Source organism: Typha latifolia, chromosome 14 (genome assembly GCF_019914945.1).
Source record: "Typha latifolia isolate L0001 chromosome 14, TyphaL0001v2, whole genome shotgun sequence".
NCBI lineage: Eukaryota > Viridiplantae > Streptophyta > Magnoliopsida > Poales > Typhaceae > Typha > Typha latifolia.
The window spans coordinates 8,398,277-8,647,639 of NC_133099.1; the positions used below are offsets into that span (position 1 = coordinate 8,398,277).

Here is a 249,363-nt window from a genome sequence, read left to right on the forward strand (position 1 = left end):
CATTTCATCCGTGGTTCCCAAAATCGATCAATCCAAATCTAGATTGGCCCTTAACAATCCTAATAATGACTAGTTTCAATCTAGGATCAACCGATCTGACTTAATCATACCAGTCAAGACTCAAACAAAATTAAATAATTTTAAGAATCAAATCGAATCTAAAATATATCCAACCTATGAGTCATTAGTAATTGATGCCTTTAATTGTTTTCTTATTAAGTTTTCATTTCTTTACCATTTATCTCTTACAAACACTCTCCTCCGACCCCTCACACTTCACCAAGCTCATCTCGACCGATTCGGTGAGTCCCTCCTCCTCTCTTTTTGACTTGCTCTTTAACACCCCTTTTATTAGCGCTACAGAACACAGTAAAAAAGGATATATATCTCTTCACTATTGTTATGTAGTAAAATTAGCAAGCATAAATATTTGCTAAATTGAAATCAGAATTCTTTATAATTTTGAGTAAATTTTTTCTTTAGTTTTTAGACTTCATATATGACTAATTTTTAATTTCATATATTTCTGTTATTTTGTCTAATTTTAAAAACTTTCCTATATTTTTAAATAATATTTAAAATTTTACATAACTAAAAATAGTCCGATCTAGTATGAACGACAGATACAGTAGATATATATCATTTTCTCTAGCAGTCAATTCTAATCCCGATACCAAATTTCAACTCGCTAGTTTTTATTTAGGAAACAAAAGAAGATATCATTTACTTAATCACCAAAATTCACCCCATTTACATCAGAGCATAAAAAACACTGAAAAGGAGCAAGAACAGCCCCAACTCAAGTATAACCATATCCAAGATTCTTACCCATATTGGTCAGCCAATTAGCAAATTTATTGGCTTCTTGATACACATGATTAACTTTACCATTTTGAAATCGTTGTATTATGAGTAAAATGTCACCCACTAGCTTTAATAGACCATGGCTATTTATGGCCCCTAAACCTAATACAAGGATCTTAGAATTATTCCACTCACCAAATCTCGGGTCCACAATTCAAGCTTTAAATTCTTCCTCAAACATTGTTTATTTGTTTTACAGGGAAACTCTGAAAGATAAACAGATTTGAGTTTCTAAATCCTAGTTTTCAACCTTTGGATTGTAATAAGAATGTATCAATAAATTAGTATTGTTGAGACAAAATGTTAGACATACTTTATAAAATGTTCGCATATTATTATGAATTTAGCTCCTGAAAAATACAGAGGAATTATCATCTGTTAAGACAATACTGCAAGCTAATTTTCTACTCTACTACGAATTAATCTATACTAATAAAGTAATTGTACTAAATATTTGCAGCAAGATAGACTATTGAATGCAATTGTTAGGCTAATTCTGTTAATCAAATAATCTTTACAACTTAATCGCATAGAGCCATAATACCTGACCACCACGATTCATTCTTGCTGAGTTAGGAAAAACAATTTTTAGTTCCTGAAAAAAACAATCCAAGAGTGATAACAAGGACTAACGAACTTGAATAGCCGCACAAAGAATTAACTATGTAATTTGTATCAAAAGAGAAGCTACTAATTTACCTTGACAAATTGAGTTAGAGGTGCACTTGGATTACGAGATGTGGTCAACAGTATTTTGGGATCCCTATCTGATGCATTTGCATACTCATCATCTATGTGACTTCTTGGTACTACATATTCAATCACCAAAATATTGGCAGTGTTACAACAGATAACCAACATGTAAAGATAAACATAGTACAAATTGCATGTTTTTGATATACCAATATGTCATTATCCACAGAGTATAAAACAAAAAGTAAACTGCCAGCATTAGTGCAATCTATCTTCCTCATTTTATGCAGTTAAGATCACCATATAGGACGCACTACATGAAACAAGCAGGCAAGCAGCAAAAGAATTGCACCATCAGAGCTGGATTATCATATCAGATAACAAACTCAGTTACAATAGCTTTTAACATTTGAATGAACTAAAAAACTTCAGACATCAGTTTGCAGAATTTTCATATCAATTTATTTAATATTTTCTCTAAACGGAATTGATGACTCAACAGCATTGAGAAGTGCACTCACTAGCAATACCTACAGATGAATGTTATCACTTGACAATTATATAAAACATCCATCTATCTTCCCTTTCTGAAATTACTGTAAGTTCCCAGATAATTGATGCAGACCTAGGTAAAGGGATGTGAAAATACTGTAATAGGAGATAATTTCTTTGTGTAATTTAGTTCCCCGCCTATGAAACAAATTCTTTAAACAAAATCCTATGCATATGTCACAATTATGCTGTAACAGAAAACAATGAGAAAATGGCAAGAAAATATAGAATAAAAAAAGTAGGTTGTGGAAGAGAACTTTCGAAAGGACAGTTAGAGTGAACTTCACCATTTCTTGCTCTCGTCCTAGACCTCTACCAGGTTTCAAACCCTGTTGAAGCATTTCCTCTTTTCCTTAATCCAACTTTGGGCATGTCCTTGATTAAACATGCAGAAGAAGATACAACTACTCCTAAATTTCCGTGAAAATAAATCAGCCTGTAACAGAGGAGCCGGAGAGAGGAAACATTAAGGGTGACAGAAGCTGACTGCGACATTCTTCCTATCAAAGTAATGGCAAATCAAAACTAATATCCGATTACTCAAAATTCAGCAACATTTCGCCATCAATTTTGATGCAGCGATTACATCAGAAGATCGGCCGCAACCAAATATGATTAAAATTGGATCTTACTTTCTACGAGAAACATCACACCAGAAACAAACCCTCTTACATCGGACACTCTACCATCAAATTTCAAAAGTTTTGCTTCTTTCATAAGAAAAAAAATTATAACTCGAATTAGTTCTCCAACCCTGAAACTTCTGACGAAAAATCAAGTAAAGAATCACATAATCTCAAGTTACAAATATCGAAGAAAGAGAAAAAAGAGAGAATCCAACCAGCAGTGTGCTCGTCCTCGAGATCGATTTCTTGTCGGAGAGTCGCCTCTTCGTTCCTGAGCTCGGTGGGGATCGGCTTTCCCTCTTGCAACATCGATCAAAGGAGACTCCTTCACGTCAGAATCGAAGCTAGAGAGACTAAAACGATAGGGTTTTGGATGAGAAAAGACAAAGAACAGAGTGTACCTTCGAGGGCTTCGCGAATCTTGCGCTTCTTCTCGTAGTACTCGCGCTCCTTGCCTTCCAAGCTTTTCCGGTAGAGGTACTCCCTCCTCAGTCGCGTGTTCCGCCGCAACATTGTTCCCTCTCTAATCTACAACAGCGATTCTAGGGAAGAGCTCTCCTTTGTTTTCCCTCGCTCCCGCTCTCACAATCCGGTATAAAGAAACCTAGCCGCAACTCGTAAAACCCTAAACCTGGGGTTTTCTCAAATACAAGTCCAATCCATATTAAATTATGACCTCGTTTTTATTTATTTCTTTTAAAAAGTCCTTATGCCAAATTTCATTTCAAAGTGGATCAATCCATTATTTATAGGATTTTTTCTCTAAATTACAAGACTGGCTAAGTAATGAACAGTTTGGTTATTTTCTCTTAGAATATTTTGATAGAGATAAAGTAGTAAATTCATCTATGCTACTCTTGTATGATTGGTAAGGTGCCCTAATTAATTTCGTAGAGTCTCTCTATTGATTGCCTGGACTATTGTTACCAGTCTGTCACGGACTAAGTCTTTGCGATAGACAAAGACCGCGCGGCACTCAACTTTCAAGTAGCAAAGTTAAGTCAGCCGTTCGCTTCACAAGCGATGCACCTGTTTTGGATTGCGACAAAGCAAAGACAAGCAAAATACAATGTATGGCAAACAAGTTTGCGATTCTCTATTAATTGGAAAAGAAGTTACAAGACATGCCAACGACAAGAATTTAAAGGGGCAGGATAGCCATCGAGGGCAAAATGAACACCATTGAACCAGCGGCACTTCGGTTGCAAAGCTGGCTCACTTAATGCTTCTCGATAGTTCTCCTATACTACTAAATATGAGCATCCCCAATTCTGCAACCCAGAGGGTTCAAAGGTCTTGTGGGGCGTTACGTTTTGAAAGTAAGCCCCGTTTGGGTTTTGGCCTATGAGTTTTATAGGCACGTGCGGGGAAAAACCCAAACTAGTGTTGTGGCGACACTAATATTGCGATCTCAAGGTTGCTTCGCAAGGAGCTCTTGAAGGAAACCAAAAGACACCCAAAAATATACAAAAGACATGGGGTTGGCATCCCATTTACATACGCAAAAAGCAAAAAATACAATAGGACTGACATTGCGAACAAAACAGTCCTAACAGACTCCCCCACTTAGACTCTCGGCGTCCTCGTCGAGGTGATCTTCGGCTGCTACGAAGGGATGTTTGTCTTCATCTTGACGTGCTTGCCAAGTTCTTCTTCCGGTAGGCTTGAACTTTGTCTTCTTCATGCCGCAGAGATTCTTCAAGTTCCCAACTTGCTTCAGACATTGGAAATTTCTTCCATTTGACCAAGTATTCGGTCTCCGTTGCTCCATTGGGTAGAGTTCGCACTCTGTCCGCTAAGATGGTGTCAACCTGCCTTTCAAGCGATGCCGTTGTGGGGTTTGGCCGGCTTGACACATTGCGAGAAGGGTCTTCGCGATCGGCATGATACGGTTTGAGGCAACTCACATGGAAAACCGGATGGATTTTAAGCCAAGCGGGGAGTTGCACTCGGTAGGACACATTGCCTACTTTGTTGATGACAGGAAAGGGGCCTTCATATTTGCGAGCAAGTCCTTTGTGCACCTTGCGAAAGAACTTGAGCGATGCCGGTTGAAGCTTGACCAGCACCAAATCGCCTTTCTTAAAGTCTCGCGGCCTTCTATTCTTGTCCGCCCACTTCTTCATCTTTTGTGCTGCCTTCTCAAGATAGGCTTTGGCAATCTCCGCATTCCGATGCCACTCTTTGGCAATGTGATATGCCGAAGGGCTGCTGCCTGTGTAACCCACCACCAAGGTATGCGGTGTGGAAGGTTGTTGTCCCATGATAACTTCGAAGGGGCTTTTGTTGGATGCAGAGCTCCGCTGCAAATTGTACGAGAATTGGGCAATGTCAAGTAGCTTGACCCAATCTCGCTGGTTGGCACTAACAAAGTGCCGCAAGTATTGCTCAAGAAGAGCATTTATTTTCTCCGTTTGGCCATCAGTTTGGGGATGAAGGCTTGTGGAGAAGAAGAGTTTTGACCCCAAGAGTTTGAACAATTCCGTCCAAAACCGACCCAAGAACCGAGAATCCCTATCACTCACGATATTTTGTGGAACTCCCCAATACTTGGCCACATGCCATAGGAACAAACGAGCTGCTTCATCAGCGTTGCAATGCAGCGGAGCCGGTATGAAAGTCGCATACTTTGAGAACCGATCCACTACCACCAATACTGAGCCAATGTCCCCGACCTTTGGCAAGCTCGAAATGAAGTCCAAAGAGACACTTTCCCATGGCCGCTCAGGAACGGGGAGCGGTTCCAACAACCCACAAGGCTTCGTGCGCTCCACCTTGTCTTGTTGGCAAATGAGACAAGTGCGCACGTACTCTTCGACGTCTTCCCCCATATTTGGCCAATAATATGCTCTTTCCACAAGAGCTAAGGTCCGATGTATGCCCAGATGACCTGCCCACAAGGTGTCATAACACTCTTTGAGCAGTTCTCTTCGCAAATTGTTCGCCCGTGGCACGTACACGCGGTTTCCTTTTGTCATGATGAGTCCCTCCTGGACCCAAAACCGTCGCGTCTTGCCTTCATCTACAAGCTTCTTGAGGGACTCCGCCATCGGATCACTTTGCATCCCCTCGCGAATCTTCTTCAAAAGCGACGCTTGCACTTGGCTTATACTCTCGTTTGCCACCGCTTTGAGAGTAGCCAATTCTGCCTTGCGGCTTAAGGCGTCCGCAACTTGATTTGTTCGACCTGGTTTATATTCCAAAACCATGTCGAATTCCGCCAAGAAGTCTTGCCATCTTGCTTGCTTTGGAGAGAGCTTCTTTTGGGTTTGAAAGTAACTCAAGGCCACATTGTCGGTCTTCACAACAAAGTGCGACCCAAGGAGATAATGCCTCCAAACACGAAGGCAATGTACGACCGCCGTCATCTCCTTTTCATGCACCGTATACCTCCGCTCCGTATCATTCAACTTGCGACTTTCATAGGCAACCGGATGTCCTTCTTGCATAAGAACTCCTCCGATGGCATAATCCGACGCATCCGTGTGAACTTCAAATGGAATGGAGTAGTTCGGCAACTGCAATACGGGTTCCTCCATCACCGCTCTCTTCAAATCAGCAAAGGCCTCTTGACATTTGCTAGACCACTCCCATGAGCGGTCCTTCTTCAGCAAATCAGTCAGCGGCGCAGCCCTCCGCGAGTAGCTTGCGATGAACCGCCGATAATAGTTGACAAGCCCCAAGAATGAGCGAAGTTCTGTAACCTTCGAAGGGGCTTGCCAATCATAAATGGCACGAACTTTCTCCTTGTCCATGCGAATGTGTCCTCCGCCAACTTGGTGTCCAAGGAACATGATTTCCTCTTGTGCAAAATAGCACTTCTCCTTCTTCACAAAGAGGGAGTGTTCCCTTAGCACTTTGAAGATGGCTTTGAGATGTTGGATGTGCTCTTCCAACGTCTTGCTGTACACCACGATGTCGTCGAGGTAGACCACCACGAACTTGTCAAGATACTCATGGAACAGCTGGTTCATGCGTGTACAGAAGGTTGCAGGGGCATTCGTCAAACCGAATGGCATCACCAAGAATTCGAATGCGCCATAACGTGTCACACACGTTGTCTTTGCTTCATCGCCTTCCGCAACTCTGACTTGCCAATACCCCGACCGCAAGTCTAATTTGGAGAAGTACCGCGCTCCTCCAAGTTGATCAAACAAGTCCGCAATGAGAGGGATTGGGTACTTGTTTTTGATCGTCACTTTGTTCAAGGCGCGATAGTCTACACATAGTCGTAGACTTCCATCATGCTTCTTTTGAAATAGCACCGGCGCCCCAAACGGTGCCTTTGAGCTGCGGATCAACCCGCCTTTAAGCAACTCATCAAGTTGCTTCCGAAGTTCCGCCAACTCTGGAGGAGACATGCGATATGGTGTACGGGCTGGAGGCTTTGCCCCTGGTTCCAACTCGATCTTGTGATCCACCGCTCGCCGAGGAGGCAAGGTCTTTGGCAATTCGGGCGGCATGACATCCCCAAACTCCTTCAAAACCCTTGCGACCCCAAGAGGAATTGGGCCATTCACCAAAGGATCCGCCTCAAGCTTCAAGGCTGCCAAGAAGGTTTGCTCCCCCTTCTTGACACCCTTCTTCAGCTGAAGTGCTGAAAGTTGCTTTGTCTCCTTTGTCGTCGTCTTCGCCACCGGGACGACACAAGGGGACTCATCCCCCATCATGCAAAGAGCATTCAAAAACGGCATTGGCACTCCTCTCGCCGTTTGCAGAAATTCCATCCCAAGAATGACTTGGAAGTCATCCAAAGGAACCGCCATGAAGTTGGCCTTGCCCCTCCAAGACCCAACCACAACATGTACGTCCTTCGCTTGCCCGGCGATTGGTTGAGACTTCGAATTCACCGCCTTCATTCGACTTGAGTCCTTTGAAAGGAGCAACCCAAGTCGTTGTGCTTCATGGTCCGCTCTGAAGTTATGAGTGGCACCAGTGTCAACCAACGCCTTCGTCGACTTTCCATTGAGCTCAATGTCGACGAACATTAGCTCATTTGGCTTTCGGTTCTTTGAAGGCAAAGATTTCCGCTTCTCCCCCCACTTGAGCCTTGAGTGTATTTAGAAGTCGCAATGCCCCCATGCGAGGGCCCTCCGTCGACTTCTCATCGTCGCTATTCGAACTTTGCTCTTGGGCTTGCACTGCATTGAGCGACTTCTTTTGCGGGCAATTCTTCACAAAATGCGGCCCTCCGCATAGGAAACACCCCTCCTCGGGACTCTTGTTCGGTTTCGCACCCTTTTGCCAAGATCCCTTCTTCTCGCTTTGCATCACCCCTTTGCCTTTCGGCCTTTGGGGCTTTGCATTGCTCGTCGAAGGTTTCTTCTTTGGATTTTCAGGGGTTGAATAGTCCGTCAAGCGCTCCGCCGCAGCTTGGGCCGCCGCTAAGTCAGGAATGTCCCGACGTCGCAACTCTGTTTGTGCCCAAGGCTTCAAGCCTTCCAAGAAGTGGAAAAGCTTGTCCTTCTCCGACATGTCCCGAATGTCCAGCATAAGCGTCGAGAATTGCTTGACATATTCTCGAATCGACCCCGTCTGTGTGAGATGTCGCAAACTCCGTAATCAGCACCGCTGGTCCTTTACCCAAATCTGCTGTATTTGCTGCTTGACTTGTCTCTCCGCCTTGCTTATGGCGCCCCATTTCGCAAGGATGTTGCTCTTGTCGACCCGCTCTGATACCACTTGTCACGGACTAAGTCTTTGCGATAGACAAAGACCGCGCGGCACTCAACTTTCAAGTAGCAAAGTTAAGTCAGCCGTTCGCTTCACAAGCGATGCACCTGTTTTGGATTGCGACAAAGCAAAGACAAGCAAAATACAATGTATGGCAAACAAGTTTGCGATTCTCTATTAATTGGAAAAGAAGTTACAAGACATGCCAACGATAAGAATTTAAAGGGGCAGGATAGCCATCGAGGGCAAAATGAACACCATTGAACCAGTGGCACTTCGGTTGCGAAGCTGGCTCACTTAATGCTTCTCGATAGTTCTCCTATACTACTAAGTATGAGCATCTCCAATTCTGCAACCCAGGGGGTTCAAAGGTCTTGTGGGGCGTTACGTTTTGAAAGTAAGCCCCGTTTGGGTTTTGGCCTATGAGTTTTATAGGCACGTGCGGGGAAAAACCCAAACTAGTGTTGCGGCGACACTAATATTGCGATCCCAAGGTTGCTTCGCAAGGAGCTCTTGAAGGAAACCAAAAGACACCCAAAAACATACAAAAGACATGGGGTTGGCATCCCATTTACATACTCAAAAAGCGAAAAATACAATAGGACTGACATTGCGAACAAAACAGTCCTAACAAGTCGCTAAAAATAATTATATCACCTATTACATCCTTCTTGAGTATCTCTTTGATGTCAGATAGTAAAGACAAGAGTAACACCTAATGACCATCATCACACTAATCTAGGTATTTATATATATAGACTTTGGTATTATGCAATATAATTGTAATAAAAATTCTAATGCCACCACCAACTCCTTTTTTTTTTCCCATGTTGCATCAATATAGCAATAAGATTTCATCAACGGGGGGGTTTTCTTCATGTTTCGTTGTGTAACTAAGCAATCTTCAATTTCCAGAGCTCTGGCAAGTTTGTCTATCTAACTGAGGGCTTTGACTATGGTTGGATCACTCTTTTGAAAGACGAAGTTGCTGCATGTTTTCAAATAATTCACATTATTGAAAGCGTAACCAAGCTGCTCTTTGGAAAGATTAGCATTATAGTGCAAGACCTATTCAGCAAGACTACCATGAAAGTCAGTTTGGAATAGTCCTAGATCACCAGCAAACCAAACTGCTACGTAATAACCACATTGAAAGATTAAATGCTCAACATTTTTGACTTAGCTATTGTAGAGAGGGTAAGCGTTGTTAATATATGGGATCCTTCGACTGAGAGTAGCAAAAACTAGAAGAGTGTCTGCTACACAGCACCAAATAAAAGTTTTTATCGTTGGCATAATGGTAGTGGCCTTTTAGATAGTCTTCTATAGTCGTTTTGTATCTTGGCTAGAGGGTGAAGCGCCCTAATCCTCATCCGCTAGGATAATTCTTGCAGACTTAAAGAACTTACCACTCATAATGGTTGTCCAGATTATTTTGTCTTGCCTAATCAACGACACGGGGCTGATGAAGATGTTGGAGATGCACCTTGCCACTTTGATTGAAGTGGGTGTTAATGAGCTTCATGTTCTAAGAGGTTTCTTGTATGTTTAGGAGATTAGCTATTCTTTAAATGTTGTAAGAAATGTTGTAGCTATTGAGATCGATACTTAGAACCCAAGAGTCTTTAGAAATTGACGTCGACTATTCATTCTCAATCATGGATATTATTGCTCTTCTTAAATAACTCTTAATTCTAATGATATAGCTCCACACCTAGGAGGGTTGAAGTTCTTTTGCTTGCTGTCTAAAGAGAATTCTTTGGATTGTGTATTCTTTGGATTGTGTTTGGCCTTCAATAAGTCGGCACACATGCTTCCTTCTACCATCAAGAGTCTCCAAGTTAGTTTGAGAATCAAGGTTTAGTCATCTAGTTTGAGTCATCCCCTGTCTCTAATGGTCTATAAAAACTTTTAATGCTTAAGGTACAACATTGGCTTTTCTCTAGTGCTTTTCCACCGAAAGTCTCTAATGGATTCTTGTACCAAAAGGTTAGCTACGGAACGATTTCTTTAAGATCTGAATTTATTATAGGAATTAGTCCGCATAATCGTGAGAAAATATTCATCAAGATATTCTCCGTAGTCAAAAAGATTACGAAATCGAATGAATTAGATTCATAACTCCCTGATCTACAATTTTTATATTTACACCCTTCGCAAATTCGAACTGGGACGAAAATACAGAATAACGTGAGTGATGGTGGTGGTGGTGGTGATGGGTGGAGTGGATGTTAGGGTTATGGATGGGTATGGAGATGAAAGTGGATGGTGGATGTGATTAAGGGATGTAAACGAAAGGAACGAAGTGGTCGAGATCCCAAAGAAGAGGGGTGACTCGATAGACGAGAGAAATTAGAAGTTAGGAGAAAGCTTGCCAATGATAGAGGTGGAAGGATGGTGAAGAGGGAGGAGGGAGAGAGAGTCTAGAGAGAAGATAGGAGGCAAGAAATCAATAATCCAATATCATTCATGAATTTGGTTGCTATCCACATACTTATAGATGCTAGCTAACAAGTCCTAATAACAATAAGTAACCATAATTCTAGAGGATTCCCATCAATCGCGTTCAAACGTGCCCGATCGACTGCGTTCGAATGCACTTTTCTAGTCCTCTGTATTTGCGAACCTGATGCAGGCGTTCACAAGGGCGTTCGAACGTGACCTCTCTTGTGTTCGAATGCAACTTACAGAAATTTTATTTTAATAAAAATAAATAACTAATACAATAAGAAAAAAATCCTAACTCTCATTAAGACGACCAAATATTTGAGCATGGCATTTGGGAAAGGGACACTTAAAATGAAGTATATAGGAATGTTATTGAAGACTAATTTTACTAGGACTATTTTTTTTTAATCTTAGGAGCACGAGAGAGTTCCCAAGATACTTCTCCTAACTTTCTAGCAATTTGAATTTCAAAGTGAAAATTATTTTGGTTTTGCTACTTTGCTCAACCTGGTTACTTAAGAAGATGATACTTTTTTTATAGTTGAAAGAGGATATTGACTCGCATGATGAAAATGTAGAAATAGAAGGGGGCTTAATCCTAATAGATGGTTCGAAAAAAGCCTTCCACAGATCCATTAACATTTATAGCCGTGCTTGTTGTACTCGATATCATGTATTGATCTTAGAATCTAATATAATATATGCATGTCTTGATATCACAATTATTAATCTTAACTTTGAATGTCATCCACTATATTAAACCATAGTATTCGGTCCAAACCTGATACCTATTTTGCTATAATATTTCAGTAATAATTATACTCTATTATATGCTAATGGTATATCAATCATAATTGTATCCTGTTATTTTTAAAAGTACAACCATTAGCCATAACTATGCTCTGCTATACAAGAGTATGTCCAGTATCAATCTAGACTAGGTAGCCCTTTCGTAATTACTTCATTTTTTATGATTTCATAATTTTCTTTTAAATGATAGATCATATGTATTATCTAATACTGCGATAGATCATACAACTTAAGAATTTAAGTAATATAAAGAAGTCAAAAAAAAAAAACAATGCAGTCATACATTCTCAAATAATATATCCATCATATACATGTTAATACTAGATATCAACTCGATAAATAAAATATGCATAAGATTTAGCTTTGGTAATATATTAAATAACTAGATTTATAGTTTATATTTAATTCTGATGACATTAATATGTTACTACTATAAATTATATTAACTCATCAGTATCCTAGCTTTGATAGTTATAAAGTAAGTATATAATGATTATACTATTTTTATATAAAAACATAAAATGCTAATATACATATAAGATAATTTTCTTTTCATCCCTTTGAAGTACCATCATTTTCCACAGTGATCCTCTGAACTCTTTTTAGTATATAATAATATTCTGAACTATTAAAAATATGTCACCTCTCCTCTTCTTTTAGGTTTCTATTAACTATTTTTATTTATAAGTTATCATGTGATAGTCACATGATAAAGATATAATATATTTATCTCGTATGCACGTGCTAGTCATATCAACTCAAAATAAAATTTTATATTGACCAAAATAGAGAGACAATTTGCTTATTTCTTTAATTCTATCCACATTGTTAAAGGTGATGTTATTTTGATAGTCAATGTGTTTGAAAAAATAGTTCATGGGTCATTGTGGAATAAGATGGCACTTGCTGAAAGAAAATTATCTTTATATATATAGTAAAAAAGAATTTTACAAATACACATTATACATGACCTATTTTGTGACTTACACCACATTTTTAAAGATTATTAAGTCAACCCTCTCATTTTTTTATAATTTTTATTTAACACCCTAAGTAAAATGAATGGTACCAGCAAATAAATATTTTATTTAATATACTAAATAATTTATAAAATATCTAAATTACTCATATTTTCTTCATCCTCTATTCTTTCCCATTTTCCCTATAATTCTCATCCTCAACATGCTCAAGCCAGATGTTTTAATCCCCAAATCAGAGTTGATCGAGATCGACTCACTCCATCTTCTCCAGCAAACCCCTAGTTGGAGCAAGAATTGGTAGAAGTTGAGAAGGAAAAGAAGAAGATGGAGCGAGTATTTATTAATTTGAACAACATCAGTTAAGTCAAAAATAATATCAGGTGTTAAAAAAAATTTTAAAAAAAAAGAGGTGTTAGGTTATAAAATTTTTAAAGATGAAGTATGAATTACAAACTAAGTAAAATATAGGGTGTGATTTATAAAATTTCCTATATCAAAATATAGGTACATACAACATCTAATTATAAATTAATTATTTTATGATTATACTCTCACTTAACTAATCACTGATTATACATAAAATAATCATCATCTAATCATGATCATGTAAATAATAAATTTCAATGTTTAGTATTTCATTTTATACAAAATAGTGTATAATAGTAAGATGATATATATAAATAAACATGAAAACAAATATGAATTTGATAATTATTAATAAAACTATATGCATTAATCTAATAACAACAAATAAGCTATAGATATATCTGTATGCAAATTTTAATAATTATAAGTAATTAATAATTATACTAATTATGTCTAGTTAAGAATCATGTTAGTGAATATATATTTTTAAAATGCTTTAATAATGTAAAACTCTAATTTCTATTAACTAAAGAAAATAAATGCAATAAATAAGTATAAGAAAAAAAAATTCCCATTCTCAGTATTGTTGTAGTAAAGGAGGAGAAGGAAGAAGAAGAAGAAAGATAAGGGAAAGGAAGGAGGAAAAGCTGGGCTGACAGGGAGGGTCTCGATCACTACTGGCTAGCTAGCGGCTACCCTCTCGTTGACGACTTGGTTCTGACGAACTCGAGCTTGAGCGAGAGAGAGAGAGAGAGAGAGAGAGAGAGAGAGAGAGAGAGAGAGAGAGAGAGAGAGAGAGAGAGAGAGAGAGAGAGGAGAAGAAAAGAGATGATGAAGAGTGAGAGAAGAAGCTCACTTATAAGTGGATAGGCTTAGCGGAGATGATAAGAATAGGTCTGAGTTGGCAAAGAGGGAAGAGAAAGAGAGAAAGAGTACATACAATAAAGAGAACATAATGAGACATAAAGAGAAGAACGAGCAAGAGATAGAGAGAGGAAGGGGAGGGTAGGACTACAAACAGTGGTGGGTGTGGGCATTGTTGTGCCTAGCGGAACAAATTTATTAGGGGATGTGTGGGCATAAGGCCAGCCACACTATAGTCGACCATGTGCAATGTAAAAAAAATTTAAACTTGAGTTGTTACAATGGCCACCTATTATGTTTGACATTAGACCCACCAGTCATCGCCAATATTCACTGACACAAACACTACTAAATGAGGGTATATCCTAGCAGCAACATCCCTTTTCTATTATCTAACAAACAATTAATTGATTATTTGCCATTCCAGACTAAAGACCTTTATCTAAGGAACCCAAAGCTAAAATTGATTCATTCATCAAAGTGATAACTCAAAAACATTCAAGTTTTAACTTAAAGGAGTCCTCTAGTTTATCACAAAGTTTATGTTCCATTATTGAGTGATGAGATATTGTAAACATATCCAACTTCTTGTACCACAGTTGAGGATGATTCAAATGCATTAGAATGAGCTGCATTATTTGTCGACATTTATCACTATTGACGCACTCACATTTGAGAATTGATCTATGGCTCAAGTGCCTGTGAAAGGGAGATCTTTTTTCACAAGAATAGTTAATTATTTGATTCATTTTTAAGATGTTATATAACACTATGACATTATTGTTAGAAGAGATTGTAAATAAGATTTATTTCTATTGTTTAATGCAATAAAATTGATTAACTTTTAGGGCATTGTAGTTTTTTCTCTTTATGCAAGATTTTCTATGTTAAAAACATGTATTATGGTGTGTTAGTCATGCTTCATGGTTTTTTATTTGTACTTGGTTTTTTCATTTTACATTCTTAGCTTTTCCTCTCTTACTTGAGTTTGATTTTCATAGTTAGAATAGTATTCGAATTTTTATCTCTTACTTAGTTTCGATTTTCATAATTAAATTCTTACTCTATTTTTCTTAATGTAATAAGATTAGTTTTCTAAACTAATTCAAATTAAATTTTAAATATTTATCTAGATTTATATTTTTATATCTCTAAACTTAGTCTCTCCTAAAAGTAGCCCAATTCTCTTTTCTACCTTCCTAAATGAAAGTTGATTTGTCTCCTTATTTTATTTTCTATATGTCTTTGAATGTAATAAAAGCTTTTAACATAAGTGGCTTTGGAAAGAAATCTATGTTTTCTGGTTGCTTCCTGTACAAATTAATCATCCCTAGAAAACTTAGTATATTTCTTCATCTATTAGATTACTTTATTATTATTATTATTTTTATGTAGTTGCAAATTAGGATTAGGTTCCTAGATTAATAGGTTGCCAATGCCTTTTTATTTTATTTTGAATAAAATAAGGATCTATATATTAATGATCAAACTGTTGTGAAAAAATGGTTTGGAAAATAATTGTTTTAGATTTTTTAGAAAAATATAAAACTATATCCAAAAAATAAACTTGTTAAGAGAATTCATTTTGACATGAGTAATAGAAATTGGTGGCAAATAATGGAACTTCCTTAGATTATTAGTACAGCATCTAAATCTATTCTAGAAGAGTGGACCTACAATTTTAATTAATCTATTATATATACTTTCAATAAGAAAAAGAAGAAGAAAGATTTCCTACTAGAGAAGGAAGAAGAAAATAAAATGCCTGTTTGGAGAAATTTATATATAACACTCTGTTTCATTATTTATAAATTGATGTACAAAAAATATCATACTATTAAATTTATTAATTAAACTAAACTAAACTTTTGAGTTAAATTGACTATACTGAAAAGCTTACGAAAATATCCTCAACCTTACTATACAAAGGGCATTATAGTAATTTTAAAATAAGAGTATTTTAATAATTTTAAAATAAAATATTTCTATTAACAAAATATTTTATGGTGTTAGTTCAAATTTAATTCGGAATGATTTCTATGTATATTTGCTAAATAATAAGATTTAATTTGCAAATAATCTTATCAAATTTAATTCGGAACTATTTTGTACACACATTCATTAAATAATAAGATTTAATTTGCAGATAATAAAAATATACTATGCTAAGGGCATTATAGTAATTTTAGAATAAGAGTATTTTAATAATTTTAAAAATAAAATATCTCTATTAATGAAAATATTTTAACAGTGTTTAACTTTAATTCGGAGTGTTTTCTACGTATATTGGCTAAAATAATAAGATTTAATTTTAACAGTGTTTAACTTTAATTCGGAGTGTTTTCTACGTATATTGGCTAAAATAATAAGATTTAATTTGTAAATAATCTTACAGAGTTAGTTCAAATTTAATTCAAAATATTTTTATACACGTATTGCTGATTATAAAATATACTATGCAAATTTTTCTATAAAAAAGAGGCGGTCCGATCAAAGTCCACTCTTTGAGCCATATTGGGCCTGGGTCGCATGGGCCCGTTATCCTTCCACTGTTGTGAGCGGGAAGTGATCGCTGCTCTGTGAAGCCAGCCTCACGCTTTGCCCTCCTCTTTAGGGGACACGTCGCCTGAGCCTTCGCCCAAGTCACGTGACCCAGCTCGACAACTTGGAACGGGCGAGCCAGCTAAAGAGTAACCCAGGCCCGACTCGCCGAGCGAGGGCAGCTCGTTCACGCCTCTTACAGCCCCCACTTAGGTTACAAGCTCAAGTTACTGAGCTCGGCAGTCGAGGATATGAGGCGTTAACATATAAAGCGGAAGAAAAATTTAAAATTAAGCGATGTGGGACTAACTATCAAACTGGGATTAGCAAATGGATTGGAAAAATAATTATTTTTTATTTTTTCCGAAAATGTAGAACTAGTAATGCAAAAAAGTATTTGCCAAGAAAATTCCTTTTGAAAGTGGTAGCAAATAATAGAACTTCCCTAGATTAGTATAGCATCTAAATTTATTCTGGAAGAGTGGATGGACAAGGTTTATTTAATCCGTTTAATTACATATGGATTTTCCATAAGATTAAGAAGAAGCAAAAAGAAAATAAATTTCTAAGGCAAAGAAGAAAAATAAAAAAGTGCACATTGAGGGCATTGTATGTCAAATAAATTATAGGGATATTTAAGTACATAATGACCCTCTAATGTAAGAGTTAAATAAAATATTGATGATAATTTAGGATATTATTATGAAAAATGGTGATAGTTGAGGGAGTGAAAATAGAATTATTCCACCCTCCAGAAGATTAGATTTTTCTTCTTCACCGTACTAATCTTACTTAAAATTAATAAGTTATAACTTAATACTAAAGCTTAACTTTTTAATTCTAGTTTGTTGTTGGTTTAAATCAGTATATTAAAAGGCAGCCAACGGTGGGGCAGTCATCCCACTGCTTAGCTCCTAAGTAGAAGACAATCGCTAAGGCACCTCTAACATTTTTAATATATAAAAAAAAATTATATATATTTCAAAATTAATTTATAATTGAAAAAATAAAAAATTACAAATTAACCATCTCATCTGGTATATATAACATATCGAGCCCATGTCTCTTTTCTTTTCTTTCTTCTATCTTTTGTCTCTTGCACCCGTTGTTTTCTTCCTTTTATTACAAAATAGTATATATATAAATTTTTTTATTCTAATATTATTACAATAGAAACAAGAGAGCAACAACTATTCAAAAAGCCCATTTATTGGACTGGTCTCAAAAACTCAATTATCTTATAAAGTGATGTACAAATTAATAGAAAATTTTAAATTAAAAAGGAGAAAATAATATATTTCATATCATGTTGTGATCTATCCTCTTCTTAAACCTTTCAAGATGATTTAAGTGTTTTTCCTCTCATACTTAATATTACTTAAAACTAAGGGATTTCAGTTGACTATGAGATATGGATTTATCTAGGAAATGCCAATCTTCTAACTATCATTATTTGAGAGCTAGAATGAGGTTCTCCTTAAAATCAATCAATAGTAGTTATTTATGAATATTCTCCATCTACTTAGTTGAGTCTGAGTTCGAACTAGGCTGATCTCCGAATTATAGAAATTTATAGTCTACGTAGTTTTAGATAAATAATGAGAAAATATTCGTAATATGATGTCCTAAAAATATAAAATTAGAGAGATTAATTCAGTAACGATGTGATCTACATTTTTTTATATTTAAATTTTGTTCATATTGAGTTCTGTCTTAGGCAAAACTGGGATCTAATGAAAGAAAGATATTTAGTATCGATGAACTTGCCCTTACATAAAATTGCACTAAAACTACCTGAACTTTTTTTGTTTATATTAACACTATCCAATCTATTTATATCTAGGCCACTGATCTAGCCTCTTGGACATTGTTTAAACTATTATTTTTCAAGTCTATATGCTAATTGCTGGTTTTCTCATGATCTATGCTGTAACGCCCCCGCCCGGTACGGCACGTGCACGCCCACACGCCCACACGGCACGTGCGGCGCACGCGATAGGTCGGGCGGGGCCCGTCACACATAGATACTCTCCTGTGCACATATAATCATGACATCATCAAATAAAACATGTTAACCTATCCATGATCACATAATCTATCATCAAATACATCATACTATCAACCAAATAAACTTGTTAACATATGAATATCCAAGTTCATAATAATATACACTAGACCACTACATAATCTGGCAGGGCCCACATAGGCCACAACAAACCATCAAGATACAACTAAACAACTGATACATGAGTGCTATAAAATCTGATATATACTATACAAATCATCATTCGATACAATAAGGCACAAATATAACAAACAATGATACAACTCAATGTCTCGTTAAACCATCTTCTATACCATTTCGCATCAATAGCTCACCTCATCATCACTCTAAAATATCTTCTCAAGATATCTCAGGTCGCTATCACGTACGACAAATCTGAAGGGTTAGAAAAGAAATAAAGAGAGTCATGAGCAAAAGGCTCAGTGAATAGACCTTACCCCGAATCAGTGATACCAAACAGAAAATAAATTTTGTACTAGATAATATGAATCAGAAAGTAGTATGATGCCATGTATGAACATATATATATGTATCCTCAATGACATATATATATATATATATGAAATCAAATCTCATGAATGACCATATTATATCCTCAACCGAAATTATATAACATGATGAAATTACCATATAACATCACCGAATATAACACCATATCATGTATAACAATTATGATCCGATGATACTAGTCACATCAATGATGATGTATGATGCATGCCAACCACTAGATAATCGTATATGTCAGAGCCAGATATAATCCACATATCTCTCACTATAATAATCATCCGTCTCAACTCTGAATATCATCCACCATGCTGGACTACGGTACCCGACCCCAAACTCGATACACATTATGTCACAAGCTCAGAGCATACCCTGTCATACGCTAAGAGTATCTCTGTAGATAAATCATATCTTGTCATACGCTAAGGGTATCTCAGAAGAAAGTAATCATACCCTGCCATACGCTAAGGGTATATTAATGATAGTTGTACCCTGTCATACGCTAAGAATATAACTATTAGCCATCACCATACTCTGCCATACGCTAAAAATATGTCTAGTACCAGTCCGGACCAGATACCGTTCCAGTCATCACATCACATCACATTCACATGTACTTTTATGATTTCCTATACATGATAAATCATATGCATATATCCAGTACGACAACAGATTATGCAACTCAGGAATTTAGGTGGTAAAGAAGCCGAGAGAAAAATGATGTAATGCAAACTCCAACCATGTATCTAACACATGCATACTCATGCTAATCTATCACATGCATACTCATGATAGAGATCATCCCGACATAAAACCATAATAGCATAATCATCTCCAATCATCTCTATATATCATCAATGTACTCATATCCCAGATCAGTCTAATCAAATGCATGATAAAATATGCTTGACTGAAATCATCTCTATATAAAGTCATATAATCATGCTGGAAGCCAAATTATGCATGTACATAATATGTAATATATCCTAATTTGAGAAAGGGATCTAGGAGATAAGACTACTCACCGTCTAATCAGAAGATACAAACCACGCATCTCTCACGTCCGTCAGGTAACCAAGTGACACTCATCGCTAGCAAGGTCCACGGGGTCTCAAATAAGGGGGTTTGGGATCTGAAATATTTAAGTAGTGTGATGTTAGCCATTTATCTATTTAGAATTAATTCAGTTAAAATATAAAGGTTTATTAGATTTAGAATCACTTTTCTTTATTTTTGATTACATAACTAGGTCTATAATATAGATACGATTCAAATATTATAATTCTTTATTATTATAAAATGTTAGTTATAATATAAGGAGAAGAGGCATGTTTCCTTTTATATAAGAGTATTTCTAAATATATAATTATAAAATAAAATAAAAGGCTAAATAAGTATAGAGGTGGTCTAATTTTAATTAATTTTATAATTCATACACTATCTTGATTAATTAGGGACAACGCAGTCTTTACTCAATAATATAATAAATAAATAACTAAATAAACTTAGTATTTTATTTGTTGCAGAAAAATCATAAAATTAATAGAAATACTTAAAATATATATATGATGAGGGTATTAGAATATAAATCTAATAATTATAATTTACAAATCTATCTATTAATCTAATAGACATGTAAATAAATAAATAAATATAAGTATTACCTATATTTATACCTAATTAATCATTAATTTTAAAAATTATCATTAATAAAAATTATATTGAAGGATATATAATATTATTAAAATAGTTAATGTCTAAATAATCTATTTGCATTAATTAAGAAGAAAAATACCTAAATAAATAACATAAATAAACTAATTAATTAATAAATTAATTACATCTGCCATCAGTGCTGGGCCGAGCCCAACACTGTGTAGAAAGAAAGAGAAGGAGCTGAGGAAGAAGGAGAAAAGAAAGAAAGAAAGAAAGAAAGAAAGAAGAAGAAGAAGAAGAAGAAGAGAAGAGGAAGAGAAGAAAGAGAGGAGGTGAGGGAGGTGGTTGCGGACCCGGGCCGGCGGGGAGGGCACCGCCACCGCCGCCGGCGCGGGCCCGGCCTCTCGCCGGCGGCTCGGCTCCGACGATCCCAACCCTCAAGAGAGAGAGAGAGAGAGAGAGAGAGAGAGAGAGAGAGAGAGAGAGAGAGAGAGAGAGAGAGGGAGAGAGAAGGAAAGAGAGGGGGAGTGAGAGATCTCACCGTGGGCGGCGGCGGCTCCAGGGAAGGTGCCGGTATAGAGAGAGAGAGTAGAGTGAGAGGGTGGCCGAGAGAGAGAGAGAGAAGAGAGAGAGAGAGAGAGAGAGAGAGAGAGAGAAGGCGGTGGAGGAGGAGTAGTGGCGGCGCCGGGGCCCACTGCGGCTAGCTGGCCGCAGCCGGTTGGTTGCGGCAGCGGCCGCAGGCGCGTGGCGCCCCACCTAGCTGCATGAGCAGCTGGCATGGGCACAAGGCCGGTTTTTTTGGGATTGGGTTGTTACATATGCAGTAGTTCTTCCTCATGTGACTCAACATGTCAGAGAATAGTGGAGAGGAATTATAGAAACATGTAGACATGTATGCATATATATATATATATATTTGTCTAAAGGATATATAAATATATCACCTATTAGGTTTTTTTGTGTTGGAAAATGTGTACAAAATATTCTAGGCCACATATATATATATATATATATATATATATATATATATATATATATATATATATGAGAATATTTATAAGTTTTGATAAGATTTAGTCAAAATATTTTCAAGATTTGAAGTATTTAATTCAGCGCATTTGCAATGCTTTTATAGTGTGTTGGCAGCGCATTTCCAAGCATTCGAACGCACACTGAAAAGTTTGCAGCATGTTCACACATACAGAAGTGTAGTTTTGATTATTCAAATATAATTGGAGGTCGTTCGGACGTAAGGAACTTATTTTGGTGAGACTTGATTTGACTTAAACTTAGTCTTATCTTTATAAGGTATATAATGGTTGAAAAGCCTTAACACTAGAGGAGGTTGGACATTAATTAGAAAAGAAATTTATCCCTAAGAGGTATTTATCTTATCTCTAAAATATATATAAATGGGTTTAATCTAATTCTAAAAGGTGTTGTTGATCATTATCCAGAGATCATCTTTTAAAGGTCATTAGAGATTACTTCTCTACTTTAGGAAGCATGCTAAATTATTTTTATCTCAACGCATCTATATTAGATCTAGAATAGCTATATTTCAAGGTCACTAAGATGGAAAGATCAATCTCGAGGATTACTGAGTTTTAAAAATCTATCACAGGAAGTAGTATGTCGTTGGGTCTAATAGGTTGGTACACATTGAATTATGGGAGTTGACAAGTAATTTGTAACCTTCTTGTTAACTGATATATATTTTAGTGATTAGTTACGATCCGAATTTAGATCTGTAATTTTCTTTATCTGGTTTGAGAGTTTTTCACATAAAAAGTTTTGTGTTTGCGATTGTTCTTTCACACTTTATTTTTCGCATATTATTATCAATAACATGTGATAGATCCTATCTCCTAGGGTGATATATTTATCACTTAGAATCATAGTATACATAAAGATTTATGTTAAGTTTATTTTTTTTTCAATTAGTATCGGACTAGGCTCTCTTATTTTAGAGAGATCTTTTAGGAGATAGGTTTCTCTATCGAACAATCATCATTTTCTATTAGATCACCTCCCATTGTTGAATTAAGATCATAGTGTATCTTTACTTATCTTTCATACTATTGTTTTTACTTGTTCTTAGATTGGTGTATGTGTTGTGTAGCAATGTAATACTAAAATTTTCAAACTTGTGTATATGCTTATCTAAGATTAATTATAATATTTATAACTTCAAAAATTTTGTCACAGGGGAAGCTGTTAAGTTTTCAATGTTTGCAAATGTGTATAAAACTTTTAAGTATTTTTATACATGTATATGAGTATATATACAAGTTTTAATAAGATTTGGTTTGAAGGTTTTTAAGTTTGAAGCATTTAAATTAGCGCATTCGTAGGTGTTCGAATGCACTATGGAAAGTTCGTAGTGCGTTCGCACATACAGAAGTGCAATTTTGGTTGTTCGAACGTAGCCACGGAACTTGCAAATTTTAGAGCTTGGTAAGATTTGATTTGACTTAAATGTTACTTTATCTTTATAATGTATATAAGATTTGAGAAGCCATAACCCTAGAGGTCGGTTATTGATTAGAAAAATATTTGACTTATCTAAGAGCTATTTACTTAAGTTGTATTTATCTTATCTCTATGAGGTATTTATCTTTTCTCTGTGAGATACTTATCTTATCTCTAAGAGGGTTATAAAAGGATTTAATATAACCCTAAATGGTGTTGTCGATCATTATTTATCGAACATTATTTAGAGATCATCTTTTGAAGGACATTAGATATCACTTTTCTACTTTACATGAAACGTGATAAATTATTTTTATCTCAATGCATCCATATTAGATCTAGAATAACTATGTCTCGAGGGTCACTAAGCAGAAGGATCAACTTCGAGGATAATAGAGATTTAGAAATATATCACAAGAAGCAATGTGTCACGAGGTCTAGCGAGCAAGGTTGATATTAATTGAGTCTTGGGAATCAAATGGTGAAAATGTAAGCGTCTTATTAACTGCTACCAGATTTAGTGATTGGTTATATTCAAATTTAGATCTATAATTTTTTACTCGATTTAGAATTTTTCCACATAAAAAGTTTGTATTTGAGATTGTTTTTTTTCACACATTATTATTATTATTGATAGCGTGTAATAGATATTATCACTTATGATGATTATTATATTTTTTAATTGGTATCATAGTATACCTAAGGATTTACGTAATTTTATTTTTTTTTAACTATTCCTGAAATTATAGATAGAAGTTCTAAGAAATTCTATCTTAATTGTATCCTTTAATCATTCTCTCCTTTCGTTTTTAGTCCTTTTTATTTTGATTATGGTCATCTTAAATTGATGAATTAAATATTAACTATATATTAAAAAATATTATTTATTTATAAAAATAGTCTACGTGATATTTAGTCAAGTTGTATGCCAGATATGAATAGATTTGAACATTATCCAATACAGAGGACACTTGATGATCATAAAAATAATGATTATGAGATAAGAGTTATAGCTCTAGCAATTTAAGATAAAGATTAGGGCATCCTTTGAAATATGCTTCATGATGAGGAAGCTATGAATATGAGCATTTGATTAAGGTTTTAGTTTGATGGCCACAGATAGCTAGTCATATATAGTGTTCTAAGATAAAAGCCAAAATTTGCCAAAAGTAATCCAAAAAAATAAATATCTAGAATACCAGACGTAACAACAATCCTCTAGAATATACGCCTATAACATAATAAAGATATAGATAAATTCTTAGGGCAGCGTAATTAATCCAATCATAAAATATAAAAGAGAAAAATAAAAAAAAATTTAATTAGTCCTTGTGTGATCCTACACGACCTTAATATCATCTAACAATTTGAAAAATTCCACTAACATGTGGTGACATAAAGCTCAACAAGACATTAGATTAAGGACCTTAGTCATAAGGCTATCTTCATACTTATATATATATATATGAGTGCTACACATAATTTATGAGTGAAAAAGGGTACTGACAAAATGTAATCGAACTATTTGCTGGTAGGTCCACTTGTATCGTCTAACATACATGACATGATCAATATACTTTAAGTTCATATATTGTTTGAAGCATATAATCAATCATCATAAAGAAATAGCATACAAATACTAACAATAAAAGCATGAATATAAATGTTATAATAATGCTACAATGTCAAAGTATTAGCATCATCATAATATGTCTACACTGCCCTTATATTATAGAGAAGTTATTTATTTGAAGTGTATCTGCTGCAATTCTCTTCAGTTTTCTGATTTCTCTTATATCTCGAGATATTCCTCGTATGGTAGAGGATCTACCAATAAGGTAATAGTAATTGAATCATAGGTATGAATCTAACCTAGAACTAAATAATTTAATATGTCATAGAATTGTCTTTATGGGTTTAGGTACATTTAAATGCATTGTAAGAAAAAATAGTAATAGCATATATTAATGAGTTAAATAATTTACTTTTACCTAAAATGCACGAATGCAGGATGGGCTCATCCCAACGTCATCGACGAGAGTTAGGAAAACGATGGTCAAAAGTTACATGGTATAGCCTCCCACACACACCTTGTGTATTGACAACAAGATGGCAGTGAGACACAGCTTCCCTAATGGTAAGAGATTGACATGGAGTTGTCGAGCAACGAATTTCTCTAGCAAAGCCGAAACACAAAATAAAAAAAGGGAAAGACTACAAATGCAATCAAACTAAAATTAACTTAAAGGGCAAGAAGGGGACTTGCCAACGATTTGAAAGCAAGGTCAACTCACTTACAACAAGTTCAGCTCGGTGAGAAGAAAGAAGAAAATGGGCGATTGTATGAGGGAAAGAGAAGAAAAAGAAGATATGGCAGTTTTTTTAAGATTGGCGCATGTAATCAAGATTTTTATGTTTTACTTAAGCAATTAATCCTTATATGTGCACTACAAATACAACTATTAGTCCGAATGAAATATAAAAAAAAATATAATTACCTATACAAAAATATAATCTTATTTAAAGTGATATATGTATTTTTGTCATGTAGCCACTTTCTTATGACAATTATTGGCATCAAGGAATCACATTGATTTCAACATTTATGCCATTTGTTACTTATAGATTATTAAGTAGTTGCACATTGGTTGAACTATGGAAAATTAACTTCTAAAGTTTGAAATGTATGATATATAGTAGATTAAATTCATGCCAAAATATGTAGGGTTAAATTATAACTAGCCCTATTCTCTTTTCTATCTCCAAAAAAGTAATTAATATTTTATGAGCTTTTTAACTTGTGCAGCTTTGAAAGAAATAAATGTTTCTTGTTTATTTCCTTTACAAATTAATCACCCCTTGAAAACTTAGGATATTTATTTTTCTATTTGATTATTTTTTAATTATTTATTAGGTTCGTGGACTACTAATATGTTGCTGATGCCTTTTTATTTATTTATTTATTTTTTTTAACAAAATAAGGATCTAAATAATAATGATGCAAGTTTATTCTATCAAACTGTTGTAAAAGATGGATTGGAAATAAATCATTTTTTTTTCAAAAAATGTAGAACTAGTCATTTAAAATCTTTCCTTTTTTTAAGAAGATTTCTTTTGACAAAAGTAATAGAAAATGGTAGCAAATAATGGAACTTCATTAGATTAGTATAGTATCTATATTTATTCTGGAAGAGTGGATGTACGAGTTTTAATTTAACAGATAGATTTTTAATAACACAAAGAACAAAATGAAGAAGATAAATTTCTTATTAGAAGAAGTGTACATTGAGTGCATGCAAACCAAATATATTATATTCATTCGAGATGATTATACTTTCGCCCTCTTCGTACTAATCTTACATAAAATTAAGAGTTAATTATGCTAACACTCGGTGAAGTATATCTAGTTTTCACGGAGAATCTCTAAACTCTTTTATGTTACAATATCATTCCTAAATTTTATAAAAAATTTAATATCATCCTGTTAGTGTACCGTCAGATAAATTAGGGAAGTCAACTTATGTGATAGTCATTTCAGATGTAAAAAAAACCTTAATGCCCTTGTTGAAGGAAAGATAACTTAATTTTTTGACATAGAACCTATATAATGCACGGATATTATTTTCTGAAATAATTATGTATAGTAGCAACACATTTGACATACAATCCATTGAATTTTATAAGTATTGTACTTGGATTCCATAAATACTGAATCTAGATTCAATAGATACAAATGCAAACTCATATGTCAACAAGTAAAGTGCATACTTGAGCGGTAAAACAATAAAAGAAATATGAAATATTTTTAGACTTTATTTTAATGGGATTCATCCGGTAGAAAAAAAAAGGGGCGGTCTATCGAAGTCCACCCTTTGAGCCATATTGGGCCTGGGTCGCATGGGACCGTTATCCTTCCACTGTTGTGAGCGGGAGGTGATCGCTGCTCTGTGAAGCCAGCCTCACGCTTTGCCCTCCTCTTTAGGGAAAACGTGGCCTGAGCCTACGCACAAGTCACGTGATCCAGCTCGACAACTTAGAACGGGCGAGCCACAGCTAAAGAGCAAACCCAGACCCGACTCGCCGAGTGAGGCACCATCATCCACGCCACCTTTAAGCCCCCACATCGGCTACAAGCTCAAGTTACTAAGCTCGGCGATCCAGAAAATGTAGAGGTAATATATAAAGCCAATGAAATAAGTCCATTTGCCGATGTGGGACTAAAGGAGCTGTGGAGCCCACATAAGAAAGGGACGGTCTGATCAGTCCACTCTTTGAGCCACTTATTGGGTCTGAGTCGCACGGGCCCATCATCCCGTTATCATTGGCACTGTTGCGTGAGCTGGAGGTGATTTTTAACTGGCTTCTTTTTGAAGCCAGCCTCACGCTTAGCCCTCCGCTTCGTTTTGAAGCCAGACCCGTGGCGCCTGAGCCTTCTTTCGCTCAAGTCGTCACGTGAATCCAGCTCAACAACAATTTGGAACGGGGCGACCAAGCTTAGAGCGAACCCAGACTCGATTCGCCGAGTGAGACAAGAGATCATCCACGTCGCTTCGATGCCCCCAATAAGGGTAACAAGCCCACGTTACCGAGCTCGGCGATCGAGAGAGTGCAGCGGTAGTATTTAAAGAAAAATGATATAGAAAATTAGCCGATGTGGGACTAAAGAATTAAATGGAAGTTTTTTTTATATATTTTAAATAACAAGAACTAGAAAACTTATCTTTGATACTTGCATTAGTTCACAACTCGACAAGCTCAAGTTGTTCGAAAAGGATAATTTTATAATTTTTATATTTTGTCACGATTCTAATGGAAACAAGAGCACAGCTAAATAAAAAAAAAAGTGTTTTTTTTTCCTATTGATATAATTTTTTTATAAAATTAACACCAAAATTTTTTAAAATATTTTGACTCTTTCTAAATTATCACATAATTACTTTTTTAGAAAATTTTATAAATCACACCCTATATTTTATTAATTTTGTAATTCACAATCCGTTTTCGAGGGTTTTATAATTTAACTCCTACTTTTTTCTTATAATTCTCAAGATGTTAAGTAAAAGTTATAAAGAAAAAATGGGAGTGAGATTATAAAATCATCAAAGACGGGTGTGGATGGCAAAATATGTAAAATTTAAGGAGTGATTTATGAACTACCCTAATTTTTAACCAAATATTCCTAATAGATCATTATTAAAAATAATAAATAATATAAATAACTAAAATATCCCTTTTCAAGTGTAGTGTGTAATATTAACAAGTTTTGCCTCATATAAAATAAAATATATTTTATTGTAAAATAATACAAGATAGTTTTAAACTATTTTTAATAATATATGCAAGGGCGAATGGTCTTTTTTTTTATCTAATTTATGCTTTAATTATTATTAGTTAGGTTTAACTAATAGAATGATATATTTTAATAGAGTATAATGATTTTGGTCACAGTTATGATATTCTAAAAAATGTAGTGATAATTATAACATTTAGAAAAATTTTGGTGGCAATTATATAAAAATCTCATTTTTAAATTAGAAAGGTCGGAAAAAGATATTTCATGACGTGTGACAAATCATAAGGTGTGTTACTTCATTAGCACAATCCTCGATATGTAACCTCATTGTAAACCTATATAACCAACAAGGTATATTGAGACGATTTACATTTTCTTCCTCATTATATTAATTTTACTGAGAATTAGAAAACACCAGAATTGAGTGTAATAGATTCACCGCCATCGACATACTTGCATTTGAGGATTGATCCATCGCTCGAGTTGTTGCAAAAAAGAGAGATTTTTTTTTTCAAAAGAAAAGTTAATTATTCAATTAATCTTCAAGAGGTTATTTAAGTACTCAACATTAGAATGCCGAGAAACATTGTAATAATAAGTCTTATTTTTATTACTCGGTGCGTTTATAATTTATTTTTTTCTCTATGCGTCAAGTTTTTCATATTAAAAAATGTGTTTTTTTTACTCATAGTTAGCTTTTTAGTTTCCTAATTGGAATTTTTTTTCTCACCACATGAGTCCATAAGACTAGTATTAGAATCTCCATCTCATACCTAGTTTTGATTTTCAAATCTATATCTTAATATGTTTTTTTTCTAAGCATAATAGAAATTGGTCTTCCTAAACCAATTCCAATTTAATTCTTTAATATATTATAATTGCCACTAAATTTTTTAAAATATCAGAATTACCACTGCAATATTTTGACTCTTTTTAAAACTATCATTATGGTTAATTTTTAAGATTCCAAAGAGATTATTATTAAAGTTAAGAAACATAAATAACTAAAATATTCCCTCTTTTTTATGTTAGATTGTAAAATATTATAATAGTCTTTAGAGTCATTTCTAATCTTAATAAATCATAAGGGACTAGAAGTGCCGGACGACAAAAATCAATATACTTTGATATATATAGTAGTAGAATATAAATCCTAATAGTACACATAAAATATTTAAGAGAATAAATAATTTTGTTATCTTTACTTTATTTCAAAATTCAATTAATCTAATCTGTTGAGACAACCCAAGCTAAACTGCCAACAAATAAACAATTTGCCAACAAATTAATTTAAAAAAAAAATTATTTAAGAGCTCAAAGGCTAGATATGGGGCTAGACAAATGACTAACCCGCTATTGATACAAAGTCATTTAGGCTTTACTGACTTTTTAGCTAACAGACATAGCTATCCAATCTAAGCTCTAAGTTGTTGTGTCGTCGAGCTATTGTTCCTAGTTGTCGCATCGTCAAGTTGTTTCTCTAAGCCAGCATACACTGTTGAGCCATTAAGCTGAGGTGAATTGAGTTGCTAAGCTAAGCTACCAACACCTACATAATTTGTAGGTAATACATTTGTTTGGATGTGGACTTAAACTTGTGGTCTCCTGGGTTATAAGTGGGTACTCTCCTAACTTTCTAAAGTTGGACAGTGGTTATAGTTGAACTTGAATTTTTTTTTTTTTTGACTGCAAGGAGCTGAGGTCAGCTATATATTAATATTCTGCCGCCACGTTTCCGCGTCGACAGATAAAAGTTTACATATTTTCGGTGGAGCGTTGCTTAGGCGCTCCACATGGCAGCAACCCGAGGCCTCACTTTGGCCCTCGCCGCCGCCCGATCCGCCGATCGAGTTGGCTTCTCTCCCTACGTGGGATAACCTGACTTCACCGAAGCCATTGGCTAGCTCCGCACATTCGCGCGCCAGGTTTCGGACGCGCCATGGGCTGTGCTCAGACTGCTGCATGCATCTGATGGCCTCGGTGCAGTCCGATTCAATCTCTAGCCTATTGCCTCTTCTCGCCATCTTCAGCGCCAGTCTAATAGCCCAGAGTTCAGTTTGAAGCGCCGAGGTGCCTGGGCACGGCTCCCAGCCCGCCTGTAGAAACTCTCCCTCCGCATTACGAAATATGGTCGCTGCTCCGCCTTGGTACGCGCCAGCTCTCAGCGCACCGTCGGTGTTTGCTTTGATCCAGCCCGGCTCCGGCGGTTCCCAGGGCTTCCTTCTCTTCCTTACCTTCGGGATCTTCTCTTTGTTTATGCACCTGTACTCCCCCGCCATTTCTACCGCTGACCGAACCACTGCTAGCTCCGGCGTCCGCTTCTCTCTAAACACAACTCCATTTCTGCTCTTCCAAAGTGACCACAGCGTACATGCTATTAACCCTTTGGCCCTACCGTCCTCCTCGACGCTTGAGCTCCACTCTTTCGTGATCCAATCTTAATCGATCTCCGCAGTCGCCAGCCGTTCTCTGGTACCCAGGATCTCCCATACCTCCCGGCTGTATCTACACGAGAACAGTAGGTGCTCACTCGTCTCACTGAACATACCACACATGGCACATCGATCCTCGGGGCCAACATGAAGATAATGGAGGTAAGCTCGCGTTGGGAGCCTACCCCACATGAGCTTCCAGCAGAAAACTCTGATCCTCGGTGCAACCTGTAGACGCCAGAGGTTACTCCACCCTACCCAGAGCTGGTCACTCTGAGGGAGCAGGGACTGGTATATCGCCTTAACCGAAGGCGTTCCCCTTGGGTGCGGCCACCAGATCCATCTGTCCTCACTAGTGGCGGCTCCCATGGGGAAGTTTGCGATCTCGAAAGCCAGCTCAGTTCCTGCCTCCCTGACCAATCGCACCGGAGTCCATTGCTCATCTCTGGTGAGGTTTGCCACTCACAGGTTTTCTTCCATTAGCCTAGGCGCCAAAACCTTGGCTGTTTGGACCACGGGATCTCGTGCAGCCATGGGTCGAAAGCGGCGCTTGTGCCTTTGCCGTTCCCTATCAACACTTTGCATCCCATTCTTAACTGATTAGCTGTTTTGGTTAGAGCTCGCCACATCCATGATGGGTGCTGGATCTTCGTTATCTCCCACGGGTGCAGCCACCCGTATTTGGCCTGCATGATTTGGATCCATGGCGCCTGCTCCCTGTTTAGCATTTTGAACACCAGCTTACCCAGGTGGGCTGTTCTTGCTTCTCTAAGTCGACGGACTCCGAGACCTCCCTGCCGCTTGGCCAGAGTCACCTGAGCCCAGTTCATTAGGTGGAGGCCGTGGCCGTCCTTATTCTTCCACAGGAAGTTACGAGCTTTTTTAGCTATCTCCTCCAGTACCCCGTCCGGCACCCACGTGCTGCCTAGCCAGTATGACGGTATCGCTAGCAGCGCCGCCTTGATCAGGGTTAGCTTGCCGGCCTAGGATAGGAGCGTCCCTTTCCAGCCCGCTAGCCGCTTTCCTATCCGCTCCACAAGCTCCTAGTGCTCTTTCACCTTCACTCTCCTCCCCGAGATAAGCACCCCGAGGTATTTGAACGGCATGCCTGCCACCTTCAGTCCGAGTTGTACGCTGAGTTGGCTGCCTTCTTCTGCCCCGATCCTGGTCGACAGATACAGCTCCGACTTGTTGAAGTTCACCCGCTGGTTTGTGATGAGCTCATACTGGCTCAGGCTCTCTAGGATGCTGTTGGCGTTCCCCGGCGAGGCTTCCAGCATTAGCAGCAGGTCATCTGCATATAGCAGGTGAGACAGCTGCACGTCTCTGACCCTAAACCCTTGCAGAAGGCCTTGTGCTGCCTTCTCGTTGATGAGTCCCGATAGCACTTGCGTGACGATGATGAAGAGGTAGGGGGATAGCGGGTCGCCTTGTCTCAAGCCACTCCTGGGCGTGATCCAGGTGGTCGGGCACCCGTTTATCAGCAAGGCGAACCTGGGGGAGGCAATACACGCCTGCACCCATTTGCACCACCGAGTAGGGAAACCCATCCGCCGGAGCGCGCCAACCACTGCCGGCCAACTAACCCTATCATACGCCTTTTCCATGTCCATTTTGATCATCATGATAGGGTGTCCGCTCTTGTCTGTGGCCATGGAGTGAGCCACCTCCTGGGCAGCCAACGTTTTATCTTCTATGCTTCGGTCGGCCACAAACGCCGCCTGCTCCGGGTCGATGATTTTGGCCAGCACCACCTTAAGCCTGCTTACCATGACCTTCGCTATAACCTTGTAAATGACATTACACAGTGCGATCGGTCGGTAGTCCTCCACCTTTAAGGGGTGCTCCTTCTTCGGAATCAAGGTTATGAAGGTGTCACCCCATGCTTTTGGCATATACGCGCTGTTGAAGAAGTGGCCGACGGCCCGGCAGAGGTCTCCACCCATGGTGTCCCAGTACTTGATGTATACTTCCGCTTGCATCCCGTCCGGGCCAGGGGCCTTTCCTCGCGGCAGGCTCCACGCCACTTCCTTGATCTCCTCGGCCGTCACCGGCCTCTCTAGGTCTGACGCTTCCTCGTCCGGTATGGATGGAAGTGACGGCCACTCCTTCCTCCCGGGGTCTACCTCTTCCGCTTCTCCCCAGAGCCGTTGGTAGAAGGTTTTGAAATAGTGGCTCACATCAACCGGCTCCTGAACCCAGCACCCATCTTCACCCAGGATACCTGCAATCGTGTTGCGTCTGCGTCTCATGGTAGCCGAGATATGGAAGAATTTCGTGTTTCTGTCTCCTTCCTCCGTCCACCTTAGTCGGGATCTTTGCAGCCATTTGATATTGAGTTGCCTGTTAAGGGCGATCTTGTAGTTGTATAAGCTTCTCAAGCTCTTCGTGCCCGCCTCCGACAGCAGGCCATTGGCGTCTAGCTCCTCTAGGTCAGCCAGTTTCAGGTTGGTGTCCTTTAGCCGTCTCTCCACACTCCCCACCGCCTCGCGGTTCCAGTTGCTCAGGCTCCTTCTTAGCTCACTCAGGCGGTGAGAGAATGCTTGCATTGGGTTACCACCGGCTTGCCGCTTCCAGGCGTCTTGTACGATGTTCTGGCACTCCTCATACTCCATCCAGAGGAGCTCGAACCGGAATGGTCTCTTGCTCCTCGTCGTTCCTGCCGGCACCGTGAGGAGCAGCGGCGCATGATCCGAAGCACCCCGGTCTAGATGCTGGACTTTGCACTCCGGGTGTTCACTGACCCATTCAGTGTTGGCCAGGGCTCTGTCGAGCCGGATCCAGATGCGTCGCGTGCCTTGTTGGTTGTTACACCAGGTATATGGAATGCCTTCATATCCAAGGTCGCACAGCCCCGTCTCGTCCACGAACCGCGCAAAGGCCTTCCCTTTCGGCCCTAGGGCGCCCTCACCACTACATCTCTTCTCCTGTACTGACAGGAAGGCGTTGAAGTCTCCCATGATCGCCCACGGCATGTTGATGGAAGCTATGTTCTTCAGCTCCTCCTAGAGTTCTTGCTGACCTTCTAGGATGGTGCTAGCATACACGGTGGTCCAGATTCAGGTTTGTCCAGTCGTAAGGGTGATAGTAAAATGGGCTGCATATCTTGATACAGCAGCCACATCAACCCACCCTAACTCCTTGTTCCAGAGGACCAGGATGCCTCCCGCACGTCCTTGCGCCGGAATGGCAAACCACGACCATCCTCTTCCAAGCTTTTTAGCCACCTGCTCAGCTTCGAACCAGCTAGTGTGCGTTTCTAGCAACGCCAGCATATCCAGTTTATGATCACGGATCATAACTCTACAACGGTCGAGTGCCTCTTTCTTGCGGGCACCTCTACAATTCCACACTAAGGTTTTTAACATTGGTAAACCTTGAAGTATGGTTTGCTGGCCGACTGTCAATGAGTCCGGCCCCTCTTAGAGGTGGGCATGACCGCTCCACCTCCGTTAGTGTTATCGTTTGCCAGTGCCAGCTCCATTTCCATCTCTCCGGGGGCTTCATTTCCTTTATTTGCCACCAGCGCCACCTGTAAGAGCCTCTCATCTCCTTCCATATCCTTCCCCTCCCAGTCCGCCAATAGGAGGCATCGTTTGACTCTGGCCACTGTGTCCTCGTGCTTTCCCGGTGGGTTTGTTTGTTGCACTGAGGAAGGGGTGAAGCCGGCTGAGACAAGTCCATCTTGGACGAGCTGGGGCGGGTAGTCACTGGAGTTCCATTTTGCTCCTCCAGGGCTCTTGGAAGTTTTGACGTAGGCCGACCTTTGCGTCCGTCGGTCTCCCAAGCCGAGCAATACCGTTATCCCTTGGACTACAGCCGTTCTTCCGTTCGCTTCTCCGGCACGTGTCTGGTTACCTTCTCTGCCGTCCAGTTCCATCTCTTCTGGCATTAATTGTTCGCCCTCGGTGTCGTCTGCAGGTTCCTCCTCCCGTACCTCCTTTAGTTTCTCTCCAATGGCGTGCCTCCTTCGGTCAGGCCCCACTGCTCTTCCATTGATGGCTATGCCTCCTGACGTGATTGGCCTTGAATACGGCGGGTTCTGAAATGCTCTTTCCCCTCCTTTGTTAGGCTCCACCATCTTCTTCTTCTTCTCTACGTACTCAACGTTTGCATGCAGCTCCTGAGGTCGGCTTTTCCTGCTCTCTGAGCCTGCACCATCTTCCGACTTCCTACTGGTACTGGCCTGTTGATGGTCTGCGCCATACTTGCCTGCACTTCTTTCCTTATCGTGGCCCATGTAGCTTTGTGAAAACTGATTCTTTTCTCTAGGCTTGCTCTCCCCGTCCTTTTTTCCCATGGAAGCCTGCTCTCTCCCATCCTTCTTCGGGGTACCGTTTGCGTAAGTAGCTCTCTTTCCTTTCTGATTAGCCTGCCATCTGGGCTTCCTGTGCACGGTGCACCATGGCCCATAAGAAATGTTGTCTTCTTCCTTAGCGTCCTTTTCCATGTTAGGGTTTGTACCTTGCTGTTCGCCACCTCCTTCTCCGGCATTCGTCGCCGGCGTCTCCACACCTTGCTCTTTGTCTGTATAACCACACTCTTCCTCCTTGTGCCCTATCCTCCCGCACTTAAAGCATATTTTTGGAATGCTTTCATACTGCACTCTTTGGTCCACTCTTTCTTCCTTTTGCCCGAGCCAGACTGCTGTTTTCAGAGGTTTGCTGAGGTCTACCTCAATACACACCCGTGCAAATCGCTTCCTGGAGTGATCTAGGGTAGTTTCGTCTACCCGTAGGGGTCTGCCAAAGAAGGCTGCCACTGGTATGAGAGCCTCCAGTTCCCAGTATTCCTGCGGCAGGTTGTGGAGCTGGATCCAAACCGGTGCCGTGGTGAAAGCCTCCGAGGATGGCCGGAAGTTGTTGCGCCATGGAATAAGGTTGAGGACTTGTCCTTGGACTGTCCATGGTTCGTTGATCAGGATGTGGTCGAGATCCACCTCCTTTTCGAATCTGAATACGTAGTAATCCTCATCCATGTCTGGGACTGAGAATCCTTCTATCCCCTCCCATAGCTTAGCTAACCTGGTTTTCAGCCAAGCCATCGGTATACCCTTGCCCAAGAATCTGCCAAAAAGTGTTAGCTTCCACCTATTCCGGCATTTCTCCAGCACCTCTGGGTCGATCACCACACTGTCTTCCAGCTGGTTGCGTAGTTTAGCCAGTATCTCCGCCGGTATAGATCCCAAGTTTAACTGTTGTCTTCCTGCTCCCCGTCGCTACGGAAGCCCAGGATCGCATGCCCTCCCTAGGAGTTCTTTTGCTCGCTACTGGCTGCTTTGTTTCCTCCGGCTCCGACACCTTCGACGATGTAGCTCTTCTTTGGTGCACATCTTCACCTCCCGTGGCCGCCATTTCTTAGAGAGAGAGAGAGAAGGGGGCAAAAGTTATTTGGGGTGAGATGTGTTGCACTTTTAGTTATATGAATTTGCTACAACTACTACAACTATTTGACAGGGTTGCTATCTATTTGGTTATTGTTTGTAGTTGTAAAACTTTCCAACATACTAAGCTTATGGCGATTCCTTGTAAATGGTTTTATTTGTATTGTTTCGAAGATATGCGATTATTAATCCACTTTCCTAATCTGGTGGTTAAATTGGTCAATTATGCTAAAATTTTTATAAGACTATTGAAATTAAGATGCATCCATAGAAAAACATTGCTATTGGAATTCGGAGCTTGAAATAAATCAAGCTTGGGATGACATTGTTTCGAGCCTAATTAAATGAAGCAAGGCTTCAATTGCGCAATTGATTCTTTATGACACATTACTAATTTTTTTTGTAGCAGGGGATATATCTTAAACTGATTTGATAGCAAAGTCAAAAGGAAGTTTGTTTTTAGATGTTATACGAGAAAAACTTAAGCAAAGCCATCCAAGTAATCATCCTCATGCTCAATCTTGAAGCATTCTATAGTTTGTATAATAACTATCATTACATCATTAAAGTGGACTGATATATAGTGATGATACAAGACAATGATCTCATCGGCACTCAGCATGCACACCTTATTCTGAGTAGAAAAGCTCATCAACGGTGGTTGTAACACGATAGTTTAATCTAAAATTTATGCATGATAGCATGCTTCAGCCTCGGTTAGCTCCAACCCTGCGATACTATTATCCGCTGCTACTGCACGACGATCCTTGTAAACGTACCACCTTGCGGCCACCATGTAGAATGCAAAATTCACTAGGCATAATATAGCTAGCAACCAGTAGAAATTGTATAGTTTTCCGTTATTTAAATTATCAGCAAGCCACGCTCCATGGCCTCCTTTCTCAGTGACGTTATGGATGATGGAGACTAGTGCTGTGCTAACGAAAAACCCTAATGATAGTGTGCTAAGGAATAGGCCAGTGCTCATAGTTTTCATACCCTTGGGACACTCTCTTAGGAAAAAGTCCAATTGGCCTATGTAAGTAAATGCCTCACCCGCCCCAACTAGGAAAAATTGTGGCACTAACCAAAACACACTTAATGGAACAGTAGAATCCTTGTTGGTGGTCGTGAGGCCTGCTTGGGACGCCACATGGAGTCGTTTGATCTCGGTGAGAGCAGCAATTGCCATTGCAAGGCAAGAAAGAATAAGGCCGATGCCTATGCGCTGAAGCGGTGTGAGGCCCTGGGGGTTACCAGAAAGGCGACGAACAATGGGAATGATGATGCGGTCATAGATAGGGACGGTTATGAGGATTGAGCCGACGAAGAAGACAGTAAGGGAGCCAGCCGGGATTTGGAATGATGAGCCAATGTAGCGATTCATGGTGGTGGCCTGAGAGACTGAGAAGGTGGTCATCTGAGCATAGACAGTCCAGAACATAATTGTGGTAGCCCAAATTGGAAGCATTCTTGTTACATTCTTCACCTCCTCTACGTCTGTTAGGGTTGATAATTGCCATTTGCTCTGGTTTGTGGTTGGATTATCATTAATTGCAGCATGGTCTAGGAAACTGCAATAGAATTAGAGAACATATGATCAAGAAATTACTCTAAATTTTTCTTATTGTGGAGTATATATATATATATATATATATATATATATATATATATATATATCAAACATAATAACTTTTTCTTAGAAATTGTGTTTGGTTTTATGTCTCGGCCCAGGTTGCTCTTGTCTCAGCTCCATCCAGTGGGCTTTGTACATCCAGTCCAAGGGAATTAACTTTTGTTGTTTTTGCATGCGACTACCTACTCTAGACTTATTGACAAAAACCTACTCTGTTTCACATATTTGTAAATTGGCTCCTCTTTAAAGGTTATATTTGCAAAAATTCACCTCCGCTGGTATATAGTAAAATACTATTTATATTTACAAGGTGCGTGAGAAAAAAAAAATATTATACTTAAAATGTTTCATATGAGCTAAACACCTAAAAAATATATACCCAATTAAACTATAGGTGGTTATATGCAATAAAAACCCTAGACTTTTTGACAGGTCAAATCAGAGCATGGAGACCTATGACTCCGGGTTTACCAAATAGCAACAACTTGTTTGACTTTTGACCAGACCACCGCACGGCAGCTCAAATATAACAATTGTACACTTTTTATAGTCTTCTAGCGAGAGAAAGGGATAGAGAGAGAGAGAGAGAGAGAGAGAGAGAGAGAGAGAGAGAGAGAGGGAGTATACCTGAATTGCTTGGTATGCGGCAGCCTTTGCTTCCCTCCGGCGACCGGTGTGACGTCCACGTCGTACAACAACGCCGGGTCTGTCGGCAGCTCGAGCCGCCTCTTCCTCCACGCCGCCATCACCACCGCGGCGATCTGCGTCAGCGGGCTCCCGACGAGCTTCTTGAACCGGTACCTCCTCGTCCCCGACAGGAAGACCGCGAGCCCGGCGACGATAGAGACCGCGCAGGCGCCGTACCCCCATCGCCTCCCAAGGTCGTCCTGGACGTAGACGAGCACCGTTACGGCCAGCAGGGAGCCGAGGCTGATGAAGAAGAAGAACCAGTTGAAGAACCGCATCATCTTCTTCTTCTCCCCCCTGTCGGACTCGTCGAACTGGTCGGAGCCGAACCCCGACACGCTCGATTTCAGACCCCCCGTCCCGAGCGCCGTCAAGTAGAGAGCGAGGTATAGAAGCCCGAGCTGCGACCCGGACGCGCGCACGCAGGCCGCTGTCGACCCGCACGCCGGGGGACGCAGACCGGGTGCCGCGGTCGATATGGTGAGGATCGTCACCCCCTACATAGAATTTTTATTCAATCCATCTATTGATGATGATGTGAGGGCGATGACACTTATGCTGGAATTGGTGGGCTTACCGTGGCCTGCACGGCGGCGAAGATGGCGATGGTGAGGTAGCGACCAAGGAAGGTGTCCGCGACGAAGCCGCCGAGGAGGCAGAGCATGAACGACGTGCCCATGAAGTTGGTCACCACGTTCGCCGCCTCCGCATTGCCGAGGTGCATCGTCCCCGTCAGGTACGTCACCAGGTTCACCGCGATCCCCAGCGTCGTCAGCCTCTCGTTCAACTCCACCCCTGCCCGCACGAATTTCAAAGCACCCACTCAAGGAAAATAAAAAACAAAGACACACACCTAACACTAACTTATACCTTATAAAACAACAATAGTAATACTAATAATAATAATATATAATAACGGCTACCTAGGATCATGGCGGCGCTGGCCCAGCCGCCGGTCTGGGATCGGGCGGCGGGGCGGCCTTTGTAGTCCCAGGCATCGGCGACGATCTTTCTCGGACCGTCCGTTTCTGGGAGGCCTACCATCTTATGACTACGCTGAGAGTGTGTATGTGTGTGTGTGTTATGGTCTTATGGATGAGAGAATAATTTGTGAGCTGAATAGAGAGAGAGAGAGAGAGAGAGAGAGAGAGGAGAGAAGTAATCTTTTCTGGGTGAGGGGAGGGTCGAAGAGCAGGGGTTGTTTATATAATATAATAGTAGGAGAGGGGGAAGGGTAATTTGGTCCGTATCTATTAGTCTTGTGGGGGCCCTTCGCAATGAAGTATAAAATTCTGTGCTCTGGATCAGGACTCATGACAAGTGGCATTCATATATATGCTATCTTAATTTCATGTGAATATTTTCTTTTTCTTTTTCAGGACAAGTCCCTCGTCTTATAAAACCTTCTGGATTTTGATTGTTTGATACCCAGTTCCATGGGTTATCCCTTGCACTAGAATAGTCTAAAATGTTTTGACTATTTTTACAAAATATATTGATAGTGTAAAGAGAGTGATCCTGTATTAACTTTAATCATTTGATTAGATGGTCTGAGTGTAATAATATATATAGTTTGTAAATGGAAACTATTCTTGTAGTAATATATATCTGGTGAAATAGTTATGAGGGGGAGGATTGATCCTTGTTTAGCTAGGATGCCTAGTGGGATAACTTATTCGAATTTAGACTGTGAAAGTTAAATATTCTAATGATTCTTTGGGAAGTGCTTGTGATTTTATTCTTTCATCCTCATAAATAGGAGAGGTGATGCAATGAAGAGATTGAAAGATTGCCCTTTTGGTGGAATAAGTATCTAATTGACTATGCATTGGAGTGTGATAGTAATAAAGAATTAAACCCTCAAAGTAACTCACCCAATAGAAAGATATACTAGCTAGTGTAACTTGATGGGTATTAATTAAGGTTAAAAACCAAGTAGATAAATGGATTAAAAGGTTGAAATGAGTAGCGAAGAGAGAATCCAATCTCGATGGCAGGCAACATATTACACATCTATCTATTAATGTACATGCAATCATTTGCAAGTGGCATAGAATAAGAACTATCAACTGCTCATCAATAAACTGCAGGACAATGGTTTGGATGGTAGAGGATCTTCCGCTGAAAGGAAAAAAAAAAAAAAGGTGGGGGAGAGAAGACATCAAGATGTGGAACATTGTACAGAGGTCACTTGCTAACATATGATGTAGGGTGGTAGGGCAGTCCATTGTGTAAGGTACCCAACAAGCCTTAGTGGCAACCTCACTTAAAGGCAATAGTGGCATGACAAACACAAAAAGAAAGGCATATAAAGGAGCAGCATACATCTCTTGAGCTCATTAGCAAGCATATAAGAGCATCTCTAATGACCTAAAATGTTCCTCATGCACCAGTTGCGTTGCAGCGAAGGACAATGCAGCATCAAAAATCTTTGAGTGAGATGGTCCAGGATCATTCGATTCGCATCTCGATCGGAATGAACAATGGGTCGGATCGGGAACGGGTCGCTTTCGAGTCGCGGTTCGGATTTAGATTCGTGTTAATCCTGTCGGTTTGGCGAGGAGAATTAGCATTAGGTCTTGTGGATTGGGACCACCAGAATGAGAGAAAGAACATTGAAGATGATAGAGACTTGAGGTAGGAGTAATGCCACTACTCGCTAGATTACTCCTGGTTTCAATGTTCAACACCCAATAGGTGGAATTGTAGCTAAGTAACCACTCTAAACAGTGAAATGGAGCTGCTTTTGTCCTTCCTTGCAAGGGAAAGCTAGGGCAACATCACTTTGAAGCTTTTATTGTAATCAATTCAATCTTTGTCATGGGAATTAATGGTGTTTGATCATCATCAAGGCCAGGAATGCTCATCTTTCATTCATCTACTACTTTAAAAAACAATTTTCTCTACAGCTTCTTCTGTAGCTTTCAAGTGTAAACCAACCTTAGTTTTTCTTTTTTCCAAACATGAAACCCTCACCCTAACCCTACCCATTATCAACTTTTATCTGCTTAGCCAATTGGAACCCTGCTATGTTGGCTTAAGTGGATGCTCTGATGTACATATATAGTTAAAGGAGAAGGCCAGTTCCTTGTCTAAAACACCAGCCTGGTAGGATAAAGAGAATCTTTATCAGGTTAACATGGAATCCATAATTAAGTGCTGTCACTTTTCCTTCTATTAATATCATTTTTTTCCTCACATACTTAACATATATTTTTCTCTAGAGAGAGAGAGAGAGAGATTAGAATTAAATATAATCCAGGTTTTAATATTTTCATTAATAGTAGGGCTGATAGAGGTCGAAATAGGACTTCCTGTTCTGATATCATACTCCATTGGTTTACTCTTAAATATTAAATTATTAGATAAAGTTAGATTTAATGTTTTATATTCTAGGAAAATTTGTAACAGAAAAATAAAATTATCTTATGGGTTTATTTAAGTTTCAAACCTTAGCTTATTGTTTTCTTTTTTTTTTCTTTTTTAAAAAGAACTTACCTTTTCTAAGTGACCTTCATCAATGGCTATATTGAGCTCATATGTAATTGTTCTATACTCTCACAATCATATAAGTTTAATTTGTTTTAGTTATTCTTGTTTGATTTTGGTATTTACTATTTCAAATTATGTCTATGCAACAAGTTACTCAAACTCTTCTATGGTATTTTGATACTTCCAAAAGTATGATTACTTAATTTTTAGGGAAATTTACATATAACACCCTATCTTTTAACAAAATTGTGATTTACACCATATACTTTTACTATTTATAAATTGAGCCTTTTGATTTAGCGAACATGTGTAGATAATATTCTACCATTTAGATCAGTTAGTTAAACTTACTAAACCTCTGGGTTAAGTTAACTATACTAAAAATTACAAAAATACCCTTAACTAAGTCATACTAATGGTATTTTAGTTATTTTAGAAATAAGGGCATTTTAGTCATTTTAAAAATAAAATATCTATACTTAACAGAATATGCATACGTTATTAGTCTAAATCTAACTCAGGATATTTTTTCCACATATTTACTAAATCATAAGGCTCAATTTGTAAATAGTAAAAAAAATATAAAGATGTAAAATATAATTACGTTAAAAACGAAGGGTGTTATATGTAAATTAAATATTTTTCTTGGAAAATTTTCCTCTACTCAACATTATTATCCTGAAAATTGAGCATGTGTTTATAAATGAGTTTATGTCTTTTGGTAGTTGGGAGATCTTTAAGACTTAATTTATGTAGCTCATGTTAGAAAGTAAGCTTTCAACTCCTTGAGGTGGTCCTTATAAAGTGTATATATACTGCATTATATATACATTCAAAGTTCACATGCAAATAGTTCTTCTTAGCCTTTAGCTCATGGACTATGTGGCCTATCTTTTGCACCTTTTGACGCTTTGCTCATTATACATCTACTTATAATAGACTTAAATTATACTGGACTTTGTCACACACTGTTACAAATAATGAAATTTGTCTGGAAGTAAATGGATTTTGTCACACACTGTTATTGAGATCCATATTCTATATGGGAGTAGGTCCATAGAATTATTTTCACTCATCACTAAAGCAACCTAAGAGTGGTGCAAGATGATTCCACTATGTTGAATGTACAATGGAGGATTATGATTGATTACAAAAAGTTTGAAGACTGTTTGATGAGATACCTTAAGTTAACTATCAAATGACCATACTACCATTATAATTATCATATTATAATGTATTTTTATAGGGGTAATTAAGTCATTTTATATTCTTTTAAAGGTTGATTAATAGTTGCAACTTGATACGATCACAAAAGGGTTATCGAGCCAAACCACATAGGATACACTATAATTTATTTTTCAAATTTATATGTGAGAGCCTATTTTTTGTTATTATTTAAGAGTAAGAATACTAGGCTCTCTGATATAAAAATGTTTTAATTCCACTAAATTTTAGCTAACATATAAATTAAGGTGCCATCTAATCTAAACTATAAGTCGTCGCGCCACTGAGCTATCGCTCCAAATTAAATATCATCGTAGTGTAAAATTATTCTTCTAAACCAACATAATACCGAACTGTTGAACTAAACATAACCAAATTGTCAAGTCACGTTGCAAACAACAACTAAATAATTTATTTATAACAAATTTAAATAGAGTTGTAGTCAAATTTGTGACCTCCTGGTCACGAGTATGGCCCTAACTTTCTATTGAGAGTGGTTGGAGAGACTCTTTTGAAACTATCCTTACTATTCCTATTTTCCTTATGATAACTATGTGCAATAAAAAACTTTCATCCTTTTTTGTATGTTTATGTGTGATTAGCATGTGTATTTCACCTGTATAGTGTTATGATTGAGCATTGCTTATTCTACTCTTGCTTTTTGACATTTGCTAGCTTCATCCAATCATTCTGGAATCCAAACCAAAGTTATATTCCAGCTTAATTATCCCTTGAGAGAGGACAAAAGCATAGGTATGATTTGTTTCAAATGCCAAAGTTTATCTATAATATTAATTCTAACTGGTTTAACAAATGTAAAGGCACTGATTGAAGCCACTCAATTTTATTCTCAATCATTTATTTATTACTTTTATTACTTGAATATGAGATTCCCAAATATAATAACCACATTAAACTATCTCTTGGACATATTACAAATAGCCTGCAGATATCTTGTCTATCTCTTAAATAGTTCTCAGATATAAATAAACTCCATGCTCCATTCACTGTGAACCCTCCATGGCAGCAAATTATTCTTAATAACATGGCAATTTTATACTGAAAAGTGGATGGCATGAGAATTTAAGATAAACAGATGATGTGCTGATCAAGGGACAAAGAGAATTAGTTGTGCATTTATTAAACTCTAGATTATTTGTTTATCAGAGAAATAAAAATGAAAAAAATCCTCTTAAAAGTGTCATAAAAATATATTTTGTGAAGATATTTGATTTTTTTACATATATACTAAAATTGAAAAAAAAACATGGTATGCTGTAGATGATATATTGATTAGAAAGCTTCGCAATTTATCTTTTGTTGTTACGACTCAAGGCACAATCTCGCCTAACTCTATCATTGCGTACTTAAAAAGCCCCACGTTGTCGATCGTTTGTTCTAATGTATCCATTCAAATAACTGTATATCGTTCTAGATCGAAACGACTTAATTTTTTGAAAAGTTTGCCTTTTTGTCGAATTAGGGTTTCAAAGTATGGTATATAGTTTTATAGCTAGCTAGGATTGTGACATTGATATCTTTGATTAGATACTCAGTAAGAATTAACAGATTATATATAGTGCAATTTGATCATGTACTAATCATCAGAATCAATCAATGAATTTGAAGCTTATCAAATCTTTCTCAATGCTTTCTCTCATCGTCTTTCTTCTCTTTTCATGAAAACATCGAACTATTGCTTGTATTGCGTAGAATATGATGCTTCTCGCACTTTCTAAATATATATATATATTTTTAATTAATTCACCATTTGCAAAATGTCCATCTAAACTCCTAATCAGTGGATTAGGGGCATACTTTGCTTCCATCATAGAGTGCTTTGCTTTTCCATAGCTTCCTAAAAAATAGCTTGGAAACATACATTCTCTTTATTCCCCAAGAGAAGATAAATATATAAATATAAAACTAGGAAGAGATTTAAATTTCTCTTTCTGTCTGATTTTTCCTCATTCCCTTGTTCTTATGATGCTCTTTGAAGCAATGAGGGTCTCCTGGATTGACAATATATTATGACACATTGTGCCATCTTCTCCTTTTTGTACACTTAGCTGTATGGCCTAGGGTTTGAGAGAATTTCTTTCTTTTTTTTTTTTTTTTTTTTTTTAAAGCTTTAGGACACCTTCATGTGGCATCTCAAAGGACAATTATGAATCTAAGTATAAATGACTATAACATCCCTATGATATTAATAATAATTTAATTTCGATCCAACATTGACATTGATATTGACATTATAACATTGCGTTAATAATCTAGAGCTCAGTTTCTATCCGGGCCGACGTTATGTGGGTTCCTTTCGAACGGTCTTCTCCCATCGTGCTTGAATACAAAAACGAAGAATAGTTAGATGTGATGGATATAATCAAAGTCATCGGGTGTGCACATCAAACGGCCGGCCAGACTCACCCGCACGAGGTCTGCTAAGACTCCGTTCCATTCTCGCAATCTGCTAATTAAACTGGCATATGTTAATTATACATTTAGCATTGCCTGAGTGCAACTCACTATCAACCTTACTGCTAGATGAGTATGTTGTCGATGGCTATCCAACACTCTTTTGGGTGCCAAACGGGACAACAACGGCCGACATATTATTTTACTTTCCTTCTCAACTGAGGAAAAATTGAAGAAGGAGGAGGAGGAGGAGGAGAAGAAGAAGTAATCAATCAATTTTGTTCCTCTTTCTTTCTCGTTTGTCCAAAAGAAAGTGGTCAAAAATGTCTCCAGTTTAAGCTCCATCTACTGGAAAGGGAAGCTTCTTCTTCATCTTCTTCTATCATCTTCTATCATCTTCTATCTTCTCGCTATGTCCTTGTCCTTTTCTTTGGTGCCAAAGCCAAAGTAGTAAAAGATGGATGTGGGGATGGGATTGGAAGTCAGAAGCATCCCACTAATGACAATAACTCTCTTGTCTAAGTGAACCGGTTGATGACAACATCCTAATGATGGAGAAGTGCATTGATAAAATGCCCAGAAAAGAAAAATCTCCTCCCACCCAATTTGAGGTAGATACAATTCATTGGTAGCATGCTATTATGCTGTTGTTTTATGCCTTGATGCTTTGGATTTATTTTATGAACAAAATCTATGGAGTACCATGGGGTGGCAAAGGTTGAGAATTCTTTCTACTACTTTGGTTGGATTTCAGATTAAAAAATTAGAGGTAGTGGGTAATCACATGAATGGTATGGTCTATATTGTTTTCCCCTAATTAATTAATGATCATGATCATGATTTTGAAAATACTTTCATGTCAGTTAAATCTTAATAATCACCATTAAAAGATTCTTTTTTTTTTTGGTACAATTCTTTTCTAAATAGTTAAAAAGACCTTTTTTTTATGCAAGAAAAATTAAAAATTAACCGTAACGACAACTCTAAATGAATTAAAAAATTAAAGTCCGCGGTATTTATAATATTTAAAATAGTATAGTAGTAAGTATAATATGTAAAAAACCAAAAATTTAGTAAAGATATTACACTTAAAATTAATCACTTGATAGTTAAGAGAGTCTATGATGTTTCATGAAAAATAAATAAAAGAATTTGTAATCCTTAAAAGATATCACACTCCAAATCATGCTATGAAGAGAAGTTAGTCAAAATTCCCTATCAACTCCTCTCAACAAGTAATGTGGAAGTCCAAAACGTTTATTTACATGACAATCACATGTTATGATAAATGACTTAGTATGTTCAAAGGAAAAAAGCAAGTCAAATTATTTAGGACTACACCTAAAAATTGGATTGTTAGACGTTATTTCGAAATCACTATCACCACACTATAAGTTTACATTGTTGATGAATGGCCATGGATTCTAATATGCATCTAAAAAGAGACTCAAACTAAGCATAACCCACATGAGTCATATGAGGGATAAATTTTAGATTCCTTTAGTTATGTTTATTTATTTAATTTGGCTAGATGAGAGCTTATATTGGTATGAGCTATTATATTGTTAGTTTGTAAACTAATATAGTGGTGTAATTATTACACTAAAGATGACGTGAAAAGTAGCATTGTTTTGGTAAATAGATGTACGAGGAGAGGAGAAAGATAGGGATTGAAATGATAATTAATTAAAGTGATGTTTTTTTTTTTAAATATAAAATAACAATTAGTAATGTTTGGAAAAGGCGAAGCGAGAGAAGTAGGTCTTAGTAAACTAATATTTAAATAAATGATTGTTTATTTATTATAATATTATTTAGAAACTTTTACTAGAATAAGTTTTTTTTATGAGTTAAATATATTTTATGTCCTAAATTTACGCCCAAAATTATTGTACTCCTATATACTAAAAAAAAACTTTAAATTAGTTTCTATACTTATGATTAAAGTAAGATCGTTAATTTTTTCATCTAACTTTACTAAATATAAATTACCAAAATACTCATAATTCGCCCCACTTCACTGCCTCTTGTTTTTTGCACCACCGGCACCACACCCTCATAGGAAACCACCCTGTTGTTCACTCTGCTCTCTATCATACTCCTCTCCCTCTCATGGGAGGAAGGAGGAAGGTGGCGAGGAGGAGAGTGAAGAGAGGTGAGAAAGAAAGGAGCAATTATTTCTTTCTTATCATTTTTGGGGGTAAGGAAGAAGATGGAGGATATTTTGGTCCATAAAATATAAGAAATTGAAGGAAAAACTAATTTTAAAAATTATTTGGATAGGCTAGTCAAGTTGGATCGAAAATTTGATAGTCTCACTTTAGTCATAAGTATATGGACTAATTAGAGACATACTTTTAAGTGCAGAAAGTAAAACTAATTTTAAGTATAAATAGAGAGAGGTAAAATATATTTCAACTTTTTTTTATTTCTCAGTTAAATTGAATTTGTTAAGATTTGTGTCTGACCCTCTTTCACTTGGATCAAACTCTCTCTGCTTACTTACTGAGTTTGAACTAGTTGCGAACAATCTAATAAATCTAATATGATAAACTCTTATAGAAGACATGCGAGCTCTTACGGTGGAGTCATCGTAATACTTTCTTAGTCGGATCGTGGTGCAAACGGTAGCTATCCCTCTGTCTCTCTCTTACAAGTATGCAGAGCTCAAGAATATTATTGATGATCTAAGAGAAGCAATTAAATTTTGTATAAATTAAAGTGTTTCCAAACAATATCAGATTTGCAATCTAGAAGAGTAGAAGAGCATATGAAGCATCCCCCACGAGTCCACTATTTTTTCTTATTTCTATTTATTTTTCTTCCCTAGTAGAAATTAACTAAGAAAGATATGCGTGATGATGATCTAACTATGCATGCACACATCTTAATAAACGATTCATCAAACTCTTTATAAATTAGTAGTAGGATTAAGAAGCATATACATCTATGTACCTAAAACAAGGATAATAATATTTAGCAATATCTCATATTGTATCACTGGATGACATGGTTATGTGTCACATTGCTCAGCCTACATGATGCAACTTACTTCACAAATACTAATGTTAATCTAAATAGCATGGTCTCGCATACCTAAGATATCGATAAAAATATTTTAGTTTACCAATCTTTTAAGCTAGACAATTTTAAATTAAATTTTATTTTGTTTGTTTACGCACATACGTAGTTTTTGCATGAATACTTGATAACTACCTCTCGTCGTTATAATTTCATCAATTTAACTATAGAAAGATAAAATCGTTCGCATCCATACTATTCTACTAAGATCTAACATATAATCCTAAAAATGTAAGCTAAATAATATCAATTTTTGAGAGGTATACATGTAAATTAATCCGATAATTAAATGACATTCTTGGGGTACATATAAGGGTACCTGTCTCAAAACCCTAGTGAGAGAAAGGGTTATCATATAGGCTATCAATAGTTGCAAAGTCAACTTAGATTTCCATTAGTAATATCTCTCCATCATCGTCATTATCATCATCAACAACATAATCCAAGGAGAGAGACAATAGTAGACAAGTGGGTCAGATGAAGACTTATGTGTCCTACTCAGTGACACCATCCAATAATGGAGACCCTTGTTCTAAACCACCATTAATTACTCCATAATGGATGAGAGAGAGAGGAAGAAGACATCATTGCAATACGTGGAAGTTGGTCATTAGGTAGGTTGTTTTATTTCCCAACTCTTATATATATATAAACAAACACTTTTTGAAGATTTTTTTTTTTTTTTTTTATCTCCAACTCCAACCATCTCCTTGTGTTCAAATTCAACTCACTAGGAGCCACAAGAGTTGGGAAGAGCTTATCTATCCATTAAAGAATAGTGAGATTACCTAAGTTGGAGGCCAAGGGGGCAAGGACTTGGACAAAATTAGGGTGCATTAATGAAACATTTATTTGTGTAAAGCTCTTATGAAATAATTAAGGAGAAGAGGGTGGAGAATATTAAGCCATGCAGGGTGACGAGAGTAAGTCTTTTTATAAGCGGCAAGTGCCATAGGGGTGGAAACTTATAAATGAGAAATAATAAATACCATGAAAATATTATGAGGGTTTACTGTAAATCTAATTATGGTTCGGCGCATGCCCGACTGCCTGTGCATGTCAGTATGATAGTTCTGATTGTACTCACTCAAATTTTACATCCTAGATTTTGCGGTAGAATCTCAAATCCGATTAGGGTTCAGTGTGTGTCCGCCTGTATATGTTGGTTTGATGATTTGAAACTCACTCGTTCAAATCTTATGTCCCAAATTTTATGGCCCATGGACACTTAATCTATGGTGCTCCTTCAAATCTATGGTCTAATTATTTCTCAAACTTCAAAGCATTTAAAACTAACATAGTCATGGCAAAAAGACCTAGCTAATATTTTTCTTTCTAAAATGAGATAATGTTCACTCCATTGGTTCCATTGGGTCATAATTGTGCTCATCTCCATCAATTAATACAAATAGTTTTTGACCAACAAAGTAAAATTTATAATTTTTGGAGAACTTTTTATATAATTACATATATATTATATTTGTGTTAATTATCGTTTATTCAGTGTCTGTTTTCTTTTTCTTTTTTTTTCATTTGATGATTGTAGTTACTTTAGTTACGCTTGTTATAATTTTTGGTTAGGCAGACTAATGAAAGATTATTTTTTTTAGTGGTAAAAGAAAAAGAAATCAGTCGAACGATTAAAAAAAAGAAGTGTAAATGACAATATTTATTTATAAATTTTAGGAAATAGATGAAGTTTATTTAGCCTTTTGCAACAATAGTGTCATATTTCCTGGAAGGTTGTCATTTGCTACTGTGAATTAGGATGATACCAAAATATTTTGCTTAACTATAGTTATGAAAATAACATTTTGTGCAAAAATATAGGATGAGCTTGGGCCTGAAAAACATCGAAATAACTACGGGTTGAGTGAGACCTAATTTGATCGAACTTGTGCTTCAGCTTGATTCAAACCCGACTCGACACAAACAATGCTCGAATCTAGATTTTAGGAACCATACACGAGAAAATAAAAAGTGGTCGTTAGAGTCTTTTCTCCTCCCCATTTCTCTTGTTTTCTCCTTGAGGTTATTGTGACAACTAAAATGAGTAGTAAGCTAAGTCGGAAAGATTTGAATTACTTTACCCTTTGAACTATTTGGCATACAACTTATACCTTAGCTTCTACCTACCTCTTTCTTCTTCTTTTTATCATATTTAGGAAAGAATGCGATGAAATAATGTGAGGATAACTTTAGGGCTTAGAATGCACAATTGAAGCTTACTCTCCCGTGATATTAGGGTTAAACCTAATAAGTAAGCTCGTTGTGAGCATAATTTCAACCCAATTCTTTGTCTTATGATTAGGTTACAGGCCCATAATCTGGTTATGATTAGTTTACAGGCCCATAATTTATACAAATAGAAGAAAACAAATACTATAATTCGTAACTTTTCTAACAATATACTTTTTGGTAATTATTGTTATAGTTATTGTTAGTGTCTACACTTTTTTTTGACACATACCCCCTAAATTATTAAAAAGCTATCTCAAATTTCATTACCTTTTCTAAGAGCTATTAACAAGAGAGATAAATTACAAGTATATTTGTTAATAATCTGATATAACTTGTGATTACTCCTAAAAATAAAATTTTGAGTTAATTACACTGAAACCCCCTGAACTATTACTTTTTTATATACCTCTTCGGCACTTATTTTTGTGTGCTACGTAGACTCCTTGAACTATTAAGAATATCTCAAACACTCCTTTCATTAGGGTTTTATTATTTTTTATCTATAAATTTTTAAGTACAAATCATATAAGTAGCTATATAATATGTTTATCCTTATATTTTGCATGAAAGAATAGAGAAATTTTAGCTTATACTAAAATACATATACTTTTTAAAGGCGGTATCTTGGAGTAGTGAATATCTGATCACAAATAGTGTTAATAAGAATAATTATTAGCAAATGAAGCATTACTGTCAAAAAAATTATTAGCAAATGAACCAAGAATTCCAAATAAAACCTAGACATCCTAAGGCCCATCTTAATAGTGACAAGTTAATGGGCTGGACCTGGACATCCTAAGGCCCATCTTCACATACAAAATAATGGCCACGATTAATTAGCAATTTTCAAGGGTCATCTGCACAAAAATTTAATGGGATAATTATATTTAATCCTCTAAACTATCTTCTCTTCAAAATAAGAAAAATATTTAATCTAACAAAATTGGGAATATTACAAGTCACACCTATATTCATTTATTTTATGATCCAAACCATGTCTTTGAGTATTTTATAAACTGACCCTTCATTTTTTCTTATAATTTTTATTTAATACCATCGGTTAATTTGGATGGCACCAATAAAAAAAATTTCATTATAATATATTTAATAATTTATTAAATATCTAAATCTCCATTATCTTTTTCATCCTCTCATTCTCTCTCATCTTTTGCCTCATAATCACCTGGTCATGATGCCCAAGTTGAATGTTTTCAAATCGGATTCAATTGAGAAGTAGTCACTTTATCTGAGAAGAGGAGGAGGGGGAAGAATAAGTAGGAAAGGAAGAGGAGGAGGGGGAAGAATAAGTAGGAAAGGAGGAGGAGGAGGTGGAAAAGAAGAAAATAGGGAAGACTAGAGAAGGTGGTGGTGGCGAAGGTAATGAAGGGAGGAGGTGGTTGGGGGAAGATGGTGGAAGGGTAGAGAGGGAGGGAGGCACAATGGGGGGTAGTTTAGTAATTTAGCCAATGCTAGTTAGTTAAAGTAATGTTAGTGCGCTAAATAAAAATTATAGGAAAAAGTGATGGGTCGGGATATAAAATTCTTAAAGGCGGAGTGTGGATCATAAAATATGTAATATGTAGAGTGTGATTTGTAAAATTTCTTACAAAATTAATCGAGTCTAACTAATACACCACTGGATTACTATTGTTATATATATATATTGAGAAGATTATGAATTCAACATAAGTTAAGGATTCATTAAGATAAGAAAAATTGAGTTAGGGTAATAATTACATGTGCACCAACAAATTAAAATGAAGAAAAGCGAAAACAAATTATATTTTCAACAAAGGAGGGGTTGCAATTTAATTATTATTCTAAAAGAAGAAAATAAATCCTGACAATTTGACTCTTTTCAAATTTGGAACAAGGTGAGGGAGATAAATTCAGACATCCTAAGGAGAATGTAGATGATATGGAACATGATATTTCTAATCATGTCGTGCATAGCCGAACATCAACTATCGAAAATACTACCGCTCTCTGTATATAATTAGGCTTCATCAAATAGAAAGGGAAATATGCGGAAAATGTTCTCAAGAGAAATAAAAACTAATAAGCCAATAGAGACAAATCTACCAAGTAATAAATAGAGTATATCAACTCAAATCTCTCAAATAGGTCAAAATGTATTCGAGCAACTCCACTTGTACAACCCAGTATAAGAAATACATGATGACAAATTGCAAGAAAATTCCTATGAAAAGTATTAGAGAAGATAATATCAAATTGAAAGGATTTACTCCATCACAGAATATTGACTACCAAAATTGATGTAGATGTGGAATGTCAACTAAAAGCCTAGTAGAAGCTCTTCTTATACTAAAAGCCCAGTGTTACAAACCATATATGGATCAATTTAGATGTAAGAAAATTATAATATTTTATGTGGTATAGCCTTATGAGTTAGAATTCTAATATTTTAGTTTCACATAAATCCAACATTAAGATAAAAAGTTATAAATGAAATAATGGAGGAAGATCGAAATAGGCTAGAATAGTAAATATCTGACATTGTGGTGGCCGAATTATTTTAGATTAGTAGATGACCCCGGGCTAGTAGAGGATCTGGCAAATACTAGTTTATACTCTTCTATTTTTTATTTTATTCTATTCTTATAAATTAAGCTAGATGGCTTATAACTCTTGCATGGGTATTGATTTATATTTTATGGATATATATTTTGGGCTTATTATGGCCTTGGTGTTATCGACTTTTTTTGTCTGTATTATTTGTAGAAATATGGGCTTTTCTTTTGTATATTGTGTTGAAATATTAACTAGCAGGTGACGTAGTAATTACATAGGTTCTATCCATGTGCAAGGCAAGTATTTGCTGACGAGTGTTACAGGGAGAAAGACTATACTAGACTTACAGTGATGCAGAGATGCCTTGATTGACAAAAGACATACAATGACATTCACATCTTTGATGGTTATGCGTCAAATGTGATGACAAAATTCCTACTAAAAGAGCATACATAGTTAGCCAGGTGGTGGTGCTAGTTGTGCATTGAGCGAGATATTGGTAAGCAACGAAGAGTCCTCTTTACGAGTTGGAGGACTCTTAATCTTAGTAAGAATGCTTATTTATCTTTTCTTTGGTCTTTTAGATAAAATAAGAGACAATAAGAACTCTTTGAATTAAGCTAAACGATTATGAGAAGTCTCCTAATTGGATTAGGAGCGGTGGGATACCTATTTAAAGAGCTCAACATGGATTAGTCGAATTACAATAGAAATTGAGGATCAAGTGATAAAAAAAAAAAACAGATAACAGAGATAATAGAGTAAATATAAGAAGGGCATTTAGTTGACGTTCGATGTCTGAATCCTCTGAATTTGATATTATCTTATCTGATACCTTTCAATCTTGTGACTTGTCCATCATGTACTTCACATCTATGTTCTCCTTGAAATGTCCTACATTTATCTCTCTCACCTTCTTCCAAATTTTGAAAGGAGTAGAACAGTAGAATATAAGTCAAATTCTCAGGGGTTATTTTCTTCTTTGAGAATAATAATTAAATTGCAACCCCCTTCTATTGATGAAAATATAATTATTTGCACTTTTCTTCATTTAATTCTTTGGGGGGCACATGTAATTATTACTCTTAACTCAATTTTTCTTATCTTAGTGAATCCTTAACTAGAGTTTAATTCACAATCTTCTCAATATATATATATATATATATATATATATATATATATATATATATATATATATATATATAATCAATAGTAATCCAGTGATGTATAGTTAGATTGGATTAATTCTATAACATAAAACAAAATTGTATGATCCTGACAAATTAAAAAACCATTTTAAATTTGAGTTAATAACACTTAGTTCATAAGAACTATGGCCGGTTTTCAAATACACTCGCTGAACATTTTTTACCATATAGAACGCGTGACCTAAGAAATTTCTTAATTCATTTATATATTTATTTATTTTTAGTTGAGGATTCAATGCGAATATTTTTCTTAGTTTATAGAGTGTATATGAAAAACTGTGATAGCTCAGGGGACTAAATATAATTATCCGTTAAATTTTTTGTGCAAATGACCCTTGTAAACTGTTAATTAATCGTGGCAATTATTTTGTAGGTGAAGCTGGGCCTTAGGAAGTCCAGGTCCAGCCCACTAATTTGTCACAATTAAGTCAATTGCCACCAAATCTCAAATTATCAAGATATTCACTCCCAACTATCTTGGTTTTATTTGGAATTCTTGGTTCATTTGCTATCAAGTTGGCAAGCTGGAAAAGACCAAGATATAAGAAGGTAAATGTATTTTAGTAAACTAAAATTTCTCTGTTCTTTCATCCAAGATATAAGGATAAGCATATCATAAAACTACTTACATGACTTGCACACGATAATTTATAGATAAAAAAGTACGAAAAACTAACTAAAGGGATGTTTGAGATATTTTCAATAGTTCGAGGGATCTACCTGCCACAAAAATGAAGTGCTGGAGAGATATATAATAAATGATAATAGTTCAGAGGGTTCTAAGTTTAGTTAACTTAAAACTTTATTTTTAAGAAAATCACAAGTTATATCATATTATTAACAAATATACTTGTAATTTATCTCTCTACACTTCTAGCTCTAACAGTTGTTAATAATTTCTTTTCATTCTAAAGATTAACAATAACAATAATTACCATAAAGTATATTGTTAGAAAAGTGACCGATTAGAGGAATTTTTTTTTCTATTTGGATAGATTATGAGCATGTAAACTAATCATAAGACAAACAAACAATCGGGTTGAATTATGCTCACAAAGAGCATATTTATTAGGTTTAACCCTAATACCATGGGGGAGTAAGCTTCAATTGTGCATTCTTAACAAACTAAGCCCTAAAGTTATCCTCACATTATTTCATGTTCAAGAAAGAAAAAAATATAGTTATATGCCAAATAGTTCAAAGGGTGAAGTTATTCAAATCTTTCCAACTTAGCTTACTGCTCATTTTAGTTGTCACAATAATCTTCATATTGAATCATATTAACCTAAGAAGGAGAAAACAAGAGAAATGGAGAGGAGAAAAGACTCTAATAGTCACTTTTTTATTTTCTCATATATCTTATAAATATTTCCTAGTAACTAGATTTGAGCATTGTTTGTATCGAGCCAGGTTTGAATCAAGCTGAAGTCCAAGCCCGATCGATTTTGGTTAACTTAGGTCTGACTCAGCCCATAGTTATTTTGGTGTTTTTCGAGCCCATGCCCACCCTATATTTTTGAACGAAATGTTATTTTCACAACTATAGTTAATATACATCATATATAGCCTAATGTCTTGTAGAAGAGATGCAAGTATATAGTTCACTATTATTTAGGGGTGTCAAAATAAATGAGAGGCTCAAGCTTGGCTCAGGCTCAGCTCAATTGAAGCTCGGGCTTGGCTCGACTTGGCTAAAGCTGAGCCATGCCTGAGGCTTAATTTAGGCTCGATTTGAATTTCCAATCGAGCCTGAGCTAGAGTCGGCTTGCTCAGGCTCAGCTCGATAGGCTCGATATATATTTCAATCTAAAGTTCCAAACCCTAAAGTCTCTATCCTAACACTCACAAATCCCTTAGCTCGCCGCATATATCTTGCTCTAACTCCTTCTCCACCATCAACAAGATTGCTTCCCGGCAAGCTTTCTCCTCCTCTAAGCTGACAAAATCATCAACGCAACCTACCCAAGTCACCAAGTTTCTTCGAATTGTTGTGGTGGAGCGATGTAGTGGAGCTGACCAACCCATAGCAATGGGCTGCGATGCTTTCACTCTCCGAAGCTCTCTTGAGAACCTTGCATCGGCTATGTGGTGCCTCCGACGGCCGAGGCTTGGCCTTAGATGCAGGCTCAAATACACAGTGAACCCCGAAATCACTCCATCGTCGTGGCGGTGCCGGTGGAGATTGTGGCTAACTCATCGCATTGTCATCAGCGTTGGGTGCCATGGAGAAGACTCCATTGAGTAGCCACTGTTAACCCGAGCCAAGACCTTTGTTTTGGCTCGGGTTAACAGTGCCGGGATCCTTGATGCCCTCTTTTTTCTCATCGTCGATCTAAGGTGTTCTCGAGAAGAGGCAACCGAATTGAGTGCCAAAGGTGTAGGGGGAAATGGATCGAGGAAAAGTCGACGAAGGCGGCGGTAGTGGAGGAGAAGGAGAAGGGATTGGCGAGGCACCATTTCGACGATGATGAGGGCAAAGAGGCGATCGCAGAGGCAGAATAAAGCTTTATTTAATTTAATTTTGTTCGGCTTAATAATTCTTGACTTGCTTGTAATGCTATGTTAAAAATTGAAATTGGCATGAAGCCTTTTTATTTGATAATTTGATATTAACTTTATTATTAAAGCTGTATTGTTATTATACTTATTGGTTAAATTTTAAATTTTATAGCTTTAGTAAAGTTTTATTTAATTTAACTATTAAAGTTTAATTCAACTTGAATAGTTCTTAGCTTGGCTCGGGGTCGATATGGCTTGGCTCGATTTTAGTATGGCACGATAATAGGCTCGATTTAACTCGGCTCGAGTTGAGCTGAGCCAAGTCTTAAACTCAAAATTGACTCGAAATTAATTTTGAGCCTCGTTTACACCCCTACTATTACTGGATATTTGTAAGAAAAATATTACGGTATCATCCTAATTCACAATAGCAAATGACAACCTTCGAGGGATTATGACACTATAGTTGCAAAAGGCCAAATAAACTTCATCTATAAATTTCCCAAAATTTAGAAATAATTATTATCATTTACACTTTTTTTGTCATTTGTTTGATCCCTCTTTCTTTTACCATTAAAAAGAAAAATCTTCCATTAGTCTATGGAATCGAAAGTTACAATAAGATAAAATTAGTTAGTACCTATTGGCACCTCATTTTAGACTTGGTGCAGTTACGTCACTGAGTACAAATGCCGAGACAGATTTCATGTCCAAGATACCATATGCAAGCATAGTTGGAAGCCTGATGTACGCGATGGTGTGCATGAGGTCGGATATTTCACAAGCCATCAGCATTATTATGTTGCAAACTAGGTTAGATCAGATCACATCATGAGGGCATTGGGCTCTGGCTCAATAGATCGAGCCTATTTATTTTTTATATAAGCCCTTAAGATAAGTCTAGTTAAGTTATGTAAATCACTAAAGCAAGTTCAATTAAATTATATAAACCACTAAGACAAGTTCAATTAAGTCATGTAAATTTTTAAGGCAAGTTCTAGTTCAAGTCGTATAAGTCTTTAGGGCTAGTCGAAATAGGACTCATTATACCCTACATCTATATATATAGGGGCAGGGTTTCTTTATTATTCATCCAATAATTCAAGCATCTAAGTATTGAGATTTAATTGAGTTTAGTTATTTTTTTATTACCGCATTTATCGTTTTATTGTAGCCGTTAGATCGTCTTTAACATTCTAGGAGTATATCATATCCAAAGAACTTTCAAAGCTTCCAAACCCTAGACGCCACTTTCCTCCAGCAGCCACCCTACCCTACGGCCGTCCACCACCACCTTTGGCCATTCGCCACCCTCCGACGACCACCGTAATGTTGGATATTTACCATTCTGATCTATCTCCATTATTTTATTTTTAACATTTCATCCCAACCTCTGGTTTAGGTGAAACTAGAGCCATTAGAATCCTATCTCATGAGGCTACCACTAAAGTTTTATAATTTTCTTACATCCGGTGGGTCAAGATCTAGTTTGTAATATTGGTATCAGAGTCGATATTCCTCAGACGATGGTGAACACGTGATCCAGAGCTAAACCAGCGAAGATTGCGCCCATGAAGGACTAAGAACTCATCTCAATGCCTGTGGAGGTTTCCTCAGTACCACTAGCAACGGTCAGTAAAGAGCCATCGATGTAGGCGAAGGCATTGGTAGAGTCCATGGACTCGTTGCAAAAATTATCGTAGAGAGCAACGAAGAGCTCCAAGAGGATGGACAAAGCTATCCAAGCCTTGACAATAATTGTCCTAGCTTGACATTAGCCCCCAGTGTAGCCAGAATCGCTAGCCACACTGGAATCAACTACCCACGGCGAGAAAAACTCCACCCTTGAAAGAGATGGAGGTCCAAACCACCACAACCAATCCTCCTCTGGTCGTGGTGGAGATCCCTCCACCACCGCAGACCCTCCAAGCCGCCCCTACCGTATCGGAGAACCCCTAGTAATGGCCCCAACACCGTCTTCCCTAGCCATAGTGGAAGATAGGGCCAAAAATCCTGCCTTTCCACCGACGGCGATCTAAGTACTTTCGGTCCAAGCCACCACCATCGACACCTTCTTTGGACCATCCGCACCTGAGCTATGGCCTAAACCACATGCATTAAGACCTTGGCTCAAACCACTCATGGCTAGCATTTAGTCCTAGTCATCCGTGGCTAGGGTAGATTATGTCTCAAATAAGTGGGCCCTAGAGCAGAACCTACCATGGGGCCCTCCTCCTTGTGGTAAACAAAACTCACAGGGAGATTGAGGACATGCAGTTCGAGAGCAATGAAAGGCATGAAAATCATCGTGGACACCTTGAGGGAATTTAGGTCAAAAAATTCCATATAATTTCAATATACAAAAACCCAAATCATTTTATGTTTCCAAATTCTTACACGGATGAGACTGATCACACCTGATCAGTGAAAAATTAAATCACAAAGAATTTACGAGTGAGTATTACACCAAGAATTTACAAGCGGATGAGTGATCGGCCTTGTTGATACTTGCTTAAATCGAATTTTTCTCTAAAAGAAATGGAACCAAGTTAGATCAGATTGCATCATGAGGGCATTAGGCTCGATAGATCGAGCCTATTTATCTTTTAATTGATTCATGCTTATGTAAGCTCTTAAGCTAAGTCTAGTTAAGTCATGTAAGCCAGCCACTAAAGCAAGTTTAATTAAGTCATGTAAGCCACTAAGTTAAGTTCAATTAAATCATGTAAGTCTCTAAGACAAGTCCTAGTTTATTGTTATTCATCCAATAATCCAAGCATTTAAGCATTGAGAATTTATTGAGTTTAGTTATTTTCTTATTACCGTATTTACTATTTTATCGTAGCCGTTAGATCGTCTTTACCTTTCCAGGAGTAGATCATATCTCTAGAACTTCCAAAGCTTCCAAACACTAGCCGCTACCTTCCTCCAACAACCACCCGACCCTACCCTACGACCGTCCACCACCACCCTTGGTCGTCTATCACCCTATGACGATCGCCGCAACATCGGATATTTACCGTTCCGACCTATCTCCACTATTTTATTTTTAACTTTTATCCCGACCTCCAATTTAGGTGAAATTAGAGTCATTAGAATCCTAATTCACGAGGCTACATTATCTAAATTTTATAATTTTTTTATGTCTGGATCAGTCCAGATTTGATTCGTAACATGTTAGCATATACATGCATGCTCCGAGAAAAGCTCGTTGGTAGGCGGTGAAGTGGATTTGAGATACATTTATAGTACCTTAGGAGTTGGACGAAAATTTGTGAAAGATGAACTTAGTCAACATCTTATTTGATATGTGAATTCGAACTATGCAGATGATTTGGACAAGCACAGATCTATTAGAGGATATGTATTCACACTTGCTAGAGGGCTAGTGCGTTGGAGGTCTACTTTGCAGTCGTAGATTGCTTTATTTACCACGGAGGTTGAGTATATGACAGTGACGAAGGCTATAAAAGAGGCTATTTTATTAATTGGCTTGCCAGATGACTTGGGTGTATCCAAGAGTAGGTGGAGATACATTGTGATAGCCAAAGTGCAATTTATTTGGTGAAGAACTAAGACAAAGCACAGCGATATCTGATTACATTTTGTGAGAGAAATCTTAGAAAAAAAAGATATTTTTCTTTGAAAGATTGAGACCGTAGATAATCCTAAAGATATATTGACGAAAAGTGGTGACAAAGATCAAGTTCCAACATTGTTTAAATTTGATCATGTCACTCATGTTTGACTAATTTTAGATTTAGCGTTTTAGAGCGTGAATTTGTAGGCAATTTAATTTTGGGATATTTCAGTCACTTTACAATGGTGGAGGGTAGTTTTTTGAAGTCTTGAGATTTTCACCAAGGTGGATAATTGTTGAAGTTTCGCTCAAATCAAGATTTGAACGGGCCCTAGAGCTTTTGAACGCAAAAGCTTGAGAGGATTTGAACTCTATAGGAGTTCGAACGGCCCTATGGGTATTTGAACGTCCTTCTGCATATCAAATTTGAATTCTAGGGGCGTTGGAACGGGCCTATAGGTGTTTGAATGCCCTGTGAAATTTTCTCAACTTTAAGTCAACCTATAAATACTAAAGTTGAAATTTTAGAGCTTTATGCTTAATAGAAAAATTAAGAGAGCTAGCCACTATTGTATTGAGGGAGATTAGAGTTGAGAAAACTTTTTGTATTTGGAGATTTGTATAGTGGATTGAAGATTACTTCACCCGTAGATATAGGCATATCGCCGAACCACATAATCCTTCTCTATTACTTCTATTTTTTAAGATTACTTGTAATAGGGTGTCTAATATTTGATTAGGAGTATTTGATTGCTATTCCTTTACTATTAGCACTATTATTTGAGTTTTCCCAAATTGGTTGGGCGGGGGGAGCGGGAGCTGAATTTGGCATTTATCACAACATTTTGTTGGTCAAGAACTATATGTATTGATTGATATAGATGAGCACAATTATGACCCAATGGAACTGAGAGAGTGAACATTGTCTCATTTTAAAAAGAAAAGTATTAGCTAGGTCTTTTTGCCATGAATATGTTAAGTTTTGAATGCTTCGAAGCTAGAGAAATAAATTAGATCATAGATTTAAAGGGGTTTCGCAGATTAAGTGTATATATAGGCCATAAAACTGAGGACGTAGGATTTGAGTGAGTGTGATTAGAATCATCTGACCGACATACACAGATGGGCACACAAGAATTCCGATTAATCCCAATCGGATTTGGGATAGATCCTCTTAATATTATCATGGTGTTTATTATTCCTCATTTATTAGGTTGGCACCTTGGAATCAAACTCTACACTCTTCCCTACGGCACTTGCACTTATACAAAGAGTCACTCTCATCATCCTGCATGGCTTAATATACACCATCCTCTTCTGCTTAATTATTTCAACAGAACTCTTCTGCTTAACCTCCAACTTAGGTAATCTCACTACTCTTTAATGAATAGATAAGCTCTTCTAAATTCTTGTGGCTTCTAGTGAGTTGGACTTATAACACAAGGGGATGGTTGGAGTTGGAGAAATCTTTTTTGTCAAAAAGTGTTCTTTTTATTTTCTAGATACAAGAGTTGGGAAATAAAACAACCTACCTGATGACCAATATTCCACGTATTGCAATGGTCTCTCTCTTATTCTCTCTCTCATCCATTATGGAGTATTTAATGGGGGTTTAGAAGAAGGGTCTCCAATATTGGATGATCTTCATCTGACCCACTTGTGTATTCTCGTCTCTCTAGCTCCTTGAATTTTATTGCTGATGATGATAATGATGATGATGGAGAGATATTACTAATGGCTAAAATCTAGCAATATAAGTTGACTTTGCAACTATTGATATCCTGTATGATACCCTTTCTCTCACTAGGGTTTTGGACAGGTACAGTTAAATGTAATTTAACTCCAAGAATTAATGTGGTCTAAGTATTATCAATAGATCGGTTTAATTTGCATGTATATCTCTCAAAATTTGATATTTGAACGGATGGCTTTTTGACGGTTGCAGGTTAGAATCTTAGTAACTTAGAAAATAAAAAGACATGAAAATTCTTAGTAGAATAGAATGGATGCAAACAATAATAGCGACAATCTTGTCTTTCTATTGTTAAATTGATGAAATTTTAACGGTGAGAGGCATTCATCAGCTATTCATGCAAAAATTATATAAGAATTAATTTTTGAGAGGTATATATATAAACAAAAAGATTTAAAAAGGGTAAATTTGTAAACATATAAACAAACCCTAATTAAAATTATGGAGCTTAAATGATTAGGAAACTAAAATAATTTTATCGATATCTTGAGTATGCGAGGCCATGTTTTATAGATTAACATTAATATTTGTGAATATAAAAAATAAAAAATAGTATAATACAATTAGTATTTCAAATATTTTACACATTCTTAAATCTATGCAGATTTCGCCCTATTTTGTTAGCCAATCTCGATCACGCACACGTAGAATTATTTATTAGAACTTAATTAATGTTACTATATTAAAAATTAAGTAATCATACTTTTAAAAGTATCAAAATACCATTGCTGAGAGAACAGTTTGACTAACCTATTGACATATACGTTATTTGAAATAGTAAATCTAAGTCAGAAAAGAAGAACTAAAACAAAAACTATATGATTGTGAGAGTATAGAACAATTAGATATGACCAGCTCAATATAGGCATTGACAAGGTAACTTAGAAAAAGCAAGTTTTTATTTTTTTTAAATATTAAAAATACTAAAAAATGTGGGAAGTAGTGCTTATGCAGGGATGTTTATGAGAGTAAGTGCTGAGAAAATTTAAATTATTTATTTTCGTCTGCAATACAAAAAAATTCTTATTAAATCCAATGTAGTGCAGGTAAATGGAACATTTTAACTCCCTAGTTGTAATAAAAAATATTATAATTTTAGATAAATATATACTACTGATACTACTTTACATCCAACCAAAGGTATTTTTATTATTTATTTAAAATGGCACAAATTCTTAATACAAATTAACTATTCTTCAATACTTTAATTTTAACTTTATATCACATCAAATTTAATTATTAATTTTTATATTAATATTCAACTAAATATTATAATTGCTTATACTGATATTAGCTCTCTTCTTTTAGTATTAAAAATTAAAATACTTCTTCTAAATTTATCTTATTCCACAAGTAAACAGAGTCATAAGATCTAAGAGTAAACTGATGAAGTATTATATCAGAACAGGAAGTCCTAAGTTCCACCTCTATCAGCACTATTGTTAAGTAAAATATTAAAACCTTGATCATATTTAGTTCTAATCTAGCAACCCCTCTCTCTAGAGAAAGATATATGTTAAATATGCGAAAAAAATGATATTAATAGAAGGAAATAATGATATTAATAGTCTCCCACCAGGCTGGTGTTTTAGACAAGGACCTGGCCCTCTCCTTTAACTATATGTGTACATCACAGCATCCACTTAAGCCAACTTAGCAGGGTTCCGATTGGCTAAACAGATAAAAGTTGATAATTAATGGCTATGGTTAGGGTTAGGGTTTCATGCTTGGCAGATAAAAAATGTTTCAACGTGATGAGAATAAGTGATGAGCAATCCTTGCCTTGATGATCAAACAGCATTAATTCCCATGACAAAGATTGAATTGATTACAATAAAGGATTCAAAGTGATGTTGCCCTACTTTTCCCTTGAAGGAAGGACAAAAATAGCTAAACTAATTTCACTGTTCAGAGTGATTACTTAGCTGCAATTCCCACCTCTTGGTGTTGAACATAGCAATTAGGAGTAATCTAGCTAGTAGTGGCATCACTCCTAGTGCTTGGTAGTTCTTTTTCTATGCAACTTAATTGCAAATGATTCCATTATATAAACCACCCCTAGCTGCTGCTCCTCTCCCTGCCCTCACCCAGAAAAGATTACTTTCTCCTCTCTCTCTCTCTCTCTCTCTCTCTCTATTCAGCTCACAAATTATTCTCTCATCCATAACACTCTCATCCATAACATAAACACACACGCACACACACACACTCTCAGCGTAGTCATAAGATGGTAGGCCTCCCAGAAACGGACGGTCCGAGAAAGATCATCTCCGATGCCTGGGACTACAAAGGCCACCCCGCCGCCCGATCCCAGACCGGCGGCTGGGCCAGCGCCGCCATGATCCTAGGTAGCCGTTATTATTGTATTATAATTATTATTATTGTTGTTGTCGTTTTATAAGGTATAAGATAGTGTTAGGTGTGTGTGTGCTCTCTTTTTTGAATGGGTGCTTTGAATTTCGTGTGGGCAGGGGTGGAGTTGAACGAGAGGCTGACGACGCTGGGGATCGCGGTGAACCTGGTGACCTACCTGACGGGGACGATGCACCTCAACAATGTGGAGGCGGCGAACGTGGTGACCAACTTCATGGGCACGTCGTTCATGCTCTGCCTCCTCGGCGGCTTCGTCGCCGACACCTTCCTCGGCCGCTACCTCACCATCGCCATCTTCGCCGCCGTCCAGGCCACGGTAAGCCCACCAATTCCAGCATAAGTGTCATTGTTCTCACATCATCATCAAAATATGGATTAGATAAATATTCTATGTAGGGGGTGACGATCCTCACCATATCGACCGCGGTCGCCGGGCTGCGTCCCCCGGCGTGCGGGCCGACAGCGGCCTGCGTGCGCGCGTCCAGGACGCAGCTCGGGCTTCTCTACCTCGCTCTCTACCTGACGGCCCTCGGGACCGGGGGTCTGAAATCGAGCGTGCCGGGGTTCGGCTCCGACCAGTTCGACGAGTCTGACCGGAGGGAGAAGAAGAAGATGATGCAGTTCTTTAACTGGTTCTTCTTCTTCATCAGCCTCGGCTCGCTGCTGGCCGTGACGGTGCTCGTGTACGTCCAGGAGGAGTTCGGGAGGCGGTGGGGGTACGGCGCCTGCGCGGTCGCTATCGTGGCCGGGCTCGCCATCTTCCTGTCGGGGACAAGGAGGTACCGGTTCAAGAAGCTCGTCGGGAGCCCGCTGACGCAGATCGCCGCGGTGGTGACGGCGGCGTGGAGGAAGAGGCGGCTCGAGCTGCCGGCAGACCCGACGTTATTGTACGACGTGGACGTCTCAGCGGTCGCCGGAGGGAAGCAAAGGCTACCGCATACCAAGCAATTCCGGTATACTCTCTCTCTCTCTCTCTCTCTCTCTATATATATATATATATCCCTTTCTCTCGCTAGAAGACTATAAAAAGTGTACAATTGTTCTAATTTGAGCTGCCGTGCGGTGGCCTGGTCAAAAGTTGGGCTGGATGGAGCTCAGCCAAGAGCAACCTGGGTCTACACAGAAAATCGAATACAATTTCTAAGAAAAAATTAACATAGCATCATCAGCTTATATGTTTGATATATATGTTACAAAAATAAGAAAAATTTAGATTAATTTCTTGATCATATTTTTTTCTCTAATTCTGTTGCAGTTTCCTAGACCATGCTGCAATTAATGATAATTCAACTACAAACCAAACCAGATGGCAATTATCAACCCTGACAGACATAGAGGAGGTGAAGAATGTAACAAGAATGCTCCCAATTTGGGCTACCACAATTATATTCTGGACCGTCTATGCTCAGATGACCACCTTCTCAGTCTCTCAAGCCACCACCATGGATCGCTACATTGGCTCATCATTCCATATCCCGGCTGGCTCCCTCACTGCCTTTTTCGTTGGCTCAATCCTCATTACCATCCCTATCTATGACCGCATCATCGTTCCCATTGCTCGTCGCCTTTGCGGCAACCCTCAAGGCCTCACACCGCTTCAGCGCATCGGCATCGGCCTTATTTTCTCTTGCCTTGCCATGGTGGCCGCTGCACTCATCGAGATCAAGCGACTCCATGTAGCATCCCAAGTAGGCCTCACAACTACAAATAAGGTTTCTATTGTTCCATTGAGTGTGTTCTGGCTAGTGCCACAATTTTTATTAGTAGGAGTTGGTGTAGCCTTTACTTACATAGGCCAATTAGACTTTTTCCTAAGGGAGTGCCCCAAAGGTATGAAAACTATGAGCACTGGTCTGTTTATTAGCACACTATCATTAGGGTTTTTTATTAGCTCGGCACTAGTCTTTATTGTCCATAAGGTCACCGAGAAAGGAGGCAATGGGGCATGGCTCACTAATAACCTAAATCACGGGAAACTATACAACTTCTATTGGTTGCTATCTATATTAAGTATAGTGAATTTTGCAATCTACTTGGTGGTCGCTAGGTGGTATATTTACAAGGATCATCCTGTAGTAGTAGCGGATGACAGTACCACAGGGTTGCAGCTAATTAAGGTTGAAGCATACTAGTAAGCATAGGTTTTTGATCAAACTACCATGTCACTAGCATCACTAAGCCTATCGACTTAGAATACGGTGTGCACACTGAGTGTCAGAATAAGGTGTGTACACTGAGTGTCTATGGGATTGTTGTGTTGTATCATCATTATATACCCGTCCGCTTTAATGATGTATTGATAGTTATTATACAAATTATTGTTTCAATATTGAGCATGGGGATGACTCGGTTGAATATTGCGTAAGTTTTTCTCCTATAACAATAACTAAAAACAAACTTTCTATGACTTTGTTGTCAAATCAAATGAAAATATATCCCGATTTATAGAGAATTAGCACTGTATTTTAAACGAACAAATTGTGCAATTGAAACTTGGCTCTTTTTTTTATGTTTAATTAGGCTCAAAGGAAGGTCGACTCAACTATATGCAAGCTTCATTCAACTCAAGCTCAACTTTAAATTAAATCAGATTCCAGAGATGTTTTTTATGGATATATCTTAATTCTAAAAGTCTAATAGAAAATTTGGCATAATTAACCAATTTAACCACAAAATTAGGGAAGGGGAAGATCGATGAGGATTACCCCTAAGCTTGGTTTGTCGAAAGTTGTTACGACTACAAAAGACAGCCAATCAAATAACAACAATGAAGAGTAGTTGTAGTAAATCTATAGAACCAAATAAAAGAAGGCATCCTTCCATCCTTCTTATACTCGAATAACTACTTTCTATTCTACTTAAGAAAACCATTAAATAACCAAAAAAAAGAAGGGGAACCAATGGCTCAAGTCCACGGCCATGCGATGCTATAAAGAAAGCTCGATGAACACAAGATCAATGTCGAGACAATACTTGTGCCGGAGTTTGACCACTTCTAGTGGAGTGATGTCAAAGATGATCTTATCTTCAAGAGTCTTCTTACTGCCGAGGAGGACTCATTGCAATCTAGGGATATTCCCGAGCACCTCGATCGCTTGGCGTCGAGGTTTTTGGTCCTCGACCGCCTCAAGGGATACACGTCTTGGGCCATCGGCTACTCCGTGGCCAACCTCGCTTGGTCCCTCCTCCGTGACCAGCGCCTCATCCACCCCGTCTCCCTCCTTGCCAAAGGATTCCACAGCATCCCTCCAGACCAAGAGGTCTTCCTTAGCCTCCCTGCGCAGCTCGGCTGCAACGACGTGCTCGGGGTGGCGAAGGTGCAGCTCACTAAAGAGGAGGCAAAGCAGTTGCAGTAGTCGGAGGAGACGTTGTGGGAGTTACAGAAGCAGCTGGAGTTGTGAACCTTGCTTTAATATAGGTGTTTTTGCTCTTGTTGATGTTGTTATGTTACTTATTTTGCTAGTTGAGATTTAACCGAGTATTACTATCTAACCACATGGGTTAAGTCGAATCGAGTCAAGATAGTTAGTTAACTTTATCTTATTATTTTAAATTTTAAATAAATTAAATAATTCACATATGGGTTCGATCCGTTAGAACTTTACACCTATCAATAGGATTGGTAATGAGTTGATTATTATCATTGAATGAATGTAAATTTTGCCAAGTTATTGCTTTTTTGTCTTTATCTTTCATATAGTTGTTAGATTGTTGATAAATTCATAATTGTAACATTTGTTATGCCTAAATTATTAAATGTTAATATTTTATTTTAACTAATTAATGTATTTTAGTTATATGTAGACATTTGATCATATGGATCTCATTTACTCACTAAAAATAATTAAATTTGGGCTCAAACTAGAATTAGTCTTAGTTATTACTAACCAACTGAATTTACCTCTTATCTTTCAAGTCATTCTTAAGTCAAATCATGATCTACTAATCACTTTCTTCCTTATGTAAATCAGAATAAGTGAAAATTTCTTTTTTTATTATCAAGCAACGAATTTTCAACAATCAAATCTCTATCAAGTTGCAGAATTTTAGCGAGAAATCTTCACCTAATGCAGCAGATTTTCATCTCCAATTCAAGCAAAATTTCAACAATAATTGCAGCAGTAAATAAATTTTAAATTCTTATTTGAGCAGCAATTTCAGCCAAGCAAATTACCTACCTAATGCGGCAAATTTCTAATATATTTCATGTAGGTTTTTAACAGATTTCATGCACATATTTAGCAGATTTTAAATACAATCATAGCATATTTCTAGCCGATTTGGAGTAGATTTTTATGCTCCAAAAAGTCTATAAATAGAGGGGTTGAGAGCTAGATAAAAATATATTTTCTTGCGTATTTTTTATTAAGTTTTTGTTTTGAGGAGTTGTTGTTTAAAATTCAGCATTCAAATTTACAATTATTTCAATTCAATTAACAACAATAAAGTACATTCGAAGAAATTTTAATCTTTGTAAGTCAGCAAAGTTCATATTCTGATATTCTTTTAGCGTAATATCTTATTTTTGGATTTAGATTTTATTTTTGAAAGAAGTATTCTGCAACTCTCTAATGCTAAATCTCATGTTTATTTTTATTCAAGTTGTGTTATTAACTACTAAAATGAATTTCTAATTTTTTTAAAGTTGAGGATGAAGCTTGTTGAGAACATATTCTGATATTTCAATCTTTGTAAATCATCAAAGTTCATATTCTGATATTCTTTTAGCTTAATCTGATATTTTTTTATTTGAATTTTATTTTTTAAAGAAGTATTCTACAACTCTCTAATGCTAAATCTCATGTTTATTTTTATTCAAGTTGTGTTATTAACTACTAAAATAAATTTCTAATTTTTTTTAAATTGAGGATGAAGCTTGTTGAGAACATATTTCTTTTATTCTAAATCTCTTATATGATCTTAATTGCTAAATAGGTTCTTCTTTCATCTACTTTAAATTTGTTGTTTAAAATTTAGATATTAGTTATTTTTCTTAAAAAGGATATATCTAATAATTTAAAATTCTTACTCCATATTTTCTAAAAATGATGGAAGAATATAATTTTTATGAAAATTGAATTGTTCATTCAAAGAATATAATTTTTACTGATTGATTTCTTAGTGAATTAAAGAAAAAAAAAAGAGATTTATATTATCTAATAGAAATGTGTTATCTACAAATGGATTCCAAGGCCTTATTTTTCATACTTAATTAAAAGAAATTTGCAAGAAGGTTTTCTTTCTCCATAAATCTCATAAACCCATTTTCCAACTAGGTTAAAATTATTTTTAAGATTTTCAAATACTTCAAGTTTTCAAACAAGTCCTCGTGATATCAATACCTTGCTTGCCGATCTACTCCATATATTCGTGCACTTGCGAGTGTTACTTAATTTATCACAACAAATTTTTAGTGCCGTTGATAGGGACTTGTGTTGAAAACTATTTTAAAATTTTAAAATTAATTTTTCTACTAGTTATTTAAATTTTTTTGTAAATTAGAAAAAAATTTAAAAAAAATCTAAATTTTGTTCTTGTTTGAATTATTTTATAGAAACCAAAAAACGACAGAGGATTGTGCTTAAAGAAAAGAAAATTGATTAAAAATTACTCCCAGCGGAGTAATTGCTAACCGGTGGACTCGATTGGAAAGTTTGAATTTTCTTACCCCTACCCACGAATCTCCTGTCATTGGGTTCTGAACTGATTCTGTGTGATTATTTGTGCATTCATATTTGCATAAAATATTTAGTAAGGGCACAAACCTCACAAAGATAAGGAGTAGGGGTGTAAACGAGCCGAGCCTGAGCAAGCTGGCTATTGCTCAGGCTCGGCTCGAAATTAATTTTGAGCTTCTTTATTGGGCTCAGGCTCGACTCGGCTTGCCTCAGCTCGAGCCGAGCCTGATCGAGCTCGAGCCGAGCCCGAGTCTAAAACAAGCCTAATATCAAGCCTCACTTTGAGCTGAGCTGGCTCGAGCTGGACCGAGCCCAAGCCGAGCCACAACATATTTAAAGTGAAAAAAAGCTGAAATTGAATAAAAAATTTTATCTATAAATAAAATAAAAGCCAACTAAATTGACTATAAAATTTAAAATTAATCAGTGATTAGCAACCACTCCCATTTCAAAATTTTTACCGGTAAATATAATAAAAGCCAACCAAATGAACATAACTTAAATTATACAAAACCTTACTAAAGCCAACCAAATTATCATACCAATTGCAAAATATTAACATAGTACCATTCATCAACATTTGGCTCAAAACAATCACACCAATTTCAAAAAAAATTACTAGTAAATATAACAAAAGCCAACCAAATGAATTTAACTTAAATTATACAAAACTTTACTAAAACCAACCAAATTATCACATCAATTACAAAATATTAACATATGGTAATTCATCAAAATTTGGCTCAAAACAAATCCAAATTTTGACATGACATCCAAATCATAAGTCTATCACTTGCTAAATATTACAATATAAAGTACTTAACTTATATCTTGCTAAATATTACAATAAAATCTGATAACATGCCAAATATTACAACTAAATTTATTTGGCACTCTAAGTCTCAGCACTAAAAAGAAGCTTCATCCTATAACTGCAAAAAAAAAAGAAATAAGTTAATTGCAGCTTAAACATCATTGCAACTAGTATAATCAAAAAATGATAGGAAAATTCAGAAAATTCAGTTGTTAATTGGTATGCCATGATCACTGAACATATAAAAAGAAAAGATCTTAGTTTGGCCTAATGGTTGGCACATATACTTACAATCATTATTTATACACAAGAAACTAAGAAATATGTATAACCTAAATGTTCAGTGATCATGGCATACTAATTAAGTCAAATAATATTTTTTAATATATCATTGCCTCTTCTATCATACAATATATGATACCTAAAGATCAAACTATATTTGAAATCCTCACAAACACATTATCCATCGCCGATACCTAAAGAAAATAAGATTATAAAAAATAAGTTAGCAATAGTTTATAAAAGCATAAAATGAGAAAAATTTATTATGAGAAGTATAGTACACATACCCTAGAGGAGCTGATTTGTTTTTTTTTTTTTTGATGATTCTCTAATCCAATTTCCTCCACATATCAAAGCCTCCACTATCTCGGAAGACAGAGAGGTTCGAAAATTATTTAGAACTCTACTGCCGGCGCTAAAAGTTGATTCAGATGCAACAGTGGTAATAGGAACCGAAAGGATATCTCGAGCCATCTTGGAAAGAATAGGAAATTTCAACATGTTTAGTCTCCACTATTCTAGAGCATCAAACTTGTAGTATGCTCCTCTAAGTATATTTCTAATTCAGATTTCAGAGGTTCAACTTCATTTGTTGATTCCAAAAAAATTTTAAACTCTGCTTGACCTTCTGATCCTTTAGCACCAATCAAGTCATCACTCTTATCAAGTTGAGATCTATCATTCATTCCTTTATTTTCACCTGGTGCATTCTCAAGTTCATATGATTCAAAAATAGTATACAACACTCTGTGGACCCTTTGCATGTTTATTTGAGCTTCTGCAAAGCAATATATTTTTGGAAAACAAAAATTAATAAGCTTCATTTTGTATCAGGGATCTAATACTACTGCCACTGCCAATAATATATAACATTCTTCCGAATACTTATCAAATTTCTTTCTCATTTCTATAGCCATATCCTTCAAAAAGTATAATTCACTTTCACATCCTTTTTTTAAAGCTTTTTTCACTTTCCATAAATCAATCAAAAATAGATTTGTAGTAGGATATGAACTTCCCGATATAATTTGAGTAACATCATAAAAAAATTTCAAAAATTCACAGACTTTTGCAGCTTTAAACCAATCATCTTCTAAAGGTAGCCATTTGTAATTTGCATCTCTGGTTGGATATTGTTCAAAAACTTTTTGGTACACAAAAGCATGCTCTGACATAACATATGTAGAATTCCAATGAGTTGCAACATCCAAAGCTAAACCCTTAGAAGTAGGAACAAAGAGTTGTCTTGCAATTTCACCAAAGTTATACATACGCGAAGGACTCTTTTTTAAGTAAGTAACACTGCATATGATATTTTCGATGACATCTTGAATGACATGGATCCCATCTTTGAACAACTAGATTTAAAATCTGAGTACAACATCTAACGTGAAAAATAAGGCCCTTGAAGCACAATTTATCTCTAACTTGAAAGTTATTCATAATAGTCTTAGCAGCAACATCATTGGCGGAGGCATTGTTTAAGGTAATAGTTGATACTTTATCTTCTATTCCCCAAGCAATTAAACAATCGATAATAGCATCTGAAATAATAACTCCAGTGTGTGGAGGTTCTAATTGATAAAAGTTAATAATGCGTTTTTGTAAAGTCCAATTAGAATCACAAAATGAGCAGTCAAAGATATATATCCAATATTTTGATTTGAGGTCCACAAATCTGAAGTCAAACTAATTCTATTAGTTCCTTTCAAAAGCAATTTCACTTCTTTTGCAGATTCATATACTTTTATGACATCACTTCTCATTGTGTTTCTAGAAATTCGTTCACAACGTGGATTAAGAACCTTTAGAAGAATATTGAACCATGTATGCTCAACCATATTAAAAGGATACTCATGTACCATCATCATTTTTGCTATTATTTCTCTCACCATATTTTGGTTGTATCCTGATGAAATAGTTTTGAGATAAATTTCTTCTATAGTTGAAGTCCTAGTAACACTAGATACAGAAGCAAAAGGAATTTTTTTTTGTCCTTTGCCTACCAAACAAGTGCAAAATTTCACATCTTTTTATGTGTGAAGTTGTGCCTTACTTAGGAACATTAAATAATGACGGGCAATTATTGCATCGATACTTTTCTACCTCTTCTTCATTTTCTTTCACCTTAACCCGCTTGACATACAACCATACATCAGAAATTCTTCTTCTCTCTTTATTTTGACTATTACTTTCTTCTTCTTTGTTAGTTTCATTATCCTCTTCACCAATATCAATTTCAATAGGTTCATTTTCACTAACAGCATCAGAAAGATTCTTAGTTACTGACTCTGACATCTACATAAAAAAATAAAAAATAAAAACATAAATATTGCTTAAATTTTTATAATACTTAATTAGTAAAAACAAAAATAGATATGACAGATACAGTTAATCGCCAAGGGAAACAACATATCAGATCATCTACAAGGACATACTCTTTGTCCAAAAGATGATATCAAAATATTGATATTTAATTAAATTTAGTTATACTAACTTTGTATCTACTTTATCATTCTCAAATATAAACATGAAATTATTGTTAGCTGAAACAAAAGTATTTAAGTATTCGAACAAGTCTAGAACAAAAAATTCAGAGTTGCTTTCTATATTTTTTAGGAAAGTAAGCAATCTAACAAGTGACCCGTGATTTCTGGAAACCAAAATGCCAAGCAATATAAACTATGCCAAACCAAGTGAACATAAGAAAGCAAAGTCAATAAACTTCTGCAATCTTACGAAAGAAGCCACAACAGGTTACCATAATTTATCAAGATAAAACCATTGAATTATGTGCAATCAAAAGATGCATCTTTTTAGCTACTAAAAACTGAAGGCATATGCTAATGAGCAGCAAAATATGAAGCTCCCATGTAATTTTTTATTATAAAACAGGATGTCAATAAAATTTAAATATCCAACAGTCGAATGTATGCATTTGAATTATAGCAACTTGTAAAAAATATGCATTTCAACACATTTCCTTCCAATAGGCTGACTTTGCTTAACATATTTCTGCACACTGAACTCAAAATTAGATCTTCGATACTGTTATCAAATGTGATAACATTTTCTTTCTGAAGCTGTAGGGCATGGCACAACTATATGAATAAAGTAAACTACCATAGTATGAAGAAAATCTCATCATCGTAAGTTGTCATCCTGAAGAGCAGAGAGATGGGACTTTGTCAAAGCCTATGATCATGCTAAATATTTCTCCTGGCATCATGTAGGACTAATGTAAAGAATCATCACAGCTAAAAATCAAGCATCTGTTTCCTTTTTGGAGCTCACTAAAATAAATTTGAGCAGACAAAAAGAATACCTAGTTTTCAGAATCCTTTCAGCCTACGATTCTAGTATAAATATCTTAAGAACCTGGCTCTGTAGCTTAGAGATGCATCCTAAAAAGATGAGTAGAAGTAGAGAAATCATACCTCTTGCCGACCGATGGAGGAGGATGACGCGGCGGCTTAGAGAAGGAAGGTGAAGCGACGACGCGACGGCAACGACTTGGAGAAGGAAGGTGAGGCGACGATGCGGCGGCGACGGCTTGGAGAAGGAAGGTGAGGCGGAGCTTTGCAGGAGGAGGACGATGCGGCAGGCGTTTTGGAGAAGGAAGGTGAGAACTTAGATTTGGGGATTAGGGTTTTATTAGCCGAGACAGACTCGAGCTCCAGTCGAGCCGAGCCCGAGCTACTCGACAAGCTTGACACCCCTGATAAGGAGTGAATTTAATCACCACATCCTTGCCCAATTAATTTAATCATCCCCTTTCATTTTAAAACCCAAGCCAAACATCTAACTTAAAATCAAGTAGACGTCGGCCATAGGATTTCAAATAGCTCTTAGGAACCTCTCGAAAAGAGTTATCTTTTGGTAAGCCCAGTGAGCATTTTCCAAATTACAATGTCTAGGTAAGTTCTGTCAAAAAGGAGGGTTATACTGAGGCGCCTAAGGAAACTAGTATTCTGAAAAGGCCAACACCCACCAGTATTTCTAGGAACTTATTTGGTTGTGTTTTGGTAGGCCTTAACTGGTAATCCTCTAGCTTACGCTGAAAGGGAGTAGGAGCTCTCTAATTAGAGGAGAAGTGATTCTCTATAAGATTAGAATTAAAAAAAATTGTTTACTCTCATATTATACTTTAAAAACACAAACTATTGATTGTGATTTGCTTAGTATGATTTGTGTTTGTGAAGTCTTTTTAAAAACATAGAAATTGGTTGGGTTCGAGATAGTTCAGGTTGGCTTGCTAGGAAAAAAATGATTGAAAACCATCAATCGATTCATGATGATACCATAACTTTACAAGAGCGATTTGCCCCTAATGGAACCCAACCTTCAAAATGCATTGCGTTACCTAACACTAATGCAACTTATTTTGAATTAAAACCTGCCATCCTTCAATTGCTTCCTACCTTTTATGGTAAGGAAAATGAGAATCCATACTCTCATATTGATGAATTATTGGATATTTATTCAACATTCAAATTTCAAAACTTTTCTGATGAATCTGTTAGGCTAAGGCTCTTTCCTTTTTCATTGAAAGACCAAGCAAGAGCTTGGTTGAATCACTTAGAGCTTAACTTAATCACCACTTGGAGAGATCTGAACTATAAATTTGTGTCCAAATTTTACCCTATGCCTAAAACAAATTAATATAAATTGGCCATCTCCACTTTTAAGCAGAAAGACGAAGAGAAATTTCATGAGTCATGGGAAAAGTTTAAGGATCTTCAAATTAAGTGCCATCATCACAATTTTGAAAAATGGTGGTTAATATAGTATTTCTACAATAGTCTAATCGACACAAATCGTAATCTGGTTGAGTCCATGAGTAGTGGTCATTCATGGCTAAGAGAGGAATATATGAAGTTTAACCTGATGTGAGTATGAATGCACGACTGGATAGTTTGTCTAGGAAAGTTGATGCCCTTATGTTAAATCAAACTATGAAACCTATAAATTAGGTGCAATATGAAGTTTGTAGTGTTTGTGCCAGCCCCATGCACACTACAATGGTTTGCCCTTCCTTACGGTATCAAGATGGGTTCAATGAACAAGTGAATACCCTAAATCAATTTAGAAAGTCATTCAATAGTCCTTACTCTGAAACATACAACTCAAATTGGCGAAATCACCCCAATTTTTTTTGGAGGCCACAACAGCCTCAAATTTAACCAATTTCATCCTCCTACTCAACTTGTCTCTTATGCCCCTCCTCTTAATCAATCGGTTATAATACTTCAGCAACAACCATCCAACTTAGAAGCAATGATAGAGAAATTTATCATTGGAACTAGTGCTAATTTGCAAAGAATAGAAGCTACAAATATACAAAATTCTTAAGCCATTTCTCAGCTTTAACATTAAGTAGGTTAGTTAGCATCTAAGGTTAGTGCGAGAGAACAAGGAAAACTTCCTAGTCAACCCATTCCTAACCCAAAGGGCCAATATGAGGTTAGCCAACCATCCACTTCAGGTGTGCACAACGAACAAGTTCAATCAATCATTAACCTTAGCTCTGGAAAACTAGTCAATAATAAGGTCGAAGTGTCAAATCATGAAAAATCTATCTCAGGGGGTGAAGAAATCTGTCCCGCAAAATAATCATGATAGTTCATTTGGAACTATAACCTTTGACTCTACCAACCCAAGTCAATCTCTACCTAAGTCTAGAAATTCATTTGAGCAGACTTTTATTCCCAAAGCACCATTTCCCCAAAGACTAACTCAGGCTAAAGTAGGAACAAACTTTAGTGAGATGATGGAATTGTTTAAGCAAGTTGAAATTAACATTCCATTACTCGATGCCATCAAGCAAGTTCCTGCTTATGCCAATTTTTTGAAGGATCTTTGCACTCAGAAAAGAAAATCAAAAGTGCAAAAGAAGGCATTCCTAGCTGAGCAAGTAAGCTCAATTATCCAAAATAATATTCCACCTAAGTTTAAAGATCCAGGCTGTCCTATTATTTCATGTGTCATTAGCAATCATATCATTGATAAAGCCCTTTTGGATTTAGATGTAAATGTTAATATTTTGTCATATTCAGTTTACAAGCAATTAGGTCTTGGAGAGTTGAAGCCAACTCAAATTAGACTGTATTTGGCAGATCGTTCTGTCAAATATCCTTGAGGTATCATAAAGGATGTTCTGATTAAGATAGACAAGTTTATTTTTCCTATGGATTTCATAATCCTTGATACTGAACCTGTCCAAAACTCGAGCAATCATATCCCTGTGATCTTAGGAAGGTCATTCCTAGCTACTGCGAATGAAATCATTCACTGTCAAAATGGGATTATGAAACTGTCTTTTGGTAATATGACCGTTGAATTAAATGTTTTTGATGTTAGCCATCAACCTCCTGAAATTGATGGTGTTTTTGTGGTTGACATGATTGAAGGCTTATTAGAGAGCATAAATGAGCAAGCAAATATTGAGGATTCTTTAGAAAAGTGTCTTTTATATTTTGATGGTGATTTTGATTGGGAAACTTCTTTTGAGGAGGTCAATGCATTGTTAGAATTTGCACCTCTTATGGATTTTAATAAATGGCAGTCCAAGATTGAACTTCTTTCACTATATTCACCCCCAACTCCTCCGTCCATCATAGAACCTCCAAAGTTAGATCTTAAACCACTACTTGATACTCTAAAATCTTTCCTATTATTGGTATCTGATTTGGGTAAGAAACAAGAGGAAAAACTTGTGAGTGTCTTAAAAGAATACAAAGAAGTTATAGGATGGATCATCGCTGATATCAAGGGAAATAGTCCTGATGTGGTTATGCATCGAATCCATTTAGAGGAAAATGCAAAAAAATCTCGTGAACTGCAACGGAAGTTAAATCCTATGATGAAGGATATTGTTAGAGCTGAAGTACTAAAATTATTAGATGCGGGTATTATCTACCCAATTTTGGATAGTGCATGGGTGAGTCTAATTCATGTTGTGCCTAAAAAGTCTAGCATTACAGTAGTGCAGAATAAGAATGATGAGTTAGTACCCACTCGTGTTCAAATAGGGTGGCGTGTTTGCATTGACTACCGAAAATTTAATCTTATAACTAGGAAGGATCATTTTTCTCTTTCTTTCATTGATCATAGGCTTGAAAGGTTAGCTAGACATGCTTATTATTATTTTTTAGATGGTTATTCTGGCTATTACCAAATCCTTATGGCACCTGAGGATCAAGAGAAGACCACATTTACTTGACCCTTTGGAACATTTGCCTATCGTCGCATGCCTTTTGGGTTATGCAATGCTCCTAGTACCATTCAAAGGTGCATGATTAGCATATTCTCAGATATGGTAGAACGGTTCTTAGAAGTATTTATGGATGACTTTTCTGTCTTTGGATCATCATTTGATGAATGCTTGTACCACTTGTCTCTAGTCTTAGAAAGGTGCAAAGAGAAAAATCTATTGCTTAATTAGGAAAAATGTCATTTTATGGTGAAGAAAGGAATTGTTCTACGACATATTATTTCTAAAGATGGGATCGAAGTCGATAAGGCTAAAGTTGACTTAATTTCTAACATTCCATCACCTCGGACTGTGAAGGAAATTCGATCATTTTTGGGTCATGCGAGTTTTTACCGACGATTTATTAAGGATTTCAGTAAGATATCACGACCTTTATGTAATTTACTATGAATTCTCAATTTGTCTTTAATGAAGAATGTCTTAAGGCTTTTCAACGGTTAAAAGCTGAATTAACAATTAACTTCTGCTCCTATCATTCAACCACCAAATTGGGATGAGCCTTTTGAGATTATGTGTGATGCATCTGACTATGCAATTGGAGCGGTTTTAGGACAACGGGTTAATAGGTTACCACATGTGATCTATTATGCTAGTAAAACCCTAAATGATGCAGAACTAAATTATTCCACTACTGAAAAAGAGTTGCTAACAGTTGTGTTTGCTTTAGACAAATTTAGATCCTACCTCTTAGTGTCTAAAGTCATCATCTATTCTGATCATGCAGCACTTAAGTACCTTCTCTCTAAAAAGGATGCTAAAGCCTCTTTAATTCATTGGATTCTATTGCTACAAGAATTTGATTTTGAAATTAGGGACAAGAAAGGTTCTGAAAATGTTGTCGCAGATCACTTATCTAGGCTTATCCTAGAATCATTTTATGAATCCAAACCAATATCTGAATCTTTTCCTGATGAGCAGCTAATGAGTGCTTCTCAGCTACCATGGTATGCTGATATTATCAACTATCTTGCTACTGGTCAAATGCCTCCACATTGGACCAAGCAAGATAAGTCCAAATTTTTAGCTGAGGTCAAATTCTTTTTCTAGGATGACCCATACTTGTTTAAGTATTGCCCAGATTAAATCATTAGGAGATGTGTGTCTGATGATGATTTTTATAAAATCATTTCTTTTTTGTCATGATCAAGCCTGTGGGGGTCATTTTAGCTCTAAAAAAACTGCTGCAAAATTTTTTCAATGTGGGTTTTATTGGCTCTCTATCTTTCGTGATGTTCATGATATTACAAAGTTTGTGAGAGATGTGAAAGACTAGGGAGTATTTCAAAAAAGAACATGATGCCGCTCAATCCAATTTTAATTGTTGAAATTTTTGATGTCTGGGGCATAGATTTCATGGGACTATTTCCAAATTCTTTTGGTTACGAGTACATTCTTGTTGCTGTAGATTATGTTTCAAAATGGGTTGAAGCTATAGCTTGTAAAACAAATGATCACAAAGTTTTAATCAAGTTTTTGAAAGACAATGTTTTTGCTCTTTTTGGTATGCCGCATGCCATTATAAGCGATGGGGGGAAACATATTTGCAATCAACTTTTTAAAAGACTTATGCTTAAATATTCTGTCATGCATAAGGTTGCCACTCCCTATCACCCCTAAACTAGCGGCCAGGTCGAGATATCCAATAGAGAGATCAAAAGAATTTTGGAGAAGACGGTTAACTCCACTAGGAAAGATTGGTCCTGAAGGCTTAGGGATGCATTGTGGGCATATAGGACTACATTTAAAACTCCTATTGGGCTTGTCACCTTCTTGTAGAGTTAGAACATCGAGCTTATTGGGCAATTAAGCAACTCAATTTTAATCTTGATAAGGCAGGTGCTCATAGGAAATTACAATTGAATGAGCTAGAGGAAATTAGAAATGATGCTTATGACTATTCTAAAAGCTATAAGGATAAAATGAAACAATATCATGATAAACACATTTTGAGAAAATCATTTAGTCTTGGTCAGAAAGTTCTACTTTATAATTTGCGTTTACATCTTTTTTCTACGAAATTGAGAAGTAAATGGACATGCCTTTTTACTATACGCACTGTCTATCCTTATGGAGCTATTGAGACTAAAAACCCTAAAAGTGGTGAGGTATTTAAGGTGAATGGTCAAAGGCTTAAACCATTTTTAGAATTACGTAATCGAGACGTGGAAGAAGCAGTTCTAGAAAATCCTAATTATCAAGGTTCATCTCTATATCTACTAGAGATTATTTTTTTACATTGTTATTTGACTTTTTATTTTTATTATTATATGTACAACATTTGACAAGAGGAAGCTTGTAGTATAAATTATTCTTCTCAAGTAAATTCTACCATTTTTTTGTGCTTTATTTTCTTACATTGAGGACAATGTAGAATTTAGATTGAGGGGTGAAATTTCATTTTTTTTTTATTTTTTTAGGTCTTTTCTTTCCAGTTACTTGTAGTTATGTTTTGTTTTTAGATATTTTTCTGTGTTTTTGCTCCTTAGAATATGTAGTGATATTTAGTAGAGTCAATTTGGTTAGAAAGTGAGGACCAAACACGAAGTGATGTTTTGATTAAGGGAAGCATAAATCCTATTTTCTTCATTGTATTTTTATACACTAATTTTAAAAAAAAACTAACAGGACATGTGTTTTAGTGATGCAATCCTCAGAATGTAGTTTTGTTACCATTATGTTTCTGAAATAAATGCGAGGATCAGTATAAAATATCTGGTATTCTTAGTAATTCTCGATTTATCATCATAGAGTTTCATGCTAATTATTTAGGAGAAATTTTCAGATCATATGTAGGTTGAATGTATAATATGCTACTGATAAATATATTAAGTTGATTGAAATGCAAAAATGTATAATTGATGTTAGAGCAATAGTCTCTCTACTGAATAACCAGGCATTCGCGTAACCACTCGGGAAGTGTTCACATCAAAAGGCAGAGTTACCATCTCTAATTTATGGTTGTTAGTTATATACCGCATTTTTGGTTCGAGGTGTGATGCCCGAGGGGTGCCTCATCACCGAGTAGCTAAATCCACTGGCAAAATCCTCACTACAAGGACCATCTAGAAAGCAAGATAACACTAGCATTGCTCAACCATAAAATTCTAAGTTAAGTTAATAAGAAAATTAAAATTATAATAAAGCATACTATACATATATACCCTGGTGTTCCAATGTGATTCAGATCTGGATCTATCTCTTTGTGTTTAATTGCAGCACGTTTTTCTATTATAATTTTGGGAGAATAAATAGTTTTAATAAGGTTAGAATGTATATTAATGCTAAATGAGAAGATAATTGGATACCTTACCTACATTTTTGAGATTGATTGACTCTATCTATGTCCGCTTTGTGAAAATTTACTAGTATTTACCTATGTATATTCTTAGTATGATGTCTTGAGGGTAATTGCAAAGTTTGAGATTTGCTGATCTTAGTGGATGTAATTGTCAGTATTCCTAGGTTGATTTTTCTAAATGTTGCTACATAATCAATACGGAGCAAAATTTTAGGTGATTTTATTGTTTTCAAGATTTTTCTAAATTTTTTTAATAAATTTTGTGGGTTAATTCACTACAAACCCTCACAAGACACAACTCGTCCACTAGTGGAAGCTAGGAGTTTAAAGGCTTGTTGCATATGCTAAATGCAATCGCGATGCCTGCGAAAGTAAGTTAGAATTTTATTTTATTTATATATTTTTTTCTTTCCAAATTCTTCATTCTTTTATTTTGCTCAAGGACTAGCAAAAATCTTGGTTTGGGTGTATTTGTTAAATTCATAATTGTAATATTTGTTATGTCTAAATTATTAAATGTTAATATTTTATTTTAACTAATTAATGTATTTTAGTTATATGTAGACCTTTGATCAATTGAATCTCATTTAATCACTAAAAATGGTCAAATTTGGGCTCAAACCAGAATTAGGCTTAGTCACTACTAACCAATTAAATCTACCTTTCATCTTTCAAGTCATGCTTAAGTCAAACCATGATCTACTAATCACTTTCTTCCTTATCTAAATCAGAATGAGTGAAAATTCCTTCTTTTTTATTAAGCAACGAATTTTGAGTAATCAAATCTCTATCAAGTTGTAGAATTTTAGCAAGATTTTTATCTCCAATTCAGATAAAATTTCAGCAATAATTGCAGCAGTAAACAAATTTCAAATTCCTATTTGAGCAGTAATTCCAGCCAAGCAAATTACCTACATAATGCAGCAAATTTCTAACATATTTCATGTAGATTTTTACCAGATTTCATGCACATATTTAGCAGATTTCAAATACAATCATAGCAGATTTCTAGTTGATTTGGAGCAGATTTTCATATTCCAAGAAGTCTATAAATAGAGGGGTTGAGAGCTAGACAAAAATATATTTTCTTGTGTATTTTCTGTTAAGTTTTTCTTTTGAGGAATTGTAGTTTAAAATTCAGCATTCAAACTTGCAATTGTTTCAATTCAATTGGCAATAATAGAGCACACTCGAAGAAATTTCAATCTTTGTAAGTCAGCAAAGTTCATATTCTGATATTCTTTTAGCTTAATCTCTTATTTTTGGATTTGGATTTTGTTTTTTAAAGAAGTATTCTACAACTCTCTAATGCTAAATCTCATGTTTATTTTTATTCAAGTTGTGTTATTAAGTACAAAAATGAATTTCTAATTTTTTTAAGGTTGAGGATGAAGCTTGTTGAGAAATATTTCTTTTATTATAAATCTCTTATGTGTTCTTAATTGCTAAATAGGTTCTTCTTTCGTCTACTTTAAATTTGTTGTTTAAAATTTAGATATTAGTTGTTTTTCTTAAAAAGGATATATCTAATAATTTAAAATTCTTACTCCATATTTTCTTAAAATGAAGGAAACGTAATTTTTATGAAAATTGAATTGTTCATTCAAAGATAATATTTTGATCCACTAGTGATTGATTTCTTGGTGAATCGTAGAAAAAAAAGAGATTTATATTATCTAATAAAAATGTGTTATCTACAAGTATCCATTCCAAGACTTTATTTCTCACACTTAATTAAAAGAAATTTAAAAAAAGATTTTCTTTCTCCATAAATCTCATAAACCTATTTTCCAACAAGGTTAAAATTATTTTTAAGATTTTCAAACACTTCAAGTTTTCAAACAAGTCCTCGTGGGATCGATACCTTGCTTGCCGATCTACTCCATAGATTCATGCACCTGCGAGTGTTACTTAATTTGTCACAACAATTTGTCACAACAATTCTTTTAGCCTTCTAATCTTTCAAACCCTAGTCACCATCTTCCTCCAGTAGCCACCCTACCTTACGGCCATTCACCACCACCTTTGGTCATCCGCTGTTTTTCGACAACCGCCGTAACGTCGGACATTTATAATTCACCCCATTTTGACCTTCCTCCACTATTTTATTTATAATATTTTATTTCGATATTGGATTAATATGAAATTAGAATCATTGGAATCCTAACTCATGAGCCTACCACCACATAAAATATCACAATTTTCTTATGTCCATATTATTCCAAATCTAGTTTATAATATTGGTATCAGAGCTGATGTTCTTCAACCCATAGTTAGCACAGTCGAAGAAGATGAACAAGGAAGGAGTAACCTTGGAGGACTAGGAACTTATCTCTATTCTTGTAGGTGTTTCCCCGATGTTGCCACTACTGTTGACAACCGTCGGTGATGAGACAATTGCGTGGGTGAAGACATTGATAGAGTCAACAAAGAAGAACTCTAAAAGGATCGAGAAGGCAATCCAAACCTTAACGACCATTTTCATAGAGGATTCCAACCATGTCGGAGGTGGAGGAAAGTCCCAAACCGTGGCCAAAACTCCTCCAACGGCCATGGAGACCCTCCCACTACCACAAACCCAGACTGCCACTACAGAAATGCTGGAGTGGCAGGTCGAGGAGGGGGCGAGGTCATCTTCTCCACCCGTAATGAAAGCTAGGGCTCAAAACACTAGATTTATACCAGCGGTTATTCAAGCCCCACCAGCCCAAGCTGTAATAGCTAGTCCCTTCCACAGGACCCACATGCAATCTAGGTCGGCACTAGTTGCAGGAGACGACCGATAGACCTCTCGTAATGATTCTCTCCACTATAGTGAACCCCAACCACGTGGCCTCCGGGCTGGCATTCTTGTGGCCACGGTTGGCCTCCATTGGCCGACTACAAGCCAGTGGTGGATTCCACAACTGTCGCCAAGCGTCGGATGGCCGTGCACGACGCCCTTTTACACTATAGCCTTCCCCGAGCCCACCTTGCTAGAGCACCACCCATTATTCATCCCACCACCATAACTCCACTACAATAGGGCCAAGGGTACCAATTGCAACCACCAGGACAGATGGGGACCACCAAAGTTGTGCCATGGTGGCTTGTGCAACTAGCCCAACCCATGAAGAATAATCTCCCCCCTATTGTCGCATGTTGGCATTCTACTACTGGGAGGACCAATCGAGAGCTTACTACCGGTGACCCACGACCAAACCCAATAGCCGATGCCCCCATGCAACTTGTGGCACCCCCTTAGGTTGAATTTCAAATTTAGCCCTAGGGTTAGGGTTAGGTTTTTTGCATTAAGGTGATGAAGTGCACGATTCCTAAGACAGGACAAATTTTCACGAACTGGTTCGACCACCTCGTGGGAACTAGTTTGGGACCTATGTGCATGACCCCGAGCTTGAGGATGATTGGTAGAACAACCCAATGGACTCATGCTGTTAGATTGAGCCAAACCCGCATGCTGCCTGAGCATGACATGAGCTAGAACAATGGGCCCATGACCCACGTGACTAGCCTCGACCACAAGGTCACTAGCTCATGACAATAGACCATATTTTGGGATCTGAGCTCGAACATTCAAGCTTGATTTTCTAAAATTTTCTAGAGAAGATCCACTAAACTAAACCTATCTTGTGAGCAGCTTTTCATGTACCATGGCACGCCTAACCACTAGAAGGTCCAATTAGCTTCATTCTACTTGGAGAATGTGGTGATTATGTGGTACTAGTCGGCTGAGCAAACTCGACTATTTGAGTCTTGGTAAGACTTTATGGATGTGATTTGTGCTTTGTTCGGTCCGACTTAGTACAATGACTTTCATGCCCTGTTAACTAAGTTGATTCAATCAACAATCATTCGAGTGGATTTGCAATTCGGTCACTAACTAGTCTCACTCAACCCTGAAGAGTACCTTTATTAATGGACTTAGTCCAGGCATTCAGGCTGAGGTCAAGGCTTTGAGGCCCACTACTTCTGATGAGGCATTCTTCTTAGCTATTTTAATAGAATCTAAATTGGATCGGTTGAATCAGATCCACAAGAAGAAGAAAGACGGCTTAAGCCCATGGCTAGTGTAGAGACTACACCTACCCTGACCCAACCGGTGCAGACGGCTCAACCTAAACGTCAGATGATCTCGCACCATTTGTACCTAATAACTTAGAGGAGTGTAGAAGGAAAGACTTGTATTTTTACTATGATGACCAATTTATCGTCGACCATAAATGCTAGCGCTAGCCAGCCCACATTATGTTCCTAGGCAGACTCGAAGAAGATGAACCCGAATACAATGATCGAGATGATAAACTATACGAGTATAAGGATATGAGAGAGTAGTCACCTTGAGGACAATGTGTTGGAAGCGTAGTAAATTGTTACGATCCAAATATATGGGTTAAGTCGAGTCAAGTTAGTTAGTTAGTTTTATCTTATTACTTTAAATTTCAAATAAATTAGATAATTTGTATATAGATCCGATCCACTAGGACTCTACTCATATAAATAGGAGTGGTCATGAGTTGATTATTATCATTCAATGAATCTGAATTTAGCCAAATTATTATTACCATCTTTATCTTTTCATATAGATATTAGATTGTCCTTATCTTTCTAAGAGTAGATCATAACTATAGAAGCCTTTTAATCTTTCAAACCCTAGCCACCACCTTATCTTACGGTCATCCACCACCACCTTTAGCCATTTGCCGCCACCAAAAGGTGGTGAGTATAAAGCCTAGCAAATATTCACTACTATAGTCTAAAATTAGTACGATAAATGATGCAATAATAAGTAAATATGAATATGCACATATGCATTAGCAATCAATAATCTACCATGCATCAATCCGGACTATCAAGTCCTCAAATTCGAGCTCACACCGAGCTCCGCCTATAGGCCATGTCAACACTATACCATATAATATTCATCATCTCATACTACCAAGTTTGTAAGATAAGCTTATGCAAAGCTACGCTCGAATGCCACATCAATACTCATACCTGACCACACACATACCCCAAGGAAGGGTAGACCCTAGCGGTAGAATCGCAAGCCCATCACCCAGCAAACAGCATGACCAATTGTCCGTCACCACAAACTAAAGACATCAGTCGTAAGCCCATCACATAGTTTAGTATCGTACATCGATATTGTTATCCGAGCCCTCGGCTCCACATCATCGCACCACCATGCGAAAATCATGAGCCGTCGCTCGTGGATGCTCTCACCACGCATCATCAGGCACCACTAGGTCTATGTCATCCTAAGCTTCTCTCTCTCTATCTTAAATACCCAAAATGGTATGACTCTCGTCGATCGATAGTAAATTACCCATCGCCCAGCAAAACGACCGCCTAATTATCTGTGATCAACAAACTGATACCTCAAATGTGGGCCCTAATATATATAAGTATAATAATATCTTCCACCCCTAACCTTAGCTGAAGAGGTGTCAGGTACTATTGAAACATAGTAATCACCCCTTTTATGGTCGCGCACGTGTGCAAGTGGCATAATATTATACAGCATAATAAGCATAATAGAACATACATCATTATCATGTATTACATGCTAACACCCATGATCATGCCCAATAATGGAAATTATGATACACGAAATTTTACCGAATAGCAAATTAAAATTAATATGCACGACGTGCAATAATAATAGTAAGAAAAATATATGCACATGTATGATATGAATGTGATGATGTCATAAGATAAGTTATGGCATTCTCTACACTACTCCTAAATTATAGAAGTTTCACTTGTCTGAACCACTTTCATGATACTAGTTGCAACTGCGCCATGAGATCATCCTCATAGGATACAAAGTCCACCTCGATAAGGAAAGTAAATAAAAAAAACATAAGCACAATATTCCTATCACTAATTAGTTAAATAATCTTACCGATATTTACTATAGGCTTGGGTATGTCCTAGGGGTGGCAAATCTTGACCCGACCCGATTACCCGACACGATAACCCAACTTTTAATCGAGTTTGGATTTAGTATAATCGGGTTCAAGTCATAAACGAGCCAACCCGCCTAACCAGTTTAATAATCGGGTCATATTTGGGTTTATATAGCTGATCTACTTTGACCGGTTTTACCCATTTAAGTATACGGGTTAGGTCGGGTCAGGTTAACCCGCCAACCCGTCAACCCATATATATATATAAGCTAACTAAACTCTAAAACGTAAATCATTCACCCACTCTCTCCACTCTCCATCACAGCCGCAACCTGCAGCCGCCTCATCTCACCACAAAAAAATTTCATCACACATCTCTCTCTCTCCAATCTCTCTAGCCGTCGTCTACCACCTGCCGCGGTGCCTCCCCCTTAGTCTCCACTTGCCATCTGCCCCGAGAGTTCGCCGGCGTTCATCCGTAGTGCCTCCGTGCCTCCTCTGTCTCCGAATCTCTCCAACTGCCTCCATCCGCAGTGCCTCCCAACTCCCACCTCCGTCTCCGCCTCCGTTCGAGTGCCTCTCACCTCCTCTCTCTCTCTCCAAATCTCTCGAACCCCCTCACCCTCATCGGATCTCTTCCCCATTTGCCCTAACCTTTACCGCCGCTGCTTGCCGCCTTCACCACCGCTACTGTCCTTCACCGTAACCAGCAACCAAATTGTACTAACCCAATAATAATAATAATACTAATAATAAAATAATAATAATAACCCAAAAAAATAATAATGTATAAATTAAATATTAAAAAAAGAGACAAAAAGAAAGAAAATAAAAAAAATTGGTGTTGCATGGCACGAGCCTGTGCCATGCAACTTGTGGGCGCACGTTGAGGGCGCCATGTGCGCCCACAACCGCCGACCCGGCCAACCGGGCCGGGCCAGCTGGCTGCGGCGGGTCACGCCGTCGCCGCAACCGCCGCCCTTCCGCATCCTCCACCGCTTTCCCTCTCTCTCTGTATATATATCTCTCTCTTTCTTTCTCTCTCACATATTCTCTCTCTCTCTCTCTCTCTCTCTCTCATATTTTCTTGCCGACACCGGCCTACTGTCGTCGTCGTTGCCGCCATCGCCGCCACTACGGTCGAGGTGAGCCTCCCTTCCCTTCTTCTTCTTCTTCTTCTTCTTCTTCTTCTTCTTCTTCTTCTTCTTCTTCTTCTTCTTCCTTTCCTCTACTTCTTCTTCTTCTTCTTCTTCTTCCTTTCCTCTACTTCTTTTTCCTCTGTTCATTTTACCTTCTCTGGTAATAAAATACGTGTAAAGTATTTATGTTATTTAGTTAATCTAAATTAGATCTTTAATTTAATTTGTCAAGGATAGATATATCTAGTAACATGGTAAGTGTAATTAGTGTAATTTCGGTTAATTATAATTATAAATATTTGTACATAAATATATTTTTAACTTCATATATTTTATTAGATTAATACATGCCTTTATAATTAGGTATATATATATATATATGTATGTATAACTTATTATACATTATTATGCATGTAATATAATAGTAGGCTTATTTAATGTTTATATTACATGATTAAGTAAAGATTATTTTATATGCAACTCTTAATTTGTTTAGTAAGGGTAGTAGTGACAAAGTAATTAAAGTATAATTATATAATATAGGTGCTTGTATCTTAAATTATATTATTGTACACGAAGCTCTTTTACGTTTTTTTTTTTATCAAGAGAGATTGACTATTATATACTTAATATATAATTAGCAAACTATGGTTTTATAAATAAATCTACAATTAGAATAATAACATACTAATATTAGTATAATTAAATATATGATATAGATCAAATTATTTAATAAAAAAACAAAAGAAGGAATTTTAAACCTAATAAATCATCATCTGTTACACAAACGGATCATAATTAGATAAATAACTGACCTTATATTACTTAAATATTTTCAGATCTCGAAACCTCTTATTTGAGACCCCGTGGACCCTGACGATGAGTTGATGTTGGACTGACAGACGTGAGAGATGCATGGTTAATGTTCTTTGATCAAACTATGAGTAGTCTTATCCCATAGACGCTTTTCTCAAATTAGGTTATAGTATATATTATATACATACATGTTTTGGCCTCAAGCATGATTATATGACTTTATCTAGAAATAATTACTATCGAGCATATTTTTATCATACATAGAATTAGACTGATCTTGATATGAGTATGATGATGATAAATAGAGATGATTAGAGATGATTATACTGTTATGACTTTGTGTCAGAGTGATTTCTAGTATGAGTGTACATGTGATAGACTAGCAGGAGTATGCATATGTTAGATACACAGTTGGACACTATATTGCTTCATTTTATCTTGATTCCTATTCCACCTAAATTCTTGTTATGCATTGACTTATTATTGTACTGGATATATGCATATGATCTGTCATTTAGAAGAAAAACATGAAATGTGATTGATAAGATAGTTGATAGAAAGCGTGAGGATACCCGAGCAGGCGCTAGGGTTAGGGGTGCCTGGAGTGATGATTATGGTCGCTGATATGCGATATCTCGTGGCCCATGTCCGAGGTCAGTTGAGTCTGTGCGCACAGACAATCGGACACATGCCGTTCGCCAGGGCATATGTGGCGAGTTATCCTCACGAGGTTTCTATCAACTATATGGGTGCCTGGTCTGGATGGATGTTGATACCCTTAGCGGATGGCAGTGTATGATTATATTTGAGATACTCCTTGCGGATGGCAGAGTATGCTCGGAGCCTTCGGACATGAAGTTGAGACCGGGTATTGGGTGTTGACTATGCACAGTGGTCTAGTATGATGATATTATACCGAGATGTCAGTGATGATTGTAATGTTGAGAAATGCATATGATTTTATTATCATTTGGTTACATGATTATCGAGTGATCAATATGCATCATATATAGTTGCATTTGATATCATAGCATGGCCATGGTCGGCATACATCATGTGTCATATTAAAGAGAGAGTTGTGATGATAGTATAACATGGAGATCTGTTTACTCATTGTCGAGGATTATATACTTTTATCAGTTATGACATATTATATATACTTTTCATTTATATTATTGAAGATACATTCACATATTCATTCATGACATGATGCTCTTTCTTATTCATACTATCTAGTACATGATTTACTCTCTGTTTAGCATCACTAATTCGAGGTAAGGTCTATTTAGTGAGCCTTTTGCTCATGACTCTTTTATTTTTTTTCTAACCCCCTCAGATATGTGAGCATGTATATGTTAGGAGGCAGTATTTGATGATGCCATGATTGTATGTGCATAGGAGTGTATCTGTGCGTGACGGGCCCTGCCAGTCTTGTCACATGCACCGCGCGTGACGTGTGCACGCGTAGGCGTGCACGTGCGAGTGTCGGGCGGGGGTGTTACACAAACCTAATCGTCGTCGGCGGCGGCGCTTGCTACGTTGGCAGTCTAGTTGAGATGTATTGCTTCGTGTTTTCCAAATGTGTCTCCTCTTTTGTGCTTAACAATTTGGCATTTTGACTTGAGATTACTGCAGCGAGGTAGCAGCATTTGTTCGTGTATTCCTAATAGTTCTTCACTTCTTTGGTTAGATATTACTGTGGGCTACCATATTGCTTTAACATGCATTTACGATTTGTTCATTGTTATTACTTTGCTATTGTATTACGCTATGCAGGCTATGCAGCTTGTACAATAACATCTAGTTCTAACATTTTTATGTTCTGCTTTCTAAATCTCATCATTTTATTTTTCGCAAGGAGACATCCTTGATCAAGGTTGACAATATTTCCTCTAAAATAGCTATACACGTTGGAGCTGCTATTGAAGCCATCAATACATTACCAGCTGGAAGCAGAAACTTTGCATTTCGATACAATAGAAAGAACTCAAAGAGCAGGCGATCCTTGGAACATACATCGAACTCCATATTAGCTAGAACCTTTAGTGCTTCTAGTGCACCAAAGCCTATTGCAGCTTTAATTACTGAAGAAATTGTTATTGTGGACGCAAGAAGGAAATGATTGTTGAACATCGATTGCTTTAATTACTGCAGCTTTATGTTTGAATGAGTTTTGAGATGATAATAGGTTAATTTGTTTGTTTGTTTGTTTAACACATTATTTATATAGAATAAATTAATAAATTTTAAATTTTATACCGGGTAATCGGGTTAGTAATTGGGTTAGACGGGTCGTGTTATCGGGTCGTGTTAAAACGACCTGTTTATTTAACGGGTTAGACGGGTCGTGTTACTTTGTCGTGTTACCACGACCCATTTATTAAACGGGTCGTGTCGTGTTACCCGTTTAATAATCAGATCATGTTCGTGTTTAATAAATACAACTCGTTTATTAATCAGGTCGTGTTCGTGTTAAGGTAAAGTTGACCCGACCCAGACCCGCTTACCCGACCCGATTGCCACCCCTAGTATGTCCATCTCATAATTCCTACCTTTATTAATTAGGTAGAGCTGGCATAGTTGTACCAAGGTCTAACACGTTATTAAACGTAATTGAAATAATTTACCTCAAATATCATTCACTAATTATAATCAATTTACAGTAGTTCACGAAGTCATATTTAATTAATCTGCTTCGTTAAATAGCGCAATTTGCTTAATTCCATGTCTCTATATTAATCTATATTAATTCTCCAATAAGAGCAATTAATACGAATACACTCCGATCACCGACTCTATTGGTAAAATTAATTTAACCAAAAACATAATCGACAACGTTAAACTCTACTAAGAGCTAATTCCCAGTTAGAAGCAATTAGCAATGACACTCAAAGACCATAATCTAATTCAGTAAAATTGATTTACAACAATTATTATAATTAGCAAGTTGACAATGATCATTAATTAAAAAGGATAAAAAAAGACTACCACAATTTAAATAATAATTAAAGACACATGGGCCAGCCCAAATCAAAACGAAAGTCACTTGGCCATAGCCCAACCCACAACATAGGCAACGCAGCAGCTCAACTCATGGGCTAGGCTGCACTCAGCCCAAATCCAACATAGGATGGGTTGATAGCAGCCCAACCCAACACACCACTAACTTGGGTTAGGCTGCAGCACAACCCCAAACAACATAGGTTGGGCCGCACCCCAACCCACAATTACATGGGTTGGGCTGCACCCAACCCAAACCCAACATGGGCTGGGTTGACACCAGCCAAACCTAACCCAAACCACACTTAGGCTAGGCTACATCTTACCCAAGTAGCCTTGGGCTGGGTTGCAGCCCACCAAGGCAGGGCTTGGCCAAACCCAACTAGCCTCCCCCCCTCCTCAACTTAGCCTAGCTGAGGAAGAGAAAGGAAGGGGCTGCCGGCGGGCACTACCGCCAGCACGCCGACCGACACCCCGCCAACTGGCTGAGGAAGGCACCCGCATTACCGACTGGCCAACAAAGGGGCCAATGGCCACTCACAACCCACCAATGCACCCACTAGTGGGGTGAGCGAGCTGCCGACATCACCGGTCACCGACAGTCCCAACTAACCCCACTAAAATCTTCCCACCAGCCAGGGGCGACCGACGGCGAGGACCGTCCTCGCCAAGGCGAGGGGCTGCCTGGCAGCTCCGACCACGAGGGCCCAAATTTTGGGGCCCACAATAACTCCTCGTGAAGAGAAAACTAACCTGCTGATCAGGTAGCCTAGCCGACGACGAAGGTGGCTAGAAAACCACCTTAAATCTGATAAGGAGAGGCTATTATGAGTAGCCTCCCCTAGGGGCCAGCACGCCCCACAAATGGCGCCACCGAGAAGAAGCCGACTAAACCCCTGGCGAGACCACGAGGGGGGAAAACTGAAGGAAAACTCAAAATAAATTAATGAATTGTAAATCAAACTTACCTGGAGGATGAGGGAGCTCCGGTGCTTCGATCAAGGGGGTCGGCTGTTCCGACGACGCTCTGATGCAGCAAGAAGAAGAAAGGGGGAAAGGACCACCGACGGGAAGAAGAAAGAATAAAGAAAAAGAAAAGAAGGAAAGAAAAAAAAAAGTGAGGGGGGAGAAGGAACCCCACACGTGTGCGCCCTTTTTTTTGGGATGTTATCACTCCCAGCTAGACATGATTAAAGGGCCCAGCCCACCCATGCCCGGCCCGACCCGGCTCGGTTTGGACCGGGCTAAGTCCGGCCCGGACCCGGTTTAGGCCCGGCCCAACCCAAGCTCGAACTATCCATGGGCGGTACGGGCCAACCCTTTGCCCGCCCGACCCGGCCCAAAAGCCCGCCCGTTTGGCCCGCAACTAGGCCCGCTCATTCTGCTACAGTAGCCTGCCCGTATGCTACAGTAATTTGCCATTGCTACTGTAGCATGCCCGTATGCTACAGTAATTTTAAAAGTATTGTACTGTTTTGCATTATTTTAAGCACACCTTTAAAAAAATTTAATTTATTTTAATTATTTTTTAAATGGAGGAATATAAATATTTTTTAAAAAAATAAGCTAATAGTTAAAAAAATTCTAAAAATAGCTAAAATATGGGTTGGGCCGAGTGATTGGTTGGTCGAGCCGGCCCGGTCCGACCGGCTAGCCCGATCTCTCACAGGCCGACGGGCGGTAACGGGCTAGACTATTCTAGCCCGGCCCGAGTGATTGGTGGGTCAAGCCATGAACAAATACTTAAGCCCGATTGGTCCAAAAAGCCCGGCCCGGCCCGCCCAATGATCATGTCTACTCCCAGCGTCCACTTTTTTTCTAGGAGTTGAAGCAACATTGTTTCCCTCTTGCAATTAAAATAGTATATTTGTAATTTTTCAACGTCCTCTACTAAAGAAATTTTTGTATCCCACTGTATTCAACTTACCAACAGATATTAAGTTATGCTAAATATCTGATATGTGTCTCACATCTTTGAGAACTATCTTATTACATCAACCAAAATCCGTTTTCTTATATGACAAAAATAGAAGTCCTCCTCTCTCTCTCTCTCTCTCTCTCTCTCAATTTCTATTGAAGTATTCCATCTACCCTATGTTGACCTTTTTAAAGAGGTGTTCTACCTCACCTAATATAGTTATAGGTAACACAAAAAGCTTTCATCATCTCATATTTTATCTAACAGACTAAAGACATCTCATCGCTACAAAAGCCCAAATATGATGTCTACAGTCTACTGAATTTCTTGGTACATTTGCAAAAAAGAAAAATCTTTTAATATTTTAGAATAGAAAAAATATGCATTTTTGGTACATATCGGCATCTCTGGTGTAAATTATACTATTTCATTATAAAAATATATGTACTTAATATAAAAATAAATATATTCATTTTTAAAAGTTCAATCTTGCTATTAGTAAAACCTGAATTCCTTAGATAGAAAGAAAATTTGGATAATTCTACAAAGTGAGACAAATAAAAGAGGTGCTATAAAAATTCAAAATAAATAAATTATTTTGGTCTTTCATACAAATTGCCTGCTTACAAACACGTTTAACAAATATGATTTCTAGATAGAAGTATTAGACAAATAAACCTTTTCTTTCCTTGCAACTATATCAGTCCAAGCAAAAAAAAGGAATGGAAGACCTTCTCAAAAGACAAAAAGTTACTCATGCATGTAGACTGGGACTGACGACTATTATTAGCAAAATAAGCAACATAACACCAGCAGCAAGAGCAGAAACACCTATATTAAAGCAAGGCTCACAAGTCCAGCTGCTTCTGTAACCCCCACAATGTCTCTGCCGACTGCTGCAGCCGCTTTGCCTCCTCTTTAGTGAGCTGCACCTTCGCCACCCCGAGCACGCCGTTGCGGCCGAGCTGCGCGGGGAGGCTAAGGAAGACCTCTTGGTCAGCGGGGATGCCGTGGAATCCCTTGGCGAGGAGGGAGACGGGGTGGATGAGGCGCTGGTCGCGGAGGAGGGACCACGCGAGGTTGGCCACGGAGTAGCCGATGGCCCATGACGTGTAGCCCTTGAGGCGGATCACCTCGTAGGCGCTGCCCACGACCGCCTTGCGGATATCCTCCAGGACAGCTTGCTCGAAGGGGATGTCGTTATCCCGGAGGGAACTCAGGACAGGAACGCCGCCGAGGCTGATGCTCGACCAGAGGGCCACTGAGCTGTCGCCGTGTTCTCCGACCATGTACGCCTGTCAATAGATACAATGCAAGAGGGTTAGAAAGATAAGAAAGAGATTTGGATTACAGTAGAATTCCAACATTTATTCCTTGCGGAATTCTTGTAGATAACCAGTAAAACCTACATAAAAGAAAACAACGCAAAGCTCCAATTTATATGTACATCTGATCCACTCTAAGATAAATTTTCTTTTAAGGTAAATATGCACAATCGTAGGGTTGAAATGCAAAATACTCTAAATTTATTACAGAAAACCCAAAGAACTGGGAGCCGACCGTTAGTAACCCAACTGAGAGTCGAAGAAAAAAAAAAAAGGAAAATTTTCATTTCACACCCTTCCTTGTATGTTTATTTCGATTTACACCCTATCTTTTCACTATTTTTTACTTTAATCTTTGCCTTCCTCGTTAGATGGTAAACTTATAATATAATAGATGGTTCGAGATATTTTTATTAATACGAAAAAGTAAGCAAATAAGAAATATCCTATCCAATGCCAGCCACAAAGTTAAAAAGAAATCTCCAGCTAAACGTATGGATGCAGGAAAATTCCTGCATCCCTATCTGGACACGATCTTCTGCCCGAAGAACCGATCCGTACTACATGTCAGGCATTTTATTATGGACTTGGGAAAGAGTAGCAAGGGCAAAAATGTAATTTGATATCTAAGACGTGGACGGGCGACATTGGTCAATGGCTTAGTAGGTTAGTTGGATAAGGATAACTGCCGCGGATGATTCACCCCCACGTCCTTTATCCTTTGTTATTAATCCGAGAAAAGGCGGGGTGTGAAACGTAAAAAGCTAAAACAAAAAAGGCAGGGTGTAAAATATAAATTTCCTCAAAATTCTCCTATAGGCTGAGAGGCGCGGATCCTCCCGCCTTCAATTGGGCCACCAAATTCGCTTCTATGTGGAAGCAATGCAAAGGGCAAAATGGTAATTGAGACTTACTTGGACGTCCTTAGCGTTGACCTGGAGGTGATCGGCGAGGAGGAACCGGAACCTGGACGAGTCGAGATTCGTGCCGGATCCGATAACCCGATTGGGGGGGAACCCAGAGAGCTTCCAAGCAACGTAGGTGAGCAGATCCACGGGGTTGGAGACCACCAGGAGCAGCGCCTCTGGCGACTTCTCGGCAAGCGGCGGCACGATCTTGCGGAAGAGCGCGACGTTCCTGTGGAGCAGATCCAGCCTCGTCTCCCCCGGGATCTGCCTCGCCCCGGCGGTGATGATCGCCAGATCGGACCCGGCGGTGACAGCGTAGTCGGTGCCGGACACGATCTGGGTGCGGGGGAGGAACGCTGCGGCGTGCTGGAGGTCGAGCATCTCACCGCGGAGCTTGTCGGGGAGGGCGTCGACGAGGGCGATCTCGTCGGCGAGGTCCTGTGTGAGGATGGTCTGGGCGATCGCCATGCCAACGTTGCCGGCCCCGATGATGGAGATCTTGATCCGCTTGTGGTGGGGGCGGGAGGAGCGAGGGGAGGGGGTGGCGAGGATGGGGCGGAAGAAGGCGGAGGAGATGTCATCGGAGATGCCGAGGGAGGAGAGGGAGGAGACCTTGTGCATTTTCGCAAACACTTGGTGGGCACTACAACTACCAGGTAAAAGTTTTATCTAATGGATGATTTCGGTTTGTGTCTTCCTTCGGCTAGGCAAGTGCTATTATTTATAACGCCTGGGAAACGGGAATCGTGATGGGAGTGGGAAGCATATATTCTCTTCCTTGAAAAGTTTTGTGGGGGTGGATGTAGGAGAGTAATAATAAAGCTAAGCATATACATACTTTATACTATTTATAGACTTTACTAAATAAAATATTTATTCAATTTATATTCAAAAATTAGTAGTTGATGTTAACTTTCATATAGTCATACATTACACTTATGACTTATAAATACTTAATTTGTTTTTAATTATTCAAGGGTCTGAAGGCTAGATATGAGCTGAACAAAGAGTCAACCCTCTCTAGATATAAAGACACTAAAATCTAAGTAAGTTTTTAGCCAATATACTAAGCCGAACAAAATATCACGCCAATATTGCTACAAGCCATCACACTTTCGAGCTCCTTCAACTCAATCGTACCGCTGAGGTATTAACTGAGCCAAAGCCATCACCAACTATCAAACAATTTTATCCACAATAATAATTGTTTAGAGTTAAAGTCGATCTCATGACCAACTTAGTTCATAAATACTTAATTTAATAGATGATTTTAATAACTTTTTTAAAACTTGTGTTTCTCTTCCTAAGTCTCTTCCAACTCACTACATTGAAAATTAAAATGAGTGAAATCTGACAGAATTATTTTAATTAATTGTTATTGTTATTCAGTATACATGTGCATTAACAATAATATTATAGATTAAATTATAATGTCACCAAATTAGGAAGGAAGGAGAGAGATAATTCTCTTCCCTGATGTGTTACACACTACTTTCCTAACTTTGTGAATATAAAATAGATAGTGCTCAAAATGATTTTATTAAATAAATACCAAGTTTCCCCTGTTAAGAAATTTCTCTTGTATCGTTTCCCACGTCGGTTCCCATAACTTGGCCTAGATTTTGGGGTCTGCCGTGGGAGAGAAGACGAGAAAATCTCCAACCCAGCGTACGTCTAGATGGTCTTCCGTCAAATAAGGAAGGAGATATAGAAGATGACCTTTTGACTAAACTACCCCTCTTTCACAAATGTTTTACCGATATTGACCCTTGCTCAAATTTAAACGTTGTCTGGTATTTGTTATTGAGATAAATTGAACGTTTAATATCTTTTTCTTATATATAAACTACTGGTTTGATGAGTATTTTATGTGTGATTTTAAAAATATATAAATTTATTTATATATATATGGTCGATAAGAATAATATTTTATTTTGTCGTTTGTATCTAAAAGGGAAAATGCTGATGTCGTCCATTTTGAGGCAGGGCTAGTTTGGTCAAAACAACAACCACAACCACCCACAACCACCCATCTGGGGCAGTTCCATTGGTCTGAAACAACCTTGCTGTTTTAGCTTCACAGCTGATCCAGAACCGTACAATTAGCACGTTCAGTTGACTACGGAATTTTGACCGGAAGAGATAGAGAGAGAGAGAGAGAGAAATCTATTGGCGGGTTTAGTGGTAATGCGGGTAGAAGCTCCGCAGCCCGTTTTCTTGGAGGTTTCGTGGAGAAAAAGTAGGAGAATTTTATAGCCTTTTTTTTTTTCCTTTTATTTAGTCTTCTTGAGTTGATTTGGATCTTTATTAGGTGTTGAACTGAATATTCTTGAATTGGAATTTTTCTTTTCTTTCTTCTAGTAACCATGGGTGGCATTTTTTTTTTTTGACTTAGATCTAATAATTTAATATGAACTCGAAGGTGTTAAATAAATTTGAACTTAGTCTAATCGACTATTGATTATAAATTATTGTATTGATTATAAATTCAATATGACTTATCTAATCTGATTATTACGCAGATCATGTTATATATCTCTTCAACTCATTTAAGCTCAATAATACAAGTATAACTCAAATACAACTAGTATAAATCTGAATAACCCATTTGAGATCTCATTTTAATTTATTTGTTAAATAAATTGTTAAAATTTAATCTAACCTGATTCAATCCAACACGAACTTAAATATCTATCAACTTTTGACCGTCAAAGGTGATAGGCCTAACCACTTATGCTCCTTTTAAAAGAAAACTAATATATCTATTGAAGAGCACTAAGAGCACATATTAATAATAAAAAAAGGCTTAATTATATATTAACCCCCCTCTCAAGAAGAAAATTGGACATATACATTCTTTATATTATTTAAATATATCACTAAGCCTCCTCGGTTAATATTTTTTTAGAAATATTTTAATCTAAACGACTGCCTCTTTCTTCCAATATTTCCATCTTCTCTTTTAGTGATATTTATGATAATTTCTCTTAATATCAAACTCTAAATCGATCTTCTCTAATTCTTTCAAAATCCACATTTAACATAAAGATGGTAAATGCATTTTTGTTTATCAAATTAGTTAGTCAAATTTTTAATATTTTTTCCTAACAGAGTTTGTAGCAAAATAGTGAAAGTTATATAATTACATAAAAGGGGTTAAGATGTAATTAGCCCTAAAAGAAAACCATTGGCAGTTGATAGTTATGAGTTGTTGGAGTCCAATGTAAGGGTGTGGTTTCTACCAAAAAAAAATATTAAAAAAATAAAAATAAAGAAAAGAAGTCATCAAGTTCATCAGCAGACAGCAGCTGGAGCTCCATTTTAAAATTAGAGGAGTCAAAATTGAGCATAATTTTATATATTTTTTTGCCTCATTAATCTAATCTTTGAGTATAAGCTATGGGTGTGGTTTAATTGGTCGGTGCCCACGACTAATGTAAAAAATAGAGAGAGAGAGAGAGAGAGAGAGAGAGAGAGAGAGAGAGAGAGAGAGAGAGAGAGAGAGAGAGAGAGAGAGTAGCATTGAAAACTATTGGCGATGATGATGTGGTTTTCATTTTTCCAATCTTTTCTTAGTTGTGTGTGTAATAATTCTTGTGTTAGAATTAGGAGACATATCTTTTAGTTTTTAATTAATACTTGCTCTTTGTTGCAAAGTTATATTATATTTGTTTTCTTTGGATCATGGGCTAATCCCACCACCCCCTTTTGACTAGGGCGGAGGCCAATGTCCATGGTTTTGACATTAATCCATGGTGAATGGTGTTTAAATATTACATGATTTATTTAAAAAATTAAGTTTTTGACTAAACTAGACCTTCTTAGAAACTTCCTCGCTTAGGTTTGAGTCTAGCTCTTGAACGCAACTGGCTGGACTTATAATTCAGTCTTACTTTAGATATCTTAAACTAGGCGAGAATACTGGATGTTTGGTTATAAAATAAACTTAAGAGTGCAATTATTATCTTTAGTGTGATATAAAGAATGTAAAGAAAAAATGTGTTGATTTTAGAGAGAAAATAAGGATATATAAGAAAAATGTGAAGTCAACGACTCCTCTCCACTGTTCTCACTGTCTTCTTCATTATAATTCTACTCCCCTTCCTCACTAGATTCGTGCTTGGACACCATCCTTCCACTATCGCCACTCCCTTCTATCTTCCACCACTATGCTTGGATATCGTCCTAAACCCATTTGCACTTTCGCTCCCTACCACTACACTTCACCATCGTCACCGCTCTTCTTCACCTCACCAGATCCAAGATTGATAGCCACGCGAACACTATTAGTGTAGTAGTTTCATCACATTGAGCCTGCCTTACTTAGTGTGTTCTTTGCCGACTGGCCTCACCGAGACATAGAGAGGTCATTCTAGATGGGTGCGAGGGCCTAGAGGGAGATCGTTGAGACTTCTTCATAGAGTAGTATGTGCTGATCGGCGTTTGTGTAGAGCAAAATTAGAGTGTTTTGATTTATTTTTCTCTCTCTTTGATTTGAGTTACAATTGGGTAATCATTGATCCTCCTACCTTTGTGAATTCTCAAGGCCTTGTTTTAGACTGCTAGACTAATAGAACCTACAATTATTAGATTAGTAATGCTGAATGCGAGGCTCTTTGTTTTTGGGAAATATTTTTGACTACTCTTCATTTTATTATTTGAGTTTATGCTCTTCTAGATTAAATTATAGCACTGTCTATTATAAGCCAAGTGTGAGGCTTATGTCAAAGAGTTGTCGTTTTATCTCCCTTCCTCTTTGTGTAATCTTTGGAAGTTAATGAATTACCTCAGTTTTCTCTCAAAATAAATAAATAAATAATTTATTTTTCGTCTAAGATTGTGGGCCTATAGTTTCATTACCAACTTACAAGCTCATAACCCTACTATAAAGTAAGATATTTTTTTCTCTCTGATAAAAAATATAGTGTTTGGTTACTGAATATAATTAAGTGTTCAGACACTATTTCTAATCCAAGTGTGAGGCTTGTGTCAAAGAGTCGTCGCTGTATCTCCCTTCCACTTTATGTATCACGCATAATCATTATAATATTTGGAAGTTAATGAATTACCTCAGTTTTCTCTCAAAATAAATAAATAAATAAATAATTTATCTTTCCTCTAAGATTGTAGGCCTATAATTTCATTACCAACTTATAAGCTCATAGCCCTATTATAAAGTAAGATATTTTTTTTCTTCTTTGATAAAGAAAATAGTGTTTGATTACTGAATATTGTTAAGTGTTGAAATACTATTCCTAAGCCAAGTGTGAGGTTTGTATTCAAAGAATTGTTGCTCTATCTCCCTTCTTCTTTGTGTATCAGTCATAATCATTGTAATCTTTGGAAGTATGAATTATTTCAGTTTTCTCTCAAAATAAATAATTTATCTTTCCTCTAAGATTATAGGCCTATAATTTTATTACCAAGCTCATAACCTTATTATAAAGTAAGATATTTTTTTTCCTCTTTGATTAAAAAAATAGTGTTTGATTACTGAATATTGTTAAGTGTTCAGACACTATTCCTAAGCCAAGTGTGAGGTTTGTATTCAAAGAATTGTTGCTCTATCTCCCTTCTTCTTTGTGTATCAGTCATAATCATTGTAATCTTTGGAAGTATGAATTATTTCAGTTTTCTCTCAAAATAAATAATTTATCTTTCCTCTAAGATTATAGGCCTATAATTTTATTACCAAGCTCATAACCTTATTATAAAGTAAGATATTTTTTTTCTTCTTTGATTAAAAAAATAGTGTTTGATTACTGAATATTGTTAAGTGTTCAGACACTATTCCTAAGTCAAGTGTGAGGCTTGTGTCAAAGAATTGTCGCTCTATCTCCCTTTCTCTTTGTATATTAGTCATAATCATTGTAATCTTTGAAAGTATGAATTATCTTAGTATTCTCTCAAAATAAATAATTTATCTTTTCTCTAAGATTGTAGACCTATAATTTCATTACCAACTTACAAGCTCATAACCCTACTATAAAGTAGATATTTTTTTTCTCTCTGATAAAAAAAAATAGTGTTTGGTTACTGAATATAGTTAAGTGTTCAGACACTATTCTTAATCCAAGTGTGAGGCTTGTGTCAAAGAGTCGTCACTGTATCTCCTTTCCTCTTTGTGTATCAGGCATAATCATTATAATATTTGGAAGTTAATGAATTACCTCAGTTTTCTCTCAAAATAAATAAATAAATAAATAATTTATCTTTCCTCTAAGATTATAGACCTATAATTTTATTACCAACTTATAAGCTCATAGCCCTACTATAAAGTAAGATATTTTTTTCCTCTTTGATAAAAAAAAATAGTGTTTGATTACTGAATATTGTTAAGTGTTCAAACACTATTCGTAAGCTAAGTGTGAGGCTTGTGTCAAAGAGTTGTTACTCTATCTCCTTTCCTCTTTGTGTATCAGGCATAATCATTGTAATCTTTAGAAGTATAAATTATCTCAGTTTTCTCTCAAAATAAATAATTTATCTTTCCTCTAAGATTATAGGCCTATAATTTTATTATCAACTTACAAGTTCATAACCATATTATAAAGTAAGATATTTTTTTTCCTCTTTGATTAAAAAAATAGTGTTTAATTACTGAATATTATTAAGTGTTCAGACACTATTCATAAGCCAAGTGTGAGGCTTGTGTCAAAGAGTTGTCGCTCTATCTCCCTTCCTCTTTGTTTATCAGGCATAATCACTATAATCTTTAGAAGTTAATGAATTATTTTAGTTTTTTCTCAAAATAAATAAATAATTTATCTTTCCTCTAAGATTATAGGCCTATAATTTCATTACTAACTTACAAGCTCATAACCATACTATAAAGTAAGATACTTTTTTTCCTCTCTGATAAAAAAAAATAATGTTTGGTTACTGAATATAGTTAAGTGTTCAGACACTATTCCTAAACTCAAACCAAATGTCACATTAGATATCTCCAAAGTCTATCAAGTGTAGTCTTGAAAACTCAGATATAAAAAATAAGCTTAAAGAGGATCTTTGGAACCAAGAATTATATTAGACAATATAAATATTTATTTATCCTAATTATATAAATTTTAATTTTTTTAATAAATGTCAAGTTTATTATTAGTTGATTCAATTCAAATAAAAGCATTTTAACAATATAAAGTGCACCATGTTAGGATCTAATCTATTAAAATTTTAAAAATTAAAAGTGGTATTTATTAGATACTGGGCCTTAAGAGTGTGGTTCAGGGAACTCAAATGCATGGGGGCATGCACTAGATGTACTAAGGTATGCTTCCTTTGGGCCCCAAATATAGGCCTCATTTATTTCTATGTTAATATTTATTTTTCATGTCTAGTATATTTTAAAACTTAAATATAAGACTAAATATATTTGAAAATTAATTTCTTAGTCAACGACTTCCAAATATAAATCGCTGATAAAATTAATAACTTATATAGAAATTCTAAATCTTCTAAAAAATTATTGAAGTCTAAAAGAAAATTTTCTATATAAGTTGTTGATTAAGTCATCGGCTTATATTTAAAAGTAAATGAACCAAAAAATAACTTAATATTATCTAACATTTCTACTACCACCTTCCAAATCCCAAATTTGCTCATCTAATTTTTGCTAAGCTAGATAGTTATAACTATTTTGTTTGAGTCTTTCAATTTCTTCACATATTCTTCTCTACTATGAACTTGTTGAACCATATTTTGAACAACACCTTTCTACTAGTGAAAGATAGGGAATCCCACTATGGTTAATTCAGACTGCATATTATTGTAAAATAAAAAGAATAATATACTTTTAGCTAGTTAATTGCCACATTATCAAAGAGGTTAAATCAACCATATATGGTCTAACTACTTCTCAATAGATAAAGAATGTATTGGCCAATTGTTTTGCTTCACCTTTGAAATCTTATATCACTCACCTTATCGCCGTAGTACTAAATTATGAATTGACTTATTTATAAACAGTGGCTTGCATGCCAATTTTAATATATTTGTTAAGAAAACATGAATTCAAGTATGTTGTAATACAAATTAAAAAATTTAGGTTAGCCTTAATCTGAGAATTAATGGCCTACCATAGAAACACATATATAGACAAATAAAAAAAATAGAGATCAAATTAAATACAAATAATTTTTATGTGGAAAACTCTAAACCTAGTAAAAACCATAAATCTTTCTCCTATGATATATTCAACCACTAATAACGTGCAAATTCAAGAACCACTTCTAGACCGCTTGCTAGATCCCACAACTATATTTAAAGTTCTCTTGCTTGTTATTACTCACAATAAATTACTTCAAGTGATTAATCCATCAATCTTAGGAACCCTCGAGATTGGACGATCTATTTCAGTGACCCTTGAGATTGCAACTCGCTCCAAAAAAAAAAAATAACAATCAATCAGGAATCTTTGATAAATCTTATCCCTCGAGTACCTTCTGATCATTATAAATAATTTAATAAAACTGTTATAGGCCTCCAAATCTCTCCAATCAACGGATTTCATTCAAGTTAGAGTTGTTTGATTTATATATTTATTGAGAAAGACTAAAAACCTAATCTAAACCAGACTGAAGTTGTTTAATTCTGGCTCGGGTCCTGCAATTTTCATGCTCTCTAACAAAAGCATTCAAATGCTTGAGGGTCCTTTGAATGGCTAAACGGTAGGTTTAAAGTGATCATTCCAATATCCTTGAGTCTTTTTTAGTACTGCTCCAAATATTAAAGATGACCTTCATATTGCTTGAAACGTTTATAAAATTATTTGAACATTCTTCAAATGATTCAGAAGATATGTTTAACTTATCCTAACTCTTGTAAAGTATGTGCTAAATACAAATGCATGCAGTCTATAATCATACTCATATGAAAATATTCAAAATACATATTTCTAGATAAGTTTTTTGTACATGAATTGCGAATAGAAAAAATCTAACACATTAGTTACTTTCTACTCTTTTGCCACAAAAAATTTGTTATTCGAACCTTGAAGAGTATTAGTCATCAGAATTGCTTAATTATGAGGATTATCTAATAAGCACACATATAATTAGTCCAATCCTTCTTTGACCCCTAATAAGCACAGACTATGCATTACATTGAAACCCAATTGATCTTAAAGTGGTGAGGGACAAAAGACATTCAAAGCTAGCTAACTGATAACTGTCTTCTTAGTAAAAGACCAACCCAGCCGACCATAATTTGAGAAGTCCATTGATACTTGCCAAAGATATGGTTAAAAGAGCTCATATGTTATGAGTATTTCGGAGTTTCATCAATTTAATATATATTATTAGATTTCTACGCTTCTAATATATATATATATATATTCTACTGGCACTTAAATCAAATAGATCCGCTCACAGCTGAGATAAATTTTAAACTTTAGGATTTTTTTTTACACGTAGACCTTTGAATGTCATCATTTTCCATATACATCTTTTGAACTATATTTCTGTCTCCCATAATCTCTTCCGACTATTAAAAATATCTCAAACACTCATTTTATTAGATTTTGATATGACTCAGTCATAATGGCTCCACTTGGGATATTGGGTTCATTGGGATGAACCTATTTATTTTTTTTAATTTTGGCTAGAAAAAATAAAATATTTTTGCTGGTGGGCGTTCGAACTGAAGGACCACGTTGAAACGGGCAATGCAAATGCCTGCACGCGTTCACAAAAATAAAGAACATGATTTGCACATTTGAACGGCCTCAGGCCCATTCGAACACAACCGTTCGAACACCTGGACATATTTGCAACGATAGAGAATGGTATTTGCACATTCTAACGATGTTGGTTTGTTAGGGTTTTAATTTAGTTGTTTAGATCCCTAGGGTGAGCCTTTGTAAATATGTAGAGGAAATCCTAATTAAAGTTTATCTGATAATTGAAACGGCATTATGCCTTTATCTCCTTCTTTCTTGCTCTAGCCATTGGCGTCTTCTCTCACCTCCTTCTTTCCACTGCCCAAGTTCTTGGTCGGCTTCCTCTAACTCCTAATCCCCCTCTTCTATAATAACTTATCTCCCTTCACTCCAAAAGAATTATCCATTGAAGGGCTAACAAGCTAGGGTTCATCCGACTTTCGGCCTCTGTTCGATCGATATCTCACGATCTAGCCATCCAAACTCTACAATCTTGGATTCGTTGGAAAGTTTTTTACAAGGGCAACAACATATCCAAAATTTAGTAAGATCCAATAGCTAAATTATCCACAGCTTCCTTCAAAAGTCTCGTCCTCAAACCAATCTAGAATAATTACGGATCGGATCAAACCGGGTCGTAACAAATTTCTATTACTTTTCCATTTATGAATTGTCACATGTAAGTTACATGAGGGTATTTTGATCTTTTCAACTTTTTCTTTTAGGAAATTGAGGGATAAGACTTTTTTAATAGTTCAAGGAGTATATTTCATAAAAAGAATTCAAGGAGTATATGAAAAAGAATGATAGTTCACGAGATCTAAGAATAATTATTCCTAAACTTTATTTTAGCTTACAGTAAATTTTATGGCCAACGTTGACCATGAAGTAGTGTAGGAGTATGTTCATTGCATGCAAGCTTATTGCTTGCCCCATTTCCCATGCTCTCTCAAATAGATCTTTAACCCTTTAATTCTTCACGTATATATATAGTCAATATATAATTTGTGTTAATACTTATTATCTTCTCTCAATGGAAATCTCAAGGTTTCTACAAAAACATCATAAAAATTAGGTGGAGATAATAATATGAATATTAATTCATTGATACAGGATTAATTTAAAACATTAAAAAAAAATCGAAAAGGAAAGAATCGATCACTTTTTAAACAAGACTCTCCTACAAAATGGATAAGCATCATATACAACGTAGTACAACCTTTTATTATAGCACTTTGTGTGATGAACAAGAGAAAGATCATGCGAGTAAAAGAACAAGCATGCACGTAGGAGGAGGTCGGTAGCTAGTTGTGTGAGGGGCTGTGTGTTCTTGGTGGTTCATAATCCACATCAAACCCTAGATTCTTCTCGCCACGACCGACGTGCAGCGAGACCATGTCGCCACTCTTCTTGATTTCACCTGCATCCGACTCTCCTCCCTTCGTCATCTTCACATAGTTAGAGAGAGAGAGAAAGATAAGAATCCAAAAAATATAACAAATATATATATATATATATATATATATATATATATATATATATGCATGGACTGATCACTAACCTTGTCAGGGAGAAGATGGCGGCCATTGCATGGATGAATGCAGAGATAGAGGAGGAGGAGAAGAAGGTGAGGAGAAGACATGGTGGATTTGTTTGAGTAATGTAGTTAGTATTTATAGACATGGAAGGAATTAAATGCAGGGTCGCATGGCGGTGGATGGACGGCGTATCTCTTCTTCATCACAACATGCGGATGTCTGCATGCATTCATTCCCATCTCCCATTTTTAGAGTGATTAATAGATACTACAGTTTAACTCCGGGTAGAGAATGTATATATTATTCATGAAATTAGTGCTTCTAAATGCTTGATTTGCTTTATATATATATATATATATATATTTATACTCTCACAAGTCCTAAATTTTTTTTAATTTTATAAAATTAGAGAATTTATAAATCACACCTTATATTTTATCTATTTTATAATTCAACATCGTCTCTGAAATTCTTGTAACCATTCTCATTTAACACATGCTGTCAATTTAAATAGTATCAACAAAAAATATTCTATTATAATATATTAAATAATTTATAAATACCTAAATTAGGCAGAGGAGAAAAAATAGTGACGAGGGTATTTTAGTAATTTTATCAATATCAATTAGTCAAAATAATGTTAGGATATTAAACAAGAATTATAGAAAAAAATATAAATCATAAAATAGATAAAATAGAGGGTGTGATTTGCAAAATACCCGTCGACAACTCTCTTTCGCACTGCCTCATGCCTCAAGGGCATGTAGCCATACATGGCCGGTGGCTGTCCTGCCACGTGGAGATATACTACGGGAGGAGAGTGGTCCCCCACCACGTCCGAAACAACTGGCTTTGACAAACGGCGGGTATTAACCGGCGACCCAGAACCCGACCCGGAATCACCCGGTTCCGGTGTCTGGTCGGCTCACCAATACGCAAACGTACGCCGGCAGAAAAGGTCGAAGAGTACGGAGGGATTGGATGCTCAAACGTAGAGGAATGCTTCACCAATCTCCATGCAATCATTCATCAGGTGACATTATATTATAATATAATATACCCTTGATTTTTAAAATCATTTCTTATTAATCCTGCTAAATTATATATAAATAATAAAAAGGGAAATTATATATAACACCCTACTTTATAACATAGCTGTGGTTTACATCCTATATTTTTATTATTTGTAAATAGAGCTCTCTAATTTAGTAAATATACGTGAAAACACCATGAGTTAAATTTGAACTAACACCATTCCGTTACGTAGAGATATTTTATTTTTAAAATAATTAAAATGCTCTTATTTTTAAAGTAACTAAAATATTCTTAGTATAACTTGGTTGAGGGTATTTTTTATAGTTTAGTTACACTTAACTCAGATATTTAGTTAAGTTTAACTAACTGATCTAACCATATTTTTTACACATATTTGGCAAATCATAGGACTCAATTTATAAATAGTAAAAATATAGAGTGTAAACTATAATTTTAGTAAAAGACATGGTGTTATTTGCAAATCTTCCATAAAAATATTTTTGCATTATTAGGGTCCCCTTTGATTTTAAGTTTGTTCTAAATATTGTTCTTTTTCTAAAAAGAACTACTTTAATTTCTTAACTGCATTACATATCAATAGTTAGAATATTACTAAATAACTTTATAATATGATAATTATCCTAAGATTTCATGAACTATTGTCCATTTTTCACAAAAAAAACCCCTCATATTATTTTTGATACACATTGACCAGCTAAACTATAGAATATCTCTTACCCACTAAAGGTAGTAACTAGAAACATCAAATAATCGTTTTACGCTAAATTCTCTCTTTTTCCTTTCTCTAAAATAATAGTAAACTAGCTTTTATATAACCTAAAATTAATCATGTAATACTCGCATACCATTTTTTGACAAAAAAATTTAACAGATATTTTTCATAGTTAAGAGGTTAAATTACACCCCGAGGTTAAACCCCGAGGTTAAACGTAAAGTTGCCCTATATATAGAGGGTGTAATTGAGCCGAGCTTTGTTTAAGTTGAAAATTAAAATGATTCCAGTCAATTCAAGCTTACTTCAATTTTGCTTGATAAGCAAATCCGAATCTATTTCAAATCAAGCCCAAATCATACTTGAACCAAGTTTGAATTGAATATCAAATGGTCCATACTTCGTTAAAATCAAATCAAACATATAACCAAATTATATATATATATATATTTGTATAAATCGAACTTTATCGAGCGGAGCTTAATCAAGCCGGCTAATGCTCAAAGCTTGGCTTGATATCAAATACAAACTTGATTCAATTGATCCTTCACATAGGACAATCATATAGTTGGCCTAACTATATGCAACCATGTAATAGGGCATTCCAGTTCACTACCTAATATGGGACTAAATATAAAGTTGGAATATATGTAAACAAAAATTCAAAGAATTTTCCTACACAAATTAGTCTTAAGGATATGGCAAACAGGCTTGAATAGCTAACCCAATTTACTCAACTTGAAGAAAGAAAATTAGTCAACCAGAGGAAGGAATTTCTCCAGTAAAAGTTACTAAACATCAAGAGGTATCCTTGAGAGACTTTTGTGTATGAAGAAAACAAACAAGCAACACAGATGATATATTTGAAACCATCTTCTTCAGTTTTACTTTCAACCTAAAGCTTTGCTTACTCAAACATTAAAAGCTTCTTACGCTTAGTGAACTTTCTTGCAGTGATTCCTTGAACAACATTGCTCCAAGTCATCGACACGAGCAATTCATAAAAAGGAAGACAAAATTATGAAGAAAGGAACATTGAAAGGCGAGTCAAATGATTATTTCATCTTAGAAATTGCTGTACAAACTTATGAACAGCAATGATTTTTGTGCAACATGAAAGCCATTAGTAGTAAGAGATACTAAAGAAAAGGTTCCCTGGTATGTTTGTTTAAGACAAAAGCAAACCCAGAGACCCAAATGTGTTCTCCCCACTGTAGGTGACATAAAGAAATCCATCTTCGTCTTTCTTCTCATCGTATATTGTGGACATTATAGCTCCTGGACAACCAAAAATGGAATAAGCTATGATTATCATGGAAGCCAAGATCAATGCGTCCATGTTTACTTGCATGTAAAGAACTTACCAGTAGGTGGAAGCACATTATCTACAAAAATGAAGATGGCCTTCTCAGCACTTAGCTTGATTCTTTTGCGAATAACATAGACAAACTGGCCAACGGTCAAGTCAGACGGAACCAGATATCTGCAATTGTAGCAGTTGGGTTGTGAACAAAGTCCTATTTGAAAGAAAGAGAAGTTTTCTGTGTATAAACAGACTGAACAAAAACAAATCAATGGTATCAAATAACCTCTACGTTGTTCACGAGACTAGTCTGGTCTGCATCCACGGAGCATGAATGTTTCATCTTTTCACTATGAGAAATGAGAATTTGGGTGAGAAACTACCTGTTCAAGAAACCCCGAGCAAAACCTGGCTAAAAAGTATGAGCCTAAAACTCTTGTAGACTCTGTCAACTCCCCCTAATTCCAGTGAAAGGAAAAAGAAAAGAAGAGATAATAAAATCACCTCTTGCGGTCACAATATTTCTATGCAAATCTGCATATTCACGTCCCATGGGCTATAGCCCATGCACAGAAATATTCCTAAATAATTTCTGCCTACCATGCACTATGTCTACCTCATCACCTCAAAAATTAATTCTTTTTGAGTTTTTTCGCACCTGGAAATCTCTAGTCAGGCACTGTATCATCTGTCATACTTCAATCGTCCGAAGCATCAATGCACCTGCAACCTGCTTTTCTGGTTAAAAAGCTTTTGGCCAAATTGCTTTGAACTACTCCGAAGGACTAGCTCTGTTCAGCATTCCTCGTGCATTCTCCTTGTGCATAGCACTCTCAGCACAATAACAGCTCCTCCAACACTGCAGCTGCTACATCTTTGGTGCAAGTCCTTAAGGCCATGCCGTAATTATAGCATCACATCTTCTTCAAAGGCCAACTAGGGCTCTAAATTCTAGTCTTATTTGACCTTAGGTCAAAATCCTAGTAACAACCCACTAGCCAATGTTATCTGCATCCTCTTCATATGGTTAACATCCATGGTATCATGCACTAAACCAGTCATTGTACCATGCATCAAGCACTTATAATTAATTAACCAGTAAGCTACTCATTTCCTACTTTATGTAGGAATCTTTCAATACTTTATGTAGGAATTATTTGATGAATCCATATGAACAAAAGACATTGCTGACAATAACTACCTTGAATCTTTTGTTTTAATCATGGTTTGCAAAATCAGCCGATCCCGATCCTGGCTCGAAACCAGTCTAGTGGCTGGTTTTAGTCTAAAATCGATCAATTTTGGCCAGATCAATTGAAACTAAATTATTTAAGATTCAAATTGAATCTAAAATAAATTTACCTAAAAAATATTAGTAATTGATGTCCCCAGTTGCCTTCTTTTTAAGTTTTCAATTTTTACCATATATCTCTCATACACACTATCCACCCTCCCCTCATATTTCATTGAGTTCATCTAGCAGCTATCCGATGACCCCTTCGACTATTCCGCACTTTGGTAAATTTATATGAGTGTTTTTTTCTCATTATTCTTCTCTTTCTTACTCTCTTTAATTTCCTTTTTCTTATTGTTTTAGAATAACAGTGAATAGAGAGATCTCTCTCTTCATCTCACTTTTGTAGTAATTTACGAGCATAAAAATTTACCAATTTAGCTCAAAATTCATCATAATTGTGAGTGAATTTTTTTCTTTAGTTTTTAGGCTTCATATGCGACTAATTTTTATTTTCTTATTTTTAATTATTTTTTTAATTTTAAAAATTTTCCTACAATTCTCTATAGTATTTAGAATTTTACATAATTCTAAATAGTTTGACCCAATATTGGCGACCTATACGATCGATACATATCATTTTTTCTAGTGGCCGGCCCCGATACCGCGTTTCCAAATCCTAGTTTTAATACCAAATACCATTATTGCTCTGCAGCTTCATAAAATGTGCAACCCTATGACCAAGGTTATTTCTCGGGCCTTAACAATGCAAAAGGTTGTTGAAAACTCTAAATGCAAACAATCCTTGGACTTCTCCATAGTCATATGTGCCCTCACCTATAAGTACTTCCAACCCTACGACCTAGGTTATTTCTCGGGCCTTAACAATGCAAAAGGTTGTTGAAAACTCTAAATGCAAACAATCCTTGGACTTCTCCGTAGTCATATGTGCCCTCACCTATAAGTACTTCCTAATGGTGTCATCGACAACCCCATCAAAGTGCCTTACCTCAAACTTTGTAGTTGAGAATTCTGCCATCATGCGTCAATCCAAGGATTTTGATAAATCCTGCCTTTAATCCTTGCCCAGCAAACATGGATCTCCAATATTTATCACTTGTAATGCTTGTGGAAGCAACCCAATACATAACATGAGTCACATAAAAATTAAATGAAATTTACATGGTTCAGCACATAAGTCTATGTCCACAAGCATTGAAACTATCTTCTTTTCATTGTGAGAAGATAAAATCCATACAAGAAGGCCCTCCTTGGAATTTTTGAGTGGATCCCTAACTCAAAACCTACCAAAACACCTTGTACACTCGCTCCGCACTCTCCCAATTCTATTCACCTTGGTTTCTTTTGTTCCATTGTCATTGTCATTCCATCTTCTTTATAGGCGCTTAGATTGTCCAATACAAAGTACTCCGACTAGAACTCTTAAGTTGTAGTCCTATTTGACCTCAAGCTAAAATTGTATTAAGGCTACCCCCTTGCTTTCTTGATCTGCATCCTTCACTTCCAAGGCATCGATGTACTTGCCCAAGATGTCACACCATGCATCAAGCACTTACTTTGAGTAGGATTCTTCCAATACCAAGCAGGACTTTATTGATAATCTTTATAAAAAAACAAAGACATTGCCAGGCATTTTAAAAAAAATGGCCACCCCATATACCATGCTCTACAATTTAGTTCTGTAAGAATAATTTCATAGAAATCTATATACAGCTAAAAACCTGAACAGTCTAAGTTCTGCTTTAAAAAAACGAAATGAAATTGAAAATCAAACTTAAATTATATAACTAGTGCTTACTTCTTCTTGTCAATACTTGGAATATCACTTCTTTCTGCCTTCTCCACAATCACCTAAAATATAAATCATAGTTCGTAAAAAAACCACGTTGAAATTGCATATCAGGAATCACTGGAACTGTACGCAAAAGCTAATAGATGCTGAAAATGAAAACTAATGTTTCTTCGACAGAGAAATAAGTATGGAAGGCAGCTACTGCTAAAAGATGAACACAAACAAAGGACAGAAACTTGACAGTTTGGACAACTTGTTTCATTGCAAATAATTCCTTCTAGGTGAAATGTATTAATAAGAACTCCTAGGTGGTCTGGCCCCAGTCAATCTCCCTGTTACCTCTAGTCATTTCTATGTCTAAACCCTCAACAGCAAGGTCATTTTTCCCTATGCCTTTGACTCTTTGTGCATTTTCAATTTTACATGTCAGAGAAAAGTGGTCTTCAAGTAGCACCAATATCTTTCTTGGGTGGACAGGGAAGTCCTAATTCAAGTGAAAGAGTGCTTGACACACCTACTGGAACCCAATCCATACAAATACTTAAGACATTAGGTAAGGGCCTAAGAGTCTAAATCAATCCTTACAATTGTGCTCTTTCTAATATGGTAAATAAACTTTCAAACATAATATTTCACATAAATCAAATCCATAATACTCAACATGTAGTTATCCAATCTAATTAGATAGATAATTTTTTAAACTTTTCATGAGAGGGAAATGCCAAGTAGGAAGAAGGGAGACAAACAAAAGGCCTAGCTCTGAAAAGGAAAACTTACAAAAGCACCAATTTAAGGAATACAAATAGGTAATAAGGCTGAGATCATTCTCGAGGTAGATAGATTATCGGTCTGAAAAGAATTCTAAAGAGTCACCAACGATCCTCTTGGGTTGTTAATCTCACATTACCATTGAAATAAGTGCCTTTTTTGTTCAACATTGAAATATGTGCATGCTGTACATTGAAGATGCTGGTGATCATGTTCTTAACCAAAGGATAAGCAATATGCTTTTAAAAACAAGAATGATTCTAAAGTTGAAAGTATGTTGCAAATATGCCAAAGTGCTTAGCTTTTTCTTTCTAATTTCTTCAATCCTCATCTTAGTCAAAATTCAGGGAAGTCAGTTGAAATATGATCCACATCTATGTCATTATGATTATGTTTTACAAAAAATAAAAAAAAAGCAATTGCTTGGGAATTCATTGGATTTCTTGTTTCCCTAGTTAATCTCAAAGCCTCGGACTCGCTTGTGCTGATCAACATGGTCACAAGCATTACAAAGGCTTCTTAGACTGTAGAAAATATTGTCGATGACATAATTAAACTAACTCACAATTATCAAAATTGTAAAGTTACTCATGCCTATCGGGAAGCCAATTACGCTGCTGATTGGCTAGCAGAAAAGGGTAGGTTGCAGGGATATTGGTGTACGTGGGATGGCGGTTTCCCAGCTGAGTTGATTCAGCTTTTGGTCTCCGATTCTAATGGAGCTATTTGTAACTGTGGTGGCTAAATTAATGAAGTAATTTTCCTTTAAAAAAAAATCTCAAAGCCTCTATTCTAATTACTAGTGGATGACTAAGAACTTCTAATCACATCTCCCAATTCCACAATCAAATTTGTTGGGGAGTCACCCATTATCTTTACTCCCACATGGAATAGATGATTAGTTGTAAATAGCATGTTTTCTTGCATGGTTCTCAGAAACTGAGACAAATTTCACCTCCTGACTACCAGAAGAATAATGCAGTTGGAAAGAGATTAGAGATAATCATCCCACATGTCTAGGTAAATTTACTAATTACAATGTATTACTGACACGTGGAAAGCTAACTTAATTAAAAATAAGCAAAATAATGCAAAGATAACCAAATTCCAGATAAGCAAAACAATGGAAAGATAACAAAATCAAAAATAAGTGGCTGAAACAACTTAACAGTAACTCAGTTTAAGAAAATAATCTAGTATAAGTCTAACAGACCCTTGAGACATTAAGCTACTGAATATTACTTCCAGTATCCTAAGTTTGAGAAATTTTACGCTGGCCTACCTTTCACGTTAACAATAGATACAATACAGCAACAGATAGATATTCCTTACAGACAGACATTTTTGTACAAATATTCCTTATAGACATACTTGTACAACTGATGACAGATATTAATTTTCATTCTTGTACAACTGATGACAGATACTAATTTTCTGAACTCAAAAACTCCAGCGACAGCATACCTAGATTTCGGAGTGAATGCCTAGATGCTCTATTCCATATCTTACAATCCTCAGAAGTAACACACAAACAGTATTAAATGTTTGATTGCACAAGATGAAACCAATGTTACACACTCATCATTCCATGAAGTCCATGCACTTCCACAATGAATGCATACTGACCATCTGGAGGCCAAATAGTGACCTTCAACCATTACAGACAAGAAACATATTCTTTAAACACGTTTGGACCTTTCGTATGAAATATATAAGTGATTAGCAGAAAAAAGAATATAGTCTACTATCATATAGTGTTTTTGTCCTAATTTAGATTAAGATCTTTAAGAACAAAATTCTATCCATAAAAGGCAAAACAGGCTACATAAGGAACTGTTATCAAGTGAACTACCCCAATTTTAGCCCTGCTCAACATATAACTCTAAAAAGAATAATAAAGATAAAAGAGATATGTCAGAGTTCTAGTGAATTAAATCTTTTCTAAAATTTACAAGCATTTAATCAGCACTTTTCCGCAAATTTAGCAAATTCTAGACCAACTACATAATCAAATAATAAAATATTGGGATAAAAGTGAAAGGAAATCAAAATCCTCACAGGAATTCTTTCCGGGTACTTCTCCCTTATCCTCGCAGCCTCTGCCCGCCTCTTATCTACATACAAGAAGTTAAATAATGATACTGAAAATGAATACAGATTTATAAATTTAAAAAAAGGGACAAAATATGAAAACAAATCACAGAGCAAAGACAAACGGTCCATACCAAGGTCATGCTCTTGCTTAAAAGAACTCCTCGCCATTTACCCTGCAGCCACCAAATTAAAAATACCAGAAGAAAAAGAAAAAGAATAAACAGAGGAGAAAAGAAGAGCAGTGGTTCAATCCACCGAAACCCTCATGCCCAAACTTGAAACAAACAAAAGAAAGAGATTTTTGCAACCAAAACAAGAATCACCAACTCAAACCCGAGAGAACCCAAATTTTTTGTAACATGAATCAAAATAGATTTTATGGAAATCGTATAAGATAGAAGTCAAAAAAATTACCCTCATACCCAAAACTTGAAACAAATAGAAGAAAGAAAAATTAAAGAGTACCCACGTAGCAAAATCAGATTTTGCAACCAAAACAAGAATCACCAGCCGAAACCCAAGAGAACCCAAATTTCTGCAACATGAATCATATAGATTTTTAGGGAAATCGTTTAGGATAGAAGTTTTAACTTACCGCGACCCAAGAAAGGTGAAAGGGAAGAGAGGAGGAAGGATTGAGAAGAACAAAAGCAAAAGCAAAAGCTAAAATTCTTTTTGATTCGTACACGTTATATCAAAGAAAAAGAGACTCCTTTGGTCGGTGGTTGTCACCGCGTTTCTCTGATAACTGCCGCCTACCGCACAACCAAACCCAATATATAATAAAAGTATTAATTTCGAGTCTGAGCTAAAATATTATCTCTTAATTCAAGCCTATTTTCGAGTTATTTGATAAATAAATTCAAGCTTATTTTCAATCCAACTTGGGTGGTCTACCCATGTGAAAATCAAATCAAATATATAACTAAATTAAATCTTATTTATTATATAATAACATTAGTAAATATAAGTAGGGCCCTCTTGGCTTGAATATAAATTCAATCTTAATTTAAATAATTAAACTTGACTTGTTTTAAATAAAACTAGAGCTTGATTTAGTTTTCGATTAGCCCTAGTTTAAGTATTTTCCCAACTTTTATTAGAAAATATAAAACTTTTGTTTATATTAATTTCTTATTTAATACTATAAATATTGTGTTTTAGAATAAATGAAACCAAATGGCCCAAGTATTTCTTCAATTATTCTTACATGCATGCATATTTAGAAGAAAATAAAATAAAATTCTTGTATGCATGCACTTGTCCAATCAAGTTTACTATACCTTAATTTGTCTCTTGTTAGTATGATTAGTCTTTTCTTCTCTCTAAAGTTTAGAAATTAATTGTGATTAACTGCAAACCTTGGCATCTTATAGAATGATAAGCATTAATTAGGAGTTGTTTGTTTCAAGCTTTCGATATTATAGTCCAAAGTTGACCTCTTGTGAGGAAGAGTGACAATTAAATTGAGTTCAAAATAATCACATCTATTTTATATATAGATCAATTATTTAATCAGGGTGTCAGAGGAAGAGACTATCAGAAATTGGTGAAAGAATAAGGAAGAGTATATTTTACCTTACAGTAATTTGGCCAAAATCATGCCTGTTAAACTTTTATGTGGCATTTAACTCTCTCACAGTTCTAGTTAATTTTAATATATAAAACTAAAATATTTTTTTAGTTATGATAAAATAATTTTGTTATTGAAAATGAAGATTTAAATTTTGATGATTATTATTTTTATTTTTTGACCCCAAAGAACATATTTTGATATACTTGATGAGTATGATATCTCATGTGGTAGAAGTAAAAGTCTAATATATATGCAGTTATTATTATTTAAACCAAAGTCTTTTAAACATATTTTTCATAATGTTAAAGTACAAATTATCTTTTATTGTTATGCAGAAAATTAAACTATCCTTCTGGTAAACTTTTATTTGTATCATTTTACCTAATGTGTAAAATTAAACAACAATTTTTTAACCAAAATTTTGAGATGATTGAGATATTTTATTTTACAATTATATTAAGGAGAGGATAAAAGAAGGAGAAAAATGAATATTATTGTAAGATGAAGGATGAGATAAGATGAGTAAATAATAAAAAGGAGAAAAATAATTCTGATATTTTTATACTTATTTTAGTGAGAAGATGGAAAAGATATTATTTCACATTAATTAGACTACAGACAACAAAGGAGCAAAATAATATAAATAATTTTTTTTAAATTATTTAGTTTAAAGACATAATTTTGAATTATATATATATATATATATATATATATATATTTAGTAAACTATACTCGTGCATTAAAACGTGCACGTGTCCGACAAACTCGAAGAATCTGTGGGAAGATAACCGCACAGGATACGTCCGTACAGAATCCCCATCTACTTAGCCGACATTTTTGTTTTGTTTTGTTTTTCTTTTCCTTCTTCTTCTCCAACTTTCCATTCCCATTCATCAAAACCAACTTCCCTCCCTTTCCGGCTTTCCCTCTCCTCTCCTCTCCTCTCCTATTAAAGACATATAGAGAAAGAGAAGAAGAAAGACTACAAATATATATATATATATATATATATATATATATAGAGAGAGAGAGAGAGAGAGAGAGAGAGAGAGAGAGAGAGAGAGGGGGATGGCGTACGGTAATCTCCAGGAGGAGGAATGGTGGGTGGAAGTCGTGGAACCAAGAGACCAAGAAGCCGTCTTTGGGAACGGAGTCCCGGAGAAGCGCCTCAAGGAATCCGAGCCCACCTCGGTTCTCGACTACCTCAGCCCAAACTCCTCCGCCGACACTGCGGCGCTCTCCGACCCCAACCCGACCCTCTTACGCCCCCCTGGCTCCTCCTCTTCCCCGGCGACGAAGGGGGAGGTTGCCGCCGACGAGTTGGGCGGCGCATTCCTCCCCGCCTCAGCCGCTGAGCCCGGAGCCAATATGGGGGGATTCGGGTTCGAATTCGTTGGCAGTAGTCTCAATGGGACGAGCAATCCAGTCTTTTACCGAGAGCCCGAGCCCGCCTTCCGAAACCCTCCAAGATCATCGCATTTTTACGACTCTACGGCGGCGGCGGCGCACCAGAAGGCATTAGTCGAGCATCTCCTCAAGGCGGCGGCGCTGGTCGAGGCCGGGGACTTCGTCGGCGCGCGAGTGATATTGGCGCGGCTCAATCACCACCTACCCTTCCCAATTGGGACTCCCTTGGTCCGCTCTTGTTTCTACTTCAAAGAAGCTCTCTTTCTCCTCATCACCAATGGCATCAACCCTCATCCTCTACGCCTCTCCTCCCTGCACGACGTCCTGCTCAAACTCCGCGCCTTCAAGGCCTTCTCCGACATGTCCCCCGTTCTCCACTTCACCAACTTTACTTGCATCCAAGCCCTCCTCGACGCGCTCGGCGGTGCCGCCCGCATCCATATCGTCGACTTCGACATCGAGCTCGGTGGGCGGTGGTCGACCTTCATGGAGGAGCTGGCGCAGCGGCGATCCGCCGGAACCTTATTGCTCAAGATCACCGCCGTCGTCCTTCCTTGGTCTCATCACCACCCTCCTGAGCTCCACCTCGCCGGCGAGAACCTCTCGCATCTCGCCGCAGGCCTTAGCATCCCATTCGAGTTCAATGTTATTAACCTTGATGCATTCGATCCGTCTTTGATACTTAGTATCCCCTCTGGGGTTGACGAAGCTATAGCAGTGAACATTCCAGTAAGGGCTTTGGCATACCCTCCCGGCGCGACCCTCCTCCGCTTATTGAAGCAGATTTCGCCGAAAATTGTGGTGTCCGTCGACCATGGATTCGACCGCGGTGACCTCCCCTTCTCCCATCACTTCTTTCATGCCTTCCAGACCTGTGCAGTGCTTCTAGACTCCATAGACGCGGCGGGCACGGCCACAGACACAGCCAGCAAGATTGAGAGGTTCTTGATGCAACCGAGGATCGAGAGCGCAGTGCTGGGCCGTCACCGTGTCAGGGAGAAGATGCCGCATTGGAGAATGCTCTTGGCATCCTCTGGTTTCATGCCTGTGGAATTCAGCAATTTCGCCATGGCACAAGCAGAGTGCCTCCTCAAGAGGGTGCAGGTTCGGGGCTTCGGCGTCAAGAAGCACCAGTCTTCGCTCGCATTGTGCTGGCAGCACGCTGATCTCATCTCAGTGTCAGCCTGGAGTTGCTAATGGATCTCACTGCTCTTTTCAGGCATGTTACTTCACCCCAGTTAGTTTTAGAGTTTCTTAAGATTGTTAAGTTGTTTTAGTGTCGAACTATCGCAATGTATGCCTTTCTGTTGATCACTCTCTGGTAAATTTGTATATGGTTTGTAGATGTTTTGTTAGTAGTTTGAAGTACAATTGATTAAATGACTTCTCCCTTGTTATTTTTGAAAATTGATAGTAATGTCTATGGTAACTTGATATGCCAAAAGTGATTTCGCTTTTATGGTTAACATGGTGCTATCTACATATCTACATTTTATGAGAAGTAAGGTGATATTTTTTCATCAGTGATATAATGTGCATAAGGTTATATCTGGATATGTAGGAACAGAAGTGTCTTGTGCTCTTGTTCATCGTTTGTTATTTGTTAGCATTACTAGTCATTCAGCAAGGCATTTACTATGTACTAATATGCCTGAACAAATAAGGAACTGGTCGTCTCAAAAATAGTTATAGTGCTACAGAAGAACATAGTTTGTCTAGAAACAAGGAATCTTTCGACAATTATTATCACTCAAGGATATTAGTCACAATTTTCTAGATTTCTGCATTTATTGGAGCACTAATTGTCATAGTGGAACTTAGCTTAGAGATTATAAGTGCAATAATACTACATGCATCACATGAATCTTTCTCGTGCTTCAGTTCTCAGCAGATAAACAATCAAATTGGGACTAAACTTTCGTCTGGAGAAAGAAATCTTTACTAACCCATGTTTACCGTTTATTAAATCGTCATGTGATTTAGATATAGCTTCGATGTTGTCTACCATTCTCTTTTTAAAACTTCTGTTGTTTTAGACAGTTTTGATACTGAATGGGTTGTGATCTAGCATATGAACTATTGATTCAGAAGATTTGGGTATCTGAAATTTGTTCTCGTATTTGGCATTATATTAGTATTAACTGATCAATCACATGGTATGTGTCCCTTCTCACAAATAAACTATAGTATTTCGTTCATTCTTTCATCATCTTGTGCCCTCAGGCTGGCCCTCATCCTAGTTCACTACTCCCTCCAGTGGTTACTAAGATGGTTTTAATTATAAATATGGGGAGACATAGTAGATTAGCAAGGGGAGATATAACTGATTTGGCCTTAGCAAGGGATTTTGGCATACACTTCTAGAGAGTTGACATCTTCTAATAACTTGTTGTGAAAAATCTTTCTTTTGGAGTCTCCTCATCTCTGGATTGAACCTTAGTGGAATCCATATTGTTAGGAAAAATATCTTTCCTGATCTCATCATCTCAACACAATAGCATATAGCTCAATTTGGTAAAAGTAGAAATAGGAAGATAAAATCACTTTAATTGTGCCTCTTTCCCATCAAGATGATACTGCCAATATCAAGTAGCTTTTTCTTCTTCCATTAAAAAGAAGAAGTGGCTTTTAGTTCCTCAACACTAGAGAATTCTTTTGTTCTAGATATCCAGATTTCCTGGGAGAACAAAGGCACTATCTGATACTCTACATTATTATCATTTTCATTGGTTTTAAAATCCCAGTACAAGAAAGATTAATCTATCATCCCATCCGGTGTTGGTACACAAATCCAGTCCCCTTTTCTAGTGTGAGTGTTGAGACCACCTCATCAATTTTCTAGGACCACAGTCTGCATTAAGTAAGAACAGTTATGGTGTAGCCACTGAAACTAACTAGAGGAAATTTTAATAGGGACCATTTCTTTGAGAAGTCATCAATAAACCACAAATTTTGATATCATAGACATAATACGGCATTGAAATTTGTATTTGACTGCAAGCAAGTTAAAGAAACAGCCAGGGCTACAATAGTTTTTGAAACTTATTCTCTTGCTATAGAGGAAATATGCCCATATGGTCCAACATTTAGCAAACCTTTAAACAAGCAAGATAGCATCTGCAATTTGGCAATAGAACTTTGTTGTGCTAATGGATTTTGGTATATATTTTTCTTCTTCTTTTCATGCATAATGTTCTACTTTTTCTGTTCTAGATGACATAATGAATGTGTTTTTCTCATGCTTTTCCAACAGCATAGCAAGGACATCTATAAGCAATCAGACAATTTTATTTGGCAACATATGAAAAGGAATACCCAAAACTACAAAAACCTTTCAAGTGCTGAAAAAGAATAGAGTAGATGGCAAAGCTAGTGCTGTAGTGCATGAAATTTAATAAAAATCATTTCAATAGAATGGGAGATTTAGGACAATAGGCAGGGTATGAGTGGTGAACTTTGGTCCAACAACAGAGAAGTACAGAATTCATGTTTCTTCTCTTCCATTTTTTTATTTTTTAGTACCAGCGACATACCTAATGAGAATCTACTAATCAACAAATAGTGTAACATTTCAATAGAACTGCTACGATCTATCAACTATTGATCTATCTTCTATATCTGAATGTGAATTTCCAGAGGTCCTTATATGATATTTTCTTTCAGGGTCCCACATGTATTGTGTCTGTGCTGACTATAATTGGATTTCATGAGGGAAGGCTTTCCAAGGACTGTAGATTTCCTCTGTATTATCCATTTTTTTCTTTAATGTTGTCAGTTTTCTTTTGTCTTATTTCTGTGATTGCTAAATATTTTGTTGTTAATTTCTGTCATTGAAGATGAAACAAGTATCATGGTCTAATCTGAATAAAAGCAAAGAGATTAGACATGGATTTCTAGTAGAGAGACTCCCTTGAGTCAAGGATTCCTCTCCAGATATTACAAAGTAATGGTTAACATCATATAGCAAGTTGTATCTTAGTGCATCCCAGTAAGTGGCACCACTGCTGAAGTTGTCTAATGAGGACAAGATACATGTAGACATATCTCCATTATAAGAGGTTGTTTTCCTGGCTCAAGCACAGTATTACTATGGAGAACAGTTTGTTTGAGCTAACAGGTCGCATGTTGACATTTCAACAACAATCATTTGCATAATGTGGCAAAACTGATTGTTGAAGTTAGATACGCATAACGACCGTTGGACTTTATCATGCCCTTATCCATTAATCTTTTGCAGGATATTCTATTCTGTTCTTGATTTCTTGCCAATGGATGCAGGTCAACTAAATTCTGATCTGCTTGAAATATGTATGTGACCCTTGCATGTTGAGTCTAGTAATCATCATTATGGTGAATTGATGAGTACTTCCAAAACTAGATTATGCCTTTCTTTCTGTTCTACAATTGTGATTAGAGTGGAACATTATCATAGCTTTGTCCAAGTCTGTAGAAGTTAATCACGTATCCATGTAGTACTTATTGAACAAATTTTATACAATACTCGTTGTTATGAACATCATGGGCCACTCAATCAAAATGATTGTTTGACACAATATGCATCAGTTTGGGACAAAGTGATTGGGCGACAATCGCATTTTTTTGTTGTTGAAGATATCAAGTTAGGTGAGATGAAGTTGAGGAAAGGCTCATATCTGTGATCCTGGGCAATTAAAAAATAAATTACAAAATTATGGGGGAATCCTGTGTTTCTATAGATCATCCCAGTGGCAGAGACATCTTATCCACCTTGCTCATTACCAGCAGTTGATGGTTTAATTAAGACAAGAAATTTTCACTTACAGAAGGTAAACACAACTATACCAAATAGTATGTAAGAGCTGTATCGTCAAACAATGTGGCATCACAGACATGAGGCAAATGCAAAAGAATAGATGCCAACGATTGAACCTTGGTGGGGTTTTAAACAAATACAAATATTCAACACAATTTAAATAGATCCATCATCCTAACTGCAGTGTCTGAACACAGATTGGTGAGTGCTGCCACCAGCTGCAGGATGAAGCATATACATCTATTCCATCATTAAGTGAAAATGGTAATAAGATACAATAATAATCTACCAAGTTCCTGAAGGTAAACTCGCTGTTTGCATCAGGCTACCATACTTACATTCGACGAAAATTGAGGAGCAAAAGAAACAAAAAATTTCAGGAGCTGTGTTATATACACTAAAAAAATCAGACGTGAAGAGTGGGTGTGCAACTCAAACATCAGGGTAGGATCAACACCAAATTTGTCTCCGATACTCTCCTGAGCTACCATGAACCAATGCAGCATATCCATGATAGAAAAGCTGGTCCCTTTGGGCAAGCTTGTAACTCATCCTCTGAATTCAAGTGATCGGGTAATCTGAACCTACTATCCTGATGTTTACAAAGGTCAGACACCAAAGAGCGGTAGGGCAATCTTTACAAATGAGTAACAAAGTGCCCCTGTGAAAACATAGCTGTCCACTCGATCAAGAATACCTCCTGCATGTATCAAACAAACCAATATATTAATATTTGTGCATTAATTTTGCTTTCCAAAAAAACAATACATTGTGATCAAGGATTGTCATGGTGACCAAGAGAAGGCACCGATAAGGAGGCTGTAACATCTGTAAGTAAAGTTCAAATAAATGAAATTGGTGATGACAATATTGTGTACATGTACACTGATAGGTCTTCTCTGCCAAATTTTCTAAATTTCGGATGAAATATAGGTCAAATTACAGACAAAAAAATTTCCTAATAAATTACAGACAAAACTAAAAGTCTGACAAACTAGGCATAGGAAAGTGAGTGATAAATTAATGAAGGGTAGATTTTGTAAAACTACCTTTTAATAGATTACAACATGCAAATTCTTCTAAAATTAGGATGCAATTTCAGTTCAAATTAGGAAGAAATGAAAATTTATCAATTTGTTTACCCCAAATGAGAATGTCTGGGAGAAGAAGTATCAACAAGTGAAAATGATGACCATTTAAGGTAGATTGAAGAGATACCTTTTATGGTTTATTTTGTATGAATTCCATTTATATCTTGATGCAGAATTATATGTACACTTGGGAGAAAAATGAAGCCCCATAATTGGCAGCATATCAAGTTATCAACAAAATGACAGGCAAATGCAGGAAAAGAAAGCAAAATACTCAAACTGAAAGTGTAACTTTATGTCCCATCATCTCCCCCTAATGTTTCTTCTTCTCTTTGTTGATTTTTTCTTACTTTAAAGGTCTCAGCATCACTCCAGAGATTTACCATGTGGCAGATGCCAGTCTATTGTAATGCACATTTCAGCAGAACAGTTTTGACGTGATCAGTAAGGTTCCCACTTTCTGGGCCGAAGGATATAGATCCAACTTAATGGAGATAATGAGAGACATAAATAAACAGTTTTTGACTTTCTTCAAGATTTGGCCCGATTTGTACATCTCCACCAGAAATACATAATGCTTTAGCAACTACACGAAAATGCATACCATGATTTTCTGTCTATCAATAACTGCATAAATTGTGAAATGCAACAACTTTGCATAATCCAAAATCCCAAGAACCCAAATGAGGGAAGAATCCATATCAGAGTTGCTATTTAAATGTGAGTGAAATGCATAGCAAGTGATAGTAATCAACGATGGCCGTGCCACAGGCACAGACTGTGCCGACTACCGGCCGGCACGGCACAGCACGTGCCGTAAGAGAGAGAAAAAAAAAGATATACTCACCTTCATTTGCCATCGCCAATCGCTGCTCGCCTTCGCCGTCGCAACGGCAAAGGGTAACTTGACGACGAGGTCAACGGCAAACGGCAAACGGCAAACAGCAGAACTATTAAGAGGGGTGCCGTGCGGCACCCCTCGTGCCATGTGCCGGTACATCGCCGGCACGACCATCCATGATAGTAACTAAGGGGGCAAGGAACTTGAAGTACTTGATTGTCTTGCGCCTTGCAGCTCATAATAAAAGTACATAAACACAGGAAATGCCGCATAGCAGAAAAATAAAAAAAATAAAATCTGAAGTCCCATTACAAAAAATTTGATTAATCCCTTACATTCATTTAAATTGAAAAATAGAGCTAAACTGACTGACTTCTCTCCAGAAGAATATGAGTCAATCAAATTTCAACAATTGAGTCATCGATACACACCAAGATCATCTTATTACTTATATGGTATCTAAGGTACAGTCACCAGCCCACCATCTAAATAGGTATCTGATTGTTGAACAAGAAAGGGCAAAGATTACTCTCAATCCCTTGTGTAAAATTAGGAGCTAAAGTCGACAAAGATTTTACTACCTATAATTTACACAAGCTATAAGCATGAGTTTGATGCATAGATGATAAAGCAATGACCCAAACTGCACTTGAAGGTAATGATTTTTGGTTGATATTTTTTTCACCAGAATCAATATCTTCAGAAAAAAATAGTCATCTAGGACATAAAATATAGCTCTTCAGCCCAGAAGGATGTGAGCCCAACAGAAAGCTAGACACCGAAACAAATAATTCTCAATTAAGGAACAAGTGAAATATCAGGCTTTTCAATCCAGAATATGCTGACCAGCAGGGGTCCTGTTTGCTGGCACAACAATCAGTTGTCCAGTAAGCTAATCAATCAGATTTCTAGTTAGAAGAGAGACCTGGATCAGCCCCATGTAAATCTAGATTGGGAAAAACCAACTGTTCATGATCTTATAAAAAATATTAAATAATATATAGAAGACACTACCAACAAATTTAGAACATCTAAAAGACACTTTTGCCACATGTAACCTCTTTTCCTCTCCGCCTAGCCACAAAGTAGAACTGCCTTCCCCACCTAACATCTAAATCTCTGCAGCTAACTTCCTCTGTTCTTTCCTTCAATCAAAGGCCTCAACATAATCTACCACATGGCCACCACCTCATAATGCTCCTAATTCTCATATATAACCTGTTCTGTCAGTGCTCCTTCAATGAAATGATAAAAATTCTTTAAACCATCCATTATGCATCACCAACAATCTTACAAGTCTAGAAGCCTCATAAGGTCAATAGTTATTTCATTTTCTAATATTGTGAATGATAAAATGCAGCAACTTAAGTTTCCTGTTGCTGGTAAATGAAGTTCAACAAAAATCAAATTTTCTAGGAAAGAAATTCACATATTTACAGCAACCAATAGAATAAATATTGAAGACTTGCTAGAAGATAATATTTACCATGTCCAGGAATGAGAGACCCAGAATCTTTCACACCAGCATCACGTTTGATCATAGATTCAATAAGGTCCCCAAACAAAGAACCCACAAAATTTAGAACTCCAAAAGCTGTAGCACTGATGTCGATGGCATGGTTAGGCAATAAACCAAGTTGTTGTGTAAGTTTCTGATACTCATGCTTATAAAAGATTAATTGTATACTCAAATCAATAAGAATGTTATGTAGACAAGAATTATGTTGAAGCTGCTTAAAATCATAAAGTAGAACGAGTAACATTCGAGTAACAAGTGTAAAGACAGAGTGTGATAGAATACGTTCTAAAATGAAATAGTATAAGCAAATATATATGGGCAAAATTATACTATACACAGAAAGTAAACCAGATATAGGGATATAGGTTGAAAAATCAAAAACTAAACACCAGAATTACCAGAAAAGATCAATAGGCATATATGAAAGGTGTTAGGTTTTTATTTGTTGGCAATTGTGTACAAAATATTCTAAGTATATTTTTTCATGTATATGAGCTTTACACAAGTCTAGAATATCTCTGGTTTGAAGAATTGCAAGATTATTCGAGAAATGCCTTCGAGTTCACACCGCGTTCACAAACGCGTTCGAACACGGTGCGTTCACAAACGAGTTCGAATGCGAAATCTGCGTTCACACAGACAGAGAGCCGCGTTCACAAACGCGTTCGAACGCGAAATCTGCGTTCACACAGACAGAGAGCAGCGTTCACAAATGTGTTCGAACGCGGGTACTGCGTTCACACAGACCGAGAGCTGCGTTCACAAACGCGTTCGAACGCAACCTGAAGAATTCAAGCTGTCGCGTTCGAACGCACTCGAGCCCGTTCGAACGCACCAACAAAGTTTAAGAATATTGGACTTTCGTGAGTACGGATAAGACTCGGATTTGGCTCTATCTTGAAGATCGTGAGTACGGATAAGATTTGGATTTGGCTCTATCTTGAAGATCGTGCTTGAAGATCGTGAGTATGGATAAGATTTGGATTTTGCTATATCTTGAAGATCGTGAGTACGGATAAGATTTAGATTTGGCTATATCTTGTACTTTCGTGAGTACGGATAAGATTAGGATTTGACTCTATCTTGTACTTTCGTGAGTATGGATAAGATTGGGATTTGGCTCTATCTTGGAGATGATATATAAGGATTGTGAAACCCTATCTCTAGTGTAGTTGAAGAAGCATTATTGAAGGAGACTTCTTGAGGCTACATCGGTTTTTCAACTAACAAGGTTCCACTAATCTACAAATCTTAATCTTTCGTCTTAAGGGCTATCTAGACGAAAGATCAATCTCGAGGGTTACTGAGATTGGACTTCAATCACGAGAAGCGGTGAATCGTGGGTTCTAGCGAGCAAGACTGAGAGGAACAAAGTCGTTTGGATCGACGGGTTGTTTTGAGAGTTAATCTTGTAACTGCTACTATTTTATTGATTGGTTTTGATTCGAGTTTGGATCCGTGGTTTTTTCCCGTTTGGGTTTTTCCACGTTAAAATCTTGGCGTTCATCTCTGCTTTCGTTCTTAATATTTCTACGGACTTTTACTTAAGCGAACGAGTGATATCATTGCCTAGTATTTAGATACATACTTGTGTCTAGGGGTTTTTTCAAAAGGTCTTCACTCGGAAGTTTCTAGAGATCATAGCCTTTGGAATTGGAATATTTCAAAATGTCAGTTTGGGACTACCTAAACCAACATGAAATAAGGTCCAAAATTTCTGATTATTTATACTTATACCTTTATAATATTATGCTTACAAGGTCTCATTCGATGGCTATATAATGATTCATGTTATCTAAGCTTAAGTTAAGCTAGGCATAACTTTTTAGCTTATACCGTGTATTAATGTATTATAGCTGCATTAAGCTTTCATTAATGTGTACACCATAATTTTTGGACCTTCATAGTCTAACCTCTGACTTTTTCTTTTCAGTGCCTCAAAAACATCTTCTTGTTAATCTGCCTAATGAATAATTACTATACTACACTTGTGAAATTACTGAAATACCTTTATGCCCCACCAACACCAAACTATATTGCTCTACCCTAGGGTCTAATATATAAGGACAATGATAGTTAGGGAATTTAAGCTTAAGTTGTTTGAAAATACAAATATGCTTTTTCCTATGCCATTAAGTTAGTGAATGTTAGGTCAAAGTTCAAGGTGCATCGAGGTAATAAAAGTGAAAGGCATGAAATCCAACTATGAGTGTCCAAAAAAGCAGGGTGTAAACAATAAAAAAAGGAAAATTGAAGGGTGCTATTTATAAATTTTTCACCAATCTGACTTGCTGCACTAAGGCTGTTTCCAAGATTTGAACCAATGACCTCTTGGATGTAAGGGCAAGCCTTCCAGTCACACCAAGTGACAACCTTAAAATATAAATATAGATTTAATTTATATATATATACAGATAGATACTTGAAAAAACAGGCAGACTAGAAATGCACACCTTGATTGTGATCTAAAGGATTGAATTCCTAAGGATACAACGTATCCTTAAAGGTTTGTCATTATGTGGAGAACGATAACCTGATTCGGGTGGAGAAATCCACATGCCGCAGGTACCGCTTCGGAAGAAAAGAAAAACGAAAATATGCACGCTATCAACTGAATTGTTTGTTGCTTGTTCTTGGGGAGGAAAGGGACAGAATAGACAGTCCTAAATGAAAGAATAACTTAATAATATATCACTAACTATAATCTATGTTTCAAAATAAGAGAAGCCTATTGGATTTTGTTTTCATGTTTAATGTGTAGATCAGGATCAACCGTACAATGTTGCTGCACATTAGCATCATAGTAGTATAGTATTAAATTCTGTACAACACTTTCCATACAATGCGTGGGTTTGTGAACTCAGCAAGATCTTTTATTTTCCTGTAATTTAGAAATCATACTGTGAAGGTAGTTGCTGATTGAGAGGATGCTCATCAAATTCAATAAATTCACATATTTTAGATCATACTGACCAAGTTACTTGCATGAGCTACAAGTTATCTCATACAAACCTTTCCAAAACAGTATGAGGTCAGCTAGAAAACATTTCTACATTAAGAAGACCCTATGAAGAAGTGACAAAACTTTTATGAGTAATTGTCACCAAACCATCATTCTTGAAACAGCTTTTCTTGAACTACCGGCAAACAAGCATAAGATTGACTTGCTATTCAAGATTAAAAATGCTTATTGATAGAAGATTCAATAAAATCATTTCATAATACAGAAGACAAACAAATTATTTAGGATAATGCTACTATTCTTTTAAAGCTATATATTAGCACTTATTTAATGACTGTATGCATAGGTATCTACTAATTAATTAGTCTTTGAGCTAGCAAACTAAGTTAGACTAGATATGGGTGTTGTCAATGTTGAATATCAACCCTTAGATAGGAAATTAGCAGAATTTAATAGATTCTCAGTGTCTTATGATAATAATAATCATCCACTTTGGTGGTTATCCAAATTAATAGGATATGCTGTTTCCACTTTGGACACTTATTTCTTTCCTATCTTGGACAAATTCACATTCTATGCCATAATTCATTCCAATTTAGATTCCCAATTGTTTCAACTGAACATGTAGAAGTCTCCCTTACAAGGATTGGATCTTTACATGGAAGCCTCTAAATTACAGGAAAACTATTTGAATTGGATTTAGTTGATGAATAAAGAGATGAATTAACTCTTCTAATGCCTATTGTGCTTCTTTTTCATGTGAGAATTTTCTCATTTTTTTTTCACATCAACATTGATAACAATGAAGAAGACACAAAAATTTCAATGTCACCAAAAAAGGGAAAACATCTCAAACAGTTGCAGTAGAAGTGCTCATCATGATAGAAGCAGTAAGTAAATGATAAACACTTTCAAGAAATGAAAAGTTTGAGACCAAAGTTAATAGTAAAGAATGAAAATAAAAGAAGAATAAGCAAAGTTCACGAACAATCTAATCAATCAGAAACTTGATGGCATCAAAACATTGAGTCTGTTTCTTGGTGAGTACCTTATTAAGGATGTAGGCCAACAAAGAACCTTTGCTAGTAGCACTGTGACTATTATACAGCCAGTTAAACCAGCAAAAGCTCCCTCCAAGGTCTTCTTTGGACTAATGTTAGTCAAAGGTGTGCTACCAAATGCCTGGATTGAAAAGAAATAAAGAGTAGAAACTAGAAATGTTATCAGATTAACCATATAATTCAAGACTCAATACAACAAACAGTTGCAACAAATAAGAACTGAGAGATATTCTCCTTTTGAATTTTAAGTGATGTTACACAGCCAGCAACCCTTGAAAGTCAAGAATGTACTCAATAAGCTTAGATAGAGCAAATCCTCTCCAGATATCTACACGATATGAGAATATACAGCCCCATAAAAGAACTGCATACGAAAGAACTAACAATGACATTTAGACACACAAAGATATACTAAAGGTCATCAAGTTCTCCTGGCAGGTAGAAACATATTCCTGTTGCTCCCTAAAAACTGCGCAAAAGATAGCCCCCTGCATAAACACTAGTTTGATCTGATCTACAGAAAATTCTTTTCATACTATTATTTCCTAACTTAAGTGACTTAAGATAAATGCAATAAAGAGGTCTAATAGGCACTAGTGACTACATGAATTACTAACTGAGAGAGACCCAGGTAGCTGGCGACAACTAAGGGGTACTATTGTTTAGTTATAACCTTATAACAGCATCACTAACCCTTAGTTTCAGTATACTTGCTCTTGATAATGCTTTTATGCCATCATCGTGCTTGCTGCATTTGCATCCCTCTGATATGCTTACAATGCCTCTCAAGCGGAACCAACCAAATCTGCATGCAAGTTTCTTTCCAAGATCTATGAAGAGGAACTATGTATTTATTGAGATCACAGGCAAATTTTTTTCTTCTCTCAAAAAGATATATTCCATCTTCTTAATTTTGGGCAATGATACATGGATTTTCTTGTCAAAGTAGACAAACAATTTCCCCAATTTAGCTCCTAAACCTAATGATTACTTAACATTTTTCATTAAAATAATCTATAGTTCTCAATGTTCTAAAAGTCATTCAGCGAATACATGGTGATTGAGAGGTTTCACAGCGCCTAGCCGATAGTGGGTGCAAAGTGAGCCTCAAGAAATTTTTCTAATTTAATTTTTATAAACTATCGACATTCCATAAAACAAGACCATAACTATGTAATTAATAATACATCACATCGAATACAAGCAAAAGAGAAGAATAAAGGAGTCACACCAAAAAAAAAGAAGTATAGTTACATATATCAAGAAGAATATCAAAAGAGTCAAGAGTTTGAGATAGCATCAATGAAAATGAAAGTAAGATTTCCTAATATATAGTGCCTAAATAATTTAATCTAAAGAATAATTAAATTAGTTCATTATATGCTTCTTAGATTCTTCAACTATTTGATCATTGTCAATATAAGCCTAGAAGTATTGGAGTGAGAAGTGCAGCAGGAACCTTTTATATTAGTCATTGCATTGTAATGGAGCCATGAGAAGAGCTATATTATGAACCTTCGTATTATTCTTCAACTGAATTATAAGATACAAGTTATTTTGGATCAAGGTTCGAAAAATTGAGATCGACCTACCGAAAAAACGATACGTATTGGCCAGATCGGCCGTATCGGTCGTCTAGATCAGATCGGACTTTTTAATTACATAAAATTCTAAATATTATTTATAAATGCAGACAAACTTCTAAAAATTTAGAAAAAAGTTTACTAAAAATAAGAAAATAAAGAAAGAAAAACTATGGTGCAATAAAAATTAAAAAGAAGAAGAGATTAGAAAGAGAGTGAGTAAAAGAAAATCAAACAAAAGAAAGAAAAACCATGGTACAGAGAAGAAGAAGAAAAGAAGAAGAAGAAGAAGAAGAAAAGAGAAGAAAAAGGGAGAGTGGAAGAAATAAAAAAACTAAGAAAAATAAAAAAATATATATTAAAAATTTATATATCAGAGTTCGCCAGAGCTAGATCTCTCTGTAAGAGAAACAATGGTTATATGGTAAAGAGAAAAAAAAAAGTGAAAAAAAGAATGAGAATAAAAGAGAGAGAAGAATAAGTAAGAGAGAGAGAGAGAGAGAGTTCGGATCAGTCATGGATCGGGATCGGGTTCGGCCGATCCGGCAAACCATGGTTCGAGTTAGTAAGCTCAAATATTGTATAATAGGTCATCACCTGCCATTGTGACTGTTGTAGCTCGCCATGTTCTAATCCGCTATTTCCCATCGCTATACTAATAGCATGGTTGTGGAAAGGCAAATCCACCATAGCAGCCGCTATGAATTTTTTGGAACAATTTATACATCAATGTCTTGAAAGGTGGTCGTGGTATGTGGGCGGTCACCCCATATAGAGCCTAGGCGGTATGGGTGCCAACGCAGTCTTAGACTTTTTTAATATATAAAAAAATAACAAATAATATATGATATATAAGATATAATATATAATATATATAAATATAAAAAAAAATTAATGGTGCACTATACCAAAATACAAAATAACATTATCACAATTCACAATCATAACAATAAATAATCATTAGCATATTCGTATATATGATATAGTCATAAATCATAAGCATGATTCACAATTCACAAACACATGATTCAAAAACAGTCTGAACACCATTCCACCTTCAAATAACAGTTTAACACACTACTAAAAAGTAAAAAGACATCAGCAATTTAGCGGTAATCTACTAAATAGAGAGAGCGAAAGACTAAAAGAACCGAGAGAGAGTGAGAGGAAGGTTGCAGGTGGTAGTCGGTGGGGAGTCCAAGAGTGAGAATAAAATAGGGAAGAGTGAGAGTGGGAGAGTAACAATATTGTAGATGGGAGAGAGAGAGAGAGAGAAGGTGGCCCCCGGTGCGGGAAAGTGAGTGAGATTGTGATTGAGAGAAATATTGAGAGTCAGCCCTAGCCAAGGCGGCCACCAAAACTAATTTTGAAAACATTATTATACACCAATACAATCATCAGAAAGGGTGGAAAAATTTGATAACCGCAAAAAATAAGAATTCAAAGAGTAAGATACTAAGATATACCAACATAATACTACTTTCAAATACTTTTATAAGCACCTAAAAAATAAATGTGCAAAGGCATGGAAATAATCTAATTTATCAAAAAACATCAAAAGTGTACCTTTCCTCCTAGAAAAGCAAATGTGTCTGCAGCAATTATGCTACTAATAGATATAAAGGTCGCAACTAATCCAACAGTCCAATGAGCCGGTCCACCAAGAACAACTGGCCAACAGTGCGCTAATTCTGCTAGGATGCAATGTTAAATATGTAAGGTTGACACATTAAAATTCTAATATAAGAAGATAAGAAAATCAATACATAGGTAAGTTCAAAGAAGAAAACATATTTTCAGACATGCACCGCATTTTGAAGGAAAGGTATATTATCAAAGAATAAATAAATAAAGCTAGAAATACAAAGTAGACTGGTACAGTGAACTTGTTTCTCTATATATCCCACAAAGATATAATTAAAACTAGCCCACACATAAATACATACAATGACGACCGTGTCGACTATTGTTCTCCGGTTGGCATGAGGTGTGTTGATGTGATCCAAATTAGACAGACCACCTCGTGGACATTAGACTAATGGCATGAGACATGAGATATTAGGCTTATGGCTTGAGTCACTTATCTAGTTAGAGGGTTAATTTCAACACTTAGTTTAATTTATTTTTTACTTACATTAATCGAGTCAGTTTATTAATGGACTTAATATAAATTGTGGAATACAATCTGGATTAAGAATGTTCTGATGAATTGATCAAGTTCCTCCACCCACCCCCCACCCCCCTCTTCAACCACAGGCACAAGCCATTATTGGCCGCCAGTTCCTCCATCCTTTGCTCTATCAAACCTTCCCTCCTCCTTAGGCACCAACCATCTTCTCCCTCATCTTCTCTTTCTTAGCAAATTCAGCCACTGCCAGGAGTTATCCACATTTTGGCCAATTTCACCATCTTCCAGTCAACCCATCCATCCCGCTCCCTAACCTTTAATTACCATTTTTATCATAACTCTCTATCTACCCAGCCAAACATCAAGATGTTGGATTCATTGGAAAGTTCCCTTCCAGGCTTCAATATATCAAAATTTTACAAAGTTTCAATTGGCAAATCTTCCAGAACATCACTCGAAAGGTCTGCCATAGAATCTGCCACCAGCCACCCACACACCACCACCGCTGCCTCCAAATTCATCCTTGATCCCTCATCTTCATTCCACCACCCCTCACTCACCCTAGAATACCTTAGCCACCCTCTGAACCACCCTCCATAACTCATTCACATCTTGAACTCCACTAAGGTCTAGATTCCACCACCGACCTAGATCTTCCCTTATGTGTGCTATAACGGTATGCAATCCTTAAACCTTATTCCTAACTTCTCCACCAAAACCTGCCGCCACCCTCTCCCTAAACCTCCTCACCATTACCCACATCCTAGCTACTAGGCCCCACTACAAAATAAACCGTGCACATGCACATGCAAACAAACACTCATACATATGAATGTATAAAAAGGGTGTCCCAATGTAGAAGGCTACAAGTTACGCAAGGTTTAGGAGAGGAGATGTACAAGGGTCTTACCCTCGTTTCCGAAGAGGCTATTTCAATATTGAACCCTTAACCTCTTGGATGCAAAGGAAAAGCCTTACGGTCATTTAAAGTGTTGCCCTCTCTCTCTCTCTCTCTCTCTCTCTCTCTCTCTCTCTCTCTCTCTCTCTCTCTCTCTCTCTCTCTATATATATATATATATATATATATATATATATATATATATATGGGAGAGGACGTTGCTAGCTCCATCATGAGATTTAAATAATTATAATAGAAGGATGACAGCCTTCAATTTAGGGATGAATAGAAAGCCCTAAAACAAATTGTGGTCATATTTCTCTCCCTTTTGACTATTCTCTTGGCCCTTGTTTACTTTAGGATTATCTTTTTTTTCCTCTTCTAGTTTAGGAAACACTATTCTAGATTAGAAAGCAAACATCAAATTATTCACACTCTAGATTAAAAACACTATTCAAATTATTCTATACATAAGCCCAATTATATTTTACCTTTATTTTGACTAAAGTTATTTCAAAAATTCTTTCTTCAATCTCCTACCACCCACCTATCTCATTTCACAAATCAAAAAATTTCATTCAATATTTCCACCTATTCTCTTCTTACTCAGGTATGCATTGCATACCTATAAGCTGTGAAGTATGGATACAGATACGGCAATAAGGATACAGATACGGCGATACGGCAATACGGATTCAAAGATACAATAAATTTTTACAAAATTGAATATGGATATGGCATAGATATGCAATAAATAAATTAATAAAAAATATATTTTTTATCTATTATCAACCAAAATAACGTACGGTGAAAAGTGAATATCACGCTCCAAAATTTCACAAAAAAACCCTAGTTTTCTCCCACTGCAGCCAAAAGTTCAATTCTATACCAATGCTCTAAAAATGCATATCATTATCCAAATATTATATTGTATACTAATAGTCTACAAAGAGAAGAAAAGAAAACAGCAAAGAGAAAAGATATTATGTCTTCCTCAATTTTCTCCCACTCCAGCTTTCAAAGAAAAAAAAAGATCTCTCCCGCTGCAGCCAACTTCAAGAAAAGAAAAAGGAAATTAGTTTTCTTCCTTGTGAAGGCTAAGAGAAAGACAGGAGCGAGTGGAGTCGAATCCCAAGTCAAATCAAGCTTGTCAAAGTCGAAGCGGTGGTTCAGCATGATAGAGAAGCGCAGGGAGAACGTGAGAGAGGGAGAAGTTCCTATTGCAATCGCGAGAATGTGAGAGAGGGAGGAGTTCCCGTCACAGTCGTGAGATTGGATAGGGTTCTAACGTAATGGAGAAAGGAAAACATGAGATTGGGTTTTTCTCCTCTTAATTTATTTATAGGGAAATTACATTTTACCCCTTTGTATTTAGATCTAAATTCTCTTCACCCCCGTACAGCTTTTTTTGTCACTTTAACCCACTGTGGCTATATTCAGACAAAAACCATTATTTTTTTCATCATATTTGACCAAATTAGAGATTGTGTTTGAAGATCCACATTAAAAACAAAATTGTAAGGAATTTGATAAACTTTCTAATGCATTTAAAATAATATTAATCGGATTTCAAATAACAAAGATATGACAAATATTTTAAACAGTTGAATGTTTTTATCATATCTTTATCATCTGAAATCTGATTGGCATTATTTTAGATGTATCGAAAAGCTTATTCAATCTTCTACAATTTTATTTCTAATGAGGATTTTCAAATTCGACCTTTAATTTAATCAAAATTAAAATATGATGAAAAAATTAATCTTTTTAGTTTAAATATAATTACAAGGGGGTAAAATGACACAAATAAAATTATAGTGGAGGTGAAGCGAATTTATGTCTAACCACAAACGGGTAAAATGTAATTCCCATTTCTTTATTTCTAGTTAACCCTTAATGGGTAGTAAAATGGGTTAACAGGTGGAAGCTTTAAATTCGACTCACTAAAACCCAAGACAACTTAAAAACATATCAGTGTTGTATCCTACTTTATTAGAGCCGCATAAAAAAGTCAAAAATTATTTTTTAAATTCGAATATTTCTTTAACTATATCTAATACATATCGGGTTGTATCGGTATTTGATACACATTGGATACTAGTAGGAAGAGGTAAACAAAGTTTCCATGCTTCGTAGCCTACAAGAAATGAGAACACTTAATTTGAATTTAAATGTTAAATCAAGGATATTTGAATCAATTTTCACTCTTATATGTACTCTTACATTAATTTTATGTCACATCAAAGATAATTATTACTCCTCTATTCTAGATTTTAAGTAAATATTCAAATACTATATTCTAGATTAGAAGTACAACTTTAGGAGTAAGAATCTAAAATAGTTATTCTAGATTTTCCCTTAATCTCAAAGCAAATAGGGCTTTGGCTATTTCCCTAATAGCTTTCATGGAAAGTAACCCTCTTGTCTGATTTTTCTAGAAGGAACTCAGTGCCAACTTCCAAACAATAGATGTCCAGAATAACTGGTCATAAAAAACTATTAACCTTTTCAAGTGTTTCCATCCTCAAGTTTTGATATGGGCCTATGGTTGATCCTTTATCTAGAGAGGTTTGGACTGTTTGGTTGAATGATTATGATAAAAATGATGATAAGTTGATTATATATATTTATCTGAGTAACTTTTATGTATAATTATTCAATATCAAAGTTATTTTCCTTGCCATGAAAGCAGCTGCTGATAATTCTAAATCATAAAAACCTTAACTTGAGCCACTTGACCAAAAAAGAATGATAGTTGGGACAAAGAAAATTGTATTTAAATGTGTCCAACTGAAACAGAACTTGATGAAAGAAAATACAAGGCGTACTGGTGTTCAATGCAGGAGCAGCCAATCCACAACGGAGCTTAACCCAGAAACAAGGAAGATAGCCACAGTAGAACAGTCCAAACACTGCACTACTAAGTTGCGCAAAACGGGGATTCCCTCTTTGTAAAATCAATGCTATTGCAACGAGAAAAGTGGAGGATGTAACAGAAACATCAATGTGACCAAAATACCTGGTCATTCATGAGAAAAGAATTGGAATAAAATTCCAACAATACTTAAATGTAGAATATAAATGAACAGTGCTATTAAAATCATATAGTAATTATAAAAAAAGAAAGTCATTCTTAGGATAATTTCAGGTTAGTCAATAATCTAAAGAAAATGATCTAGATTACTTTATTATTTCTTCTGAATGAAGGTTCTCCCCTCCAAAGAAGTGGGACCTACAAATGCACTAAAAGATACACCCAATATATAGGAAAGGAATAGTTCTAAGCAATGTAGGCATGTTACCAAGTCTGAAATAAACAAACTTATAAAAGAATCTTATCTGCAAATCCTTAGCACCATTCAAAGTATGCCTAATCATCTCATAAAGAAACCCTTCAAAGGAATTGTTTGCAGATAAACATTCTTCGCATATGATCAATATGATAAAGTTTGAATGTATGACAAACTTATGTCAAATGTTCTGAAGCAAATACCATAGTCCTTCCTTGAAGGAAAAAAAAAAACCTTAGACTAGCATGAGGATGGTGCACACCATTGAAGAGATATGTCAACCTATATAAATTTATTCATATTTATACTAGTGCAATGTTTGATCCTTTTATAGCAACAAAGAAACAAACAAGAGTAGCCTATCTTGAAACCAAGTAATTGTCAGAACTCTTGTTTCGCACATTAACCTCTGTTCAATTATCATATCCCAGGGTTTCATAATATGGCTAATGGTTCTATCACAATCTACATGTCTTCTTTACTTTTTATATATAGTAGTTCTACCGAGCTCTTTCTCCAATTGCACCACTTGCACACAAATTACCACATCTCAAAACTTCAAGATGATAACAAACAAAGCTCTCATGCATTCTTCTAACTATACCAAGAGAAAGAAAGAGCCTTACAGTGTGAGTATGGGCATGAGAGCACAGATGACTGAGCAAACCCTAGACACATATCTAGGCGGCGGCGTCATCCCTTCCGATATCCCCCTACTCCTGACCAATTCAAAGTACTCCCGAGCCGCCGCGAGCACCGCGGCAGCGATCAATAAAGTGAACACCCATCCCCCGGCCAGCACGGCTCCTCCGGCCCCAAAACCGATCCCGAGGCCAAAGATGACCCTTTTCCTCAGCTGACTCCCTTTTTTCTTCTGCTCGGCCACTGCCACCTCATTAGAGAGCAAAGAAGGGGGAAGGGTGGGCTCCAACGGCAACGAAGAGGGTACCTCGAGGAGCTTGTCGGGATCGGAGGCGGCGGCGGAGGAAGGGATGAAGGCGGCGGCGGAGAGGGAGGAGCGGCGGAGGATGAGACGGAGAGGAGGAAGAGGAGGAGGGCGGCGGCGGGGGGGGAGGAGGAGGCTGGGGTTGGAGGACGGGGAAAGGGGGAGTGGAGGGAAGGACAGGAGAGGGGTGGCGCAGTGGCGGAGCTCGAGGTGGGCGGCCGCCATTGCTCCGATAGATAGATGGGGAGGAAGATGCCCCGCGGGGTAGCAGAACGGTGGATTTCGAGGTGGGATTTTATCCCTTCCTTCCGGAGGAGGAAGAAGGGATTTTTCTACGTAGTTATGCGCTAATTTGCAAATAAAATCCACTATATTTTCGTTTTCAGAAAAGAGGCCCACTTGGGGCTTTCTGTAATTAATTGTATTTAAATTATTTTTTTTTAATTTATCACATAAGTAAATTGTATACACTTTATTATAAAATTATATATATCAATTATAGAAAATCTCAGTTTTATATGCTAAAGTGGAAAACTAAGTATTATTCAATGTTTTCTTTGAATAAAAAGCTTATTTAATTTATTTTTCTTCCCAATTTGCCTTTGGCTTAAAAGAGGGAGTTGTACGGTATATTTATTAGATGCGTTTAAGTGTATATTACGATGGATCAAATGGGAGGTACTCTAATGAAAATAATATTTTCATAGAGAAATTTGCATATAGCAACTTTTCTTTTAACGAAATTGTGAATTACACCTTATATACTGACTATTTATAAATCGAATCCTATAATTTAATAAATATGTGCAGAAAATATTCTGAGTTAGATTTAAACTAACACCTTTATTAATTAGAAATATTTTATTTCTAAAATATTTAAAATGCCTAAAATGCTCTTAGTATAGGTTTACCTCGGGAACGATTTGGTCTAGCTTGACCCTAAGATTAGGCTTGCGGGACGAGAACATAGCCATGAAAGACAAGGGCCGCAAGCCGACATGGGTCTCACTAAAGAGAATGGCAACAATGGGGTTGGGGTTGGAGTTAGAGAAGAGGTAGACCTTAATGGCCTCCCCGACCTTTTGGCTTACTCCAATGGCGGGGAGGAGGTGGGTATCAAATTTCGATTTGGACCCACATATAATATCTATTTTAATTCAAATTGCCAAAAATTTTCTCTTCTTTTCTTTTTATTTTGAAAATTTGCACTAAAAACATATTTTATTTTCGATTTTGTCACTCAAGTCTGTTTTTAGTTTCCTTTGCACACATACGAGGTATTTTCTATTTTTTCTCTTCAAATTTACTATTTTGTCATTTAAAATCTCATTAAATGCAGACATAACACTCTAATATAAAAAAAAAATGATATGTACTCTTTTGTTAATTTTTTCTTCTCCTTTTCTGATGTTGTTTTTCCTTTTTCTTTTTCTTCTACAGCTTCTTCTATCTCTTAATCTTTTTTATACAATTATATATCACTAATTTTTAAATAATAAAGTAAGAGGCGAATCAAGTAAAATAATCATGAATATTTTTATAAATTACATCCTATATTTTATTTATTGGTTGATCCACGCTCCATTTTTAAGGATTTTATAATCTAAACCTCTATTTTTTTTCTATAATTTTTATTTAACACATTGATATTATTTTGATTAACTAGCATGGACCACATTATTATAATACTCCCACCACCTCTCATCTCCTCTACCCATCCCCTAAAAAAGACATAGATAATTTAGGTATTTAAGATTTTTTTTGTACATTATAATATAATATTCTTTTGCTGGTACTATATGAGAATTATAAGCAAAAATAAAAGGTCGGGTTATAAAATTCTTAAAGACAGGATATAAATCACAAAATATATAAAATATTGGGTGTGATTTATAATTATAATTAGTTAAATAATCAAAAGCTTTATAATCATTCTTCAAAAAAAATTATTTAATTTAAATTGTTTAGTCTTCTCTAAATAAAAATTAAGTTATAGTATCTTAGTTATGGATACTGCAAATTAGTAATCAATCTTTCACAAAAAAGAAAAAGAAAAAGAAAAAGAACTACAACAAGATCAAGAGTGTGTTTGATAGCTACAAAATAGCTATAAAATGACTCTCTTCTTTTAATGAACTCATTTTTTTAATTTATTTTCTACAATTAGATAATATAAAATAGAGAAATATATGAGAGTGAGTTCTACAAATACAACCGAAAGGATCAATTAAGCTGGTTTCGGACGACCGCATAGAGGAAGAGTGTGAAGAGATACAGAGGAAGAGTGCAGCAAGCGATTATATTCTTTTATATTAAGGCACACAGTCTTACCTTGGGCTGGAAATTAAAATAAAGTTTAAAGAAACTTCTGCCCCAAGTTTAGAGAAATAAAATCAACATCAAACTAGGCAACTAGCAAACCAATACATAATAACATAGGTTTCTTGGGGTAGGAGTATTCAATATTTAGCTTTTATTTATTTTATCCTTCTCGTTCGTTTAGCTTGGGAAAGGGGTCAAGAAGAGCAAACCCTCCTCATTTAAATGCCAAAGTTTTAGATCTCGGAACTCCACAGAGAAGTAGCTAATAAGAGAAACAAGCAGCTCAGCTTCAATGGCTTTCCTCAAATACGGCTTCTCTTTCTTACTAGGTGCCGGCTTTGCTTCCTTTGCGTTACGTCACCGTCACCACCACTGCCATCGGATGAGGTTTGCTAACTCGGAGATGCCAAAGAAGAACGAAGAAGAGCAGTCCGCAAGCATATCGAATTAGGATGGGAAGTTGACTACTGTTGCTTTCTTTGGTTTCCATGGAATGGATTCCTTTCTTCTTGGCTTGATCTCCTCTTCTCTTAATTGTTGCCATGTTGGTTTGTGATGTATAAAGAAGCACAAATAAAAGTCGTTGTAATTTGACCCAGTTTATCTCTATCCAATGTTTTTTTTTTCTGGTAACTTGGATTGCTATTATATCTTTTATCTTCTCCGAAAGATGCAATTTGGCTTTAAATAAATAAATTTAGGGTTCATAAACCCAGAACTAAGTGCAATAAAATCAATTTGAGTCTAAAATGTGGCTGGATTGATTTCATAAAATCTCAGCCTCTACCTTAATCACAACAACATCAAATGAAAGAGGTCTGTTGCTGCTTTCAAAAATGAGGCTTGTAGTTTGCCAATGAGTCTCCTTCACTGTGCTTCTCTGCAAATTATTGAACATGTTTGTAATCCATTCCTTTAAAATCTCACTGTGAATACCATAAAGGAGTGATATCAGTACATCACTGCAGTACTCTGGAATCAATGTACCTGCTTGTAATACTTTAGAAGATTGGCAATGAGAAGTGATAGGAGGATAAATCATTGTCCTGGAGATTAACATACACCATCTCTCTTAAAGACACTCACTTCCTCCTAATCTTAACATTCAAAGTCCACTGAAGCCTTCCCTCTGGACGGGGTATCTCCTTCGGCAAACGGAGGGGCACCTCATATTCTCCCACTGATGAAAGTGGTGACGGTAGGTGCAAGTTATCTGGGTGGATATTAACACAAAGTTGCCTTTCCACCTGGAAGAAACAAATAAACTCAAGAAGAGCAGAGTAGAATAGTAGCAACAAATCATCAATTGTGCATTAAAAACCATGAGTTACTACTTGGATCTGCTCTAACTATCAATATTTGCTCAGAGATGGTGACTATATAATAAGTATTGAGATTGAATCTCAAAACAACTGAATTCAGTTAGCAACATCTGGTACAAGTACCAAGGATGCAATGCTTTTCTAGGGTTGCATCACATGCTACAGTTACGAGAATAAGATTTTATTGTAATGCGCGTTATAATTAAGAAAACAGGCTATCTTGACAATGTACTAATCAATGTTGCCTAACATACAATGGATATAAAATCACAAGACTGGAATTGAGTAAGAAATTATGTTTGCCACATATTAACATAAAGTTTCCTTCCTTCCTCTCCTCTCTCTCTCAGGAAGAAAGTCTTTGCACACTTGGAACCGTTGATTACACCTTGGGATGAACTTTTGTGAACCTCAATGTGCACCCAATGGCTTAAAAGTATATATAGGTTTGACTAAAACTTTATGTTAAACCTTTTTCAAAAGATTTAACATTTTTACTGTTTTACACTTTTGCAGACATTGAATGCAGCTCTAGATTCGCTGAAGTGACACAAGATACAATATTTTCAACAGCCAAAAGTAGTCCAATTGAAACCAATGATTATTCAGGAAAAGGTAAAAGTCAGGCACAATGCCCATTCAGAACTGTGCAGAAGCACCTTCAGCAATTAGGATTGTTTTTACTTAAATCAAGTACCCTATATTTTCTCTAGACAAGTCACTATTCATGGATAAACCTATTTCAGGTTAGCCTGGCAAGGTTTAGCTTAAAATATATACTGAATTTGATATTTGTTAAAACAAACAATGAATGAAGTATCTAATGAGATCTCTTTTCCTCTCTTTATCCTGCAACCCATTAGAAAGATTTTGGAAAATGAAAAAAACGTACCTCAGCCACAAGTTCCTCCTTTGTCACTGGTGAACGCAATTCGTTATCAACCTTGATGAACCTCCTCAAAACCTAGAATCAAGTTCATGTTAATCAGAATTATCAGAAAATTTTACTGATATCTACTCCAAACTAGACAATTACATAACAGGAAAAATTAATCAGCTAGGGAAAGAATACTACCCAAAGAAACAACATATTTGTTAAAAATGATTAAGAGAAGAAATCATATTAGATAAAACATCGTGCACTTCTATTATGCACGTACAAACCAAAATACTAAACTCAAAATATGTATACTTTAGAAAATCAATAGGATCGGAATCCTAGGTGCCTGCATGGAATCAGATCATTTGGGAAACTTTAATGCCACTGCTTACAACGAAACTCTGTTATCACTTTTGTCCTATAACTTTGAAAGAAGCCAACCACATAATCTAGCCGTAGAAGCATAGATCTATGAGGAGAAAAAAAGGACTTAAAGCTAACCAAATGCAAATTATTAGGTGTCACCACGTATAATATGATAAAAGCAACATAGTATAAGTAAAATAAAGGTCTTCAGTTATTCTTATCTCTGGAGTTGGGACAAATTTGACCAGAAAATTCTTTATTTTTCCCTACAAATGGTGTAACTCACATACTTCCAGTTTGAATAGGGTCTCTTCAAAGTCAACATGGTAGAATGAGTTTCAAAGTATGCTAATATGCTCGACATTTGCAGCAGCATTCTTTAATACTAAAGAGACCAAATTTTGATTTACAAATCTGACCTCATTCTGATAAAGGTTGCAAGATACGTTAAGGTTGAACAGTCGAAAATACTTAGCATGCAATAAGCATTTAGGTCACTACAACCACAGAGAAAATAGTGGACCAGGATAATAGATATGTAACAGAAATCATAATCACATGAAATAAACTCCAAACTGAGATGCATTGTAGTTACAAACTAAAAAACTAACAAAAGATACTCACTAGGCGAGCATTATCAAGACGCTTTGCTGCTGCTTGATATTCTTTCATTTTATCTTCTTTTTGCTGTTCAACAAATCAATAGAGAAAATTTAAAAGCGTATAAATCTACAAAAGACCGATACAAAGCTTGTGAGTCCTCTAAATATGCATCAAGATATGTATGGCAACAATTTGGGACAAGAAATTTCCAACATGCTGAGCATACAATTGTTGACAGTTGGAAAAAAGGAAAGAAAGAGGGGTGTTTACCTGAAACTTAGTGTTAAAATTTACCAAAGGTTTTGACTTTTAATACCTTTTCGACCACAAGTTGCATTCAAAATGGTATTAAATATTTTGGTCAAAATTCTAATGTAACATTGGTAGTCAAATTGTGTGTGTGTGTAATGTGTGTGTAAGCATGCATGTGCGTATGTAAGACAGAGGAAAAATCAAGTAGCAGTATATTTTGTACAGCTAAGGAAGCAGTGAGAGTTTTAGCTAACCTCGCAATAATCAAGAGTGAAAATAGTTCAACTTTGTATGTCATAGTAAATTAAGAAAAGATAGAAGTACAATATAAGAATTTAAAGAGGATGAAAGAAAATGTATCACAATGAAATGTATTATCTTGAAAGACTCTTCGTAATAAAGCTTCCTTGTAATCGGAGGCTATATCCTCCATCATGCAATTGGTTCCATCCTTAGACTTCTAATCTCTAATACTTTCTAGTCATCTTAAATCTCAATAACTTTCTTCATTCTTTAATAGATTCAATCTCACACCTGATCTATGACAAAAATTCTTATACTATAGTGGATTACTAACTTTCTGTGTTGGTATGCAGCAGAAGACAGTACATAGTCAAATCAATAAGGTCATCTCATGATCCACATGAGAAATAAATTACGATCTACTTTCTTCAAAGTGGATCATGAAAAGTAAGTTAAGACATACTGTAACTAAGTACGAAATGAGATTTTCTTTTCCTTTTAGGGATTTGATTTGAGACAAGGGAGACAGAGAAGGAAGTGGAGGTGAAGGCAACACCGAAGGAAGGTGTGTCTCTTCTACATTGATGCAAAGGAGGGGAGCGATGCCCATACCTTGATGTGCCATGTCGTATCAATGAGTGATCGGGATGGCAATCTATGTCCCTAATTTTACATAATACTAACTTTTGCAATCCAGGAAATCATAAAGCCCAAAGAAGCCACTGAACAATTTGAAATTTGAATACCATAATTTACATTAAGATATAACAAACAAATGATTCAACTAGTTTGCAAATGAAATACCATAAATTAAACTCTGAAATATAGAAGATAAGAATTAATACCAGGAGAATTTTTACTTTAGTGATCAAAATTTAGAGCATAGATTGATTTACTTTTGAGCCAATAAACCATTAGTTAAAATGAGAGATGATTGTCCAGGAAGACCAGTACTACCTTAAAAAAAGAGAGTAAATGCAGTCTATTCTGGAAGAAGGGAGGTTTCAAGTGTCATTCTTTCACCTCCATGTATGATGCTTAATAATCTAATATCACAATAGACTAAGAAAAGGAATATCTGAAAAAACTACCATAAATTTACTGATGAAGACAAATGCCAGCAGCAGTAGAACATCAGAATGGTACATTGGCATCTTTGAAGCGAATTAAGCACATGATTTACAAGCTTGTTAAATAAAAAACTAAATCCACGCATAGATGCTACTAGAAAAAGAAGAAGCCCTTAGATGTGCTTCAAACTACTTAATCTCTACCTGATCCTTTGGAACTTCTTCCACTGTTTTCTCTTCTTCCTCCTCCCTTTGATAAAGCTGTTCAAGAAAAGTAAAATACTTTTAGAGTTGGAAAACGAACATCTTCTTAAAAATAATAAGGATTTGCAAATAGAACCTAATAAATCTATCGACTCAGTTCTTCCAAACAGTCAAGAAAAGGCATTTCATTTCTTGCAAGAACATCTCGTGGAGTTTTTGGAGCCAAACCTTGCGCTGCTCGCGGATGAGGAAGGCGTACTTGTCGATGTTGGGAACTGCGAGCAGCTTGGGCATTAGGTGGTTGCGGAAATGCCCAGGCGCGACCTTCACCGTCTCCCCGGCCTTCCCCAGCTTATCGATCGTCTTCGAACCACCAACATACCGAAACAAAGAAGCGATCAGAGGGAGGCAATGGAGGAGGAGGAGTTGAAGGGTTTCTTCGGGGGCGGGGCTTCTTACCGTGGTGAGGATGACCTCCAGCTTCCTGTAGCGGAGGCCATGGCTGGAGAAGAGGATGGGGTTCGTGATGCGATCGAAGAAGGAGGAGGAAGAGGAAGGGGAGTGGAGGAGGCGGGAGAGGGGATCGCGAGTGCGGCGGAGGTAAGCCATGAACTGCGGGGTTTTCCTTGGGTTCTAAGAGCATCTTCACACCGGGCTCTATATTTATTAAAAAAGTAATATATATATATATATATATATATATATATTATCTATTTTAAATTATTTAATAGGTTCTCTTAGTTATTATTTTTTCATAAAATCGTTGAGATCTTTTAAAATAAAACTAATATTCAATAGTTTCATAAGTAATTTTAAATTACTAATTTTTTAATTAAATATATTAAAATTAATTATATAAAATAAACATCCAAATAAGCAAAATTAATATTTAATAATAGAACAATAAATATTTAATAGTCTGGTACCATAGCTATCGGTTCCGTAACCTTCTCTTCCTTGATCTTCTGACGAACCTCTGATTTGAAAATAAATATTGCTTATTCTACTGATTTCATGTCTTTTTTTTAAAGAAAGCACGTTCATCCGGATCTTCAATCTTATTTAAGTGAAAAATTTTCTATCCTCGTGATTACGATCAATATTCAATTGCATAAATCGTAGCTCTAATATTTTTTTATTATTTTCTAATTTAGTCATCATCATTTGTTGCATATTATCCCTATAAAATTCTAATAAGAGGATAAACTCTTAAAAATATGATAAGATAAGAATCCAATAAAAATTATACAAGATAAGAATCTAATACTCATAAGAAGATAAAACTCTTAAAGATATGATATGTTACCAACCAGATCTTGAGCTATCCGTTTGTAAGATAATCCTGAGATTTTGAGGGATAGTAATCTCGGAAGTTTCAGATCTAATGACTTTGGAGTAAAGTCAATAAGAGATTAGAATGGTAAATAACCAACATTGTGGCGGTCGTCAGAGGGTGGCGAATGGCCAAGGGCGATGGTGGATGGTCGTAATATAGGGTGGCTGTTGGTGGAGGAAGGTGGCTTAGTCAACATGACCTGAAAGTCCTTATATTAGGTCGGACCGAACCGAGCACAAATCGCATTTGCAAAGTCTTGCCAAAACTCGAATGGTCGAGTCCGCTCAGCCGACTAGTACCACTTAATTGCCACACCCTCCAAGTGAAATAAAGCTACTAGTTGGACCTTCTGGTGGTCTGGCGTGCCATGGTACGTGAAAAACTGCTCCTCTTGATAGGTCCTGTCTAGCGGGTCTTCTTTAGAGAATTTTGGAAAATCAAACTTGATAGTCCAAGCTTGGATCCCAAATTGTGGTATGTCATCATGGGCCAAGGACCTTGGGGTTGAGGCTGGTCATGTAGGTCATAGGCCCACGGGTTTGGCTTATGTCGCACCCGGGCTACACGCAAGTTTAGCTCAGTTTGATGACGCAGGACTACCGAGTCATTCCACCATTCATCATCAGGCTCGTACTCGTGCTTGAGGACATACTCATAGGTTCCAAACTGGTTCGCACGAGGTGGTCAAATCGGTTCACCAAAGTTTGGCCTACCTCAGAAATCGTGCACTTCATCACCTTCATGCAAATAATCTAACCCTAACCCTAGGGTTGAATTTGGAATTTGGCCTAGAGGCGCTGCTGCAGGGTGCATGGGGGGTGACGGCTGGGTTTGGTCATGGGTCGCCGGCAGTTGCCCCATGGTTGGTCCTAGCAATGGCGGAACGACGGCGAGCGACGGTTGAAACCAATTATTGAGCTCGGGCTTGAGTGGCTACAACGATGACCTTGGCATGTCGTCATCCCTCGACGGCTGTGAAAGGAGCTTGTGGCTGTCGGGTGGAGCCACCCCGACGTAGGGGCAGTCTCCCGTAGTTGTGGCTATCAAGTTTGGCCACCCGACGGTCATCGGCGATTGCGACGACCACCACTGGCCGACAATCAGCCCGAGGAAGCCAACCATGGCCGCTGATGGTTGTGGGAGCGCCAGACCCACGACTAGTAGCCAAGGGTTTGCTGCAATGGAAACTACTACCGTCGGCGGTCTTCCAACAGTTGTCAGGGTGAATGAAGACCACGTCTCGGGTGTGGGTGGTCTATGGAATGTGTTGGACGTGGAGTTCTAATGGGGGCCAGGACCGTCGCTGGTGAAAAGCTAGGATTTTTGGCCCTAGCTCCCACCGCTGGTGGGTGGGAAGATGACGTCGAGACTATCGTGGTCGGCTACTTCAATATTGCATTGGCGATGTTTTGGGTCTACAGCGGACGGGGGGGGGGGAGGGGAGGGTGGGGGCCTCCACCATGGCCGGAGGAGTCATGGTTGCCGTAGTTTGGGTCTCCCCTCCTCCACTCCTTTGCGTTCTCCTTCGACTTGGCCAAAAATTCTTCAAAAAATACTTTTGCCCACGCTGGCAGCTCGTTGTCGACAGTTGTTGGGGTTGGAGGGGGCGCTAGAGAAACTCCCACAAGAATAGAGGTGAGTTCCTGGTTCTCCATGGTCGCTCATTCCTCGTTCGTGTTGGATCACGTGATAACTATTGTGCTAGGAACATTGGCTCTGATACTAATATTATGAACTAGATCTGGAGCGATCCATCTGTAAGATGATCCTGAGATTTTGAGGGATAGTAATCTCAAAAGTCTGATACGATTCGAACTTCACCGACGTCATCTCGAGCATGGATTCACTTTAGGAGTGTTTTTATTTCATGTTTTAGTGTTTAATTTCCATTAAAATAAGTTTTTTGTAAGTCGCGTTCGAACGCGGGTGGAGTGAGTTCGAACGCGGTTTGTGAACGGGGTTGTGAACGTGGTGAAGAGAATGTACTGTGCGTTCGAACGCACTGTGAACGCCTGCATCGTGTTCGCAAATACCGACAGGCGTGTTCGATCGTGCGTTCGAACACCTGCATCGCGTTCGCAAATCCAGAAGAGCGAACTCGGTGCGTTCGAACGCGGTCGGGCGAGTTCGAACGCGGTCGACGAAAATTGTATTTTTAGGGTTAATTTGAGTTGTTGGTTAGCCTATAAAAGGATATGGTAGGCAACCAAATTGATTATTGATTATTGAGATTGAGTTTTGCCTTGCCTCCTTCATCTTCTTCGCTCCCGTTCTCTCAATCCCCGGCGACGCCGCTTCTAACCTCCCTTGTCCGGCTAATCACCCTAGTCCCTTAGGGGTGGCCCTCTTCTCCCCCTTCGTCCAATCTATCCCACACTTGCCCTAATCCTTCCATCAACCACAACCCTTCCACCATCACTTTTCACCGGTGCCACCCCATTAACGCTGGTCCTCCACCATCCACCATTATCTAGGATCACGTGCCTCCATCCACGGATCCAAAACAGACCATCCTGACATCGTCCACTAAACGGATGATATCTCGAGATCCCCAACTCTGATTCGCCTAAAACTTGATTTGTTGGAAAGATCATATCCAAATTTCACGTCGATCAGACGGCGGAATATTTCGGGATCTTATTTCAAAATTCCGTGCCAGATCTAGTCCAGATCTGAGAATCGGAAGAGATCGATCCATAGCCCTAAAGGCGAGATCGTACCAAGCTGGTATCAGAGCTCCATAGCCAGAGGTGTGATCACAACAAAGTCCTGAATCTAATGGCTTGGAATGAAGTCACTTAGAGATCTGGATGTAAAGTTATAGTTAAAATAGTAGAGCAATGTCAGATAGGGTAGAATGGTAAATAATCAACGTTGTGGCGATCGTCGGAGGCTGGCGGACGGCCAAGGGAGGTGGTGGATGAAGGTGGCTAGGGTTTGGAAGATTGGAATGCTTTTACGGCTATGATATACTCCTAGAAGATAAAGATAATCTAATGACTATAGTAAAAGATATGGACGAAAATAATTTGGCTAAACTCAAATTCATTCAATGCCTCTTATCAACACATGTCCACTTCTATTTATAGGAGTAAAAATTCCTAGCGGATTGGATCCACATGCAAATTATCTAATTTATTTGAAATTCTAAATATTAAGATAAAGCTAAATAACTAACTTGACTTAATTTAACCCATGTGGTCGGATCATAACAATCTACCACGCTTCTGACACCTTATCTCTAAGGTAACTAGTCTCTCACGTCCTTGTACTTGTACAACTTGTTGTGCCAATTAGTGGATTTGGGTTTATTGTAACAACCCAATCCAAAAAAAAAATTTGCATGGCATGACATGGCTGGCCACAATGTGGCCGGCCTCGTGCCATGATTGCTGGAGCGGGCTAAGGGTACCACGCACCCCCAACTGCTGGCCCGGCTAACCAAGCTGGGCTAGCTAGCTCCGGTGGGCCCGCCAACGCCGCAACCGCAGTGCCGACGTCCCCACCGCCTCTCTCTTCCCCTTTATAGTTCTCTCACTCTCTCTCAAACTCTCTCTCTCCCACTATTACCGCCGCCGCCGTCGTCCTTGGAAACCACCTCCGCGAGCGACGGTAAGCCCCTTTCCCTCTCTCTCTCTTTCTCTCTCTCTCTCTCTCACACTTGAGCTCGGGCTCGTCGGAGCCGAGCCGCCGGCTGGTCAGCAGCGGCCGGTGCTCTCCCCGTCGGCCCGAGTTCGCACTTCCCTCCCCTCCTCTCTTCCTCCCCTCCTCTCTTTCTTCTCTTCTTCTTCTTCTTCTTCCTTCTTCTTCCCTCTTCTTTTCTTCTTCTTCTTCCTCGGTTGCTTCTTTTCTTCTTATTTTTCTGCAACAGTGCTGGGCTCGGCCTAAATGTCGGCATTGCATCATTTTTCTCTTGGCTCCTTTACTACCTAAATGTTCGAGTTGCATGATCTATTATAGTACTGGATATATGCATATGATTTATCATGTATAAAAAATTATAAAAATATATGTGTATGTGATATGATATGATGTGATGGTTGGAATGGTATCTGGTCCGGACTGGTACTAGACATACTCTTAGCGTATGGCAGAGTATGATGATGGCTGATGGTTGTACCTTTCGTGTATGACAAGATATAATTATCATTGATATACCCTTAGTGTATGGCAGGGTATGATTACTTTCTTTTGAGATACCCTTAGCATATGACAGGGTATGTTTTATCTACAGAGATATCCTTAGCGTATGACAGGGTATGATTTATCTACAAAGGTACTCTTAGCGTATGATAGGGTATGCTTTGAGCTTGTGACATGATGTGTATCAAGTTTGGGGCCGGGTATTGTAGTACAGCATGATGGATGATATTCAGAGTTGAGACAGATGATTGTAATAGTGAGAGATATGTGGATTATATCTAGCTCTAACATATACGATTATCTAGTGGTTGACATGCATCATGTATCATTATTGATGTGACTAGTATCATTGGATCAAAATTATTATACATGATATGTTGTTATATTCGGTGATGTTATATGGTAATTTTATTATGTGATATATTTTTGGTTGAGGATATAATATGCTCATTCATGAGAATTGATTTCATTCATATATATGTCATTGAGGATACATATATACATATTCATACATGGCATCATGTTGCTTTCTGATTTATATTATACAGTACATGATTTACTCTCTGTTTAGCATCACTGATTCGGGGTAAAGTCTATTCACTGAGCCTTCTGTTCATGACTTTCCTTATTTCTTTTCTAACCCCCATAGATAATATGGTACGTGATACCTACTCGAGATATTCTGAAGAGATATTTTAGAAAGATGAGGTGAGCTATAGACGCGAGATGGTATAGAAGATAGTTTAATCAGATATTGAGTTGTACCATTATTTTATATTTATACTTCATTGTATAGACGATAATTGGTATAATACAGGTCAGACTATAGTGTACTCTTGTATCAGTTGTTTAGTTGTACCTTGATGGTTTGTTGTGACCTGTGTGGGTCCTACCAGATTAATTAGTGGTCTAGTATATATTATTGTGGACTTGGATATTCACATGTTAACATATTCATTTGGTTAATAGTATGTTTTATTTGGTGTTGGATTATGTGAGCATGGATATGTTAGCAGGTAGTATTTGATGATGTCATAATTGTATGTGTATAGGAGAGTATCTGTGCGTGACGGGCCGCGCCCGACCTGTCGTGTGCGCTGCTCGTGCTGTGTGGGCGTGCACGTGCCCGTGCCGGGCAGGGGCGTTACAATTCATGTGATATCAGAGCTTAGGTTTAAGGATGATTTAGCAAACCATCAAGTATAGTAGTTGTCGATTTGGTTTAGGGCTATGCTAGTAGTCGATCTCGATAAGTTTGATATTAATTGGTTGAGATAGAAATCTAGGTTGTGATGTTGAAATTATTAAGTTTTGATACTTGACGATATTGATAGAAATAATTTGTGATATTGGTATATTGAGAATTTATTTGAGCGACTAATGAATAGGAAGAGATAGTACTAAATCATGCATTGATGTTATTGAGGTCTAGATGTTATAGTTAGTGAAGCATAATATTGGAGATGTCGACATGTTCATATGCTGTGATAAAGTGTAGAAATTTGTAAACATGTGGAGATATGTATTTTGTGCAGAAGGATTATTATCAGTAGATTTGAGGTTATTTTGAGCAGATATAGCATATTTTTGGATTTTTGATCTATTATGGATACATTTGAGATTAGGAGATTAATGCAAAAAGATATATATATACAGAGAGACTATTCTAATTTTTATGAGGGTTATAATTCTGAATTGTGGATGGACAAGTAAGACACGATGATTTTGTATAGTGAAAAAAAAGAAAAGAAAAAAATTTTAGGTGATGTGATATAGATGATTGTAGATTGTATATGAAAATAAAAATTTCAGATGACTAGTATGATAAATTATGTTTGCAAGATATTTGTGTTAGTAGGTATGAAATTTTGATTGTATCGATAAGATGGGTGATTTAGTGGGGATATGTGTGTCTAGCAATATTGTTAGAGGATTAACGTCTCGTTTAAATCTTTGAGTTGACTACTAAATAGGGTAATGGGTATAGGAAATGTGACATGGATACAGTTATTGGATTGTGAGTGATGTTAGTAGTTGAGACGTAGGGTATATAGTTTTGGACGACATGATAGTAGGTATAGTTTAGAAGTTCCTAATTGTGTGAATTTGAGTAGATGAAAAGAATGATAATGAATTGAATAATATAGGGTGATGATAGTTGTTAAGTTGATATTCCCATGACATATGTTGTATGACAGCAAAAATATATGTCGATTATTAGTTTAGTTTTGGGCTTTGATTTAGAAGATAATAATATTATAGCATAACGATCGTGTGTTTTGGGTGATGAAGTCTGACTACAAATATACAGACTTATTTTTCATGATTATTAGGTGATATTAATGTTGTTATAGAATAATTTTTTTTAATGATGCTATAAGATTAAATTGTTCAGTATAGGTGGGGGACTTTATATAGAATTATAGAGGATGTGATAGAATATCAAGTTGAGACTATTGAAGAAATATGAGGTTTAAGTGATTTAATTAGAAATGAGATATGTTGGTATAGATGTTAAATTGAGATATTATGTGTTTTGACATGTTAGTTATTTCGATGATATTAATTGGAGAGATAACTTAATAGAGTTATTCATAGAGCTTATAGATATGATTATTTATTATGACTGATAGATGATTTGGAAGTTGAACTAATTGCTTAATAGGACGGTAATGAAAGGAATATAGAGGACTATGATATTTTATATACAGTGTATCGATGGATGTTTATTATACTGCAAAATGATGAACGGATAATAATGTATAGGAAAGTGATTATATCAGCATTTGTTTAATCGTTGGCTTACATGTTCGATTATTATTAGAGGTTATTGAGTGAGCCTTTTAGAATGATGAGTTTGATCTTAATGATTGTAGAGACTTACAGGTTTACATTTAAGTCTTAAGATAAAGATACTTGATTGGGATATAATGACGTGGGCTGGCTGGCGCTTGCATTTATGATTGAGGGTAAATCGGTCATCATAGTAAAAACACAAGCCTTTTCTTCGGCACTCTTCTAAGTCATTGGGTACAAAGCAGTGCGAGATAATTTGTCGGTTAGGCTGAGTCATTGGTGTAGGCTGAGTCGTGGCAGATGCCGTCTCTAGTGGGTCATGGGCTTAGGCCGTCTCTCTCTCTCTCTCTCTCTCTCTCTCTCTCTCTCTCTCTCTCTCTCTCCCTCTCTTGCTCACACCTGAGCTCGGGCTCGTCGAAGCTGAGCCACTGGCTGGTCGGCCTGGGTCCGCACTTCCCTCCGCTCCTTTTTCTCTTCTCTTCTTCTTCTTCTTCCTTCTTTTCTTTCTTTCTTTCTTACTTTTCTTCTTCCTTTCTTCTTTTTCTCCATTCTCGGTTCCTCCTACTCCTCTTGTTGCAACAGTGCTGGGCTCGGTCAAGCACTATAGCAAAGAGGATTATTATTTTTTTAATGTTAATTATATAATTATTTTCTAATGTTAGGTAAATTAGTCTATTTAGATAATTAACTATTTTGATAATTTACACTCACTAATATAATTTTACTAAGTATTTTTAGTATAATAATTTATTAATTATAATTATAAATATTGCCTATAAATTTATTTATAATTTAGTTGTTATTTATTAGATTAATATATGTAGTCTTATTGATAATAATCTTACATTTATATTTATATTTTATATAACTATTTTTAGTATATTATTATTGTATAATAGTTTGTATAAAATGAAATACTAAACTTGCATATTATTTTTGTATAATAGGATAATGACTATTTTACGGATAATTTATGATTAATTAAATAAGAGTAGGTATTACAAAATAAGTAATAATAATATTATTATTTTTAATTATATCTTTATTAAATTATATATATAGTCGTCTTTGGTTATTTACAAAAAGGAGATAAATTACTATATACTTATTTCGTATTCTATAATTAGCAAACTAGGATTTTTATTAAATAAATATAAATTATGGTAATAGCATATTAATATTATCACAATTAAATTTATCCTATGAATCTAATCAATTGTAAACCTTATAAAATATCATATTTTACTCAAACGGATTATAATCGGATATACAACTAATTTATGTTACTTAAATATTTTTAGACTCTAAACCCCCTTATTTGAGACCTTGGAGATCTCACTAGCAATGAGTGGCGGTTGCTTGATGGACGTGAGGGATATATATGTTGGGTCTTTTGATAAGATGTGAGTAGTATTATCCCCTATACGCCTTTCTCAAATTAGGTTATATTATATATTATGTACATGCTTATTTTGGCCTCCAACATGATTATATGACTTTATCTAGAGATGATTATAGTTTAACATATTTTTATCATGCATATAATTAGATTGCTCTTGGATATAAGTATGATAATGATAGATAGAGATGATGAGAGATGATTATACTGTTATAATTTTATGTTCAGTTAATCTATAGCATGAGTATGCATATAATATATTAGCATAGGTATGCATGTATTGACTACATGGTTGAATACTACATTGCATCATTTTTCTCTTGATTTCTGTTCCACCTAAATTCGTTTTATGCATTGACTTGTTATCGTACTTGATATATACATATGATTTGTCATTTAGAAGGAAAGCATAAAATATGATTGATATGATAGTTGATAGAAAGCGTGAGGATATTAGAGTGGGCACGAGGGTTAGGGCATGTCTAGATGTCAACATAGTCGCGATCCTATTAGCCTTACGTTCGAGGTCATCAATCTATGTGCACAGCAGGCATTCGAAAATATGTCATTCGCCATGGCATATGTGGTGAGTTATCCTCACGAGGTTTCTATCAGCTAGAAGGGTGCCCGGTTTGTATGGATATTGATACCCTAGCGTGTAGCAGGATATGGTTATATTTGAGATACTCCTTGTGGGTGACAAAGTATGCTCTAAGCCTTCAGATATGATGTTAAAAGTGGGTACCGGATATTAACTATGCAGAGTAGTCTAGTATGATGATGACATATAGAGCTGACATTAATGAGTGAGATGCTGAGAAATGCATATAGTTTTATTATCATCTAATTATCTAATTATTAAGTGGTCAATATACATCATATATGATTACATTTGATACAATAGCATGGTCATGATTGACATGCATCATGTGTCATATTTGAGAGAGAGTTATGATGATAGTATGACATGGTGATCTGTTTATTCATTGTTGAGGATTACATACTTTTATCAGTTATAACATGTTATCTACTTTTCATTTATATATTATTGATGATACATTCATATACTCATTCATAACATGATGCTCTTTCTGCTTCATATTATTCAGTACATGATTTACTCTCTATTTGGCATCACTGATTCGAGGTAAAGTCTATTCACTGAGCCTTTTACTCATGACTTTCTTTATTTCTTTTCTAACCCCCTTAGATATGTGGTATGTGATAGCTATTTGAGATATCCCGAGAATATATTTTAGATTGATGAGGTGAGCTATAATGCGAGATAGTATAGATGATAGTTTATATAGAAATTGAGTTGTATCGTTGTTTGTTATATTTATACTTTATTGTATAAGATGATGATTTGTATAATACATGTCAAATTATGGTATACTCGTGTATCAGTTGTTTAGTTGCATCTTGATGGTTTGTCGTGGCCTATGTGGGTCCTGCTAAATTATATAGTGGTCTAGTATATATTATTGTGGACTTCGATATTCATATGTTAACATGTTTATTTGGTTGATAGCATGATTTATTTGGTGTCAGATTATGTGAGCATGGATATGTTAGTAGGTATTATTTGATGATGTCATGATTATATATGCATAGGAGTGTATCTGTGTATGACAGGCTCTGCCCGCCCTATCGCATGAGCCGCACGTGCCATGTTGGCGCGTGGGCGTGCACATGCCTATGTCGGGCGGGGGCGTTACAAGTAAGCTCGAACTATTGTTGACTGAGTCAGCTTAGTCAATATGGCTTGAAAGTTCTTGTACTGGGTTGGACTGAACCGAGCACAAATCGCATCCGCAAAGTCTTGCCAAGACTCGAATAGTCGAGTTTGCTCAGCCGACTAGTACCACCTAATCGCCATGCCTTCCAAGTGAAATGAAACTAGCTGGACTTTCTGGTGGTCTAGCGTGCCATGGTATGTGAAAATTGCTCCGCTAGATAGGTCTAGTCTAATAGGTCTCCTCTAGAGAATTTTGGGAAATCAAGCTTGACGGTCCAAGCTTGGATCCCAAATTATGGTCTGTCATCGCGAGTTTAGTGACCTCGGGTTCGAGGCTAGTCACGTGGGTCATAGGCCCGCAGGTTCGGTTCATATCGCATTCGGGTTGCATGCAGGTTCAGCTCAGTCTGATGACGCGGGCCCATAGGATCATTCCACCATTCATCCTCGGGTTCGTACTCGTGCCCAGGGTCATGTTCATGGGTTCTCAACTGGTTCGTATGAGGAGGTCGAATTGGTTCGCGAAAGTTTGGCCTGCACTTCATCACCTTTATGCAAATAACCTAACCCTAACCCTAGGGCTGAATTTAGAATTTGGCCTAGGGGCGCCGCCACAGGTTGCATGGGGGGCGACGATGACTCGGTTCGATCATGGGTCATCGACAGTTGGCCCCTAGCTAGTCCTTGCAGCGGCAGAACGACGACGAGCAACGGTGGAAACCAATTAATGAGCTTAGGCTCGAGTGGCTACAACAGCGTCCCTGACATCTTGGGTGTAGGTGGTTCGGGAATGTGTTGGACGTGGAGTTTGGCACTGGTGGGGCTAGGATCACTACCGGTGGGAAGCTAGGATTTTTGGCTCTAGCTCCCAATGTGGGTTGGGAAGATGACGTTAGGATTGTCGTGGCTGGCTGCTCTAGCGTCACGTCGGAGGAGTTGTGTTGTTGCGGTTTGGGTCTTCCCTCTAGCTCCCTCACGGGTGGAGTTTTCTAGTCACGGTTGGTCAGATTTTGTCATGGCCGGCGGTGCTGGCAGCATAAGTCAGTGGAGGGTGGCTAGTAGGGCCTCTATAAAGGCCTGGATTAAGTCCTTAATGGTAGTTTGGATCTCCTTCACATTCTCCTTCGACTCGGCCAAACATTCTTTAAAAAATGCTTATGCCCATGCTAGTGACTCGCCGTCGACAGTTGCTGGGGGTGAGGGGGCGCTGGAGAAACTCCCACAGGAACGGAGATAAGTTCCTAGTTCTCCATGGTCGCTTCTTCTACATTTCTCTTGGATCGCGTGATAATCATTGTTCGAGGAACATCAGCTGTGATATCAATGTTACAAACTAGATCTGGAGCGATCCGTTTGTAGGATGATTATGAGATTTTGAGGGATAGTAATCTCGGAAGTCCGGATCTAATGGCTTTGGAATGAAGTCGGTCAAAGATTTGTATTAAAAGTTATGGTAAATAACCGATGTTGCGATGGTCGTCGGAGGGTGACGGACAACCAAGGGCGGTGGTGGATGGCCGTAAGATAGGTGGCTGCGGTGGAGGAAGGTGGCTAGGGTTTGGAAGATAAAGACAAAGAGGATGGATGGCACAAAAGCAAGCGAGGAAGGACAGCTCACATTACCTATTGGGAGGCGCCACCCCCCGAGAGGATTAAACTCAGCACGGATAAGGCCTGCGATGAACAAGTGTACCAGGGGGGAGCTGGGCTGGTAATCCGAGATGAAAACGAGTGTCTCGTTGTGGTGGCAGCGGAACCTCTTGCTAATGTGTCAGTGATCTTCAGTGGGGAAATGGCCATGGTGCTTGGGTTAAAAGAGGCTCGGGGTAAAGGCGATCAAATAGTGGTGGAATCTGATGTGGAATCAATTATTTGAATATTACAGGGCCAGAGAGCGGTGCCTTGGCGACTGCGATGCATCATAGAGGATTGTCAGGACTTTTTGAAGTCCTTTAGTAATGTCCGTTTTTGCCACACTCACAAAGAGGCAAATAGAGCGGCGAATTTGGTGGCTCTATATATAGGGTACTCAATGGTGAACGATAGAATTAAGGCTCTGCTAATGATGGCCAAAATGGATATGGAAAATGTTTATTTATGATCGTGCAGTTTGGGATGCATTACAATCCCCATGTTTTGCTTTTCTCATTAATGGATCAGCAACTAATTGGATAAAGTCATATTGCGGAATGTGCTAAGGTGACCCTCTACCCTCATATTTGTCCATCTTTTTCTCGCAAGTGCTCACATCCATAATGAAAATGTGAGATCAGGTTGTCTGCAACCATTCTATTTTGAGGGTGATCATTTGAGCCACCTCTTTATACGTAGATGATTTGCTCCTTATGGCTAAGGCGAACAAGATAAATGCTACTGAGTTTATGAGTGGTCTAGATTTCTATTCCAAGCTCATACTTAGAGGGTTAATTTGGAAAAATCTGAACTTTTCATCACCCATTGGTTGGATGAGAATTGCAAAAATGAGCTATACGAGTAACTTAGTTTGAGCCCCACCAATTTTTTGTGTGTGTGTATCTTGGCATCATAATATCTAGGCAGCACTTTCTAATCCTTGGCCACCAAGACTTAGTTGATAGGGTGCAACATAAGCTCAGCGGATGGAAGCGAAGTAATTTTTATTTGGTAGGGAGGGTAACTATGGTCAAGGTGATCCTCACTACCATTCCTTATTATTAGGTAGGTCCACATATATCTCGGATATGGTTCTAGATGCCATTGTTAAGATTGCAAGGAACTCTATTTGGAAAAAAAAGATTGGAAGGACAGAAGGGCCTTGCATTTGATAAGTTGGGAGAGGATCCAGACAACTTTGTTGGAAGGTGACCTCAGAATGAGAAATCTTCAAATAGTGAAGAGGGCCTTGTTTGGAAAGCACACGACCAACTTCTTAAACAATAAAGATGTACAATGAGCAAATTAATAAAGACGAAAAATGAGAATATTAACCCCACGACGGGCTAATAGGGAACTAAAATCCTCATAGTTATGGAGAACTTGCTATCAGACTGCTGATTGCCTCAAGAAAGAATTTTGAAAGGCTATAGAAAATGGAGATGACACAACAGTGATGGAGGAACCTAAATCACCTCAGTTCTCCTTGGGTACCAAAAGTATTTTTATTGAGCCAAGTGTTACAGAGATTAGATAGTAAGGTGACAATTCTAATCCAAAATGGAGGTTGGGACTAGTAGAAGCTATGATAGTGGTTTAGTAGTGATTTAACCTTCTAGATAACATTTATTCCTCTGGGCAGCTTGATCTCAAAGACTGCTTGATTTGGCCGAGTGATGAGAGGGAATGACAAAAACAAAGTCGAGTTATCAATACTTTATGTAGACCATAGATAAGAGATGAGAGGAATAGACAGTGTTCTAGCATCTCTCTAAAGCACCAATATTGTATTCCTTCTTGTGGACAGTATTTTAGAATATAATTTCCACTTGTGCTTACCTATATTTTATCCCTCAAGGGTGCCTAAACAGAGTAAATGTACCAATATATTATTATTCTTTAATAAAAAGTGTGCCATCTAGGAGAGAAATAAAAATAACTAATTTACCTTTGTAAACTAAAATGATGACTAATAATTTAGATCATACTAACCAATACATACAGTTAATTTTGTAAAGCATTATAGCATTTCAATCATTGGATTGTGAGAGATAAATTAGTGGTTAGTATTAATTCATTTGTCTTCAGCATTAGATTTAGTGATAATAAGAATATCACTTGCATACATTAAATGACAAATATCAAAATTTCTACCGATAGAAAAACCATCTATTTTTCCTTGCCTCTGTTCTATAAGTTAGCATATAGAATGACAATAATAAACAAATAGGGTGATATTAATATTACTAACACATTCATGAATCCAACAGATCCATTTTAATGAAAAATTCATTCTTGTAAGAGTGGTAAAGATAGCTGACTATTTACTCGGTCATAGATCTTTCCATATCAAATTAATTATGTATGGATCCTTAGACCTGTTCCTTTCAACAGAGTGAATAGTTTTTTAGACAAATAAGAAGTTATACCCAATATATTTCCCTGCTACGAAAGCAGCTTGCTCAGGAGCTATTGACTTAGGCAAAAATATGCTTCATTCTATTAGAGAGAAGCTTCGCAAGTAAATGGTAGGCCAAATTACAAAGAGATATGTCTAAAAGTAGTCATACTAATCGAATGCAACTTCTTGGGAATAAGAGGCACATTGGTATTGTTCCATCTTCACTTGCACTATGTCATTTTAATGTGTTTAAATTCCTTAACTACTTATTTTGGTGGCTATTGACGATCACAGTTGATGACACGGTAGGATGCAATGAGGGTGCAACAACCATTGATACTAATGTAGGCCAATGCCCAAGCCATACCAAAAATGGCGATTCACCCAATAACGCCCACCAAGGAGAAGAGAAGGCCAAGGAAGGTCCTAAGGCAACAGAGGCTAGCAGATGCACCAACAAAGGCACGGTGGAGCCGGAGTCCATGTACGGCCCATGGTGTATTGCGCAAAAAAAACCAAGAAGGAGAGCTCCCTCGAGGCAATAGAGAGGCCAAAAGGCACCTAGCACTAGAGGGAGACTGGAGCCAAAGCTTCCCCACTAAGCTTGCCAGTAGGCAGTCGCTAGACATCAAGTGGCCTCCACGCTTACGATGCAGCAGGCCCCAAAAGCCTCTGAGCGACCAAAGCCAAAGAAGGTGAACCAGTCGGCGAGAGTAACCCTACCTCTCATCGTACCATGTCTAGTAGAAACATGCCAAAATCTCACTCCCAGATGGGACAGCAGCGTAGAAGTGCAACTCCTACCCAATGGGTGGACAAAGGGAAGACCAAGGATGGTGTGGATTAAGCCTACTCGAGACTAACAATACCCACCAAAGTGTCACCTCAGCCGCACCACGTAGACGAGCGTGGCTCTCATGTGGACATAAACTATGCCACCGAGCGCCTTGGAGTCCAAATCACCCCTACTGCGTCTGTCGAGCATCCAGTGGGCATGGCAAATAAGGGTGAGGAGAACCCAGACCAGCCTACGGCGGACGAAACAGTCTCCTCCAAAGGTCTCATCTGTATTAATGACATCTCTATACGCCTAGAGTCTAGACCACAAGAAGTTATGCGATTTGCATTAAAACCTTTAAACCTAAAGATACAAGAGCAAGAACCATGCACCCATACCCTCAAGAGATCCTTCAAGATGGCCTAGCCTCGACAAGGGCCAAAGCAACCACCTCAGCGGAACCCACCCTCCGGTGTCGACCAAACATGCCCTCCTCCCTTTCTAGCGTGATAAGGAGGGAGACGATATGGACCTTGACGTCGCAAACCAGCAACTCGCCTTAGTGGACTAGAATGCAAGCCACAGTAGGGACAATGAAGCCATGGAGGAAGACAGCCACCAATAGCTGGCAGAAGGCAAGGCCCTACCACCATACCCCAAGATGGGGTAGGTGGAGTAATCGGCCCCCCACCCCCCATCCCTATCATAGTTTCCAAATGTAGAAAACCCTAATCTAGAACTATTGTGGTGCGTTGAAGAAGGAAGTCCTAGATCATTGTAGGGACTTGAATAGGGAGTACAAACTGGACATCTTAGTCCTACTAGAGTCCTATGTCAACTGGGAATGCACCGGCATCATTGCTAAAGCCTTGGGCAGGTGCTGGTCCTGGTTTACAGTACTGGCAATCGATACGTCGGGCGGTATCATCATCCTCTAGAAGACGAGGATAGGCTTAGATGTGACCATTGAGCATGCTAGGCTGGGTTTGGGTCGGGCTTTTTGAGCCAACTGAGCTTAAATAGTTATTCACGACCCGACTCACTAATCACTCAGGCTAGGGCGGGTTCGGGCTGAGCTAGAATATTCTAGCTCATTACCGCCCACTAGCCTATTAGCTATTAGGCTTGGGTTGGGTATAATGGCTCTAACATAATGGATTAAATATAAAAAATATTATATTTTATTGGGTCAAGTTTAATGAGTTTAAATAAAGATATTTTAGTTGTTTTTTTTATGGATTATACTTATATATTGATATATAGTTTACTAAATATCTAATGTAGGGCTAAATAAATTATAGGAATATGAATGCATTATGAGTTGGGCTATAGATGAGAGTAGTTGATCAGGCTTTCGGGCCGAGGTGGGCGGGCAAAGGCTTAGCCCATGTCGCCCACTACCATCTTAGGCTCGGGTTAGGCTGGGCCTAAATCTAGCTTGGGTCGGGCTTAGCCCGATTAAAATCATGCGATTTTGGGCCAGGTTTGGGTGAGTCGGGCCGAATGATCATGTCTAGATAGGTTGGAATAGATATCGTGGCAGTATCTCGGTAAGCTGCATAGCTAGTTGTCACTGGAATAACTAGCGAGACGTGGAGGCTCTCAGTTGTCTATGCAAGCAACGACATATGAGAGCAACAAAGCCTGTGGGAGGAGCTACTACAACTTGCTCCCATTAACATGCCTTGGGTCATGGCGGGTAAAATCAACACCTATCTCAAGAGTGGTGAAAAAAAAAAGCTCAAGCACGGTCGCCCTTGACCCAAAGTCGATAGTGATTTCATTGGTGCAGGAAGGCTGTGTGACATAGGGTTTAAAGGTTTACCGTACACGTGGTGCAACAACCAGTGTGGTCCTCGTCACATCTAGGTCCGCTTAGATCGGGTCCTAGTGAATATGAGATGGCTGGGACTCAACCCCTTAAGAAAAGTAAAACACCTCGATCGAAATTATTTATTACTATTTAAATTATGTTCCATTATGTTATTAGTTATTTAATTATTGTAGTTAATATAAAGTATTTAATTTCTATGAATTAAATCTAATTATATTATGATTAGTAAATAAATCTAATTATACTAGGATTAGCAAAATACATGCAATATAATTTACTATATTAATCCTAGCTAGGTATAGTAATTATTAGAGTTATATACATATATTCATATGTAATTAATTATATTAATTTATTTTTTATTTTCTTAATTATCAAAGAGAATAATAGGCAAATAATTGTCTTAAATAAATTATTAGATAATATAATTATAGTTAATAAATAACAAAACAAATATAGGAATTAATAGTATATGATTACAAGGAGAAATCATCTTTTAGTCGAGTTAATTTTAATTAGTGGAAAGACAGATATTACATGTTATAAATAATTTCAGATTTCGACCCCTTGTTCAAAACCTCGTGGACCTTTCTATCGAGGAGTGATCATTGCTGTAGCAAACGTGAACAAGTGGTTGCTTGGTAACCCTAGTTGCAATAAGTAGTCTTATCCCGTAGACGCATTTCTCAAATTAAGATATATAATATATAATTATATGTATACATGTTTTGACCTCCAACATGATTATATGACTTTATCTAGAGATGATTTCAGTCGAACATATTTTATCATGCATTTGATTAGACTGATCTGGGATATGAGTATATTGATGATATATAGAGATGATTGGAGATGATTATACTATTATGATTTTATGTCGAAATGATCCCTAGTATGAGTATGCATATGTTGAATACATGGTTGAAGACTGCATTGCATCATTTTTCTCTTGACTCTTTTTCTACCTAAATTTCTAATATGCAATGACTTGTTATTGAATTTAATATATGCATATGATTTGTCATTTAGAAGGAAAATATAAAATCTGATTGATAGGATAGTTGATAGAAAGCGTGAGGATACCTGAGTGGGCGCGAAGGTTAGGACGCGTTTGGTAGATGATTGATCGCTCGACATAGTCGCGATCCCGTGGCCTTACATCCGAGGTCGTTAGTCTATGTGTGCAATAAACATTCAGACACATGCTGTTCGTTAGGGCATATGTGGTGGGCTATCCTCATGTGGTTTCTATCAGTTAGAAAGGTGCCCGGTCTAGATGGATATTGATACTCTAAGCGGATGGTGGGGTATGTTTATGATTGAGATATCCTTTGCGAATGGCAGGGTATGCTTTAGTCCTTCGGGCAAAATGATAAGACTAGCTACTAGGTGTTAACCGTGCACGGTAGTTTAGTATGATGATATTATATTGAGATGACGGTGATGATTGTGATATTAAGAATTACATATGATTCTATTATCATTATATATATATATATATATATAATCATCAAGTGGTTATCATGCTTCATATATGGTTGCATTTGACATCATAGCATGGTCATAGTTGGCATGCATTATATGTGTTATAGTTGAGAGTGACACGATGATGGCATGATATGGAGATTTATCTATATATTATAACATGATATCTACTATATATTTGATATTATCGAGGACGTGATTATATGCTCATTCATATCATCATACTTTTTTATGATTCATATTATCCAGTACATATTTTACTCTCTATTTGGCATCACTAATTCGGGATAAAATTTATTCACTAAGTCTTTAACTCCTGACTCTCTTTGTCTTCTCCTTTTCAAAAACCCAAGTGAATAAGTGGAGTAGGATACTCCCTTAGAGGTCTTGCTAGCAAGTAAAGAGTAGAGTGCGGTTAGTGTTATACGCTAGATGCGTTATGTTATATGATGTATTAGTTGACATTTTATAGTATGTCTTTATTCTTGTCTTTTTTATTAGTAGGTGACTTTGTATATATTGTATTATGTATATGCCACTATTGTGTATATGTAATAATGAGATGCTCTTAATGATGTATTATGACTTAAGTGGGGCTCTATTAGGGTTATTTGTATGTTGTTGACAGTCAGACTTGAGTTATTCTTAGTTTAGATGTTGTAGATAATATTATGGTGTTGATATATGTTTAATTAATTATCAGCAACTAACCAAGTTGTCAAGTGCCTTGCACGTGCCATGTGGGCTCATGCCATGCACGTGTTTAAAGTTCAGGTGTTACAGAATAGACTAAATCTGCTCCCTCAACTGGTAGGCCCAAAGCAAGTTGCTTTTGTCGCTGGTCGTAGCATCTTGGATAATACCCTTGCTGCGTAAGAAGTTGCCCATTCCATGACCAACGACCAAAGCCAACCACCACGATGATGCTAAAGCTAGACATGGAAAAGGCATACAAGGTGAGCTGGAACGCTATCCTCCAAACACTAGCAAGGATGGGCTTCCTGGCGAGGTGGCACAAGTGGATTAGAGCCTGCATCTCGTCTCCGAGCTTTTCCTTCTTAGTTAATGGAACCCCAACAAATTGGATTCTCCCTCACCATGGCCTCCAACAAGGGGTCCGCTCTCACCCTATTTGTTCATATTGGTGCCTCAAAACCTCACTAGCTTGATCAACGTCAAGGTGGTCAGCGGCCAGCTCTCGGGCTACCAAGTAGGAGATGAGCAGCTCACGCACCTTTTGTATGTGGATGACTTGCTCATCACGACCCAAGCTACCACCGCCAACGCCAAAAGCATTCTTGAATGTCTCGAGGACTACTCAAGATTAACCAACCATAAGGTCAACCTTAACAAGTCGGAGCTCTTCATGCCCAAGTGGATGAACGTGGTATAGGCCTTGGCAATCTACAGTACTCTGAACCTCTTGGTAGCACCGATGCTGTTCACTTATCTAGGCATGCTATTTTTTGGTAGCCAAATCAAGGTGAAGGACCATCAACCTCTAGTCAACCGCGTTGGTTGGAAGCTCGCGAGGTGGAAGCGCACCCTCATTAACTCAACCATGATGGCGATCCCAACGTATTGGATGCAATGCTCATGGATCCCTGATACGAACCGGATCATATCAGATCATATCAAAGGGAGATTAGGCTTAATGAATTGAGTCTAATTATATTATTTTGTTATTTGGTTTAGTTAGAGTTTTAGCAGGTTAGGATTTTATTTAATGAGCTAAATCTAACTCTGCATAGTTTGGAGAAAATATTCCTAGAATATTTTAGACATATCCAAATAATATCAAACTAGTTGGATAAGGTTGCCAACCTCTAGATCTAAACTTTGATATTTATGATTTCTCCAGATTTGGAATCTATCGGTGACAAAATGAAAGATTAATCTGAGAAGATAAGGAAAACTGGTTTAGTTGGTTTGTTAGGGTTTTAACTTAGTTGTTGATTTGTTAGGATTTGTTAGAGTTGTTTAATTTAGTTGATGAGTCCCTGGGGTGAGCTATATATATATATATATATATATATGTGTGGAGGAAACCCTAATTGGAGTATGATGATGATGATATTAGAATTGGCTTTGGCCTTTATCTCCTCCTCTACTTGTCTCTAGCCATTGACGCCTTCTCCCACCTCCCTTCTTCCACCGCCCAAGTCTTTGGTCGGTCTCTTCCAGCTTCTAACCTTCATCTTCTACAACAACTTCTCCCCCTTCACACCAAGAACTAAACATAGCATCCATCTAGTCATTGGAGGGCTATCAAGCTAGGATCTAATTGCTCTTCAGCTACTGTTTGGTTGATATCTTGAGATCTAGCCGTCTGAATTCTATGATCTTGAAAGTTCTCTCCAAGAGCAACAACATATCCAAAATTCAGAAGGATCCGTTGGTTAGATTGTTCGTAAATTTCTTTAGAAGTTACGTGCTTTATTGAGTCAAGAACCGTTGCAGATCAGATTAGGCTGGTTCGTAACAATCCCATATACCACTCTTGAGGCCATCTCCAAGAAGGCGAGGGTATTCCTCTGGGATAGGGGTGGGGGCCAAGGGCTACATCTCATTAACTAGGACACCATCATTATGGTGAAGGACTCCGACGGCCTCGTCGTCAAACACCTTAAGACTATGAGGGCGGCTATACTTGGGAAACTAGTCTTCAAGGTCCTCAATGAAGATGAGCGTCCTTGAGTTAAAATCCTCAGGGCTAAGTATGGTGTGCTTGATCTGTGGCATCCTGATGTGTCGGCAAAAGAGTCGTGGGTGCAGAGAGCTATTTGCTCGATAGTGGGCCTAATCCAAATTGGCTGCTACAAACTCATACATGTCCATTTTCCTTACTTTCGATTTCTCATATTGTGATGTTCGAGATCACCTTCTGGGATTTGGCAATGGATGCAAGTAGATTTGTCGATCACGATAGTCCCATGGATTCACCAACTGCTCATCATTCATTCTCACTTGCTTGATAGTGATCGGTAGGTCAACGAGCTAGCGGTGGCCCTTGAAGATGATCGCTGTCGAGGTGGGTGAGGAGCTAACATTTCGCATCAATGCAATCTCGTTGGGTGAGGACCATTGCATGGACAGTTGGATTTGGAGCCCACACCCCAAAAGGAAACCAAAGGCTAAGTCCATATATGGCTTCCTCCTCCCCTCAAGTCAAGCCCTATGGCCAGGGTCGGTCGTTCTGTGGTGGCTGCCCGTGGTGCCAAGAATAAGGCTCTTTTGCTGGAAGCTGGTGTGGAGCAGGCTGCCAACGAGGGAACACATGCATGCACTGCACATCGAGCTAGACGAGAATTGCCCTATGTGTGGCATACACTGTGAAAGCATGGACCACTTATTCTTCGCTTGTCGAAATGCTAGAGTGGTTTGGGAGGAACTCATGGCAAACCAAGAGTGGATCACTGAACTGGTGGGGTAGCTCAACTAGGAGTGCATTTGCGCTACGTGGGTTGGGGACCAATCACAAAACCTGGCACGTAAAGCCCTGATTGCATCCACCTTATGGATAATTTGGAAACAGCGTAACACCAAAGGTGTTCCACGGAACATTGGAACAGCCAAGGTGGTGTGCAAAGCTTCCCACCTTGCGTAAGACTATGCTATAGAGAGCAGGAAGAAGCCCAAACCGGTGAGGTCGAATGGGGGAAAATGGCAACCTCTGGAACTAGAGTGGATCAAAGTTAACATCAATGGAGCCTTCTCCTAGAATGACTACCAGAGTGGAGTTGGAGCGCTCCTTAGAGCCATGAGTAGTTTGCTCCTGGTTGCGGCATGGGAGCTATGCCCGGTGGAGTTGACTCTATATGTGGAGGTGTGGGCCCTCCGACTAAGCTTGCGACTGGCTAAAGGTTACGACAAACTAGTGGTTGAATTAGACTCCCTAGAGTTAGTCAACATTATAGAGAAGGTGGGGTGCCCATGGAGGGCAAAAGGGATAGTTGCTCAGTGTTGCACGTTGCTTAGCTCTTTTGATCATATTTCCGTCTGTCATATTTTCCGGGAAGGCAATGGTGTGGCAGACTGGGTGGCTAAGTGCGACAAGGTTGAAGCCCGCTAATTTGTATGGAATCCGGGAGACCTGGTGCCCCTAGATCTCACCACCATCCTCAACTTTGAAGCCCTAGCGCGGGGTTAGGCATAGCCGTAAGCTACTTCTTATTCAAAAAAAAAACCTTTACATTTAGAAAAATAAAATACAAATATATCTGATATCTGATAAATATTAGTAGCTATACTTAATAGATATGATAATTAAATTCACTATTTGTCTAAAGAAAAAAATATTGTACGTCATGTTAACCCATCCAATACAAGTGGAATATTAAACAAATATATGGAGAAAAGGCCGGTGGATTGTCAAGTTAATTATAGAAATTAAGATATGATTAAGAATAATTGCAATCAATTTAATTTGCCTTCCCTGCCCAGCCTGACATCTTGGGTTTGACCGCTTGCGGTATCGAATTCGGACTTCCTCTCTCTCCATCTCTCTCTTCCAATCTAAATTCTAAACCCAACCACTCTCCTCTCTTTATTCTTCCATCTTTCCATACTTGTGTTTCTACTCTTCTCCTCCTTTTGTTCGGATCCTTCTAGGGTTTCAGCTTTCTAGCACCGGGTGGGTTCAGTATGCCTCTCGCTCTCTCCCCCTCTCTGGTTTCTTGGACGGATGAATTGGTGGGCTGATTGGTTCTCGTTTTGTTATTTTGTAGCAGGTTGGATTGGCGGTGGCGTTCCGTTCCGATCCGATCCGATCCGATCATGACGTATGCCTCGCAACTCCTCCGCCACTCCCGCAAGGTCCGATTTGAACTAGTTACTGTTTGTTGGACGAGATTGTTGCTATTAATTTGCTTGATTTGACTAGTTTTAATTGGAATTCTTGCATTTCTTCCACTTTGAAATGAAGTTTTTTTTTAATTCAAAAATATTCTTGGGATCAGCCTATTTAACAAGCAGTTAGCGTGGGATTGGATCTTGATTTATTAGTCTGTTTATAGTTCAAGTGAATGAATACTGTGTTAACAGTACTTCTGAGAGAGTTGTTTAACTTCATGTCTGTGTTGTTAGGTCATTTATTTTCCTACATAGTGGGAAGGGAAAGAGAAAGTTACTCTCTTTTGTCAGAGCAAATCTCTTTACCTGTAATTACATAAATAAGGAAAATCAGAAGAATTATCATCTTATTTTTGGCTTCTTTTAATGTTTCAGTTTTTGTGTATTTGGTTTTCTCATGTCAAACATCCCACCATGAGATCGAAAAGCTGTGATTACAATGTCATGGAATGTCATGCTTGAAGTTGGGGTAAAGCAAGGTTCTAAAAGACTATAGACAGCCGGACAAGGGATTATCTAGAGCCTAAGCATTAGGCGGGTGCCCAGAATTTAAGACAATTAAAAATAAATAAATAAAAGAAATAATAGTTAGAGAAGAAATTAAAATTAATACCTATAATATAAACAATATACTAATTTATTCTTGCTAAGATATATTGTAAGCTATTTGAATATACTAATTCATCAACATGTACAATAATTTTAAATTTCAAAGTCAATCTAGATATTAAAATATTATGAGATGCTAAGGCGATCACTTAAGTGGAACCTAAGCGGAGCCTACTTATTTTCTATGTAAGACGGTAGTCTAGGCGCTAAGGCGGAAGTTCTTTAAAACAATGGGGTAAAGTAATAAGCCTAACATTTTTCTTTTTCAAACATCCCACTATAGTGGTACCTGAAAATGGGTTGAGGGAATAAAATATCATGGAATATCAGTAAACATTTCATCGTTTTGTAATTCAAGGTTTTGATGGTGAAGAAAAATATTTATGCGTAAAACATAGCATTGCTTTTCAATTCTAAGTTTCAAACTGATGTTGCCACCAGATTCAGAAACATATTGTTGGTATTCAATTCTACATTTCTAACTAATGTTGACACCAGAAGCAGGACTTGTATTTCTTCCGCTGATATGTACAAGATCTTATAGCTTTTTGTATTATTACCTGGTCAACCAAGTAGATGAGTTATTGCAATATAATTAGTTCAACTTGCCAATATTATAGACGACATCACACTTCAGTGAAAATTTTCTTCTTCTTCTTGATATTATGAGAGCATAATGAAAACTATATTCAATTGTATATTATGCTTGTGCTGAAATCCTGTATATCTTCTTGGCTGATTAGACAATCCAATATTTGTCCAAAATCCAGGACCTATAATTGGTGCCCATGCAACACAGAACTTCAAAAGGGCCTCTGTTTCATAGTCTCACCTGCAAAGTTTAATGAACACCCTTTTCTTTTTTGCCTTGCATTTCTTTGAGTTCCAGCAAATCTATAATTGTCATTAAATTCATTCATCTTTGTGGTGCTTTTTAGCTTTGAAGTCTGAAGACAAAGCATTTATGTTTAACATTACGACATTACATCTCTTTGTTAAAACTTACGAGTAATGTTGCAGTTCTAGTTCTTTACTTACCCATTATGTGGTGGACTTTATCCAGTGGCTGGTTTTATATCTTTTTGCAAAATTTCCCTTTTGTGAATGTCTTGACTATTCCAAAGAATTATAATTTATTAATTTTCTTGTCATTGGTTCTTTTCTGATTCTATATTCTTTATTGTGCAGCTGAGAAATGCCCAGAATGTACTACACTATGAGCCTGTTGTCTTTGCTCGTTATTTCTCCAAAGATTCTAGTACTTTGGGCAGTAAAAGAAATGGTATGCATTTCACTATGAACATCGCATAAATTAAATTTTGGAACAATATCAACTACCCAATAAGCCCAATATCATGTAATTCCAATTTTGAATTAGGATCTTCTGGTAGTAGGTGTTTGACTTAGTTCTTAATTTCTTAATATAAGGTTATATGCATTTTTCTTTGTGATTTTTTATGATCATGAGGTAGCACATGTTAGACTATCCAACTAAGACCAATTAGAGCAACTATGAGGATTAATTGGATGTGAGTTCAAGGTAGCACTTGTAGAGGATGAATTATAGGATAATAGAATAAGATAGATTGGACATGTCCCACAAAGGCTATATCAACGATGGCTGTGCTAGTGGCACGTGTTGGTCTAAGCACGGGGGGTGCCGAGAGGCATGCCTCAGCACGCCTCGCCGTGGTACTGGCATGCCTCTACATGCCATTGATACATATTTATAATATTTTTAATAAACTTTTTAGGATGTTTAAAGATGTTTTTGGGTCTTTGATATGTCAATTTTTGATTTTTAGTTTAAATATATGTATTAGAAATTTAAAACCTACATTACAATGCTTTATCTTTAGATTGTTTTTCTAAATGACCTATTTTATTAAAGATATAGTAGCAACGGTTAAATATAAATATTATTCAATACATATTATGATTGAAGGTATTCATTAAAATTAATATTGGTGATTGAATACTCCATAATATAATTGAACACATAATATTAATTGAGAATAATTTAATAATTAACATTAATATCTAGTTGAACGTAAAATGACGAGGAGAATCAAAGACTTCATTTGCTAAGAATAATATGAGAATATTGCATTAAATACTGTTGATATTCTTCAAAACTCATTCACTGATAATATACTAGTTGTAATGTCTCACATAGTCTTCATACAAATAGAAATTTTATAATTCTCCTATAATATAATATGAATATTGAATATGCATAGATATGAATGGCACCGGCATAGACACGGACGCGCCATATACATATGCAAATTGTGGATATAGATTATAGAGTATAATAAGAATGTTCTGGCTCTGATGGGTGTGATTGATATGATGGTAATTATGATAAACTCATATCATCCCATAGGTGCACCTATCCTGATGTTCTACTACCTACATACTCAAATCCCCTATAAAAATAATACATCTCTAAGAAGGTTGTGTAATAGAGACTCGAACGCACGTCTCATTCCATCATTACTACCACCAGACTGAGTCTTATTATTATCACCATCACCATCACTATCACCATCGCTATCATCATCAATTTTATTTAAGCCTTCTAAATGATCAGTTGATTTGATAATGATTGATGAAAATAGAAAAAAAACTTAAAAAAAGGTTCCACATGGCACAATGACCGTATATTGTCAAATCGTGCCGGTCAGCACGGGGGTGTGCCACTGACACATTCCGTACCAAGTGCGGTGCCATTATTGGCACGACAAGTGCCGATCGACACGGCTATTCATGGACTGTAGTGCACTGATATGTGGGGGTAATCTTTTTCACATTGAAAGTTCCTTAAGAGGGAGGGTAAGGCCAAAACTAACATGGGGCAACTAGTAAGACTATGAAATATGGTGCTTGAGTTGGTACAAACCTATGCACTAAATAGAGAAAGATGTAGGGAAAAAATAATTCATATAGTGAAATTCTGATCCTGAGGTGGTAGCAGGGGTGTAAACGAGCCAAGCTCAAGTGAGCTCAGCATTGCTCGGCTCGAAACAAGTTAAACCCTCTAGCTTGAGCTCAAACTGAGCCAGAGATAGGCCGCCTCAAGCTCAGCTCACTATACTACTGAGCTAGCTCAACCTCAATTTAGTTAGCTCGGTTTTAAAAATTATTAAATTAATTTTATATCCAATATGCCTATAAGAACCGAACAACAACAATTTAGTTAGCTCGGTTTTAAAAATTATTAAATTAATTTTATATCCAATATGCCTATAAGAACCTAACAACAACGTTGTTTTATAATCCTACATGCATAGACTAGTGTTCTTCACCAATATGGGACCAAGAATTTAATCCCTTGCGAAATATATTGTTTTGGAAAAAAAATGGTAAGGAGTGGGATTCGAACCCCGACAACCTTAATAAAGCACTATACCACTTGGAAGATATTACACTACTGAAAGTTTCTTGGATGTATTTATATCTATTATATTAACATGTGAGCTTTTGAGTCGAGCTCAAGCAAGCCAAGGCCAGCTTGAGCTCGGCTCATTTATTAATCAAGCTTAGTTCCTTTAGAGCTCGAGCTATTCTCGATCTGAGCTTTAAACGAGCCGCTCGAGCAGCTTGCGAGCTCATGAGCCAGTTTGACACCCCTAGGCAGTAGGCATTAGTCTTGGTGCTTATTTATTTTATATATGCTTAATTATGAAAAATCATTATGTGACCACGTGAACTATGTGAATATTGTAGGCATTTCCAGTGATAATTAAATATTTGATATATAGATTTGATTTGGAATGTTTTGTCATGACAATGATGCTTAGTGAATGGTTCAACTATACCATTGAAGTGCTATGTTGCACAAGCTACAAGAGCATGTAGTTATAATATTCAACAACAATGATATATTTGGGATCTGCATTTGATACAAATTTTTAGGCACACTTTTTAAAATGAATATGTAGCATCATATGTGCATGAATTGTGTTAGTTGGAGTTGTTTACTGTGAAAAAGATGGGTGACTATACTATACACTTAAACTTAAATCCTAATAATTTATTATACAATTTATTTGTCAAAAATTGATAACAATTTGATATATACTTAGCATTTGCTCGGTGAATACTAGATGGTTTATGCTGCATCACTAAGTAGTTGGAACACTAGTGGGCAAGTCAAGAATTTAAGTGTTGCCTGCACACCTCGTGTTGGTTGGTTGTTGGCTAAATAGCTAGTATTTTTTTGACACATGAAACATGCTACGACTCAAGGATTGTTGTGCCAATGAGCATCGAGTGTGTTGACCGTCGTATATCATGTTGATGGAGTATAAACACATGGTAGGGTAGCGTTTCGAGATACTTCCCTTGCCAAATATTGAGCTTAATTGAACAAATTTAAGACAATATCATAAAATTGGATCTTAATTTTGACATATTGGTTTATCTTAACCCAATTGCTATTATTGATTGAAATTTCACTAACAAAATATATAATTAGGGTTTACCCCAAATTTTCTACCATAATTTTGGAAGTGCAAAAAAATAGGGAAAAGAAATCAATTTGGAGTCTAATTTGTGTAGGATCCAAGTAGATCTACTCCATATGAGTTGTTCACAACCATAAATTCCCATTTATTATTATAATATTTTTTTGATGAAAAGTCCGTAGACTATGAATTGCATTCATTAATTGCCCAAGCTACAAAGAAGGTCTAATTCCTCCCTAAACCAGAGTTTACAAGAGTGGTTTGACAAAACAAAACAAGCTAAGTTATGAGCATATCTACTGTTCCCACCGCTGGTGCAACAAACTAGAACTAGGGGATAAAGATTTAAGAGATCTTTAGCTTCCTTGATGATGAAGTGGATTTGCCGATCAACATTCCAGGCAGAGTGATCACTACAAATCTTGATTAAATCTTTCAACCCTAATAGAAGGGCTTGAGCTTCTCCATAAATAGCAATGGCACAATAATCTAAGAGAAGAGAGCATCCATTTCTAAAGTTGGCAGAGTCATACTGGATATAAGTACCTATGCCCCCTAGATAACACCCTTTCCAACTAGCATCCACCCACGCGCAATCATCCTTATAGCTTGGGCCCACCTCAACATTTCCTCCTCCCCAACCCATGCAGAGCCACGCACTCTTCATGCAGCTCGAAATATCTCTTAAGCTCCAAACTGCTTTTAAGGTACCTTGCGAGAATAACACTAGCGTCATTGACCACCTTGATGGGGCTAGCTCTAACCTTTCGGAATAATAGATTGTTTTGAGACTTTCAAATACTCCAGAGAATCAAGAAACAGTAGGCCATATTCTCAATAGCTAGATGATCATTAACAAAAATTATCCACTCATCCAGTTTCTTGGACAAACCTTTTGAGAGAAGAGACAGCTTGCTCACGAACCATACTGCTTTCCCAAAGAGGCATCTTAGGAGCAAATGATCAATGTTTTTATCCTCCTAACCACAAATAGGGATGGAGGGTTTCTTGGGGGACTGGATAGTAGGTTGAGGTGGGAGACTTCTGAGTACTGGTTAGTAAGATGTGGCTCAATAGTGAGGTGGCTACTATTTCCCTAAAGGATAGTGACAGGAGTTGAGAGGGGAGTGTTGCCTTAAGAGTTGCTGTGCTTGAGGGTGGCTTCAGTTAGGTTTTTGGCTTGGGTGTAGTGATTTTTTGAGGTACTGAGGGGAAGGTAGATGTCCTTGCTCACTTTTGATGTAGGGTATAATCGAGTTAAAAGTAATAGAGACTAAGTCGTCATAGCTTTTGACAAACTCAAATGCCATTTTTTATTTTCATTTTCTCTGCATCCTTTCTCAGTGGAGTCTGCATAAGGATATTTTATTTGTAAGCTTATCATATCATAAGATATCTTTCTAATGGATACAAATATATAGATACAAATATTAAATCGAGGCTCCCATTCTATGACAGATCTCAACTTACCCTCTATTTTTGTGCCTTTAGTAGGCCTAGTATTTCCGGCAATTGCAATGGCTTCTTTATCTCTTCATGTCCAAAAAAATAAGATTGTCTAGATCCGATGGGACCAAATCTTATCAATTTATTTCAACACTCGATCATAATACGGACGGATATTTATTTGCATGTTTATCTACCCTTTTACATTCTCTTTTCTCCAAGCACTTCAATTCCTATGAAAGTAGTTATCTGAATTTCTTATTCTTATCTAATTAACAGATATTTTGGAAGTTAGGATCTTGGAAAGAATCTGATCTGCTTCATTTCAAATTCTTGGTCTTGGTTAAACGGACATGAAGGCAACAATAGATGTAATTAATAATTTAATATTGCGGGAATGCTTTTGGCTAGAAACTAATTTGACTATGAATTATCATGTGGTGGAATGTAATATAACTACCATAATGCAGCTACTATCTGAAATTTAGCATAGTTGATTGACTTGATTCCCCATATTATTCTGAGATAATGATGCACTACCTTAGGTGTAATACACTTTTTTATCAGTACTATGTTGTAACTTTCACTAATTTGTCAGAAACTTTAGTAAAACTTCCACCTTTAAACTGAGTACTTCTCAAGTGATTTTTCATTCTTCCAGATATGTCAAGGTGCCGGCAAATGGAACAGCTGGGAAGGCTGGGAAAGAATGATGGAGACTCCAGCTTTTCGGTGGGAGGTTTTTGGATCAATAAAGAGTTCTCGAAAGATAGTTATCTGACAAAATTTGACATTTTCAAGGTGATGACATTTCTTATTTTTGCTTTTTCATACTTGTCTTCATTGACTATATGTGATCTCAATTCTTTAAGTATTCTTATCCTGTTATTCAGGTATCTTCGACAGGGATAACCAAGAGCAGCCCTTTTGCGATAACAACTAAAACTAGGATCCCGGCAGCTCGGATGGTGCTTAACAATTCTATGTCATGGTTTGTTCAAGATTTCAAATGACAATTTTTGACTTAACAATTCTTTGTCATGGCTTTCAATTCCATTGGAATTATTGAATATTCTGCTATTTTCTCAGCAACCAGGTAGCTCCAAGGAGATGTTTCTCTACTAATTCAGGTTTATTTTATCTCTTATATATCTTACTGTTAGATCTATCTTTTCCTCCTCCCTCCTCCCTCCTCTCTCCCCACTTGTTCGCTTACTAAGACATTTAACATTATTACAGTTGAAGTGATTTCTTCCTTTAGTCAGGACAACTTGTATATCTGTCTAACTATTCTCCCAAGCTTTAGAGGTCAGCTAAGGCACACATTGAAATAGCAGGCAAATCTAAATACTTAAGCATTTTTCAACTACTTTTCAATTTAATTGTCAACCCTCAAATTTCTATCTTGGCTAAAGAGAAAATTATGCAATTGTGGGTCTAACCATGGAAGGTTATGAAGCTACTATTTACGTTACTTGCAGTTTCTGTCTCTGCACCAATACTAGTATTTAAAACCTTGATTGTTGTAGCTTGTCCAGGGTAGGACATAGACATTTAGAAACTATTGGAGACCTTGATCTCTGTTCTGCTTCATTGAATGATTCTAATAAAAGTCCAGAATTATCCTTCATAGGTTGGTATTTTTCTATGTGGCTTCAACTGCCTGACAATATCTTGTCAGTCCTATAAAGACACCTCGATAACATAATTGTATTCATGCACTTGGGTAGCTATAGATTCAAAATGGATTTCTTATCACATGTTCTTTTCCTATATCTGCGATATGGTATTGTTTGATATGGATGTTAAGTAAAGTCTCTTGATATATTGTTTCAGAGCTACCGCCACATCAAGCAATTGGGATGCCATCACTTTCTCCTACAATGACTGAGGTATCAACTTTTCTATCAAAATAAAAGTTGAGGCTACATCATTTATCCTTTTTTATTGCAAAAAGGTGAATCTTGTGTGTGCTTTCTAGGGAAACATTGCAAGGTGGCTGAAGAAGGAAGGGGACAAAGTTTCTCCTGGTGAAGTGCTTTGTGAAGTGGAAACTGTAGGCTACTGAATTCATGTCTAAAGATAACTAACTCTTTTGTTCTTCTATTGTATTCTGTTAGCCAAGTTGCTATGCAAAGACATGAACAAATAAAGTAATAAGATTTTTGTACTAAGATAACCATTTATGTACAGCTAGTCGAGGCTATAAGATCTTAAGAAAATTATGCTTTGTTGTATGGTTAGGACAAAGCAACAGTGGAGATGGAATGTATGGAGGAAGGCTACCTTGCAAAGATAATACACGGAGATGGGGCTAAAGAGATTAAAGTTGGAGAGGTACTTATTTTGTCAGAAATACCTGTCCAATATCTTTTATGCCATGTAAATGATCTTTTTATTGGAGTTATCTCACTGTAATTTATCCATTTATTCTAATTGTATGATTTATCATATTATGCTAATCTAGTCTTCAGTAATTTGTCTTAGGATACAAAATATGAAATATCATGCCATTGTAAACTCTTATAGCAGTATATTATTATTAGTTAGTCTTATTCCTTTCAAATGGGGAAGCTAAATACTTTGAATCGATTTATGGGTTAAGAAAATGCATTTTTATATTTTATATATCTTTGTCTATTTTTCAGATTTGAGTTATACGACAACTCTGGCATACCAAATCAATCTACAAAGTATCTAAAAATTAATATATAAAGTTCTTTGACTTAAATAACACCTAAGCTGGTAGACCCAACAATCTGTGATAATGGTTTGACATCCTACAGTTGCATCTGCAATGTACATTGATAGATGATTTGATGTATCATGTGACTACTCTGTTCTACCAAATTATAATCATAATTTCTTGCCTGCAGTTGATTGTTCCAACTTGCTCTTTAAATTTTAGGCATGGGCATCATTTAAATCAGCGTGTTATACCCTATGATCAGGAATATTTCATCCTGCTTCTGAAACAAAAATCATAATCTTGCCTTTCCATATTGATGAATGACTGATTTTGCAACTTCCAATCTTGCAATATTCTTTGTGGAAGATGGACATTCTGAATAGTTTAGAATTTAGACATTACGTATTTCTTCTTAAATTATTTGTTGCTGATTTTACGAAATTTCCCATCCAGAAAATAGGGCATGCTTTCGAGATTTTGTCTTACCATTTTGAAACATATACCTTAATTAGATTATTGCCATAACTGTGGAAGAAGAGGATGACATTGGAAAGTTTAAAGATTACAAAGTTTCAACATCTTCTTCCCCTGCGGATGTGAAAGCACCATCTGAGTCTGCTGCACCAAAGGAGGAGGAACCTGTGCCTCTTAGAGCTCCTGAACCGAAAGTTGCAAAGACTGAAGAAGTTTATGGTTCAGAAGATCGTATCTTCTCCAGTCCACTTGCAAGAAAGTTAGCAGAGGATAACAAAGTAAGTGATTAACTTCTTGAGTTGCTTGTGTTGTCTTAATAAAATTCTGAGAATCATATAGTGTGATATCATATAACAATTTATGTGTTTTGTGTTGCTGTACTGGAACTGGTTTTTTTGTTCTTGTCCTTTTCTCATTTCTCTTTACTTCTTTGTTTTACATTTAACAGGTGCCTCTTGCAAGTATTAAAGGAACTGGTCCTGAAGGGCGCATTTTGAAGGCAGATATTGAAGATTACTTAGGTATGCTTTCTTCTTCTTCTTTTTTATATTTAACTTTTCTCCTGATGAAATGCATCTTTCATTCTTTTCTGTTTACTAGCATTTGTAGATTCAGGTATAAGGGGTTGGGGTATGCTTTCTCTCATGAAGCTACTTTTATCTTGTGCTGAGAAAGGTGTAATAACATTTATAAACAATTGATAACTGGGAACTTCCATTGGTGTAATTATGTCCTTAACATTATCCCCACGTGTCATTTGGTGCGTCCAAATGAAACATGTCAACATCTGCAGTAAAATGAAGGGAAACAATGAATTTGCATGATAAAGGACTTACCTGCTAATATAAACACAAATTGGTAATTATTCTCTCTGTCATGTCCCAAGCATATGTTAGAGGGGGGAAAATATTTTACTGCTTTCAAATGTGAATTCTAGACCATTCTATTTCTAGCAATCCACATCGTGGATGAGGTACAGGTGACACTTGCCATTGGCCATTGCCATCATTGATAAATAGCCCCTAGTGCCAATGGTACCCTCCACAAAAGCATACAAATACCTTATTGTTTGCTCTCTGTTTTCTAAGAAAATAGAATAAAAGAGTGAGTAGATGAGAATCATGAAGCTAGATTGAGAAAGGGCATAGCGGCACCCTAGGTAGCTGTTCTACCATGGCGTTGGTAAGAACAAACATGGGAAGAAAGGAAAGGTGTGGAGCTTGCTCCTACCATTTGATAATTGATTGAGGAGAAGTAGGAAATTTACCACCTGGCAGCTCTCATGAACTAAATCAAAGATGAAAAGGAGAGGAAGAAGGATTGTGCTACATAGGCTATATGGTGTTAGGGAGCGTATGCAATATCTTGCAATAGAGGAGATAGGCATGTGGTACATATAGGGTTAATATATTAACAAGAATCTGCATGCGTGAATTTTGATGGTGTGTGACTTGGTATGATGGTAGGGTTTGCCTCTTGATTGATTAAGGTAGTGCGAAAGGATTTTCTCAAAAAGATAATGAACAGATAAGGGATTTGAGGTAATCACTTGCACATCTTTTTTCTTTTTTTCTTTTAACCCTCTTGCACCTCTTTTTTTTTACCCTCTTGCACCTCTTGTTTGATAAAGATGAGCCCTTGCCCTCCACCCTCTAAAATCTAATCCAAACAAGTTTACTTCAGAGAACCTCCAATTGGACCTTTCTATTCAATTCTTAGCATCAACATGGGTGAAGTTTGCAGTGTTCTGATCATTGGAAAGTAGGGAAGCAGTTGTCCAAATTTGTAGCATCCCATTAGTTGATGGTGCTACCATAAAGTAGAGGCAGCAGGAACAGGAGGTAAACAGACCTATATTTGCAGCAGATCTGGAGCATAAAGAGAGGAGAAACAAAGAAGAATAGAAAGTGAATTGGGAGAGATTTTGTAACTGCAACAAGGAGTATTGCAAGATATTAGAGGTGTCGACCCTCTTCCTGGTCATATCACCTCTCCACCCTCCTCTTCCTCTCTACTCTCTCCTTGGCCTAGTTTCCTCTCTCCAGCCAATATATACAATGCAGCGACCTTTTCGGGGTTTGCATTGTCAGCTTTCTGTTGTTGGTAATTTGATATTGCCATCTATATATATCGTTGTCATTCTTTCATTCTAAATTAGTTTCTAATATTTATTGAGGATGTGTAAGGAGATAAGGAATAAGCATATAAAAATGGCATCCATCCTATCATATGAGGTTTCTACCAATGTGGGTTTTGGGGAGGACCTCATGCACACAAATTTTACCCCATTATTGGAGCGGTTGTTTTGATCACTCAACATGACCACAAGTCGTGGTAAGCCTTACAACCATACAATGCAGTTCCTCAGGTTAGAAGTAGGCATGCTTTAGGTTTTTCTTATTGCTTTTCAGCTCACTTGCATTCAGGAACTTAATATTAATATGAAAATACTGCTGACAAACGACCTCATTTTCTTCACGATGAAACTTCGCAGTTCATATATTCGGTCCAATGGAAGTACAGTTAGAGTTACATTTTCTATCAATGTTTTGAGAGGTGCCTACAGTATGCAGGCAATCACCCATCGCATCGGTATGCGGACGCATATACGGGCAACTATGCGGTCTAGCATTTTTAATAAAGTTATATATGATATATATTATATGGTAATATAGTATATATACAATTTTATTAGTAATAAACTAGTTTATGTATGAAACTATAGTATATATAAAATTTTATTAGCAATAAACTAGTTTGTGTAAATGTAGTAAACAAATAACATGATTATAACCATCAAAGAACTAAGTAAAGAAGTTTCAAACATTTGTAGTCAGTACATCAAGATACAGAATAATAAATTGTACTAGAGACTAGCAAACAATATGAAGGCACTATTATAGTCTTCTTCACAATTTTGGTTAAGAGCTTCATATGATTCCGTCACCATATTCTAAAGTTAATTCTTCACCTTGGAAGATCTCTTGCTCAAGAGGATCCTTCTCTTTCAAATCTTTCTTCTTGCATTAAATGTACAGTTGTACACAAACTAGAGTGTTCAACTTCCTCACTTCCAATCTATTTCTTTTCTTTGTATGAATCTAAAATTAAATACCAAATTAATATTACAAAATAAAATTCATAAACTAGAATTGATTTAATGGACAACTTAGTCAATACATTACCCGTTCATATGAGTTTTAATTTCTTTCAAATTCTACGGAACTACATGTCAAATTTTAAAAAAAAATGTCAGCATGCCTTTTAGGTAGGGGGCACAGGATTGATATGTTGTCCGCTAATGAGTTAATAACCATAGAATGTAACATACATAAGAGTATCCCCCCCAGTGGCATTTATATATGGCTTATGCCTTCATCTCCACTTTTGAATAATTTCCTAATGTCTAAGAGTACCATCCATTACCTTATCATTTGATTTTCAATACACTGCTCTCTATGAACTTTCTTGATTTATACATGTTTATTTGTAAGGCTAGCTAATAAGTTCATTTTCTTTTCATCCATGAGAAGGTATACTATGTCTTTTCCTGTTCTCTGTTATATATGCTTCTCTTTGTCAAATTTTTCTTGACTCATGATGTTGCTTTACTTCTCTAAATCTAATGAAAGCAAATTCTTTCATTTTCTGGTGCATTTTTTGTTGACATAGCATCTGTTGCAAAGGGCGTCAAGGCAAAGGAACCAATTCCATCTCAAGCATTAGATTATGTGGATATTCCTACTTCACAAATAAGAAAAGTAAGTCTACACTGTCCATATGAACATGAACTATAGGAATGTATATAGTTGGTGTTAAAATATTAGTTAATATTGGATATTTTGTTGTTTGTACATTATAGGTTACTGCTTCACGGCTGTTGCTTTCCAAACAGACTATTCCCCATTACTATTTGACAGTTGATGCTCGTGTTGACAAACTCATGGAGTGAGTATCTTCCCTGCACTTCCACCTCCTAAAGTTTGTATAGTTGGTAGGATTAGATGATTAGTATGCTTTTCTTCAGAGACACTGATTTTGTTGGTTGTATTCAGGTTGAGAAACCAACTAAATTCTTTACAGGAAGCCTCGGGTGGGAAAAGAATATCTGTAAATGATCTCGCCATAAAGGTCTTTTTTCTTTGAACTTAGCTATTATGCTTCTTTTATTTTTGTTGCTGCTCTGTGTGTGCTTAAGGCCAAGGTATTCTGATATGGTCTTCTGGATATTCTACATGCCTAACATAGTCTTCCATTTGGCTTATTCAAAATTTCCTTAATATTATCGATCTTGCACTTATTTATGGGATTTTTTTTTTTAAATTTAGTGTTAAAGCTGCATAAGGTGAACTGAATTAGGTAAATGTGTAAAAAAATTGATATGCCTGCTTTCTCAGAGAGAGGTAAATGTGCATTACTAATTATCAATAAATAAATACATAGCATTGGTCGACACATGTAATTGGTCTATCTATAAGCAGCAATAATTCAAAGTGTTTTCCTCTTTTTGTCAGTAACATGCTCATATTGAGTACTTTAATTGTTCCATCAAATAAATTCTTTCTTTTAGAGGGCATCATGTCGTGTGATGATAAATCTTGCCCCTTGCGTCCAAGAGGTTATGGCTTCAAGTAATGGAAGCCTCTTAAGTAACGAGTATGAAGCTTCATACATCTCTCTGTAGAACCATGTCAGTGAGAGACATGCACTGGGGTGGCCTTATATGAATTATTTTTATTCCTTTTCAAATTCATGCATCCATCTTTTGAAATATAGCAAAATGACTAAATCAGTCTAGTGAGGATCTTCATCTCTTTAATAGAAACAAAGATTTTCCTTGACTTATCTGTGTGAAACTAGATTCTTTGAGTGGAAGACATATATAAAGGGTTCATATGGTAACAAATATGTACTTTGTGCCAATGGAATTTGGAGTTATTTACAATACTAGGATGGATAATGTTCACATACAATGAGAGTTCAACATAACAAAAACTACTTCAACAATTTGACTTTATCTTCCATCTAACCGAAGAGATTCAGTTTTATCAATGTAGGTGCAATCTTTAGGTTGCAATTTGGTTCCAAGGGTGGCATCATCATTCTGAAAATTTCCCTTTTATGTCCTTTGTCTGCCAGCCAAGTCATTGCACCATAGCGGTCTTCTACTTGATTTTCAGTTTGGAAATGTATATGAATCACAATTGGTCTATCAGATTTAGTTCTGCATAGAAATTTTTTGGTTCTTGTTTGTGCTAGTTTGGAACTCTGGATGACTGAGAATGTTGAGCTATTTTGACCTAATTCTGTTGAACCTACAGGCAGCTGCTTTGGCTCTTCGAAAAGTTCCGCAGTGTAATAGCTCCTGGATGAATGATTTCATCCGCCAGTAAGTTTCTGAGAGCTCTTAAAAGTTTTGATTGCTGATCTTCTTATAATCTAGAATTTTCATGGCATTATCCTACGGTCCTTGATGCAGGTACCACAATGTGAATGTTAATGTTGCTGTACAAACAGATCATGGGTTGTTTGTTCCTGTTATTAGGGTAGCTGCTGGCACTATTTCCCTCTTAAAATTCCCGATTTCCTGTGGAGTCATAACATGAACAAGTGATTTTGCAGGACGCAGACAAGAAGGGACTCTCTATAATTGCAGAAGAGGTGAAGCAACTGGCTCAGAAAGCCAAGGATAACAGTCTGAAACCAGAAGATTATGAGGTCGGTGCCAACATAGATGTCAAGATTTGACTTGATCTTTCGCAAATTATTGCATAATTTAATAAGCTGAATTTGCAGGGAGGCACATTTACGGTATCTAATCTGGGAGGTCCTTTTGGAATCAAACAATTCTGTGCCATTATAAATCCTCCACAGTCTGGCATTTTGGCCATTGGATCTGGTAATATTTGAATGTCAATTTACTTTGGGTTTATCTCTGTCCTTATAGTATATCCACTTTTATGTCATATTTCAAATGGATTTGGGTGACTTACACATTTTGGCTGGAGGATAATAATAGCAGGGTTATCTTTCTGTTGATGTCATGGAAAAGAATTGGTTAAATTCAAATAATTGAAGAACTCTCTTCTAACATCTGAGTTTTAGGCTCCTAGTTTTAGATTAAATTCAAATTCAAATAACTCCTACCTATATATCACTGGATGTGCAATATATACGTAGAAAATGCTGGCATTTGTAATAATCTTAATGTGTTAATCCTGGTGCAGCTGAGAAGAGGGTGATACCTGGTTCTGGTACAGACCAATTTGAATTTGGGTCCTTCATGTCAGTCACTCTGAGTTGTGATCACCGCGTCATTGATGGTATGATCGACATACCGAGATGCCCTGGAATATTGGATAGCTCCTTTAACTTATATTATTCCAATGTAGCATTCTTTACCTGATTCTTACTCTGGAAACCTCAGGTGCCATTGGTGCGGAGTGGTTAAAAGCATTTAAAGGTTACATTGAGAATCCATACTCCATGTTGCTGTAGGGCAAGAGAGCACTAAATGGTTTGCAAAGTTTAGCAAATAAAGGCTCCTAATTTACGTCAATTCTTTTGTTTTCTTTTTCCATCCTCCTCTTTGAGGTTAGTGTACACTTCGGCATGGCCTCTATGAGGACCTCAAAACTAAGAGATCAGAGCCAAAGACAAGCTTATCAATTTTTTTGTATGTATTTAGAGTGTTGTTTCCCTCTGACATAATGGGGAGTCAGGCAAGTGGCATAATTGAGCTACTTGGTATTCAGGTTCTTGTTTCCTTTTCGTTTATCTGGTTCTTGCTTATAAGTTAGTCAGAGAAATAAGGTGACTAAGACAAAGCAATGAAACTTTCTGAAGAAGGCAGCTAGATGTAGAATCTGAGATCTTCTTCTGCAATAATTTCTAGTCAGATGCATGCATGATTCAGATCAAGATATGATATTGGGTGCTACTACTTTGGATTCTGATACATTCAAATATGAGATATCAGGTTTATTAATTATTATATGTATGAAGCTGGTGTTTGTTTGATAGCTTTAGTAATAGGTGGATGCAACCATATTGTAAATCTCGTCCAAAACCTTCGTTAATATTTTGTATTTTGAATCTCAAAATAATGTAAGAGAGTTACACAAAGGATCCACTTTGCCATCAGGTTGTATGCAAATTTTTTTGATAAATTGAAAAAAAAAATTATGACAAGTTCTTCGATTAGGAACTGAATAATGCTACTTTTAAGAGGGACTTTAAATTTTTTGAGCTTTTATCCAGGAAAGAAAAGGGGATAATTATTTATTTTAGATTCTGAACTATTACTTACTTTTATAAATTCTCTCATTTATTTTTATTGACACATTACTCCTCTAATTATGTCAAACATTTGAAATATCTCTTCTATTAAGCTCCGTTTACTTGTCCTACTAAGTTCCAATGTCATTAAGATTAAACTCAAATGTTACACATACAACAGGAGTTTCTTTAACTAACTGAATTCTATCTCATTGGTGGGGAAGATACTAGATAATTAAAGAGGTTAAAATATTAGGAAAAAAGAGAGGTCTATATTAGTATTTCTTGCCATTCTTAAGCCAAGTTATGAGCATTAGTATTTATTGGAAAATGAAATGATATACTTATAGATGTAGCCAATGGGATAGTGCTTAGATAGTTAGAGGGATTCATGTTTGATTTAGTTATATATATTAGATAGATAGATATGTAAGTTGTTTATATGACGTTGTTTAGGCATGGATTAGTTCAAATTTAAAGATTCATGTGAAACATAAATTTGTAAATGATTGAATAATCTTTCCAACATATTCAAAATTATATTGATATGAGTTAATATGAAAAAGTAATGACCAAAATATGGAAGAATAATAAATTTTATTATTTATTAAATTTTAGCATTAAATTACTTAAAAAATGATTAGATTATTGGATAAGCTTTGCAACACATCCAAAATGATATTAATCAAATTTAGTATAAGAAAAATATGACCAAAACACTTACAAATAGGAGATTATATTATTTAGTAGCAAAAAATGATATTAATCAATGTATTGTGTTATTTAGTCATGTATTAGTTTGAATTTAGAAATCCACATGAAGTTGTAGATAATTGAATAAGATTTTCAACATATTAAAAATAATACCAATCAAAGTTAATATGAGAAAATTATGAACAAAATACTAAAGTATAGCAGAGTAACAGATTCTATTAACTGTTTACATATAACATCAACCAACAATGGATTATGTATTTTAGCAACATACTATATAAAATTTGAAGATACTCGTGAGAGATGAAATCGTAGATTGGATAAGATTTTAAATGCATCTAAAATAATATTAGTTAGAATTCATATGATAAAAATATGATTAAAACACCAAGAGGTTGTTTGGTTGAGAGCTTTTCTAGATACTGCATTAATAGATGCATTATCTAATCCAAAAACCATTGCTTGGTTTGGTGCACCAAATCTGAAAATAGTATTTCAAAAAACTAATTAAACTCAGATGCTGTCTTTTAGCAATCACCTTGTTCAAATGCATGTCAAAAGACTTCATCTAGCTATCTCAATCTGACTTATCTTTCTTATCTCATTTCAATTCCAACCCAACCCAAACTCATCTCCCTCATCTTATTTCAATCCTAATCCAATCCCAACTCATCTCTCTCTTCTCATCTCATATTCATCCTTAATGCTAACTCATCTTTCTTATCCTCTCTTTTATTCTCTTCTAATTAAACACTCGTCTACTAAATATGTTAGTATAAAATATAACTAACCAAATATATGTTTAACAAATATACAACATTATAAAATTTAATTAACCAAACAAGTCATTTATTTATCTAGATACAACATCTCTTAATACAAATGTACTTCTAAATGCAAGAAATCAAACAAACCCCTAAATAGATGTATGTTCTTAAATGGATGTATTTTTTAAATTGTCACGTTAATATAAATTTTTAACTCTTGAAATGGTTGAATTTGAATATACTTATAAGAGATAAATTTGGATACGTTTTTCAATGTATCCAAAATAATACTGATCAAAGTTCATATAATAAATGTGAATAAATATATATTTTTAAAAATTATAATATGTAGTTATAAAAAGTAAGAGTTATTTGCACTTTACCCGTTTTGATTTGGGTCAATTGCATCAAACCCTCATATATATAAGCACTTAACTCTCCTATGGTTTAAGACTATAGTGCAATAGTTATTTTTTTAATTTATATTTGACCAACCTAAATATAGACTTCCTGCAATAGTTTATCAAAGTGATACATATACAATTTTTTGTGACAAAATATTCAACATCAAAATTTTATTTTAAAAAAGTATTCAAGAATTATACACACTTGCTTGAGTTTTCTTATGGTTCACATAATTTCATAATATATGATTAAAGAGATGCATGTAAAGTCTGATAAATATTGATCAAAGTACAGTTTGATATTATCTTATGTCTTAGTTTTAGATCCTCGTCGTAAGCTAAAATTTGACATATTGTCTTAAAAGATTTATGGTTTTAGATTCTCAAATAAATGTTGAAAAAAGTTAATCTCACTCTTGGTTTGATATTTGAGGAGTACAAATAGAATATATTTTCTATCTTTTCAATTTGTAGAGCTTCTTCTATTTCTACTAAAGTTGTGGACAAATACAATGATAGTAATGTATTTGATGATTATGCTCAATATGATAGTGATGCATTACAAACACAAATGTCACAATTGAGACTCTACATATAAGAGCCAACTAGAGACTTGGATAGTGAGTTGAATATTTCAGACCATAGGAATAAAACTTCTATGTGATATGTAGATATTACATAGATGGTTGGTGATTTCTTAACAATTCCGATCTCTATTTTTTTTTTTTATTTGTGGCAACAAACATATATCTATATATTCATTACCACAAAAGAGGGCCAAAAGTGCTATCAAGTATCCAGCGAGATATCCAAAGCATCCCTATACAATAGATTAAATATATTATTTGGCCGGGTGTTAAACTAAACCGTCGAAAAGGACTGAATTCTCCCTTGGTTAACCAACCTATCAGCTACTAAGTTGGCCTCCAGATAATAGTGGGATAAATGGTTGATTTTTAAGACAAGTAAAAGATAAAAAATATCCAAAAAGGTATGTCGCCATTGCCATAGATAGTCTTTCTTAGATTGAAGAATGTTGATTAGCCTTTGCGAGTCAGATTGCACAAGGAACTCAGATAGATTATGTTTTCTTGCTTGAATCATGACAGCCTTTGGCGCTTCTGCTTCTGCCTCTATTGGGTCTTCAGCTTTCCCACCTAGCCACTATCTTCATCTAGCATTCACCCTACTCTATGGTTGTCCACCACCCTCAGACGACCGCCAACGTCATATATGTATCAATTTGTCCTATTATAATATTTTTCCATTGTTTTATTTATAACTTTTCATCTCAACCTTGGATTTACGTTAAACAAAGCCATTAAAATCTAAACCCATAAGGCTACCACCCATAAAAGTATCAAAATATTCCAACATCTAGATTGATCTAGATTTGATTCGGAACATGTCGGTTTGAGATTCCTTCTATTTCCTCTATCTCATTTGCAATAAGTGGTATCAAAGACCAACATTCAAACATAGGACATGGGGATAACGTTTGGATTAGTGTATTTATTACAAAAAAAATGTCAAAATCATTAAATTGAGAAAAGTTATTTTAAGTATGAATTCCCAAATAGTAACTTGGGATTCTATAAATTAAACTCAAATTTTAATATAGTAATTAATAATATATTTCATACATATTGACTGGTTTCGATAATTCATATATTTGGATTCTATATAGGAGAAAATAAAGTTCATATTTGTGTTCCTATAGGAGAATAATAAATAATAAATTTTCTTCCTTCTATCTATTTAAAAGAATAGGAATTCTCTCTCCTAATCCTAATGAAGGTAAAATTAGAAAAAGATAGAAACTGCATTTAATGCTGCAGCCTTGCATTGCTTGAGAAGGTGACTTGGTCCAAACATAAATAATTTTTGTTTATGGTGCAAGCCACTATTGTGCCACATTTTGAAGATTCGATCTTGAACATTGTAATGCCATATGACTAAAATATACTTGGTAATATTTTTATAATATGTATGTAGTGAAAATATATTGATATGTTTTCTCCTGATGTCGTTTGTAATGGTATCGATATTGTATGAATTATAGTCAATCAAATTAATTTTTGGGTGGAAATTCCAAAACTAAGCATGAGTAGATAACATAATAGTTGCAAAAGAAAATTACAAATATCTATTTACATTAAACTAAGGGAAGGGCATTAAGGTTAATTTATTTTTATCCTTTATCCTAATTATTATGAAAATTCATGTGGCAGATAGAATTCCTAATTTGACTAGCTTTTTTTTTTCTTTGAGGGAAAACCTGTAGGCGAAGGTAATTCATTAACTTTCTAAGATTACAACGATAAGATCTGATATACAAAGAGTAGGAGACTTAGAGCAACAACTCTTTGACAAAAGTCCCACACTTGATCTACAATAGAGTAGGAGACTTAGAGCTCTCCGCCTTAAGCTTAAGGCAAAGGTAATTCATTAACTTTCTAAGATTACAACGATAAGACCTGATATACAAAGAGTAGGAGAAACTCTTTGACAAAAGTCCTACACTTGCTCTAAGACAAAGATGGAAGACAACGTCCAAGCACGAATCTAGTGAGGGAGAGGAGGAGAGCAGCGGAGGTGGTGAGGATTGTTGGATGGGAGCAGCGGAGGTGGCATGGAAGAGCAGCTGTAGGGGTCACAAAGTTGAGCGGTAGTAGTGTGGAAAGGAGAGGGAATAGGAGATGCTGACACGGGTGATGTGTGGCGGCATCGAGGGGAAGGAGAGATTATAGCAAGGAAGCACAAGGGATCTGACTTTAGTGGGGGAGGAAGAAAGACTAGGAAGGAGAAAGAACAAGGGGGATAACTCTATGCTAAACCCTAGTTCGCTGTTCTCCTTGGTGGCAACTCTTTTGGTTCCTCAAACAGTCTAGCAAATTTATCTAATAAATTAGACAACTCGATGATAGTATCTAGACTTATTTGAGGCTCATCTCCTGCTGGTCATAACTAAAGAAGATAGGCCAAATCACTCGCACATGGCAGCCCTACCATCGGCTGCATCGCAGAAATCGGCGGAGATCGAACACCATCAAGACGCACATCTTTGTTTCCTTGCTTAAATTTCATCCACATGCTTTGGAAATAAAAAATGACGAGTCCCAAGCTTTGTAACCATTGTGTGCCTAGGACAATGTCCGCTCATCGCAGCGCCAATGGATACAAGTCTACAATGATGTCGTGTCCTTGCACCCGTATACCGACCCAACGACACAAGCTCTCCGCCTTAAGCTTCGTGCCGTTTCCAATAGCAACATCAAATCCCGTGGTCAGTTCAGCATCAAAACCCAATCTCCTCACTAACCTCTTGTCTAGAAAGTTGTGTGTACTTTCAGAATCGATGAGGATGTGCACACAATGCTTTCTAATGAGTCCATCTACCATAACATCCTCAGCGCGGAAGTACCCGAATATGCATGCATCGATATTTCAGCTTAGATATCTTCCTCCGCACCCTCCTCAACGGCCTCCTCATGGACCTCCTCTGGACACTCTCCATCATCAGCAACCTCATTATCCTTCTCGAGACCGTCGATGAGCATGACATTCCCGATCGGTTTGGAACACCGATGACTAGGGGTGAAACGTTTATCGCATCGAAAGCAAATGCCCTTTGCTCTTCGCTCCTCCACCTAGTAGGTGTGAGAGTTCGAATGGAGAGGGGGGGTTGTGCCTCCTCTAACATTGAAAGAAGGTCTCAAAGATGGTCATGATCTAGTACTCGCAGCCGCTGTTTTTGAACCCGCAAAATTTTCAGCCGACATTCCAAGCGCAAGCCGCCCATCTCGGTTGCCCCAACTTATTTTTGCTGCCATCTTGGGAGCCTTATACTTTTTCTCCATCCTCACAGCCTTCTCAAAGGCCTCCTCAAGAGTGGTTGAACAAATAGCACGAACATCCGTTTATATCTCCTATCGTAGCCCTGAAATAAATGTGCTCATCAATGTTGTTTCAGACCAAGGTGGCTCACAACGATTACTAACTCTTTCAAATTCAGCTTGGTACTCCAATACAGTCGTCCTCTGAACCATCTGCTTAATGTGGCAGAAAAATCTTTATATGTCGATATCCCAAATCTGCGTGTAATCCTCCCACAAAAGTCAGCCTAATCAGTAAATCCTCCACCACGAATAACCGATCGATACCAATGTAATGCCGTTCCTTGGAGGTGAAAGCTTGCCATCTGGACTTTTGCATCCTCCGCTATCTCTTGACAATTTCAACTTGAAACACCCAATCCATTGGATCACCGCCTTGAAATTTTAAAAAGTCCAAGCATGCGGTTTTCCTCCGAATAGCATTGTCGAGTTCGTGAAAGATCCTTAGTTCAAGTTTGAACCTTTGTGCATATTGATCTCCTTCTCTAAATCCTTGAGCACGTCCATCACCATCTCCAAAGAGATCAACCTTATCCTCAAAGTGCCAATTGTCCTTTTCGACGAAGCGCACCGGTGCCGCACGCCTCTCGGTTTCCACCACCGCCGGTCTTGGGTTTTGTAACGGAGGTGGGGCATGTTGTGTAGGCATAAGTAAAAGAGGATCATTAACACTAACATGTCGCACCTGGACCTGTGGAATATCCATTCGATGAGGTCCCACCGCTGGTCTTTCTTGAAGCACCGATCGTCGTCGAGGAGATGACGAAATCGATCGGTTCATGACATATTCCTTTAAATCATTATGATCCTTTACATTGCGTCAACTCTATGCAGCAATGTTTGGAATATGCCCCTAAGTTCATCCGCCAAGCCCATATTCACACCCATGGACGTTGGTTTACTCGATCTTGTCGTGGTCGCTCCAAAGGAATCAACCTCACGGTTAGGGTTATCGTGAGTTGAGTCTTCCCTTGTCGGTGTACTCTCTATTGGTCTCCTTGTTGATGTCATATTCCTTGTTTTCACCATTAATAGAGGTCTGAGGTTTACCTAGCTCTGATACCAAATTGATGGGTTACGGTACCAAAAGATAAGCTACAAAACGATTCCTTCAAGATTTAAATTTATTACAGAAATCAATCTGCGTAACCATAGAAAAATATTCACCAAATATTCTTTAGTAGTCAGAAAATTATGAAGCTAAGTGGGTTACATTTGTAACTCCCTAAATTTTTGTATTTATCCCTTCACAGATTCGAACTAAAACTGGGACGAAAATATGAAAGAACGCGGGTGATAGTGGTGGTGGTGACGGGTGGAGTGCATGTTAGGGTTATGGATGGGTATGGAGATGAAGGTGGATGGTGGAAGGGATATAGACGAAAGGGAAGAAGTGATCGAGATCCCAAAGAAGAGGAAGGACTCGATAGATGAGAGAGATTAGAAGTTAGGAGATTAGAGGTGGTAGGTTGGTGAAAAGGGAGAAGGGAGAGAGAATAGAGAGAAGATAGGAAGTAAGAAATCAATAATCTAATAGCATAATAAATTTGGTTGCCATCCACACCTTTATAGAGGCTAGCCAACTAGCCTTAATACAATAACTAACCGTAATCCTAGTGTAATCCCGTTGATTGCATTTGAACGCACCCGATCACGTTCAAATGCACAAAAAGACATTCTCGTATGTGCGAACGTGATGCAGGTGTTCGAACGCGGCCAATCACGTTCGAACGCACTTTTCACGTCCTCTGTATTTGTTAACTTGATGTAGGCCTTCGTAGGGGCGTTCGAATGCGATCTATATGAATTTTATTTTAATAAAAATAAACAACTAATGCAATAAGTAAAGACTCTAACAAGGTGTATCATACAACAACCTCATGCCCCCTCCTTACACTCGATAGAAGGCAAACCGAGGAGAAGAAAGGGGGTGGCTGCCGGCAAACACCGCTATCAGCAGCCGGGGCAAACACACCTGCTCCCTCTCTCCGGCTAAGGAAAAGGCACACAAGGAGCCGACAAAATTAGAAAGAAGCATGAGTTTGACCATCTCGATAGGAAGAAGCTCAACAACGATAAGATAAATGAACCGGCAAGACATCGGGGAGATCGATGAAGATATGCTAGAAGGATGAGGAGGTCGAGAGTTAGTGCGCACAACCTAAGGATTGTTTATCTAAGGTGGTCGGCAGCGATGAGACAACTCCTCCATGGCCGACAACTATGGAGGTTGCCAGAAATCATAACCAGGCCACGAGAGCCCCAAAGAGTGACATCAATAGCTTCATCTCACAAAGGGAAAAGTATCCAACCAGACCGGGAGAGGAGATGCAGACGGAGATGGCTGGAAAAGAGCTCAAAAGCCGAAGAGGTGAGGCTACTATGTGTAACCTCAACCGAGAGAAGAAATGACCTATCAGTGACTGCGGGGTGTGAGAGGAAGGAAAAGGGAGAGAAGAAGAATTGGGTAGGAGGAGTGAATGGTTATTTATTTATTTTATAAAAGGTCTATTAGGGCAAGCGAAACTTGGGTGACCCTCTCTGTAGCACCACAAGCACCTCTCTTTCTCCCTGCGACTTGGCAATATGACCAGGAGGACGTCCGCACTTCAAGCACGCACTTACCTTTACAGACAGAGGAAGAAGCCACCAAGGACTTGGATCTGACGACAAGGGTGAAGAAGACTTCTACTTCTAGATGTTGGATTGGAACGATTACCCAAGGAGACCACTTAGATGATTGGTAAGATAGTAAAACATCTTTAAACGATTGAGAGTAATGATTAAACTTCCCTTTATTATTTCCTTTATGAGAAACATAAGTCCAACCAACATACTTTGCGACGTGTGAACATATTATTTACATTATATACTTTATGAGGATACCCGACCTTTCATAGGCATCTCATTATTTATATACTTCCTTCTTTGATGTTATATAAAATATAAAAAAAATAAAATTACTATAATTACTTTTTAATTTGATGTAAAGTAAATTAATGAGATAGATATTAAGAGTAAATTATTAATTAGATTAATATATAGTATAAGATATAATTTTAATAAATAATATTTATATTTAGGATTGCGCTATCATTTTATGTCTCTCCTATTTTTTTTTCTTATCCTGGAACTAAACAGGACCTTAGGACAATTTGTGTCTTATCTCTAACATTTTTTTATGATTATATATTACAAAATGTATGTATTTTGTACCAACACAGATAAGTTTGATGTGATAGTAAATGATTATATATTAGAAACAATGCTCAACGAGAAAGAGAAAGACGAAGAAAAATGAGAGAGGTGACAAAGGTCAGCTAGTCTTGGGCCTCTAGTCCTAAGTTGACTTGGAGTCAACTAGTCTACGATCCACTTCTTTCTTCTCCTCTACGCTACGGCATCTAGTCCTACCGTGAACGAAACGACACCAGCAAAGTTGCACCCAAGAAGCAGGTAGTGTTCACAAAAGCGATTGGTTGAATTTCTAACGTAAGTAATAAATTAAATTGCAAGGAATCAATGTTTCAAATTATTTATTACTATTTTTAATAAAACATGAGTATATAAGATAATTATACGCTCGAGAAAGGAAGGTAACTTCTTGTAATATATAGATTAAGCAAACACGTCAACACTTTCAAACAAACAAGCCACAGTGAATCTAAATCTTGTGTATATAATGCTCTAGTAAAAAAATTCACTAAATTAAATTAATGACATCGATCATAAACTAATAAGACTCAACCACTATGGTATCATAATGGTCGATCTTTTAATAATGTCAGCTGAAGATTATATCAGAGTATGTCTTTTTTTGTTATTTATCTTCTTTTCCAAATTTACAACATATCAGCGATTTATTAGAAATATTATGTATTTGATATGAATATTTTATTAATTTAAACTAAATTTTAAGTGATTAATGATGGATTAATAATGGAATTAAAAAAAGCTCAAAGAGTACTTTATTATCATATATTCATTTATTTAAATCCATGAAGAGAAGTGACCGAAAATTTATTATAAAATGGGTATCATAGCTATAAGAAAATAAAAAGAAGTGAGTTTAATACAATATTGAATATTTGAGAAATGTTAGTATGGTATATAAGTAACAAGCTTCATATGGACTTTGGGCTCCAAAAGCGGTACCTATTTTGTAGGTAAATAATACTATGCAAATTAACTCACACATGTGCGCCGCCCAGCCCGGCTCAGCTCGGTTTTGTTCACGTGTGTGAGTCAAGTCCAATTATTTTTTGCCTGATACAAATTTGGATTTGGTTTGATTCAGGTCTGGTTCGGTCAGTTTGAACCTAAAGTGGTGTGTCCCTTCACAATATATAACTGTTAATCAGTTCAGACCCGAGTTTGATCAGTTGAACCCGAAGTGGTGTGTCCCCTTCACAATATATAATTATTAATCGATTCAAACCCGAAATGGTGCATCCATTTATAGACCAGCTTTAACTGTTCGCATCTCTTCGTCGTGCATGTTTAATCCTATAATTCTGGACCGAATTTTGTTCATTCCCTCTAAAATCTGTTTCAAGTCTTCTGTCTGCATTTGAGAGAGAGTACAACATGATTTGGATTCAACAAGGTATTCAAATAACTCCTTCCTTTCGAGTGCAAGGCAGTCTGGGATATCAACGTCCACTATTTTAGAAGTAATCGGTGGAGGGCGAATTGGTCTTAAGGAGATAGTGTCTAATACTATACTCTACTATACAAAATTTTACATTTTGTAATCTATAAGTATATTTAATTAATTTATTTATTTTGAATTAGCTTTTTGTGACTTTTGAAATCAGATTGTTATTGCCAACACGATTTTGACTGTATCATTTCGTTTCTCGTGTTACCAACACCAAGTAAGGCCAAGCCAGCGTTTCTATCGTATAAAAGAAAATACATATGAATGCATGGTTTGAAAATTATTGGTCATTTCTACCAGCCCTATATTTCAATCTCCATCGATCCTTGTCGACCAATTAATGAAGTTATTCCAGTAGTGTCCACATTTCTTGCGTTTAAAGTAAGATGCACTAAAAATTTTATTCAGAAGAAAATAACTGAGTTAGCAAAGACTATTCGACGTGTTATCTATGGCACAGACAATTATGTCCCTTCTTTGAATTCCTTAACTCTTTCATTGTATTTTCTTGACTGCACCATTTTATTCTGCTCTATTATCCATGGCACAAATTATATAGGCAGAAGCCTGAGTATCATTTTCCACCAAATTATCAATGGAACAAACACTCATCCTTACCATCCTACTACTCACACTCCTCTTCCTCTTCCCTTTGGAAACCAATGGAGAAACTGAAGCACAAGCCCTTTTGATATGGAAGTCTAGGTTGAGCAATTCTAGCTCTCTTAGCTCCTGGTCACTCACCAACTCCACAACCCCATGCAACTGGTTTGGCGTCCGCTGCAACTCTGCCGCTAGCGTCGTGGAGCTTAGCCTATCCTATTCCGGACTCAATGGCACCATTGCTGAATTAGACTTCTCTTCTCTATCTAACCTCACCCACCTTGATCTCAGTTTGAATGATCTCTATGGACCTATTCCAGAAGAGATTGGGAGTTTGACCAACTTGGTCGAGATAGACCTCTCACAAAACCATCTCACAGGTTTGATTCCTCAAGTAATCGGCAACCTTACGCAGCTTGCTTTGTTGTCTCTCTACGTCAATGATCTCTATGGACCAATTCCAGCAGAGATTCAGAGTTTGACTAAGTTGGTCAAGATAATCCTCTGGGGAAACTACTTCACGGGCTCCATTCCTCGTGGAATCGGCTGTCTCAAGAAACTTACCACACTGGATGTAGGCGTCAACAACTTGACGGATAGAATTCCTGCAGAGATAGGAAACATGACAGCGTTGCAGTACTTGGGCCTTGACGCAAACCAGCTAGAAGGGGAGCTACCAACCACCATCTCTCAATTGCCAAACCTCCAGAACATATTTCTACAGTCCAATCAACTCAGTGGTAGCATCACAGCAGAACTTGGCAATTATAGCCTCTTATCAGACATTGATTTCTCAGATAATTACTTCTCAGGGATGTTTCCAATGTCAGTATGCAATCGCGAAGAACTTCAATCTTTGTATGCAAATAATAATAGATTCAGTGGCCCAATTCCAGCTAGCTTGCGGAACTGCACCAGCCTACAAGAAGTTGACTTCTCCGTGAATCACATTAGCGGAGACATATCAAAAGCTTTCAGCGTTCACCCAAATCTTAATTGGTTAGATCTCAGCGATAATCTTTTGGGCGGTGAAATTCCGTCAACATTTGGGAACATGACCAGCTTGTCCCACCTATCCCTTGGTGGCAACCGCCTGACTGGAAGGATCCCACAAGAACTGGGTAGATTGGTTTCATTAAATTATCTAAACTTGACTGGCAACAGCATTGCTGGGTCTATACCTTCTTTCATTGGCAACCTTTCTCAACTTATCCTGCTCGACTTGTCTGACCTCAAACTCACTGGCCAAATATCAAGCATGTTCTCTAATCACGCCACCCATACTTTTTCCAATTTCACTTTCTTACCCACTATCACATCTCTGTCTCTCATGAACAATCTTTTAGTTGGCACCATACCTTCATTCTTCTGTACTATGAATTCTTTGGAACTTCTCGACTTATCAAATAATTGGTTATCAGGACTGCTTCCTCAATGTTGGTGGGATATGAATCTTCTCCAATTCATGAATTTGGAGAACAATAATCTTTGTGGGAGGATCCCAAGTTCAATGAGCGCCACCGATCATCATCTTCAATCGTTGCACTTGGGTAACAATAGTCTTACAGGAGAGTTTCCTTCAGTACTAAAAGCCCATACAAAATTAATTGTACTAGACTTGGGGGAGAACATATTCTATGGCAAGCTCCCAACGTGGATAGGTAATAGCTTTCCATCACTCAAGATCCTTCGCCTACGATCCAATATGTTCAATGGTAGCATTCCTCCACAATTATCTCGTCTCGATTCCTTACAACTCCTGGACCTTGCTAATAATAATTTTACAGGAAGCATACCATATAGCTTCAATCAGTTTGCTTCCATGGCCGTAAGACAGCAGAAGGTGAGAAAAGAATTCAATTCAAATGTTCACTATACTGAGAGTGTTCAAGTAATATGGAAAGGGGTAGAATGTTCATTCAAAAACACACTTTCACTTATGACGGGGATCGACCTATCTTGTAATCTTCTCTCTGGTGATATCCCTGCTGAGTTAACAAGTCTTTCAGGTTTGCTATTCCTAAATTTATCAAGGAACTATTTGACTGGTGAAATCCCAATGATGATTGGTGCATTGAAATGGTTAGAATCTCTTGATTTGTCGAACAACCATCTCTCAGGTACAATTCCTCTTAGTATCTCAGATATATCATTTCTTGAAATCTTGAATCTATCAAGCAATAACTTATCGGGAAGAATACCGTTAGGAAGTCAATTGCAAACATTTACCAACCTAAGTTACATAGATAATGATGGACTTTGTGGCCCTCCATTGACCAACAACTGTCCAACGGATGCAACTTCTGCTCAACTATCAAATAAAGACAATGGAGATGACATGATATGGATATATATCTCCATTGTATTTGGATTTATTTTTGGGTTTTGGTTATTTTTTGGAGTTTTGATTTTCAAAAAATCATGGAGATTTGCATATATTTCCTTCATCGATAATATGCAAGTCAAGATCTCCAAAAAATTGAAGATCATGTAATAAATATCTTGGAATTAGTCATATGTTTGAGTTTCTACAATAAATGCAAGGATTAATCTTATTCCTCTATACTCTTTATAATTCTATTCTATAATAGTATTTTCATGCCTCTTCTAGGAAAAGGAGGAAAAAAGTTTTACCTCTACAAAGCTGGTGATTGTATAATTACACAAGACAATCCATTCTATTGCAACGTAGGCCATTGCATGGTCAGTCTTATATGTGAAATGACTTATTTTATGCATCCATCAATCCCAAAATTTTCTTCTTGTGGATATGTAATTTTATATGGAAGAATGTGTTTAAAGACCAAAATGGCTATTCCATTTTGTGAATACTTTAACGCGTTAAACTATTTAGTTCCTTGCATGAAAATTAAAATGACGATACCTAATCAGTAATAAGATGTCAACTTATATCTTGTGTAGCATAACTTGAGATAACATTAGATCTTACATTTTTCAATTGCATCATAAAAGACCAGCAATTCTCAGCCAAACCTTTTATACCACCATGTTAACATAATAAAGGAAATCTTTTAACAATAGATTACTAATAAGATAGCTGTAATCTGCTGCCTAACAACAATCTCCTCAAATATTTTAATTTAGACAACCATAAGCACATTGTAGTTCTGCATCTCAGGCAAGCCATGGATCACAAGATATCAATTAACTGTGCTCAAAAGTTTAGAAACACACAGTGATTAAACTCAAATCTTGCCAGCAGTTATCATTCGCAGCAAGTACTGAAATCAACAAGAAATTAAACAAATGATTATTCCTGAATTACATGCTTTTCCATCCATCCAACGAAAAATAACATATATCAATCATTCCTCCAAGCAGCTCCAAGAAACCCCTTTGTATATCTTCGGAGGTGCAACTATATCAGAAGTTGACAAAAACTATCAAAGAAGGCATGCAGGGACATGAAACTGTTAGCTTTCACATATTGTTGAATATTAAGCTAGCCTATTTGACTAGTTAATTAGATTAATGGGCTAGTATGGAATTCAAGAATAAATTAATTTGGTCCTTTAGTTTTGAGATGACTCTCAGTCTTCTCTAAGTCTTAGAATTATGGCAACCTTTTGGGTTCTCTAGATGTTGAAAAATGAAAATTTATGTAGTATAATTAAGAGTCATTTAGTATAACTAGGAGTCATATAAATCAACATATATATAAATGTGGTCTAATATTATGGAATGGGAAGCAAGTGAAGTAAAAAAGTTTAAAGTTTTTATTCATTTTATCTTGTGCTAAGTATCAAGAGAACAATCTTCTACTATTGAGTTTCTATCACCTTCTCTTAACAAAATAGTGTTAGAGCTAGGTTTCATTGGAGTACCATGAAGGTTTTCTATGGAACCCAAGATCTATAAGATATCGTGAAGAATAGCTATATTGAGCCAGAGAACATTACGACGCTCACACCACAATTATTCAATGAGTTGAAGGAGACTTGCTAGAAGGCCAAGAATGCGTTGTTCTTTATTTATCAAGCGGTGGACGAGGCAATTTCTAAATGAATCTCGACTGTGTCGACAATGAGAAAAGTATGGAATACACTCAAAGTGTCCTACAAAAGAGATGAGAAAGTGAAGATGGTCCTTATTTGTTACTGACTCCTTCAAGATAAAGGTGTACGTACAAACCTTATTGATCCCATAATAGAGACTATGAATCGTCTAAGAAATCATCTAGGAGATATCCACTTTAGTAGAATCCCAATATGGTTCATAGAAAAGTAGGAAATATCAATTCGTGAAAAAACCCCAAACCATATTTTTATAATAATAATATAAAACAATGAACATATAATTAAACAAAGATGAACGCCAAGATTTTTAACTAGAAAAACTGCAAACTAGATAAAAAACTACGAATTCAAACTCGGATCAAACCAATCACTAATAAACTGTAGTAGTTTACAAGACTGACTTACATACTCTCGTTGATACCCACGACTCCATCTGAACAGTCTTGCTCATTCGAACCTATGATTGACTGCTTTGCGTGAAATGCTTTCAATATCAGTGACCCTTAAGACTAACCTTCCATCTTGGTGACCCTTAAATGAAAATTTTCATATATTGAAGATGATGAAAACCTTTATAAGTCAATATTTCTTAATAAAAATTGCTTCAAAGTATGGCCGACAACCCTTAGGGTTTGGGTAACGACTCGGTCCCCCCATGTGCCTCCCACGAGGTTTTCCCTCCTATGAGCGTCACGTGGTGATTAGGAGTCTAATAACATACCATGAATATTAAAGAAAACCAAAAATAATAAAAACAGAAAGGGGGGCCCACAGGCCACAACAAATCTATCCAAATACAATAGTAAGGTAGGGACCCTTATAAGAGTACATGCTAAAAGTAAGATACAACAAGGGGTAAACATAAAATGGAGTGTGGAAGGAAGGAGGCCTAACGCACTAGGTAACTTGCTGCCAAGCTTTCGCTAGGGTGTCAATCAATTTGCATTATATATCAACTCTGAATGAGCCTAACGCTTAGCAAGTGGCATTAACACTAGTTAAGTATTATGGATAATAATATACCCAGTATGGAGAATGCATATGTAACTATACAACTCATCATTATGAAAGTAAAATGAAACATGTATGTCATGTATTTTGTTAGCACAGTCCAACTTGTTGATCTACTTTCCCAATGCTAAAGATAATTAGCAAGCAAATTGTTCGAGTTAAATGTGTAGCTCCACATTAAGAGCTTACCGAGGACATACTTTTTTTTCCAAGTTATTATTCAAATCACTTTATGAATTTAAAAATGTAGAACCTAGATGTCGCTAATATTAATCACATTCAGTTATCTATAGTCTCTAGGTTTTTCTATACGCAACTCAAATGGATAGTATTTTGGGAAAGCTTGCCGAATTATTTGGTGAAACCTAATCTATGATACCATGTTGTAACACCCGCCACCAAATACACGTGTCCCTTGCGTGTGTGTGATAGGCTCTGATACTAATTAATAAGCTCTGATACCAAATTGATAAGTTCTAGAACAAAAAAAAAGGCTATGCTAAGATTCCTTTAAGATTTGAATGTATTATAGGATTCAGTTCACGCAACTATGGGAAAATATTCGTCAAATATTCTCCAATAGTCAGAGAATAACGAAACCAAAAAAACCCCCTTGGATTTGTAACTTCTGGATCTACAACTTTTGTATTTACACCCTTTGTAGATTCTAACTGTAGTAGGGACGAAAATACGGAATAACGTGGGTGATGGTGGTGGTGACGGGTGAAGTGGATGTTAGGGTTATGGATGGGTATGGAGATGAGGGTGAATTGTGGAAGTGATTAAGGGAAATAGACGAAGGAAACGAAGTGGTCGAGATCCCAAAGAAGAGGGTGACTCGACAGATGAGGGAGGCTAGAAGTGAGGAGAAATCTTGCCAACGGTAGATGTGGAAGAATAGTGAAGAGGGAGGAGGGAGAAGTCTAGAGAGAAGATAGGAGGCAAGAAATCAATAATCCAATAGCATAATGAAGTTGGCTGGCTTCCACATATTTATAGAGGCTAGCCAACAAGTCCTAAAATAATATGAAACCCTAATTCTAGAGGATTCCCGTAGATCGTGTTCGAACACGCGTGATCGTGTTCAAACGCACTCAAAAAGCCTCATTTTCTGGATGTGCAAATGCGATACAAGTGTTCGAACGCGGGCGTTTGAACTCGCCCGACTGCGTTCGAACGCATAATATGCGTTCTCTGTATTTGCGAACCTGATGCAAGCGTTCACAAGGGCGTTCGAACGCAACCCCACCTACGTTCGAATGCGACCTACATAAATTTTATTTTAATGAAAATAAACACCTAATACAATAAGAAAAGATCATAACTAAGTGTATCAGTGTGGAACCCACATGATTTCCTCATGACCTGTTGGTTAACGTTTCAACACAATATATAAGAGAAAAACCTATATTTCTATAAATTAAATAGACGAAAAAAGCCCAAAATACTAAAGGCCACAATAAGTCCCAAAATACACCTCCATAAACAGATTTCAATGCTCAAGCAGAAGCCACAAGCTATCTAGCTTAATTTATAAAAATAAATAAATAAGAGCAATAAACGACACTTCTTCGCGAGCTCCTTCACTAAGTCCGGCTCATCTATTGATCTGAAAAATAATTCCACCAAAAGGTGATGAGCATAAAGCCCAACAAATTTCTACTTCTACAGTCTAAACATAGTGTAAATAACGATGCAATAATAGGTAAATATGAATATGCACATCATGATCAAAATCAATGCATTAGTACCACATACTCATCATATTCATCTAATGCACATATGCATTAGCAATTTACAACATGACATGCATCAAATACAGACTATCATGTCCTCAAACTCGAGCTCACACCGAGCTCTGCCCATAGACCATGCTAACATTATATAACAGGATATATACATCCTTTCAGACTATTAAGTCTTCAACTCAGGCTCATGCACAACCATGCCTTAGGCCATATCAAAACTCATGCCCGACTGCACAAAAAACCCCAAGGGAGGGTAGATCCTAGTGGTAACTCGCTAGCTCCTCATTCGACGAATAACATGATCGATTGTCCACCATTGTAGATTAAGAACCTCAGTCGTAAGCCCATCTCATAAGTCAGTATCGCACATCGATACTACTATCTGAGCCCTCAGCTCCATATTGTCACACTACTGTGTGGAAACTCATAAGCTGTCGCTTACGGACGCCTTCACCCTGGGTCATTGGGTACTGCTAGGACTATGTCATCCCACCCTTCTCTCTCTTACTTAAATATCTTAAAGGGTATAACTCTCATCGATCGATAGTAAACTGCCCATCGTCTGATGAAATAACTACTTGATTTTTTGGATCGACAAACTGAGACCTCAAGCATGGGCCATAATTTATATGTATAATAATATCCCCCACCTCTAACCCTAGCTAGGGAGGTGTCGAGTATTATCGAGACATAGAAGTCACCCTCTTTATGGTCGTGCATGTGTGCAAGTGGTATAATATTATACAGTACAATAAGCATAATGAAACACACATTGTTATCATGTATTACGTGCTATCACACATGATCATGTCCATAGATATGCATAGTAGTCATGGTAAATATAATTATGCTGAATAGAAGTGAAGTTAACATAGTCTACTTGCATTAATACTAGTAAATAATACTTGCACGTGCATGATATAAATGTGATGACGTCTTAAATAAAATATCTCATTCTCTACACTAGTCCTAAATTATAGGAGTTTCACTTGCTTGACATTGCTTTCTAAACAACTAGCTAAAACTGCGCTATGGAATCATCCTCGCATGGTGCAAAATTCACCTCGATAATAAAGTAATAAAAAGCATAAGCACAAATATTTACGATTAATTAATTAATTAAATAATCCTAGTAACGTCTAATATAAGCTTGGGTAGTTCAATTGAAGAATTCTTATATTTATTAGTCAAGTATGGCTGGCATAGTTGTATCAAGACCTGACATATTATTAAAAATATTTAAAATAATTTATCTCAAATTATTATTTAAATTATTATTATCAATTTACAGTAGATCACATAGACAATATTTAATTAATCAACTTCGTTAAATAAGGTAACTTGCTTAATATTATTTCCCTACACTGATCTATATAAATTCTCCAATAGGAGCAATGAATACAGATCCATTCAGACTATAGACTCCTTTGTTACAATTAATTTAACCAAAATTATAATCGACCACAATAAACTCCATTTAGAGTTAATTCCCCATTAAAAGCAATTAGCAATGGTGCTCTCAAGCCATAGTCTAAATCATTAAAATTGATTTAAAATAATTATTATAATTAACAAGTTATCCTGTAAAAATAATTAATTAAAGTTCCCCTTGACTTGGGTAATGAGATGAAAGATTAAAGTAAATTAAATAAATAAAGAGCAACTAATCCAAAAACCAACAAAGTTGGGCCTAAAGCCCAAACTATCCAATGTAGCCACTTGGCAAAGTTACCCCCACAAACTAGGGTTGGGCTGTGGCCTAGGCTGCCTGCAGCACAAACCCACCATTTGGGCTAGGCTACTTGTAGTCCAGCCAAGCCCGAGCTATGTTGGGTTGCACCCAACCCAGCCCAACTGCTATCTGAACTCCATCGCCCATTATTCCTTACCCAAAGCATGCCAACAGCTAATCGACACACCAGCCCCCCTCTCACCAATTGAGGAAATGTGCATAATGCAAGAATGGTCGGCCAGGGTGGCTGGCAGCAAGGGGGAAGGCTCTTCCATGGTCGGCGGCCATGGAGTTGGCCCACATCACCAGCCAAGCTATGAGAGCCCCGAGGTAAGGTGCCGTCGGCTTCCCCTTATGGAGGGAAGCTTCCTGAACAGCCAACGAAAGAAGATGTCGACAGTGATAGTTGGAAAAAATGCCTAGAAGGCCAACGAGGGGAGGCTACCATGTGTAGCCTTCACCGGGGGAAGGAACGATACACCCATCACTAGCAAGAGGGCGATGAGAGGAATAATTTGGGACTGGCGTGGGAAAGCACAAGGCTATCGATCGATCGGATTTTTGATGAAATTAAGAGGAAAGGAAATTTAGGAGAAAGCATTAAATACTTAATTAAACCTAAATTAGTCATACGTAGTGTAAGAGGACGTTCCGACGCATCAATCCATAGGGTTGGCTTCCTCTAGTGGCTCTCTGGCATAGCAAGACGAAGAAGGGGGTAAATGGCTTGTTGGCGGGGAGGAGGAAGAAAAAGAAAAGAAGGAAAGAGAGAAGAAGAAAAGAGGCGTGCATGCGACCGCCGTTTTAATTTTTTCTTAGGATGTTACACCAACTCTCAACCCTCGTTCACTTTGGAATGAGATTGGAAAATGCATAACTATTCTAATTTTTAATACTAGAAGAGGAGAACTAATACTAATATAAGTTATTCTAATGTTAAGTTCAATACTAGTATATGGAGTAATAATTATATTTGATGTGACATAAAATTGATATGAAAGTATTGGAAATTGGTGATATTTTAAACCAAATGACCAAAATACCCTTGAGCTGAGACATATCGAAAGCTTTTAGTGTTCATCGTCTATCCCTTGGTAACAACTGCCTGACTAGAAGGATCCCACGAGAACTATGTATATTAATTTTATTAATTTATGTAAATTTGGCTAGCAACAACATTGTAGGACCCATCCCTTCTTTCATTGGCAACCTTTCTCTACTTGAGGTGCTCGATTTGTCTCAACTCAAACTCACTGGCACCATACCCTCATTCTTCTTTACTATGAATTCTTTAAACTTCTTGACTTATCAAATAATCAGTTGTCAGGATTGCTTCCTCAATGCTGGTGGGACATGAATCATCTCCAATATTTGAATTTGGAGAACAATAATCTTTCCGGGAGGATCCCGAGTTCAACGAGCACTAGCAATCATCATCTTCAATCGTTGCACTTGGGTAATAATAACTTTACAAGAGAATTTCCTTCAGTACTAAAAGCCTATAAGAAATTAATTGTTCTAGACTTGGGGGAGAACATGTTTTATGGTGAGATACCAACTTGGATAGGCAATAGCTTTCCATCACTCAAGATCCTACGCCTACGATCCAATATGTTCAATGGTAACATTCCTTCGCAGATATCTCGTCTCAGTTCCTTACAACTATTGGACATTGCCAATAATAATCTTACAGAAAGTATACCGTATAGCTTCAAGCAACTTGCTTCCATGGCCATAAGACAGCAAAAGACTAGAATAGAATTCAATTCAGGATTTCAATATGTAGAGAGTGTTCAAGTATTATGGAAGGGCGTAGAATATTCATTCCAAAACACACTTGCACTTATGACAAACATCGACCTATCTCATAACTTCTCTCTAGTGAGATCCCTGCTGAATTAACAAATCTTTTAGGATTGCTATTCCTAAACTTATCGAGGAATTATCTGACTGGTGAAATCCCAATGATGATTGGTGCACTGAAGTTCTTAGAATTCTTGATTTGTCGAACAACCATCTCTCATGTATAATTCTTTTTATTATCTCTAAGATAACAACTCTTGACACCTTGAATCTATCAAGCAACAACTTATGGGGAAGAATACCATCAGGAAGTCAATTGCAAACGTTTACCAACCTAAGTTACATGGATAATGATGGACTTTGTAGCCCTCTATTGACCAAAAACTGTCCAACCGATGCAACTTCTACTCAACTATCAAATAAAGGCAATGGAGATGATATGATATGGATATATGCCTTTGTTGTATTTAGATTTATTTTTGGGTTTTGGTTATTTTTTGGAGTTCTGATTTTCAAAAAATCATGGAGATTTGCATATAATTCCTTCATCGATAATATGCAAGTCAAGATCTCCAAAAAATTGAATATTATATAATAAGTATCTTGGAATTTGTCATATGTTTTAGTTTCTACTATGAATGCAAGCAATAATCTTATTCCTCTGGAATATTTATAATTCTATTCTATATAACTTTTTCATGCCTCTTCTAGAAAAAGGGAGGGAAATTTTCCTCTTATTAGATATGTAATTTTTATATGGAAGAATTTGTTTAACGACCAAATTGAATGTTCCATTTGGTGAAAATTTGTACTCTTAACCATTTAGTTCCTTAGATAATTAAAATGACAATTCCTATATAGGTAGTACCTGAAATACAATAACAAGATGCCAACTTACATTTTGCGTAACACAACATGAGATAATAGTAAAATTCACAGGCCTCAGTTACAATGCAAAAGACTGGGAATCCTCGGCCAAGCCTTTTATACCATTATCTTTATATGTAAGGGAGATCTTTGATAATAGATTACCAATAAGCATAGTTGCAATCTGTTATCTAACTACAATCTCATCAAAATATTTTAAGTTAGACAGCCATAAGCATGAGCAACTAATACACAGTAGTGGAAGAAGTTAAATATGAATAATGGAAGACAATACCATCTGTAGGCTTCTGGCTGCCTATTACTAGAAATTGAGATACAATTTGCTTACAAGAGGTTGAGATAACTGAGATTCAGATAAAGATATTACATAAGATAAGAAAGAGGAGATTAATCATTAGGCAACAAAGGATTAATCATGGTGTATAACTCTTTAGGCAACAAAGGATTAATCATTAATAGGAGTTGCATGAATTGGGCAATTTAATTGATGGAGAAGGCAATATGGGGTCTGCTAAAGCTAAGATACTAGAGAGCTTTAACCATATTGCAGAAGACAAAAGGATTACCTTGGATAGATAGGTTTGATGCCATCAATTTTAGCTAGAGAAGTTACGTATATATTTCTTCTGAGAAAGAAAAATACCGGAAGATGTGGGAGTACATTCAATACCTAAATAATTAGGGCAGAGGTTCGAGATCTTTTAAGAAAAACTTTTGCCGATAGCTTGGAAAAGACGAGTGACATCTTGAATACTATCATCATTGATGATAATATCCTCCACGTAAATAAGCACTTTGATGTGATTCAGGTCAAATCGGATCACATCATAAGGATATTGGGCTTAATGGATCGAGTCTAGTTATTTTATTTATTTTGCTTATATAGTTTAGTTAGAGTCTAAGTAGGTTAGAGTTTATTTAATTAGCTAAGTTCAGTTTAGCTAACTTTTGCATAATTTCAAAAAGATATTCTACAGATATTCACCGGTCTTTCGAATATTATGAAACTACTAGGAGAAGATCGATGACGTAATGATCTATAACTTTCGTATTCAAGATTTCCCTAGATTCGCAATTATCTATGGTATAACAAAAATATTTCAAGAAGGATAAGGAATACTAATTTAGCTAAGTCATGTTTATCGCTAGGTCATATTTATCTTTAATGTAAGCCTTTAAAGCAAATCCTAGTTTAAGTCAATTTAGGACTAGCCTCTATAAATATGTGTAAATGTAGCCCTAATTAAAAGAAGCGTTGAATGAATCTGAGTTTAGCCAAATATTTTTTATTGCCTTTATCATAGCATCATCTTTATCTTTTACCATAGCCGTTAGATTGCCTTTATCTTTCTAGGAGTAGATTGAAGTCGTAGAACCTTTTGAGCTTCTAAACCCTAGCCACCATCTTTCTCCGGCAACCACCTTATTATACGACCGTCCACCACCACCCTTGACTATCCGTTGACATAAATATATTTACAAGCGGATTACTTGAATTCTGCTTATAATCACTATAAGATTGGATGCACAAGTTTGTTAGCACATCACATTCATCAATTAGAGATGAATCAATATAATCAAAGATAGAAAATTCTTCTTGAAGATTCGATTTGTTTTGTCATTCAAAGTCGGATCGATAGAGTCAATATTAGGAAATCTTCATCGGGTTTGTCATTGCTGTCATGAGAATCAATAATATTTATTATGACAATGTCACGAGGATCATGTACAGGAGAAACAATCTCACTATTAGGTACATACTATCAATTTAGGTCAAACAACTGATCAACAAGATGATTGAGATGAGACGACCCTCTTGCCCCTAGATTATTCATGTTAATATTACAACAATTTTGAACATGTGAAATAATAGGCTTCTCATTCATCGAATTTTGTACCTCGACTGTCCAAAAATAAGAATAATTACTCCCATTGACGTAAATTATTTATGTTTTTTCCTATTTTTGTCAAACATTGGGGAATTTTGCTTTCCAGTTAAATTATGACATTTGTATCTAAATTATGAATTTCGTCATTAAAGTATGAAACATGTCAATCAATAATGACTAAGTTAGAAAAGTAATTTTGCTGTGTATATCCAATATAGCTATTACGAACATAATATGTTAACTCCGACAGAATAATGGTGAGAGATCATACATCTTTACAGCATCACTATCTTCAAGGATATTGACAAATATATCATAGTTGTTTGAAGGGAATAGGTACTTCAAATCGACTTTAATCTTATCTGGAGGGCTTCACATTATTTCGAAGAATTTCAACTCTAACAAACTGCATTGTTTGCTTATATTTCTATGAACGATACTACCGCTCTTATAATGTAAAAATCTATTCTTATCGTCCAAAATAATAGCACCACTATAATGAAATAAAATCCTTACATTATGGTTAAATAGAAATTCCATTCTTACGTATATAATGAATAAATAAGGGTGGGACAAGATGATGAAGACAAATCATAACTTAGAATAACAGAAGAAGAAGATAAAATATACATGGAAGAAAAAGAATAAGAACAAGAACAAGAACAAGAACAAGAATAAGTAGCTCTCTATATTCTCGCAACATCCAATCATATTACTTTTACATAAAAAGAATATTAGTTTATCTATCTGCGGCATTTAATAAGACACTTGAGTATAAAGGAAAAGAGGGTTTAAGCCTCAAGTACAAAGGAAATCGAAAATGGGTCTAACTCACAAAAATGAAAACTAAGTTTATTTTTGGTGCAAATTTCCCTTCCAAAATTTATTTTTTATGGATATGTAATTTTTATATGGAAAATTTTGATTAACTACTAAAATGAGTGGTCCCTTTTGTGAATACTTGCATTCAATAAACTATTTAGTTCCTTACATGATAAATTAAAATGACAATTCCTAAACATATATTACCCGAAATACAGTAATAAGATGCCAACTTCCATTTTGTGTAGCACAACATGAGATAATATTATATATCTCACATCTATGAATTGCAACATAAAAGACTGGCAATCCTTAGCCAAATCTTTTATACCACTATCTTAACGTGATAGAGATTTTTAACAATAGATTACCAATATGCATAGCTATAAGCTATTGCCTAACAACAATCTCATCAAATATTTTAATTAGACAACCATAAGCATGTGTATAGTGCTGCATCTCAGGCAAGTCATGGATCACAAGATATCAATTAACTGTGATTAAAAGTTTAGAAACACATAATGATTAAACTCGTATTTTGCCAGCGGCTATCATTTACAGCATGTATTGAAATCATCAAGAAAACGAATGATTATTCCTGAATTACATACTTTTCCATCCATCCAATAGAAAATCACATATATCAATCATTCCACCAAGCAATAAGGGCATATGATAGTAACGACATCCCTTGTACAAAATAGAAAATATAGGAAGAAAGAAAAAATTACTCCATAGCCTGCCTAAGTTAGTCCCCAATTACTCTATGTATTGCAACTCATTATAGAATGTTTATAGACAAGATTACTTCCACAAATCACTATCAAATAAAGAAAGCTACTATAGAAATGATCTCCTTGTAACGTCTCTTAGTTTTTATTTCTGAAATTTAGGGTATAATATTTATGCAATAAAATAAATTTAGTTTTATGTTTAGAAAAATAAAAAATAGTTATTATTTATTATGATAAAAAAAAATTAGGAACTCTGACCTGTGAGGTACACCGAAGCGCAACTACCCTAAAATAAAGTGATGCTCTCTGTGTAGGATTATTCACCTATCTTTCTTCTAAGATACAGCTCAGAACCTTGCTCTATGTTGCTGGTTAGCATAGTTATTTGACGCTTTTTTGAGAACTACGCTCCTCTAATTGTACCAAAATAAAATGTGGAGGTGTTAAATAACATAGGATTTTTTTTCAACGAAAACAGTAAAGCTAATATAATAACAATGATGAAAGACCAATTTTCAATTTATGATCTCAAAAAACCTTTTCTCTGTCTCACTTATCATTCTCCTTTTATTTTCATCAACACATAGGATTTTTTTAAATATTGATTTAAATGGTTTGGATACAAATTTGTTGAATCAAATAAGATTTAATATTCTTATATTTGTTGGATTAGTTTGCAACTCAATTTTCTTTTTGATCCATTAACTAAAACCATTTATAAAAAGGAAGAAGTACGAGAAAAAGTAGTTTTCATATATGTGATCATTTATCCAACATGTATTGATTAGCTATGTGTTACAAACCGGGCAAAAATAGGTTTTGGTGATGATGGTGGTAGGTGGTTCAATAGTGGAAGCGGTGGAAATAATAAGATATAAATGATGGGAGCAAAAGGGATAATGGAGATGATGATGGCGTAGGATATATTTATGATTTAGAAAGGAAAAAGGGGGAGAAGATGGTTAACCCTAAAGAAGAAGGGGGATTGACGGATAAGGAGCGTAGAGCTAGCCGATAGCTAGGGTTTGAGGGAGGAGGAAGAAGATGGGCGACCCTACTAGACTAAGGGGATCATCAGTCAAGAAGGAACGAAATGGTATCGACCTTGGGTTGAACGAGAAAGTTGAAAGAGATGACGTAGGAGAAGATAGAAATGTCAATATTCTTTCCTAATCTCAAATGGCTACTTTCCAAGATAACCTTGGTCTCAATCATTCAAACACTATTAAATAGTTGCTTAAATGCCATTGAACAAGCTGCAATCTTGGGTTCAATCGTTTGAATACCACTGGACGACATTGGAATGTTGCTAGATGAGACTGCTCTTGCGCTATGACATCCAAATGTCATTGGATGGGTGTCCAAACACTTCGACAAAGACTGCTCTCGGGTTGGGGCATTTGAACGCCTTGACATTTTGCTGATCTCGAACTTTGTGATACGATCTCCCCTTAGGCTAAGGTTCGATCTCTTCCAATTCCCTGATCTGGACTAAATATGACATGGAACTTTAAAATAAGATCTCGAAAGATACCGCCGTCGGATCGACGTGAAATTTTGATATTCTGTAACCCTAGAAAAGAGCTTTTCAAAAAATCTAGTTTCAGGCGAATTAGATGTGGGGATCTCGAGATTGGATGAAGGTCAGGGTGGTCTGTTTTGGATCCGTGGATGGAGGCACGTGATCCTAGGTGATGGTGGTTGGAGGTGGACCGGGGTTAATGGGGTGGCACCGGTGAAAAGTGGTGGTGGAAGGGTTGTGGTTGATGGAAGGGTTAGGATAAGTGTTGGATAGATTGGAAGAAGGGGGAGGAGAGGGCCACCCCTAAGGGACTAGGGTGATTGGTCGGTCGAGGGAGGTTAGAAGCGGCGTCGTCGGGGATTGAGAGAACGGGAGCGAAGAAGACGAAGGAGGCAAGGCAAAACTCAATTCTCAATAATCAATAATGACCTCTGGTTGCCATCCACATCCTTTTAGAGGCTAACCAATAACAAAAAATTAACCCTAAACAATACAATTTTCGCCGACCGCGTTTGAATGCGCCCGATCGCGTTTGAACGCACTGAGTTTGCTATTCTCTGGATTTGCGAACGTGATGTAGGCATTCGAATGTGCGATCGAACGCACTTGTTTCCCACTTCTCTGGATTTGCGAACGCGATGCAGGCGTTCATAGTGCATTCGAACGGGGCGTTCGAACGCACAATGCACACTCTTCACCCACATTCACAACCCCGTTCACAACCGCGTTTGAACTCACTCCACCCGTGTTCGAACGTGACTTACAGAAAATTTATTTTCATGGAAATTAAACACTAAAACATGAAACAAAGACACTCCTAAAGTGACTCTATGCTTGAGACGACATCGGTGAAGTTTGAATCGTATTATTTTGGCATTTGAATATCATTGGCCGAGCATTCGAACGCCTCAACGAAGGTTAATTTTTTGTTCCACTATCCCAACAACATTGTCCGGGCATTCGATCACACAGCCCAAGGCTAGAAGTTCTTCAAAAATAATAAGTCACTAATTTAGATAAGCAGGCTCGACTCAGCGAACTCAATGTCCCTCATGTAGTGATCCGATCGAGTTCAGATCGCATTAGTCCACCACGCTTCCACTCACTTTGTCCTCAAATTATATTAGGGAAGCACTCTATTAGGTCTGACTCGAGCTCCTAAGTCCGACTGACTGCCTCCCTACTTTATGGAGGATCATGTGCTTCGTGTTTGTGGCCGTAAATGGTGGCTTCCAAACCTTATATAATTGCAGAATCTTTTTCTCCAATATCAATAGCTGAGTGTTTAACCACACATCCCAAGACTAGAAGATTTTCAAAAAATAATAAATAACTAATCTAGATAATCAAGTTTGACCTAGTGAACCCAATGTCTCCCACATGGTGACCCTATCGAGCTCAAATCACATCACTATTTATATGAAACTTTCTCAAAAAGTTTGTAATAAACAATTGATGATATCAAATTATCTAACTTCTTGATTAGAATTATTTTGTTTAAAAATATTCCAATGCGGATTTAATAATAAAAATAACAACTTCAGTCATGTGGGCATGCACGAATAGAAAATTATAAATTTACACCTCACAGAATGGACTACTTTGTAATTTGATGAAACTGTAAGGGCTAAAATACAAATCACTCAATAGAAGTAAATACTAATTAAAAGCAGCATTTACAGCATTAAAATGACTGAAACAATTTAAAACTGAAAATTCGCTAATATATATTAAGTTTCTATTTATGAACCTAACCTATAAGAAAATTTCTGAATTTTTAAGGGACTAAATTGAGAAAAAAATTTCATTTAACTAACAAAATGTGTTTAGATTTAAATTTTATAAAATAAGGTCTGAAATGTAATAAGAATTAGAGTCAACTAGTAGGGCATCTAGCGGAGCTTGATCGAGCCTAGCTCTAATTAATCTTGAATTAAAAATAATTTCGAGCCTACATTTGTGATCAAGCATGAATTAAGATTATTTTAATTCGAGTCAATTTCAAACTAATTTTGAGCTCAAGGTTAGCTTAAACTAAATGAGCCGATTAATAAGCAATTTTAATTCAAGTCAAATTTCAAGCCTGATTAAAATTAAATTAAGCTTAATTCAAGCTTAAAATAAAATCTAATTCAACTATAAAAATTATAAAAATATAAACTAATAAAAATATCCATGTATTTAGAAAAGATATAATATGATCAGAATTCAAAATTATATTCTATAAGATCAAAATACATAACAATCCACTTAAGCAAATTTAAAAATATTATTTGAGCCTTATCAAGTCTACTTAATCAAGCCAACTCATGATCAAGCTTGGCTCAAAAACATTTTCAAACTTATTTTGAAGAACAAGTTTAGCTCAGGTCAGCTCATTTTCGAGCAGCTCAAGCCAGCTTGATAGTCCTAAGTTGACTTGGAGTCAACTAATCTTTGGCCTCTAGTTCTAAGTTGATTTAGAGTCAACTAGTCTACAATCTAGTTCTCGGCCTCCTAGTTCTAAGTTGACTTGGACTCAACTAGTCTATAATCTAGTTCTTCTCTTAGTCCTTACGTGAACCAAACGACAGGAGCAAAGTTGTAACCAGGAAGCAGGGAGTGTTCACAAAAGCGATTGGTTGAATTTCTAAAGTAATAAATTAAATTCAAAAAAAATTTTAATTGCAAGGAATCAATGGTTCAATTATTTGTTATTATTTTTTTAGTAAAATATGAGTCTGCAAGCTAATTATACGTTATAGACAAAAGAAGAGAACCCTTTCTAATATAATGATTAAATAAGAAATAATCCATGATAAATCTAAATCTTGTTCATATAATGCTCTCCTAAAAAATTTACTAAATATCAATTAATCACAGAAATTATTGGTCGTTTTCATGTAGATCTAACTCTCTCATTATATTTTTTTGTGACTGCACCATTTTCTTATCTTCTATTACCTATGGCACAAGTTATACAGGTAGAAGAAGCCTAACTATCATTTCCCACCAAGTTATCGATGGAGAAAATACTCAGCCTTATCCTCCTACAACTACTCACACTCCTCTTCCTCTTCCCTTTGGAAATCAACGGAGAAACCGAAGCACAAGCCCTTCTAATATGGAAGTCTAGGTTGAGAAACTCTAACTCTCTTAGCTCATGGTCACTCACCAACTCCACAACCCCATGCAACTGGTTCGGCGTCCGCTGCAACTCTGTTGACAGTGTCGTGAAGCTTAATTTATCCTATTCCGGACTCAATGGTACCCTTGCTGAATTAGATTTCTCTTCCCTATCTAACCTCACCCACCTTGATCTCGGTGGCAATTATCTCTATGGACCTATTCCAGAAGAGATTGGGAGTTTGACCAAATTGGTGAAGATGGACATCCAAGGAAACCAATTCACAGGTTTGATTCCTCGAGCAATCGGGAATCTCAAGCTGCTTGCTTCAATCCAGATCGATGGAAATGAGCTAATTGGACGTATTCCATCGGAGATTTGGAACTTGACCAACTTGGTCTGGATGGACCTCTCATATAACCAACTCACAGGTTCAATTCCTCGAGCCATTGGGAACCTTAAGCTACTTACTACACTCCGCATCGAGTGGAACAGGCTAATTGGACCTATTCCACCGGAGATTGGTAACATGACTAACTTGTTCGAGATGGACCTCTTCGCAAACCAACTCACGGGCTCCATTCCTCGTGAAATCGGCTGTCTTAAGAAACTTGCTATCTTGGTTGTAGGCATCAACAACTTGACGGATAGAATTCCTGCAGAGATAGGGAACATGACAACCTTGAAGTACTTGGACCTTCAAGAAAACCAGCTAGAAGGGGAGCTACCAGCCACTATCTTGCAATTGCCCAATCTCTGGGACATATTTCTATTGTCCAATCAACTCAGCGGCAGCATCACACCAGACTTTAGCAATTATAGCCTCTTATCAAACATTGATTTCTCATATAATTACTTTTCAGGCCCACTCCCAGCTAGCTTGCGGAACTGCACCAGCCTAGAAATGGTTGACTTCTCGGCGAATCACATGAGCGGAGATATGTCGAAAGTTTTCAGTGTTCACCCAAATCTTCATCACTTAGATCTCAGTGGTAATCTTTTGGGTGGTGAAATTCCGTCAACATTTGGGAACATGACCAGCTTGTCCTACCTATCCCTCGGTGACAACCGCCTGATAGGAAGGATCCCACAAGAACTAGGTGGATTAGTTTTATTAAGGTATCTAAACTTATCCGGCAACAATATTGTAGGATCCATCCCTTCTTTTATCGGCAACTTTTCTTGGCTCATTATGCTTGATTTGTCTAACCTCAAACTCACCGGCCAAATATTAGACATGTTTCCTGATCATGCCACCCATCCTTCTTCCAATTTCACTTTATTGCGTTGTGTCACATCTTTGTCTTTCATGAACAATCTTTTAGTTGGCACCATACCATTGTTCTTCTGTACTATGAATTCTTTGGAACTTCTCAACTTATCAAACAATTGGTTATCAGGACGACTTCCTCAATGCTTGTGGGATATGAATCAACTCCAATTCATAAATTTGGAGAACAATAATTTTTTCGGAAGGATCCTGAGTTCAACGAGCACCACCAATCATCATCTTCAATCGTTGCACTTGGGTAACAATAGTTTCACAGGAGAATTTCCTCCGGTACTAAAAGCCTATAATCAATTAATTGCTCTAGACTTGGGGGAGAACATGTTTTATGGCAAGATCCCAACGTGGATAGGTGATAACTTTCCATCACTCAAGATCCTTCGCTTACGATCCAATATGTTCAATGGTAGCATTCCTCCACAATTATCTCGTCTTGGTTCCTTACAACTATTGGACCTTGCCAACAATAATCTTACAGGAAGCATACCATATAGCTTCAAGCAGCTTGCTTCAATGGCCACAAGACAGCAGACAATGAGAATATATATCAGTTTGGATGTTCATTATACGGAGAGTATTCAAGTAATATGGAAGGGGGGAGACTATTCGTTCCAAAACACACTTGCACTTATGGTAGGCATCGACCTATCTTGTAATCTTCTCTCCGGTGAGATCCCTACTGAGTTAACAGATCTTTCAGGTTTGCGATTCCTAAATTTATCGAGGAACTATCTGAATGGTAAAATTCCAATGATGATTGGTGCAATGAAGCAGTTAGAATCTCTTGATTTGTCGAACAATCATCTCTCAGGTATAATTCCTCCTACTATCTCTGAGATAACAACTCTTGAAATCTTGAATCTATCAAACAACAACCTATGGGGAAGAATACCGTCAGGAAGTCAATTGCAAACGTTTAGCAACCTAAGTTACATAGATAATAATGGACTTTGTGGCTTTCCATTAACCAAGAATTGTTCAACCGATGAAACTTCTACTCAACCATCAAATAAAGGCAATGGAGATGGCATGATATGGATGTACGTCTTCGTTGTATTTGGATTTATTTTTGGGTTTTGGTTATTCTTTGGAGTTTTGATTTTCAAAAAATCATGGAGATTTGCATATTTTTCCTTCATTGATAATATGCAAGTTGAGATCTCCAAAAAATTGAGGATCATGTAATAAGTACCTTGGTATTAGTTATATGTTTGAGTTTCTACTATAAATGAAAGGATTAACCTTATTCCTCTATATAATCTTTGTAACTATATTCTATATAGTATTTTCATGCATTTCTAGGAGGAAAAAGGTTTACCACAAGGCAATTTTTCCTATTTCAAGGTTGGCCATTTGCTAGGTCAACCTTATATGTGAATTTCATCCATCCGACAATCCCAAAATCCCTTTTAATAGATATGTAATTTTTATATGGAAGAATTTGTTTAATGACGAAAATGAATGTTCCATATAGTGAATAATTGTACTCCTTAAACCATTTATTTTTTACATGATAATTAGAGTAACAATTCCTAAACAGATATTACCCTTAAATATAGCAATAAAATGCCAACTTATATCTTGTGCAACACAACTTGAATAACTTGTTTCTTATCTCTAACACTTTACTCATAAAAAACTTTTTATTCTAGGAATTCACACTTTATATGGTTGTATCATTGCAAACACCATAGCCCATAGAATAGAAACAATGCCGAAGGAGAAAGGAGAAAGACAGCAAAAGAAGTAAAAGAGAAAGAAAAAGAAATTGAAAGGCGGCAAATCTCAAAAGAAAAACAAAATGAAAGAGAGACGACAAAGCACAAGAAAAAGGCTAAAGGAAAAAAAATATTCATCTGTTTGAACAAATTTCATACATCACTCAAAATTGTGTTTTCCCAATCAAACACTCTTTGAACATTTTTTTTTTCTAAAAACATCTACAAATTGTTTTTGGACTTCCAGCCATCATCTTACCTGAATGGTTGCATGGGATAAAAGGGTGTTTTTGAGATAAACACTCCTTACCCAAAGAAAAGTGAAACCAAACAAGTGTTATATGAATAAGATATAAAAAAATTCATAATAAATAAGGTTTATCACATTTTATTTATCTTAGTCCTTAGCTGAGATAATAAAATTAGGCGATTTACATCATAAATCAAAATAATTTATAATTTTGCCTCACTACCTATTTTAAGTTTTCTTTGCAGCTTCACCCAAAATTTTCTATAAATATCAAAATTACCCCTACACAAACTTTGATGATATCTCTTTATATTAAATGCAAGAGATCTCATTTATAAAATATTAAAAAATTAGTTTTTTCTTTAGTTCTCTCTCCTTTCTCAGGCAAAAATCGTAACTAATCTTCTCTAATCTCCTCCTTGCCATCAAAATATCTACTCTCCTCCTTGCCCATCAAGAGCTCTCCTCTTTTCGAAACCCACTTTTGGTTGTAGCCAATAGAAGAGGCACCAATTCGTGTGAAGGGGAGGGGGTGCTTCCCCTTCCTTTGGCGAGGAATCGGAGAGCATGAAACTTGCGCAGATCTCCTCTTTGTTTATGTTTTCTCTTTGTAATGTTAAGATTTTTATTAATTAATTGATTCGCTAATGTTGGAATTGGAGGAAGAGAAAAGAAAAAATTAGTTAGTTAGAACATATGTTCATTTTATATTGGATTGAGGATTCTTTTGGACTTTGGATAAGGTATTAATGAGATCTTTCTTACAAAATGGATTGCGGGATTTTTTTTATAGAGTATGAGAATCAATTGCAAAGTGTTATATCAATGACATTTGTACAAGATGATATAGCTAGGCTTCATATAGAAATTACAGTAGATATTATTATTGATGGAGTAAAAATAAGCATCCTAAAAGATCAAGAAAGGGAGAGAGTCAATTGCCCCAACAATAAAGTTGTATTTGGAACAATTTGGATGTTATTTTATGAACTATTTGTGTACAACAATAATAGATGTTATTTTTTTAAATATTTGTGTATAACAATAATAATTTATACATGTCTGAAATGTTTGTGTACAACAACAAATAATCTATTTTTGAAATATTTGTGTACAACAACAAATAATCTAGAAATTCTAAAATGTTTGTGTACAACAAGTATTTTGATATATAGTCAAATATAATTTTATAGTTAGTATCCCGGATTCCATAATTATTAACTATGGATTCAGTAGTTACGAACTACGGATTTGTTAAACAATCGGTTTGATCGATCCATAATGGTTCCTGGATTAGATTAAGGATATGACTTTCGAAGAAAGCTGCGGATATTCTAACAAATAAATCTTCTTAAATTTTGGTTATATTGTTGCCCTTGAAAAGAGCTTTATGACAAATCTAAGATCATAGGGTTTGACATGTTAGATCTTGAGATATCAGTTGAATAGTGGTCAAAGGTCAAATAAACCCTAGCTTGCTAGCCTTTCAATGGCTAGATAGGTGCTAGGTTAATTCTTTGGTGTGAAGGGGGAGAAGTTGCTGTAGAAGAGCGGGATTAGAAGTTAGAGGAAGCCTAGCAAAGACTTGGGCGATGGGAAAAGGCACCACTGGCTAGAGCAACAAGAGAAGGAGATAAAGGCACAATGCCGTTTTTAATTATCAGATTCACTCTAATTAGGGTTTCCTCCACATATTTATAGATACTCACCCTCGGACCCATTAACTATGTTAAAACCCATAACTAACTAATAATTTTCACCGTAGTGCGTTCGAATACGCCCGATCGCATTTGAACGCCGAATTACAGTTCTCTGTCATTGCGAACGTATGCAGGCGTTCGAACTATTGTGTTCGAACGGCTCGAGTCCATTCGGACACACAAATCGCGTTCTCTATTTTTGTGAACGCATGCAAACGTTCACATGGCTCGTTCAAACGCGATCTCTACGTTTGAACGCCCCCCCGGCAAAAATTCATTTATTTCTTCAAACAAAAATCAATTAGATAAAAAAGCTCATCCCAATGAACCCAATGTCACGAGTGGAGCCAATATGGATTGAGTCATATCAGGATTCCATAATTACTTATCATAGATTTCATAGTTATTAATTATGAATTCTATAATTAATAATTATAGATTCCATAACTATTAAGTATGAAATCCTAAGATACTAACTTGAGATTCCATAAATAAAACTCTAAATATACTCTATTATAGATAATATGACATATTTTATTAAACTCAAAATTTTAATATAGTAATCAATAATATATTTCATACATATTAACTGGTTTCTATAGTTCATATTTTTGGATTCCATATAAGAGAAAATAAAGTTCATATTTGTTTTCCTATAGGAGAATAATAAAAAGTAAATTTTCTTCTTTCTACCTATTTAAAAAAATAAAATAGGAATTCTCTCTCCTAACAAAGGTTAGAAAAAGATAAAAATAGCACTGAATGCTGCAGTCGACTTGGTCCATTAAATGAGTGGAAGGGCATTACACTTATTTATAACTAAAAAAAAGGGTAAAGTTGCAAAGGAAAACTAAAATGGGTAATAAGGTAAAAATATAAATGATTTTCGTTTATGGTGCAAATCGCCCAAAGAAATTAGATAAAGAATTGAGTATCCTTTTTTGGAAGTAACAATTTTGTCTCTCAAACTTTTATTATATATTATCTACGATGACATATTGTGCCACATTTTGAAGGTTCCATCTTGAATATCGTAATGCCATATGACTAAAACATACTTGGTAATATTTTTATAATATGTATGTAGTGAAAATATTTTGATATGTGTTCTCCTGATGCCATTTGTAATGGTGTCTATACTGTATAAATTATAGTCAATAAAATTATTTTTTGGGTAGAAATTCCAAAAATAACCATGAGTAGACTACATAATAGCTGCAAAAGAAAATTACAAAATTTTAATTACATTAAACTAAGGGAACAGCATTAGGGTTAATTTAATTATTTTTTATCCTTTATCCTAATTATTATTAATATTCATGTGGTAGATGAAATTCCTACTAGCTCTTTTTTCTTTGAGGAAAAGGTCGTAGGCCGAACTTCCTAAGATTACAACGGTAAGACCTGATACACAAAAGAGTAGAAGAGATAGAGTGATAATTCTTTAACACAAGTACCACACTTAGGCTACAATAGACAGTACTATGGTTTAATACAGAAGATCAAGCTCGAGGACATAAACACAATAATAAAGTGAAGAGCAGCGCAAGAGGTTTTTAAGAGCAAAGAGCCTTAGGTTTAGCATTCATAGCCTAATAACTGTAGGTTTTGTCAGTCCAATAATCTAAGACACGGCCCTAAGAATCCATTAAGGTAAGAGGATTGAAGATCGCCCACTTATAATACAAAATAAGAAGAGAGAAAAAAAACCAACAAAACATCCTAATTCTGCTGCAAAACAAAATAATAGAAATAGCTAAGGACAATCAAAAAGTACTGTACTACAAACAACTTTGTGAACAGGTTTCAACTGTTTCCATTTATCATGGTAGAGAGCACAATAAGTAGGGGCGAGCCCTCAACAGCATAGTTGCAGCGCTAGCCATGGATCGGGTGGCTACCAAGCTTGGATTTGGTGAGGTGAGATGGTGCTATAGAGAGCAAAAGCTACAAGGGGGATTAGGACGACGTCCAAGCACGACAGTGGAAGGCAAAAGGGAGCACTAGCTATAGGGAGTGACGAAGACGATGTCTAAGCACGAATCCAACGAGGGAGAGAAGAAGGAGGAGAGTGGCGAATGCGGTGATGAGCATTAGATGGGAGCGGCAATGGCATGGAAGAGCAATTGTAGGGGGTGCGAAGTTGAGCGGTAGCGTTGTAGAAAGGAGAGGGAATGGGAGATGTTGAGATAGGCGACGTGCGGAGGCATCGAGTGGAGGGAGAAATTGTAGCAAGGTATCTAACTTTAGGGGGGGAAAGAAAGAGGGGAGAGGAGAAAGAAAATGTGCTCCCCTCCCCTAGCACAGGCTAGGGGAAGGGAGAGAGAAGCCTCACCGGCGACGACGAGAGAGAAAATACCTCTGGGAGGAAGGGGGATAGCTCTTCGCCAAACCCTAGCAAAGCTAAGGCCGATGTGAGGAGGAGTTGGTAGCTAGTAATAAATGATTAAGTCGAAATCAAAGTCAGTATCTAAATTGGTTTAAGAAAATCGAATCCCACTAGGTTTAAAAAACCAATTGAGAATCAAATTTTAAAAATCTTAATCAAGTATGAGATGGAAATCTAATTCTACTCTAACTATGAAGATCGATCTCAAGTCAGTAAGAAATACTTGAGTAGAAAGAGAAAATCAAAAGCTGAATAGGAATAAGAAAAGTAAAATATGGCTAACACATTAAGACATATTTCTTTTTTTTTAATATGGAAAACCTCTCTAAGATAGAGAGAAAAAAAAATAATGGACGCACGATCAATCTAATTTCACTAAGCAATGTTTTAATATTGACACTCGAATGTTTTAATATTTAAATAACCTCTTAAACAAAAACTACCTCAATAACTATTTTTGTGAAAAATATTGTCTCTATTTGGTAAGCACCCGAGCGACAAATCAATTCCAAATGCAATGTGTCAATATGATGGTAGATGATGATGTTGTTTCAGCTCCTCAGTACTATTGATAATCAACAACTATAACTCCAACTCCTACACATATGATAATGTTCACTTCATAATTGATAAGAATTATGCTCTAAAAATAAGCCTACTCATAAATGATTTACTTTAATTTTCCTGAGTTGTAAGCCTCTGAATCACTTATAGAGGTGAAAAATATCATTATTTTATTCTATGGGAATCTACAAAGGAAGTTTGAATTATGAAAAAAATAATGAATTTTTTTTATCATATATAACTCTTAAATTATACATCATAAATACCATTCTTAAACCTCCATCCAAACTTAAAATATCCACAAAATTGCTATTATAAAATTTCACCCTAACTTATTATATCTAAACACCATTCTTATCCCTTAATTTTTATTTAATACATCGTTAAAGTTATTCTTTATTTTCCAATCGATCAAAGAATAAAAAGAAAAGATAACACTATCCCTAATCGTGTGATAAATTCCTACTTTTATCTCTATCTTTTCTTACCCTGCAACCAAATGAACCCTCGGGATAATTTGTTTGATCTCTAACACTATGTTTTCTTTTTATTCTTGTTAAAAAATTATTAATTACAAAAAGTTCACCAACAACTGTGTCATTCCTTGTAAATTTACTTATAAACTTTTTTATCCTAGGCATTCATGGCCTTTGTCATTGCAGTAACAATGGCATACACAAAAGCCAAAGAATGACAAAATAGAAAAAAGAGAAAGGGAAAAAGAAAGAGAAAAGGCAGCAAAAGTCAAAAGGCAAAGTAGTTTAAAAGAAAAAGAGAGAAAAAGAGAAGAAAGATGAGAGCTCAAAGGCAGCTCATCTACTTCCAAGCTGACCTGGAGTCAACTAATCTAAGGGCTTGATTAATATAAAACAGAAGCCTTACTATCATTTCCCACCAATTAAAGTTATCGATGGAGAAAATACTCAGCCTAATCCTCCTACAACAACTCACACCCCTCTTCCTCTTCCCCTTGGAAACCAATGGAGAAACCGAAGCACAAGCCCTTTTGATATGGAAGTATAGGTTGATCGATTCTAGCTCTCTACGCTCATGGTCACTCACCAACTCCACAACCTCATCCCCTTGCAACTGGTTTGGCGTCGGCTGCGACTCTGCCGGCAGTGTCGTGATGCTTAATTTACCCAATTCTCAACTCAATGGTACCCTTGCTGGATTAGATTTCTCTTCTCTGTCTAACCTCACCCACCTTGATCTCAGTGGCAATTATCTCTATGGACCTATTCCAGAAGAGATTGGGGGTTTGACCAAATTGGTGACGATGGACCTCTGGTAGAACTATTTCACGGGCTCGATTCCTCATGCAATCAGGAACCTTCAGATGCTTACTTCACTCCATATCTCTACAAATGGGCTACTTGGATCTATTCCACCGGAGATCTGGAACTTGACTAACTTGGTCGAGATGGACTTCTCAGATAACCAACTCACAAGTTCGATTCCTCAAGCCATCGGGAAATTTAAGCAGCTTACTTCCTTGTGGCTCTCCAAATACAAGCTAACTGGACCAATTCCTCGTGAAATCGGCTGTCTCAAGAAACTTACCATCCTGGTTGTAGGCACCAACAACTTGACGGGTAGAATTCCTACAGAGATAGGAAACATGACAGCATTGCAGTACTTGAGCTTTGACACAAACCAGCTACAAGGGGAGCTACCAACCACCATCTCTCAATTGCCAAACCTCCAGGACATATTTCTACAGTCCAATCAACTCACTGGCAGCATCACACCAGACCTTGGCAATTATAGCCTCTTATCAAACATTGATTTCTCACATAATTACTTTTCAGGCCCACTCCCAGCTAGCTTACAGAACTGCACCAGCCTACAAGTAGTTGGCTTCTCCACAAATCACATGAGTGGAGACATATCGAAAGCTTTTAGTGTTCACCCAAATCTTACTTGGTTGGATCTCAGCTGTAATCTTTTGGGTGGTGAAATTCTGTCAGGATTCCACAAGAACTAGGTGGATTGGTTTCATTAAATTACCTAAACTTGTCTGGCAACAACATTGCAGGATCCATCCCTTCTTTCATCGGCAACCTTTCTCAACTTGAACTGCTAGACTTGTCTGACCTCAAACTCACGGGCCAAATATCAAATATGTTCCCTAATCACACCATCCATCCTTCTTCCAATTTCACTTTCTTACCCAATATCGTATCTCTGTCTTTCATGAACAATCTTTTAGTAAGCATCATACCCTCATTCTTCTGTACTATGAAATCTTTGGAACTTCTCGACTTATCAAACAATCGGTTGTCAGGACAGCTTCCTCAATGCTGGTGGGACATGAATCTTCTCCAATATATGAATTTGGAGAACAATAATCTTTCTGGGAGGATCCCGAGTTCAGCGAGCACCACCAATTATCATCTTCAATCGTTGCACTTGGGTAACAATAGTTTTACAGGAGAATTTCCTACAGTACTAAAAGTCTTTAATCAATTAATTGTTCTAGACTTAGGGGAGAATATGTTTTATAGCAAGATGGTGATAGCTTTCCATCACTCAAGATTCTTCGCTTACGATCCAATATGTTCAATGGTAGCATTTCTCCACAATTATCCCGTCTCAGTTCCTTACAACTATTAGACATTGGCAACAATAGTCTCACAGGAAGTGTACCATATAGCTTCAAACAACTTGCTTCCATGGCCATAGGACAACAGTTTATGACACTAGATTTCAATTGGAATGTTCAGTATAAAGAGAGTATTCAAGTAATATGGAAGAGGGGAGACTATTTGTTTCAAAGCACACTCGCACTTATGGTAGGCATCGATCTATCTTGTAATCTTCTCTCTAGCGAGATCCCTACTGAGTTAACAAATCTTTTAGGTTTGCGATTCCTAAACTTATCGAGGAACTATCTGAATGGTACAATTCCAATGATGATTGGTGCAATGAAGCAGTTAGAATCTCTTGATTTGTCGAACAACCATCTCTTAGATACAATTCCTTCTACTATCTTTGAGATAACAACTCTTGAAATCTTGAATCTATCAAGCAACAACCTATGGGGAAGGATACCGTTAGGAAGTCAATTGCAAACATTTAGCAACCTAAGTTACATGGATAATGATGGACTTTGTGGCCCTCCATTGACCAAGAATTGTTCAACGGTGCAACTTCTACTCAACCATCAAATAAAGGCAATAGAGGTGATATGATATGGATGTATGTCTTCGTTGTATTTGGATTTGTTTTTGGGTTTTGGTTATTTTTTGGAGTTTTGATTTTCAAAAAATCATGGAGATTTGCATATATTACTTTCATCGATAATACACAAATCAAGATCTTCAAAAAATTAAAGATCATGTAATAAGTATCTTAGAATTAATCAAATCTTTGAGTTTCTACTATGAATGCAAACAGTAATTTTATTCCTTTGGAATCTTTATAATTCTATCTTATATAGTTTTTTCATGCCTCTTCTAGAAAAAGGGAGGAAAAATTCTTTTAATAGATATGTAATTTTTATATGGAAGAATTTGTTTAATGACCAATATGAATGTTAATAGATGTTCCATTTAGTGAATAATTATACTTGTTAAACTATTTAATTCCTTACATGATAATTAAAATGATAATTCCTAAATAGATATTACTTGAAATACAATAATATAAGATGCCAACTTACAATGTAGAATTTATAGCCCTCAATTATAATGTAAAAGACTGGCAATCCTCGACCAAGCCTTTTATATCATTATCTTAACATGAAAAGGAGATCTTTAACAAGATTACCAATAAGTATAGTTGTAATATGTTGTCTAACATCAATCTCATCAAAATTTCTGAAGGGCTGACTAGTACACATTCAAGATATTTAGAAGTGGGGTTAGCCGAAGTAAAGAGACTTTAAAAATGAGTAAAAAACTTCCTTCTTATGTTGCTTTCATTAGAGGACTAGGATCCATCTCTAAGCTTGATGGAAGAGATGTTTTTGTGGCGCTTACAAGTTGTGGCGAGAGCATGGAAGTAGCTAGTGTTATGATCATCCCAGCAAAGCCAATTTGATCTCTAGCATTGTTGCTAGTAGACTTCATATTTTAGGAGTAAGTTCTTATGCATGCTCAAGAGACCATATTTTAGGAGCTTGACTTCATCATTTGCATTGTGCTTTACTCTTTCTCCGTTGCTAGGATTTGACTACGGAGGCTGCGAGGATGAGATGAAGCCTAGTCCTTAAGGTGCTTGGCTAAGGAGCTAAGAACTAAGAGAGGTTGGCGGAGATTGTAGGTAATATAGCTCATGTTGTTTTACAAAAGGTATCAATTGTCTAACTGGAAGGATCCCACAAGAACTAGGTGGATTGGTTTCATTAAGATACCTAAACTTGAGCGGCAACAGCATTACGGGATCCATCCCTTCTTTCATCGACAACTTTTCTCAGCTTACGGTGCTCGACTTGTCTGAACTCAAACTCACCGACCAAATATCAAACATGGATAATGATGGATGATACGGATGTATGTCTTCGTTGTATTTGGATTTGGTTTTAGGTTTTGGTTATTTTTTGGAGTTTTGATTTTCAAAAAATCATGGAGATTTGCTAATATTACCTTCATTGATAATACACAAATCAAGATCTCCAAAAGATTGAAGATCATGTAATAAGTATCTTAGAATTAGTCATATCTTTGAGTTTCTACTATGAATGCAAGCAGTAATTTTATTCCTCTGGAATCTTTATAATTCTATCCTATATAGTTTTTTCATGCCTCTACTAGAAAAAGGGAGGAAAAATTCTTTTAATAGATATGTAATTTTTATATGAAAGAATTTGTTTAATGACCAATATGGATGTTAATAGATGTTCCATTTAGTGAATAATTGTACTCGTTAAACCATTTAATTCCTTACATGATAATTAAAATGATAATTCCTAAATAAATATTACCTGAAATACAATACTATAAGATGCCAACTTACATCTTGAGTGACACAATCTGAGACAATAGTAGAACTCATAGCCCTCAATTACAATGTAAAAGACTTGGCAATTCTCAGCCAAGCCTTTTATACCATTATCTTAACATGAAAAGGAGATCTTTAACAAGATTACCAATAAATATAGTTGTAATCTGTTGTCTAATAACAATCTCATCAAAAATTTTGAAGGGCTGACCAGTCCACATTGAAGACCAATCTCCTTAGCTGTCCTGATCGGTGGGCCCACTATTTTTGATGAGGCCTTCTCCTTAGCTGTCCTAATGGAGTCCAAGTTGGATCACCTAAATTAGATCCTCAAGGAGGAGAGAAGAAAGATGGCCCAAGCCCCCATAACCCACTAGAGACGGCATGTACCTCGACTCAGCCTGCACCAACTGCTCAGTCTAACCGATAGATGATCACGTGGCACTTTGTATCTAACGACTTGGAAGAGTGCTAAAAAAAGGCTTGTGTTTTTACTATGATGATCGATTTACCCCCAATCATAAATGCATGCACCAACCAGCTAACGTCATGTTTCTAGGCGGTCTCGAGGAATACAAACCTGAATCCACTGATTGGCATGACAAGTTGTATGAGCATAAGGACATGAGAGACTAGTCACCTTGAGAACAAGATGTCAGAAGCGTGGTAAATTATTACGATCCGACCACATGGGTTAAGTTGAGTCAAATCAAGTCGAGTCTAGTTTAGTCATGTGAGTCATTAAGGCTAGTCGAAATAAGTCATGACAAGCAAGTCTAGTTAAGGCAAGTTCAAATAAGTCATGGCAACCCTTAAGGCAAGTCTAGTTAAGTTAAGTAAGCATTTACGGTAAGTCTAATTAAATCATATAAGCCTTTAAGGTAAGTCCTAATTCGAGTTGTGTCAGCCTTTAAGGCTAGGCCTAGTGGGACTCGTTCTAACCTATCTCTATATATAAGGGGTTGGGCTCCTTTGTTAAGTATCCAATAATCTAAGACTGCAAGCATTGAGAATTAATTGAGTTTAGTTTTTTTTTATTACTATATTTATAATTTTATTATAGCCATTAGATCGTCTTTACCTTTGTAAGAGTAGATCATAGCCATAAAACCTCCAAAGCTTCCAAACCTTAGCCACCATATTCTTCCAGCAGCCACCCTATCCTATGGTCGTCCACCACCACCCTTGGCCGTCTGCAACCCTCCAATAACCGCCGCAACGTCGGATATTTACCATTCTGGCCTATTCGACCTATCTGTACTATTTTATTTTTAACTTTTCATCCCGACCTCCAATTTAGATAGAGTCATTAGAACCCTAACTCACGAGGCTACCACTACTTAAATTTTAATAATTTTCTTATTGTCCGAGTCAGTCCAAATCTGGTCCGTAATATTGCAACGATCGTCGGAGGGTGGTGAATGGCAAAAGATGGTGGTGGACACCGTAGAGAAGGGTGGCTTCTGGTAGATGAAGGTAGCTGTGGTTTGGAAGATCGGAAGGTTTCTACAGCTATGATCTATTCCTAGAAAAAAAAGGGCGATCTAACGGCTTCTATTATGTGATGTCAATTTCTTTCTTATTCGTTGTTGTGCTCGTTTTCTTAACTTGATAGCTCAAGAAGGTTTGAAAGAAATAAATGAACCTGTATTCAAAATTCGAGAGAGCATCAAATATGCGAAGCCGTCACAAGTTAGAAAACAGATATTTGCTTAGTGTGTTAAATAAATTTCTTTAAATAGTATTAAAGGATTGAGGCAAGATATGCCCATAAGATGGAATTCGACTTACCTAATACTTGAAAGTTATGTTGAATATTGTTGTGCATATTTTCATTTACAGTTAAGTGATTCAAATTATAAGTATTGTCCATCACAAGAAGAATAGGGTTAACTTGAAAAGATTTGCAAGTTTTTAAAATTGTTCTATGATGTTACTTCTCTATTTTCTAGATTTATATATCCTACATCAAATTTGTACTTTAGTATGTTGTACCACTATATTTTTCAATATTCTTTATATATTTATTATAATGAATCTTTTCTGTAGGAGTTTGATTCATTTGAGAGTTTTAAGTTTGTGACTGTATTACAAAAGTCACAATTAGAATTGTATCTAGAAGAGCCTCAAACTGATTGAAATTCTAAATTGGATATTTATAATTATTAAAATTTAATCAATTTTGATATCTAAATCTTTCTCTCATGGCATGTGATATATTAGGTATATCTATCGCCATAGTTGCTTCTAAATTTGCTTTTAGCGTTAGTGGTAAAGTACTTGATAAGGGTGAAAATGAGTCGAATTAACTTAGACCCGACCCACTATCCAACCTGATTTGGACTGGATTCAGATAAAAAATTCTTATCCGATCCGAATACGGATAGGATTTTTGAAAAAAAACCCGAATACAGATTTCAGATATGGGTTGGATATAATTTTTAAATACGGATACAGATATCAGATATTTATTTACCCGCATTTTTTTAAAGAATTGACAATTTTTAGTTTTCTTATTTAAATAGTGAATATTGATATTGTTACTAATACTATATTATATATTATTTGTAGAAATTGATTTTGTTAATTTTATACGTATTTGACGTGCAAGAATTTTTTTTTTCAAACTCCTAATATATTTTTTGTTAATTGTCTCTAAATAAAAAATCATAATTCACTGAAAATTCAATTAACATCCGTTTAATATCCAATCCTCTATCCGAAAATTATCCCTATCTGTTTAGTTAGGATATGGTTTTAAATTTTGGTATCCATCCAATAACCATATTCGGACCAAAAATATGAATTCGGTTATGAGTTGAGCACTATCCGATCCATTTTCATCCCTAGTACTTGACTAATATAGAAGTGCCTTAAAAGCATGAGACTATGGAAGTTTTAAGTTGTAGGCAAGATTGGTTATTTTATTATTTTCTAATATAAATATTTAAAAAGATTAGTCTTCTAATTATTTTATTATATTATAACAGAAAATTTAGTAGTGTTGGAGGAGCTAATGACAGTTATCAAGTTAATCTCACGTGACACTGCTGGTTGAATCTTGGCATACCACTGGAACGACATCCCTTGTGCAAAACGGAAAATTAAGGAAGAAAGAAACAATTATGCTGTTGCGAGATATCTTTGATTCACTAATTCTCTAACTTTAGTCCATAGCCTAACTTAATTAGTCCCCAACTACTCTAAGTATTGCAACTCATAATAGAATGAATGTTGCTGACATGAGTTTACTTCACACTTAAGTTCCTTTTACCAATTAAATTACGGCAATCAGCATCTCAAGACCTCAACTTAATGTGAGAAAGATCCACATAATGCAACTAACACAGTAAAAGTTGATGTGATAGTAAATTTACTCAAACATTTTCATCCTAAGGATTGACGCCATAAATCATTGCAGATGCCATAGCGTGTAGAAACAATGCTTAGAGAGAGAGAAGAGACGAGGAAAACATAGAAAGGTGACAGAGCTCATCTACTTCCAAATTGGCCCAAGATGACGTGGAGTCAGCTGGTCTAGGGCATGGAGTCAACCAGTCCTGAGCTTGACTTGGAATCCAGCTAGTCTTGGCCATCTAGTCCTAACTTGAATTGGAGTCAACTAGTCTACCATCTAGATGTAACGTGTGTGGGAAGGATGGGGAAACTGCTGAACATCTCTTCCTTGACTCTGAAATAGTTCGTCCATTTTGAGATCTTTCAATGACTGTTTTGTGTTTATTTCTTTTATAATAGGGATTGGCTTTTAAAAGGTTGGACAACTAAAATGGATAGTCTTGGGCATTCTTACAATATATTTACTCTTGCTATTATAGCAAACTCTCTCCAGCAAATATAGAAAATTCATAATATCTTATATCAGTTTTGGAGTTTCGATAATATGTTAATAATGACTATCGAGTATTTTTAAGAATATGTGATACTCTCGAGGAATCATGGATGATCGCAAGCATTTGACTTCTGCTTTTAGAAATTTCAAAATATAACACATCTATCAATATAGTAAATACAAAGATTTTTCTTTCTATTAGAATAATTCAGGAATGTCGGAGTTCAAAAGTACTTTTGCTAGAAAAGTGCTTGTAATGAGTCATTTCTGGTGTTGTTAGGTTGTATATTGAGCCTCCAGCTTCCTTAATGAAAATTTTATTTTTATTTTTAATAATAATAATAATAATAATGATAATAATACTTTAATAAAATATGAGTCTATAAGTCCCCCTTCACTTGTGAAACATGAATAGCATTATTCTTATACAGTAACTAAATAATAACTTAGCTTCTTCTAGTATATTAATTCATCATTATTCAATACAATTTTAAAAATAATTTTAATAATAGCCTAAAAGTGTATTATTTTATTCTAGATTAGAAGAGTATTTCGTCACTTGATATAAAATGTTAGTAATTCCCAATACAAATTCCCTATTATTCATGACTCTAATATTAACTATATATCATATTAAATATAATTATTATTTTTATATTAGTATTCAATTAAATAATATAATATATTATACTTGTATTAGCTCTATAATTCTCGTATTAAAAATTAAGATAGTTTTTAGAATTGATTTTATTTCACAAACCTTATTCTACTTTTAGTCTTTATTTGTTAACAGCTCTTCTTTTTCAAGATAAAGGTGTACGTACAAACCTAGAGACTACGAATTCGACAATGGAAGAAATCATCTACGAGATATCCTAGAGACTACTACTCCATGTGAATTGCCTTTCTTTGAGTGGAACCCCACAAGAATTTATAAACTAACCTTGGATACTAACATCGATCGAGAAGGTATAACTTGCTGTAGTGGTCATGTTCTTCTGAGGAATATAAACAGAAGAAGTCTGTGGCCTCTACTCCTAAGTTTGACTTTGAGTCAACTAGTCTATGGCCTTTAGTTCTTATCTTCTCCTCTAATTACCCATGGCAGAAGTTATATAAGCAGAGGCCTGACTATCATTTTCCATGCCACCAAGTTATCAATGGAGCAAATACTCACCCTTACCCTCCTGCTACTCACATTCCCCATCCTCTTCCCTTTGGAAACCAATGGAGAAACTGAAGCACAAGCCCTTCTGATATGGAAGTATAGGTTGATCAATTCCAGCTCTCTTAGCTCATGGTCACTCACCAACTCCACAACCCCATGCAACTGGTTCGGCGTCCGCTGCAACTCTGCTGCCAGCGTCGTCGAGCTTAGCTTATTCCATTCCCAACTCAAAGGCACCCTTGCTGAATTAGACTTCTCTTCTCTATCTAACCTCACCCATCTTGATCTAAGTTACAATGATCTCCATGGGCTTATTCCAGAAGAGATTGGGAGATTGACTAACTTGGTCGAGATGGACCTCTCACAAAACCAATTCACAGGTTTGATTCCTCAAGTGATCGGCAACCTTACGCAGCTCACTTCGCTATCGCTCTATGCCAATGATCTCTATGGACCAATTCCAGAGGAGATTGGGAGTTTGGCTGACTTGGTGAGGATGCTCCTCTGGGGAAACTACTTCATGGGCTCCATTCCTCGTCAAATTGGCTGTCTCAAGAAACTTACCATCCTGGATGTAGGCACCAACAACTTGACGGGTAGGATTCCTGCAGCGATAGGAAACATGACAACATTGCAGTATTTGGGCTTTGAGAGAAACCAGCTAGAAGGGGAGCTACCAAGCACCATCTCTCAATTGCCAAACCTTCGGGAGATACATCTATACTCCAATCAACTCAGTGGTAGCATCACACCAGACCTTGGCAATTATAGCCTCTTATCAACCATTGATTTCTCAGAGAATTACTTCTCCGGGGCGTTTCCAAGTTCACTATGCAATCGCCAAGAGCTTCAAATTTTGAAGGCGCATAATAATAGATTCAGTGGCCCATTCCCAGCTAGCTTGCGCAACTGCACCAACCTAGTGCATGTTGACCTCTCTGCAAATCACATCAGCGGAGACATAACAAAGACTTTCAATGTTCAACTAATTCTTCAGTGGTTAGATCTCAGCGGTAATCATTTCACCGGAGAAATTCCATCAACGTTTGGGAACATGACTAGCTTGATAGGCCTATCCCTCGGTAACAACCGACTGACTGGAAGGATCCCACAAGAGCTAGGTGGATTGGTTTCATTATATTACCTAAACTTGTCTGGCAACAGCATTTCAGGATCCATCCCTTCTTCCATCGGCAACCTTTCTCTGCTTACAGTGCTTGACTTGTCTGAACTCAAACTCACTGGCCAAATATCAGACATGATCCCTAATCACGCCACCCTTCCTTCCACCAATTTTACTTTCTTGCCCAATATCTATTCTTTGTTTCTCATGAACAATCTTTTAGTTGGCACCATACCCTCGTTCTTTTGTACTATGAATTCTTTGGAATTCCTTGACTTTTCAAATAATCAGTTATCAGGGCCGCTTTCTCAATGCTGGTGGGACATGAATTTTCTTCAATTCATGAATTTGGAGAAAAATAATTTTTCTGGGAGGATCCCAACTTCAACGAGCACCACTAACCATCAGCTTCAATCATTACACCTGGGAGACAATAGTCTTACAGGAGATTTTCCTTCAGTACTAAAAGCCTATAAGAAGTTAACTGTTCTAGACTTGGGGAACAACATGTTTTATGGCAAGATTCCAACGTGGATCGGTGATAGCTTTCCATCACTCAAGATCCTTCGCCTACGATCAAATATGTTCAATGGTAACATTCCTCCACAGATATCTCATCTTAGTTCCTTACAACTATTGGACCTTTCCAGCAATAATTTTACAGGAAGCATACCACATAGCTTCAAGCAACTTGCTTCCATGGCCATAAGACAACAGAAGATGAGAATAGATATCGGTTTGGGTGTTCAATATACGGAGAGTATTCAACTAACATGGAAAGGGGTAGAATATTCATTCGAAAACACACTTGCACTTATGACGGGCATCGACCTATCTTCTAATTTTCTCTCCGGTGAGATTCCTGCCGAGTTAACAAATCTTTCAGGCTTGCTATTCCTAAACTTATCAAAGAACTATCTAACTGGTGAAATCCCAATGATGATTAGTGCATTGAAGTGGTTGGAATCTCTTGATTTGTCGAATAATCATCTCTCAGGTACAATTCCTCCTACTATCTCTGAGATAACAACTCTTGAAATCTTGAATCTTTCGAGCAACAATTTATGGGGAAGAATACCACTAGGAAGTCAGTTGCAAACATTTAGCAACCTAAGTTACATACATAATGATGGACTTTGTGGCCCTCCATTAACCAAGAACTGTTCAATCGATGCAACTTCTACTCAACCATCAAATAAAGGCAATGGAGATGACATGATATGGATGTATATTTGCGCTGTATTTGGATTTATTTTTGGGTTTTGGTTATTTTTTGGAGTTCTATTTTTCAAAAAATCATGGAGATTTGCATATATTTCCTTCATCGATAATATGCAAGTCCAGATCTCCAAAAAATTGAAGATCATGTAATAAGTACATGTTTGAGTTTCTCCAATAAATGCAAGGATTAATGTTATTCCTCAACACTCGTTACAATTCTATTCTACATAGTATTTTCATGCCTCTCCTAGAAAAGAGGAAAAATGTTTACCATTGCAAAGCTTGTGATTAAATAATTGCACAATTCAATTCTTTCCATTGCAATGCTGGCCATTTGCACGGTTAGTCTTATACGTGAAATGGCTTATTTCACATATCCAACAATCCCAAAATTAACTTTTAAATAGATATGTAATATTTTTATATTGAAGAAACTATTCATCAATGACAATGGTGTTTCATTTAGTGAATAATTGTAATCACTAAACCATTTAGTTGCTTACATGATAGATATTAGCTAAAATACAGTAATAAGATGCCAACATACATCTTGTGTAATCTTACATTTTTCAATTGAAACATACAGCCAAACTCTAATCTATTTACTAAAAGCAATCTCCTCAAATATTTTTATTTAGATAGCCATAAACATGTGCATGGTGATGCATCTCAGGCATGTCATGTATCATAAGATATCAATTAAATATGCTAGAAAATTTAGAAACACACAGAGATTAAACTCAAATCTTACCGGTAGCTATCATTCACAGCAAGTACTACAACTACCATTCACATCATTTAATAAGAAAATGAATGATTATGCCTGATTTGCTTGCTTTTCCATCCATCCAACAAAAGAAAATATCAATCATACCAAGCAAATCCAAGATACCCCTTAGCATAATATTCGGATGTGCAACTATATCAGAAGTTTCTTCTGACAAAAACTATCAAAGAAGACATGCAGGGACATGAAACTGTAAGTTTTCAAATATTGTTGAAATATTGATTAAGCTATCACATTTTACTAGTCAATTAGATTAATGGGCTAGTATAGAATTCAAGAATAATTTAATATTGGTCCTTTAGTTTTGAGATGACTCTCAGTCTTCTCTAAGTCTTAGAATTATGGCAAACTTTTGGGTTCTCTAGATGTTGAAAAATGAAGAGTCATGTAGTATAATTAAGAGTCATTTAGTATAACTAGGAGTCATATAAATCAATATATATATTTGGTCTAATATTATGGAATGGGAGCAAGTGAAGTAAAAGAAGTTTTAAGTTTTTATCCACTTCATCTTGTGCTAAGTATCAAGAGAACAATCTTTCTTCTCTTGAGTTACTATCACCTTCTCTTAACAAAATAGTATTAGAGCTAGATTTCATTGAAGTACTATGAAGGTTTTCTATGGATCCCAAGATCTATAGGATATCGTGAAGAATGGCTATATTGAGCCAGAGAACATGACGACGCTCACACCACAATTATTCAATGAGTTGAAGGAGACCTGCTAGAAGGCCAAGAATGTGTTGTTCTTTATTTATCAAGCGGTGGACGAGTATATGGGATTATAACCCGGCATTCGAATGTGCGAAGTAATACCCCGCATTGTGCGGGGTTATAACCCCGCACTCAGCTATGTAGGGTATTACCCCGCACACATGTGTGCAGAGTAATACCTCACACTATGCAGGTATACAGGGTTGCCTTTGTAGAGGAGAGAGAGAGAGGAAATAGCAAATATAGTTTGTATGACTATGTGTTGTCATCTCAAAGAGTAAAATGGTAATCTTGGATTATTAATAAATAGTTTATAGAAAGTTGTATGGAATAAAATGAGAGATAATATTGAATTAGTATACCATAATAAAATAAGATATTGTTTAGTTACTACACCAGAATAAACCAATTTATATTCCACAAGTGAACGAGGGGCTTAATGATCATAAAGGCCCCTAAAACAGTAGATCCTAGTGGTAGAATGGTTGCCCGACCCAGCAAATAGCATGACTAGTCGTTGGCTATTGCAAACTAAGAACCCTAGTCGTAAGTCCACTACATGAGTCGGTATCACACACTGACACTAATTTTTGAACCCTCGCCTCTATTGCACCACTGTGCGGCAAATCATGAGTCATCGCTCAAGGACGCTTTCACCTTGCATCATCGGATACCGTTGGGTCTGCATCATCATACCATTTTTGCTCTCCCACTTAAATACCCTAAAGAGTTGACTCTCGTCAATCGACAATAAATCACTCATCACCCGGTTAAACAGCTACTTGAATGTCTCGAATCTGCAGACTAAGACTTCAAGCTTGGTCCCCTAATATAAAAAGTTTAATAAAACAGAGCAAAGCTCAATAGCAAGTTAGTCATCATCTTCTATTGTGATGGTATCCTTCCTCCTCATCATCTTCTATTGTCATCATCTTCTTCTGCATCTCCTCTCTTTAAGGCATGTTGATATATTTAGTTAGGATCTTTTTTTCTTGCAGGTGTTTATTTTTATTAAAATAAAATTCTTGTAGGTCGTTCGAACGTAGGAGAGGTCGTGTTCGAACGCCCTTGTGAACGCCTGCATCAGGTTCACAAATACAGAGAACGCATATTGTGCGTTCGAACGCGGTCGGGCGCGTTCGAACGCCTACATCGCGTTCGCACATCCAGAAATCGAGCTTTTTGGGTGTGTTTGAACGCGATCGGGCGCGTTTGAACGCGATCGACGAGAATCCTCTAGAATTAGGGTTTCATATTATTTTAGAACTTGTTGGCTAACCTCTATAAATATGTGGATGGCAGCCAACTTCATTATGCTATTGGATTACTGATTTCTTGCCTCATATCTTCTCTCTAGGCTTCTCCTTCCTCCCTCTTCACCATCCTTTCTCCTAACTTTTAATCTCCCTCGACTGTCGAGCCACCCCTCTTCTTTGGGATCTCGACCACTTCGTTCCCTTCGTCTAATTTCCTTAATCACATCCACAATCCACCTTCATCTCCATACCCATCTATAACCCTAACATCCACTCCCCCGTCACCATCACCATCACCCACGTTATTCCGTATTTTTGTCTCTGCTACAGTTCAAATCTTTGAAGGGCGTAAATACGAAAGTTGTAGATCAAGAAGTTACAGACCTAACCTAGTTAGTTTTGTAATTTTCTGACTATTAGAGAATATCTGACAAATATTTTTTCATGATTGCACAGACTGATTCATATAATATATTTAGATCTTGAAGAAATCATCGTGTAACCTATCTTTGGTTCCAAATCTTATCACATGTCCAACAAATGAAGATATTATTAATATAATAAACTAAATCCAACACTTACTTTGGTTTAGTAGTATTGAAAGTCCTATTATTCCTCTCCAACTAAATAGACTAAGAATATACTGTAATCCAAATTCTCCAAATACTCTTTCAGTCCTATTTTACTCTCTTAAATTCCCAATAGTCCAGACATTGCTCACCTCTTTTGGGACTATAAAAATGCCCCAGTACTGAAAAGTCGTCCTATTCCTCTCTAACCAAATATAAAAATATGCTGCCATTTAAATTCTGCAAACTCTTACAATCCTTTTTTGCTCCCGACTTCTCCTCATTACAAAAATTGCACTAATTACTCCCAATCCATATCCTTTTCACTAGATTGTCTCTAGTTAATACTCTTATATTATTCCAATGTAGTATTCTTTATCTGATTCTTATTCTCGAAATCTTAGGTGCCATTGGTGCGGAATGGTTAAAAAGCATTTAAAAGTTACATCGAGAATCCATACTCCATGTTGCTGTAGAGCAAGAGAGCACTAAATGGTTTGCAAAGTTTAACTAATAAAGGCTCCAAATTCACGTCAGTTCTTTTGTTTTCTTTTTCCATCCTCCTCTTTGAGGTTTGTGTACACTATCTGGAGATCATATTTTTGGAAGCCATTAATCACTATCTGGAGATCATATTTTTAGAAGTCACCAATCATTATCTAGAGATCATATCTTTGGATGCCGTCGATCATTATATTGAGATTATATTTTCGAGGTTATTGGAGATTGTTTCTCTACTTTAGACGAGATATGTTGATTCGTTCTCATCTCCACATCTATATCAATCTGAAAGAACTACGTCTCAAGAGTCACTAAGACAAAAGAAACAACCTCAAGAATCACTAAGATTTGGAAGTCTATCACGAGAAGAAGTGTATCGTAAAGTCTAGTGAACAAGATTAGTACAAATTAAGTCATGAGAATTAGCGGGTGATCTGTAAGCTTCTTGTTAACTACTATAATTTTTAATAATTTATTTCGATTCGAGTTTGGATCCGTAGTCTTTTTATAATTTGGAGTTTTTTCACATAAAAACTATTGTGTGCTTGTGATTGTCTTTTTCACGCTTTATTTTCCTTATATTATTATCGACAGCGTATAATAGATTTCATCTCTTAGAACGTTTATTACATTTTTTAATTGATATCATAGCATGTCTAAGGATTGATGTAAGTTCGTATTTTTTTCATTTCTGATGCCTAACATTGTGGGTTTGAGATTCCTTCCATTTTTTCCATCTCATTTTGCAATAAGTGGTATCAAAGACCAACATTCAAACGTAGGCTTTTGGGTTTAGGGACAGCGTTTTAATTAGTGTATTTATTAAAAAAAATGCCAAAATCATTCAAATTAGGGAAAATTATTTCAGATGTCAAATTTTAGGTTAGAAAATAGCATAATAAAATATGTCCAAATGGGTACCGTCCAGATGTCACACAAATTTTAGGTAGAGAATAGCATAAGAAAAAATTTCACACTAACTTATTATATCTAAACATTATTCTTGTCCCTTACTTTCATTTAAGACATCATTACAAGAACAAAATATTAAAGGAACGATAAAACTATCCCTTATCCTGTGATAAGTTACTACCTTATCTCTATCGTAATTTTTTTTTTCTACAACCAAATGGAACCTCAGGATAATTTGTTTTTATCTCTAACACTATTTATTCTTTTTATAATTATATACTACAAAATGTATATATTCCTGTTCACAAATTATTAGTTGCAAAAATTACACGAATACTGTTTTAGTTGATGTAAAAGTAAATTTACTTTTATTTTAGATATATTTTGAATCTAAAGAAACTCCGGATAAAAAAGTTCTAGATCACGATGTCGTAGATTTTATCTAACTAGTTTCATAATTTTTTAACTTCAAATAATTATCTTATGAATATTTTTTCAAAACCGTGCACCAATGAAATTTCATAGTTTAAGTACGAAATTTGTACTTAAAGTATGAATTTCATACTTAAACTACGAAATTCTAATTCTGCGTAATCTTAGCAAAATATTTAGAAGATATGCATCTAATATCTAAAAAATATAAAACTAGTTGAATAAAATCCGTGACATCATGATCTAAGTTTCTTCATATTTAAAATTTAGAGAAATTTGTATATAACACCCTGCCTTTTAGCTAAATTTACATTTACACCCTATATTTTTACTATTTGCAAATTGAGCCTTATGATTTAGGAATTATATGCAGAAAACACCCTGAGTTAGATTTAGATTAACACCGTGAGAATATTCCATTAATTAAATATATTTTATTTCTAAAATACCTAAAATACCTAAAATGCCCTTAGGTTGACCGTTGACCCCGAGGTTGACATCGAGGTTGACCCGCGAAGAACGCGGCCACGACCCTCGCCCCTCGTCAGCGTCCTCGAGCCTCGCCGGCATCCCCAAGGTTGACCCCAATCTCGGCGGAGCTGCCGCCAAGAGAGAGTAGTCGGCGGAGCCCTCAATCCTAGCGGCGTCCCGACAAGAGAGGTTGGGAGGAGGGAATGAGGAGGTAGGAGGTAGGAGGTAGGAGGTAGGATGAGGGAATGAGGAGAGAGGAGAGAATGAGGAGGTAGAAGGTAGGAGGAGGGAATGAGGACGGAGGAGAGAATGAGGCGGGAGGAGGGAGGAGGGAGGAGGGAGGAGGGAAGAGGTAGGAGGTAGGAGGTAAGAGGTAGGAGGTAGGAGGAGGGAGGAGGGAGAAGGGTTGGGTTTAGTTGGTTTGGGTTGGGTTCGGTTGGGTTTAGTTGGTTAGTGGGTTGGGTTGGGTGTTAGTTGGTTAGTTGGTTTGGGTTGAGTTTAGTTGGTTAATGGGTTGGGTTGGGTTTAGTTGGTTAAGTTGGGTTGGGTTGAGGGTATTTTTGTAATCTTCTTAGTATAGTTAACTTAACCCAAATGTTGGGTTAAATTTAACTAACAAATTTAACTAACAAATTTAACGACAGGATATTTTTCTGCCATATTACTCAAATTATAGGGCTCGATTTGCAAATAATGAAAATGTAGGGTGTAAATACAAATTTAGCTAAAAGGCAGGGTGTTATATACAAATTTTCCTAAAATTTATCTATAGTGAAATAAAGAATTTGACAAGAAATTCGTAGTTTAAGTATGAAATTCTAATAATAATTCATAATTTTTTAAGTATATATTGTAATTTACTTGTAATATTAGATTAAATTTTTTATTCAAAGTTTCTTCATATTTGAAATATATCTACAGTGGAATGAAAAATTTATAGTTTAAATACGATTGCTCACAAAAAATCATAGTTTAAACTATCTATAATTAGTATCTTACTGTATTAATTAAAGAGCGATTAGAGAGACTTGTATAAAAAAATTATCTATAATTAGTCACTTTCGTAAATATATTAACAACTTTCATTTATTTTTGACAACTTTCGTTATTTTTTTTTACATTGCAGAATTTATATATTTCACCATTACAATTTATATATAAATAAATTAGAGATAGTTTAAATAAATAAAAACTCCTTAATTAATATTTCAAATATATATTTTAATCTAATATTACTAGTAAATTATAATATATACTTAAAAAACTGTGAATCATTGTCATAATTTCTTACTTAAATTACAAACTTCATACTTAAACTATGAATTCTTCATTCTGCTGTAAACATATTTCTAATCAAAAACTCCGACTAAAAGAGTTCTAGATCATGATGTCATAGATTTTATCCAATTGGTTTCATAGTTTTTCGACTTCAAATGATTATCTTGTGAATATTTTTTCAAAACTGTGCACAACTGAAATTTCGTAGTTTCAATTGTGTAGCCCAATATGGCCCTCTAGTTGGTGCTCGATCACTTAGTCCAATGGCATTCAAACACTATTGTACTTGCTGCAATCTCAAGTTTGGGCATTCAAACTCCCCAATGTCATAGCCCAAGAGCAGTCTCATCCAGTAGTGTTTAAATGCATTGGTTGTGCGTTCGGGCTTTGACATTCTATTGATCTTAGATTTTGGTATTCAAACACCATTGACTAGTCATTCAAACACCTCAATGAAGGCTGATACTCTGTTCCACTATATGAATATCATTGGTCATGCGTTCGACCACACAATCTAAGACTAGATGTTCTTCAAAAATAATAAACAACTAATCTAGATAAGTAGGTTCAACCCAGCAAACTCAATATCTCCTAGGTGGTGACTCGATCAAGCATGGATTGCATCACCATGTATATGAAACTTTCTCAAAAAATTTGTGATAAACAATTGATAATCTCAAATTATCTAACTTCTTGATTAGAATTATTTTGTTTAAAAATATTCCAACGGGGATTTAATAATAATGATAGCAATTTCAATCATGTAATTTATACCTCGCAGAATGGACTACTTTGTAATACGTTGAAATTCTAAGGGCTAAAATGCAAACCACTAAATAGAAGTAAATACGAATTAAAAGCAGCATTTACAGCATTAAAAAGACCGAAACAATTTAAAACTGAAAAATCGCTTATATATATTAAGTTTCTATTTATGAACCTAAACTATAATATAATTTCTGAATTTTCAAGGGACTAAATTGAGAATTTTTTTATTTAACTAAAAAAATGTGTTCAGATTTAAATTTTATAAACTAAGGACTGAAATGTAATAAGAATTAGAGTCAGCTTGTAGGGCATAATCGAGCTGAGCTCCATCGAACCTAACTCTCATTAATCTTGAATTGAAAATAATTTCAAGCATAAATTTCTAATCAAGTTTAAATTAAAATAATTTCAATTCAAGATATTTTCAAGCTAATTTTGAAGATCAAATTTAGCTCAGATCAGCTCATTTTTTAGCCGAGCTCGCCTGGATTGATAGTCCTAAGTTGGCTTGGAGTCAGCTAGTCTTTTGCCTCTAGTTCTAAGTTGATTCCGAGTAAACTAGTCGACAATCTAGTTCTTCTCTTAGTCCTAATTGACTTGGAGTCAGGTAGTCTTGGGCCTCTAGTTCTAAGTTGACTTGGAGTGAATTAGTCTCCAATCTAGCTCTAAGAGATGTAGACTTGGAGTCAGCTAGTCCAGAGTTGACTTGGAGTCAACTAGCTCTTTTCTTCTCTTCTACTAGTCTACGACGTCTGGTTCTAACGTGAACCAAACAACACGAGCAAAGTTGCAATCAGGAAGCAGGTAGTGTTCACAGAAGCGATTGATTTAAATTCACAAAAAAGTTTAATTGCAAGGAATCAATGGTTCAATTATTTGTTATTATTTTGTTAATAAAACATGAGTCTATAAACTAATTATATCGCTTGGCAAA

General features: G+C 36.5%; 12 protein-coding genes and 3 pseudogenes across 13 annotated transcripts in view; 8 read left to right on the forward strand and 7 right to left on the reverse strand.

The window, feature by feature from the left end:
- Positions 1 to 3,408, reverse strand: part of LOC140800873 (uncharacterized) — a 10,219-nt gene extending 6,811 nt beyond the window's left edge. Inside the window, exons 1-4 of the mRNA XM_073155771.1 lie at positions 3,137 to 3,408; positions 2,951 to 3,034; positions 1,564 to 1,673; positions 1,409 to 1,459 (exon numbers count right to left, since the gene is read on the reverse strand). Of these exons, the coding sequence (XP_073011872.1) occupies positions 1,409 to 1,459; positions 1,564 to 1,673; positions 2,951 to 3,034; positions 3,137 to 3,248 (357 nt within the window). The 5' untranslated portion in view covers positions 3,249 to 3,408. The remainder of the gene's footprint in view (positions 1 to 1,408; positions 1,460 to 1,563; positions 1,674 to 2,950; positions 3,035 to 3,136) is intronic.
- A 33,326-nt stretch (positions 3,409 to 36,734) lies between these two features.
- LOC140801425 (protein NRT1/ PTR FAMILY 6.3-like) lies at positions 36,735 to 39,753 on the reverse strand. Its single transcript, XM_073156543.1, has 4 exons — positions 39,469 to 39,753; positions 39,123 to 39,340; positions 38,486 to 39,042; positions 36,735 to 37,796 (listed from the first exon to the last, which is right to left on the reverse strand). The coding sequence occupies exons 1-4, from the start codon at positions 39,587 to 39,589 to the stop codon at positions 36,911 to 36,913; spliced, it is 1,782 nt and encodes a 593-aa protein (XP_073012644.1). The 5' UTR covers positions 39,590 to 39,753; the 3' UTR covers positions 36,735 to 36,910.
- Positions 39,754 to 64,572: 24,819 nt separating this feature from the next.
- On the forward strand, positions 64,573 to 67,279 carry LOC140801015 (protein NRT1/ PTR FAMILY 6.3-like). The gene is made up of 4 exons (XM_073155994.1): positions 64,573 to 64,918; positions 65,042 to 65,259; positions 65,340 to 65,896; positions 66,199 to 67,279. The coding sequence occupies exons 1-4, from the start codon at positions 64,798 to 64,800 to the stop codon at positions 67,073 to 67,075; spliced, it is 1,773 nt and encodes a 590-aa protein (XP_073012095.1). The 5' UTR covers positions 64,573 to 64,797; the 3' UTR covers positions 67,076 to 67,279.
- A 564-nt stretch (positions 67,280 to 67,843) lies between these two features.
- LOC140801186 (uncharacterized) lies at positions 67,844 to 85,074 on the forward strand (annotated as a pseudogene).
- On the reverse strand, positions 76,383 to 76,483 carry LOC140801519 (small nucleolar RNA R71; annotated as a pseudogene).
- Positions 85,075 to 95,637: 10,563 nt separating the features above from the next.
- On the reverse strand, positions 95,638 to 98,121 carry LOC140801358 (L-lactate dehydrogenase A-like). Its single transcript, XM_073156434.1, has 2 exons — positions 97,310 to 98,121; positions 95,638 to 96,365 (listed from the first exon to the last, which is right to left on the reverse strand). The coding sequence occupies exons 1-2, from the start codon at positions 97,922 to 97,924 to the stop codon at positions 95,919 to 95,921; spliced, it is 1,062 nt and encodes a 353-aa protein (XP_073012535.1). The 5' UTR covers positions 97,925 to 98,121; the 3' UTR covers positions 95,638 to 95,918.
- Positions 98,122 to 111,299: 13,178 nt separating this feature from the next.
- On the reverse strand, positions 111,300 to 118,260 carry LOC140800942 (autophagy-related protein 8f). Of its 2 annotated transcripts, none has more exons than XM_073155877.1 (6): positions 118,072 to 118,260; positions 117,608 to 117,649; positions 117,441 to 117,496; positions 114,621 to 114,673; positions 111,629 to 111,747; positions 111,300 to 111,542 (listed from the first exon to the last, which is right to left on the reverse strand). In XM_073155877.1, the coding sequence occupies exons 2-6, from the start codon at positions 117,642 to 117,644 to the stop codon at positions 111,433 to 111,435; spliced, it is 375 nt and encodes a 124-aa protein (XP_073011978.1). In that variant the 5' UTR covers positions 117,645 to 117,649; positions 118,072 to 118,260; the 3' UTR covers positions 111,300 to 111,432. The 2 variants fall into 2 exon arrangements, with proteins under 2 accessions (XP_073011978.1, XP_073011979.1); XM_073155878.1 differs by having other exon boundaries at positions 117,946 to 118,088.
- Positions 118,261 to 120,066: 1,806 nt separating this feature from the next.
- LOC140800622 (scarecrow-like protein 6) lies at positions 120,067 to 124,345 on the forward strand. Its single transcript, XM_073155385.1, has 2 exons — positions 120,067 to 121,678; positions 124,123 to 124,345. Exon 1 carries the CDS (start codon positions 120,121 to 120,123, stop codon positions 121,654 to 121,656), a length of 1,536 nt encoding a protein of 511 aa, XP_073011486.1. The 5' UTR covers positions 120,067 to 120,120; the 3' UTR covers positions 121,657 to 121,678; positions 124,123 to 124,345.
- A 993-nt stretch (positions 124,346 to 125,338) lies between these two features.
- Positions 125,339 to 141,890, reverse strand: LOC140801401 (phosphatidate cytidylyltransferase 4, chloroplastic-like). Its single transcript, XM_073156505.1, has 6 exons — positions 141,251 to 141,890; positions 140,163 to 140,353; positions 135,875 to 135,999; positions 132,713 to 132,846; positions 128,670 to 128,785; positions 125,339 to 125,951 (listed from the first exon to the last, which is right to left on the reverse strand). The coding sequence occupies exons 1-6, from the start codon at positions 141,793 to 141,795 to the stop codon at positions 125,860 to 125,862; spliced, it is 1,203 nt and encodes a 400-aa protein (XP_073012606.1). The 5' UTR covers positions 141,796 to 141,890; the 3' UTR covers positions 125,339 to 125,859.
- Positions 141,891 to 144,779: 2,889 nt separating this feature from the next.
- LOC140801475 (uncharacterized) lies at positions 144,780 to 149,508 on the reverse strand. Its single transcript, XM_073156630.1, has 6 exons — positions 149,292 to 149,508; positions 149,061 to 149,195; positions 148,833 to 148,889; positions 147,085 to 147,147; positions 146,107 to 146,178; positions 144,780 to 145,139 (listed from the first exon to the last, which is right to left on the reverse strand). Exons 1-6 carry the CDS (start codon positions 149,439 to 149,441, stop codon positions 144,975 to 144,977), a joined length of 642 nt encoding a protein of 213 aa, XP_073012731.1. The 5' UTR covers positions 149,442 to 149,508; the 3' UTR covers positions 144,780 to 144,974.
- Positions 149,509 to 172,907: 23,399 nt separating this feature from the next.
- LOC140800896 (dihydrolipoyllysine-residue acetyltransferase component 2 of pyruvate dehydrogenase complex, mitochondrial-like) lies at positions 172,908 to 189,900 on the forward strand. The gene is made up of 20 exons (XM_073155810.1): positions 172,908 to 173,016; positions 173,102 to 173,189; positions 175,023 to 175,116; positions 180,411 to 180,550; positions 180,643 to 180,740; positions 180,839 to 180,879; positions 181,586 to 181,641; positions 181,731 to 181,805; positions 181,994 to 182,086; positions 182,951 to 183,190; positions 183,361 to 183,433; positions 186,585 to 186,673; positions 186,775 to 186,860; positions 186,968 to 187,043; positions 188,234 to 188,301; positions 188,392 to 188,458; positions 188,535 to 188,630; positions 188,709 to 188,811; positions 189,140 to 189,235; positions 189,340 to 189,900. Exons 2-20 carry the CDS (start codon positions 173,151 to 173,153, stop codon positions 189,408 to 189,410), a joined length of 1,701 nt encoding a protein of 566 aa, XP_073011911.1. The 5' UTR covers positions 172,908 to 173,016; positions 173,102 to 173,150; the 3' UTR covers positions 189,411 to 189,900.
- Positions 189,901 to 201,131: 11,231 nt separating this feature from the next.
- Positions 201,132 to 203,799, forward strand: LOC140801042 (uncharacterized). Its single transcript, XM_073156033.1, has one exon. The coding sequence runs from the start codon at positions 201,227 to 201,229 to the stop codon at positions 203,726 to 203,728; it is 2,502 nt and encodes an 833-aa protein (XP_073012134.1). The 5' UTR covers positions 201,132 to 201,226; the 3' UTR covers positions 203,729 to 203,799.
- Positions 203,800 to 220,422: 16,623 nt separating this feature from the next.
- On the forward strand, positions 220,423 to 223,012 carry LOC140801187 (uncharacterized). Its single transcript, XM_073156188.1, has one exon. It carries the CDS (start codon positions 220,423 to 220,425, stop codon positions 222,997 to 222,999), a length of 2,577 nt encoding a protein of 858 aa, XP_073012289.1. The 3' UTR covers positions 223,000 to 223,012.
- Positions 223,013 to 229,298: 6,286 nt separating this feature from the next.
- Positions 229,299 to 231,736, forward strand: LOC140801188 (uncharacterized; annotated as a pseudogene).
- Positions 231,737 to 238,388: 6,652 nt separating this feature from the next.
- LOC140801075 (uncharacterized) lies at positions 238,389 to 240,920 on the forward strand. The gene has a single exon (XM_073156076.1). It carries the CDS (start codon positions 238,390 to 238,392, stop codon positions 240,889 to 240,891), a length of 2,502 nt encoding a protein of 833 aa, XP_073012177.1. The 5' UTR covers position 238,389; the 3' UTR covers positions 240,892 to 240,920.
- Positions 240,921 to 249,363: the final 8,443 nt, after the last annotated feature.

Coding starts and splice junctions, on each gene's coding strand:
- LOC140801187 (XM_073156188.1), top strand. CDS start 220,423: ATGGAGAAAATACTCAGCCTTATCCTCCTACAACTACTCACACTCCTC.
- LOC140800896 (XM_073155810.1), top strand. CDS start 173,151: ATGACGTATGCCTCGCAACTCCTCCGCCACTCCCGCAAG. Junction 183,434..186,584: donor AGATATTGAAGATTACTTAG/GTATGCTTTCTT, acceptor TTGTTGACATAG/CATCTGTTGCAAAGGGCGTC. Junction 188,812..189,139: donor CATTTTGGCCATTGGATCTG/GTAATATTTGAA, acceptor ATCCTGGTGCAG/CTGAGAAGAGGGTGATACCT.
- LOC140800942 (XM_073155877.1), bottom strand. CDS start 117,644: ATGGCGAGGAGTTCTTTTAAGCAAGAGCATGACCTTG. Junction 114,674..117,440: donor AGTACCCGGAAAGAATTCCT/GTGAGGATTTTG, acceptor TTTATATTTTAG/GTGATTGTGGAGAAGGCAGA. Junction 111,543..111,628: donor TAATGTGCTTCCACCTACTG/GTAAGTTCTTTA, acceptor TTGGTTGTCCAG/GAGCTATAATGTCCACAATA.
- LOC140800622 (XM_073155385.1), top strand. CDS start 120,121: ATGGCGTACGGTAATCTCCAGGAGGAGGAATGGTGGGTGGAAGTCGTG.
- LOC140801075 (XM_073156076.1), top strand. CDS start 238,390: ATGGAGCAAATACTCACCCTTACCCTCCTGCTACTCACATTCCCCATC.
- LOC140801042 (XM_073156033.1), top strand. CDS start 201,227: ATGGAACAAACACTCATCCTTACCATCCTACTACTCACACTCCTCTTC.
- LOC140801015 (XM_073155994.1), top strand. CDS start 64,798: ATGGTAGGCCTCCCAGAAACGGACGGTCCGAGAAAGATCATCTCCGAT. Junction 64,919..65,041: donor CAGCGCCGCCATGATCCTAG/GTAGCCGTTATT, acceptor TCGTGTGGGCAG/GGGTGGAGTTGAACGAGAGG. Junction 65,260..65,339: donor TCGCCGCCGTCCAGGCCACG/GTAAGCCCACCA, acceptor TATTCTATGTAG/GGGGTGACGATCCTCACCAT.
- LOC140801425 (XM_073156543.1), bottom strand. CDS start 39,589: ATGGTAGGCCTCCCAGAAACGGACGGTCCGAGAAAGATCGTCGCCGAT. Junction 39,341..39,468: donor CAGCGCCGCCATGATCCTAG/GTAGCCGTTATT, acceptor TCGTGCGGGCAG/GGGTGGAGTTGAACGAGAGG. Junction 37,797..38,485: donor CCGCATACCAAGCAATTCAG/GTATACTCCCTC, acceptor ATTCTATTGCAG/TTTCCTAGACCATGCTGCAA.
- LOC140801475 (XM_073156630.1), bottom strand. CDS start 149,441: ATGGCTTACCTCCGCCGCACTCGCGATCCCCTCTCCCGCCTCCTCCAC. Junction 149,196..149,291: donor TGGAGGTCATCCTCACCACG/GTAAGAAGCCCC, acceptor GGTGGTTCGAAG/ACGATCGATAAGCTGGGGAA. Junction 148,890..149,060: donor TCATCCGCGAGCAGCGCAAG/GTTTGGCTCCAA, acceptor TTTCTTGAACAG/CTTTATCAAAGGGAGGAGGA.
- LOC140801401 (XM_073156505.1), bottom strand. CDS start 141,795: ATGGCGGCCGCCCACCTCGAGCTCCGCCACTGCGCCACCCCTCTCCTG. Junction 132,847..135,874: donor TTGCTTTTCTAGGAGGAAAG/GTACACTTTTGA, acceptor TTTTCAATCCAG/GCATTTGGTAGCACACCTTT. Junction 128,786..132,712: donor TGGCCTACATCCTTAATAAG/GTACTCACCAAG, acceptor CATCGACATCAG/TGCTACAGCTTTTGGAGTTC.
- LOC140801358 (XM_073156434.1), bottom strand. CDS start 97,924: ATGCACAAGGTCTCCTCCCTCTCCTCCCTCGGCATCTCCGATGACATC. Junction 96,366..97,309: donor TCAACGCTAAGGACGTCCAA/GTAAGTCTCAAT, acceptor ATCTATTGACAG/GCGTACATGGTCGGAGAACA.